This window comes from Pelmatolapia mariae, linkage group LG14 (genome assembly GCF_036321145.2).
Source record: "Pelmatolapia mariae isolate MD_Pm_ZW linkage group LG14, Pm_UMD_F_2, whole genome shotgun sequence".
Taxonomy (NCBI): domain Eukaryota; kingdom Metazoa; phylum Chordata; class Actinopteri; order Cichliformes; family Cichlidae; genus Pelmatolapia; species Pelmatolapia mariae.
The window spans coordinates 34307387-34522163 of NC_086239.1; the positions used below are offsets into that span (position 1 = coordinate 34307387).

The 214777-nt window shown below is 38.4% G+C and overlaps 12 protein-coding genes and 1 pseudogene across 15 annotated transcripts; 9 read left to right on the forward strand and 4 right to left on the reverse strand.

The window, feature by feature from the left end:
* Positions 1-7588: 7588 nt before the first annotated feature.
* ppp5c (protein phosphatase 5, catalytic subunit) lies at positions 7589-15017 on the forward strand. Its single transcript, XM_063493614.1, has 13 exons — positions 7589-7685; positions 9430-9671; positions 10283-10430; positions 10545-10666; positions 10776-10841; positions 11049-11147; positions 11294-11399; positions 12008-12150; positions 12468-12555; positions 12660-12700; positions 12818-12996; positions 13087-13168; positions 13888-15017. The coding sequence occupies exons 1-13, from the start codon at positions 7589-7591 to the stop codon at positions 13948-13950; spliced, it is 1476 nt and encodes a 491-aa protein (XP_063349684.1). The 3' UTR covers positions 13951-15017.
* A 1257-nt stretch (positions 15018-16274) lies between these two features.
* Positions 16275-20656, forward strand: LOC134641272 (THAP domain-containing protein 5-like). The gene is made up of 5 exons (XM_063493615.1): positions 16275-16449; positions 18434-18617; positions 19015-19832; positions 19937-20123; positions 20236-20656. Exons 1-5 carry the CDS (start codon positions 16376-16378, stop codon positions 20353-20355), a joined length of 1383 nt encoding a protein of 460 aa, XP_063349685.1. The 5' UTR covers positions 16275-16375; the 3' UTR covers positions 20356-20656.
* A 2147-nt stretch (positions 20657-22803) lies between these two features.
* Positions 22804-39309, reverse strand: gipr (gastric inhibitory polypeptide receptor). Its single transcript, XM_063492616.1, has 14 exons — positions 39292-39309; positions 30201-30297; positions 29885-29992; positions 28227-28345; positions 27798-27904; positions 27044-27197; positions 26570-26729; positions 26354-26414; positions 25968-26037; positions 25646-25734; positions 24614-24752; positions 24464-24505; positions 23865-23957; positions 22804-23070 (listed from the first exon to the last, which is right to left on the reverse strand). Exons 1-14 carry the CDS (start codon positions 39307-39309, stop codon positions 22804-22806), a joined length of 1524 nt encoding a protein of 507 aa, XP_063348686.1.
* Positions 39310-44064: 4755 nt separating this feature from the next.
* Positions 44065-51203, reverse strand: LOC134640856 (claudin-3-like). Its single transcript, XM_063492895.1, has 2 exons — positions 50728-51203; positions 44065-44722 (listed from the first exon to the last, which is right to left on the reverse strand). The coding sequence occupies exons 1-2, from the start codon at positions 51201-51203 to the stop codon at positions 44065-44067; spliced, it is 1134 nt and encodes a 377-aa protein (XP_063348965.1).
* LOC134641157 (claudin-4-like) lies at positions 46987-47637 on the reverse strand. The gene has a single exon (XM_063493411.1). The coding sequence runs from the start codon at positions 47635-47637 to the stop codon at positions 46987-46989; it is 651 nt and encodes a 216-aa protein (XP_063349481.1).
* A 6831-nt stretch (positions 51204-58034) lies between the features above and the next one.
* Positions 58035-61890, forward strand: LOC134641348 (claudin-4-like). 2 transcript variants are annotated; one of them, XM_063493732.1, is made up of 2 exons: positions 58035-58643; positions 61450-61890. In XM_063493732.1, exons 1-2 carry the CDS (start codon positions 58035-58037, stop codon positions 61888-61890), a joined length of 1050 nt encoding a protein of 349 aa, XP_063349802.1. The 2 variants fall into 2 exon arrangements, with proteins under 2 accessions (XP_063349802.1, XP_063349804.1); XM_063493734.1 differs by lacking the exon at positions 61450-61890 and having other exon boundaries at positions 58035-58667.
* Positions 61891-64357: 2467 nt separating this feature from the next.
* Positions 64358-66982, forward strand: LOC134641349 (claudin-4-like). The gene is made up of 2 exons (XM_063493735.1): positions 64358-64987; positions 66584-66982. Exons 1-2 carry the CDS (start codon positions 64358-64360, stop codon positions 66980-66982), a joined length of 1029 nt encoding a protein of 342 aa, XP_063349805.1.
* Positions 66983-70634: 3652 nt separating this feature from the next.
* Positions 70635-71267, forward strand: LOC134641350 (claudin-4-like; annotated as a pseudogene).
* Positions 71268-73482: 2215 nt separating this feature from the next.
* On the forward strand, positions 73483-74118 carry cldnj (claudin j). The gene has a single exon (XM_063493292.1). It carries the CDS (start codon positions 73483-73485, stop codon positions 74116-74118), a length of 636 nt encoding a protein of 211 aa, XP_063349362.1.
* A 2362-nt stretch (positions 74119-76480) lies between these two features.
* LOC134641601 (claudin-4-like) lies at positions 76481-78634 on the forward strand. Its single transcript, XM_063494082.1, has one exon. It carries the CDS (start codon positions 76621-76623, stop codon positions 77305-77307), a length of 687 nt encoding a protein of 228 aa, XP_063350152.1. The 5' UTR covers positions 76481-76620; the 3' UTR covers positions 77308-78634.
* A 114-nt stretch (positions 78635-78748) lies between these two features.
* Positions 78749-81769, reverse strand: sbds (SBDS ribosome maturation factor). The gene is made up of 5 exons (XM_063494081.1): positions 81549-81769; positions 81248-81377; positions 80957-81157; positions 79501-79665; positions 78749-79299 (listed from the first exon to the last, which is right to left on the reverse strand). Exons 1-5 carry the CDS (start codon positions 81674-81676, stop codon positions 79174-79176), a joined length of 750 nt encoding a protein of 249 aa, XP_063350151.1. The 5' UTR covers positions 81677-81769; the 3' UTR covers positions 78749-79173.
* Positions 81770-82874: 1105 nt separating this feature from the next.
* Positions 82875-138993, forward strand: tyw1 (tRNA-yW synthesizing protein 1 homolog (S. cerevisiae)). Its single transcript, XM_063493699.1, has 16 exons — positions 82875-83006; positions 83276-83391; positions 83527-83664; positions 84294-84395; positions 86819-87013; positions 87179-87457; positions 89630-89746; positions 97350-97482; positions 100538-100590; positions 100709-100827; positions 102203-102312; positions 107158-107335; positions 110899-111034; positions 119653-119763; positions 129827-129994; positions 137454-138993. Exons 1-16 carry the CDS (start codon positions 82943-82945, stop codon positions 137673-137675), a joined length of 2241 nt encoding a protein of 746 aa, XP_063349769.1. The 5' UTR covers positions 82875-82942; the 3' UTR covers positions 137676-138993.
* Positions 138994-142760: 3767 nt separating this feature from the next.
* caln1 (calneuron 1) lies at positions 142761-211427 on the forward strand. 3 transcript variants are annotated; one of them, XM_063494137.1, is made up of 6 exons: positions 142761-142871; positions 162873-162994; positions 171075-171218; positions 178175-178287; positions 201724-201880; positions 207919-211427. In XM_063494137.1, the coding sequence occupies exons 2-6, from the start codon at positions 162880-162882 to the stop codon at positions 208044-208046; spliced, it is 657 nt and encodes a 218-aa protein (XP_063350207.1). In that variant the 5' UTR covers positions 142761-142871; positions 162873-162879; the 3' UTR covers positions 208047-211427. The 3 variants fall into 3 exon arrangements, with proteins under 3 accessions (XP_063350207.1, XP_063350206.1, XP_063350204.1); XM_063494136.1 differs by lacking the exon at positions 142761-142871 and adding an exon at positions 154642-155124; XM_063494134.1 differs by lacking the exon at positions 142761-142871 and adding an exon at positions 156314-156712.
* The last annotated feature ends 3350 nt before the right edge of the window (positions 211428-214777 follow it).

Here is a 214777-nt window from a genome sequence, read left to right on the forward strand (position 1 = left end):
TCAAAACTAGAAATTCTTAATTAAAATTGCCATCAATATATAGACTAAATCAGAAAAAGGGTGCAACACATTGGAGGCTCTGTAGGTCTGAAGCTGTATTTAAGTTAGTGGTGTTGGGGATTTTTGGATGGAAATATGAATGCTGAAAAGTACAGTATGATTTTGATGCACTGTGCAGTATCACCTGGAAGGCTTTAGACAGAAAACAGAACAAAAGGCAGCCAACATCAAAATAAGAGCTTTTAATGTTCTTCAAGAAGCCTGGAAAACTATTCCTGAAGACTGCTTAAATATTATAAGAAAGCTTGTCTAGGAGAGTTCAGGCAGTGTTGAACAATGGAAGTAGTCAGTTGGTGATGTTGATGTTCCCTGTCCAGTCTGAGTAAAAAAACAAAGATGTTAAAAAGATGCTTTCATTTTTTAAAATAATTCATAACTAAAGGAGTTAATGAAGGGTTTTCCATAACATGATTTTGCTGCTTTTTTTAAGTAAAGCTTTTTCTTCTGTTTTTGTTCTTTTGGTTTGGTCCTTTCTTTTTAGCCTGTAACAACCAAGATTTCTCCTCTCAGCTTTGGCATACATCCTCACATATACACACGTGCTCAACACACAGCGAGGAGGAAAAAAGGCATTGTGTCAGAGAGGTATAACAGAACCCAGACTGCGAAAGAAGGCCCTAATTCAAGCCAGTCTATCCTAGCATCAGCACCACAGTCCCGCCCCTCTGGCACTGCTGAATCATCAAGGCTCACCCTTAATGCACCGGAATGGCTGAGAGTTTCACACACACCGTGCCTTCTTCCATAGTAGTATTTGTGACTAAATTAATTTGGAAGGCCGACTACTTGATGATAAAGACAAAGATCATAAAGTCTGACTCATTCTACTGAGGTCCAGTGAGAAATTGGAAGATGATATCTGTGGTTGATTTTTGGTTCACAGCACCTGATGAACACATGTGACTACACCGCTGAGTGTGGTCCTCATTTTCCTTTAGATATACCCGCTGGTCTGCACTGCAAATAGGTAGAAAGGGCCATCTGGTGCAAAAGGCACCTACATCTAATGCTGCCTCCTCTGACTGGCCACCCAAGAGTTCAGGATGTGAACTAATACTTTGCTGTAATGAATTGTACTCCCTAGAGATATAAAAAGAAAGTTAAGGGATGAGTCTGGAAGGCTCCCAAAGTGCTGTCAGTAGTCAATGCTAACTGACAGGAAAGTCCAACAGTAAGAGCAACAGGAAGAGGAAACTCTCCCCCACAACATCCTGGATGGCCTGCCCATGTGTGACTGGATATTTTCAGATACTGTTCAGGGTCTTTGTTTGTGCTTCATAGCTGGTATTGACATGGCAAAGTTATAATGTCTAATTAGTGATTTGCAATCATCTGTGTGTACACTATAATGCTGTGGCTGGCAAAGTAATGTTATTCTACTGACAGATATTTACAGCTTGTTTTGAATACTTCTAACTGTCTGCTCCACTGCTTGTTTGTTACAGCTATTCTTGTCTCTTGAGATAATTCCACCACATTAGAAGAAGTCTGGGGCAGATTTTTCAACAACCCGTCCCTCTTTCCACCTTATTTGCAGAGTTCTATTGAAGTCTTCCTTTCCTTTCAAGTCCCATAGTCATCTTATGGTCAGAATGTGTGTACCCAGACATCCTGAGTCACTTATGATGCCGGTTCCTTTCTGTGGGAAAGCGTGACCATGTGTGCTGTGCTCAGTCGCTCATTGCTCATAAACAGTAGGAGCACAGCCTGCAATGTAAAATAAACTAGCCGCCACAACATGCTGTCACTACCGTTAACTAGCGTGAAAACAACAACCACAGAGCCAGATCAAAGGGGTGCAGCCGGTCACACAACTCCTCGGCTTACGTGCCACTCTCGCTTTGATAGATTATCCTCTTGCTCTTTCTCGTTTTACGATAGAAGGTTACTGTCAGATTTAAGATGTAAGTCTGTCAAAGAGTTGGCGTCACATCCAGGTGAAATGGGCTAGCTGGTAATGAACTCTAAAAAGCTGAAACACTGTGTGTGTTAGATGAAAACTTGCCAAGTTCACCATGATGGTTGATATCACAAGGCAATGAAGAGCAGCGTCATGGGTGGTCACTGTCTTTAAATACTTTTTACTGAGGATGTTCCTTTCCTTGCCTTTCTTCATGCTCACATACAGACTATAACAAACTTTTCACCTCAAACATTCATAGCGTGTTGATTCAGCATGTCTATTTCACATCCTCCACTGTCTGCTATGCTCTATCTATCTGCATTCCTCCACATGAGCTTCTGTCTTTCTCTCTGAGGCGCAGAGTCATTGCCCTATTTGCTTGAATTTCTCATTTCCTGTTTGGGGTGTGTATCCGATCCCTTGTTCTCGTGCCCAGCACACATCAAACACTCAAAGCGAGAAAAAGAGACAGAAAGAAGGGCACAAAGAAAGTATATAAGTGAGGGAATCATGGCAAAATTAGATGTGAATGGGAGAGGTTGACTTTCAAAGGAATCGGGGTGAAGATGTCAGGACAATGGAAAGGAAAAATCTTGACCGATGAGATACACACAGAGAAAGCCAATGGAAAACCAAAAAGGAGTGGGAAACACAAAGCGGTTAATTATAATATCCACAGATATGCCTCAAAAAAGGTCAGGCTCATGTCAAAGGCTTTGTTCATTCTGTAAGATCATGTTTCATCTTTATCTAATTTTTAAGGAATCTGGGCTGATTTCACTTCCCTGTGCAATTTGTTTTTATTTACTCAAATTATCTGTTTAGTCAGTCATTTTCCAAATTTCCTTTAACAAGGCTGTGGTGCCAGTCAAACAGGAGGGGGTTGCTGAGTTATAGCCATTAAAAATACAGCTTCCCATAGTCTGCTTCACATTTCCATCATAAAGGACTGATTCCACTCAGGCTGTGTGTGGGCTTACACTCAGGTATGGAGTAGTGGTTTCAGTGGCTAAAGCAACTAACCATAGTGTATTTGTTTCATGAGACAAAACTGCTTGTTTTACTGGAAAATATGCTGTCATTCGTTCTAGCACCAAATGTGATATTAAACCTATAACCCAGCTTTTAAAAACTGAAGTGAGGAAATAAAGCGAATGGAATCCTGATGCCGAGTTAAAGAGTTTCCATTTATTCTGCTATTCATTTTCATTTTGGAAAAAAAAACATAGATTTTCTTTGTCTATGTATCAGAAAATGATAAAAAATGTCAACAAAAACAACTTAAAAAACAAATCAAAACTAAAAATAAACTCAGCTACAACCGTTGTCTGTTTATATATCTTCAAGGTAAGGAAAGAACAATAATTACCAGTAAATGTTTGCCCTTTTGAATGACTTCATACTTAAAATCTGTGTTTGAATAGAAGAGTTACAAATTAAGAAATAAAACAAGCAATAAAAAACTGTCATCAACATGAAATCAGATGCTCATTTAAGGATTTCTAGTCATCAAAATTCAAACTGTAGCCGAAAGGTAAGATTCGTATTTTATACTTAGAAGAGCACTGCAAGAAATGTAAACAGACGCTCAACAGAATATAAACACTAACGTTTTCTATACCCTCCTTCAGTCTCCACCCTAACCACTGTGGTTACAAGTCCAAGAAACACAGGAGAAAGACAGAAGAGGTTTTAATGTGGAAAGGTAAAGCAGCAGTGTTTTTTTAAGCAGGTATGCATCACGTTTCTTTTCCATTTACATAAAATTTCCAACACCTTTCCTGAGGCACAAGTGAACATGCAATTTGTCATTTGGGGATGTTGGTTAACACACTAGCTGATGGCTACACCAATCAACATGAGACTTTGTAATGCTGCTGTACAATGATGGCAATCCCTGCAATTTATGACTCACACACTGTCAGAAAAAAGTAGCAGGTTACAGTCAAAGCCAATGTCTAAACTAAGCATGACGGAAATGAGAACTAGGATGGTAGCTGAAGCTCATGGGTTTTTTTTTATCACAACTTATCTTCAATTTGGCTTTAAGTCCTGTGCCCTGCCTACTAGAAAAACATGTGGTTCAAATAAACGTGACCCCCCACAGACTCCCTGAAGTCAAGCGCTCATTAGTGAATTATTTTCACAGAGTAGAGCAGAAGAAACTGTTGTTGTTTCAACTTATACATAATACTCGCCAGGTCTGATAAGATGGTTAAAGGGATATAGTAAAAGAGTTGGGGGGTGGGGCACAATCACACAATCGCTACTACTATGTGCTACAAAACAATAAATACTAAGAAGGTCTGGAACAAGCCTATGTAACAATATACTCCAAGCACTCTGAGACCTCATCATTTATTGGCTTGTGGACCTGGAATGTCACTCACATTCCCACTGACCTTCATCAGTGTCTGTCTCTGGTTGCTCGTATATCTCTGTGCTCCTCCGTTTGTGTTTGTTTTAACTTTCTCAGGACCCCCCCCACCACCACCAAAACGCCCATGCATCGTGCACCCGAGAGGACAGCAATTTCCCTCTTCCCTCCTCCCACCAAGCCAGACTTTCTCTACCTCTCTCCCTCCCACACTGTCTCTCCCACTCACTGTCTGCGTTTACTCTCATGTGTGGCTGAGGCTATAACGTCAGCTCATGCTCAGTCAATCTTGACGTGGTTTTTTTTAAATATTTTTTTTTTCCATCCCTGAAGCGCTACTAGTAAAACCATCACAGAACTAGACACGCCATGGCTCAGAAAGGCAGGCGAGTCATTGGTAATCTTCTAAGAGAAAGTGAACTCACACTGAGGTTAGTAAGTGTACGCCAGAGGTCACGGACAGTGAGTCACCCAAGTACTTGGCCTCTTATTCTTCACGGTGGGATGTCGCTTGTGAGTCAGGGCAACAGACTGGACTGGGTTGTATACTCTGTGTCATATGCTTTTCTTCACCATGTCAAGTTCTGTTGAACTTCTAACCCTAACCAGTCAAAACCCAAATACATCAAACTGCAAAGCTATATCTGAATGGGCTGATGTTCTGGTACAGAAGACATATGTGACTATGTACATTGCTACTAGAAAAGGAAAGGTGTTTCTATTTAAATTTAGGTTTATGTGACATTTTACAAGCCAATTATATGAGACTGAGGTGCATCAGATGTCATGTGTGAGTGAAAAAATTGTGGAGCTATGCACCTGTGCCTTGTCCCCTCATTACTGTGACTTGTTGTGTGCATACAACAGTGACAGAGAGAAATGTAAACTCCACATAGCCTGGAGGCATATGTAACATAAACAAAGTAACTGTGACAGAGGCTGTACTTTTTTGTTACTGAGCCAACAGTTTATTAAATGGGGAATTTTCTGTAGCTCAATCAGGTGCAGACTTAAAGACAGGGTATTTAAAGTAGTTATTCCAGACAGACCACGGCAAATTGTCCCACATATGAATCATTAAGTCAGTCTTTCACTAATTGTTCTTTTGAAACAAATTACTCATCATCTTAAAATTTCAATGGTTAACCTCACGCGAGGCTTAAGGCTGCCTACAAAACAAACCGGTTTTATGTTATATCAGTGAATGTATTTACTGACCCCTGCTGGCTGATAACCTAAAATAACTCAAACGTGGATACAATTTGACATTGAAATTATATTTGCAAGTCAAATGAAGAGCTGAACAAATATCAGCAAACACACAAACAGTTTATGTGCAGTTTGTTACATAATGTGTCTCAGCTGAGTTAAATACAGCTGCAGAATTAACTTCAATATTTGAAACTCAGAAATTGAGAAATATGTAAGAAAGAGAGGAAGGGAGAGGGAGAAAAGGTTATTCTCAAAGGTAAGGAGTGTCCAGGAAGTAGATCTTTTAAAGGGGAAACTTAAAGCATAAAATCCTCATTTATTTTAGAGTTGTTGTTTGTTTTGTTTTGTTTTTTAAATCAGTTATTGGATATTGAATCTATACATTACTGCTGAAATTTTGCTTTTGCACAACATTTTGGAAAATAAATTGAAGCCAAATTTTGTTTGCCTAAAGTTCATGGTGAATTTTAGGTTACACTGAGGGTAGCAAACTTATTTAAATAGAAGGTGATTATACTGATTAGATTCACTCAGGGGAATTCTACCTTTCACATTGGCTTTAAAGTGTCTAAAGCATGAAAAGAATCTGTGACAGCTTATGTAACATCTGATTATCTCATTATTTTTTAAAGGGAATACTGGAGTAGCAGCACAAGACAGCTGATCATAGCCTGCACACATATAAAAATCTCCTTGAAGTGACAAAACAATTCACTATGTGACTTATTTCCAGGTGACTATTCTCTCACAGTTTCCCCAGCTACCAAATCCTACTTTAAATACTGTAGAAGGGGGAACAAACACTAGAGGGGCTTTTATTTTATTTTATTTTTTATCACCGATGTGAACCTCAATTACAAAACCATACTTTCACTATTTACTGATAGGACACCAAAGAAAGTTATTAGTGGACACTGAAACACACAAAAAACCCAACTAGTAAAATATTAATGTAACAATGAAATGCATTTACTTTCTTAGGCACACAAAGCACAAAAATTGCTTATTGCAAACTAGTCTAAAGCAGTGGTAGGAAACCGTGTGTGGATGGGATGTGCGTGTGTTTTCCACACTCACTGAAATCGCTGCTCAGGTAACTTTCTAATCTTATAACCCCACAAATTCCTCTTTTGATTTTTATTGGAATCTCAGCTGACTCTAAATTATATTAATCTCAGATAATTCAGAATAATTGGAATCTAATTTGGTTATTATCGGGATTTTTTACATTGTGGGTATTTTTGCCTTCATTTGCAAAGCACAAATATATATAGTACTTATATATTTATAATCCACTTATAACATGCATGTCTTCGGACCCTGGCAGAAAGACAGAGTACTAAGAGGAAATCACTACAGGTACTTCAGAGTGAGTCAAACATGCAAACTCCACACAAAGAGCCTCCTGCCGGGATTTGAACCAGAAGCCTTCTTAACTAAGGACAGCGCTAACCACTCCACCACTATGTTAACCTGTTTCAGATCTCCTGGCACCCTCTGAGCTCGGTTCCTTGGGTGCACCATATATGGTAACGACTATGCTGTTTTAGTATTTTACTGTTTAGAAATTCTTCCACGATCAGTCAAACCAGATGGTGTCTGTCTCTGCAGAAACCTGGGCAAATGTGATGGGAACACAGATATCGCTCATGACAGTGTCAGGGTCTACCACTTGTCACCACTATCCCATAGAAATACACATGTAACTCATAATAAATCCAGAATTATTTAATCCAGAAATAATTTAACCCACACTGGTGGATCTGAAATTGGATATAACATCAATGTACAATGTACAAACACCTTTTAGCACATCTACAACAGTATCAAATTTGAAAATAATTTAGGCCATTTTAGAAAAAGTGGTCAAATGTCAAACTAATGTCAAATGTTAAATTTGGCCCGAACAGTATGCAAGGGTTACATGTTGTAGTTTCGTAATGTCACACGTATGATCACCCCGTAAAATTACTTTCAATATGACAAATGGTAAAAACTACACCTAACTTTGCGACCTTTTACGGCAGTCCATTCCAATGGCGCACATATCGGAAAACGGCAGTGAGAAGAAGATGGCGGAGGGAGGTAATGATGCCGAGCTACTCAAGGAGAAGGCGAATAAGTACTTTAAAGGTAATTTGTAAAACCTGTCAAGTCAGTGTGTTTTTTCAATATTTTTTTATAATTTGACACTGTGACCACTGGTTAGCAGCGGCGTGATTGTGTTGCAGTACACCTCAAGCAAAGCCGGTCGCAAATACTAAGCTAAGCTAATGTTGCTCAGAGAGCATGCTAATTGTAAACCCCATTCATTGGGATCCGCGGCACTGATGGGTAACAGCAGCTAGCTAGTAGCCACTACACTCAGCAGCGACAGCACCCACGTTAACCCATGCCGTCACTCGTGTCGTGTATATTACACCACCAACTTCCCTATTTATCCAATGTCTCGGAGTTATAAGGTTTATGACCATGCGCTGTGTTTAACAGTCACTGATTTGTTTCCATTTAGCCACCGCAGCGGGTAAATATTGTAGTTTAAGGTGAGGTTCACATAGAACTCCTAGAATTTTCTGTTAGCCGGCGGCTGCTTGAACAGGAAGAGCAGCGAGGCAGAGCTCCCTAAACTCATGGCAGCAGTTACTGAATCTTCAATGTAACTCAACTCTTATTCGTTTATCTGAAATGCATTTAGATTTCAAGTCACTGAAGAGTCGCTTTTAATATCGTACGATTAGCATTGAAACGTGGTAGTCACGTTGCGCCCCCATTCAAAACACATAGATAATGAAAGTGTCTGTTACGCAACCGGCGCTAGGGTTTCTAGTTAATTCAGGTAGATTCCTTAGTAAATCAAAGCATATAAAATCCAGCTTGGACACAGTGGTGATTTGTGAAACATGCATATGAGGTTATCAGCCGTCATTCACATTTTGTATTAAATACATTGTCCAGGATGTATTTTTCACGCCCACGACAGGTCTGTCTGTCGCTGGTTAATTGGGAAACTTTAGCGGCATCTGCGGGGTTGATACTGATGAGTCAGAGCAGGTGCAAAGAAAAGACTGTTATGTGAGGGACAGGGTGGTATTTTTCTGCTTTATAATTCATATAACCATGTTAGACATCCACTCCCAGAGTTTGCAGTCCCATTACCTTTCCTAATATAAGACACATTTTTTCCTGGTGTCAGATTCTAGAATAGAATTGTCATTTTACATGTACAACGAAATTGTGGGTGCTCCACACCAACTGTGCTGGAATGAAATATAAATGGTAGATAGCAGGAATAAATAGGCAACAGAAGAAATATATACAATCAAGAGGGATATATATAAACAAGAGAAATATATGGCACACATTAGAAAACAAATATGGTCTAGAACTAGTACGTTTTGGCAGTGTTATTTTCTTTGTTGTATATATTGCAAAACTTGTAAAACCTGATTTAGTTTGTTGTCTGTTTGTAAAGGTGGGGATATGATTTCTTCATAAACAATGCTGAATTAAAAAAAAAAAACTTATTATGTTTGGTGACTGGTCTGCATATAGTTTATGCTCTTAAAAATAAACCCATAAAATATATATGTGTATATATTATGTTTATGTGTGTGTGTGTGTGTGTGTGTCTGTGTGTATAAATAGTTATCATGTTAAATAATGATTGACCAAAATAATCAACAATTTATTTTTGCTATAATTCAACAGTCCTGTGATTAAGTAAACCATGTATCATGGCAGTGATATACACTGCTAAACACACACCATTGTAGTTTTTACAATTTCTTTCACTAGTGGATAACTCATTACATTATGTTTGAGCATATGATCAAGGTCCGATTAAACTGCGACTTTGTTTTTTCTTTTCTTTATTCAGAAAAAGACTATGAAAATGCGATCAAGTACTACACAGAAGCCTTGGAACTCAATCCATCCAATGCCATATACTACAGCAACCGAAGCCTGGCATACCTACGCACAGAGTGCTATGGTTATGCCCTGGCGGATGCCACAAAGGCCCTGGAGGTAGACAAAAACTACATTAAGGGATATTACCGCCGTGCCACCTCCAACATGGCACTGGGCAAATTTAAAGCTGCACTAAAAGACTACGAAACGGTAAGAAACAGTAGCGTTTTTGATTATTAGGAGACGCATCATGTACACTTGCCATCCAGTCTAAACCTTGAATAGAACAAAGTACAGAGCTCTCCACTTCCATCTGTTGCTCTGTCACCACCAGTTAGGCTCTTTGTGTTGCCTTAACAGCACCAAGTGGGGATTATCCTGTAATCCTGTCATGATGCCAATTAGATCCAGTTTGAAGGCTCTCATACCACAGTTAATGGGGTTTGTGCCTTCCTCATAATAAGCAATATAATTTAAATATAACGATAGACCTTAAGGATCTCTAAAGTTCTGTCTTAGTCTCTAGTTTATTGCACAAACCAGACCACTAACCATGATATTTCAAAAAGCATATTCAACGCTTCTGTAAGCAAAGAAGGGTTGGGGCTAGTGTATAACTCTTAAGAGATATGGGACAGAACACCATGTGACTAAAACCATTGTTCATTTTACATATAATTGAGAGATTTAATCCTTTATGTTTCTGTTTCTATTTATATTCTCAGCTTCGCAGCTATACAAAGTCCTTGTCCCTATGTATGCTTTAATGCCAGTTAAAGATTGACCAGGGTGTTTATTTCATATCTCCGTCCTGATAATAGGTAGTGAGGGTTCGACCGAATGACAAAGATGCAAGGATGAAGTATCAAGAATGTAACAAGATTGTGAAACAGAAGGCTTTTGAGAGAGCCATTGCCAGCGACGAGACAAAGAAATCGGTTGTTGACTCTTTGGACATTGAAAACATGAGTATGTTTGCTTTCTTATTTGAGGAATATGCATTAGTATCATATATTAATATTTAAGTCTAAAGGTATTAAGGTGAAAGATGTGATGTGAACCATATTATTCTTGACTGTGCAGCGATTGAGGATGACTATACAGGCCCAAAACTTGAAGATGGGAAGGTCACATTGAAGTTCATGAAAGAGATGATGGATTGGTTCAAAGATCAGAAGAAACTGCACAGAAAGTGTGCTTATCAGGTAACCATGGTTATTTATATGACATACAGTACAGTGAGACAAGGAAATATGTGTATGCCTCTAATTAAGCTGGTATGTATGTATGTATTTCTTTTTTTTTTTTTACCAGATTTTGGTGCAAGTTAAAGATGTTCTGTCAAAACTGCCAAGTCTTGTTGAAATCACGTTAAAAGAGGTGAGGATTTTTCTTCATATACTCACGAATGAAGTGAAGTTATTTAGTTCACAAATAATGAGTGCAAAATTAGAGCGTGGTTGTATTCTCTGAGTGCTAACACTAACAAAACCCATAATGGGAGTACCGGTAGTAGATGATTGTACATGGCCATTTTTTAAAGTTCTCCATTCTTTGTTAAAGATGTTCTGTTTCTCTTTGTCACAGACAGAAAAAATAACTATTTGTGGGGACACCCATGGCCAATACTACGATCTCCTCAACATCTTCAAGTTGAACGGCTTACCTTCTGACACCAACCCTTATGTATCCTTTGTTTTTGCTGACACTCACACACATTGGTTTTAAATTTGTGTTCACTGGAGTACTTTTCTGTGTCTAAAATTGTGACAGTCAGATGCCACAAACTTGTCCAGAACTTGTGCGTCATAGTGCTTAACCACAGCATTCAGCTGTTCAATGGCGACTTTGTGGATCGTGGCTCTTTCTCTGTTGAGGTCATTCTTACCCTTTTTGGCTTCAAGCTGCTCTACCCCAACAACTTCCACTTGCTTAGAGGTGAGAGCGCTCAAGAGTGTTGTGCATGGATCTCAGGCTGCTATCACGTGCCATATTGTACATCATGATAACTACATATCTCTGTTGGCATTGGGTTTAAAGGCATCTACTGCAAAGTCCTGTAATTTATCAGTAATTTAACACCTTTCACGATTAACTGAACATATCGATAGAATATCAAACAACAACTGCTATGGCATTATGTTCAAATAGTCTATGTATTGTAAAAATATTGTTTTGAAGAATAATCAACTAAACAAGAAAGGTTCACGTTTTACTTTAATGGAATACAGACCACTAACCACACAAATTTGTACCATTAGATGGTGCAACATGTCAGTGCAGCATTTATTTAACCATACAAGAAACTGGGAGTAAATTCTAGTTCATAGCAGCAATGTGGTGAATGGCAGAGATTGTTAAATAGGGGGTGAAATGCTGTCGCCTGGTGGTGAAAGTTTAAATTCTGCAGAAGGTAATCGCAAACAACTCTTCTAAAGAGCGATACTCAGAAGTCATTTGCTGGATAATTGATCCTCCATAGTACTGACTGATTAAAATATTTAAGCGTCCTGTGTAATCCGCAGTAACCACTTTTAAATCTGCAGGTAACCATGAGACGGACAACATGAACCAGATGTATGGATTTGAAGGGGAGGTCAAAGCCAAGTACACAGCCCAGATGTTTCAGCTTTTCAGCGAGGTCTTCCAGTGGCTTCCTCTTGCACAGTGTATCAACAATAAAGTACTGGTAAGCTTTGAGAATGTGAACTAAAAGGGGTGACACTGGCAATTAATTTATTTGTGCTTAAGGTGTGAATATGTACGGATTTAATTCTTATGGTTGTCATTTAAGTGGAAGTTAATTCAAAATGATGAGATATAAAGTATATAGGAGTATGCTAATGTATGTAATTTTTCTCACCTCTGTTATGCTTCTGAAATAGTATGTGTTGTTAAGATAACTTACTGATGACTATGTTTTTTTTATTCATCACTTTTCTTGCACAATGTTTTCATGTGTTTTTATTACTGTACTCACAGTTCTAATTAAATTCTCCATGTCAGGTTATGCACGGTGGGCTGTTCAGTGAAGATGGTGTCACATTGGAAGACTTAAGGAAGATTGACAGGAATAGACAGCCTCCAGACTCAGGTGGGGCCAGACTCTTAAGTCATTATCAGTTTAAATTGCTATAAGAAATAACCTTTAAAAGGGATGACAAGTATAATTTAACACTTTTCCCTATGCGTTCACAGGTCCTATGTGTGACCTCCTCTGGTCAGATCCACAGCCACAGGTGAGTTCTCACCCACAGGTTTATACTGAAGCATAATTCAGTGCTTCCTACAGATCTGGATGCAATTTGTGCCAGTACCTGCTTTATAGTTTGTGTCTCTCTCTTCCTGTTACATAGAATGGCCGGTCGATCAGTAAGCGAGGGGTGAGTTGCCAGTTTGGGCCCGATGTGACGGAGCGCTTCCTGGAGCAGAACAAGCTGGATTTCATTGTGCGTAGTCATGAGGTCAAAGCTGAGGGGTACGAGGTCACTCACTCAGGGAAGTGCATCACCGTGTTCTCAGCACCCAACTACTGGTAAGTAATCAAGTTACCTAACTTAAGTGTTGAGTTGACTGTTAAAAAAGTGGCACATTTTAACTGTTGTATTCTCCTTTTTTTCCTCAGTGATCAGATGGGAAACAAAGGAGCATATATCCACCTCAGGGGATCAGACCTCAAACCAGAATTTCACCAGTTCACAGCTGTGGTTAGTGTCCTGTTATGTTGAGTTTAATAAAATCAATATAATAGTAATAATAATAATAATGATGATATAGAAATAAATAGTTATTTAATAAATAAAGCAGTGCAGGCAGTGTCTTCTAAAAGATTAAAAATTTACCTGTAATGCATAAAGTGCATGTTGAGGTTTAGTCAGTAAGGTACATCACTTTTAGGTCCTTAATTAAAAGAAGCGATATCTCAGATGGCAGCCTACATGAAACAGGGATTGAATTGCGCTAATGGAAAAGTGGTTGAAGTGGAACGAAAACTTAAAAGTACTTCATTCTCATTAACAAAGATTTTAAAGATAAGAAACCTAGAAACAACATTGATATTATATCACTTAAGTGGATATTTTAACGAAGATCATCACTTTACAAATTTTGAATATGTGGTTAGCTTAATGCACAGTGTTACAGTGACATCTGCTGGACTACTGATCTGAACTTCTCCCTCATGTTTAGGACATTTTTTTCCCTATTCCTAATTTATAAGTAATCTGACAATAATTTGTGAAAACGATGCATTAGAAATCATAACACCCTGAGATGAGCAGTGGAGTCATATATTATCCTAACCAAGTGGAATAAAGATGAAAACATTAAACTACTAACTATTAACTGCTAAAAGTTTAGCTAGTAGTGTCTTAAGAGTTTGAAAAATCTTTTTAAATTCGAATCTAATTTTCATCTCCTTTTACAGCCTCATCCGAATGTCAAGCCCATGGCATATGCCAACACGCTAATGCAGTTGGGGATGATGTAGAGACCCATCTAATCTGTCTGTGACACTGATGACCTCTCATCGGATCCGAACCATCCCAGCCACCTCGTTCCTTCCAGCGCTCGGACATGCTGTTGTTCATGCTTAGCCTAAGGGATCCCTCTCCCCAAAAAACTTCAGCTAGTTGTACGCATAAAGTGTGTGGTTTAGTTCGGATGGGAAGAGATCACTTAGACCAGCCCAGTCCAGACCTGGATATACTCCTTCACATTACCGGCTAAAACTGAAAAATTACAATTTCCGTTGTCCCTCTGCCTGCTTTTGTTCCATCAGTGGGTACAAAAACAACCACAACATTTTCTGACGAGTTTCCTTCAAGCTGCTTTGTTTCTAAATATGTGAGCTCATCAGACGGCATCATATAGCTGGTATTTACCAAAGATCTGTAATGAAAATGATTGTTCAGTTTTTGCAAGGTGCATCTTGTGACTCTGAAACCTAGCATTGTATACTGTTGGCCTGCATACACAGAGATTAGAGCTTTGGAAACTGGTTGAAAAGCAGCATGTCTATCAGTGTTTCTCAAACCACACTGCAGTATGTCAGTTTATTTCTCACAAATCCAAAATCTTACTACATGTATGATTCCAGTCTAAAAAACAGATATTGAGTCTCTGGGTACACACTGACAGGTGCTGTTTGCCATTAGTGGTGTATTTAGCTGGTTCAGTCACGTGCACTGCTTCCCAGTAAGGAAGATACTGCTGCTCTCCATGTGTTCATCTCCTCGGTCGTCATTGTGCCACTGACCCAGCGGTTCCCGCACAGTCCACTCTCTCCAAACTAGCTTGTAAAGCAAACACTGTTGGCACTCTAGTCTCCAATACATGTTCAATTACCAGTGACTTATTAACCCCGTATGTGAATTTCTTCAGTACACAAACATCAGAAATGCAATCCTGTCTTGAAACGCACAGCTGCATTGTCCAGTGGCCCTCAACTTTTTAGATAAAGAAATACACTGATGTGTATGTATATATACTGTATCATTTAAAGATTCTGTGTAATGTTTGGAGAAAAATATTGAATAAAAAAGCCAGTCCAGTGATTTTAGAAACATGCCTATATTTTTATTTATGTCAGCTATTAGTCTAAGCTTGCAGCTTTGCAGTTTCAACAAGCTTCAAAAATATTACCTTGTTTTGTTTAATTACAATGGTCAGATTTTTTTTCAATAAAATACTTAATATATGTTTTAGAAACAGCAAAGGCTACAAATAAGAATACTATGGAAAGTATAGATCACAAAGGGCAGGAAAAGCAAAGGAAGACAGCAGGTTTGTATAAGTCTTGACAGCTGTTTTTTTTCTTCAAAAATTATTCATTTTGTTTCTGATTTCACATCCATAGGAAATATGGAAGATGGTGAGGAGTATAAATTGGAGACTAAATGAAGTAAATAATAATCACAGATCCAAACTCAAGCCAATACTTGGGTAGCAAAGAGCAAGAGTGGAGGAGATGCTATTAGCTATAAATACATTAGCTAATATTTAAAATAAAATGTAAAAAATAGATGGGGACAAGCTAGCAGAAAGAGCAGTGTACAGTACTGTGCAAAAGTTTTGAACCCCTCTTAATTTCATCATATTTTGCTTCCAAGGAGCTAGAGCATAACTTATCCAGGCTTACTGAAGATCTGTCAAAAAGTCTTCGACATTAGCTGCTTTTTCACTCATTTTTAGTCACACAAGAACTGAACTAAATATCAGTGGTAACAGGTTTACTATTGTGATGAATCCAAGTTTTAAACTCTTCTGTACGGAGGATTTCAGGAAAAAGGTGCAACAGTGGGTGTCTACAGCCATCTGTAAAGCATGGCTCTGTCATGGTCTGCATTGTTTGGAAACAAAATGCTGGAAATATGAATACAGTCAGAGTTTGATGCACCATCTTCACTGAGAACGGAACAAACGGCAGACTAGCTCCGAAGCCTGTGGAGCTAGTCCTGAAGAAATGACAAGAAAGCAGCCTAACAGGCTGTGTTGAAGAATAACACAGCCTGAACCCATTTTTCGAGCAAAATATAAAGAAACGACTGGCTGCTCAGTCGTTTTTCACAGTACTGTATATTTATGTAATTCTATCACTTTTGGGTTAACTAACGAAAGGGTCCCATAAAACAATGAAACAGCTTATTTCCTGAAACAAAGTTTAAAATGTATACATCTAGAGAAAGTAAAACAGTTTGCCAACTCATCCGCGACTCCTCAAGCAAAGCTACCTGCTTCCTGTGGGCGTGGCGGTCGCGCTCGTTTGACGTCGCAGACTCCAACAGCTGATCCTCCTTCGTCACCTAAGGCGCCACGAGTTTACAACACAGCACGAGTTTCACAGACCTGTTTCACCTTGTTATGAACTCAGCGGGACACGAAGACAGCAGCAGAAGTTACCGTAGCGCTCCGAGATGCCAAAATATTGCTCGGTCCCAAACTGCAAGAATGACTCCGCGAGCGACAGCGACAGGAAAAGCTTCTACAGGTGAGCAGGTGTTTTAAAGCGGTGTTAGCAGGCCAGCTAAACGCGATTCTCAGATGATACAGGTAGAGGCGCAATCCAACTTCCAGCAACTTTTTCCTGTTCGACGGGTTAGTCTCACAATCTCGTTTTTACTGACGGAAAATAACCACCAAGGTTAGAAAATCTCCGCACAGGAGACGCTTTTTATACGTTTGATAAGTTTGTGTCTTCTACTTCTGACTTTAAAGGAGCCTTCATTTAATCAACACAACACTTGACTTGATTTAAGCCAGGCCGTCAACACAGTGAAGTCTCGATTCAAGCAAACTTTTAATCAAGACATTTTTCTTTATATCAACGCTCTCTGATTTGTAGCTCCAAGGTAGTTTGGTGAGTAAGTTATATTGACACTTAAACTTAGTTGTGCAGAAGAGCAGGCAGAAATAGTGATGTGTCATCCTTATCTTTAAGCTGATTCACTCGTAGAGCTGCAGAACCATTGTACGATACTGCAGCCAGTATCAACCATACTTTTAACTTATAAAGGCAGCTTATGTAGAGGACAGCAGTGGACCAATATGCTTAATCTGAATACTTTGGCAGCTAATTTTATTTATTTTTTTACACCTTATATTTTTAATTAATTAATTAAGTAGTTAAGTAAAAACACACATGTCTGTGAAGGTTCTCAGTCATCCAGGTCATCGCAGTCTAAAGGAGCTTGGAAAGAAAAGCGTCTGGACTTCTTTGAGTTGCTTCAGTTCAGAACTGAAGAAGCTTCTCGGATGAGAATTGAAACGTCTTCAAGCAACTCAAAGAAGTCCAGACTAAAAGAAAAGAAGTCCTTTAGACTAAAAACACACATCTCGCAATGCTTCACCTGTTTTGAAACATTTTATTTTATTTTATTCTGGAGACCTTGAATGTGCCTGCTTGGAAAGCACTTTGTGTTGATTTATACTGTGCTGTATATGTGAATAATAACTTGACAGTTGACACAAACGGTATTACTACGTTATTATCGTAGTTAGTTAGTTCATACTTCATTTGTTCAGTTCCAGTAAAGTATTTCATATATATCACTGTCTATAGGTAATCAGTCTTCTGGTAACATCTGTGACCAAGAAAACTTTGAAAAATATCTGACACAAAGATACTGAAACATCACTTTTACCACACCATGATGATGTTCGTCTGGATGTTTATTAATTCCTACACGGATATTTGCAGTGTATTTAGTTACAGCCATAAAATACCTCCACAGGATGCTCCTCTGCCTCAGTCACTACAGCCTACACGTGTCTACTCAGTCTGGGTCACGTGACTTTACAATAACAAACCATGGCAGCAGGACAGGCAGGAGGGGGGAGGGGCAACATGTGCTGGCATGTCTGTTTGATGAAATGGGAGGAACATACTGAACTTAATGGAGAGAAACAAATTAAAGTATCAATCTACCCACCGCTAGATTGTGTAAGTCGCTATAGCATGCAAGTAATTTACAATGAATTGAAAAGATGAAACATCCTACGAATAAAATAAACTTTTCAGCAATAATAAGAGTACTTCAAGAATATTGCCTAACACCTTGGCTGTTTTGGTTTTTGTTTTTTTTGTTGTTGTTTTTTTGGCTGTGTAATTTGAAATGGTGCTGGCAAATGTATCAGTTAATGTCTAAAAGAACATGCAACAACTTCACAGATTTCACAACTTTACAACAGGTTCACAGGTTCAGAGCAAAAGTAAATATGAACACAGTTACACTAGCTGCAAGATGCTGCAAGATGTAATTGGTCAGAGCAAGCCAAAATGTGATGAGTCCACAGAGTCAGTCAGTTACCTGATCAGATCATATCAGATGCACTGATTTGCACTGTCCAATCACTGACACACAATGTAAACTGAGTTTTAGGAAGCTATTTTCTAGTTGCACATTAATATGAACAATTTCACTTGGAGGAAGCGTGATCAGTGTTTTACGTCTGTAATTTTCATTGTTTTCTAGATTCCCTCTTCAGGACCCAGTCAGGCTGCAGCAGTGGCTGAGAAACATGGGACGTGAGAACTGGGCTCCCTCTCGGCACCAGTATATTTGCCACGAACATTTTGCACCTTCATGCTTCAAAGTGCGATGGGGGATCCGTTACCTTGAGAGAGACGCTGTGCCCACTGTGTTTCAGGAGGCTGAGGTAAAGCAAAAAGAAACTAAACTTGATTTTTAGTGTTGCAAAGTATCGCCAATTATTTTACTAAATGCTGAGGTCTTGTTTTAAAACACAGGAAGTTTCATTCTCCTACCTGGATTTTAGTTTAAGCATTTTACCTTAGTTCATAAGGCTAGAGAGCAACACTTGCAGTATTTTAAGTAGTGATAGTGTTATTGTAATTGTGGAGATTCTATGCTAGAGTCACACAGTATTTGTTTTTTCTTGAACAAAACTAACCAGAATCATACAGAATACTAATGCAAAAGTTTATGTTGCGTACCAGAATATACAATAACAAATACATCATTTTATAGCTTATATCTTAACATGGAGAGTTAAGATAAAACCCTGTTTTATGCTTTTTGATTTATCTTTTTAGAAACGGAAAGCCACAGATGATGGCGAGAAGAAACCAAAGCGTCTTCGAACTATCTGTAATCCAAGCGTATCGGTATCAGATGACAAGACCATGGTTTTTGACACAGCAGACATGCAAAACAAAGTGCACACTGTGCACCTGTATCAGATTGCTGTGGACCCATCGCAACAAGAAGAAACCAGCTTGGTGCAATTGAGTGATGTTGGAGAATCTGACTGCTCTTTTGAGCCAGAACTAGACTCACTGGCAACAGTAGACAGATTAGAAACGGGGGTAAACTTCCCTTTAACTGTTTTACACACAATAGATCATCTAAGTAACAGTGGGGAGAAGACAGAGGTTGTAGTTATGTCTGAATGTCCTGCTGGGGAAGGGCAAAATGAGCTTATGAATGAAATAACTGCGGCCATTTTAACTCAGGGACACAGGCTGGTAGTGAATGACTCCACCCTTGAGTGCACAGATGAGGCTGTGGCCTTAAGTGGAGTTGAAGATGTGACGCGTACCACAGAGTTGTTCTCAAATGGCGACGATGACAACCATGAAACTCAAGTCATTGCCTACTTCGAGACGGTACCGAATGTTTTGCCCAAAGACACCTTTACCCAGCTTACCTTTTCACCAGAAACGGTACTATCATCAGCTCTGAGCTCCACACCCATCACATCCACTCTGCCTATAGTGTCCAAACACGCAGCACCTCCCCCCACATCCCTGGTCCTCACTATGGAAAGACTGGATTCTGAAGGAGGAGAGGGAGATGAAGGCAAGTCGGAGGACGACGATACAGAGCAAGATTACCAGCTCGAGGAGCACTGGTGAGTTCTGATGCTTAATTTTTTTTCATTCAATGAAAGAGTCTTTCTTATATCCCTTTGCTGTATTATGGTTTTTAGACTCTCTGTTTTTATTACATCATCAGCTACCACAAGAACAGTTTGAGTAAGGAGCAGCTGGAGGGAATTGTGTGTGAGCTACAGAAAAAGGTGAAAGTGCTGCAGCAGCGGCACCGAAGACACCTGGAAAAACTTGTTGGACTGGAGAACACGGTCAGCCAGCTGAGACAAAGCAATCTGCTGAATGAAGAGCGACTGCAGTTACTGGAGAGGGTATTTATTGGAATGAAGTTCAGATTGGCAGCTGTAGCTGTCTTCCAATATATCACTTGAAGTCATTTAAGTTTTCATTTAACTGAAATCATTTTGTCTCTTTGTTTCTCAGGCGTACATGCAGACCAACGGAGCAGTGTCTGATGCTGGTGAGACGGTCACCATCATCTATGAGGAGGACGATGCTGCTTACTTGTATACACCACTGATAGATACAGAGGCAAAGCTGTGAGGCCTGACTGACTGCGGATATCCCATCTCTGCGTCTGTGCCAAAAAAATAAATAAATGAAAGAATAATGGGGCTTAAGCTGTTGAAAACAAAACGCTACAAACTTTTGTTCTTTTCAGTTTTGTCTCTAATCCAGAAAAAAATCTATTTGAAATGTGACTGTGGGTTAGTCCATCTGCTGTGAACTTTCAACAAATGCGGATAAATAGTGGGACAGTGTTGAATTTGTTTACCCTTTCAACCAATTTTGATTTGGTTTGTGGTAATGTACATATAATTAAAGTAACTTCAGTTTGGGTTCCCGTTTGTGTAGTTTTTATGAATCCACATATTTATTTAAAAAAAACAAAGATTATTCAACCACTGAAGTTCATCTTATGAGAAGGAGTTGGATATAATTATCACTGACGGCACTGAAAGGCAGGCTGAAACAAAACAAATGAGTCAGCACAGAACACACCCTGTTTTCTGAATTGCAGCTTTGGTTCTTGGAAGTTCACTCTCATTTTCCATTACACCGAGAACACCATGTAGTGATTTGATCTAAAAGGCATTTCTTATATATTTATGTGTAAATATGTGCCTGCTTGTCTCCTCCTACCTTTGTCCCAGAGATTAAAGTCGCTACACTTTATTGAAGGATGCCCCAAATCCCACTTCATTTCAAGTGTCTTTCTGTCTAAAAGAACTGGTAGAGAGCCCTGGGTATTTAACTAGTTTGTTTTCCCCTTGGTGGTGGTCCTGACTGTTGTTGACCCACTCTGAGCTCACGTGTGTTGTCACATGAGGCAAAGTGTGACACAAGGCGTGGGTCATTATGTCAGAGGAGCCATCGTGCGACTCCTTTGGGTGACATTTTCTCGTCATGTGAGTTTTTAAAGTCAAAGAAGTCAAAATTATAGTGGGGTTTTAATCCCCTTGGAAGGGTTCTGAAGACTGCATTGTAAGTGGCTGACAGCTGGTGTCGTTAACCACCACTTCTTTTTGAAATTGGTCGTCCTTTCACTCCTCTGTCAAAGCACGCGCTTCCTTGGTCCAATAAGCACATCACTCAAGACTCTACAACTAGTCTTTTTATTATTCATGTTATTTCAGTTACAATCACTGTATGTTTGTGACATTTGAATATAAACAGTATATCTAGTAACACTGCACCGTGTTAATATTATTAAAACTAAATCGATAAGAAAAGTCACGAACACTGTTACATCTTATATCATAAAACAGTTGGACTAAAACAAAATGTATATATTTAGGCCAAATGTCACATTTAACTGACCTTTCAAAATCTGGCTTTTAGACAACGACAATTTAAATGTACATTACCTCACCTACTCCCCTTTTTTTGAAGGGGAGCTAACATTTTTTCCCCACATTTGCTTTACTAGTATTTAAAAAGAGAACATAAGTAGTTTTTGTTTTGTTTTTTCCGCTATGGAAATTAACATAATGCTAATAGAGAATCTATGCTATAACTTTGTTCAATAAAACCTGTAGCAAATTATGTATATGATTGAGGCATTACTCAACAGTAGAACTGCCAGCAAAATAAGCAGTTCATTAAACCTTCTGCATGATTTCATAAGAGTGTGAAATTCTCCCTTACAGTGTGTTTTCAGTTTCTGTCACTAGATGGTGGCAGTGCCAGTAATATCTTACTGGATTGTTCATCTGGATTGTTACAATTTTAAGTTAGAGAGTTTTACACACATTTACAGTGACCGATTATTTTTTGAAAGAGGGATTTAACACAGTCAAAGTGGTTCAAATAAGACCAACACATTATATTACTTTTTAAAATAAATGACTGCAAACAAGTTTTACCTTCATTACCAGTGTAATATTGCTATGCAGTTATTCTTGTTCTGAGTATTCATTTTTTGCGTAATTGCTCTCATTTGTCAGTTTCATTATAAAAGTGGAAATGAATGTCTAAATATGTTCTGTGGGGAATGGAATGAGCTATTATAATAACTTGCAAAAGTACCTTGGATGGCTGCATGGAGAGTTAAGATCCAACTGTGGATATGCACAGTAAGATAGATAATATTGTTAATTGAAAAAAATAAATAAAAGAAAAGAAATAAAATAGTTATTTCCTCTGTGTGAATAAAATGAGAACTGCTTTTTTATGCTGCAGGATATGACCCTTTAATTGTCCACAAAGTGACAATGTCACTGTTTTATTTTATGTTTAATCAAGTGCTCAGAGAAGGGAGTCATGCTTGAGATTCACTCTGTTGCCTTGAGGAACTACAGAGCAGTCAAAAAAAATGCCTGATGCCTAAATACAGACCCACCTACAGAGGATAACATAATGTAACCCTCTGATTGTGAAAGCCATTTGTGCTGTGAAATCTTGACCTTAGTCAAAGAGTGTCTTAATTGGACATGCTAATTACTTATAGTTTGAAATTATTTAAGAAATATTAAGGTCATTTTGAATTTTTTAGCAATACATTTCATATAATTTCTCATCATCCTCTCCTCTATCCTTAGTATGAGCAGCGACATGCCAGGAAGTTTTCACCAATTTGTCTCCCATCTTGTCTTGGTGGTAGGCGTAGCAGTCAGGAATGGGAACCTGAGGGTGAGGAGCTGGTGAAAGAGAGGTGTGGAGCATAGGAGAGAGGTGGCTGACCTCTGGGCAGCCGTCAGGTAGCTTGTAAAGAGACAGATGGTGACACTGGGAAGATGGAGGCATGCTGACAGGAGTCTGCATAAAAATGTAAACACAACTATAATCACAAAAAGGAACAAACCATTTTAATTAATTTTATTTCACTGAGTCAGTGAACAAGTATCGTGCTGATTAATAGCTTACAAATGGGCACATAATCAAAATGTGTGGCCTTTGGAAAGGACTAGGCTAATAATTATATTACAGCAGGTATTATTTTCAAATATTAGCTGATAATCACATTTGAAGCAACATCAGTTTATTAAAATTTCTAGAAACTTGACAGCACAGAGTGAAGGTACAGGCAAGCCCCTAATCAAAGGATAACTAGCTACCTTCTCTTACAAAACAGAAATTCCTATGTAAATCATATGTTTGTTGCTCTGCCTGTTTTATTAGCCTTTATGCAAGTTTTCAGTTTCTCTTTAATGCACAAATTATATAAATAACACAGCAAAAACCATTGTAAAATAAGTATGTGTATTACATTTACAGCATGTTATTGGCACTGCTTGCCACTGGACCCAGGACAAAATTTATCCTTTATCTGAGGGCTGGCAAACTTTAAATTAAGGCAGTGGCAATATAGAAAGCTTTCAGTGACAGTAGGAGAGACCTTATTTCCCTAAGGGGACCCCTGACTCCACTCACTGCAGAGGCAAGTGACATGCATGATCCTATTTAAACAAACCTAATAGCAACAATGAAAGCCACAAAAAGCACAGCCAACTAAAGCAAGATGGTGATGAGAAGAGGGAAAGTAACGATTAAATATGATGCTGATTAGCTAAATGCTGGTTACTTCCTGTGTGCACTGTATTGACACCCACCTGCAGTGTGTTACTGCCACTACTTCTCAGTTCATCTAGGTAAGTCAACCACAGCTTCAGCCTCTGCCATGTACTCTTTATTTCTGCTTGCACCTGTAAGAAAGGGGTGGGTAATGGGGGAGGAAAAGAAGCTTGAAATAGGATAATAACAAGAACTGAATTTGGAAACTTGACTTAGAAACTGGGTTAACAACTAAGAAAAGGAAGAGGCTAAACATTGCAAAGAGTGTTTGGAAGTAAGGGAAATATCTCAAATGCAAAAGCTAAAATCTGCAAAAATGAGTAACACACCCTCTGCTGAACATGAAAAACATTTACAAGTGACGCATGTCTTAATTCTTAAACTGTAGAACATATGAACAACATCAAGACCAAGAGGGCCTGCACCTTTTTTAGTGTCACCTAGTCCCTTTTCACTCCAGATGGGCATTACATTGACTTACATGAATTTCTCGGCTGACCATTCAATTCAGCTAACTATAACCTGTACGCTGACCTTAAACAAGCCCCCTCTAACCTTAAACTGAGGCTTCATTCAAAAATGTAATGATTAATATTATGAGAAGTTTGTTTTGTCCACCACATCACATGCTACATACCTCCTTGTTGACAAAACAGTACAGGACGGCTACAAGTAAACCCTGTGAAGAGTTCGTATTAAAGGCCATTTAGTAGTGTTTTGCTACTTTTATCTACAAATTATTATGATGGTGAATATTATCAGGCTAGGTGCAGATTCTTGATTATACCTGAAAAGAGTTGAAGAAGAGCTGGAAGAAGAGGTTGATATTGCGAAAGACTCCATCTGTTTGCACATTCGTCAACACCGCAAACACAACTTCATGGATCCCCAGCAGAGGGATCAGGGTCAATGTGGATTTGGCCAGTCTGGAGAGAAACATGAGAATCAAATGTTCCCTGGTGTTTACTTGTTAAACTGTTATTAAACTCACTGAAGCAGGACAAATGACATGCTTACTTTTGTAGGCGAAGGTTATGTCAAGCGATATAACAGAGTTCCCTTACTTGTCTTCTCTTAATTACTGTCTGTATATGTGTGAGCTTTGATCTTTACACTTACACACAAGATTCTAACAATCAATTAGTTAATTCATGTTTTATTTTCACCTGATTTTTGTAGTTGCTAAGCAAAAACGAAAGGAAAAAAACTGAAATTAAACTAAATTAAACATAGGTGAGCAAATTAGGTCAAACATTAGATAATTATGTCAAGACAACAAGGAGATGAAAGCACATCCACTCATCTTAGTGCTGAAAAAAAAATTCTCACTATACATAATGCAGTTCTCAAATCAGTAACGCTTTTCCTCACCCACATTAGACATTCCAGTTGTTTTTACACACAATGCTATGGTTACTACACATACTTCACTACTAAAGATATTTGTTACTGTGTTGATGCACTTCTAACTTGAATCTAAAAAACTCATCAGCACACTCTCTCTCTGGAGCTCTCACTTCTCTGAATACTGTATTAGTATTTCCAGTCAAGTCACTTCAAGTTTTGTTCAAATATTTATACTGTCAGAAGTTTACACACTCTCACAGGTTTACTCGGACCACATAGAAATACATACTGTCAGTCTGTGTCACAGGTGCATGTGACAACACAGTAATTACACTCATTTCACTGACTATTCATGTTTTGACATATGTTAAAAAGGTTTTGATTGTAGGAGTCTTTCGTGTTATGAAAAATGCCAGAATGACTTTTTCTGCTGTGAGAATTGCGGCGATTGAGAAAAACTGTATCTACATACCTGAATTTATAGTCAGTATATCTCATCTGATGGGCTTTCAGTTTAGATATAAGGATCAGAATGATGCGAATAAAGATGAAGAAGTTAACCTGAAAAGATAAAATAAGAGAAACAGACTCATTAGTATATTAATTTTGTAATTATTATTTTAGTCATTTTAGTTTTAATTTGAAAGCTGGAGGTGATATGTAGGTGACTATGATGTGCAGACTGCCCCGCCCCCCTGTAGGTCACAGGGCTGTTTATGGTCACATAACTCACACATGATTGTTCATACTGACAAATTTACTTTATAACCTTTATATTTGTGTGTGTCTATTACCATTATGGCCAGGAGAATAGGGATACGGATTATACACCAGTAAGCCATGTTTTCATTTATCTCCCAACACCTGTAAAACACAGATGTTGCATGAAGATGACAAGCAGTTTTTATTTATTAGGTGCTCCATTCTGACTTCAAGTATTGTAATAACATATGCATTACATATATATTACCATTACATCAACGCTTTTTTTATCACGGTAAAACCATGGAGAATTACTACAGAACGAAAATGGTGTTAAATCTACTGCATACATATACTAAAGCTATGATGTAGAGTGTAGTTAAGAGATTAAAGAAGAGACGAGAAAAGAATACAAATAGGTACAAGGCAGCACAATGTCAGCAAAATAATTATTATAGAAGTCAAACTAAAAGTTCACCTTGTGTCTTCATACATGTAACGTACAAGAATCCAGGGAAAGACAAATAACACCGGGGTGCCTGAAACAACGACAGTTCAGGTAAGCAGAGAAAATTCAGGATTGTGAGATTGACCTAACCAATTTTGGCATAATATGAGCCAAACCTTTAACTACTTAATTTCCTTTGTGTTGTACTACTGTTGTGGCTACTTTTGTCTGGTGTCCTTTGCTTACCCCAGCCTATCAACAGATATCCACCAAAAAAGCGGTTTTCAGAGAAAGCCATCAGTGCCAGCAAGTTGTGCAGATACAGGCCTTCCACGAGAAGCCAGTAGTAGTTGGCTCCCACACAGTAATGCATCAGCACTTGAGCCACAAGGCAGCTGGACAATGCCTAATATTTAAGTGTAGAATTAAGAAGTATACGTCATTTCTAACAGTTATGAATCTTCAGAGTCCCTGGCTATACTCAAGTCTATATGAGGAAATTAAAAAAAACTGCCTGGGTAATGAACACTTTTATTTTATAATGTAACAATTTATAAAGTCAAATTAATAATTAATTATCACTTAGGATTACTATATGTTATCTCGCATGAATGATGAAGCGGTCCAAGGAAGGCGTGTTAAATATATTCAACTATGTCATCTGTGAGATGACACATATATTAATATCACTGAAATAATACCAGTTTTTATGCTTATAACCTGGTTACTGTTCACTTCAAAGATGTCCCTGTTGTCTGTGAACTCCAGGTAGGTTTTACCCAGTAGAGCATCTTTAGTCAGGATGGAGAGAGCTCGCAGAATGAACGACGCAAACAAGTTGCTGTGGATGTAGTTTCTGGTACAGTGGAGCTTACTGCAAGTATCACAAAGGTTAAATAATGTTAAAAAAAATAATAATAATCACAAAACAAAGTCAGCCTGCTAAACATGTGGCACATAGAGAGTGAGATTTATTTCACTTTTTGTTTCTAATTTTTTGTAACAACAGAGCTTATAGCTGCAGTGCTAAGGCTTGTGTAATTTCCCCATGTTTCATGGATTATTGTTGTTATGGTATTTGCACTTGCAAAAGCTTCACAGCTCTAGCTAAAGAAAAGTTGGTTTTGAGAACCCATATGGAAAAGATATATATAAATCTTATAAAGTTTGTCTCTGTCTTGTGTGAAACTTGTATGAAAAGCATACAAGAGTGAAAACAGATATAAGATCCCTTGAAAAATTATATAAATGAAACTTGTATGTTTTGGATACTTACTAAAACAACATATGAAAGTAATGAGAAAGTGGCCACTTTCATGAGTAAATCATATAACCCTAATATGATTCACTATATGAAGTAAGCCAAATCTTATGCAAGTCTTTCAAAAAAAATTTCTATTTCTTTTCCATATGAAAAGAAGGTCTGCTTAAATTCTACTTAGAGAAATATTAGCGTATGAGACAGATTACCTACCTGAAAAAGAGAAGAATAATCAGAGCCACACAGAGACTGACCAGACTGAGAGAGTAGCCCACTGTGTACATGACCCGAAAGCAGGCATAAATAATAATTTGCTTCTCCTACACAGAATAAAAAAAAGAGACAAGGGTGGGTTATTACTGTAAGGCCACTAAATATGAAGCTACGTAAGTTCCTTTTACTAAATCCTAATTGTTTTAAAAATTGTTATTCAGAATAATTATGCACTTTCAAATGGAAAAATAAAGCATTGATTCTACTGATTTTGCAGTTTCACACTTTTTTTTGCGCTAGCTATCATACCTGATGTACCCTTGGATTTGTCATAATTTTAAATCAATTCTACTTTGGTGAAAGTTTTCTGATCATTTTTTTTCTGATTAATTATTTTCTGACCAATTTTCCCATATGCTCCAGGCATACCTCCTCCTGTTGGCTGTCCTCAGGTTGGCACTGAGAATGATCCCTCCAGGTTTGACTGGAGTTTCTGGTGGCCCATTTGCCATCAGGGCCACACTCACGCAACACAAAACCACTACGCACTACAGGAAAACAGAAAAGGGGCTAAAACACATGCCTGTGATTAAAACAATGCCTTTATCTGTGTGTATATAGCCTGTTGCTATGTCCATGTGTTTTTGGATAGCGATATTTTTTTAAAATCATTTATTCTCTGTACATCACTACAGCAGATTTTAAAATCAAATATTTAACATGGGATTAAAATACAGTCACTTATTTGGACATTAAGTATCAGTTGTAGTCATTTAAGTCAGCGAAGTCTAGAACCCACGGACATGCCCAAATAGTGGATTTCGTTTCTTGAAATGCTCTGCCAGATTTTTACTGCAGCCATCTTCAGTTGCTGCCTGTTTTCAGGTCTTTTTGCATTCAGTTTTTTACTGAATAATGGAAAAGCTGCATTGCTCTGGTGGGTTTAGTTGAGGCGATTGACTTGAAGAACATCCCATTTCTTCGTTTTGAGAAGCTCTTGGGTTGCTTTTAAAGCATATTTTAGATGATTAACCATTTGCACTGTGAAGTATGGCCCCATCAGTTTTGCAGTACTCGTCTGAATAGCAATGACTGTGAGCAAAGAGAATAGCCCTGTACACTTCAGAATTATCCCTGCTTCTTCTAAGAGCAGTCACCTTATCAGTAACCACCAGTGACCCGGTTCCAGTGGCAGCCATACATGCCCATGCCAGAACGTTATGTCCTCCATATTTGACAGATAATGCAGTATGCTTTGAACTGTTTCTGTTTTCCCATCATTCTGGTACAAATTAATCTTGGTTTAATCTCTCCAAATATCAATGGTTTTCCAAAACTGTGCAGGCTCTTTCATGTGTATCAGTTTATATCAGAAGGTGTCTCTTAATTGTAGACTTTTACAATGGTACCTACCCTCACAAGAGTGTTCTTGACTTGGTTAGCTGTTGTGAAGGATTTTTTTTTAACAAAGGAGAAAAATCTGCATTCATCCAGCTTAGTTATGCTCTGTGGTCTTTCTGACCTTTTAATGTTGTTGAGTTCTATATTGCATTCCTTCTTTTGGCACACTTAAAGTTTTTGCTGTCTTTCTTATAGGTTTATTTTTTTATTTTTTTTATTTTTTATTTTGCCATAATGATGGCCACCATGTCTGTGTGGGTTCTCTATCTACTGTAGGTCGCCTACACCTTCATCTCTTTGGACCTCATATTGAGAATTGTAATGAACAGTTATCAAATACAAGTTCAACACTTGAAATCAACAGTCTTTTATCAGCTTAAATTATCACAACATAACAAGGGAACAGCTCTCATATGGCCGTGAAAGTGTTTGTCAGTCCAATTATTTTTTGAGCTTCTGAATGGCTGTAATTCCAAAACAGTTAATAAAGTTTTTTATTAAGCCATTTGAATTGAATCACTAAAGGCTGAAGGTTTGTAAGTCGCATAGTCACATCTGAGTTGTTTCATTTAAAACTCATTGTTGTGGTGTACAGAGAAAAAATTGCAGGAAAATGTGTAATTGTAAAAAAAAAAAAACTTTACCTAAGTGTATCTATATATGTGTGTTTGCAACCTGGTACCTACCTTGGTTGTACCAAGGTAGGTACCAGGGGCAGGGCACCTTGACTGTAGAGTTGGGTTGTCCATCTGACCAACAAGCATATTCGTCAAACATACGACTGCATACCAATTCTAGAGACAGAATAAGAATGAATGAATTGTGTGTTTTATAATCAGTCGGTGAGATGGATGAATGTTCTATAAAACTTTCACCATGTTTGCACATTTATTCTAAATTAAATGATTTAATCTTAACTTACTATGGACTATATTTAAGCGTTAAATCTAATTAATGTATGTTTTAGCATTAATATGATTATTGAGCATATGTGTGGATTACCGTTTGGTCCGGGTTCTGCGCTCATCCTGACCAGACACTCATTTCTGTAGCGGATCCATTCTGCCACCATATCTTCAACAGTCCTCGCTGATATACTCTACACACACACATACACACAAATGACCTGAAATGATCATTTATAGCCACTAAATACTAAACCCAACCTGTACCCTCACTCAGACCCAACCGCTTAAGCCTAATACCAATTTTAACCCTTAAACCAGGTCTAAACCCACAAACACCTCTTTGAATGTGGAATGTGAAAATGAGGACTAACAGAAATGTCCTTTTGGTTTCAAATTGGTACATTAAGATACAAAAGTGAACATATGACAATATTTTAGCCTTACATTAGTCAACACTTGCATTTAAATTACATGACGATAAAGGACGCAAGTTCTGTGGCTTACAAATGACTGTGCTTTAAAATCATCTATATACTTTTTTCCTTTGCATGCTTTTCTTTTATAGACTTTTAACATTATTATGGATACTCTTAGACCAATGCTTACTATCTGTTCACAATCTATATTCATTCTGGTAATCCCCACTAGGGCTTTTAGCAAAGAGTGCCTAATAAACTGGCATTTCACTGGATGTTGTACAGCTGCAGTTCTACAGCTACAGAACTTTTTTTTCAAGTATCAGGTATCGTTTGGTCATTGCTGGCACAATAAAATACTTTACCACAGTCCTGTCGAGTAGAAAGAGGATGACGAATATGTGAGAAGCCTTCATCATTCAGAGGTGCACCAGGCTGGCCATGCATAGGTCATCACAAAGCTACAGAAGGTCAGTCAGAGGTCATTAGTGAGTAAACAAAGATTAAATCAGGAAGTGGTGTAACATATTCTATTCTCTACCATATTGCCTGTAAATACAGAGAAAACAGTTTGACCCCATGAACGATTTTAAATGAATTTCTATTTGATCTGCATCCAAAAATCTAAAAAGTGGAAGCAGCATGCAAAGACTAACAAGAACTAAAAATGAAAGTGATTTCCATTTACTCCATGCTCTTACACCGTAACCAACTGTGGACAATTTTACAGCAAAATAGAAAAAACTGTGGTGGTCAACCCCACTGACAGACATATTAGTGGAGCTCTGCCTTGCTGTGGCACAAATGCATAGTTGTGTTTCCATTTATGTTTATAGTTTTTTACTATGTCAATAACTTGTCATCATGTAATTCCAGCTGTGGGAATTTGCTGTTCTTCTTCATTAGTGAGATGAGCCTCCATAAAGTGACTCTGTAAACACATTAAGATCCCCAAAGCATCAGAAATACCCACACAACTGCACATGAGCCCGCATAATGCTGCACCCAACAGGTTTTAGTTTATGTAACAGGACTAGCAGGCTTATGCTTGCTCTCTCTCTCTCTCACTGCACACATGATGAAACACATACAGTTGTGTTCAAAAGCTCGCATACACTCATCATGCACATCATGGTCATTTTAGGCTTTTAATAATTTCTTTGAACTGTTCTTTTTGGAACGATGGTACACCATACATCTCTAATGACTTAAAAAACAAGAATTGGTTGCTTAAGTTGATTTATTTATTTTAGATTTTCTCTAATTCACATAGACAAAAGTATCAATACACCCACTAATAATATTTGGTTAAACATCCCTTACAAAGTTGCATCCAAACCATATGGTTTTGGTTGCTTTCAAGACGCTTCTGATAATTCTGTCTAAATATTTGACCACTCTTCTTTGCAGAGTTCATTTAAATTGAATGATTTCCTAACCTCTAGCAGCCTTTAAGTACAGTCAACAAATTTAAAATATTGTTGAGGTTGGAGCTTTGGGAAGACCGGTGCAAAGATTTAATGTTAAACCGCTTTATCCATTCCAACACCAGTTTTGATGTGTGTTTGGGATCATTGTCCCATTGGAACATTCAGTTGTGTCAAAGTTTTGACCTTCTGGCTGCTGATTTGAGGTGAAGCTGAAGAATTTGGGGGTAGTTCTCCTTTTTTATTATTCAACCACTTTGTGGATTGTACCAACATCGTGCTTGATAGCTGACCTCACCCTATAAAAATACCTCTTGTCATTTTTAGGAAATAGCTCAATCTTTGTCTGTCATGCTGGTGTTTCAGGAGTTTTGAGTTGTTCCTGAACATCCTAACCAATTTGGACTCATCTGAGGGTGACAGTTTGGGGTTTTTCCAGACCTTTACAAGAAAGTGGTGACACATCCAATAAAACTGATGATCCTGGATTTTGCAGGAAACCAACTAATTTGAAGGAACTCTATGAATTCTTTCAAGAGGACCTGAGGAATATCCAGCCAAGGTCCCTATGCTGTTACTGTGAACTGAAACAATAGTCTTAATAATATTTTATGTCATTACTGTGGCAAAAGGATTTTAAACTATCACTATCTAAAAATACTATGAATTCTTAATTGGTGAACTTGTCTGCATTCATTTGTTATTCTATATGACTCTAAGGCTGAGAGATCTTTAGAGAATTTAACGAACTATTATTGTCTTTTTTGATATTACTCCAACTCACTCTCCATGGAGGTCAGAGGTCAGGAACTCAGTGTGCTTATCAGTTTCTACAACCATTAGCCTGATTAGAATCAACTTTAGAAGGAGAAATTTTGAGAAAAAAAAATCAACACAGGATCTGTGGACATAAGCCAACATATGGCTGTTGGTTATGGAAACACTCACACAACACTCTGAAATAATTTTGTCATTTGACATTGCCATGACGATTATAATTAAGGATTGATAATTATTAGGAGCTACCTATTAAACAAAGAAATATGACGCAGTCTCCCCCCCCCCCCCAAAAAAAAGAAAAAAGAATAAAACGCAAGGCACAAGTTGTCTTGTGTAAACGCAATTGAAAAGTCGAAACATACCTCACCTCTGGGAAAATCACGATTCTCCGTCAAAGAGACGAATGTTAAACAGGTCTAAATCAGTCAACGGGAAATGTTCCTTGAAGCAGAAATCATATTATGCCAGTGTTTATATCCAATCAGCGCACACACGACCTCCCTCTGATGACTGCCAGCAAATCCCACCTTTCTCTCTCTCTCTCTCTCTGTTTCTTAACCTTCGGTAATTTGTATCCTACCAGCCTCGGAGGAGAGATTGGGATCACTAGCAAACCCCCAGAATGAATGTTAGAAACTATGCATACATCCATTGCCTTAACTGCCTTTCCAAAAGACAAAGGGGGCTGGAGGCTATCACAAGTGTTAAGGGGTTGCTTGATTCTGGTTTTATTTAGTTTTTGTTAATTTCAAGTAAATATTACTTAAACTATATTAATTAATACTGTACTATATTAAATTGTGTACTTACCCTGGGAGGCATATATCAAGTGTTATATTAAGTATACCTACACCTGCCAAAACATGTGAAGAAAAATGTTTAAACCTAAAAGATAAAGAGAGATAAACTGTTTATTACTCTAATGCAGGGTAATGTGGCGTGATAGTCTAGCTGTCACTGTAAAAAAAAAAACAAAAAAACCCAAAACAAAACAAACAAAAAAAAACAGGAAAGAAACATTTGTGGTTTTAACTATGGAAGTTGTAAAAAGAAAGGTACTGTTTTTAGCTAGCTGGGGAAGGTTTTTTGCACACAATGCCTAGCTTAATTTACAATTTTCTTGCACAGGAGAATGACAGCAAGAAGGAAAGACACATGATTATGTAATATTAACTTTATGTATAAGAACATGTATTGAGATTATAGCAATTATTCCTTAACAGCAGCCACTAAGTAGTAGTACTATCAGCTCACAACACCCATTCATTTCATGTTTTTGTGAGAAAACTCTACAGCAAATGCTTCTGTCGTTGGAATGAAGCTTGAATAGAAGTTGAAACTTATCTGTTTAATTTCCTGGGTTATCAAAGGTTGTGCATTATAGGTCATAAATGCATGTACTGAAAATTAATCAAGCACTCCTACTTCCCACTTCTGTGGGAAGTAGGAGTGCTGCAGCACCCCCTGTCACAAAATTCAGTCATCTCAGCTCCTGAAAAATGCAAAAAAGTTGTTGAAACATTTTCAATTATCCAATAAGTTTATTGTATGTCTTGCCTGCTGTGTCTTAAGAGGCCACTCAGTTAGAAGACTGTGTATACCTGACATGTTTGTCTTAAGTTTGAACTGTTTATTCTTGTCTGCTGTGTTCAGCGGAGTCGGAGAGCGTCCACGGCTCTGCTGGGGCCTTTCTCAGATAGATAATTGAACTGCATTAAAAACTGCAGGCCACCTGGTTTTAACTGCACCACAGACAATCCAGTATAAGGTTTGAACATGGAAACATGGATGTTGTACAAAATACCTGTGGTGTTATAAAGATCAGCAAAATTAAATGACTGATTTTACAATAAATCACTTTGATGTTTACTATGTAAGAAACATTTAAACTGAGATAGCATTTTCTCGCAGAAACATCGTAACAACATGAAATAAATGGGTGCTGTGAGCTGATAGTGCTTTCAGGAAATGACTTCAAGTCTACAGTCGTGAAGGTGGATTATATGTGCAATGTCAACTATGTGCTGTATATTGTACATGAAGCAGTGTTCATTCACTACTGAAAATCTTATGCAAACAAAGCTTAAAGTCTCATAACTCACACAGGCGTTTCCCCATTGCTGGTGAAAACTGTATAATATATAGTTATATATTTAGCCTTTCTAATAGAAAACATTACTGTCAGGGCTCTGTGTGCGGGTAGGTGGAGATGTGGATCCAAATGCAGGACTCTGAGACGGAAATGTAACTGAAGACCACAGCTTTATTGCTGGCACCAAACAAAAACAGAAACCAAACCATGAAAACGCAACCTGGAACACACAGGCATAAATCTGAGGGTACGACGCAACGCTGAGCAAGGGCAAACACTGGGCTAATATACACAGGAAAGTAATCAGGGAATGGAAGACAGGAGGGAGACACAGCTGGGAGAGATCAGGGCTAACGAGACAGGGGGAGCGAAGCTGGACACACTGACATAAGATACAATCCTTCAAAATAAAACAGGAAACAATACACAAGGACGCAGACTAAGAAACATGGACTTTACACGGGCAGAACTAAACCTAACCAGAATAAGCTGGAACATAGAACATCATCATCATCGTCATCATCAAATAGATCAAGAAGATAACAAAAAATACAAAATCAAACCAAAACATGAAAACTCAAAATATTGGGTCAAAACTGACCCAGAACCGTGACAATTACACAACATTTTCTGTTCAACCGGCATTTTTCTTGGATGCGATCCAACTAGGTCCTTCTTTGAAAAGGTATGGTCTTACTGTGATTATTCTGGGGGACTTATAATTCTGGTATATTTTAATAGACTAAATAAAACATTTTAAAAGCGCTAACAGTGGTCTATATGCTGCCATTTTTAAGCTTTGTATATCTTTACATTAAACTATAAGAATTGTGTATCTTACTTTATTACGTTTATTATGTGCATGCCTAAATCTTTTGACTGACTTACACAGTCTATTCATAATTACTGCACAGAATAAAACCAGTGGTGAGAGTAGTGTACCAACTTTGAATTTTTTCTTAAATAAAGACAAATCTTGCTAATTTTATTTTCAACCACCAGAGAGCAGAATTCTATTTTTTTCCCTCTAGGTGTTTGTCCAGGACACACTTTTAAATGTGACAGATTTATTTTTGCAGTAATTTTACAGCGAGAAGGAAACAAAAATGTAACCCTTCCATACAGTTCAGGTCAAATTTATATAGAGTATAAATACTGTTTTGAGAAGAAACTGCATTTCCCCAGATGCCTAGAGAGAAAGGCACCTGCAGGTCTTTGAAGGACCATGGGGGGAATCTCAACAGCATAAAGGGCCCCTCACATACAAAACTACAACAGCAAATCCATTATGTCCGATGACTTGCCACTGCGTCAAGCAAAGTGCGGCTCACAACAAGTAGGCTGTGCTCTGGGGCACAATTTCTATGAAGCACATTTGCTCGAGCAATAGAAGCAAAAAGTGACAAGGAGTTTGCACATTTAGGACCATGAGGACACAGACCACAGCACATTCGCTTAACTTAGCTGTCAGTTCAGCCCTTATCACTTTCTTTGTGAAGAGGCCAAAAATTTACTCATGTGTGGTGCACATGCAGCTAAGAAATAGATGTCATAAATATGTTAGACGGTGTCTTGACTGAGAAAACCTTGACACAGAGAGTAGAGCTACACCTGTAAGCACAAACACGTGCAATGTAACTAAATCATCTAAAAACAAGCAAATTAAAAATATTTACTCTGAGGTAACTGGGATTAAATTACCTGAAAAATAACTGAGAGTAAAAAAAAGAGAGCAAAAGAGGTGTGGGGGATGGGGTCTTACTGCTATAATGGTACCTAAACTGCCATTCTGCAGGATGTGGGAAACATGTGCAAGTCCCACAAATGCAAGGATTCCCACTGATTTGACTGAAAGGACTACTTTAAAACAAGCACGTTTTAAGTGTTAATTGCAATTGTGTGAATTGTTATTGATAATTAGAGATATTATGATTTTTTATGATAAAGCAGTAAGGGCCTTGTTATCAGTTCTAATGGTTATATATGGTTATTATAACAAATCCCCTAAATTTCAGAATGTTCTTGTCATGTTTACTTAATATTAGATAGGTTATTTATACATTCTAAATAGAATAGAATAATCCTTTAATTGTCCCACAAGGGGAAAATTGGTTGTAACAGCAGCCAGAAAGACACATATACAAACAAACAGTACACAGGACACAGAACAGAAACATACACAATTTTTCTTACATATTTACATTAAGGACAATGGTTACTGTAAACAGAGTACTGTACAGTTATTAAGTTAAATATAAATAACGACAGATAAGAGGCAAACCAGGTTGTAGTGCGAATCGGTTGATTAACTTATTGCAGTTACAGTGCTGATGTAAACATCTATGATTGTTGGGAGCAGTTCTGATTGTACAGTCTGACAGCTGCAGGGAGGAAGGACCTGCGGAAACGCTCCTTCATGCATCTAGGATGCAGCAGTCTGTCACTGAAGAAGCTCTGCAGTTCAGCAACATTTACATGCATGGGGTGGGAGACTCTGTCAATCAGAGATGTTATTTTGGCTATAATAAGAGCTATAATTCAAAATTTGGTATAGACGGTTATTATCAAAACTAACCCGAACCATAAAGTGAAATATCAAAATATAAGGAATGAATCTGTTGAGTCAAAGTCCCCTTTAAACTGTAAAACCAGGATCCCCAAATCTAACTGAGAAGAACTTAAGTCGATCTCCTGACTCACACAAAGAGAGTGTCAGATTTGTAGCAGTCTGCCTACTGACATGATATCACTCTTAAGTGCTTTGCTACTTGGTCTATGAATCAAAAAGACTCCCCATTTTCTCAGCCAATCATCTCCATTCTTGTTGTGGTTGAGATTTTTTTTTTTTTTTTTAGCAACTACAACTGTTCTCTTCTGTCGTTATTCCACTACCACGCCGAACTGGCTTCAACCTGTTTTATTCTTCCAAAGAACTGAGGAGTGAGCAGTACTTATCTCTGCTCTGCCTGAGGTTATCCTGGAATGTAAAAGGGAGGAATTCTCTTATTTTTATCTGTCTGAGAAAATGATCATCTGCTCCATTTCAAATCAACTTCACCAATGAACTAATAGGCCAAGATTCCAGTGAATTGTACCCTGTACCTTTATGCACAACCATCCACCCTCAAATTCGCAGGAACTTTCTTGGTCAAGATAAACCTCAGTATTACTTATAATCCCTTCAGATATCCTGTGCAGCTATATGGACCTAAACCTCCTTTTTTCAGCTGTGCTCAACAAATAAAGCCAAGCAATCTGTTTTCATAAAGCACTTTAAAAACAGCTACCACTGACCAATGTGCTGAAAATAGAATAAGAAAAAATATTAATATAAATAGTATAAATAAAAATACAACAACCGTAAATCATATAGAACACCAACATCAGAAAAACAATAAAATGCATATAAAATTAACATTTCTATACTGACTTCAAAGCCAAACTGAAAAAGCGGGCCTTCAAACCAGATTTAAAAATCTTGCGTCTTCGGCACATCCAACAACAACTGGTCAGCTGATCTAAGAGACCGAGAAGGGGTTTCCAGGTTCAGTAGCTCAAATAGGTAGAGTGAGGCGAGACCATTTAAGGCTTTAAAAACAAATAAAAGGACTAAAATTAACTCTAAAATGAACAGGCAGGTAGTGAGGGTAAAACGGGAGTAATATGCTCTGTGCTCCAGTTAAAAGCTGTGCGGCAGCATTTTGCACCTGCTGAAGACCCGACAAGGATGACGGGCTAATACCAAGGTATAGCGAGTTACAGTAATCCAGCCGAGTTGTAATATAAGCATGGATTACTGTTCTGAAATCATCTTTTGAAAGATAGCTTTAATTTTGGCCAGTTGCCTCAGCTGATAAAAGCTGGATTTCACTACTACTCTCACTTGACTGTCAAGATCACTATCTATTTTAAAACCCACATTGGTGATAGTGGGATTTTCATGCTGTGCTAGCAGGTTCGTGTCCACAGGAAAGGCCTGGCCCAAAAGGCAAAACCTCTATTTTATTTTCATTCAAATTAAAAAAATTAAGAGCCAACCAAGCTTTCACTTCCTCAAGACAATCATTTAGTGTTTGCATTCTCATTTTGATGATATGTGGTGCTGGTGATGATTGTTGTTATAGGGTTTGGTTTAGTTTATTTTTCTTATAGACTCATCATGTCACTTTACAGTCAAGTGTATTTTATTGTTTTCTGCTCATTGATCAAACCCTGATCATTGCAATAGATCTTATTAAATGCAACACTCTTTGTAAATATTACTTATGTCATGTAACACTAATCATAGTGTTCACCATTTTAATTTCACACATCAAACAAGGACTGACAGAGACTTTCTAGTAGCAGGTTGCTGATACTCACCATGGACCAGCACAGCCAGAAAAATATTGACTTAACTAAAGCCTTAACAGTCTTTAATCTAGCAGAATATATAATACTATGGGTGAAATTGCTCTCCCTGTCACTCACCTTGGTGGCCTCCTCCATTTGTTGCAGAGTGGATCATGAGTTTTCTTATTTTGAATAAGGTACCCTCATTTCCAGCAGCTTTTATGAGTTTCATTCCACAAGACCTTTCATATATTATTATTATCATTATAGTGCAAATATGTATGTCCTGCTGTGGGATCTACATGCTGTAGGCCTTTGTTATATGACAGTGAAACAATCACACTAATGGCAGATTGTTATTATGAGGCATCAAAGTTAAATTATCCTGAGAAAAAAAAGGCTACAACATACATTAACCACATTGCACATCATAGACCAGGGGTTGGAACTTTTAGTACAGCTTGTTTTTTGGTTTGAGAATGATTCATGTGTGAGGTTTGTTTCTTTTGGAATATTGGTCTGTATTTAGTTTACTTTTAATCAACATATTGTTTTTATTCAGCTGTGTTTAAAAGTCTTCTGTAAAGCTACTGTGACATTCTGGAGGTATTAAGTTCCCCTTTGTCTGATTTTGGTTCCAGTCTCATTTCTGTGTTGTGCTTTGTCTTTCAGCGTCCCTTTGTGTCAACTTAAGCTTTTTTCCTCATTCAGTGGTGTGAATGAGGAAACAAGTTTTACCTTGGTAATTTTTATCCCTTTTGTCTTGTGTTGAGTCGACTCTGTCTTGTTATGTTAATTTTCTGCAGCTGTGTTCCCCACCTATTTCCACTTCCATCAATACCTCTAGTGTATATATTGTCTCTGTCTTCTTTTGTTAAATGTTGAGTTGCCCACATAGCTGTATGTACTCTAGCTCTGTGTTCTCTATGTTCCTAGTGGTTTCTGTCATTTTGGATTCCCTGGTTTGCTCCTTGTTACTTTTGGACGTTTTTTTTACTCCTTGAACGTACCAGCATTTAAGGCTTGGTTTATGGTTTTATTTTGATATCCTGGATTCTGCTATAGGTCCCGAAATAAACACTCTAAACTCCACACAGTGCAATCATAACACAGCAAGACAATTATGACACTATTCTTGAACTTGAGATAGATCTGATAGGATCAAAAAAGTGCCACATGAATGTGCAGACACAAAGTTATTCATACCCGATCCTGCATTCTGTTAGCTTTATTTCAACTTACACAAGGGTGGTTTAAATATCTTTGTTAAATTATATCAATAGGATTTCCCTCAACTTAAACAAAGTGTGATACTTTTTCAAACTTTGGGATTTATTTGGGGTCATTTTCCTGTTGGCAGTTCCGTCAAAACCCAAGAGTCAGCTGGCTCACTGATGGCATGATGTTATCTTCCAGGATTTTCCCTGTTATACAATGTGGGTTTCCAGTTCTGGAGAAAATTTGAATAAATTTACTTTTTAAAAAAATGTAATTTATGTATGCTGTATGCATTTTGTTCATTCCTAAGTTGTGAGTCTACACCAACCAAAATACTGTCTTTAGTTATTAACATTTGAAATGTTGAAGGCACTTGTTAAGTAACACAAAATTAACTGCTTTGCCAGGAAAACAAAAACTTTTCAAAAGTACTTAAGGTTTTGTGAGGGTACAAAACCCTGTTTAGTCTTTCCCTCCCAGGCTTCTAGACTTCTGATTGGCACACGTTTCGTTTTTAGCGTTATTTAGCGATATTTTTTCAAAACTGCACCTGTGGACGGGATATTTTTTTTTAAGAACGAAAACGGAAAAACTCAGTTTTCAAAAATACCCGTGTATGTGTGGACGTAGCCTTAGGCGCTCCTGAGAATACTGCAGCCAAGCTTTTTGTGCTGAGCATTGATCCATTAAACTGAAACTTCAGTGATTGCTAACACCAGGTCCTGTGTTTGTTTTTCCTTTTGCAGACACACACGTGATCTGCCTTTGATAATGTCCTCTTTCTGCTATGCCCAGTGGAGCCACAGTACATTTGATTTAAAACTTGTAAAGTTTACTTCCAGTACTGGAAACATTTAGTGGCTTTGCTCTCCTTTTTTCCATTCCTGCTCTTGTGTCTGCAAAGTAAAATTTTGGCAACTTTCTCATCCTGGCCATATTGTTAATATAATCACATGTAATAATAAATTTAGCTGATAAAAAAGTGTTAAATTTAGGTAGGAAATGTTTCTTGAAGATTAACAGAATTTCTTTTGTTGGTTCACTAACTCTGTTATCCTCATTGTTTTATCATTTATATGTGGAACTGTTGTGCTTTGGATTTGCATTTCATGCTGTTACTGGTAGGAATCTTGGTGAGTTTCTGTTCACAGTGAGTGGACACAGTGAGTCTGTGTAATTATCAGGGAAGGGGGCTGTTTTCCTTTGCTGACTTCAGGTGCCAGGCAAACTCACTGTCCTTCACATTCCCCAGTTTCGGTCATGTGACCAGAGTTTGGCTAGAGCCAGCCGAGCATGACCAGAAACACTCACAGACTGCCCTTTCTTCTTTTCCCCCACTCATCCAGGTTTAGGTATTTGATTAGATACAGTTTTATTATACCCTCAGGAACTCTGGGGTTGGTTGGTCCCCGTTTGCTTCTCAATTCTAACTCCCTGGGTTTTTCACTGTTTATTTATGGTATTATTTTGAATTAGTTTTTTGAGTTAATCACTAGTTTTATAAAGTTTCTGTTTTAATTCACCAGCTGGGAGTAGGGCTCTTAGTAGGACTCTATATTTTGCAGAGCAAATAAAGAATTGATTTTGTAATAAGTATTATGTTAAGCTGCTACTTGACTGCTTTTAAACTTCTTGTCAAAAATAATTCTCCTTCAAATGAAAATGATTAATTTCATTTCACTTCTTTCCATTCGCTACAAGTGTGGTACCTGATCTTAGAATGGTTTAAAGTGCACCTGTGTGTAAATCAGCAGCCAAACATGCCCAAGGCTCCTAGGCCAGTCACTGGAACAACACACGGGAAATGGTACTCAGTGGTAAACAACTTTAGATGATGATCCTCTGTCACATGTCTGAGAAAAGAGCTCATTTGTTTTATTTATTTGATATTTATTTCATTTAAAACTTTCAAGTTTAAAGAAAATTTCTTGTAAATGTCTGAGACTTTAATATTTTAGCCATTTGAGAGGGATGTGTTTGGATGCCCACATCTATTATAATGCAGTCATACAAAAAGTTAATCTCAATTAGTTTAAAAGAAATTTTAATTTAAATGAGCTCTAACCTGTGGTTACTGGGATCATGACCAGATGTCAAGCAGCTCCTTGTCCATTGTTGAATGTGATAGGACTAAGAGACAGCAGTCGGTAACATGATACAGCACCAAGAGACCTCTTCCATATTTACTGTGAGATATTCATAAATTTTTAACATTCCTGCCTACCTCAGATGTGTCTGCATGCGTTTTGAAACTACACTGAAAAGGATGTCTGTCATTGCATGGAAATTCTAGTTGGCAGGAGTTTTAACTTTAAGCTTTTGAGTTAAGATAACTGTGTGCTCCTTTGCTGCATGTTTTGATTAAATAAAGAGACAAAATGAACAACTAGGTAGTAGAAGATTGAGGAGAAGTTAAAGTTTTACTGGATTTTAGTGAACACTTTTAAATCTTGTTTTTACGTTCATAAATTTGAAAATTTTACTTTTTTTAGTGTTATACATACATTTTTATTTTGTTTTGTAGTATTTATTTTGATTTCAGTTGATTTTACTTCATGAAGGACGTTGTTTTATTTACTTATTCAAGCTATTAGCTGTAGTTAACTTGTCTTAGCTGCTGTACCAAAGATATTTCTTTACATTCTGTTAAGTGACCTATAGTAAAGGTGTGTGTTGTTAATGGGTACTACCTGCAAACAGGTGTAGCAACAAGAAATAAAAAAAAATGCAACTTGCCTGGAATGACTCCACTGTTTTGTGCTCACATTCTCACCTCTGCCAGTTAACTGATCCTGTGGCTAATTGTTTAGAGCGTATGTGGTAAAGCTGCCAGCTGGAGGTAATTTATATCTCAGGATTGAATATCAGGGTTACTCTCATGAAGACACCTGAACAGAACACACACCATCCCTTTTTGTTACTGGTTTACTGACTCATGCAAGAGTCAGTATGCTGTTAAAAGATTAACAAGAGCTTTTTTATGTTCTTCATGAAAACAATTTTTTTTTAAAAAGAAAGGAGTAATATCTTAAAAAGTCATATTTATTTAGAAAAAAAAAGCCATTGAAAAATACATATTCATCATGTAATACAGCATGATTAGCTCAGTTACAAGTTGCCTCAGAACCCATGTTCTTTTATTCTCAGTACACACAGTGGACACTGTGTGTCCTGCAACCTCCAGTCTCTCAGCAGACTTTCACCCTTTCCACAATGTAAAAGAAACTCCATTTAATGCATGTTAACATTTGTCTTGGCTGGTACAGGTCATTATTGATATTATTTCTACAGTATTTACCTATGTGTGCTATTCAACACACCAAATCTTTCAATTTTCTACAGAGGGATGCTTCAGTATGAATGTGGCAGTGGTGGCTTGTGGGGAAAAAGGCCTTTGTAAACATGAAAGAAGCTGGTACCATATAAAATGTAACAGTAACAATAAAATGAACAATATTAATCGGAAAAAGATGGAGTACTAAGATATGCACAGACATGTCTCTTTCATCCTTTTTCAGTCTCTTGAAAAGCAAAAAGTCCATCACAAAAACTCTTAATATTACAGGCAAAATCAAATGCATCCTTCATTGAACAGTTCTCATTTTTTATGAGCTCTTTGTCTGAAGACAATCTCACTTTGATGGGGTGAGCAAGTTCAAGATTGAGTACTGGTTCTTTTCTTTTCTTTTTGGTTCATACATAGTCTTTCCTTTCTAAACCTGGGCCACCGACAGACCGTGGGGCAGAATAAGCCATTCGTGAAGGGTTGTATCGTGTCTCACGAGGTGGACAGGAGAAACAGAGCAGTCCACCACCCAGAATCAGGAGTGCAGCGGCTCCCCAGCCAATATACATTGCAGCCCCCAGCTCCCTCCGCTGAGCATCAGTGAGTAACGGATTGTAGAAATCCCTGATTATGGTGTTCGCAGACCAGGAGACAGGAATGAGCTGCATGACACCTGATACAATGAAGAAGACTCCAGAGATGATCATCACTTTAGCCTTGGATGCCTCGTCTTCAATGCAGTTGGTGCACTTGGCCCCAGCAATAGCAATGAGCAAAGCCAGGATTGCTAACAGGATGGAGATGACCGTGAGAGCTCGGGCAGCTTGAAGATCTTGGGAGAGGGCGAGCATAGAGTCATACACCTTACACTGCATCTGTCCAGTGCTCTGGACCACGCAAGTCATCCACAGGCCCTCCCAGATGATCTGAGCTGTCACAATGTTGCTGCCAATGAAGGCTGTCACCCTCCACATCGGGAGGGCACAAGCCACAATGGCAATAAGCCATCCTAAAATGCAGAGGGAAATGCCGATCAACTCCAGCCCTATAGACATGCTGAGGGTCCTTTTTCCTTTTCCTGCTGAAGGTATGTCACACCTGAGGCAAGATCCCAGAAAAAAAATCTAATACAGGAGAAGAGCCAAGAAGAGACCCAGGTATGGTTAATTTCAGGCCTCGCATTGGTGTGTGATGATCTTTCACCTCGACTTCACTAGAGCTGATTTTATAAGGCTGGTCAGGTGCAGGGGAGGAGTCTATGATGAAGCTGACATCACTAAAAGGGGAGGACTTACCTGGACACTCAAGTCTTTCTGCTATCGTCTTACATGGCCAACTTCACAATGGGCCTGACCACAAAGAGGTCTTTTACAGCTAAAAGGGTATGCAGTTATGTGTTTTTAGAATCAAATAACCATCTCTGTGGAAATTTTAGATTTACTGTATAACAAGTGTTGTAAATTTAATGTACAAAAGTATGGGAAGAAAAAAAGATCTTTGTTGTCAAGCAAACTTATTAAAAAAAGAATGTAACTGGAATGTTACCTTCTCAGAAAAAGTTTCTATAATGAAATTTGGTGAAATCAGTGAAAACTTTCCTTTCACTTTGCAGCTGCTCATAATGCTGATAAACCTTTGGCCCAGCCTTCCCTCTGTGAGATCATGTTGCTTTTTTTGAAATGCCTGATAAATGAAGAATTCTGGTCTCACTACTTCCAAAACAACCTGTTACTCTTCTGATAATCACTGCAAAAGCCCTTGCTTGTCCTAAGTGAGGCAGTGAAGATTCTCTGCAGCTTTACAAGAGCACAGACTACCTCAGTTGAAGTTAAATCCTTACACATACAAAGAGTAGAGTTATGAGGCTGGCTTTCACCTGGCAGTCCTGTTAACCTTTATGAGTCTTAATGAATCCATCTGTCTGTAGAATGTCCTTGAATTTCTTTTCGTCCAAGACAGTCTCCCTAAGAATGCCCCCATCCCCCAGCGCTCTGTAACCCAGGAGTAAAATGGGTTCATTGTTTGGAGTGAGAGTTCAGATAGTTGACTGTGTGTGAGATGACAAGGTAGCGGTTCTTGTTATCACAGAGCCTGCAGACATATGGGAGACAGGGAGATGAATAAGTGCTGTGACAGAGACTCTGAGTTGTCTAATGAGTGGCTGAGTGTGCAAAATTAATGACATTGTTCTTCTTTACACCCCTACAATATCAAGCTTGAACATTTTACAGATTCTACTTTTGAATGTGTTGTTCTAAATTAGTACATTCTCATTTTAGTATGAACAGTAGAGTATAATTGACCAATCTACCATCAAACAGAGACTTGGTTAATTTTATATCATTACTATTAGTTTATATAACTGCTGTGTAATAGAGCAGTGCTTCTCAGCCAATGATGGAAGCAACTAGATTTTGAAAAAGCCAAAACATGCATTACTTTGTTGATGCTATAAAATATTATTAATGTGTGTATTCTGCATGGTTTTTCTCAAATGTTGATATACCAGATAGCTCACTCTCAAAAAAGTAAAAAGGAAGAAAAAGCTTCTTTTGGGTGTTCGCTTATTCACATTCACTTATTTTTTATTTATTTTATTTTACACTGCATACCCTATCTGACAGTAACATTCATCCAAAGATCATCGTACACCTCGGATTTCTTTAAAAAAAAAACCACTGACATCGATTATTTTGATTGACGTTTAATTTCATGTATTTGTTGCTTACACTCTTTTTTTCCTGCCCTTTATACTTTTTAATTTAAATTTTTTGCAATCACTTAAAACAGTCACAGTCACGCAATCATTATTTTTTACATTAACTAAAATGATCCTTTATAGACAGATAAATAGATTATCTTGAAGCCTTAGCAATCAGTCATTTTCAACAGTGAGGGCTCATTGTCAACAGTCAAAAAAGAGGTTTGTTTAAAAATGGTGTAAAAACATGTAAACCAAGAAAACATTCCAGAGAAACAGATTTTAAAAAGCATATAGATAGATACAGATAGAACACAATGACAACCAATTCTAATCAAAGCATTTATGTCTATTTAAAAATACATAATCAACACAATTAAAACTTCAGGCACATAAATGAATATACTCTCTAAATTTGGATTGCAAATAATGGAATTTTAAAGTTGTTAACCTCCAACAGCAACATGTCTGCACTCAAAATGTAGGACATGACAATATACCAAGACAGAATATGGAATTTCCTTCTGAAGATGAAAGCAGAGCGATACCAATTTCTAAGAAATGGCTCTTCTCCTCGAGCATTCTTTTCCATGATGGCAAAGATGTGATAAAAGAGCAGATGTTTTTTTCAGACGTAGTCTTTCCTGTCATAGTCACTGGGGATGACGGACTTAGGTTGAGCGTATACCGTTGATGGAGGCCCATACTTTTTCTGAGGCTTCTGGGGCCGGCTGCACAAGAGGATGGTCCCTCCTATAAGAAGAAAAGCAGCTGCTGCCCAGCCCAGGTACAAAGCTGCACCGAAGTCTTTCTTCTCCCTCGGTCCCGTTGAATTGTGGAAGTCCATCATGATATTATAGGCAAACCATGACACGGGTATCATCTGGCTCAGAGATGCCAGGATAAAGTTCACACCAGCAGCAATCATCACTTGAGCCTTGGTTGCCTTTTCATCCACACAGTTGGTACACTTTGCGCCCACAAATGCTGCAAAAAGTCCCACAATTCCCAAAAGAATAGAAAGGATAGTAAGGGCACGTGCGGCCTGAAGATCGGGACTTAGATCAAACATGGAGTAATGAATTTTACACGCCATGGAACCCGTGCTCTGGATTCGGCAATCCATCCAGATGCCCTCCCAGCTCGTCTCAGTAGTGATGATATTACTTTGAATAAAAGCTGTTACTTTCCACATGGGCAAAACGCAAGACGCAATGGCAAAGATCCATCCAAGGAAAGCCAGGGCCACTCCAAAAATCTCTAATCCCATTGAAGGCATGTCTGCACTGTGTGTAAATATGAAGTGTCCAATGTCAAATGTCAAGTGTCAGTTGCCCTCAGAGTAGTTTGAAGAGATCTGAGTGATTTATTGAGATTATTGCTGATACGGGAACAGATTGTTTTATATAGGTGGAGTCACATGGATATTGACCGGAGGAGTTCAAATTGTTAACTGCCCCACCTCATTTGTATTGCCAGAAACAGCCGACTCAGCTTAATGATTCAACTTTCACGGCCTCAGCAGCTCTCCCACCTGTTTGGGTTAGGGGAGAGTAAACAGTGTCTTTATCTCTCAAGTCTACAGTAGTTAAAGAATAACAGAAAAGGTAAAGATCGAAGGATGAATGCTTGAAAGTAGAGGACAACTTCAGCAATAGTATCATTGTAGTAGTGTGTGGCAAATGAGTCAGAAAGAAAAAAATGTTAAAAATGCTTATTAATAATGCAAGTTGCACAAATGGGTTGTGAATGGGATTAGTACTTTATTACACCTTATTTGGATAAACAGTAGTCACTGAACCCCGAACATGATGGAAGTGGTGAAAAGCATATGGGGGGGGGAAGTTCTCTGGAAAGCAGTGGGAGTTCTCTGATTATGTGAAGGTTGTATTTGTATATATGTGAAAGCCTCTGCATACTTCTGATAAATTTGATAAAAAAAAACAAAAAAAACAACATCATCCCAAGTTCTATGGAAAGCTTTCACAATTCCACCTAAAAATGTTTCACCTTTAAAAGTTTAGAGATATAAATGTTTTGGAAAAAGCACTTTCATCTGGCCATAAAAAAGACAAGGCCTAGGTTTCTTTCTCTGCTTTTTATAGAAATATCATTTAAAAATGTCTTTTTAAGACAGGTGATTGATAAGAATGCTGTTCGAGTTATTTTTCTCTTAGTGTAAAGCACACACTGAGTTACTCAAGCTGCCTCAATTTAGAAAGCTTAAATTATTAGATATTATGTCATCATATTAGGGTGTGTAATGTGCTGATATGCACTGCTAAAAACAGCAGTTCAGCTATTCAAATGACTAATCTGTCCTTCTGGGAAGTTCTTGACTAACACTACTTGTGGAACACATGCAACACAAAACCCCTCTAACATAATGCAGTTTGCACTGAATATATTACTTTTGTGAAACTCTTTTAGGAACATCTGTATTTCTCTCAGTACATGGAGGTGCTCGTAATAGAAGAAAACACCATATAATAGGCCAGTGTGTTGGAAAATGCATAAATAGTCTGTTTAGGTGTCCTGTGGGTGGGTGGAATGGATTATCAGTGTCCTTTTTCTGAAAATCATTGCATCATTTATTTCAACTTTTATTTCAGTGTGCTGTGGAGAAAAACTTACACTCTGGCCTCCAAGATTTAGCAGAGGTTCCTCATCACACTAACAGAAACTGCACGGCATCATTTTCACTTTGTAAACCATTTTACTAACATAAACATTATTGACATGGTCATAGGACCACAGCAGTCAAACGCATGTCTTTCAGACACTGAATTAATTATGCTTGAATGCTTGGGCTTAAATCAAACATTATTCAAGAAATTTATATTTTCTTGAAGTTGTTGAGCAAGCCTTGGCCCATCAGAATAAGAACAGTAAAAATATAAAAAGCCTTAACATTTTATCCTGAGTCACTCTCTGCTGGGAAATGATGCACTCATATTTTGTCCACACCTCATTTAACCAACAACAACATCATTTTTCTCGCTTGCATCTGCAGTTTCTTTGAAATGGGAGCTGGCTTGTACTAATATGTTTTCCATCACTTCTGACTAGCACCCGATTGCACTGTTGTGCTGAATGACACATTTTGGAAGCAGCTCTGTGGCCACTGAAAAGGAATTTCTAGTATATTTAGAAGCTCGTAAATATGCTTTACTGTATACTAATAAATATATGTAACTTCGTAACTAATGCCTAAGTTAAGAACACATGAAATGTTTTCTAATTTGTGTTTCTTGTGGATTTTGAGCTCTTGTTGTTTGTCGAATGGATTAAATCACATGGGTTGGTTGACCTTAAATGAAGCAAGTCGACTATTTTTCTGTCTATATTGTTAAAGTGTACTATTTAAGCATAATTTCTTTCATAGTAAATCTTTTTTTATATAGTGTTTGCTTTTATTAAAAAAAAAAGAATTGACATACCCCTTTAAACATTCAAGCCATATTTTGAGTCTGTGAACCTAATGCTAAACAGAAGTGCACAGCAATTAGTTGCAAACTAGCTGATCAATAGAGTCTTTGTGGCTCAGTTGTGACTCGGCACAGGTTACAACCCCTGCAGATGGAGACTGTTATCTCCGACTCAATTTCACTTTGCAAATGGAGGGCAGGCTACAAAAGAAAGAGAGCACAAGGTGCTCTTCTGAAACAAGCCATCTATTGTTAGTTTCTTCCATCTACATTGAAATAAAATATCTAAAGCTGGAATGCCCCTGAACTGCACTTCTTGGTCAAACACGGCTGAACTCTATAGCTGGTATGTGTCCCTGCCTCTGCACACCAACAAACCTTTTGGAATAAAAAGCACAGCACAACGTGCATATCCACTATAAAGAAAAGTTGATAACAAACCAATTACTGAAAAAACTTTTTACTTTTCAACTGAAGTTGTGAAACTTCCTCTTGTCAGAATTTACTAGCAAGTACATTGTGTGAAGATTTCTAAAGGTTAGAAACATCTTGATTTCAGCTTTTTGAGGAAAAAAAATGTGTTCATACTTGCAAAAGAAACAAAATTATGCACATCATTTAAAAAAAATGTTCATGACTAAAGCATGAAACACAGATCAGTCATTTCAGCATTTGAAGCTAGCACCAAACATGCATCTACTAACCACAAATTTATAAATGCAGTTCATCATTTCCTCATGTCACACAGTCATACATAGTCTCTTCTGGTGTATCCATTGACTGATATGGTTTTTACAGCTGAGTAGTCAATGCGGGAAGGTGCAGAACCACCACCACTTGGTGCCGTGGTTGATCTGCGAGGGCAGGAGCAGCAGAGCAGGGCTCCCCCTAGAATCAGCAGGCAGGAAGCAGCCCAACCAAAGTACAGAGCATTGCCAAACTCCCTCTTCCCTGTCTCCTCCAGCATGGGGTCATGGAAGCCCAGGACAATGGCGTGAGCTGTCCAGGACACAGCCACAAGAAGCAGCAGTCCAGCCACCACAAATGTCACCCCAGCAGCCACCATGAGGCGAGGTTTACTGCTCACATCCCGGCTACAGTTGGTGCACTTGGCACCAGCCACTGACAAAATGATGCCCACAATGCAAAGAACCAGAGAGATGATGACCAAGGCACGAGCTGCTTGCAGGTCAACTGGAAGCCCCAGCATGGAGTCATGCACCTTGCAGTGCATCTGTCCTGTGCTCTGTACAGAACAGTTCATCCACAAGCCTTCCCAGATAACCTGAGAGATGACAATGTTCTGGCCGATGTAGGCAGCCACTCTCCACATAGGCAGGCCACAGGTCACCATTACTCCCAGCCAGCCAGCCACAGCCAGAATGATCCCGAGGATCTCCAAACCGGTAGAATACATAGCTGGAGCAGGGGATGAGGAAGAAGCTGAACAAAATTCTGTTTCAGTGCGCTGTGAGATGGGAGGGCTTCTGTGTCGGTGAGCTCAACCCTCTTGAGATGAAGGTGACATTGGATCTCTGTGGCTCAAAGGCCTGTGCAAGGCTTTTAGCGAGAGAGGAAGAGAGAGGGAGAAAGAGATTCTACCTTCTTTATTCAGCTTAGATGACTGAAGGTGGAGTCAGCTTAAGGTGGCATCATTTTTACCTCCAAACTAAACTTGGGTTTCTGGATACATCAAAGTTTTCTTTAAAATCTGATACAAAAGGAATTCTTGTAATATGAGACAACCACAAAAATACATATTATTGTTAATAGAATAGTCCAATCCTGAAATGTCCAAGAACCCAGGGAGTGTTAGTTTATAGTAAAATGCTGTAGATTTTTTTTCTGAAAAACAGTTTTATCTATTTTTACACCAATTAAACATTTACATTTATTTACTGAGAAGCATAAACTGAATCGAGTAAAGATACATTTAAGTGTTTTGGAGTTTGTTTGTTTTTTTTAAACTGGATACACAGTATTTTAGTCCATGTGTGCATATTTCTGTGACATGTGACAGAATGATGAAAAACGCTGAATCATTCACTGAATGAGACCCACGAAGAAAAAAAGAGGAACAATGCCAGCCTTGTTTTTTGGTGGCCAGTCACACAATCCCTTATAGCACAGAAAATACCTACTGGCCAAAAAAAAAAAAAAGAAGAAGAAAGAAACAGGCATCTTATGAGTCCTCTTTATGTCATTTGAGACTTGTACCTATCTAGAGATTCTTGGATGACTTTATCTAGTTATATTACTTAATTTTAAGCCAGTTTCCTTAATGATGGCTAGGTGATACTGAAATAAAGTGTGATGGGCAAATTAAACTCTTGATAATCTAAATGACCAGAAAATAAAAAAATACAAATCAAGGTGTAGTAATGCCCAGATATTTTCCCATTCAAAAATTATTCACTCACAGATGTTATGTCTTTTTTTCTTTGGTACCATCTGTCCTGCAAATACTTTGGTCAAACGACTAGAAAATGCCTAACAGTTAGGAATATCTTCTAAAAAGTCTTCACATCTTCTTGAGAATAGGGGCTTGGCTAATAAGTGAACTCTGTGTCATTAAAGGCTATCCACTAATATACAGAGGTCACATCGGGTCAGTGATTGGCTACAACAGCATTAAAAGGATTTGTTTATCAGCACTAATTAGATTGACCAGTGCTCAGAACAAAGAGTCCAAGGAACTCACTGAAGATTTAAGAAGGAGAAACATAGGTTTACACAAGCTGGAAGGGTCTCTTGGAGCTATTTCTAAATAACTGCAGATCTGAAAATCTTTGGTTCAAATAATTTTACATGAATACAAGTTATTCAGATGTGTCACTACTTTGCCAAGGTCTGGAAAAAGTCTCAAACTGTTACCCTCAGATGAAAGAAATTTGTTAGGTTGCTCAGGAACAAGAAAGTAACTGCCAAGACTCAGGCCTGCCATGAACAGTAAACTACTGGAATGCCAGATCTCAACCTTATTGAAAATTTGTGTACTTTGCTTAAAAGTCAGGTCTATGCCAGGAAACGGACCCATTTAAATTCAAATATCCAGAAAGAATTATCCCTGAAGCTTGTTGATGGTTACCAAAAGCATGTGGTTGAGGTGCAATTTAACTAAATTTAACTAAAATTAATAGGGGTGTATAAGTCAGTAAAGATTTATGCTATGCAATCATTCCACCCTGAAAAAGAACAAGTCAAAGAAATCCTTAAGAGGCCAAAATCTCCTTGAAATTCTTGTGCATCATTGGTGTCTGAAAACGTCTGGCCACAACTGTAAGCTGGGAGTAGTAATAGTTCTCCATTCTGCAACCACACAGTCTTTCATCATCATGACACATGCCTGCCAGAAGTGTGTTGTTAGTCAACAGAAATATACTGAATAGTACTCCCTTTGTTGCCAAATAAGTATTAATAATGTGACTTAAAAATAAATAAATAAATACAAAAGCTTTATCAGTTAGAAACAAAAGTAGCACAGTGGTGGTGCAGTGATTTACCTAAACATGCAAACATACATGGAAATACAGTACACAAAGAAATAACTCAAGAATTTGTACATACAGTACTTTGCCCCATTTATTATTTCATCAATTTTGATAGCAATTTTGACAAAGCCACCTCTGTGTTCTAAAGATGGCTGTAGGGACTCACTGTTGTACCTCTCTGCTTACCTCTTCTGTACAGATTGACAATTTGTACAACTTTTCCCCCCTACCTTGTACAAATTTTTACAAATTTTTTGTCCTTCCTTGAGAATGGCTTCTTCACAGACACCTTTTCCCTCAGATCATTTCTAATGGTACTTCAATGAACAGAATCAACTGAAGGGCCTATTTCTTGACTATAAAATACTGTTCATCTGCTGTAGTTTCTTTTTAGGCTTTTCGCTTCTACTTTTGTTCTACACTTTTCCAGTTTCTTCAGAACTTTGAAGAAATATCCTGCGCACCATGCCAAGGTATGCACAACTATTTTAATTAATGTAACTATTTGGCTAATAGCTATTTGGTAAACACCTTGTTGGTGTGAAAATACTATTTTATGGCTGTCAAACTGTGTTATATTTTGCATCATATATTATATTTCGGAGATTCAATTAAGGAAATGTGAACAAGTTGCGTGTTGTTACAACAGGTTGATAGTATGTTAGTAACAAAATACCTAAGTTATCTGTTATGTGTAGACACAACACTGGTTCCTCCCTGAGTTCTCTTTTTATGTTTGTATAAAAATAAAACTCACTCAGGTGTCTTCTGTACAAGCCTTTTATGCTCGACTGATTCATATCTGTTTAGTAGCTTAAGAAACAAACAAGCAATGACTGGATTGAAAATTAGTGAAAAAACAGCCAGTTTCCGTATAAACACTGTGAAAGAGCTCAGAAAGCCTGGAGCACTACTCAGTATCACTTTAAAATTTACAGGTAAGTCTGGTTCCATGGAGGAAACATGAAAAGAAATGGGGAGTGGCTGGAGACTTTTGCACAGTACCATGCATGGATAATATCTTTTGGGAACTTTAAGATGTTCTTTCCTGCGTGCCTCAGCTGTGTCGACCATTTCTTGGTATCACACATGTAGCAACTCGCATTTTGTAGAACACCTTGCTTAACATTTACCTGTTATGGGAACCAGTCTGACCTGTTCAATGAAGGTGCTCCTGGTTGTTGTCACTGCACACTAAAGTGTACTAATCCTAAATATAAATGTATACCAATTATTGTTAACATTAAGCTGAAGAATTTCTTTTGTTGTTTGATTTGATTGCTTTTTAATTGTTAATTAAAAACATGCGTCTGTTGTTGAAAAATACTGTAGTGAACTAATCCAGTTTAAGCTGATATAGCTTAGTGCAATCAGCATTGTTACGAGTGATTGAAAGCACCATGAATCATGTAAGGAAATAGTAAAATAAAAGGAAATAAAAGCTGTTCCTGTATAGACCTGTAACGGTCTACACAGACTTAACGAGTCTTTCCCCAGGGCAAAATACAACCTGACAACAACTCTTATAGAATTCAAAACAACACCTGCCCTTTTTTTTTGGGGGGGGGGGGGGTAAGCTCTCATTTCAACCATATGAAGGTCATAAGTTGTAAATTAGCAAGCCAAAAGTAGGTCCGTCTAAAACAGGCCAACTGTCGTTTTAAGTTTTCTTGAAACCTGTTCAGTCACAAAGACATCCATATTTGGTGCGTTGTTGTGTTGTGTCGTGCAGACTAGTCTCTGAAGTTGCGAAACATTAAAGGGCACATCGATGTACTCATTGAGATTAGTTCTTAATATGTCATCCTCTTGGCATTACAGTGCACAAACATGCCCACAAATGCAGTTCGCTCTAAATTGAAACTGGGCACAAACTGTTTGTATGGTACTTTTATTTATTGCGTTACATCTACTCAAGCAGTTTAAATTTAAGGTTTAGTAGCGCTGGGTGGTTAGCACTTGCGTTCATCCTCAGGCCCTGGATGTTTTTGTTTATTTGGCAACAAAAACAGAGCAAGCTACAGTATCATTTTCTGTTTTTCTAACACAAGTTGCAAGTGGCCTGTACTTTTTGAACACCTGTTAATTAATTCTGTGTGTAATGTGGTGATTTGTATTTGATTGCATTGCTCAATGAATCATTGTATAAAAACTAAATAACCTGTTGTCATCTCTTTGAACAGAGACATTAATAGAATGTATTAAGGGGCTATTAGGAGTGCTACTGTCAACAGACCTGACTTCAATAAGCTCCAAAAAACAGATTAAACAAGAAAAAGACCACTGTGAACAACAACACACAAACACACACAGACATACAGAATACAATCTTCCAAGAGTGTGATTTTAAACCACTGCCCCCTGAGAGTAAATATTAACAGGTGTGTTTTAAACAGGATGTTATAATTTCGGGGTCTAAAGAAGCTCCTATTTGGCAGACCTGTTGGTGTCATGTGATAATAAGACACGGCAAAAATGAGTGAGTCACTGAGCAACACACCATGTTGTGCCTAAATCATCCACTGAAACTGTGACTCTACCTGAGCAACTGGCGCGCAGCCCCCAGTGATGATACAGATACAAACAAACCACCGTTTTATCTGATGAAAATCCTAAACAGTATAACAATTTCCCTTACATCAGAAAATCTAACTTTTTCCATAGGAACCAGTAACAAAACATTGATCTCATATACAAGAAGATACCTTGAGCATATGACAATTTATAACTTACTGCTATTACTTATTACTATTACTATTATAATAGTAATCTATCTTTAAACAAATACACACAAAATTGATTAAGCTATAAACCATGAAAAATCCTAAAAACCCTCAATACCCACGAAACAGGTGCAAATACTATTAAATAGGTCAGGTAGGTTTTACATACAAAGCTTATGGGCCTTACAGCATATAAAATGACACACAACCCCTCATCTGCTTTTTTATTTTGTTCATTTCTTTGCATCGTAACCCTTCAAGTTTGACTAAAGGGTAGGGCAACTGAATAACAACCAAAGGCAGCCGTTACTGTGAAGTCTGAGCTTGTTCCAGACAACTCCCTTTGTCATTTTCCCACAGCTCAAGCATTCAAGTCTCTTACCTGTTGTATCAAAATTTGTACTGTTGGCTTTTGCAGGGATGCCTCAGTGCGAATACTTACGCATTGTTATGCTTTTTAAGCACAGTTTAATTACTTGATCGCATGTCTTGGCAGTTTTTTTAAGTAACATTTTTTAGCAGTTACATTTAAATTTTGTTCACCATCTGAATCTTAAAATGATGTTACATGCATGTGAATATTTTCTTATTACCCACAAGTTTGACACGAGGAGTCATGAGGTAAATGATTGCAGCCTAAGGCCTATCAGGAGTAATCTGGCGCTGAAGAATCTCTCCTCAGAGTCTTAATTGTGAAAATTCCTCCCAGCCTCCTTGTGTCTGGAACCTAATCTCCATAGCCAGGCTCAAGTACCTTTAATGATCCTACCTTGGAAAAAATAGAGGTATTATGGTCCTTACCGTAGTTCTGGCTCTAAAACACTGCCTCTATTCATTTCGGGGACAATCTGATTCTCCCTCTACCTCCCTTAGCCCCCACTCACTATTCCCTCTTTTAGTAATAGTCTGTCACCTGAAATCACTGTTCCTGGTGTTTGCTATTTCTCTAACATCTCAACCCTGATGTCTTCAGAATACTGTGGAAAACTATCTGTAAGTCAAGTGGGATCTGGACTGCAAAATATACATTTTCTCTGCGGACATCCTGTAAGAGCTGCAAGTATTTAAGGACTGACATCACTGCAAGGTCAGCTTTAAACTTTTTTGAACTACTCTTTTCATCCTAACTAATATAAATTATTTTCTTGAGGCTGTAAAGGAGGTTGACAACAAATCTATCATTCTTTTTCATTCATTCAGCATGAAATAGCATTCTCTTTACATTTGGTGCTGACAAGCAGGGCATGTGTGCTTTCAGTGAGAATGATAAGAATGGTGTGAGTGCACCTGCACAGTGCAAAGCTTATGAGAGTCTTTTCTAAAAAGCTGTTTTGGAAGACATTTGGGTTCAGCTAATGTACATTTAAACAACCATTCAATTCAGATTAAGTATTATTAATATTAGTTTATATTATTTGGACAGTGAGGATTTTTTTTTTCTCTAGACTGAGGCATTATTGCATTTCAGAAATAGCTTGTTTTCAGTGGATCTGTTATTCTGACTTGTGATGGAGACCTTATCATCACTACCAAAAAAAGGTTAACTATACTACAAAAAAGTATAACAATTCAATCTGTATATTTAGGAACCAGTTGGAGAAGCTGTTTCTTTCATAGTTCCTCAAAACCTGACATTTTAAATTTGCATGATTGTTACTTCACAACAGTAAAGTAGTTTCAGTCATTGTTACTACAACACATCAGAAAACAGAAACAAATAGGACAAAAAATTGATCTTCTATGGGCAATGCTTCTGCCACACCCGTGAGTCATAAGGTAGCTCTTCCACCTGCAACGATTACCCAACTGAGACCAAAACTGACATGATGACACACGTTTGGGGTTGAGATTAGGGATAAGAACCGTAAGGACGTCACAGCTCTGTGTAACTTTGCATGTGTCAAGCCCCTCCTCAGTTAAGTATAAAAAAGGCCCGTTCCAGACTTATTCAAACATTTACACTTGGGGATCTCTCAAGCAAGACTAACTTTCCGGACATTTTTTGAAACACTGCAAGAAATTTTCTGAGGAAATATGGTTTCAGCTGGCTTTCAGATGCTGGGCACTGCCCTGTGCATTATTGGATGGATTGGGGTCATTGTTATCTGTGCTTTACCTCAGTGGAGAGTTTCAGCCTTCATTGGCCAGAACATTGTCACAGCTCAAACTATATGGGAAGGCATCTGGATGAGCTGTATAGTCCAGAGCACAGGCCAGATGCAGTGCAAGGTTTATGATTCAATGCTGGCCCTTTCTTCAGACCTCCAGGCTGCTCGAGCCCTTACTATCATTGCCATCTTGCTTGGTATCATTGGCATCCTACTGGCTATGGCTGGAGGGAAGTGCACCAACTGTGTGGAGGATGAGAGCTCAAAATCCAAAATTGGCATTGCAGCTGGGGTGGTCTTCATCATTGCAGGTGTTTTGTGCCTTGTCCCAGTGTGCTGGACAGCAAACACCGTCATACAGGAATTCTACAATCCAATGTACAATGCTTCTCAGAAGAGGGAACTGGGAGCTTCTCTGTTCATTGGCTGGGGAGCAGGAGGCCTCCTCATCATCGGTGGTGCATTCCTCTGTGCCAACTGTCCTCCCAAGGATAACTACTCTGCCAAGTACTCAGCTCCCCGTTCATCTGCTCCAGCTGCAAACAAGGGCTATGTTTGAGGAGAAACAAGGAAAAGAGAAAGCTGAGAAAGCCAAGAGACTAAAAAAAAGACATGAATCAAATGCTTTGTGGTCTAATTGATTGATTCATGTTGACACTTTAAATATTTCAATATTTCTATCGTGCTTGTTTGAAAATTGCTAAGAAAAAAAGCCCACCACACCCAAAACTGGGCGTGGTGCACAATGTTCCATACGGTGGAGTCACAAAATGCTGTAAAGTTCATCATGCTACTTGGATTTGTTGTATTTTTCATTCATTCATTTTCCTTTGATATTATCCATTTGTATCTTTTTGCATAACATTTCATGTGTGTTCAGTGTGTTTTTTATTCATGGATGTTTTTAAACTGTAAATAAAGATGCGTTTTAACCTTCTCAACCAACATATTTTGTGAGTTTATCCTTTTTTTTATTTATTAAAACTGTATAATGTTAAGATTAAATGAAGTCTTATGAAAGAGGATATGAGGTAACACCTCTGTCTTACAACACACCACCCATAACCATATTTGAGTTTATAGAAACTAAATCAATGTTTCTTTTTTGTTGGCCAAAAAAGAGTCCAAGCAGACAAAACTTATACAAATCAGAAAACAATATAATTATTAAATATATTGTAATATAATTAAATATAATTAAATATAATATATTTAAGTACATATTTCTTAAAAAATATGATTAGTAGATATATAAGATACATATTTATCAAATTACTACTAGGAAACATGACTAATTTTTATGTAAAAATTCTTTAGTATTCTAATTCTTTAGTAGATGCATGAGCAGCTTAAAGATTTCCATAACGTACTTTAAAAAGAACAGTGCATTGCCGTGAAAAAGTATTTGCCCCTTTTTGATTCATTAGTTTTTGCATATTTGTCACACTTTCAGATCATCATGTTTCAGATCATCAAATAAATTTTACTAATAGTCAAAAAACTCAAAAGTAGTTTTCAAAATTGGTTTCACTTATTAAGGGAAAAAAGCAAACGGCGGTTTGTTTAGCCGTCGATAAGAGGACTTACTGGTGAGTTTCTTATCATTGGCCTTCTGCATAACCCAGTTTTGCTTGTGCTTCAGGGCACAAACTGTTTGCCCAATTTAAGTGTGAAAAATGTGCAAAACATAAGAAATCAGAAAGGGGGCAAATATTTTTCACAGCACTGTATTCTAGGAAAATAAGCCGCTCCTTTTCCCTCCAAAACTGCTTCCTCTGAGTGACTCTTTAGTGAAGCGCTCCCTATCTGAGTAATTACTTGGCCAACACTGCCTCTTGCTGCAAAGACGATATCACATCTTGCAGTTTTTTGTCTGACTGCTGAGTGAGACAAAAAAACTGATTCAACAGTCAAACGGTAGCATTTTAACCTTAAGAAATCTGTTAAACCTGAACATTCAATACATCAGTACAGTATAAATGAACAAGGTTAGTCACTTGTCTGATTAAAGATTTAAACATTTAGCAGAATGTCTGTGTAGGTTCTCAGTCATCCAGATCATGATATTCCAAGGAGCTTGAAAAAGAAGTGACTGGACTTCTTTAAGTTTTTGACAAGAGACCATCAAATAAAACAGGAAATTGCTAACACACTCAAAAATATGAACTTGTCACAGAGACAGAAGATAAATACAAGACAGCAGGAACAGAATGGGAACACAAAAGAGGATTAAAACCCTATAGCCAAATTCAAGCAGAAAAAACACGAATTTCAATATCACAAGGAAAGTAAAGCTAACATGGAGCTCGAACATAAATTCAATCTCAAAACCAAAAGAAAGTCATAAACCCCCAAAACACAGAATAAACCTTAAGAACTTTGGAACAGGAACACAGAACTAAAGGCATGAATTAGCACCAAAAGGAACTTGTATCAGTTGTAAGCAAATCAAGGCCAAATCAAGTAAATCAAAATAAACACTAAGAAATAACAGAAATCTAAATATCAACAATACTGACTAAAACTAAAGAAAACTTAAATATTCCCAAAACTCAAAACTCAGGATCCCAGACAGAAAGACTCTGACATTTATAGCATATTTAAATCAACTGACCAAAGTGTTTAGAGGCCATACAACATATACATACAATTAAAAGTACCTGAATAAAGATATTAGAAACATAATTAAACAATAATAGAAATAAATAAGACTCTGCTTGCACAATAATAAACCAAGAATATTCTTTTAAAAGTCAGAGAAAATAAATAGGTTTTATACAGCTTAGCGTGTCTTAGCATATTTGATTCTGCATTTTCAGCATATTTTTTACACCAAATGTCCTTCCTATTGCAACCCAAAAAATCTGTAAATAAAAGAAACCACAGAAGTAAAAATTATTGTTGTTTGCTTTTTCATTTTTTTATCCAACCTTGAAACTCTGGATTTCTGGCAGGTCAGCAATAATGAAGGTCACTAGGTCTGTTTGTGTGTAAACTCATCTGGCCAATGGCAGTTGACGACTGTGGTTTCGCATTCCCTTATGTCTGTGTCTCTTCTATTTTACACAACAAACTTTAAGCACAAGCTTACAGCATTTCCTCTGCACTCTTTTTGACCTTAATGTATGAGAAATTAAGACAACAAGATGGTTTCTCAAGGGATTCAGATCACTGGTATAACAATGGCTATAGTTGGCTGGCTCTTGGAGATCACAGCATGCGGCTTACCCATGTGGAAGGTCAGTGCTTTTATTGGTGCCAACATTGTCACAGCTCAAACCTTCTGGAAGGGCTTGTGGATGGACTGTGTGGTGCAAAGTACAGGCCAGATGCAGTGCAAGGTGTATGACTCGATGCTGGCTTTGGAATCTGACCTACAGGCTGCTCGTGCCATGATTATCATCGCAATCCTTGTTGGAGTCTTTGGACTGATCTTGTCAGTTGCTGGTGGAAAATGTACTAACTGCATCGAAGAGGAGCGATCCAAAGCAAAAGTTTGCATCTGTTCTGGAGTTCTGTTCATCATCTCGGGATTTCTCTGTCTCATTCCAGTCTGTTGGTCTGCCAACACCGTCATCACCAATTTCTATAACCCAATGATGATGAATTTCCAGAGATATGAGCTGGGATCTGCACTGTATATTGGCTGGGCCGCTACTGGGTTGCTCTTAATGGGAGGGGGGCTCCTGTGCTGGAACTGCCCACCTAAATCTGAGCGCCGCCACTATGTGCCTAAATATGCACCTACAAAGTCAGTCTCCACATCAAGAGAATATGTTTAAGGTGGTATTCCATTTCCACATGGACTCTCAAGGTCACAGAAATGGCAAAGGTAGCAAACTGGAGATTGCTTTAAAACTAAGATATAAATTATCCACATATTCGAGATAATGTAAATATGGCTTAAAACTACTGCTTGTTGAACGATGAGGTTTGGTCGTGCTTTGTGTTGTCAGGGTGATCTTTTCCACATCGGACATTTTGTTTGGCCAAACATGTGAAGCTTATATCATAAACAATGGCTGCAGTCCATTTGGAGGTACCAGCAGGGCTTTGAGACTGAGTCATTTGATTCATTGTCACATCTGGATAAAATGAAATGTTATTATTGTTACCGCTGTACTATTCCTTGTGTGATTTCTCAAAAGGATTGGTGTAAAATACTTTCCTTAAACACCAAAGTATTCTGTGAAAGGGGCTTTTGTAATGTCTAATTTATAATGGAATGTAAATGTGTTCAGAATTTCTGTTATTTGTAGCATGATTATGATCAGTGTAAATTTTAAGTCAGTTTTCTGTCAATGACAAATTGTATTGATTAATATTTATATCTTCTCTCACATATTATCTAAACAACCAACAGCACATATATAACTGCTACTCAAGAAATGTGTCTTTAAAATTGTTTTCTTTTGCAAAACACTCTTTCTTGCCTTTGATGTATTTTCCTGAAAATCTCAGATGGAGAGATGATCAACCTTTGAATTCTGTCCATTTTTCTGTTGGTGATCACTTGTAACATTTCAGCACTGCAAATAAACTGAACTTTGTTCTTGCTTTTTATTTTGGTCAAATTTTAGTGTATAAAATATATCATGGAGACAGGTGAATGTTGAGGAGTAGTAAAATGAAGGTCAAGCAAAAGGTGAGGCAAGTACACAATCCTCTTACTGTAATTAAGGAGCAGATTAAGTACATCATTACTCTGATAATCTATTTTGCATGTCAGTTTGTCTCAAAATATGCCATAGATAAATACTGAAATATAGTATAATAAAACTATCAATGTGAGCAATAGCTGTAATATGACATAGTGAGGATTTTTTTATAACTTAAATGCACCCACTGTTGTGTTAACAAGCTTTAGTTTCAAATTTTTATAAAAACTAAAATCATGTATCACTCTGTAAGAAAAAGGTGTGTTCTACTAACATGCGAAAGTGTGAAAATGGTTGGCAGAGCAGTATCGGGTAACTGGTATAACATGTGAGCACTTTGTTTTTACCCAACAGACATCTTGGTCATGGGATGTTATGGGTTTTCTTCAAAGTATCACCATCAGCTGTATTTTATCCCATTTCTTTTATGTGATTATTATCAAAACTAAAACAAATAATCCAGTTTCTGTATGTACCTTCGATCGCCTGTCAGATTGGCATAAAGTATATGAGAGAAATAACTATAGGCAGGCTACAGAGAAAACACGGCCATTGTGAGTCTAAATGTGTTTGGTTTGTACCTCATCACTTTAGTTATTTCTTTGTTTTTTCAAAAGCTTTTATTTTAGTTTTAATTTTAAAAAATGACAGCTAACAATTTAATTACTGAACCACAGAGAGAAGCAGCATGTCAGCTTTGTTATTCCCTAAATAAATGAAATGAAGAAATACTGGCGAGTGTGTTAAACAAAATAAATAGATGAAAATAAATAAAATTAAACCATATGTTTCATTTTAGCTTATGGCCATACCACCTTGAGCACACAAATCCGTCTGAATTTAGAACTAAACATTTAAAACAAATTTCCCAATAAAAACTGACAATCTATTTAGCTTCAAGTTACTCAGTTTTAGTGAGTGTGTGTGAAGGATGAGAGGGGTTATCCCAGTTTCAGGTACTTTAAACTTGAGAAGTGATTGTTTCATCCAAAACACTCATTATCACTGTGAGAAAAAGATCCACATATGACACTGTGTTTTGTTTTGTTTTAAAAGCAAGCACTATAAACATTTCGTTTAATTTTAGATTTTATATTTAACCGATTGCCTGATTATCTAATCAGCTTTAGGCTAATTATCCGTGTGTGTGTGTGTGTGTGTGTGTGTGTGTGTGTGTGTGTGTGTGTGTGTGTGTGTGTGTGTGTGTGTGTGTGTGTGTGTGAGAGAGAGAGAGAGCATGAAATCACCAGTAAAGGGGTGGTAGGGGGCATCACAATTTAAGCTGGTTTCAGGCACATTAAAGTTGATAAGCGATTGTTACCAACCAACAGGCCAATAATGACTATGAAAAGAGATCTGCATATGAAACTGTGCTATTTAAAAACAAAAGGCAGGCACTGTTTAAAAAAATCTGTGCCACCCCTTTAGCTTTAGAAGCAGAGGAATCTTGTTTGGCCAGAGGAACTCATCTGGCAACAGGACTGCCCTCCTCCTTCACATTCTCTCACAAAAAACAGAGCTGTGTCACTCTGCAGTTGAACCTGTCCACCGAAAGACTTTTCTCTCCTGGCGTAGACGAAGCTGCTAGACAATGGGGAGGATTGGCAAGGAATCGGCAGGTCAGGTCATAAGCTTCATAGGCCTCATTGGGGTGGCAGTGGCCTGTGGGATTCCCATGTGGCGAGTGACCTCTTACATCGGAGCCAACATTGTTACAGGCCAAATTGTATGGGATGGTCTGTGGATGAACTGTGTGATGCAAAGTACTGGACAGATGCAGTGCAAGCTGAATGACTCTATCATGACCCTGACGACTGATCTGCAGGCTGGCCGAGCGCTGGTCATCATCTCACTTCTCTTTGGATTTATCGGCTTTATCATCTCGTTTGTTGGAGCCAAGTGTACCAGCTGCCTGGAAAAAGACGCATCAATGGCAAATGTGGTGATCATAAGTGGCTGTCTCATCATTATCTCTGCTATCCTGATCTTAATCCCCGTCTGCTGGTCTGCAGCTTTCACCATCTCAGACTTTCAGAACCCCTTGACTGTAGCAACACAGAAAAGGGAGCTTGGATCTGCTATCTACATTGGCTGGGGCTCAACTGTACTTCTTCTGATCGGTGGGATCATCTTAACCACCTCCTGTCCTCCCCAAAAACAAATGTATGGATACCCTAGCAACCAACAACCAGTGTATGCTTATTCAAGACCAAACTCAGCCGCATATGGCCGTGTGTATGCTCCACCATCCAACCAACCATACACAGTCGCAGGTGGTTATGCTCCCAGCAAGCCATATGCTGCACCAGCCTCATATCCTGCTTCACAATATCTATAAAAATGAAGGAAGAGATCAAGGACAGAGACTGAAAACCTTGCCCTGGCAGCTGCTGGACTTTCAAATGACCACTGGGAAATACAATCACACGAAAATATCAGATGTACAGACGGCATTATTCTGATACACTGATGTAAAACAACTAGACTTCATTGCTGCAAACTTCGATTATTTTTTCATAGAATGTTCTACACATACTTTTACCTTTAAGATTGTGACGCTATGATGTAAAAGGAATCTGTGTGTGTGCTGAAAATTGCATTGCTTTTCACAAGGAAGTCACTGTCTGATATATTTATTTCCCTGTTATGAACTACAGATTTAGCAGTGTGCTTCTTTTCTGTAACTGCCACTTTATCTTGTAAATTTTCAGATGAATTTCAATAAAAACATTTGTCTTACCTGTAACCTGCCTGTTTACGGAGTCATTGTTTATTAAAATATCATGAACGATTATCTACAAAAATATATCCCAAAACTTTACAAGTTCAGATCCCTAGATCTAGAAAAGCAAACACCAAAGTAAATTTTCTGCTAAAATCTTTAATAAATTGATAGGTAACAAATGATATTAGTGTCTGATTCCACAACATAAAAGAAAAAGAAAAATCACAAGGAGTGCGGTTTAATCTTTGATAATAATATAAAATATTGATAGTGACATCAACAGAGTGGAAAATAAATTGGGAAAAAATCAACTTGATTGGTACAATAGTTCTGATAAATTAAAAAAATGAAAATAAAAATATACAAAACAATAAATTGACTCAAGGCTATGATCAATTTCTATTATGTCTAAGGACACCTAAAGTAGGAAGGCATCTTGTTAGAGAATGCCTTGACATCCATTGAAACTAACACCCGTGTTTGTTTGTAAAACCCGAAACCAGTGACTAAACCGGATGTCCCAGTAACCTGCCCAACCAATGGTTGACCAGTGCAGAGGATTGTTTGAATGAGGAATTCTAGTCCTTTTTACAGCCCTCATCTACATACTGACGTGCATCTGATCGAAACCAAGTCTAGTGTGCGTACAGATAATGTGAAGAATCTGGCTGGGCTGGTAAATCAGTCCTGGTAGTGGTTTCAGGTCAGAGGGAAGGATCATTTGACTCCACCTTCAAGAGAGTAGAAGCACCTTTATATGTGCCATGGTCTTAGTTGGAGTTCACAACCTAAGTGGACGTGCTCGTGAAACTTTTAAATCCTTTGCTTCATTCATCTCCAAGGGACTCAAGCCTCATCATGGTGTCAATGGGACGACAGATGCTGGGCTTTGCCCTAGCAATCATTGGCTTCGTGGGGACCATCATCACTTGTGCCTTGCCTATGTGGAGGGTCAGCGCCTTCATTGGAGCCAACATTGTGACGGCGCAGATTATCTGGGAAGGTTTATGGATGAGCTGTGTCATGCAGAGCACTGGCCAGATGCAGTGCAAAATCTATGATTCTCTGCTGGCTCTTTCTCCGGATCTCCAGGCTGCCAGAGCTCTTGTGGTCATTGCTATCATTGTTTCTTTTATGGGGGTTATCGTCGGCATTATTGGAGGAAAGTGCACCAACTTTGTGGAGGAACCAAGATCCAAAGCCAAAGTGGCCATTGCTGCTGGAGCTATCTTCATCTGTGCTGGTGTGCTTGTTCTCATCCCTGTATGCTGGTCTGCCAATACCATCATCCAAGATTTCTACAACCCTACCCTGATAAGTGCCCAGAGGAGAGAGATTGGGGCTGCACTCTACGTTGGCTGGGGCACAGCTGCACTTCTAATCCTGGGTGGTGCCCTCCTCTGCAGCTCCTGCCCACCCAGAGAGAGCCCAGAGTATCCAGTGAAGTATGGCGGTCCCAGGTCCACAGCCACCAGCCGAGCCTATGTCTGAAATTCTACTGAGAAGGACTATAAATGATTTTAATTTTCTTCAGTAACACTCCTTCATTCTGATTGTCTAATTATACCACAATTTGTATGTCACTTTCTGTGTTAAGGTAACAAACAATTCTGACTTTCTGTGAAATTCAGAATTCTTTGGTAGACACATGAGGGTTGTGTTTCTTAGACATCAAAAGTCCAAAGATGTGTGAATCACAGAGCTTCCAGCAGGCCCCAAATCTGGACTGAATGAAACTATTTTATACTGAGCTTGTATCAAACCTAACTATCCTCTGAAGTCTTGTGGGAAATCAAACCTGTGCTTGAAGGATGCTATGAAAGTAAATGTGTATAATACTACAATGATATTATGAATTTATTGTAAACAATATTTAGAAATATCTCTGTTCAACTGCAATATGAAAGTACTGCTTTTGTTTACTGAACTGATTTGTAATAAAACATTTTACCTAATTATATAACTTCGTTGGTGTCTTTTTAGATCACTCAGAAATTTGTTTACTGGTTTAATTGAGGTGTTTCTCTTTTTTTCATCTTTTTTTCCCCACTTTATCTTGACAATAATGTATTTTTCGTTACACAGAGCATAAGCAGTTAAAACATTTAGCCTTTGTTGCCGCCTTCATGGCAACAAAAGCTAAATGCTCTTTCATGGCACCTTTTAACAAGTTTAGCCAGTTTCACACCATGACTGCCAGCAATACCCTTTTCATAAAACTGGTTTTATGAAACCATAACACCCATAAGACACTACAAGTTAAAAATAATGTCAATTAAAAGGCATTTAGTTCTCTTTTGAATGTAAACTATAGGGATATTATTGCATTATGGCCAATATAGTTAAAAAATGAAGTAGAGCGGTGGCCCACAGATATGTTTTTGGAGTCCTATGTTTTACTAAGCTCGTTAAGTGGTGAAAATTGATTCATGGATTCAATGGATTCTTTTTGTAAGGAATGAGGTGGGAAGTAACAAAGTACAAATACTTGTACTTAAGTAGAAATTTCAAGAATCTGTTATTTGATTATTTCTGACAGCATTCTACTTGTACTCGCTTTTACTCCTGCTCAACGTATAATTCTTGTATCATTTATGGCACTAGTCTCTGGAATGGTTAAAGTGGAACGGTGTGTGCTAAAAAGCAATAATCCACCAAAAATTAATTTCCGGCCTTTATATCGTTGCCCATATGGTAAATAGGTGACAGTCTCATGGTCACAGTACTTCAGTCTCTAGCTAAAAGACACATAAAGGGAGTAACATGTTGTGCAACTTTTAAATGCAACTTTTTTAAGTATTTAGTGAATATCAGCTAACACAAACTGTTTGCCACACAGTGTGTCTGCTAGATAAAGGTACAACAGTTTCATTTCCCAGGGAGAGAAAAGAATGAGAGATAACCAGAGATTAAGAAATATGTAAGAAAGGCACGACAGGACAAAAAGAAGAGAGGTTATGTTTAAATGTAAAGACTGTTAGGTGTCTTTACATGAAGCATGTAATGTGCTCATTAAAAATCAGGTGTTACATCTTTTTATGGTGTTTCGATAAATTAGAGTTTTTTCATGTAGCGAAATTTCCTGCAAAACAAACTGAGGTATGCTAGCCTCAGGTCATTGTAAGTTTAATGGGCTTGTGATGCTTAGATTACTTCACACCAACTGTATACTGCCTTGTATAAGTACGGTATCAACAGTATGCTGTCAGTGTAGGGGATGGAAATCACCCAGGGTAGCTTGTTGAATTCACTTCATCCGCAAAGAGCAGTAAACCTCAGTGCAGCAAAAGCAGCAGCACAGGTCAGCTGATCAAGCCTGTACATCAGGGGTCCCCAATCCCAGTCCACGAGGGCCGGTGTCCCTGCAGGGTTTAGATGTGTCCTTGATCCATCACAGCTGATTTAAATGGATAAATGACCTCCTCAACGTGTCTTGAAGTTCTCCAGAAGCCTGGTAATGAACTAACTGTGTGATTCAGGTGTGTTGACCCAGGGTGCGATATAAAACCTGCAGGGACACCGGCCCTCATGGACTGGAATTGGGGACCCCTGCTGTACATAAAGAAAGTATACTAGAACGCACAACAGTAGTGACTGTGTTGTGAATCTTTTACCTACGCTGAATAACTACAACAATTTTAAGGTTCCCCACCTGCTGAATTCCATTTTTAACCCTGGTGTTCAGGGTGTGTATTCTACAGTCACACAACCTGTTATGTCTGTCCATTGTTATCTAGTATCACATTCCAGAGTTTCTCTTTGTGGTAAGACAGTGAATCTGCTGAAACCAGCTGGGTTGATTACTCTGAGCTCTGTCACATGTCACTGACATCACAGCCTTCTTCTCTGAACGAACGAAAAATAACAACTAGGTTTTGGTTACTCAATTAACAGAAACTCTAACGTGTTGTTTCTACTTCCATTATACATTAAAACACTTATAGTAGTCTTGAAATAAATAGTTGACATTTGAACAAATGTAAATATAAGGAAATATTTATGAAAACAAAATCAATTTGGCATTATGCTGAATAGATTTCTCACTACTAGTATTCAGATTGAGGGATTAAGATATATTTCACTGATCCTCTCAGGGAATTTTATTCTATGTATTCAACCCATCCTAAATATTTAGAAGAGCAAACAGCCAGTATATTGAGTCCAGATGTAAACAATTGCCTTGATCAAGGGCACAGTGACAGGAGAATTAAATTAACACATGGGACATTTTGACAAAAAGACAAAAAATAAGAAAAACAAAATCTTATCAACATTTCAAAATGTCAAACAAACTGAAATACTGATGCAGTGTCTCATTTCCTAGAGAAACGTGTGTGAGAACAGACAAGCTTTGGCACCGTTCATCTAAGGTTTTGGATCATTAGGACACATTTTAAATAACAAAATAGAGTTCTGTCTAATTAACATCCAATATTGATTAATTTAAAAGTAATTTATCCAAACCTTCATCAGTGACATTGTGAATCAAGCTAGATACAGGATCACTTCACAACAAAGCTGAAGTTTTCTTAGACCCCAGACATAATGGAGAAGACAAATATATATATTTATAAAACCAATAAAGACAATTTTTCATATGGGGGTTACAAATAATATATACTGAAAATGAAAACACGCTTGACAACATGAGAGCAAAGCAGGCAGAAACAATGAGCCCCTCCCTGTTTCCGGAAGCTTTTACTCAGTACTTGGATGTTTGTGTTTGGTTCCTTTTACGGTAGTTCTCACTATGACCACATTTCGCCATGACAGCACATACACTTCGACACACACTGACTCACAAAGCGAAATCAATACAACCTGCTCTATTGCGGCTGAAAATCTGTTTACAGAGTTTACAGATTTGGAGTTTACATATCGCACCTTTATCCTTTGTTTTTGTTGAAAAAATGTATTTTGTTTTGGTTTTTGATGTTCAGAACATGAGGAAAGCATTCAGTTACCAAAGTCCTTGTCCTTCTGAAAAATGATAGAAGCCTGAATGTTTAATATTCCTAAACACAAAGAATCCAGCATAGCCAGTCTTCTCTGTCAGGGCTTCTGAGTCCACAATAGCTTCGCTTTTATACCTCCTTTTATTAGATTTCATACACACTTTAGTGACATTCAGAGTGAGAAGACAATGGCTTCTATGGGGTTGGAGATGGCAGGCTGTGCCCTTGATCTTTTTTGGTTGGATTGGTTTATTTGGTGCTCTTTGTCTGCACCAGTCCCATGTGGAGGGTCACAGCGTTCATGGACAGCAACATTGTAACTTTGCAGGTCATGTGGGAGGGCATCTGGATGAGCTGCATGCATACATGTATGTCTACGACTCCTTGCTGGCTTTAAGCCCAGACCTCCAAAGTTCCCGTGCTCTGGTGGTAGTTTCCATCATCATAGGTATTGCAGGGCTCCTCGCAGCTTCTGCTGGAGGGAAATGTACTAACTTCATTCCAGAGGAGAGAGCCAAAGTGAGGGCCTCAGTGACAGGTGGTGTGCTGCTGATCATCATTGGTCTACTCTGCATTATTGATATTTCCTGGACTGCCAGCATCACCATAAGGGACTTTTACAAACCCATGGTAGTAGATGCCTAGAAAAGAGAGCTTGGTGCTTCCCTTTACATTGGCTGGGAGACTACTGATCTCAGGAGGGGGGCTCTGTTGTGTCAACTGCCCTCCTAAGAAAGATAATGCTCCATCTGTGAAGTACGTCTTAAACAAGTCTGTAGGAAACAACACAGAGATCTCTGACACCAAAGACATACATTTGAATATTCTGATGGGAATATCGAATAAACAAACGGCTGTTGTGAAACATAAAGAAAAAGCACATGCACACAGACAACATGCAATAAAGGAAATCTGTTCATTGCATTTGTTCTCAAGAGGGAATCAGTTTTAGCTTCCTAGAGGCTTCCTATCTGATATTACTTTACTTCCTGTATTAAACATGTTTACGTGGACAGTTTATAGTATCAAAATTGTATAATGTATTTTATTATATTTATATATATATATATATCAATCACCTGATTCTAATATTATATATATATATATATATATATATATATATAGTTATTATTTTTATTATTAAAAATAATAATAATAATAATAATAATAATAATAATTCTGCTTCTGTGTTTGTTTCCTCTGATGATATTTGTTTACATACTTTTGAAAAAGGGGCCTGGGAGTGATGTGAAAAAAACACGGAGAGAACCTGTTTGTCCGGTACTTACCAGTAATGACTACTCAAGTAACAAAAAATGGTGACTCAGGGACCAACAACGCTGTTGGCTGATGAGTTTAGTAACCCATGACTTACACTCAGTGGTTTCATTCATCACTCTGTGTCATGCTGCGTTTGCTCAGCACTGCAAAAATTCAAAGGTGTTATCTAAAAGGGTGTAAACCTGTTTCCGTGTGTTGAAACTGGTGCCACTGTGTGTATTTCTCTTCTCAGAATAAAAAATAACTTTGAATTGATTTTCCTTTAAAATGCTTATGCTGTTTGTTCTCAGCCCCACCTGTCTAAAAGGAGTGTTTTCTCATGTTATCAGGCTGCTGATCTGACAGTGGGCGGGGTCGAATCACTAGATGTTCAGGAAGTGTGTGAATAGCAAATGATGGTCAAAACAACACACCCTCTCACTGCTGTTGCTATCTTTCTCTGTTGTTTATGGTCACAGCCCACCCCCCGAATGGCACTTTCCGGTTATATGGATACAGCGGAGGAATAAAGATAGCTATTAGTATCAATAGATTTTATTATCAGTTTACTAACAGACTCAATGCAGTGTGGGGCGCTAACAGCTCATTGTTTAACATTAAAGAAAATACAGTTGTAAATGTGTGCACCACAGATTAAAAAAAAAAAAGATCAAAAAGGTGATATCAGTTTCTCCAACATCCCATAAAGATTCCGATCGAATTAAATTTTATACTAACTCAATTTTACTTATATAGCGCAAACTCGCAACAGCAGTTGCTTGAAGTTTCTGTATATTGTAAGGCAAAAACACTGTAACCCCCTAGATGAAGGAGAAACTCCCTTGAAACAGGAAGGGAGAACAGCAGAACCAGGCTCAGGGTGGGGCATCAATCAGGTGTGACTGGTTTGGGGCAAGGGGAAAGAAAGAGAGCAGACGTAGCGCATTTTGTTTTTTAAATAAGGTTATTACTAATTCAGCAGTGACAACTCGAACTCTGAACCTGTTCATTGTGAAACAGCTATTTATAAGATGATAGATTATAGCCTACTTTGTCCAAGAAACAGTCTGTCGACTGTAATCATCTTAACAGATGTAAAAGAAGCGTAAAAACTTCGTTCATCTTTAGTGAAATACTGCCATCTAGTGGACTGTGAACCAGAAGGCCAGAAAACCCCAAAATGATTTTCGGATAAAAGACACAGGAAACCTTGCAAGCTTGTTTTTGCCAGTAGAAAATGAATAACTTAACAATTACGTATTTTTTGTTATACAAAAGAGCTTTTTTTGCCTTAATTTAAAAAATTCTCTCAAAATTCCGAGTCAGCTATCTCAGAATCTTGACTTACTAACTCAAATGTTTGAGAAAATAACTTGAAATTTAAACAAAAAATTAAGCAGAAACTTTGAGACAATAAACTAACATTTACGCTAAAGAAGAAGTGGGCTTGTCTTTCTTTTTCTGACTTTTTTTTCAGCTTACAATTTCAGTTTTAAATAAAACTTTTTTGTTGTTAAATTTTATGATGGTAATTTGCACTGCAATATCTGACTTACATGTGTATGTAAGCATCTATCAGCAACTATACTTTTGTGTACTATACTTCATATTTCTTCAGTTTCCAAATAGTTATAATTTAAATTTAAAAGCTGTATCTATATGATGATCCTTATCTACACGAGTACATGTTGCATGACAGAATGTTGCAAACATCTATTCCAAATAAAAATGAAGCTTCTCATTCTTGTCAACCTTCTGTGTTTCCTGCAGTTCTCCATGGGTCTGCAGGAGCTTGGCATCAGCCTGTCAATGACCGGTGTCGCTGGGACCATTCTGATCTGTGCTCTGCCCATGTGGAAGGTGACAGCATTCATTGGCACTCATCTGGTGGTTATGCAGGTGTTCTGGGAGGGTTTGTGGATGACCTGTGTCAGTGAATACACAGGTCAGATGCAGTGTAAGCTCTACGATGCTCTTCTGGACCTGTCTCCAGACCTCCAAGCAGCCCGTGGCCTTATTTGCATCAGCCTGGTTTTGGGATGTCTGGCGTTCCTTATCTTTCTTCTGGGGGCGCGCTGCACCAACTGCCTGGGCCACCCACAAATCAAAGCTAGGGTGGTGCTGAGCTCTGGAGCAGTCTTCTGCCTGGCAGCTCTCACTTCTATAGTTCCTGTTTCTTGGACAGCCAACTCCATCATCAGGGATTTCCACAACCCTCGAGTCCCTGAGGTGCTGAAGAGAGAGCTCGGAGCAGCCATATACATAGGTTTTGTGACATCTGGGTTGTTGTTCTGTGGGGGAGCCATTTTGTGCACAAGCTCTCCACCGCATAGAGACAGGTTCCCCTCTAGTGGGTACACACTGGCCAAGACACCCACACGTAGCAGTTACGCCATCAAGAACTATGTGTGAAGATAAGATTGAAGACTGAACACACATGTCAGGGTGCGTCTCAGTGAATAAAATAAACCAACATGTTACCACTTTAGAATAAATACCTTGAACTTGCAGTCTTGAACTCTTTGGATAAAACCTATTAGCCATTTAATAATTCAAAGATGGAAGCAATTTTTAAGATGACCATATATTCTGGCAGTAAAGTAAAATAATTAGATAATTTATATCTTAGTATCAAATCATACATGTTTGATCATATGGAAATCAACTTTAAAAGTATGAAAAATTTACTCAGTAGTTTGTTTGAACCACATAAATCTTTTATTTTTTTCTAAATATTTTGACGTGGCGCACCAGTAGAGGTAATACATTTGCTTCACTCCTCACTCCTTACCCAACTCTCACCTCTACCTCAAAGAAGGTGTCTGTTGAATCTGGCTTAGGTGTCAGAGTTGGCCAATGACTGCTCAGAAGGTCAGTGGGTCAGTCCCAGGCTTGTCCAGTCTGCATGCATTGTACTGTGTGGCTACAAAATAGTGAACATTCCTATTTCTTATGTGTCTGTTTTGTGTAGCAGTCTGATGTCTATAAGTTGTAAATTTAACTTTGTTAGAGACACACAAAAAAACAATCAAGAGAAAAACTCTTGAAAGTTGCCATTCAGTGAGAAAAAACACATATTTTTGTAGTTGTATCCAGTTCTGGAGTACTGCTGATTGTGAGAGTGCTATCAGTCCCCACATTCAGTTAGTGATTGTGACCATAATTGCGCAGAATGAACACATATTTCACACCCATCAAACCACTCAGAAACCTCTCTTGAGCTATGGATGGGAGCATCATTGTCATCCTATAAAAGACCTATCCCATCAGAACAGAAATGTTTATCCAGCACTCACCTGACAGTGTTAATTATGCCTTGCTAGTAACAGCCCCCCCTCCCACCTTGGCCTTCAGAATTGCCTTAATTATTCATGGCATAGATTCAACAAGGTGCTGGAAAAATCGCTCTTAGATTTTGAATGTGTTGATAAAACATCATTACACAGTTGCTGCAGATTTGTCAGCTGCACATCATCGATAGCAGCCTCCTGTTCCACTGTTTCCCAAAGGTGCTCTATTGGATTGAGATCTGGTGACTGTGGAGTACAGTGAACTTATTGTACCCAAAATAATCAAAAAATGAACTTGTTTCTTGAAGCTTTATGACAGGGGACATTATTCTGCTGAAAGCAGCTATCAGAAGATGGGTATATTGTGGTCATACAGGGACAGAGATTGACAGCAATAGTACTGAGACAGGCTGAGGCATTTAATCAATGATCAGCTGTTATGAAGGGGCCCAGCGTGTGCCAAGAAAATATCCTCCACACCACTACACTACCACTCGAATACTGAAGCATATTCAGTATTCAGGCAGAATGGATCCATGTTTTCATGTTTACGCTACTCTCTGACCCTGTCAAAGTCGGTCTAAATTACACTCCTCAGAAAAGTTTAACTCTGGTGAGCTTTTGCAACTTGTAACCTCGTTTTCCTGTTCTTAGCTGATAGGAATAACACTCTCCAGGACAGGTCCTCTGCTGTTGTAGCCCATCTGCTTCAAGGTTTGACATATTTTACAGTTTCCCAGATGCTCTTCTGCATTCCTTGGCTGTAACGAGTTGTTATTTGAGTTACTGCTGCCTCCCTATCAGCTCGAAGGAGTCTTTGCCTCTGACCTCTGACATCACAAGGCAGAGCAACACACTACTGCTCACTGGATATCTTCTCTTTTACAGATCATTCTCTGTAAACCCTGAAGATGACTGTGTGTGAAAATCCCAGTAGATTAGAAGTTTCTGAAATATTTACACCAGCCTGTCCGTCACCAACAACCATGACATGTTCAAAGTAATTGTAAAAGTAATTGTGTTTTCAGCGTAATGTGCATGCGTTCGTGTAGTTTAGTCTGAAGTTTTTGTGAACTTAAACAGAGAATGTTTTCCACGCTGAAAGCTTTTGTGATTGTGACTTGTTTCTTAGTATTCAGAATAAAGACTGCAGAGTAACCGTGCGTTATTTGAATCAATATTTTGCTGTCACTGTTCTTATTGCCACAGAGATTTAGTAACCTGTTGGGAGAAATCTCAGAATATGCAAGAATTTGTGGCTCTTTAGATCAAATTACTTCCCAGAAACACAGGCCAGTGGCTAAAACATGAGCACACAGTAGAAGCTTTGTTTTCCCCTCTGCTGAGCAACTGTGAGAAAGCGATTGTTTTGAAACCATGGCAGGGCAAACAGGGATTTCCCTCCTCCACCCAGCTGTAGACACGCGGTGCCTTCTTTTCAAGAATACCAAAGAACTTGTTTCCCCTCTCTGAACACGGTATGCAAAACAAGCAGGCGCACAAGCAAATGATCTCTGCCTCACACATGCACATGCACGTTAAAATAACACCCCACCCCCCTGTGCCCTGCAGCCAGCTGTTTCTGGTTACACAGGCAGGTCTGCAGTGAAGAGGAGGACCCGGCATGAAGCAGAAGCTGGAGCAGAAGCTGGAGCTCGCTGCCCTCGGCCTCGGCGCCATCGGGTGGCTATGTGCCATTCTCACACGCTGCCTAGCCTTGTGGAAAGTAAGCGGCACCGTGGAAAACACCACAGCTACTCTCCCTGCCTACTGGGACGGGGTGTGGTTGGAATGGGATCATTGGGATTTGGCCCACGATGGCAGCCTGCATTGCTCCTTTTACCGGTCTCTCATGTCTCTTTCTGGAAGTTTTCGGACGTGGAGAGCCCTGATTTTGGCAGCCATTGGTGCTGGGGCTTTTGCTTCAGTGATCGCAACAGTGGGGATGGTGTGGTTCCCTCAGCGAGGCCAGATCAAAGTGTTTTCTGGTAGTCTCTTTGTTTTGTCAGGGATCATACTGTTGGTTCCCATAGCTTGGACGTGCCACCACACCAGTCAGCCACTGGAGGGCGCTGTAAGTCTACAAAGGGACTGGGGACCTGCTCTCTACCTTGGATGGATCTCTTTTGGCTTGATGCTTGCCGGTGGGGTGTTTCTTACCACCAGATGCCCAACTGCTCAGAGGCAGGAGGAGCAGACTTCAGACAGCAGGTACCCAAATCTAGAGGAGGAGGCCAGTCACCCACTGAGCAGGATCAACAGGACTACGTTCACACACAGCCAGTACGAACGCAGAGCAGAGCCTGTCTGAGAGGACTGTGATGCAATATTTAACTGAGCGTGAGGGATTAAACTGGAAAATCAGCAAATAGCTGAAGACAACTTGTGGCTGCAGGTTAGGTAATGATGCACTGGTTTAAAAGTAATGAACACAGCACTGGAAAGTCATTTATCATGGGGCTAGTTTTACTGATAGGGATGTGGGCAGGACTTTAACTTTGCATGTTGCTTTGCAGTGTTTTCACCTCCAGTGAAGATAGCAAACTGTTCATAATGCAGTACTGTTATACAGTTTCAATTACTTTCAAGTGATACTTTTGTGTGTCTGTTGCATTACTTGATGAAATTACCAATTCTGACAGATAATAATGATCCCAAAACTTATTGTACAAATACATTTTACTGAGTAAATAAAGCAATAAAACTTTACATGGACTGAACTGTTGGACACAGAAAAACACTGAACAAAAGCACTGCAAATTATTTAGAAAAATGTTTTAATAAAGTTGTTTGACTTTTTTTCTTTTAACTAGTTATGCCACTGAGCAGTTGAAGAGGTGTGAGGGGCAATTTAAAAATCATATAACCATCAGTTTTTCAGTCTTTTGAAAATATTTGATGGAAATAAAGCCAGAGTCTCTGAATAGATGAATATTTGTGGCCCAGTGGCGAATAAGACCATAAACGTACTCATCCTACTCATGCAATAAGCAGTGAGAAACAAGCATCAATTACAGTCTTCTAGAAGAACGCCAGCATCTGGATATCATTGCACGGTTTAAAGTTTACCAGCACCACATCAGGTGCTACAACCTCACCCAGCATCACCCAGCAGGAGTGCATACGAGAGCTCAAACGTGTGACGCTGCTGGACAGGAAAAAGTCTGCGTTATATCGGATTAAGCTGATGTGCCAAAAGCACAGATTATAATCCAACAAGCAGAAGTGAACCGTTTCCTGTGTGTGCTGCACGTGAGAAAGGAAAACTGTGGAAAATATCCTCATTCTGAATTTGACAGTCTCTGATATTCATGTGTGAACGAGGATCTGATTTCTCAGCTGCATTTCTTTTGTTTGATTTCTGATTAAAAAACAACAACAGTTGCATCACTCTTTGGGCTGCATCTCACTTTTAATTTATAGTTTCTTCTACTAATGATATTTACAAATGCTGTATTGTCACTTTTCTGAACACCTTTAAGATAAACAGGATATTCCATGGAATTCTGTACATCATTTTTTTTCTTAAAGAATAAAACGGAAGTGAATTTACCATTACCCTGTGCTGGTTTACTATCCATCCTCTTAATTGCTTTACCAATTCTGGGTCTTGGGGGCCTGGAGCCCCTCCCAGCTGTCATTAGGTAAAAGGCAACAGGAACCCCGTTGCTGTGAGTAGACAGTGCGAACCACTGCACCACTGCGCTGCCTCTGCAAAGCAGCGTATATGAAAAAAATCCCCCAAGAGATAATATTTTGTATAGTGTTTATTACAGACCAAACTTATTATAATAAAATAGAATTTACCAGGTTAAAGAAATTATCCACAGATAATAGGATGGGATACTGAGCGCGACTACATGGCACACGACTTTGTGTAGACGTTCTGCTAAATTAGTAATCGACTTAAAAAAAGTGAATAAATAAAAGAGAAAACATCAGAAATAATCACCGACTTTAAAGTTCAGGCATAAATTCTCAAACCTGCTTTCAAAATATATTCCACTCAGCAAATCATAACTTCTTTCAGTCAAATTAATCCTTACAGGATGAAAGTGGCTGAAATTGTGATAAATCAGACCATAAACATAGATTTTTTTTCATGAGTTTGCAGTCTGTGTGCCCTAATGAAGCGTGTTAGTGTGGATAAGGTGCAGAGTTCTGACGGGCAGGGTTACTATAGCTTCTCATCTCCCTCCTCCACATCCTTGAGACTGAGAACCTCCAGAGAGCCTCGGCCTTTAGTCTCACAGCGGATCAGCTCATCGATCTCCCTGAAGCAGCCGGGATCCACCAGACAAACCTGACAGACGCACACCCAAGAAAAATAATGAGTAAATAAAGGGATAATAATATTGACTTTACATTATAATATGGTAAGAGACAAAATTTCAGTTTAAAAAACACAAAGCTGATCTGCAGAGCTTCATGTAATTGTTCATATTATTGAATGAAAGTAGAGATTATTCAGTCACAACCACAAATATCATTAAACGCCGCTCACCATTTCCAGCTCCTCATCAAAATCCTCACTCTCCACGACCTGCAGGAGTGGTTTCAGCTTCTCCTTCAGCCTCTTGGCCTCTTTGGCCGGCAGCACCAACCGCAGCCTCATGTGGGCTCTCTGGATCTCCATGCTCTCCTTCAGCTGCCGAATCACTTCCAGGGCCTGAAAACAACAGCACACATCTGTTTATCAAGGATGTAAAAAAGTATCATCATTCACTGCAGACAAGGCCTGAAATACACAGATTATAACTGCTACAACTTCCACACCAACAAACTGAAGTCAGAGGGGCAGGGTATGTGTGATCACCGAGCTTCAAACATTTAGTTGTTCTTTGTTTACTTGTCACCGGCAAAAGACTTTGAATTCACTCTCATCTATTTATTTGTTTTAGACACAAAACTCAAACTACTGAAAAAATATGAAGGTTCCTGGTTTGAACTTTCTAGTGGGGTCTGCTTGTTCTTCCTGTATCTGTGTGGGTTTTCTCCAAGTGCTCCAGATTCATCTCGTAGTCTTTGGACTATCAGAGGAACTGGTGATTTAAAATTGGCAGTAGGTGGATATGAGAGCCTGAGGTTGTCTCTCTGTGTTAGCCAGGATGACCTCATGCCCTAGTGCTATGGGGTAGACGCCAGCCACCTCTCTCAAGACCCTTATATATAACCAGTTTTTAAAAAAATTGATGGATGAATTAGAATTTTTTAAATATATTTAACATTATTTTTAATGGCTTTACAGGAAAATACACCCATTCGTGCACTATTTTGCATCTGAAGTTGCTGTTGGCTCCATGCTAAGCCTCCAGTTCCTTCTGGGAGATCCTGAGGTGCTCTCAGGCCAGATAAGAAACTTAAGCTCTGCAGCAGGTTCTGCATCCACCACAGGGTCTCCAATCAGCTGGACATACCCAGAAAACCTCCAAATAGAGGTGCCCAGCAGGCCTGAGATGACCAAACCATCTAAACTGGCTCTTTTGACATGAATGAGCAGCACCTCTACTCTGAGATCTCCAGATATCTGCTTAAAGGGCTTTGAGTGCTCAGGTAAAGTAGAAAGATGCTAAATAAGAACCAGTCCATTTACCATCTACGCCCTGACTCCAACTCTGACTCTAAGAATTACTAATACATAAAAAAATTTATTGTATATGTATTGGAAAACATTTATTAATTAAGGATCAGCTGAGTATAGTCAGTATTATTCTGCCTACCAGTATGATTATTATTATTATTATTTTTTCATGTATATGGTTTCCAAATATCTGCGATGTCCTTGATTACTAATCAGTATCTGGCAGTAATACCTGCCATGTATTAAAAAAAAAAAAAAAAACAAAGTCAGCTGGGACAGACTCCAGCCTCTCCTCAAGCCTGAGATGGATATAAAGAACATGGATGGAAAACTGCTGTGTTTCAACACAAGAAAGGGAAACACATGGTATCCTCCTCACCTGCTGCTTTGTGCTCTTGTTGGGCTTGACAGAGTAGTGGATGTCCTTCATGGCCCGCTCAATCAGACTGACTGTGTATGGCCTCTTGGTTTCAGGGTTGACGCACTTCTCTGCCACAATAGTAGCTATATCCCGGAACATGGTCTCCAACTGAGTCTGCCTCTCTTTGTCTGACACCTGGAGCTCTCCTTTGGCCAAGATCTTCAGGAGAAAAAACAAAACAAACAAGCCCACATGCAGTAAATGACATAGCTTATGCTTACAATGTTTACGTATGGGGATGTTTTATACCTGTTTACAGATTTCTGTAAGGTCGTCAGTCCCAAAAGCTTTGGTCAAGTCATCCTTCTTCGCCACCTGGCCTTTGGAAACGTTGACGAAAACAGAGTGCGTCTGCAAAACCTCGTCCAGGTCCTTCTCTCTGCAATGAAAACATGACGTTTTTGGCTGACTTAGCCTGTAACGACCATCCAGAGGATTTAAAGTGACAGAGAAATGAATTTAATACTGATGATAATCAAAGTTTCCTCTAGCAACAACGAAGTAAAACAGCAGTCAGGCACAGGAGGCGTTAAAATCTCCTGGTACTCACGCTCCTGATCTCCAGCTCATAACTTTGTTCTTGTAACAGGCGATTTCAAATCGCTTCCCGCCTTTCTTCATCCTCACCACCGCTACGTTGGTCAGCCGAATTTGATTCGTTGGCGTAAATATCGACATATTTGCGATTACCACAAACAGTCGCGAAGCAAGCGCCGCTGATAAGAAACGTACGCTGTCACAACACCACCCGTATTCTCCGAGTGTATCCTAAATGGCTGTTCGGTATGAAACTGTGACTTCGAACATCAGTTCCGAGTCAGTTTTGTTTCCTTGGTTGTTATTCGTTTAATAAGTTAAATAAATACATATATGCATAAATAAATATATATTTATGAAATTTAACTTTTCAAACTGTTATTATTTTCGAAATAAAACGCCACATAAATCGGGCACTGTTAGATTAATGGTTGCAGAGTTATGAGATAACATCATATTTAATTGTCTGACAGCACAATCGATTATTATTTATTGTTACTGACAGCGTTAAGTATTAAAAACGTTTTGAACTACGTGTAAGTCTTATTTTGAAACGAATAATCGGACGTGCTTAATGCCACTGTCATACCTGCATTAATGCTAGTTTGACGAATTTCTATGTGCAGTTCGCCGCTGTGACCACTGGAGGGCAGAAAATATACAATGTGTCCGTTTCAATTTAAAGCCACCTGCAGTTCTTTACTCTTACATTATCATATTTTTTTCTGCACGTTAGTGATTTAGCCTAATAATAGTTGTCATATTATCATGGAAGTTAACACAACTACCAGAAAACAGCTTACAGCTTTTCTCAAGCTTCAGTTTTGTAATTAATTTGAACGTTAGCATATTTTAATGGGTCTATTGCAGTTCCTCTATATGACCACAAGAGGGCCACCTACAAAAACGACTAGGGGTATTTGTAACCGAGCTAGCTTACCAGAGTGCTCAAGTGCAGTTATTAGTTCAATTTCAATTGACATTGCATTCATTTTATTTTTAATGTCCGGATCCCCTCATCTGGCGTCAGTTTACAAAATGTTAAAAGGAATTAAAATAAAAATGACAAATTAAAAATCCTTCTGGAAACAACACAACCGAAATCAAAATAGACATAGTGTAATAGAACCACTTCCGCTATAGACTTTCAAAATAAAGCATACCGAGACCTACAAGTATAGGCATGAATGAGTAAAATATTAAAAATTAAATCCAAGAAGATGAATTTTATCGCTTAATTTAACTTCAGCTGCTTTTTAAAAAGTCTGAATGTCCATAAGCAAACAAACTCAAACCGTTGGACGATCCGAACTCAACTTCCCAGCATTCATATCGGCAAACAATATGGTTGCGCAGAGCTTCGGGTGCTGAGGACTGTGTGCTTTAAAGTAGTTACTATTTGCAGCAATGCCAACTTTTATCGTATTTATATTGCTTTTGGCCTCCAGCGTGTCTGCCTCGGATTCAAAAGGTGAGTTTGTTTTAAATATTTAAAGCAAATGAAAACTCTCTTCAAGCTGTGTTTTGGCTAAAGGAGGGTAGCATTACTAGCTAGCATGCGTTGCTCGCCAGTCCCCCGACTTTTATTTTTCGCAGGTAGCTTCAGGTTGGGATTTAATTCTGTTTTGTCGTTGCATGTGGTCAGCTGTGGTTTGGCAGAAACATATATGATGTGGCTGTTTTCTTCATCAAAGCAGTTCAGGATCTGAGGACTCAGTTTGATGTGTTTTCTCCCTCCAGTCTCTCGGGATGCCCGCAGTCCCACTGAGAGCTATTTCATGTGGTTATGGCACAGCAGATTGTACCTGTACTCAGCTGCTGCGCTTGTTTTTGGGCTCTGGTTCTTACTGAAGAAGGTGAGGCACTTACTCATACCTTACTCTAATTTGTGTATGTGTTTTAGTCTCTAAACGGTCTCTGCAGTGCTTCGTAAGGTCTCGCTGTCTTGACCTGAAGCCCCTCCATTTATCTCTGCACTGATCTGCTTTCAGAAAAGCGTTTCTAAAGATGCCAGCAAAGAGAAGAACGACAAAGCCGACAAAGCTGCGAAGAAGAACGACAGAGAGACCAAGGAGGTTCATGTGTCAGGAGTCAAAATCTTCTATGGCTCACAAACCGGGACTGCAAAGGTACAAAAGTTGTTTCTGGCAAATTTAAAGTGACCAGATGAGAGCAGAGAAAATATGAGACACAGAGAAAGCCACTGATCAGAAACCTCCTGTTGGTTTTCCAGCCTGTCTCTTTTGTCACAGCGTGCCACTGTGTTGTATTCTAGCTCTGTAGACAGACATAAGCAAAGCATGCAAACCCCTTTACCCTTTCAAAAATAAAAAAAAAATAAAAAAAATAGTAGTTATAATTACTCTACAGATCATTGACAACCTGAATCACTACACTGATTAACAGTTTCTGTATCGAGGCTCATGTGTAACTTTCTGCAATAACAATTCATTACCCTTGTGCATATTTTTGCTCTAGCGTGGTAAAGTTACTGCGTTTTAATGCATCAGTAGCACTCCTCATCTCACAAAGCACAGTGGTAGTAAAGCTTTCTGTTGCATACAGCAATGCTAAGCTAAATTTCATCAATCAGTTCCTGAGTCAAAAACTCTGAGCACTAATTTTACACACATGTAATCCAGCACATTAAACACAACTCAAATTTAAATCGATAATATTTTGAAAAGTACTCAGCACGTGGTAATTTAGTCTTTTCTGACATCTTAAAAGCACCATCTGAGACTCTCCATATGTTCAGGGCTTTGCGAACGAGCTGTCAGAGGAGGTGAACGCTTTGGGTTTACCAGCCGAGGTGATTGACATGAAGGACTACGATCCAGATGATCAGCTTGCTGATGAGGTAAGCCAACCAAAAGCAGAAGATGCTTTTCAGTTTCATATTAGACTGCTTTATACTGTAAGGTAGAGACCCTGTACTGTTTCACCCTGGGAGCAAACACTTTGTGGACTCTTTCACAGTCTCAGGGAGATGCTAGGTGTCTGCCAAGTCCTGTTGGGGAGTAAGGGGAAAGTATAGACAGAGAAGGTTAGCATAGAGATGGCAAACAACACACAAGTGACATAGTTGGCTGGTTGATGGACCAGTGAAGCCAGACAGGGACCGTGCATCTTGGGAACCATAGACACCGCTGGAGGGAGAAGGTGTTGACATGCAAGTGCATATGGAGGGAAAGTGACCAGAGGCTAGTTGCACAACAAAACACAAGAGGTCCAGAGCCACTAGCAGCATAACTGAGGGTGGTTCAAGGGCATATGGGCCAACCCAAATATTTAATTCTACTATTTAGTAATACTTGTCTAAGAGTTTATCTGAAAGGAAAGTTTAAGACTAATCTGTAAAGTAAGATGGTGTCTACACCCCAAACCCAAACTGGGAGCTGGTTCCACAGATCTTCTAAGGAGACCTGGCAAACTTCTCTTTATCACCCCTACCTGTGGCATCATAGAGAATAAATGAAAGATTAATGCAGCTCTAAGTTGTGCACTCTGTAAGCAATTAAATGCTGTTTACAGGATGCTCAGAAGCAGCTCTGGGGTGCTAATTAAATCTCTAAAATGTAACTGTGAGCTCATAAGACCTTCCTGTGTGTACTTCCAGGGAAGACCTGATTAGAACAGAATTAATCAAAGGAAAATAAAATCGTAACTCTTAGTTTCAAAGCTTGACAGCAAACACTGGCGTGATAAGCCTCAAGTTCTATTACTGCCAGCTCAGCTTATGCTTCATTTCTGCTTGAGCCTTCAAACGGCCGGTGCAGAGAGCAAACATGTTACACTAATCCTGCTCATCTGCAGCTAGATGGATTGTTTTCATCAGTGTTCCCTTTTTATTTTTGTGAGCACAGTCCCTCTGTGCTGCATTTCGAGATGAATAGGAGATTGGTTGGCTGGTTGACAGCAGAAAAAGGAAAAGAACTATTTATTCAAAGGGACAGTGATACAGTTTTCAGTGACAGAAAAGCTCTACATGAAATGTGTCTGCAGACATCTCTCCTTCAGTGCAACTGATTTACTGGTCAGGCATCAGAGGAAGGAACCTTTTTGTTTGGCACATTTGACCCTGTTTGATACAAGAAAAGAGACTAAATGTTAAGTTTCTTTGCTGAAGGAAATTTGCATTGAGTTTTGGACTTGGAGAAGACGCTGCTGAACTGTAAGACTGCAGTGTCACTGTGTTTGGTGTCTGTGTCAGATGTTAATTTCATCCACTGTTTAGCGAGCTTCAAAATCACCGCGCAACTCACAAAAAAAGCAAAAACTCAACATTTACTGAGAATTTTTTTCTTCTTATCAGAAGACGAAATAGAACAGAGTCATCAGACAAGGTGCTAATGTGAGTTTTGTACCCACTGAGGGTTCCTGTTAACCTTGATACACCTCTGATGATCGTCTCCTCCACCTGAGCAGTCGGGAAAAATATTATAATGCCGAAACTGCATATGAAGCACTTTACTTCAGTTTAAATATGCTACCACATCACCAGGTAACACAATTATGGTTGTGCTGGAACCGGTCCCTTCTGTCATAGGGCGAGAAGCGGGGTACATCCTGGAGAGATGGGAGGATGCCGGAGTGCCTGGAGTACCATGAACCTTTTTGGATACTCCAGCTTCCATCTACCTGTCCAGGGTGTACTCTGCCTCTTGTTTATAGATTCCTCCCCAACTGTGACCCTGAGTTACGTAAACGGAAGAAAATAGATGACTGCATTATTTGTGGATGTGAGCTACTGTTGGCTCAGTAACAAAAACCATCCACCATCCATTTTCCACTGCTTCTCCAGCAGCAGTCTAACCAGAGTTGCTCAGACTTCCTTCTCTCTGGCACTTCCCTTCCACCAGATGCAGATACATTCCCAAGCCAGCCGGGAAACATAACATCTTCACGGTGTTCTACCCTGGGGTTTGCTTCCATTTGGACATGCTGAAAACACCTCACCTAGGAATGCCTATACCACTTCAACTGGCTTCTTTATTGCATCTGCTGCTGCTTAGTTTGTAGCCACAGGCGAGAGTAGGATGTTAGTAATTGCTTAATTAATTAGGACTACCTGGTACATAATTATGTGTCAGCAGTACATCCAGTTAGTGTCCAGTGTTAGTGTATCAACCTCTCACTGCATTTTGTCCCTAGTTAGCTTACTGAGTCCCAGAGACAAGTGTTTCCATATTTGGACAAAAAAAAGTCTTGAATGAAGAAACACTGAGCTTTTTTCCTCCTGTTTAACTCTTTCCTATATGCTGTGTTTACCTCTCCCGTTAGTGCATCAGTAAGTCGGTGTGCGTGTTTCTTGTGGCAACTTACACTGATGGACAGCCCACAGAAAATGCTGAGTGGTTCTGCAAGTGGCTCGAAGAGGCATCCACTGACTTCAGATATGGGAAGACCTACTTGAAAGGACTCAGATATGCAGTGTTTGGCCTTGGAAACTCTGTCTATGTTGGCCATTACAACACGGTATGAAAGGTTTTCACAAAATGAGAAGAATGACACTGGTTGATAATAGTCAGCTATTCAGAGGATGTCTAAAGCTTCAAGGCTGTAGCTCAGCAGTTTATTAAGCCTGAATCACTTCAGTGCTTTCAGTAATTACTAAGAATTCAACCTGCTTTTTTCATACAGGTGTGTAAAAATGTGGACAAGTGGCTGTGGATGCTGAGTGGCAGACGAATCATGACCAGGGGAGAAGGCGACTGTAATGTGGTGAAGAGTCTTAATGGCAGCATCCAGGCAGACTTCCTGACCTGGAAGGTCAAGTTCCTGAACCGCTTAAAGACTCTGGCAAAGGACGAGAAAAAGAGCTGCAGTGGGAAGTGTAAGACTGAGGGCTCCTGTAAGAACAAGAGGAAGGAGCGACAGGAAGAAGAGAAGAAGGCCTCTCCACAGAATAACAGCTCTGAGGTAAGGCAGGAAAGTTGTTTTTTAATGGTGGGTTTTTATTAAAGTCTTGATCAAAATATTCAACTATTCACATTTTTGGGATCCAGATATTTGCTTTTAAATATGTTTAAGCCTGTACCGTCTCAGCTTGGCAGCCTGACACGCCTCTCACTTCCAGCTGTCATTATCACGCATCAGTTCACTTCATTATTGCCAACTTGGAAACTTTGTATCAAGGTTTAGCAACTTTTCTAGGAGCCGTGTTTAATTGCAATTGGACGCCTCTTCCTGTACTTTTGAAGGGAACCAGCACCCAGACAGAGAAAAGGAGACATCCTCTTGCTTCTGTCATTCTCTCCGAGCGATTGTTTTAAGATAGTATATCTTAATATTATTATCTATAACAGTAGTTCAAACGCCTCTTTTGCCCCTGCTGATGGCGAAAGCTGTGAATACTCGATGTTAATTATCACCAAATCTGTTCTTTTGTGGGTGAAGGCTGGCCTTGTGCTTAAAATGACTAGCTGATAAGCCATTTAGTTTCTGAACATTCATTCAGCTGTTCTTAAATTTTTCGGCAAACATCTACCTACTGTGTGACAGACAGAAAAAATATTAATTGGTCCACACCAGTTGTCCAAGATTTGGTAGCGTGTCTCTATTTTTATGTAATAGTGAAAGCAAGCTTCTGAGTGAAAAAACGCTGATTTCTCTGGCTTCTGACTGAGATTATATACTATAGTCAGAATATAAAATATAGACATGGGTTCTGCTTTTAAAAATGTCCAAGTGGTTTCTAAAGGCCAGCAAGAGGTGATTCACATCTTATTGAATACTTCATGAAATCATTATGTTTACATTTAGAGTAAGAAATGGGGATAAATTCAGGGTAAGCTTTCGGGTGGGCCTAGCATGTGATTTATAAGCCACTGCTGTACATGCGGCACAACTGTCCTCGATGTCTCAGTGATATTGATCTCTCTCTCTCTCCAAAAGGCTATGATGGACACCCAAAATGCTTTAAAAAAAGAGTTTGAAAAGAGTTCACAAATTAATGGGTGACATCAGGGTGCCTCTGTCATCTTTTATAGACAGCCTGCGAATAGAAGTAAAAACACCCACGTAAAAATGTTAACTATCATCAGAACAGCCTTGTGGATACGATACCACACGTCGTAATATTATTTCCTCATTATTTGACTCCAGGCTTGTCCCACCGACTCTAAATATAAATGAAGCAGGTAAAGAGAACTGGAGAAAGAAAGATAGAGAAAGCATCCAGCTTACATCTAGTTGGAGAATTGTCCTTTGGGTTAGGATAATGTAATATGACATTACACGGGCACTTTAGAACTCCAAGCAGGAGTCTGAAACAGACTGGCCAGGCTAATGGCTTCATGTTGCACTCCTTCAACAATGTGATTAAAATCAGATCAGATGCCTGAATTTCTCAGGAGTATTGTTCTTGGCTTATTAGGTCCTTATTTAGTAGCAGCGATGTGCACTTTCAGGTGCAGCGTGGCGTTATTTAATGTTCTGCATGAAAATTGTTGTATTTCACTTAACACCAGTCCATCATGTGAAAATATGAAAATAGCACTTTTTTTTCCTCCACCGCTCTCTGAAATTACACATTTCACAAGTACAAAAAGACATTTTATGTACACACACGCGCACACAGCCTTCATATGCATCACAGCACACACAGATGATCAGTTGTCATGGTAGCGGGGACCTCAGAGCCAACTCTAGCTGAGACTTCCTCCCCTCTGTCTGCAACACTCAGCAGAGGTGACATTCAGCCGGAACCGAGAGGAGCTGAGAACTGTGGCGAGGGGACCATCGTGGTGATTTATGTACCCGCTGTACCACTCATGCATTTTATTCTCCTGCTGCACATGTCGGCCATGTGTCGTGATAAATCTGCTGAAATGCCATAAACGCGTACATTGTTTTCTTATTTAATCAGGCAGCCCAGGAGGACATAACGATGTTCAATAAATGTGTTCCACATCAGCACACTCACTCAATCACAACTTCTTTTTTTTTAATTTGTTATGGATTGGACCATATGTGAGCCTTTCTTTACTACATGCCATTCATCTTTATCACCGTGTCCCCGACTTTCCATTTTTGACCTTGTTTTTTAACCACTTTTTGTGCTTCGTTATTTCTTCTTTCATTTTTTCCCAGGACGATCTAGTGGAATCCAGCAGTGATGAAGATGAGTCCGGTCTGCCAGATGAGAAAAAAACGGTGCTCGACGTGGAGGATCTGGGAAATATTATGAACAGCGTTAAGAAAGCAAAGGTCAGGCTTCCTCCGCCAACATGTTAGCATCACTTTTTGCAATACATATGCTCGTGTTATTTCACACATTGACAGCAGAAACCCAAGTATTTGTACTTGTAAATATGAGTTGTGTATACAGTACTTAGCAATTCCCCTCATACACCTGCACTTTTGTGATTCTTGAGTCATTTTAAACTGTCACTCCAATGTCATCATCCAGCAGCTCTATTTTCAGCATTTCCGTTTCAAGGTCTGCAAGCAGGCATCACTGTGGCATTAAGCTCCCACCACCTTCATCCAGTGTAAGTGCATTCAGTAAAGAGATAAGAGTGGTATCATTAAAGGAGAAATGGCAGATGGTTTGATAGACACCAGACCCCGACAGACGAGGAGTAGAGGCTTGCGTAATAGTTAGGACGCCCACTCCACAGACTTGCGAGAGATGAGTGACTCAAGAAAAAAATGAAAAAGAGACATTATCACTCTGCTGTTATAGGCTGTCCTATAAAGATCTTATGACAGCTTATATAAGGTGGACAGACGAGTACCCTGTAATGTACCTCTTTGAATATAGCAGATTAGTGTAAGCTGCTCATTAGTTTCATTCAAAAAATGGAATAAATTGGAAATTCAAGAAAAGAGAAATTACTTCATTCAGTTGCAGATTTTCATTTTAGTTGATTTTAATCATGAACAATGCCAAATGATATAAATCTCTTATTTATTTTATGTACATCGTGACATTTTTGTTAGTATGCTTTACCTCAAAACCTCTGTACTCAGTGCAGGAAGCACTGATGCACTGCAGAAATGAGCCTTTTTGGACTTCAGTCTGCTTGTCGGCAGATAAAGATGAAATTCATAATGCACAACAACAACGCAAGATACATTAGTATCAGTCACAGGGGGGACTGGGACAGAATTGAGGTAAACGATGGCCAAATCAGCAATCCGTCACAGGGCTAACACAGAAACACAGACAGCCATAGACTGTCACTTGCAGACAATATACATTCATCGCGTTAACAGCAGAGCTGTGTGTTTAAGGTGTCGTAAAGATCTGTAGCAGTCCTGATGTGCAAATCGGTCCTCCATCCTGGATTCTTGCTCTAATACGTGGTGCTAACCACAGCACTACTGTGCCATGCATTTACTGTTACTTTATAGTATTTGACATTTTGAAGTGATCACACTCTACTTTAAGCTTCTTTCACCAGAAATGTTACATCATAAAAAGACATTCACAGAATTATTTACTAATGTTGTCACAGTCAAAACACAAACTTCTGTCTCGGTCGACTTTACATCCAGAAACTTTTAGTGTGGAGGCAGCTCCCGTCCTAAAGACGCACACAAGTATTTTATTCTGTTGTGTTTTGATAGATGTGAAATTATTATTTTCGCTGTATGTGCTCCTTTAGGTTACTGAATATTATACTTCATTTGACTGCAGTTCATAGGAGACTTAATGCACTGAATGCAAAATGCTTCATGCTGTCCATGCTCTCCCAGGCTCATCTCTTCCTGTGTGACAGTAATATTACAGTGTAGACGCTCTTGGAGGTTAGGACAGGCTACGTTGTAAGGACAGCACAAATGTGTTTATACAGCACAGCTGGGAAGTTAAAGAGACATTAGTTTATGACTTGAGGAGCCTGGGTTGATCAGTACTCTTCAGTTATGCCTTCCACAGTAAAAAGAGTCAGACTTCTTTTTTTTTTCTTTTTTAATTCATGAGGTGTTTTCATGTAGTTTTTATGATCAAGCCTTGTGTTCCTGCTGTTGTCCTTTTCCCCAAAGATATACCCATAGACTTTATGCTTATGATACCCAAGGCAGTCATCTTTATTCCTAACCTGTCATGTAAGATTTAATTGTAACTGCTCTGGGATGACTTGTGCCATCACACGTGGATGCCAGAGATGACTTGGATTCCTGTAGTAACAAATTTATGTTGCTTTTGCATAATTTGTTCACACAGAGCGAGCAGTGTAAGATGTAATTAGTTTGAGCATTAATATTGTCAAGAGACAGCAGGTATTTAGCCAAGCTGAATATTGCGTGAGTAATCAAACTGTGACTAGAAAATGCTGTATCTTTGGGGCTTGTTACGCTCTTCAGGCTTAATTCTGGCTGTTTATGGTGATTTTTAGTAAAACATTACATTTTCTTTAAATTTGACATCTGTAATACTGTAAGAGGACCAAATTTACAAATACCATTACAATGATGAAAGGGAGGATTTTTTTTTTCAATTTATTTTTTTACAGGTTTTATATCCCACGCTGATTTCACAAGTTTCCTTGTGGCATTTAATGCTCTCTACCCCATTACACTGAAATAAACATCAGTCTCTTGTTCATTTTTAGTTTACAATTATGGTGTAGTGTCAGTAGCTGAATAATTCACTCACAAATCACCTCGTGCTTGGATAAGTAGGTTACCTCGCCCAACCTGTCTTTTTCTTTTTTTGCCATTAGTCAGATAAGTTTATGTAGGTGCCCCTGTGCAAGATACTAAACCACACATTACCCCTTAGATGCATCGACCGACCTATGAATGTGTACATGGTAGGTAAAAGGTGTTTAAAGACATTAAATATTTCTTGAAACTAATAAAACACTGTGTAAATTGGTAAGTTTGGCTTGTAGTGTGAAATGAGCTTTGAGTGCTCAGTAAGCGTAAATATAAGTTTGCATTTATTGACTGATAAAAACTGAAACTGGAAGGATTTTTCTGTACTGGTGTCCATGTGGCTTGTATCCCAGATGGAATCAGGATGACTTGATCACTGCTAAACATTTCATGAATACATGTTTTTTTTTTTTCCTTCAGTGATGGACAGGCTGTCATTGGCTGTGGCCTTAATCTATATCAGTCTTTGGCTGTAGTTCCATTTTTATTCTAGCAAGTGCCTGCAAAATTCATTTTGCATTGTTGTCCTAAATTGATTTTGTACAATTGTTTATAGTATTGGCATCTAAACTTTGTCATAAGAGTCTTTCATTTCTGCCAGAGTGGTCGATTTTACGTTGTGGGACTGTTGCCAGTTAGGAGTTAGTGTAAAACGCATCATTAACCTGAGCTGGCACGCAGCATTTTTGGCTCCGTTTTTATGTTTTCAGCTCACTAGCCAAAGGAAAAAAGCACACATAAGATGCCAGTATAACTACTACTAAGGTATATTCTATATTTTCAGAAACATTGATTGGCATAAATTAACATGTTCAGATTCTGGACTGGACTAGCTTTTTTAAACCTCCTGTGTGCTAAATGCACCCTAGTTAAAAGTCCTCAGGCAGATTACATACTGAAAACATCAATTTTGAGCTCTTAGGGGTGCAGGGGAGTTTTGATACATCGGCAGGCCTTTTTTATTTTTATTTTTATTATTATTATTATTTATTTCGTTTTTTATTTTTTGCAAATCATCACATTTTTTTTGTTAAGTTTTAACGTCTCCTAACTTTTTTAGAAACAGAAATGTAGAAAAAAAGAAATATTAGAAATTTAGAATTTATGCTGTTCCATCAACATATCTGTTACAGTATGACTACACTTGTTATAAGCACAAAATAATGGCAAATACTGTTATTTTATTGTTTTACAGTATAGAGAGTAGTGCACTTATAAACTAATTTTCTTGGTGTGCAATCCTCTTTTGGAGCCGGAGCAAGCATTGGTAACAAATAGCTTTTCTTGTTCACATATATTAAAATATTTGGATAATAAGGTCAAGCTTTAAAATACTGAATTTGTTTTGCCAGCTTTGAGTTTTTGTCTTTCTTATTTTCTACTTGTTCATGGTTTGGGGTTTTTTTTTGCCTCTTGTACTTTTATGTTTTTCTCTTATTCACATGTGCTGCTTAATCAGTGTATTATTGTTGCATCATTCATCTGCAGCAGCACCATGTTGTGTCATGGTTCCCGTGCACAACAGAATGCTGTGAGATGTCCCATTTCTGTTAGCCCAGATTGGCCCAAGCATGACTGGGTGTCAAGGCTGAAAGCCAATCAGTGGGATCCAGAGACTAGGGCCAGATAAATTTTCAAGGCTGCATGAAAACACCGTAGGGACAGATTGTTTCACCGTTGTGTATGCTGTCAGAACTGTACGAGTCACAGATGCATTAAGTGAAGCTGGACATTTGGGCCGGCTGAGTGGCAAACTAGTCTTATCCAGTCTTGAGTGTTAAATTGTAGGCTGTACACATTTTCACTCCCAGTTTAGATTTTTGGTGAACTTTAAGAATGACTTGAGGCCCATTCACACGATGATTGAACCACTGGATGGCTGTTGCTCGCCCAGATTTACAGTGTATGGTGGTTTTTGTACTCCTGTCTTTATTACTGGAATAGGTCATAGCTTAAAGTCACCTATAATAGAATAGATCATCGCTTTAAGTCACTCAGAGTGAAACATGCAACCCACACATTTTGCAGTGATATAAATGACGTGTAAAAATATCATCAAGCACCATCTTTTTTCCATCTAAGAAAGAAATGTGACAGTATTCTGACAAAGCAGCGTGGCTTCCTTGTTCACAGCATCTACTGTCAAAACCGAGCTCTAGGGGACCACTGCTGCTGTCAGGTGTGAGAAACCTCCTCTGTATTTGGGGCTATGATTGTTAAGGAAATGCACAGAGCAAATAGTGCTACTAGATAGCTACAAGGGCTTGCATTCTTCCAGTTTTAAGTTGAAAGAGTGCCATTTTATACAGACGATTGTGAACACCTGAAGCATAGGTTCACAAATAAAATATATTTAGAGAGAAGTTTGCTCTCTGTTTTTTAACAAAGGTTTTAGGAGACTAAAACGGATTAGCAGCTGCTCAATTCTGGCAAAAATTATATTCAGAATTAATATTGAGGCAATTATCATTTAACCGATTGCTCACAGACTCTGGAAAAGTTGACTTTGTCTTGTTTCTTTTTCAGTTGATCAGATAGTTATTAAAATATTTTCTAGGCTTGCAACAAGAAACTTAGTGAAGAGTTTCACAAAGAACAGACCTCATAATTTCTTATCCACACCCAAAGACATTAATTGCAACTACATTAAAACAAAGAACAGAAACAAAATTCTCACAGACTCTAAGTTTAACAGTTAATCTGTGTTACTGTAACATACTGGGGTAGCTACTTGGCTGGGAAGCACCAAGGCATGGACGTGCATGCTGGGAGCTACCGAGGCCTTGAAGAGGGTTGGACAGTAATATGTTACAATTTCTAAATCTATTGCTCAAATATGCTCAAAACATATATGATTCCACAATTCAGCTGCAGTTTCACAAGCTTTTAATACTGAAATATAATTACTTCCAATGAACAGACACGAATAAGGGAAATGGGTGCACCAACAACACCAAACAAAAGAGAAAGAAGATCATGAATCAGACACAATAGACTGTCAGATTCAGGCTTCTCCCCAAACTAGACTGTTAGTAAACTAGACTAAAAAAAACAAACTTGAAATCTGGAATGCCGGTATTCCCAACTCAGCCTATAATAAATGTGAGGAATAGTGCAAGTGCTGATGGAGGTGAAGGAGAGTGAGAAGGAATCAGCCTGCCTACCACTCTCAGGCCTCATAAGAGTGCAGGTGAGCCTTCTGCTGCCAGTCAACACTGGAGATAAATTGGATAGCAGGTTACTCAGGATGACTGAGAAAGAAAAGCTGGTGCACTGAAGCACACGTAACAATCCACATTGGAAATAGCAGTTGACCAATAATTTCTAGCCCTGATGCAAATGATGTTTTACTATGAGTTCATGAGGTGAAAACTTGCCTGCAGTAATTAGCTATATCCTGTGGAAGCCCACTCTATCTGCTCTGCACCAAGCAGCAGACAGACATATTTAGAGACAAGCTGGTGTAAATGAGTAAAACATTTAAAGAGCATGATCTTTCCTTCTACACTTGCAAGAAGCAAATATATGGGTTAAAACGGGAGTGAGTACTGGACTTATTTAAATTTCCACTGGGTATAGCGCAATATTTTAATTTATTTGGAGCCATTTAACCAAGAAATCTGCTACTGCAGGATCAAAGTTTTTGCAAATTTGCAAGTAAGAGAGGGTACAAATGTTCTCAAGACTACTGACTCCAGAGATAAGAGAGGAAAGATTAAAATGGACTCTATAGGAATCTCATTGATTTGCAGTAATGGTTTGTGCAATGTTAACTCTCCTCGAAACAAGTATTTTTCACACAGTTCTACGGGGGTTAGTACCATACGGTGAGCTACAAAGGAATCGGTGAACTATCTACGTTCTTGAAGAATACAAGTGTGTTGAACATTTATCAGCATTTGCTGACACTGTATTAGCACCTAAAGGGCCCTGGTGTGCTGACAAGGTGACATATAGATCCCTATAGACAAACTGAAGAAGTGGCAAAGGTGCAGTAATTGGGTGAAGCTGTCATTTACCATGGTTAATGTTAAAGGCTGGTCATCCATCACGTCTTTCTGAAAAGTAATACCTGTTTCTCTGTCCCCAGGCAAAGTTTTCTTGCAGGATTTAATCAATCTTCTGTTGTATTTGTGCGCAGAATATATCTAAGATATTTAGCATTATACACAAAATCTCTGCATTGCAGTGTTATAATCCTGGCATGAAATAAGATGTTGGTCTTTAAAACAAATGTGATGCAGCAAAAAGAAAAAAAAATAGCTGTTGTGATACAGAGAGCTGCATAAAAGTTAGTCATCACTCCTCTTATCTTTGATCTCAGAAAATACTTTCCAGATGGGTTAGGATCCTGGACATGTTTTTAAAACTGAACTTTCTTAAACAACCACTTACAACTTACAACAGTTGATGTCTGCAGCAGTGTCCATCTTTTATATACAGCCTGTGGTAATTACATGTACACCAAAATTACATTTGGTCTCCTATTTACTGGTAAAGTCTCAAAACTCTCTTAACTCTTTAGGCTTTAACTGATTCAATCAGCTGATGGTCATTTGAGAGCTTATAAATTCTCTCGAAATCTGATTTATATTTTCTATATTCAGTATACTCAAGTCTTATGCAAACTGAACTGCAAAAAGCCTGCAAAGATAACCAAATTAAATTGTAATGCTAATGCCACCTTAATGCCACTTTACTCATATATTCATATATATATATATATATATATATATATATAACACACACATAGACATGATCATCTTTACAACAAAATACTCAATTTATGTTGCTGTTACTTTTTATGTTGCTTTGTTCTTTACACACAAAACAACATAACAGAAAAACATTTTCAGATACTTACAAGACATCATTTAATTACGTCTTTTTCTCTGAATATTTTGGTGATGGCTCATCTACAGCATTGCATTCAGTCTTCACAATTTTATATTGATAAACATTATCATCCATAATCTCTAGATCCCATTTTTTGCATATTGGGGAACCTGTGCCCATCTTTACTTCTGAGAAACCCCGTCTCGCTAAGATGCTCTTTTTGTACTCGGTGATGTTACGGACTTGTTGCCGGTTAACCTGATTAGTTGCAAAATGTCCCTCCAGCTGTTTCCTTTTGTTACCTAGTATAGATATAAATGTTTATATGGCTGTAGACCATAATAGACTGAAAGTTTTGTTTCTGCTTCAGAGCAAAGAGGAGAGTCAAAGAGACGGCCAGATGGTGAGGCTATCCAAATTAAACGGAGTGCAGAAGATTGAAGACGAAGGGGAAAGAAGGGAGATGATCACCCCTGCCCTCAGAGAAGCACTGACAAAGCAAGGTGAGGAAAGAGGATTCAGGAAAAAATTTGAGGATTAGCAAAAGAGAACTCACAAAAGCAAATTAGAAACCAAAATGCTAAGTTACCAGCACTGATAGCTTACTGACTCAGTCAGTGGTGGAGTTTTATGTTTCTTCAAGGTGTATTTGTAAAATTATATATCGCTTTCTAAAGGAACATCTGGTGGGTGTCACTTGTGACTGCGAATAATATATGCATGTTATCTAGCTGCATTGCTTTGCATTGTAAACCAAAAAATCTCATTACAGACAGAGTGCACCAGCTGCTCTCAGCATATGTTTAACCTTCATCTTTCCACAGAGGGCAGCAAAGTTTTTTTCACTTTAAACATGAATTGTTAGTTATGCCATTTTTAAAATGTATGTGGTACTAAAAGGTATTTGCATAACAAATTAATGTAACTCATATGCCTAAAGATGTATTTTTGCAATTCATTAAGTATTTAATGGCTTTCAGTGCTTATTGCTCTGGCGTACTATGCAGAAAGAAGAAATTAGTTGAAACCATTGGAGTATATTTGGGTTAATCAGTTGCTGAAATTTCATTGCGTTTTAACCTTGCTGATGAGCTGTTATTTAAAGGTTCAACATGGAAACTGTAAAGCTGGAAAAATGGAACTTAATGGTGGTTGCAGTGCATTTCGGTTCTTGCTTGTTTAAGATAATCTTTAGTCCTGAACTTACTATCTTAAAATGTTAATCTAATGTTAACTTAAAATGTTAAAATGTCTAAATAATAATATGAATGTATAACTAGTGTCCTTTTTAACTGAGGCTATTTGAAAATTGGACTGTTGTATTAAGGTTTAATATTATCTAGTAGAAATAACATCAAAATATTCTGTTTGAAAGGTCTGTGAATCCATCACTATTTATATTGTTGCTATTTTTTTCCACCGTGCACCATGTGCTGATTTTTTTTTTTTACTCATTAGGTCTGGATTTTACTATTCTACTCTTCTACTATCCCACTATTAAAACACAGGCCAGCAGTCATTTTCAGCCAATACCCCCCACAGTTAGCTTACACAACACTCTATAAATAGGACACCGTACGCAGGACTTCACTTCATTTGACCAAATGTTGACCTATTTCATGGTGTTTATGTTGGCAACCGTTAGTCCTGGAGGGCAGTTTGTTTTATTTAGAAGGAAGGATGAAAGTTTTGGCATTGTCTTCATGGTTTTCAGCCTTGGAAGGGTGTGTTTCCTGTATAGTCTTTTCCTGGCATGGATTGGATGCCAGTGTCACATACTGCTCTTGTGCATTGTCCAAAAAAGTTTTAGCACAGTGCTGCACAGTGTGCAAAATAGTTTTCCATCAGCGAGGTTCAAGAGAAACCTATTTCAAGAAAATAGTGAAAGGGAAAGTCATAACTCAAAGGTACAGGTTAATTAGTAAATTATTATTAAAGTGGTTTACCAATGTCACTTTCAGTCAGTTTCGGTTTGGAGTTTGGCTTCTTCTGTGTGCTACGCACCAGGTAAAGCTTGTCTGTTTGGTTCAGACAAGGAAAGCACAAAGTCAAGAGTGTGAAACCTGTTGCGGGGGTGATATCTGTGGTATCTTTGTGCTTAAATTGTCACTCTAATATGTAAATTGGCAGTCGTCTTTTTCATTACTTGGTGGAAGACCAGTTAAGCCGTCGTCTCCCTGCTCCTTTCATTCCCCTCAGCTCTTAAGCAGCTCAAGAGTGAAAGACAGAGTATCACATGAGTGTAAACTGTTTTTATAATTTTCATATTCTCCGATGCTGTTTCTCCGACATGGTGCAGTTATCAGAGTGTATTAAAAAGACGGACATCAACTGTTGGTTTGTGAAGTCTAATGTGAATTGAGCATATTCATCGTCGTCATCTTGTGTTTTAAACCTGACATGATGGCGAGGGGAGGCTCTCACTGGAAGAACTGAGAGACACTGCACGCATGGCATCACTTCATTTTTCATATTCAGAAGACATGTCCATCTTTTATATACAGTGCATGGAGATAACACAAAGCTAATCATTGTTCTTGTTAAAGTCACTAATAGCAGGTCCAGTTCACTACTGTGTTGTCCAGAGTCTTGTAGACCTGCACTCAGTTTTTTTGTTATTTATGAAAAGATGATTCTTGTTCAGTGGTAAGCTGTTACATTTAAGTGTAAAAATCAAAAAAGTGTATTTCATTCATTCAGCCTTTCCTGCAAATATACCCACAAACAGCCTCGATGAAGAACATTTTGTATTTGACTAATCTTGCATCAAACCTGAGATCTGTGGGAGCAGTTCGAGCACAAACACACCCCGGTACAAATGTCCTGCTGTGTTTTTGTGTTTTAGATATTTCATGAAGGTTTTAATAGCAGCTACAACACACACAAGCTTCCAAAATAGGAGGGTTTGTTTTTTAAACTTGCTGCCTACATTCTTTGTGTGGCTTTGTACTGCTGTACTTACTAGAAAGTTATTTTAAATGATTTTGAAAAGGAAAGGCAGCCTTTCTTCTTTAATCTATCATGTTATGTTTTTTTGTTTGTTTGTTTGTGTTTTTTCCTGGGATTCCATGAACGCATCAAGTCATGAGGATAAAAGGATTCCATCTGACAGATATTATAGAGCGGGACGGGGTTTTTTTTTGTTTTCTATTTTTTTAATGAGGGAGAATGAGGAGAAATCCACATCCGGCTGTTCATAGTGGTTTGAGGCCATGGTGTTAAAAGGGATAGAGAGACCCACCTCAAGGGCATTTGAAACACTTTCCTCACAGACCTTTTTGTGCAAAAAGGGAATCTGAAACGTTCTCTCCTTTCTCCCAGTGACATGGCCTCAAGCAGCCAGTAGACACTTTGCTGGAGATGTTCAGCTGTTAGCATGGGGCCATTAAAAAATCAGACTTTGTGAATGTTGAAAGGCTTTACTGAAGTAAAGCTATAAAAAGTATATTGTCCATGTTTCTGTCAGCTTAATTTGACTTGTGCAGTTCTGCATTGTGAAGTGTTTCACTTATTTGATGCTGTATTTATAACACGTTGTGTTTTTACCTTTTTGTGAAGGATATAAACTGATTGGGAGTCACTCAGGAGTGAAGCTTTGTCGATGGACTAAGGTAACGAAATCATACCTTTTAAATAAACCGTTAAACCACTTCCTTTAAATTTTCTCAAATTTCTATTACAGCTTTGACAAACTGAATGCATGAATTGTAATTCATTTATTTATTTTAGTCTATGTTGAGAGGAAGGGGAGGTTGTTACAAGCACACTTTCTACGGTATTGAGTCCCACCGGTGCATGGAGACTACCCCCAGCCTCGCATGTGCTAACAAGTGTGTCTTCTGCTGGAGGTATGTGCTTCTCAACTTCTTCTCTTTTAGTTTGCCATCATTAAGGAGAATCTTAAGTGATCCAAATAAAAGTTAATTAATCTTTCAGCCTATCAATATTAATACCCTACTAGAGTACATGTCTTATTTATACTGTGATTTAATTAAGATGCTAGTCCTTCTGGGTACAGGCTTTATGCTTCCCATCACTTTAACTGTCCATTGCTACACAACTGTATATAAGGTATAACATGTGTTTTCCTGTTTTTAGGAGTGTTTTTATTTTGCTATATATTAACTAGTTTTAGCCTGTTTGATTACTAACTTGTAGTTTGTGTTTTTTTTTTAAAAAACAAACCCATTTAGGGTTTAGTCCAGTCACTGTTGATGATCTGGCTGTTCCATAGAGGTTCATGTTTTATGTGCAGATGGATAATGGATCTGCATAACTGCAAGGCCTAAATGTGGACACTGATTCATCATGGCATTAGTGAGAGATTGGGCCTTTTACTAACTTCAAGTTCCATTTGAAAAGGCGACTGCGTTGAGCACTGAAAGGTCGCTGTCAGAATGTGCTGTGGTGAACTGCTGCCCTGTCAACACAGATCTGCCCGTCTCCCTTACTACAGCTATGTGGGATGACAGGAAATAAGCAATTTCGGGGCACAGCTGCTTTGTTCCTGCTGCCCCCACCATCCACCTCTTTGTGGCAACAGGTGGAGCAAGATTTTCATGGACGCCGTCAGTATATGTCACGTTAGAGTGTGCATACTTATCTGACAGAAATTTGTGATGCCCCAGGATTTGGTGTTACATCACACTTGGATAGTTGGAACGTGTTATTAACACCCAAAGGAAGAGCACTTTTTTTACAGTAGCATGCATTCTTTCACTTAATATGTTTTTATAGGGTGATAATACACACGCCCACATAATTCACTTTCAATCTGTGAGTAAATAACTTGAGTCTTAGTATTTGGCACCTCGTTAAATGCTCCTTTTATTCTAGTGAAATATGTCTTTAACTTTTTAAGTGATGTTTGTGTTGAACAAACGGTCTAATAGTCTTGGACTTTCTAAATCGGAATTACATGGAGTAATACCACCAATGGGGTGTAATGTCCTTTGTTTGTACTGAAGCTGGTTTGGAGCCCATATTTACAGTTTATTGTTTAGGTCATTTATTCCATTTGTAGCCACAAGCAGTGTTCATTTTCCCTTTTATGCTCCAGAAGCATGTCTCCAAAGAAGGTAATACCATCTCTAAGGCTACAGTGGTTGCTCTTTGATTAATGCTTAGTTTGCTGTATTGCTACATTTGGTTGGTGCTTGCTGAAGCAGTTACATCTTGACTGCTGTTAGTTCCTATTTATTCATGTTTGTGCTCCACTAACAGACATCATACCAACCCTGTCGGCACTGAATGGCGCTGGAAAATGGATCCTGCAGAGAAAATCTTGGAGGATGCCCTGGAAAAGCACCAGAACATGATTCGACAATTCAGAGGTTAGGCTTTGAGCAGGTGTCACATGCAAACATGAACAACAACATGCATGTTTTTTCTAAATGTCTGTCTGGCTATTTGTCTGTTTACTTATGCTTATGCTTGAAAGTGTTCATCATAGTTTGTCTTTCTCTTTGTTAAAATGAACAGTCACATAAAAAGTGTGCAAGAATAAGCCCTGTTTTGCACACTTTTCCTCCTTAAGGTCTTCAGCTTAGAACTTAATGAAGTAAAGTTCACATGCAAGTGCTGATGATCTGTGTGGCTGATGAGCTGTTTCGTCACATTGTTGCTTTCCTCGCTCATAAATCACTTTTCATTCGCAGATCCACAGACACACAGTGCATGCAATCTTTGATTTCCACCTCCTCAAAGTCCTGTTTGTAACAACTCCACTCTTTATTTTCTTAAAACTTATCAACATTTGAGGTATCTAAGTTAGTAATTGGAAATCAAAGATTTAAACCTATTTGTACTCCCATTTTCTGGACTATGCTTCTACTGCTTGTACTAATATTGCTGGCATTTGGGACTTTTTCTCTGGCTGCTACCAACTTTGGCTGAGAACGGCTGGCTGGCCACTCAAAGCTCAATCCAAACAGAATTTACTGATCCTGTGTGTATGCCCCAAGCAGATTTTCTTTGAGGTTTTCAGAAATGTTGTCAAAACATAGTGGTGACAAATTTATCAGACGTTAAGTAAGGCAAACTAATTCTAATCAGAAATATTTTGTTCCTCGTGTGGATTTAAAGGTAATCAGCAAAATTAGGTTAGAGTTCAGACTAAGTTACTCCTTAATTAGTTGTAGGAATAAAACAATGCTTATACTGCAATGTTCTTACACATAAATGTAAGAATATTTTATATTGTCTGTGTTAAACAGTTATTTATTATTCAAAATATAGTGGAAAGGCCTAGCAAAAATATAATGTCTTAAGGTTTTCATGTATGTGTGGGCCATTTGATTTACAGTGATATAAAATAACAAGTTGAGAAGCTAAATGTATGAATGTTTTTATATTTTTCTAGATAAAAGAATTGTGAATAATTAATAGTCAAAGAATGTGTTTGCATTTGTTTTGTTGTTTTGTGACAAGCTCAAAGAAATGCGGATAAATTCATTACCATATTGTTAAAGACAAAAGTGTTTTCAAATGTTTTTCAGACTCTTGCTCTCGAGTGTCAGCTGTGGTACAGAAATACAATCTTACATTATTCCATTCCAAACTGCATTCTGCTCAACACTGGATGTTACTCTGTCCGTACAGCCTGTTGTGACTCTTGTTAGCATAAACACACTTGCAGAGACCATTCCTATCAAGAGCAAACCAGCATCTTTCCAGTTAAACTCTTCATCTTATTTTCTATTATTCTCATGTACAAGTCAGTACTGACACCATACACTTACCTGTATTATGTAATATGATATTATATGGCTAATAAATAAAATATTCACATGAAAATTGCTAGGCCAGCCCTCAGTCCAGCCAACTATTCTTGAGGCCTGGCCTGATCCTGCAACTTTATGGTCAGAGAGCTGCCTCTCTAACCTCAAAGCTGCTGCTGATCCCATTATAAAACACTGCAGACATTGTGCTCATGAAATGATATAAATACCAAATGCAAAAAACTTCTGAGACGTATCTTCTTCAAAGGGCTATTTCATAGTTAATATGATTCTCAGAGCTGAGTTTAAGGATATATATAACGCACATCATCATAGAAAATCTAATAATTTTTTCTTGATGTGGTTGCAAAAGAACAATAGCATACAAATGGTTGTCCTGAATGCCGCCTTCATATTTCTCTTACAGTTAACCCCCCCCCCCCCCCCCCCCCCCCACACACACACACACACACACACACACACATATCTCACAAAAGACATTACAGTAAAATGATAGAAAAAGTATATTTTCAACTTTGCAATTCTAATTAGAGGCATACTAAAGCAAGGCACAAGCTTATATTGTCATCATCATCCATAATCTCCTTTCCAGTTGCACTGTAAAACCACATTATGCAGCCTTCAACTTCTTTTACAATTGACAGTGATATATTTTACTCTCTCTAGCACAATGAAGTCCCCAGACAGTGGCTCACAAAACCTTCAGTGTGATTAAGCAGCTTGGTGTCTGCTCTGACTCCATGATGGGCTGCTGAAAGGTCTCATCAAATAGCAGTTTAATGTCAGGCACAATTTATAATGAAAGCTATTACTCGTAGTTTAAAAGCGTAAACGTTAGCTTATTACCCTGGGATCTGCTTGTTAAGTTTGTATTCTTTGTAATGTTGTCTTGATGACTGCATCTAGGAATAAATCTGTGTTCTTCACGCATTAGGATTGCCACGATACTAGAATTTCAAGCTTGATATCAATACCCAGGAAAATACTCAATACCATTTGAAAAAAACAAAACAAAAAACCTATAAGGTGTGTAAATGGGATATTTTAACATTACCTTACATAGTGCCAAAAAAATCCCCAAAAAGACACCAACATTTTAGCTTGTCTGAGTTACTGCTGTTGCTCGTTGCATTGCACCAAACCTTTATTGCTGATCAAATAGAAAGATAGGCTGCAACAATTTCTGTCTAGTTCCTGGTAGGCTTCTCAGCTTCAACCTCTACATGACACGACAACCTCTATTTGTTCTATGCTGTTAAATTAACACTGTTAATTATAACGTTATGGATGAGCATAGCTGCTAGTTGTTACCTTAATGATGACTTAACAGAAAGCTTATGTGGCTGTTTGACAAAGGCTGTTCTGAAAGTACCTTTGATTTGTCAAAGGTTTTATACCAGATGCACTTCCTGATGCATAGTTGCATAGTCTACTAGCTTATGACCCCCCTGAGGCTAGGTTAGTGGCTATTGGGTAATTGATGATAATTAAGCGTCTAACATTTACGTATGCTCCAGGCAAGTTAACATTTGTGACAACTGTTTAATTCTTCAGTGTTTCTAAAATAGGAGCTTTGATGACCTCTCAAAATTCATGTCAACTGCTTCAGCCAGTAGTGAGGGGAGTAGTTATGTGACTGTCTATCTGCAAGTGCTGTGTGAAGCTGTGTGTCAGCTGCAAGAGTCAAAGAGGGCACTGTCGTATAGATACTGTTGCAAACGAGTATCTAATCTCAATCATTTTCATTACCATGCATTATGAACCCCAAACTATTAGTGATACCTACCCTGTATTCAGTATTTATCTAACTGTCCCACTTAATTCTGCACTCTAGGCAGTTTGTTACAATTCACACAATTATTTATGTCACTGTGCAACAGAAGCTTGGTGAAGTTTACTTTGGCAGGCAAGTCAGCACATTAATTAAATATCTTGTAATGTCATTCCCTGCTACTACAGCATGGCACTTTCAGTACATGAAATGTCTTTCTTCAGTCATGCATACTGAACTAACCTGTACCCTTTTCATAAAGTTGCAGATGGACTGATTTGAGTGGACAGTATCATAACAAAGTCTTCAGTATACTCAACTCTTATGCAAATTGAACTCAGAAAAGAAGCCTGCAAAAATAACCAAATTAAATTGTAATGCTAATGCCACTTTAGCTATATATATATATATATATATATATATATATATATATATATATATATATATATATATATATATATATATATATATATATATATATATATATATATATATATATATATACTTTTTATAATCTGAGTGATCCACATAATTAGAGAATTATGTGAGAATTTAATGGAATTTCACATATGATACTGTGCAGTGTCATAACATTGACTCCAGACATACAGCCAGATAAAAACTATTCTCGGCAACAAGAATAACCAGAGGTCCTAGAACAGATGGTGTCCCCCCTAGACCTGATGTCAGCATCATCAAGTCAATCTGGGGTTACATGAAGAGACAGAAGCAACTAAGAGTTCCTAAATCTGCTGAGGAATCTTCTGTCTTTCAAAGATCTTGAAAAAATGTTTTTGCCTAGACACACATATTAGCGTTTAAAAGCAACAAATACTGATTATTTTTTGCTCTCTGCATTACTAGCTACCAAGTTATTAAAAAAAATGTTCATGATTCATATGTCAAAATTTTCTGTAAGACTTCCTGAATTTAGTTTAAAAATGTCTTCTGTTCTGGCTTGAGAAATATCACATTAAACCCTCTGAATATTCTCTGATACCATTTTCATGTTTGTTTATTCCCTTTATTACAAATTCCTGCAGTGTCATACTGCTTTTAATACTTTATACCATTTCCAGGCTGGAATCCCAAAAGCAAACTTAGCCTGATTAAATCATTCATATACCTACATACTTCACATTATCTCTCCTGCTCTTTTCAGTGTTTTTGATTTCATTCGTCAACATTCTTATTTCAATTTTAGATGAATAGGTAGATGGATAGATGGATTTTAGCATGGTTTGTGTCCTTAGAGATCTCAACACAGCTGAAAACAAATGGGAGGTTTATAAAATGCTCTCCACCATGCTCTCAAAACACCAAATGAGCAACTGTCTATTGGGTGAATGTTTAAAACCATTACTGTGGTTATTTTTTGCAATTTATTCTATGGATCTTCTTTTATGCAGCACTTTGAAGGAAATGGATTAACTGTTTAAGAGCCTAGGATCAAGAGTTGAAATGAAGATGTGTCAAGCCCTAGATCTCTCTTGTTCATCTTCTGCTGTTTCTTTCATCTTCACATCTCTTTCTTGTGACTCTTTGGTTATGGGTAATCACTAAAACAGCCTTCAGTTCAAAACCTCACCTCAGTCTATTGCTTCACACAGTTGTTTTTTGTGTCTGACAACTATGATCTACTCAGACATTGACGTCTCTCCTGCTAGGTGTCCCTGGAGTAAAGCCTGACAGGTATGAGGAGGGCCTAGCAGTCAAGCACTGTGCCCTGTCCTTGGTTGGTGAACCAATCATGTATCCTGAAATCAACAACTTCATTCGCCTCCTCCACCACCATCAGATCTCCAGTTTCTTGGTAACCAATGCACAGTTCCCCCAGGAAATCAGGTACAAGCAAAATGAAAAAATATCTTCTTTGTGTGTTACATGATCTTTTTGTTCTTACTATTAAAGTAATCTTAAAATAAGTTTGATCTGTTTTCATACTTTAATAACCTACCTAACCCTAACAAGAAGACCAAAGAGTCAGTCGGGGGGGGGGGGCGGTGTGTGTGTAAGATAATCCATTTTTCAGTGCTTTGAGCAGCACATAATTTCAGTTAACCTTCATTAAATTGATGGATTTTTAAAAACCTTAAATGTTTGCATGTACTGGGATAATTTGAACGCTTTTCTATAATTATATTAAAAAAAACCCATTTAAACCATAATGGCTGATTGTTAGTACCTTTGCCTGAGTGTGTAAACATATATTATTCTCTGACTTTCCTTATGAAGGTGAGGTCTCTGTAGTGAATCCGTAAGACATACTGTAGATTCCAAACCCATTTTTTTCCCTACTAAAAAATTCCTAACCACGATAAGAATCGAGGTCTCGATTGTTTTTATTCATGTTTCTTTCACTACAGCTTCACCACAAACACAGTTGTTAGATACTAAGTGTAGTAAGTGAAATGTGCCTTAGATTCAGGAAGGACTGTAAGCATCAACATGAGAAGTTTTTGTGAGTCACACTCAGTAACCTCACAATGTCATTATTCACAGCACTGCAGGTTCTACTCAGCACTCTGTCAACACAGCACTATAACTGTGTAGTTTTCTGACATCCCTTCAGTGTGTTTTTTCTCTTTTCCTCTCCTTGCAAAAGTATTCGGCCCCCTTGAACTTCCCCACATTTTGTCACATTACAGCCACAAACATGAATCAATTTTATTGGAATTCCACGTGAAAGACCAATACAAAGTGGTGTACACGTGAGAAGTGGAACGAAAATCATACATGATTCCAAACATTTTTTACAAATAAATAACTGAAAAGTGGGGTGTGCGTAATTATTCAGCCCCCTTTGGTCTGAGTGCAGTCAGTTGCCCACAGACATTGCCTGATGAGTGCTAATGACTAAATAGAGTGCACCTGTGTGTAATCTAATGTCAGTACAAATACAGCTGCTCTGTGATGCCCTCAGAGGTTGTCTAAGAGAATATTGGGAGCAACAACACCATGAAGTCCAAAGAACACACCAGACAGGTCAGGGATAAAGTTATTGAGAAATTTAAAGCAGGCTTAGGCTACAAAAAGATTTCCCAAGCCTTGAACATCCCACGGAGCACTGTTCAAGCGATCATTCAGAAATGGAAGGAGTATGGCACAACTGTAAACCTACCAAGACAAGGCCGTCCACCTAAACTCACAGGCCGAACAAGGAGAGCGCTGATCAGCGCTGCACATCACTCTGAACACACCATCCCCACTGTCAAATATGGTGGTGGCAGCATCATGCTCTTGGGGTGCTTCTCTTCAGCAGGGACAGGGAAGCTGGTCAGAGTTGATGGGAAGATGGATGGAGCCAAATACAGGGCAATCTTTGAAGAAAACCTCTTGGAGTCTGCAAAAGACTTGAGACTGGGGCGGAGGTTCACCTTCCAGCAGGACAACGACCCTAAACATGAAGCCAGGACAACAGTGGAATGTTTAAAACAAAACATATCCATGTGTTAGAATGGCCCAGTCAAAGTCCAGATCTAAATCCAATCGAGAATCTGTGGCAAGATCTGAAAACTGCTGTTCACAAACGCTGTCCATCTAATCTGACTGAGCTGGAGCTGTTTTGCAAAGAAGAATGGGCAAGAATTTCAGTCTGTAGATGTGCAAAGCTGGTAGAGACATACCCTAAAAGACTGGCAGCTGTAACTGCAGCAAAAGGTGGTTCTACAAAGTATTGACTCAGGGGGCTGAATAATTACGCACACCCCACTTTGCAGTTATTTATTTGTAAAAAAATGTTTGGAATCATGTATGATTTTCGTTCCACTTCTCACGTGTACACCACTTTGTATTGGTCTTTCACGTGGAATTCCAATAAAATTGATTCATGTTTGTGGCTGTAATGTGACAAAATGTGGAAAAGTTCAAGGGGGCCGAATACTTTTGCAAGCCACTGTATACAATATGTAATGTGAAGTGTAAGACGAAGTACCAAAAGTTTTGTCATGGCAACATTGTCATGCTACAAAAAAGCATGCTGAATTGCACATCTGTTGTATTATTAACAATGTTACCTAACACAAGTTACTTTGTTTGCAGACATGTTTTATTCAAGAATAAGTTTTCCAATTGAGTGTTGGTAAATGGCCTGTTTGTATAGCGCTTTACTTAGTCCCTAAGGACCCCAAAGCACTTTACACTACATTCAGTCATCTACCCATTCACACACACATTCACACACTGGTGATGGCAAGCTACATTGCAGCCACAGCTGCCCTGGGGCGCACTGACAGAGGCGAGGCTGCCGGACACTGGCGCCACCGGGCCCTCTGACCACCACCAGTAGGCAACGGGTGAAGTGTCTTGCCCAAGGACACAACAACCGAGACTGTCGGAGCCGGGGCTCGAGCCAGCAACCTTCCGATTACAAGACGAACTGCCAACTCTTGAGCCACGATCGCCCATTCTACGAGTGTTGAATAAATCTGCTAAATTCTTGATTAGATCAGCAGACAGAAATTTTTATTGTATTTTTATGTCATTCTTCATTCCAAAGAGGAAAGTTACCACTTCTGCACAAACTAAATTTATCATTGCCTTTTAATCTTTCAGTGGTTTTGTAGCCACACAGACTCTTAGTGAAGATGCTGCTGCTTGTTTAAAAAAGAAAAAAATATTGTATGTGTTCCCATTTAGTACACAGAATACTGCTGCCACTTTCTATCAGTCTAGACTGTAAAGGATGAATGCTGCGTGAGCCATTTGAAATGAACACGATATTGACCTCTCTATCAAGAACCACTTACCGGTTTTCAAGACACACACTGACATATCCAATATAGTGGCTAACTGGCCTGTCACAGACTTATCACATAGTCATCGAGCAAGTTAAAGGCAAGGACACCAGGCATCAGCCATTTATCCTGTCTGCCAGAGCTACCTTATAGGAGATGAGCTGTTGCACTTTGGGTTGGAGAATCTATCCCACTGCTCTTTTAACAAGGGGAAATGTGTTTTTGTTTTTTGCTTTATTTTTTTGTTCTTTCACCAGTATTATAAACTTTCTTCATGTGGTACTTTCTGCTCTATTACTCTTTTCTGATTACTTATATGACCAAAGTTCAGTTTCACCCAAATTCAAATTTCAACCAAGTTTTTTTTTTCTTACTTGATCTTTATAATAGGTACTCTTTATTTTTACAGTTTCTTTCTCAGTCTCCTTGTTTATTGATTATCTATAGAAAAAGAAAGAAAACCTTTCCTTTAACAACAATGAGTATTTGACTTGATGTTCTTGTGTCACTGAATCAAGTTGGCAATTAATCAAGTTGTCTGAATAGGATATAAGTGCCTGCATCAGAGAACAGTGTTTTCTTAGGAGAATGTAATTTTTGTTTTAATTGCGTCTTAAAGTTTGCAGCAGCTACATAATTCTTGTCTTTTGTTCTCAACCAAATTCTTTTTAGGAGTTTGGTGCCAGTTACTCAGTTGTATGTCAGTGTGGATGCCAGCACCCAAGACAGTCTGAAGAAGATTGACCGGCCACTTTTCAAGGATTTCTGGCCGCGCTTCCTGGATAGCCTCAAGGCCCTGGGAGAAAAGGTAAGCTTTCATCCAGGATCTTAGACAAGTGATCGGTTGGGCTGTGGGGTTCAGTTTGATAAAGAATCTGACTCCTCAGTAAAATTCAACTGGATAAAAACTAGGATTATTAAATTATCTGCAGGCTTTTACGATAGCATGGTATTGAGCCCTAAAAAGAATGTGCTTGCTTTCCATTGGGACACTAAATTAAAAATAAATAAAATGTTTTTCATATATTGCTATACATGACCTAAAAATGTTGGTCCCCAGCCAAACCTGGCTTACATTAGCAGTGGCAATGTGGTGTTTTAATACCACATTTTAATTTTAAAAAATGAAAATGAAGGCATTCTTAAACCTGCAACGCAGATGTGATAATTATCAGTTTTATACTGTGTCAGTCACAATTACAGTTTTAATGAGTGGATGTTATGCTGCTGTTAAAGCCTATAGAATTTCACTAACCTGAATGTCACTGTAAATATGATTAATTTAGTGCCTATAAAACAGTTGCTGATATGTTTTTTCCCAGGTCATAACAGCTTACAGCAGCAGTCTTTGACTAATACCACTTAACTGTAATATCCTAGTATAAGTGTGGAACTAATTCACAAACATTCACTAGCACATTAGTATACAGACGTAAAGCCTGCGACAACATTGTCTCAGCTTGTGAGATAAACTCGTAGAAGCAGTTAAAGATTGTTGGCTTGATCGACCTTTGTAGAAACCTCAGAAGGAGGGGTCTTCTCTGTTTACCCATTTCCATATATTGACTCTGAGATCCCAACAAATGACAGGGAGCAGCTATTCAAGTGTGAAATGTCACCTTGCTATTCTGCCTGTTCTTTTTGCAACTTTAAGAGAAACAGAGACCTTTGTTTTCATTCTTATTGTGGTGACAGTGGCCTTATCGACTTGTCTTTGTGATCTGTGCTCATAGATTCATTTCAACAGGTTTAAAGTGCTTTCAATAGGCTTGTAGAACTTTTTGTCATTCCAAGAAGAGGGAAAATCCATTATCACAACCTCCATCTTGCTACCTGGCTGCTTGTGTAAATTGTTTCTGTGTTACACCCCCCCCAAACACCCCCAAAAATAAATAAATAAATGGGTTTATTTATTTATTTTTGTCTGTGTTGTTTGTCTGTCTGTGATCTGTGTTGATTTCGACTGTGTAATTATTGTTGGGGATTTTAACATCCATGTGGACAACCCTCAGGACAAAGGGACTAAAGACCTGAGTAACACTCTGGGCAACTTTGGGCTGACTCAGCATGTAACAGAGGCCACACATAATAGAGCACACACTCTTGACCTACTGATCTCCAAGGGCCTGAGCATTTCAAAGGTTACTGTGTCTGATGTGGGCCTGTCTGATCATTACTGTGTTTTCTTTGAAAGTAAAATCTCAGCCCACACAAATATATCAACAGCAGTGATCACAAAACGGTGTATAACTGAACACAGTAGTGAGATCTTTAACCAGGTCTTCCCATTAACACCTGACCTGTCCAGAGGTTCAGTCAATGAGCTCGTCACTAGCTTCAATGCTAAAATGTTAAATGTAGTGGACACTATTGCTCCCATTAAGGTGAAGGTTATCTCTGGAAGGAAAAAGTCTCCCTGGAGAAACTCCACACTGGTGAAAAATGAAAAAAGAGAGTGTAGGAAAGCTGAGCGCAGATGGAGAAAAACAAACCTCCAGGTTCATTATGACATCTATAAAGAGAAACTTCACAATTATAATTTACAACTGAGGAGTGCAAGGAGGTCCTACTTCTCTGACATCATCACTAAAAACAGTCATAACGCTCGGGTCTTATTTTCTACAGTTGACAGGCTAACAAACCCTCCTGTGTCAGTGGCAGCTGAACTTCATTCGACCATGGCCTGCAATGACTTTGCCAAATTCTTCACAGAAAAAATCCAAAAGATTAGACAAGCAATTGGTACATCAACAGCAGATCCAGGATATGTTCTGTGTCCACCAAAAAACTGTAAACACCATCAAACAGTTTCACCCTATTAACAACAAAGACCTGGAGGACATCTTAGGTCAACTGAACTCCTCCTCTTGCTGTTTAGATGTCCTGCCAACAAGTTTTTTCAAAAAGGTCTCAAAGACTTTGGAGTCAGACCTGTTACAGATCATCAACTTTTCTTTAATGTCAGGTGTGTTTCCAGAATCACTAAAAACTGCTGTAATAAAACCTATACTGAAAAAGGACAATCTTGACAAGACACAAATGAATAACTACAGGCCGATCTCAAATCTCCCATTTTTAAGTAAGATCATTGAAAAAGCAGTTTCTCAACAGCTCAATTACTTCTTAACACAGAATAACTGCTATGATGCCTTCCAGTTAGGTTTTAGACAGAACCACAGCACTGAAACCGCTCTGACCAAAGTGTTTAATGACATATGTCTGAATACAGACAGTGGAAAAATGTCAGTCTTAGTTTTACTGGATCTCAGTGCAGCATTTGATACAGTTGACCACAACATATTACTCAAACGACTGGAGAGCTGGGCAGGTCTTTCAGGAACTGTACTAAACTGGTTCAAAACATACTTAGAAAACAGGAAATACTTTGTATCAATAGGTAACTTCACATCTGAGCAGACAAGTATCACATGTGGAGTTCCCCAAGGTTCCATCTTGGGACCCCTTCTGTTTAACATTTACATGCTCCCACTGGCACAGATTATAAAGAACAACAAAATAAACTATCATAGCTACGCAGATGACACACAAATATATATCACAATGTCACCAGGAGACCGAGGCCCTGTACAGGCTCTTGGTAAATGCATTGAGGAAATTAATGACTGGTTGTGCCACAATTTTCTCCAGCTAAACAAAAACAAAACTGAAGTAATAGTCTTTGGAGCCAAAGAAAAACGATTACAGGTCACCAGAGAACTTCAATCTATACACCTAAAAACCACAAACCAGGCGAGAAATTTGGGTGTAGTGATGGATGCAGACCTAAACTTAGAAAAACACATTAAGACAATAACAAAATCAGCTTACTATCACCTCAAGAATATTTCAAGGATAAAAGATCTGATGTCTCAACAGGACCTGGAAAAACTAGTCCATGCATTCATCTTTAGCAGGCTTGATTACTGTAACAGCATCTTTACAGGTCTACCTAAAAAATCAGTCAGACAACTACAGCTCATTCAGAACTCTGCTGCTAGAGTCCTCACTAAGACCAAAAAAGTGGACCACATCAGTCCAGCTCTGAGGTCTTTACACTGGCTGCCTGTCCGTCAGAGGATAGACTTTAAAGTTCTGATGCTGGTTTATAAAGCTCTGAATGGTTTAGGACCAAAATACATCAGTGACCTCCTGACCCAGTATGAACCTTCCAGATCCCTCAAGTCATCTGGATCCGGTTTTTTATCAGTTCCCAGAGTCAGAACCAGACACGGAGAAGCTGCATTCAGCTTTTATGCTCCTTATATCTGGAACAAACTCCCAGAAAGCCTCAGATCAGCTGAAACACTCAGTTTATTTAAAGCCAGGTTGAAGACTCACCTATTCTCAGCTGCTTTTGAATAAAGCACCAAATCCACACTTTTAAGCTTAAATTTCAAAACTTACATTTTAACTACTGATTTTATCTACTGTCCTGATTTTATCTACTGTTCTGATTTTATCTACTGTTTTGATTTTTGATTTTATATACTGTTTTGTTTGTTTGTTTGTTTGTTTGTTTGTTTGTTTGTTTGTTTGTTTGTTTGTTTGTGTTTGTTTGTTTGCTTGTTTGCTTGTCTTAATCAATTTCAAATCATGCTTTTTATTTGTTTTTGTTTTTAATGTCTCTGTAAAGCACTTTGAATCACCTTGTTGTTGAATTGTGCTATATAAATAAACTTGCCTTGCCTTGCCTTGCCTATTAACCACCAAATGACCTTGAGAAAGATAAAGTCTGCAGTGTCTCTATTGCAAATAAAACCTGTTCAATAAGTATGCAGATACTTTTTTTTCACATTTTATGTTGCAGCATTTTGGTAATGTCAACCCTCCTTCAGCTAACACTGAATTATTTGTTTGTTTTTTTTAAAACTTGTATATTAACTTATAATTAAATTACTGTACAGAAGACATGAGCAATCACTCCCTCTCCCCCCAAAAGGAAGGGAGTATATAATCGGTTCAATTTGTTTGTCTGTTTGTTAGCAGTTTTCATGATATCATTTCCAAATTTTGTGTGATGGTAGATCCCAATAGTAGCTCGAGCTGATTTAATTTTGGTGAAAATGGCATCGTGGTCAAGGTCAAGGTCACACCAAATGTGAAAATCAGTAAAAACTTTATATTACCCACAGTTTTTATGGATAGTCTTAAAACTACACTAGGTCTTGGGGGGACATGAGTACTTAGGCTGGTTAAGCATTTGACCTTGACCCCCCCATTGTTAGTATCCAAGGTCAAACTTGACCTTCAAATTCAAGAAACCACATCGAGTAATATATCATATGAAAGGGCATGGAGTGAGCTTTGCAACACACTTCTTATTTTTTCAATGAGATGCCCTACCACATCTCATTGATACCATAACATGCTTATATTTGCCAGTATTTGCCCATCATAGCCCCTTATATATTGTATACAGGTTTCTGTCTGCCCACTCTACCATGAAAGTCAGATCAATGTACTGTACAGGTGTGGTTATGATTGTTCTCCTGGAGCTTTTTCATTTCCAAATTGGATCTCTGAAACTTAGTGGTCATCAGCTTGCTGGTTACCTCTCTTACCATGATTTATTCTCTGCCACTATTTTTTTTTTTATTCCCAACACAGAGCTGTCTTTTAGCATTGCAGGCAGTTTCTGTGAAACTTTTTTGTTTTTTGCTTTGATATAAAATATTATATACAGTAGTGTGCCGCTATCGATCATCTCTAAGATCAACAAAGGAAATAAAAAGCATCTAAACTAAAATATAGTTGTCAAGCAAGCAGTCGTAACACAAATTTTGAAATTCAGTTTCAGGTTAGAAATACATTCAGGTTATAAATACATTTACAAAAAAAAATTCAAAACGTATTTATTATGGAGCAGCAACATAACATACAAATTTGAAAAATACTTTCTCAGCTGTATCTGTGATTAGCCTGTGTCCTCATGTTTAATCCTTTAATATTGGGACTTATTCATTAATGCTGCCCAGCTTGAGGTGTTGTTCAGTGCTTGGCTTGAAGCAAACTACAAGTGATCATCACACTCTATTTGGATCTATATCACCAGTTTAACCTGACCACAGCAGGAAAATATGAATGTGCTCAAATGTGCTGTAACTGCACATATGAGATGTACACACACGTGCACACACAATTTTACCCTGTGGCATATTTACTGATTTCTGCCTGCAATCTCATTATTTTAAATATTGCTCCATTGTCTGATAGTCGGATGAGGCATCAATCAATACAATTATTTCTGAAGTTGTCAGAAATATCTGATATCAGTTTTTCTTGGCTAAGCATTTTCATTTGCATATTGCATATTAGTGATACTAGCGATGACACCTAATGCGCACAATCTGTTTTGCATAAATGTCAGCAAAAGTCAGATCTGCAGACCTTGCAATTATGTATGCCGTGCCATTCTGGGGGGCATGAGAATGTTGCATATTGTTTGTTTTTAAGAAGCAATAGTTTGAATTGTAGTGTATATGTCCCTAGGGTTGGCTGTAGCTCAGGAGGCAGAGCAGGTCATCTGCTAATTGGAAGGTTGATGGTTCAGGACAAAGTACATGAACACAGATGTTTATTTAGCATTAGAGGTCATGTGATTCAGTTCAATATGGATGTTGTACCTGTACTTCTGTGTTTGCATATGCACATCTGACTGTAATACTACAGCATGTCTGTGTGCAGTGTCCAGAAATAACCTTTCTGTTGCCAATCCCCCTCCCATCCCATTCACCTCCCTGTTCGTAAGTCTTCATTTCATGGTGGGCTCTCTCTCCATCCTCTTGAGCGCTTATCCTTTATGCTCTCTGTTTGACAGCTCTCCTCCTCTCCCCCACTTGGCCTCCCTGCCAGTGCACTTGGGATTGATAGAGTTGTGCCTTCGTGTTGGATTTGGAATAGAGACAGCTTGAAATACCTCACCTCCCTGCTTCCACTGGCCAATTATCCCCTTCCCTATTGGGCTGAAAGGACCTAGTGTTAGAGATAACCTTCGAGTGCAAGAGGAAGATGGAGAGGAAATGAGGGAAAGAGTGCGCTTTCTTTTCTCGATGTTATTTGCTTGAGTCTTTGTACCAACCATTTGTAAGAACAGATGATTTGACAATCTCTTGGCTTTCCTTGCTTGTCTTCCTCTCTGTCATATTGACAACAATTCAGTTTCTACTGTATCTACACCACTGAACTGTGATTCTATATTTCCTGTTTTACTTACCTGGGAAAAATGACCGACTCATGAGATACAGATATTATCCTTTATTTCAGTTCAAAGCTGTTAATAATTTTAACATTTAAGCCCGCCCAGTATTGTGTAGGTACCCTTTAGACTGCTGAGATAGGTCTAATCCACAGAGGCATGGACTTTATAAGGTGTCCTGTGGTTTCTTTACAGCAGATGTTTTTCCTAAAGTGCTGTAAGCTGTGAAATGGGTCCTCCATACATGTCGGTGGACTTGTGACCCGCTGTTTTGAAATTGCACTGAGCAGTCATAACAACTCTGTCCAGGGCCATAATAGTGCGGCCAGATCCTTACCCTTGTCTATATTTCCTGCTTTCAACACATCAGCTTAAGAGTTGACTGATCACTGATGCCTTATATGAATCTCTTGTCAAATTGTCATAAACCTGAGTGTGGCAGGCAGGTTGGGACCCAAATGCAGGACTCTCAGGCTTGACTGAACTGAACTGCTTTATTTCTGGAAAATACTAATAACTAAATCCTACTAAGTAACTGGCAGTCACTCATGGAAACAAACACTGGACACTCTGAACAAGTGGGACACGCAGCAAGAGGGAGATCGCAACAAGGAAAACAAAGAGACACAGATGATATATACACATGAGGGAATCAGGGCGGAGAGGAAACACCTGGGGAACACGGCTGGACAATAATCAAACTAACGAGATAGGGGAACAGCACTGAGACGCGACTGACTAAACAGAGTGAGAGCAAGGGACAGAGAGAGAGAGAGAATGACACCGAACTTGACATTAATAGATCGACATGATGGGCTACACACCAGGGACACATTGGAGGACACAGCAAGGAGAGACTAAGACAAACTGGACACGAAAGGGAACGAAATTTTAAAAAAAGAACTAAGAACTAGAAACATTACATAACTCGGAGGCTCTCCAAACTGAACATTAGCATCTCATTAACCTGCAAGACGTGAACAAAAGACTAAGCAAACTCATAAACCTGTATCAAAGACCCAGAACCATGACACAAATGACAATATAAACAAATGCTGCTCAACCTGCAGATGCATTTTCCTTACAAATTTGATACCATTTTAGGGGAAATAAACAAGCTTTTCAGGCATATATTACCAAGAAGTATTGTTACAACAATCAATTGTCAGCCAAACACAAATTTCTGTACTTTTCATTCTAATATTTTTAAATGATTTAACTTACATTGTTCACGTTAATATTTTCATAACAAACAGCACAGTTTAGCGCTACACTCTCCACATTCTTGCTTATTGAATGTATAAAGCCTAGGGTTCTCAATTCTAGAGCTACGTGGTCTTTTGTGGCAGCTAGAACTGTGTCATTGTCTTCCTTCATCCTTGAAAGGGAAAAAAAAGTCCTAGAATTTTAAGATGGTTACCCAAAACAACATTTCATTTGTGTAGTGTGCCTCACGGTTGTTTTCTTTTTATACTTCTATCTCCTCTGCTCACATAGCTTATGCTTACTGAAGCCGAACAACTGAAGGTGCTGGCAGCTTTTTATTCATCCCATGCAGTCCACAATTTCCTCCACTATTCACTGACTTTCAGTGCTGCTGGAGTCCCAATGTTTTGTGGAGATTTTTGTGTGTTGTATCTGTAGTGCAAAGTATTGAATTTGAAAAAGTGTTACACAGTAAATAATATAACGTGCAGCTCTTTTGTAACAGAGGGTTAGCAGCTATTTGCTAACTGATTTAGGAGGAAATATGGCAGCTGACATCTGTGAGCAGCTGTGTTGCCTCCAGTGAACAGATGCTGGTGATGACATACTGTCACTGGAAGTGATTTGAAAAAAAAAACAAAGTGGTTAAGTTCAACAGTTTGAAATGACTCATCAGCTTTGTATACCAATGTGTGCCAGAGGAAAATAACGCATGCTTGTCCTTTGTAATTTGAATGAATATTCTGTATAATACACAAGTCACAAAGGTAGCTGTGGCTTAGAAACAGAATTAAAAATGAAGTTTTTCCTTCAGTGTTCTGTAATCTATATGTAAGTGTCTTGCAAATATATTGTCACTTCAGAATCTTTTGAGTAGCACTAAGAACTTAAGTTTATAAGTTCTTACTGATGAAATGTAAACTAAAAGATTGATACATATGGCATCTCTTTATTGGATATCATAGCTATTCCCACACCTTATGACTCCTTACATCACTCCCAAAAATCTGTTTATTCATCCACAGAAACAGAGGACGGTGTACAGACTGACGCTGGTCAAATCCTGGAATGTGGAGGAGATGCAGTCTTACTCAGAGCTCATAGCATTGGGCCAGCCAGACTTCATTGAGGTCAAGGTAGGATTTAACAACATTACGTTATTATCTCAGCATGTATATTCTATCATTGTGGTGTAGCATGATTGCCTAATTGCCTGAAGTGTGTAAAACATTTGTGCCGTTCCTGTTACTACATATATTGGATAAATTCACTGAACTGGTGGGCTGTGTACCACATTCACTGACCTTATCCTCGGTCATTTGGCGGATATGGTATTAATAGTGTGGGAGGGGACACCTGGTGGCAATCTGAGCTACAGCTGTCATAGTGAAAAATGTGCAAGAGTCTGAGCTCATTATGAAGTGCACCACATCAAGTAGTGTTGGTGATAGAGCCCCATCTTGGATGTCTTTTTCCCGTTCATGTCAGAAAGACACTAACAGGTAGTCGGAAGGGTCTTTTCTGTCAGTAAAGACTCCAAAGAGTTTCTAGATTGCTCTTTTCACCTGTAGTGGTGAAAAGGTTTGGAGAATGCTTAACATTAAACAAGCCCCCTGCCTGCCAGGAAGGCTTTTGAGGAAGTATGTTGAAAAAAAGTCGTTGTCTCAATTGTTAATCTACAACTATGAATTTAGATTTTTTTAATGATAATCAGAGTTTTTGACAGCTCTATGCTCCTATTGTAACTGTTCCACTGAATCTATCTATAATAATATCCATTTTTGGTTTGACTGGGGTAGGCGTCAGCAACCTTCAACATCAAACAAGCCATTTTAGCTCCTCTTACCAAACAATGGGAGAAAAAAGAGCAGGATTACGGTTAATCCAAATTATAACCTGTGGTTGGAGGTTGCTAACCTGCGGACTGGAGTGTCCAGACATTTTAGTTAGGGGATGTCCCACTGGAAAGTTCTTAATTGTCAGTGTTATATCATTAAATTGTAATTATTGTGTTCTAGTCCCACAGATTGCGTCTTAGGATCTGTCAACACACGCTTGTAGTGCAGGTTTATTTAATTCCTAATTCTTTTTCTTCCATATTCCCCAAAAAACACAAATCTTATTAAAGCACTATATGCCTTATGATTATTCTGTCATGCAAAGACACCATAAATGTAAATATTCACTTCTTTATTCACATCTTCTGTCACTTCTACTGTGATTTCATTATTTCTTTTAGGGGCTGTCAATTATAAAAGTACATACATATAGACATAGACAAATGAGGCAGGCTTAGTGACAAAACACAGGATTTTGTGACTTGTGCAATTTTAGTTGATTTTCACTAAATTAATTAACTAAATTAAATCTTTCTATATAAAAAATAATGTAGAGAGAAAAGAGAAATATAAGAGAAATATAACACTATAAACAGTTCTTTTCTTTTAATTAAAAAAACATTTCTGTCTGGCATTTGCTGCATCTTGTAGTTTATATTCCTTATAATAGTAAGCCAGCAGAAACACTGTGTCAAACAGAGATTTTTTAAAAAGTAAACCAAAGTTGAGTATTACTTGTGTTGCATTCTACTCTAACTTGAGTGTGGAGCTGTAATCTGATTGGTCTGAAGTGTTCTGCTCTACTTCTTTACTTATCCATTTACACATAAATGACACATCATCATGACACATCTTACATGTGCACCATTACTTGTCCCTTATCTTCAGTGTCCTGATATAAAGGCAGAAGAAGAGGTGCAAGGTTTCCAAAGTCAAAATTAATATTCACCGTGAGCCTCTGTCTGCACGGAGCCTCACATGGCAATGCTTCCACACATCCTCTCATTCATAATCCAGAGTACAGTTTAGGAGTCCAACTATGACACAGTGTCCGCTGGGATCTCACTGCTCACAGTTATTGTAGCTATTACTTTCTTTAACCTTCATTCACGCAGGCTAGGTTTACTGAAGTGAATGGTTTTTTTTTTTAGTACTAGGCTGCCCACAATTACACTGAATCACACCTGGGAGCTGGGTTGTACAAGCACAATGTTATCTATCAGCCAGCCAGGAGCATTTGGGGGTTAAAAGTCTTAATCAAGAGCATCGTTAAAGGAGGTTAAAGATGAGGGTTTGTCTTCTGTGTGTTTTCAGAAAATGAAATCCCTAGGTTTTGTTTGTTAGTTCATTCCCTTTGCATTATACACATTTAATGGCAATTTTAATCTAAGTTACAAAGCGGAAATGTATTTATTTTAAATCACTTCTTCTGCCCACCTGCATTAACTCCATGCTCACTGTTGCTCACACTTTGCAAACTCACTTGGGTTCAGAACAGTTTTTGTGATTGTTAGTCACACACCAACTAACAATACATTTCAATGTGGGGCATGTTAGATATAGCTTAGATAAATAACATTTACAATCTTTGCATTAAGTAGTTCTTCTATCAGAAAGATTTGCCCTGTTCACTGTATGGCCCTGCTCTAGACTATAGTTTGCTGTAATTCTGCTCCTGCTTACTGAGGTGTTCTGTAGCCCACCATAGCATATTTGAGCAGACTGGTGACACTTAAAAAGACCGTAGAAATGTGCCTGTTTTGCTATCTCGGTTCACAGTCTTGACTTCTGCAAACTCCACAGAGAGAAAGTGAGATGACGCTTTGCAGAACTCAGCAGCAATCATCTCCTCTCACCATTCATGTTCTGCTCTTCTGATGTTGCATCATGTTGCTGAATGTGCAACGACACACAGACACACACAACAGAATTTGTTATAAGCAATCTATGCAGCACCACAAGTAAGATTGTTGTTGACCTGAGTAGTCTTTTCATTTTGCTGTTCACACCAGACATTGTAGCACTGTCTGGATGTCATGTCATTAGTTCAAACATGTTAGTATATAAAAGGCACAAGTGTATTCTACATTTTCATTTTAAATGTCTTTAGCCTTGATCTTTTATGTAACTTTAAAGCACATATTGTTTCAAATTTTTTTAAGTATTGTTCAACATAGCAAAATCAGTCACTGTAGTTCTACTGTTTCTTTTATCATTTCCAAATACGACATGTATCCTTTCATGGTAAATCAACTTTTTTCTGTATTTAGATGACAGGTTGGGAAGACACAGAACTTGCTAGGATAAGCTATCTTTCACCTAAACTGAACCTTTTAGAGCTTGCTTTTTGTGTCTTTAGCTAGATTCTATTGCAGTAAGTTGCCATATGGAAATGGTCAACAGGTTAAAAAATCATTTCTAAACATGTCTTGCTCTGAGCTTATAATCTGACTCTTTTAGAAACTGGCTGCATGACAAGGATTGGTTAAGAGCATTAATGTCAGGCTTGTCAAGCGTTTCCAAGGGAGCTTGGAAAAATTAATTACCATAACATTGGAAGACTTCAGTCCTGTAAAGAATACTTGATGTCTCAAGTATGACATGCAACTTTGGTACTTAGACTTTTTTAAATGGAGTCTTTTACAGAGCTGCTGGGGATTAGCAGGGTATGTACTGAGTTACCTGTCTAGATACTCACACGTTAAGCCATAGAAGTATTCCAATTTATACTTTATAGTGAGTTGTAGTTGTTTGTTACCAATTCATCCTTTTACCTGATCTTTATTTCTACTATGTAAAGTTGTGTAGTGACATACCTTTATAGCTTGCTTGTAGGTGCTGTAGAAGAAAAAGGACTTAATTTGCCATGTGTGCAAAAATTCAACCGCCCGTGTGGTAATTAATGGATCCCCATCTGTATCTCCCCCAGTTCTTTCATGTACATCGTACTAAGTTTGCTTTGCTTGCTGTGTTTTATTGCTCTCAAGTAATCGGTGCTGTGCTTCAAGCAAGTCTTTGCTACATGATCGAGTTTATGATGTGCTCCTTTTTCAATCCAAGTTGTCTACTGAGACAATTTATTATTGACGTTCTCTCACAGGACTCTGTATTGACCCAACACTACATGCCATTTTATTATATTGAACAGGCAGAACACTAACAAGACAGTGGGGAGCATTGTAGTGGAGAGGAAACCACCAAATATGGGACACAGACCTTTTAAAGACCTTGAAATATTTTTGACTCGTCTTTTCTTATATGCCTTTCTTTAATGAAGGCAAACTACAAACCCACATTAACAGTTTTGCCTGTGCTCTGGAGTGTGTAAAAACGTCAGCCAATAAAAGACTACACCCTCTGGTACAGGAGACTAACAGCGATGTCGCATCCAAAGACCTTGAAAATTCCATAAAATTCAGTACTGTAGTGATGAGTTACACTCGGTTGCGCTTATCTCAACTTGAAAGCTAGCATTTGAAGTGACTAGCAGTTGGAGTGATACCACTGATATACTGTATGTGGTAAATGCATTAGGGCTTTAATTAAAATGTGATGCATGACAAGCAAACCGCTTTGTCTTGACAGACTTGAGACCATCACATACACACCTGTGCTGTAAATAATACAACTTGCTGTTTCCTTGTCATCAGCGTATCTGCACAGTGATTACTGTAAAGTACAAAGGTACATAAAGACAAAACTAATTTGAAAACATAGATGACTTTGTGTAAAATATCCTTAATAATTTGTCAGAGACAATTCTCTGTTATTGATCACATTTAAGCAATATTTTTAATAATATATTGGAAAGTCATAACCTCTACAACACTAATTTTGGCTTACTTCCTCACAAATACAGCCACATTTTATGTGGTAGCGGGGACAGCGGTACTTTATTGCTTTATTCAATGCCCACATTTGCCCTAGCATTTGTCCAATATTCAGTTGCACATATGTAATTATATATCTATCAGTCTTTATACAATTTTGGTCTCTCAAAGTCTGACCTTCAGATCACTGAAAATCACAGTGAAATCTCTGCCTCATCTTGACAGTTAATAATTTAAGCTGTCTCTCTTGCACAGGTCACTCTCAGGGTGAACTCTCCTTCATGTTATAAAGGCTTTTGTGTCTTTTCTTCCTTAATTATCTTTCTCTGTCACCCTCTTATCTCTCTGTCCTCCTCTTCCCCTGTTTCCACAATGAAGAGTATATTGTCCCTTACTGAACAGATAAACTTCTCTGGCTACTGGCAGCTCTGGGCAAGCTATCAACTTCAGCATCATGGGTCCAGTAATTAGTACATCCCAGGATGGATTAATGACAGTATGATAGAGCGAATTCCTTTGTCATCATATCGCTAGCTCTCAAATTGGCTTTCACTGCTGACCAATGGGGTTGCTTGAGCCTGTGAATGGCTTTAGTAGTTATAATAATCTTAACTTGTCCTTTTTTTTAAGATTTACAGTACTTTCCAACAGTCTTAAACCACCCCTTGTTTCTTTATATTTTGGTAGGAAAATTGGGAAAGAGTTGCAGTGATTTACTGAAACACATGCAGACATGGAAATATTATGTCTGCATGTACTATACCAAATACTATTAAAATAATAGTATTTGGTATGACCACCTTTATTCTTCAAGACTGAACTCTCTTTTTCTTTTGTCCTTTATTTGTCCAGTTTCCTCATTTTATCTTTAAGGACACACTGCACAGCATGCCAAGATATATTCCAAGTTTTTGCCTAATAGGTTTTTGGAAATCACCTTGTTTCAACAAAAAATACAATTTTATTATCAAACTAAATTATCTTAGGTGTTTTTTGTATTTTAAATTGGTTCTTTCCCGAGTTGTTAACCCTTGAGTTAGGTGCCATTCTTTCCTCATGAATAAATTCATAGGTCAGTGATAAATGGCTTAACAAACATGCTTCAGTCTAAAAGTCCTAAAGTCCAAAGGTCTGCGGATAGGATAAGGACAAAATGCTAGGTTTAAGAGTTTTTTGAGAGATTACGGGTAGCAGACTAGGAACATGTAGAAGTGGGAAAATTTATGACATTGTTACCATAGTTATGATCAGAAACATCTGGACACCTGAAGAAAATCAACTTAATTACCTTCCCAGTGGTATATTACAACATTTTTTTTTTCAACAGTTGTTAAAAATGAGCCTTCAGAACAGCTTCAGTGTTCATTGTGTCTGTATGTGTGTGTGTGTGTGTGTGTGTATAGCATCCATTAATTAAGATGAATTGTGGCTCTTTAAGAATGATGAATTGCATGCATATGTGCATGTCCACCATCACCAGCAACGAGACCTTTATTACTGACCCACTAATAACTAGTTCGTCATCTTATGTGGCACAACACATTCTGCCTGTACAGTTTACCATCCTCTGTCCAGTTGCCCAGTGCCTCATTTATCATCTTAGTAGCATCAATACCATTTACCTGCCAAAGTCTCTCACTTGGTCTGAAAGGAAATGGATTACTGAGAGCAAAAGAGACACAGAAAGAGAAGAGCCAGGCCAGCATGTAAGCGTGTTGAGATAAATTTGGTGAAAAGCGCACAGGGATATGTTGCACAGTGTGAGTGAGGCCTCAATGACCAACATTTATGATTTCCATTAAAGGTAAGAGACATAGATTATTTGAACAGGTGAGGGACTCTTATTATTTTGCTCCATCTCTCCCACATAGTACAATATCTTCTACCATATATCTCAAAGATCTTTCTCCATCTCTTCCTGCTGCACACTCCTCCTGCCCAGGCCCCTTCCTGATGATTTATACAGAGTCCTGAATGGTTGATCTTTATTCAGCAGGCCTCCGGGCAAGGCTGATAACTCCAAGGTCTCCCATCAATTTTATACGGCGCTCCCACTGTGTTTGCCCTCAGCCACCCAATTTCTGTCTTTTCAAACCCAACCCAAAGAAATTTTACACTCTGTGTTAACTTTTTTTTTGGTGCAGTGAATTTGCAATCAGTCTTAGAAGACATATGAGGTTGGATTAGTGTAGAAATGGCTGCAGCTCACAACTGGATTCACAGATCCCCTACAGCTCCTCAGTAGATTGACTAGAATAAATGTGAATGGCAGTCTTGAAATGGGTGGACCGGTGCGAGAAAGAGATCAGTTGTAAAACTGCTGTTTGGGTAGCCTGTCTCTGAGGAGTGGAGTAAAGTCTCCAACAGAGAAATGAAACTGTTTGTTTCATTTGACAACCAATTCTTTCTTAGGTGAAAATTCTTTTTATTGGATTAAGAAATTTTACCTCAGCCGTCAGATTTGTGTTTTGTTTTTGTTTTTTTAAATCTGGCTCTGTGAAATGGTGAAGCATCAACTATTTTTACTTCCCTGGACATGTCATGTCTTCAAACTTCCAGAGTTTGAAGCCAAATAGATTATTTCTAACAGACAAATTAGTACTTGGGGCTTTTTCTTTGGGTCTTACTTAACAAAGAATCTAAAAGATAACAAAAGCAGACTCAGAAAAGAAGAGTCACAGTACAGTATTTAAATAGTGGATGGCACCAAGAGTGAAAGAGATGATTTACACAACTTTAGTTACAGTGCTTAGTGGTGCAGTGGTTAATGTATTCACCTAAAAGCAAAAGATCCTCAGTTTGAGAATGAGAGGAGACATAGATCCCTGGGAGTGTTGTTTCAGTAAAGGCATATGACATAAAAAATCAACAATGCAGATTCATCTACTGTGATGATCTGAGCAGCCAAATTGAGTTTTTGGTGAGTCCTATGATGGTTTGCAGATGGTGGCACTAACAAAAAGTAGGGGCACCAAACTGGAGGTGGCAGAGCTGAAGATGTTAAGATTTCCATTGGGAGTGACCATTATGGACAGGATTAGGATTGAGCATTGTAATGTGCAGAGGAGAGAGAGTGGATGTAGTGGGCAAAGGATGTTAAATATGAAGCTGCCAGTCATGAAGAAAAGAGGAAAACCACAGAGAAAATTTTTGAATGTAGTGAAAGAGGACAAGCAGAGGATTGGTGTGATAGAGGAGGATGCTGGGAGAGGCTGAGATGGAGGCAGATGAGGAGACCGCTAAAGGAACAACAACTGAAAAATGAAAACTGTGAAATAAATATTGTCAACAATATATCATACTGAAGGAACTGTGTAAAACAGGGTCTTTCAGCTCATTTTCTTCAAGCTTATAAGAACTTATGAAATACTGCTCAGGTGTGCTTTATGCTGTGAAGATGACCTACAGCAGTATATTTAACAAAACCATTCAAAGGTTTGTGGCTAATGAAATTTTTATCTTTAGGCATTAACTTTATTGGTTTCACAGCCTTTCACTAAACTTTGTGAGAAACATTACAATTGTTGTGAATCACACCTTTTATTTAAAGTTTATGCAGTTAGTCGTTACAGGAACATGATGCAGTGGTTCATGTGTAAAGCTTTAATTAAAATAAGTAATGGCTGGCTGGGTCTGTGTAAAGATTTCTTCACAAAACAGTTACATCGTGTGCTGTGGATTCTTGCTTTTAACTGCTCTGTAAAATCGTTTTCTTAAATGGTTTTAGGTAACATTTTGCATCTCTGTTTGTGAAGGTCCCCAACTCTTTCCAGTTTTTGCCATATCAATAATCATGTCTAAATACATCCCTTTTTCCAGTTGTACAGGACTGTTTTTTTTTCTGAAAATCTCATATCTATTCTCATATCTGAATAGGTACTACTGAAAACATTCCTTAAATCCTGATGCATACACTGATTTCGTCTTCCTCTGTACTGCTTTGAGAGGTGTAGTGAACTATTAAGAGGCTGGCTCAGTGATTATTCACTAAGAAATAAGACTTCAAGCTCCTACAAAACAGTTGTCTGTGACCTCTACAATGTAAAGCCTCTTCCAGTAAGAGCAAATGACAGTCTGACATGGGGTTTTAGTCTGCAGCAGATTCTTTCAGATAATGGCAAAAGTTCGTGAAAGGTGTATTCACCTTATTGCTTTCTCCTCTGCAAAAGTTTCTCTTTATCTAGCGCTAAATCACAACAGTTCAAGTTCAAGACCCTACAATAATACAGAGAAAACACTAACAATCAGATGAACATTACGAGCAAGCAATTTGGCAACAACAGAAGAGAAAACTCCCTTTTAACAGAAAGAAACCTCTAGTAGAACCAGGCTCAGGGAGGGGTGGGCATCTGCCTTGACTGGTTGGAGATGAGGGGAGGATGACAAACTGTGGAACAGAGCCAGTGATTAATAACAACTAAGGATTAAATGCAGAGTGGGGTAAGAGCCACTATTGATCAGAAGAGTCGTTGCTGTATATCAAGTCTTATCAATTTCACAAAATGAGCATTAGTTGGAGTGAGAAACATCAGGGTCAAATGAATCATAAAAGTCACTACATAAAAGGTGAATGGTCAGTTGCCAGTCATTGCCCTCATGGAGCCAACAAAAGGAACTCATTGCAGCTTAATTAGATTGTAATTGACTTGATCAATCAATTACAATCTGGATATTTTTATGCTTTGCATTGAACATCTTTGTGGTTCCTTTGGATCTATATTGGTTTAAAAATTAACCAGTTTCTTTTTTTATGTTTTTATGGACTTCTGTCTAGTCTGCTCAGGATAGTCTACTTTTGATTGCTGTACTCTAAAGAATTTCAAGCAATAATACTTTGTTTTCAGAGGAAAGTATTTGATCTAATCTTACAGTATCTCACACATGTTATTGGTCTGGCAAATATTTGAAAGTCATACCTGTCCATAGTATCCAAAGTACAAGCTCACCAGAAAAGACTGCATTTTCCAGTCGATATTTCGCTCAGTTTCATTTTTCAGTGTTGATCTTTTGATGAAGGCATGAATACAGAAGCATTTATGCTTTTAATAGCTGATGTTCAATCAACAAGCCACTTTTGCTAAAATATGTTTCTTGGAAAATCTATTTATGTGTTTAAAAAAAGAGAAAGAAAACAAATGGAGTACTAAGCAACTGCTCTACAAGTGGATGTGTTGTAATGCTCTACAATGGCTGTTTTGCAATTTTAAAGACACCGATTCAGATATGATCTAAAAATCGAACTAGTTCTTCCTTTGCTCAACATCTGAAAAAGCTTTTATGAATGTTGGCCTTCTAGTTCGTGCAATCTTGCTGACAGACACTGCGGCACTAAAAAAATTACTCTGTCACTCAAACTAAGGCCTTTGTATGGAGACAAAAAGCTGTTTTGCTGAAGTTTGTGTAGGAAATTATTTGTCCTTTACTTGCATCGTTTCTCTTCTGTATTTTGTGGGGTAAAAATATGTTTGTTAAAATCTGTAAATCTTTCTTTTCTGTACTCTGTTTCTGATTGTCTGCTCATGTGTCTCCAGGGGGTGACATACTGCGGGGATAGCTCTGCGAGCAGCCTGACCATGGCAAATGTTCCCTGGCACCAGGAAGTGGTCACCTTCGTTCAGCAGCTGGCTGACATGTTGCCTGAATATGAGATTGCCTGCGAACATGAGCACTCAAACTGTCTGCTCATTGCACACACCAAGGTAATAACTCCTACTAAGCCTCCAAAGGTTTGTACAAAACTACATAATGTAGCACATCTGAAGTTTTTGACAATTAAAGAATATTTGATACACAGTAATTATTTATTTGGAGTTTCTTCTCATCATTGATAATTACTTGGATCTCACAGGGATCCAAGTAATTCCACACATTTGATGTAGCTAGTGTCAGTTCAAGGTTTTAAACTTATAGTAAGGTCTGTCACTTAATGTGAGGAAGATAATAGTCTAATTCTCGTGCTTTGCTCAAGATTATATGACTTTTTTGACAGATAATCTAAAAAAGGTACATTTTTAAACATTATTCCACAAGAAATTGATTTTCAGGAAGTTAGTAACATCTATGCATCTGATGGAAAATTCAGATTCCTTGTAAAAACTATGAACTTGAAATTAATAAAAAAAAAATTAATATTATCATTAGATGATGCATAATTCTCTGTAGTTTTCCAGACACACACCTTTTATCTGTTTTCTCTTCTAAGGTTGTTTTCCAGGCAGCCCAGTGCAGGTTCCTAGTTTTCAAATTGGCATTTTGATTTTTATCTTGTTTCATAATTTATATAGTTTAGTCTGCTGTCTTTTGAAAATGTCCAAGCATCAGCAGGAATTTACTTCTACAGAGGCAAACCCTCAAAAACGTTCCAGTCAGTGTTGGGTTCTGCCAAGGCGACTGTCCATCAGCAGTTAATGAATGATGATTAATTGCCATCTTGGCTCTCTCTGACAGGAGAAATTCAAGGCAGCCAGCAAGCAAGGCACCCACACCTGCCTATCACAAAAACACATACACACATAGTAGGAACTCTGTTTGATGTACAGTCACAATTTATGGAAGTGCCAGTGCTCCTTATCCTCTTTTTTTCATTTTAGGTTTTTTATTTTTTTCAGGTGGGGGGCAATGGTCCAAGTGTTTCTCTCTGTGGTGTGTTTGTTGATTTCTTGTTTTCATTTAAATGCAATTGCTTGAAGCTGTATATATAAACTGCATATACTGTAAACATCATATCTCTTGAGCCTTGGAAGATTTGAGATATGATTCTAAATAAGCTTTAGTTTTAGAAGTGCTGGCAGCATTGCAGAAAGGATGGAGTGGATAGAAACGTTAGCCTGGCTAATGGTGACCATTCTTTTCCAGACTTGAATATCAGTAGCACTACTGATATATATAAACACACTTTTAATACGTGCACAGCACTAAGCAAATAGATAAGAGCCTTCCACTGAATAATTACTGCAGTGATTAATGTGTTTTGGCTGGCAACGGGTCATTTAACCTTAACTGATGCAGTGAATAGCTTCTCATTTCTTAAAATACCATGATGGTGGTTGTGGAAAACATGTTATTCCATTTCTAAATGCTAAAATTGTTTATTTATGTGCTGAAAGTACTAAAACTAAGTTAAGAACTGTCAAACACATTATTCAATCTTGAAAGTTAATGGTGAATGATCATTTTCGTTGTAGAAATGTGGTCGAAAAGCATCCTGAATGATCATGATTGGACATCACTTAAACATTTGGAAAAATCAGATTGTAAAAAATCAACAGTAGAACTCGGAACTCAGTTCTACAGCGCGTTGTGAGGGGATTTCAAGGGATTGGGACTAAACACTTTAGCCTTAAGAAAACCACTTATCAATTACGCTAGTCATAAAAAAGGTTCAGTTGTTAAATAGCATAAAGTCTGGACTTCAGAGCAATGGAAAATGGTCATCTGGTCTGATAGGTCCAGATTTATTCTGTTCCAGAGTGATGATCAGGGTAAGGAAAGAGCTGGATGAAGTGATGGAGCCGTCATGCCTAGTGCCTACAGTACTAACCTGTGGGAGCATCACAATGCCAGGAGTCATAAGGCTCAAACTGTGAAACGGTGATCCAGGGAGTAAGAGACATCATTTTCACACAGATTAGCCAGCACAGAGTCCAGACTTTAATCCCAGTGAGAATCTCTGGGATTGTGCCGTGGTCCAGCTCTCCCACCAAAAAATTAATAAAACTCTGGATGGGAATAAATATTGTAACACTACATAGGCTTATTGAAGCCATGCCACATATTGTAACCAATCATTAACTTGTCAGAGATAGCAATGAGGTGCAATGTTTATTTAACATTAGCGACAAATTATTAGGTCTGGGAAAATCTAGTGGACCTTGTAGTTCATAGTATTATCATTAAGTTTCTAATGTTGTAGAAAGCAAAACATTAATTACACTGCCATACTTGTATATTCACTTGCAGGAGACGGTTTACATGTTTTATGTTTGCTCTTCAGAATCTGTTTCCATGTTATTTTTAACGGGAATAATAATATGATGCCATATCAGGCAGAAATAGTTTTGGGTGTTTTTTGCTGATTAGAATATTTTGGATGGATCTTAAAATGCGTACTCATGACACTGAATGTTAATAATATGAATATGTTAAGATTGTCGTTCTGTTCTCAAATTCCGTGTGAGATTTATTGATAATTAGACAAGTGTTTTGACTTTATGGAGATAAACTGGAATGTAAGACGGTACAAGTGCACAATAACTATTCGCTGTTTGTATCTTTTTATCTTTTTCTTCTATTTTTCTTCGGACACACACTTGCACGAGTATGTTGTTTCCTGTAACACACAGTCCATCTGTGTGTTTGTCTGTATCCACCTGAACTCACACATACTGAAAGAATGTGAATATGTTTTTGTGTCTGTAATTAAGACCATACTGCAATTTATAAAACTGCCAGGGAGAAATTGGATTATTATAGGTTGTTATTTTCAATGAAACTAATGAGCAACGTTAATAAGAAACTGAATTATATCTTAGGTGGGATTAGCAAGAAAGGTAAAAAAACTCAAATATGGAAGCACTTAATTTTACACTGATTGTGCATAAATACTATTCAAGGTTCAAATTTGAGCGACAAGTTAAAATACTCAGGTGTCAAGGATCATTAATTGAAAGGTCACCGCAGTAAGAGGAGTAATCCCTCAAATCCCTTAACCAAAAAGAGTCAGCTAAAGCCTTTTATTTATTCACCCTATGAAATCTAAAACTAATAATAATTCAACTTCATAGGAGATGACGATCACCATCATCTCTAAATATACCAAAGCACCAGTTTAAAGCCAGTGCCTGCTTTAGATATATCTCTACAGTGCTCTCCAAAAGTGCCCTGATTTCAGAGTGAAATCTTTCCTTTTGCTACTTTAAGCATTGTAATTTCTCATGAAAACATAATGCAGGTTTTTTGTTATGCTATTTAACAGTTAACTGTAAGTTGAAATGTGATTCAGCTGTTAACACATGCTCAGAGCAGTGTTAATTTTGACTGCAAATTTTGATTTAGTTTTAACTATAGTCTTTTGAATAAAACATCATTTAGTTTTAGTCGTAACTTAGACATTGAGATTTTTTTTGTTTTAGTCGACGAAATATAAGACTGTAGTAGAATAAATATAAAGTTGATTTAGTTGACTAAAATGTAAAGTCTGAAAGTTTGTCATGCTTTTACTGGCATCAAGTGTGAAATGTGTATGTCTAATCTTCTCTTCCACCCAAACGTTGACATTTTGCTGCATTTTTATAAAAAACCAGGGAGCATGTGAGCTAGTGGTACCATTTTCAAAAAAAAAAAAAAAATATCGGCAGTAAGTGAAATGTGTGCATCTGATCTTTTTAGACAAGTTAATTAGTTCTGATTGGATCTGGTCGCTCCAGAATATTTTCATCTCATTTTTATATTTTGACAAAATTGTCAATGCATTTCATGACAGTTTTTGGCCTTGTGTATTAGTTTTTATTTAGTTATGGCCAGGAAATAAAGGTCCCTGACAAAGACTGTGACACAAATTATTGGTCAGTGAAATTTACACCGTTTCAGTTGGTACTTTATAGATGAGTTCATCAATATTTATAGTTTTAGGCAGAGGAAAAGAAATCGCTATTGGTGCTCCAATGCCAAAGTGTGACTGGAGCAACTACATAGACCAAAGTAAAGAAGGAAATGAGAAATAAAAGGAAAATCAAAATTGAATGAAAACTTGAACCTCTGATTGAATGCCTCCCAGTTATTTCTGTGTAAATATTTACCAATGTGTGCGTGCCGGCACACTGCTGTCTTTGGGCATTCATCAATAATCCAGCGAGTTTGGGAATTGAAGGCATTTTTAGGTTCCTCTTGTGAATGAGACTGTTTTGCTTACGGGTCTTCAGGGTTTTGAATATCTTTGTGCGGCAGGAAGAGAAATCAGAATATGAATTCCTTCAGGTTTTATGTCAACTTACATAACAGCAGAATTTAATATGCATCACAGGGAAGCACATCAGTCTCATTTTGTGGGTGTGTGTATATGAGTGTGTCTATTTCTCTATAGCAACTAGCAATAGATCCTCCTTGCACTGACACATCATCATCATTAGTTTTCAACTGCTGGGATCCTCCCATAGCTGGGCATTTCTTTCTCTTTGAATCTCTGCCTCTCTCATCCATCGTTTTACTTTTCCTGCCACCCTTTTCTCTCTTTTATCTCTTCTCTCCTTCCCTTCCCCCGACTTTTCTCTGTTATTTTCAGTCTTCTTTCATCCTTCTCGGTTTTATTTTTCTAAGAGCACGGTGCAACGAAAAAACAGTTGAGACCCAACCTTGTTTTTATGAAAGGCGAGCTGACTTGCACATCAGTGCTTTCAGTAGACTTGTTTAGTTTTTGTTTCAAAGCCTAAATGAAGTCAAACCTTACATCAAATGTTTGAACGTTTATTATAAATGTAGGAACAAAAACATCCTTGTCCCTTCTGGGCTACTGTATGTGTTACATGTGCCTGCATAGAGATGTATTTTTCAAAGATCTTGAGTCAGTAAGTAAAACAGTGTTTTAGCAGGCAATTTAAATTCTTAGCTTAAAAACAGGAAGACCACTTACTTTTACAAAATATTAATGTTAATCATGTCTCTGCTAGCTCTATAGGCAAACCATATATGGAAATTATGTCTAATTTTGTTGTTTTATTATGACACTTTTGGTTCACGTTATACACACACTGTTATTATTATTATTATTATTATTATCATTACTGTTATTAGTGTTGTTGTACTACTTTTAATACAAATTATGCCATGTACATTGCAGAGTATGTCTCCTCAATATTTCTATCTTTGGTTTTGCAAGTTTTCCACCAGTTTAATGACAGTGCTGTAGTCTTTTGACATTTCTGTGATCCATCTCACAGAGTGAGATATTTTAACTGTCTGCCCTGAAGCTATCATTTGATTGCTTTTATGAAAGGTTTTTTGCACCGGGCTGTGTAAAGCACTCAGCGTGGTAGTGCATTGGTAACCTGTAGGTGCTATGAAGAGCTATGCTTGTTTCTGGTGTTTTTGCTCTTTTAGCCCCACAACAAAGTCGAATCTTAAATCTTAATAGACAAAGCACTTCTTTGTAGTTAGGTGTTAAAATTGTTCACTCCAATTAGTATCGTTGCATCTCATGTATAAATTTTTTATCATTGTGGGGGGGGGGGGGGGGGGGTGTTAAAGCTTCTTCCTTTCTGTTCAAGCTAACTTTTTAACATATTAGCGTTTGACATCTACATAGCTTCTATCAGGCTACACACAGGACTGCACACAAGTGCCTCTCCTGGTTGAATACCTCCCTCTGCAAAGCCAAAGAGCTACGTAAATCCAGCATAACTTGGAAGAGTTGTTTTTTCCCTCTACTCAGAGCACTGTGCTTATTTCGAGTTTACTGTACCTCCAGGTGATTATAATCTATAGACAGAGAAAAGCTGGAGCGGTCTTCCATCCATCCAGTTACTGAGAATTTGTGTGTGAAGGTAATCTACAGCTCAGTGACATGTTCTGACATGAAAGTAGCTCATTTAGTTAGTTAAAACCACTGGGTGCCTTGTTCTCCTCTAAGACGGCACAGCTTTGCTCTCACAGAGACAGTAATTGTTTACCAACATGCCAGCTAAACAAATATAGTCCTTCCTCATTACAACAAACATCGACTCCCAACAGGTGATGCTTCCATTATTTTGACTCTTCTTGGGCTTCATTAGAGGTGGCAAAGAGATTTTCTCTAATGGCCGAGGAAGGCACTGGGTCATCAACAGGCTAACGTTCAAAAGCCATTCTCCCTCAGTGAGGCATCATTAGTCTTTAAAGGGGCAAATCAGCACTCATGAGTAAAAAAGAAATTCATCATTTTAAGTTGCTATCTTTTTTTCTTTTTAGAAGAAAGTCAGTGATGTGATGTTACTCTCTTTTCCACTTGTTTGTGAATAAAGTGGTAGGAGCAGTTTGGTGCGTGAACATTTTAAAGTGGTGAGCCCAAGTGCACTCATGGGGGTCAGGCTAAAGCAGCAGTGAACCTGAAGCAAATTTTAAATGCTAAAAGCACAATATTTGTCCCCAGTGACAACATGGTGACATTTTGCATCCAGTTACAGCTTATAGAAAACTTCCAAGTCTTCAGGGACCACTTTGAAATTCAAGCTTTGCTGTACAGTTTGCTATAAATAGCATCAAACTTCAGAGAAGTTTGGTTTATATAACACACGCTTGCTTCTTTGCCTGCCCCCCGTTTCTTTTCAGTCTTTCCCACCTTTGCTGATAACAAGGAAAACATCGTATTGTATCAACTAGAGAGCACTGGTGCATGCTGGGAAAGTAGAGGTCACGCTCTTCACCCACTGTGCTCGTCAGGGAAAACAGGCAGGCTTAGCGAATGATGATGGAGGCTCTTCCCTCACTGTCAAACACACAAGCTGTTCTCTCTTTCCCTGGTAGTTTGTGTGCCCCACTCAATAAACACACACACACACACATTCTTTTTAGCTCCACGCTCCCCTGCCCATTTATCTCTGCTCTTTTTTTTCTCTTTAGTGAGATGGATGGCAAATTGGGTGACGAAGAAAGAAGCAGTGATTGATAAAACAAGTGATGGGATTGGAAGGGAAGTGGTGGAGTTGATGAATCCCACACCATTTAAAGAAAGGCTCAACTTCTAGCCAGTGGTGAATGTGGAGGAAGAAGCTCTTTAATTAGTGTTCATCTTTCACACCTGTGAATTCTTTATTGTTGAATTTACAGCACACAACACTTTTGTGTTTGTGTGGTAATTTGCTGAGAGCCTTTGCTTTCTGCTTTGCTTCAGTTCCAGTGAAATATCCTGTAGAAATGAAATATGTGCATCTCTTGTTTTACTTTCATGAAATGACAGATGCATGAAATTTGATAGGTGATATTATTTTCTGATATGGAAACGGCTGACATCGGTGGACATGGTGTCAGGTGGCCGTCTCCTTAAATTAGTGTTGAATTGCAAAAAGCCTTAGCAAAAGATTTGCAAAAGCACAGAGTTTCCGCATACAGATCCCTAAACTCTACTTGGATTACTGCTTGTTGCTCATCTGCAACCTTGTTTCTCTCTTTTTGTTTCTGTGGTTTTAGTTCAAGGTGGATGGCGAGTGGTGGACGTGGATCGACTACGAACGCTTTCAGGAACTGGTCCAAGCTTATGATGAGAGTGGAGGACAGCAGACTTTCTCTGCCTTGGACTACGTAGCCAAGACTCCCAGCTGGGCTCTGTTTGGAGCCCAAGAACAAGGTTTCGACCCTGCTGAGACACGTTTCCAACGACGCAACAAAAGCAAAGACATCTCAGGATGCTGATAGATGAGCGAGCGAGAGAAAACAGACAAAGGTAGAGTTACTATAGTGAGCGCCAATACTTAAATAAAAAACTGAAAATTTAGGGTTTGTTGTTTTTATTGCTATCCTCTTGGAGCTTCAGAGTTATTTGTGTGTCTGTATGTCCACAGCTGCCTTCCTTGTCATGTGGACTCCCTGGTTTAATTTCTCTTATATTTGATTTCTTTTGACATAACCTCTAAAATCAGCCAAGGACCAGAAGAAATTTACTCACTCCTATTTTCTAGGAATTTGCTGCAACATCAGTTTATTGCTTCTTTTTCTTCATAGATGTGCCTAGGTCTTTAAAATACCCCACTTTTTAAATTATTATTATAAATATGAATGGCATTGATCCTTGTAATAAGGCAGTGGCAATATTTTACTTTGTTGAAGCCGTTGACGGGTTTTTCGCACAATCTCATCTTCATTTCTAAAGCTTTTAAATCCAGGTTTTAGTGATGCAACTGCACAGCACAGGACAAGATTAGCACATAAGGAGTAGTGCCTATATTTCTCCTTATGTTGTCCTTGGGAGCGCTGCATCTTTCCTGGGCACCTTTGCTCTTCCTCCTACTCATTAGGACTGTGGTTGTTTTTATTTAGAAGGAAAAGAGTTGAGCAGTGAGAGAAGAGCATCAAGGCTGCACCTCCATGGGAGAGTCTTTTTACAGCACATGCTTCTTGATGCTCTTTTTTTTCCCAGTTTTCTTCCAATGCATTACATTCTCTCTTTTCTGGCAGTGTCACCTTTGACTGGTTTCAGCACTTCGTATCTGGATGATAGAAAATATGTAGCTTTTCAAACATATGATGTGAACTGCTTTATTAAAAGCAAAATCGTGTGTTTGAAGTATTTCAGTACCGCAGTCATAAAAAAACTGTCAACATTTTGTGTTTGATCATTTGAGCTCAACTAAGAAAGGTTTAAAATGTTTAATATGATAAAACAGTCATGGTTCTCTTACTGTTTTACATCAAAAACTCAGAATCTTAGTCTATAACAGGTCATAGTTTAATTTATACAACACTGGGTACAAAGATGAACCAGATTAAGGTTCAAGTTTAGATTGGATTGGTACTGTAATGTTGCTTTTTGCTGGTTAAATTCATATGTACCATCAAATGTTTGTCATGTCAGAACAATGCAGAACCTCTACTAGTTTGTTATTCAGTCCATATGTAAAAAATCCAATATAATTTTTTTTTTATTTTTTTTTTTACATGAATGAAAATCTACAGAATCACATGAATTTGGTTTGTTTTCTCAGGTCTCTGACATGGCGGTGTGTTAATGTATCACTGTAATAAATGTCTTTGCAATAATATTCTTTCTCATTCGTGAATTTCGTATAGTTCAAAGAGATCTTAAAGCAAATAACAATAACTTACTGTGCTTCTCGCAGATTTTTGTTGTCTTTTTACTTGCAGCAGTACTGAGAAGTTGACATTTTAACAAAGGAATGATTGTGGCAAAAGCTTTCTAGGCTGCACTTAGAGGCCACAAGGAGAGCACTAACTGAACAAAAGTGAGTCAGACATACAGTAGCCCCTTTTTTAAATTTCCACGTGTAACTTCGGCACTTCAGAAATAAAAATATTAAAGCTGATGATAGTGGTGAGTTAGGCATTTTTACAAACACATTATCCTGTACAGAAAACTTGCATTATATGTAATCTACAGTATTGTGCAAAGGTTTCAGCCATCCTTCATTTCTTCATATTCTTATATAAAGAGATAAAGAGATATGTATAATATGTATTTTGGGGGGCTTTTATTTTTATTTATTTATTTATTTATTGTTAGGTGTAGACACATAACCATGTGTCCCTTGAGTTCATTGGCTTTTTTATGCCTGAATGATTCATAGATAAGTGTTAAGTGGCTTAACAAACAAGCAAAAAAAAAAAAAGACATTCCTTTAAAAATGGTTTGCTTCAAGGACTGGATTGAAAATGAGACAAAAAGCAGCCAGTGTCCAAAATCTGGGGACTGGGGAACTATTGCTTCAGATAACTTTAAAATAAATTAGAAGCAAGGGACATAAAACTCACAGTGGCATTCAGCTGTTCAGAAATTGTGTTCTTTTCAAAATCCTGTGTGTCTCATTTTTAGTCCACAAGGTGTGGAGTAATTTATGTAAACTGTGAGTCTTCATGCAGTTGGAAAAGTAGTATTGTTAGGTTTTTAAGATTACGTATGGCCAGGTCGGGCACAAAGTCACTATTTAGCTATTTCTAAGAAAGCAGGGCTTCATACTTCCTGCTGATGCAAGAAATGTTGAGATTCTTGAGTGTGGAGATTGTGGGGTAAACTGAAAGGTTAAATAAGTAGAGCTGCATGGCTTCATCTTTATTTCAGTCTGCAATTACCACAGACAAAAGAAAAGAAAGCTGTCTGGTTGTCTACTTCTATATAAGAGTAGGTGGATGGCTCTACCGCAGATAATAGCATTTTTTTTTCTTTCATTTTGCAATCAACAAGAAGCAATTCCTTTTTTTCTTTTTTTTTAAAATAGTGGGGCACATATCAAAAATAGCTGTCAAACATTAATAAGCACCAGTAATTTGTAATCGATATATACTGTCCTTCACAAAGTTGAGGTAAAAATGCCATACGCGACTTTTAATCCAAATGTATGTAAAGCATGAGAGCACATTGCAAATTTACACAGTTATTTCTGGCTTTATTGGTTTAACTGTACCCGTCTCTGGTAATAGCTCCTTTTCCACAGGGAACTCATGATAAGAGAGCAGTATATACACATTTTTTGTTGTTAAGTTATTTGCCTCCTTGAAGACAGAGCTCCCATTGCAAGAACGTGATACTGTTGCATCATTGGGTTGATGAAGTGTTATGTGCAGTAGGTAAGTCTGACTGTATTGAGGCAAAGGTTCATTTGAAGGTGATTATTAAAACATCTAATTTCAATTGGTTTTGATTGCTACTCATCACTGATTCACTCACAACCTTGTGAATAGTGAATAGCTCAGCAGGTAGAGGTCATCTATTAATTAGAAGGTTGGTGGTTCGATCCCTTGCTGCATATTTGGTCTGCATGCCAAATATCCATGGGCAAGATCCTAAAAATTCCCATTTCACTTAATGGCTGGACTGGTGTATTTTAGTTTTTATTCATTATATAATCTTAAATCTGCAAATTTATCCGCCAAACATGGCTGTTATTTTTATTGTGTTATTGTGCAACACATTTAATCAGCACTGCCTTCTTTTAGGAGTTTGTGTGATTAAGCAGGGCAAACTTCTAATGTCAAAAGGAACATAATGAAAGCATGTTGTTACGTCCACAGTGGAATAATGGATTCAAAATAATCATTTCCCCATGACTGACACGTTCCCCCTTGTGTGCTTGCAATGTTTATTGCCATTAGGACTGGAAACTGGTGCACTCTCAAAGTCGCTTTGGATTCAGGGGTGCTTTTTACCAAATAGCTTTAATGTCAGTGTAACTTTGAAATGTCTCCAAAAGAGTTTTATCCAGTAATACTGTGAAGCACTTTGTTGTTGCAGTTGCAGGTGACAGTTCTGGGTTCAAGACTGTTTCCAGAGAAGGCCATTCCAATATACACAAGAATAAATCTAACTGAATAAAAATATTTCTTTGCATGGAGAAATTGTTATTATTATTACTATTTCCGTTATTGCTGTTATTATGTGAAAGCATTTTTAAATGAGAGAGAAGTACTTAATGAGCGACGCAAACTGAAAAAGCGTGTTTAACCCAAAAACAAAGTTGGTTAAATTATACAAAAAAATCAAAACCTTGAGCCCATAAAAGAGGTCAAAGTAACAGAACTCTACTCAAAGTTGACAACAAACAATACTAGCAACTCAAACAAACTGACCTACCTAAACAAAGGGGAAACTTAAATAGTGGCTGATCAGCACACAAAAACACAAAAAAGGAGTAGAACACAAACAACCTAACTGAAACTAACATAACAATTTCCAATTCCCCTCCTGATCCAGAGTTATGGTATGTGCCAATTTGCTGGTCTCCATATAGGCTTGCTCCTCCCCTTTTCCACCTCTTGGCTCATAATCAAGGGACTGGAGCAACTGCAACTGAGGTCACTCAGAAAACAAAGATTAAATCATACATAACAGTCTAAACTAAAATGTGCGCACTTATTTTAGAATACAGTATTATGTGAATATGTAAATTAATTCTAAACCAAAACCAGTTATTTATTATCCTGTAAATTAAATCCTATATTTAAAGAAAGAAAAATGTGAGTGTAGTGTTATATGTAAGCCTCTAATATTTGGTGGATATTACCACTGTGTGGCTGTAACTGCAGCCATCACAACTTATTTCATCCAAAATGCTTTGTTAGGTGCAGATGTAAAGTGCCATTTTAAAGCAGGGGCTACCAAGGGATATTATTTTTGGCAAGTAGGAAATTTAATCTCTTCACTTTTAATTATTTTCCAACTAGGTGTGGATTCCACTGTCTCTTTGGAGGCCAGAAGAGTACGAGCAAGGATGGGGATTTGTCAGTGAATCGTTTCCTTTACAGCCGTGGTTAAAAATTGTTTTAGGTGTTCATTTTTTCTCCTGTTTATGTCCCAGAGGGACATCCATTTAAAGCTGCTGCCAGTGTGTACAAGCTCACAGGTAGCCTCTGATTGTGAGGCTGTAAACACTTTGTCTTCAAGTCCATGGATCATTCTGCCTTCAGCATCCACTCAGCACTGTAACCTGGGGGTAAACTGTGTATTTATAAAGGTGGCATTTTTAAGTGTGTGTCTAAGCATCCTTTATACTAATGTGCCCAAACCTCATGGGAATGTCAAAGTGATAATGATTTTTGCAGATGACTGGTAAATGTGTTGGAGGACATGATTGCGTGTTTTTCAGAAGAGAAAAAAGTCTGTTTGCCTCACTGGCGAGTGTTCACAGCCTGTTTCAAACCATTACTCAGTGCCTCTTCGTCGTCTTCAGCGTCTGTGGGCAGCGTGTAGACTTATAGGTATATGCATATAATGTTATAATATAACTGTGCATCTGTGTGTTTCCTGTTTGGGCCAGATATCCAAAGAATCTGGGCTATAAGAAACTTCCTGTTCCTGAGTTAATCCAGTCTGTGTCCATGTGCAACAGACCATCAGTCCTAGTTGGTTTACCTGTCTCAAAAACCTGCTCCTGGATTGTGGTAAGTCAAATCTTTGACTTCCTATCAGCAGGTGACCCTTTGCACTTTTAAATTACCTGCTGACAGTAATTTTAGGTATGTCTCCTCATGTATTATGACAATATTATATAACAAAACATGCATTTTAACAATTATTGAGAATGCTGTAGTTCAGCTGACATGATTTTTTGTCCATTTTATTAAACTAATCTTTTTAGTAATGTGAATGTCAGCATTAGTGTTAACAGAGTCATGTGAGTGAACTGAGGCTTATTTTAAATATTATTTTGTGGGGGGGGGGTTCTAGTGGGGCTGTGACAAGAAATGAAAAAAAGAATAAATATACATTGTGTACTCTACTGAATGCTTTCTTCGGTGCTTTGAATAATGACATGCTCATTGTTCATCTTTGGTCTAAAATGTCTGAAAAGGCTGACCTATAAACCTGCTTACACCCAGCTGTTTATATCTATACTACCTGTATATTCAGAAGCTTCTGTGACTGCTTTGCTTGTCTGTCTGTACATAAATGAATTCAGACGTGCAGGGATGAATGTGTCGGCACTCTGTCAAATCAACAGATTTCAAGGGAGCAAGAGCCAAATGTTAAGATGCCCGCTGCCAAAGAGGAAACTGCTGAAAAAAATAAAAGCCTCACACAACTGAAACAGGGACACATATCTGGTATTATAATGCTTTATTACAAGCTAATGCATTTTCCTTCAGTTCTTATGTTACATGTTCAGATTGGTGTGGTTCATCTGTGGCAGGAGAGCACAGTTCACACCCCGAGAATGTGTGATGGGAATCGTTCTGCTCCAGCTTCTTTCTCGTGCGCTCAAATTCATTTGTCACATCACTTGAAGCAGCAGTGAAGCTCAACTGTTAGTACAAGCCCACAAATGTTCTATCAACACATACACCTGACCTGTTGGTTGACTAAATTAACTTTGCTCACTCATTTATCAGCTGCGCACGTGCGCAATTGCGCACTGCTGGCACGGTCTCTGCGCACAGAAAATCTGCTTTGCGCACAAAAAAAATCTAACCTGAATTTAAATTAAAATTAAAACTTTAACAATTCTGTTTTGCAGTGTTAGTCAGTGAGTGACTGGCTGCTCCCATATGGGATTAGAACGATGCCACCTTATTCCATAGTCCAGCCAATAATGCCTATATACGCAGCCAATCAACGTCGTTGACAGGCTATGACAGCGTCCTTATGCGCCGACACCGGTGTTTTAGCTAGCAAAGCCGCGTGGCTGATGTGGAGTGAAGCCACGTCAATTACAACGTGTACAACCATTGGAGATGTGAGCAGGACAGACGAACAATTGACGGAAAAAGTGTGGACTTTATACCAGTTTTTAAATTGTTTTACGTGGCCTAGCAACAGATAGGCCACGTAAAACCAGAGTTGTGATAAAAAAAAATATGCAATGTTTGGTTTTCTTCCTGAATACTGTCGTTGTTTATATTTACTGCAGGAAGAAACCGTAAAAACGGCGTTTTATAAGAAAAAAGGCTCGAAAGCACTCTCCGCCTGTGAGCAAAAACAAACCCCACCCCCGTCTCCCTTTCCTATTCGTCCAAAAATGTACCATGTCGACCAATCAAAAAATGATATGGCAACGTGGCATCTAGTTGTTTTAGGAGTGACGGCGGTGTTTTGAGATGTGAGAGATTTGCGACGTTTAGCGCAAATCTTGTGTAGTTAGTGTGTAGTGTAGTCAATAGTTATGTTGTGTGTGTCAGAACAATGAGGCGACTGCTGAATGTTACAGGTGTTACAGGAGTGATACATCTCCTGTTGTCAGGCCTGCAGGTATCAGGCTGTTGTTCTCCTTTATCTCATAGTGGACAGAAATTATTTTTTGGAGTGGCACAAATGATTTGTGTGGCATCAGATTTGATGCAGAACAGCTGATTGTTCTGTAAATAGTTTGAAATGTTTATTTAAAAATGCCTTTGCTGCATTTAAAAAAAATAGCTGCAAAAAACTTTGTTGTTTGCCAAACTGAGTTACTTTGTTGAAGAAGTAACTATATAATTAATTGCCCAGCACTGGTCATTATTTACTGTATTTTGCAGACAGAGAGTTACAGGACTCTCTTCCAGACCACAGACTCATACTCATAATACAAGTCAGAGCTTTATAAAAAGAAAAAAGAAAGAAAGTTGTGTTTTTGAAATTGGAGTTCAAGTTATTTTTACTTCCAATAGTGTTAACATACTACACAAGTCAATGACTTGATTTTTTTTTTAATTTTCATTGTAAGTGGGCTAAAGCAGTTAATTAAAAGTAGTCTAACATAAATGTAAATGCTGTAGTTTGATTATTTTAATAAACCATGTAACTTGGATGGATTAGATGCTGGCGTGACCACAGTGCACACGTCTGATGTCGCTCACAGTGGTCCAAGGGATCGCTCAGGGAGTTTGTGTGTTCGCTCAGACACATGAAAAATTAGAGGGAACATTGGTCGTCATAGTGCATTACTCAAAGATGCAACTGCTTAAAAACTGACATTTGCCCCCAGAAGTATTGGGATGCTGTATTGTTTGGTTGTAGCGTGTCATGTCTGTATGAGACAGGTGGGGAGAACGACCTTGATTTAGCTCATATGCTAATCCCCTCTTAAAACAAAGTGACTCAATTAACCAAATGACCGTCTAATGAAGGCATCGCCTCGCATATTGATGCTTTATTTTCAAAGGAGGATTTGCATTCTAATGGTGTAATGAATTCTCGCCTGACTGCTGAGTGGTGGTAAATCACACAGCAATGCGATGAATCATAGAAAATCTGTCTCAATAATGAGTGCTGAAATGCGTGCAGGGCGCAGAGTGATTAGGAGAGATAGGTGCTAATTGCCTGCTGTGTGTCCTGGGTCATTGTTTCTTTCCTCGGGCTCAGCTGTCATATGGTCTGTTTCACAACTCGGTGAATAAAAGGGGAAACGTCCATGCAAACATTTTACACCATCAAAAGCAATTAGCAAAATCAAGCTGAAGGTTAAACTTCTTTACTGACTTTTTTGCTTTCTTTAGCACCATTAATGTTGACCTGCAAAATACCTAATTTCACAAAATTAAGTATGAAGAAAGTACAAAATGACCAGGCCTATGTCTCCCTTTTCTGGCTTCACTTACTGTAATGTAAGAGTCACATGAGTCACCTTCATTCATACACTGTACCAGCCCAAGAGACACCTATCAGCTCTCACCCCGTGGCAGCTGGGATAGGCTCCAGTCTCCCTGTGACCCTGAATTAGATAAGCGGAAGAGGATGGATGGATGATAACAAAATAATAAAATACTAGAATTTAATTCAACAAAATTTAATACTACTACCCAAATCAGCACACCTGTCAGTTAAGACAGCAATCCCCTTACTCCAGTATGTAAACATATGCAGACGTTATGAACTTCTCTGCTGTAAAGTTTGTCATTTTCATGTGAGAGTCTATGAGGATTGTTTATTTTTTGGAGCCAGCCTCAAGTCCCATGAAAGGAACTGTGTCATTTAAGCCTTGGCTTCAGTTTTCAGCTCCAGAGGTTACCACTTGTTACCTCATTAACATAACTCTGAATTTCCCAATCTACCCGTGAGTATGATCAGTCACAAACATGGGCCGGCCCAATCCACAGAGTGACATAAAAACAAGAAGGAAACTATAATATTAGAAAAATATGAAGCTGATAATACAGTCTGAAAGCAACACAGCTCCTAGAGCTAAAGCGGAGGAGAGCAGAGCAGAGAGAGGGACTGTGCACATGTAAAAGCTCTGTACTGTATGAAAAGTATAAAAAAGCACCATATTAATGTGTGCACTTCAAGACTTTTGAGTGGCCACAAATTATAGAAAAGCTCTACATTAAAATAAAATCTAAAATTAAATCCAAAAAAGGTAATCTAAGGAAAAAGAGATAGTGTCATTTAGCGAACTTCTAATCTTCACTGCCCATCACTGAGGCGCCATAATAATGCCTATAATTACTTCTGTATTTCATTGAATTAATGAATTGGTTCAATGAAGAAATTCCTATGTTGCGTAAGACTTATTCTTAGATATTCTTTCAGCTTCAACTTTATCAGTATTAAACTGTCTGAGAGCAAAAATAAGCACATGTAAAAACTTAACACAGACTGACTTCCAGTGCAAGGCTTTGGAGTTATAGCACATCCCTTCAAAACTTATGGTAAACTACTTGTAGCCAATAAAGACAATTTTATATAAAATTTATATTTATGATTTTTGCCAGTCAAAGACTTTAAATCACTGTTACTTTTACCAAGGTCCATGACCTCTCTTATAGTGGTATTATTTTTCAGAGAGCTGATTGGTTATTAGGTTTTTGTTTTATATGTATAGATCCTTTATCTTAAACTAATCTGCTCCAGAGTAGATTAGGTCTGAAGAATAAGTTTCCAAGATCCTATCAAAAGCAAATCCAATTTGTAAAGAGTTGAACTTCCTTCTCTAAGCATCAAAACCTTCTTCATTATATAAAGTGACTTAAATGGTTATGTATTAAGTTAGGATGCTGTTGTAGTTGAAGGCACTGTAAGAAAGTTTCTACGAACTGGTACACATCATAAAAATATACTAAATTACAATCACAACCAGAAAGCCAGAGATAGTTCATTCAATGTTCTATGTCCAGGAAGCATATGTAGCAAAATTTCATGTAAGAATAATTGACTTGGCTCTATCCTGTTTTCATCCACTTACAGTTGGTGGCTGTGTCTGTGTGTACACTAAATCTTGCATTAAGACTTTAAGGATGCTCATTAGAATAAACAAGGTGGCAACAAAGAGTCAGTTTACATGTACTGGGAGCACACACAATGCTCTCAGTACATCTCCTTTTAAACATATTATCATTTAAATTGAGAGAAAGAGAGACACAGTAACAGTCTGGATTATAAAAATGTTGTCATATGCTATTTATATGTTTCTGTCCCATGGAGACTGTGTGTGCAAGCGTGAGCGAGACTATTGGTGGGTTTAGAGTACATTATTCTGTAACCTTTATGTCCTGTGGTCCGCTATCTGCTGCTCAGTTTGACTGATGAGTGGATGAGAGGCAGGTTAGCAGACAACAAGCCTCGGTTGCACAAGGTGACTGAAATAAAGACCTGTGATACTTGCTCCATCCATAAGGGAGCATCCATCCATCTTCTTCTGCTTAACCAGTTCAGGGTCAGGAGGGGGAGTTGACACCCTCTCCCAGCTGTCATAAGACAAAAGCTAAGCGATAAGCAACCTGTTACGTTCCCCTGAGGGGTCTAGGCGGTGAGGGGGAAGTAACAAAAAGTATCCGGGTTAGAAAAAGGAGACAAGAAGGCAAAGAGGGTTAAATTAAATAGCTTTATTAAAGTTGGTATTAAAACTAACTAAAAGAGACGGACAAGCCGCTATCACCATTTAAAGGAACAAACAAAACTCAGGCGTTGGTCAATAAAATAAAAGTCAAAAAGAAAGAGAACAGCTCACTAGCTGCAACCCACAAAGCGCAGCTCACTAGCTGCAACCCACAAAGCGCAGCTCACTAGCTGCAACCCACAAAGCGCAGCTCACTAGCTGCAACCCACAAAGCGCAGCTCACTAGCTGCAACCCACAAAGCGCAGCTCACTAGCTGCAACCACACTCATGGCACACTGGCCCAGAGCTCACCTTTCCCTGTGCTTAAATACTCTTAATTACTGACAAGCGTCAGCTGTGTCAAAGAAAAGAGGTGGCACCTCAGGCAGAAGAGGTGGTGGGACACGCCCACACAGGCACCTTCAGGAGGAGGCCCTGCTAGGGCCGTAACACAACCACTCACACCTATGGCCAGTTCAGAATCACAAGTTAGCCTAAGCCCATGCATGCCTTGGACAGAGGCCCTCCAGCTGGCGGGTAGATTCAAACCCAGGACCTTTTTAATGGGAGGCCACTGCACCATTGTGCTTGCCCTTAAAGAGAGAGACTTTTTAAACTGACCTTTAAGATGATGGTTTTTAACTAACAACGTGTTAACGGTGTGTCTCCTTTGCCCCAAAATTGAACACGGTCTCCTTTGTCCTTTAAATGCAGGTGAGTCTTGTTCTGTGAAGGTGGTTCTTCCATGATGTGCCATGTGAGAAGACAGATGGTTTGAAAGAGGAGCAAAGGAGGCCATGCATGTCTGCTGTGAATAATCATTGAATAGAGGTGTAGGCTTAAATCTCCAGCTATCAGCCAACTACAATGCAGTCTTAAAATCCCATCCCACGTGCTTCAAACCCAACTCACACCTTGATGACTCAGGTGACCTCAGTAGGTCACATGATAGGATGGGGCAAGGTCTCACTGCGGTTTCACCCCACCCCCCAAAGTGTTGGTACTGTAATAACTTTCTGGAAGTACTTGCACAAAGTTCCACTCTGAAAATAATTCTATTTTAATGAAGCATAAAATAATTTTTAAAACATGCAAATGCAACTTTTACCAACAAAAATGCAACAAAATGTCCCTGCAAAATTTAGACAGAGAGACACCTCAGATTTCTAGGACAGAAATCTTTCTAAAATATTCTTATACTATAACCACCAACTGAAGATTACCGTATGAAATGCTCTCCTTTTTAAATCACCTCTCTTTAGATCAGTTCTCCTTCATTCATGATTCACATCCAACAGGGATATTTTGGCACATTTACAGACAGGCTGCTGTGATGTGTAACTCCAGCCTGTTCACTGCAGTTTTTGGTGATTAAGTAGCTGAGGTTGAGTAAGCGAATCGGTTTAATGTGAAAAATATTAATGTAATGTAAACAATTGTACAGCTATTTTAAAATATGTCTGTTAAAGCAGGACATTTGCCTTAAATCAGACACCGTCTCTCACCGGGGTTAGTATTCTTTTGTTCTTAAATCAGTTTTTACATCATTTAGTTTCCAGAATAAGTTTTCTGGTTTTAGTTTAATTCTTATTGTTTAAAAATCAGAGTTAAAAACTGAGTTAGTATAGGTATTACAGTAAAAACACAGAACCTTTTGAAAGCAGCTGACTCAGTGTTGCAGAAATCCAATGTCTCAATAAAAATGTCCATTAATGCCTCATCAGTCAACCAGTGATAACAATTTTTTACCAAACGAACAAATACTAAAACTAAGAATATTTCCTCTGTTTTGTTTTGGTTAGTTTTCCAAGTTAAAAGTAATTTTAGTTGATTTTTCATTGTTTTCTTAGAAGCTTTCTTTCTTTTTTTTTTTTTTTTAAATCTTAGTTAACTACAATATTTGTTCACATATATTTTAACTAGAATAACCTTGTCTCTCACTTGATCCATGACAACAGCACAGCTTTGAAATTTTTATTTCGTCTGCTCTCCAGATACCTGACCACCCAGCGTGATGCTTTTTTTTCAGAAGCCATGGATCTGACCTCCGTGCAGAAGAAGAGACTTGCTCAATTATATTTGGCCACAGCTCCTTCTGTCAATAACAGGCTAAACCATGGTAACCGTGAACTGACTGCACTATGTTCCTCAGACATGACTTGAACTTGAACTGAAACGTTTTTTCCCCAGAAAAATAAATAAATAAAATATCTACACTCTTGCTGCATTATAAAAATCACCAGGGTGTATTTTTGCATTTATTTAATCAGATTTATTTGTACTACTTCCTCACAGCAACAATTGGAAAGCAGGCAATTTGAAAAGCTGCTAGTTAACAGGTCCTGTCTTTGAACTGTGGGAGGAAACTGACACTAAAGGCTCTAAACTGCCAGAGGTGTGAATCTCAGTGTGAATGTGTTGGACTGCTTGTGTGTGATGGAGCAGCAACTTATTCTAGGTGTTCTCTGCCTTTTGCCAATACATTCAGAGAAAGTCTTTTTGCCACCGTGTCATAACATTATTGTCACAGAAATACTGTTGATCAAACTCTATTTTTCCCTAGTGCTGACGTCCAAAATCATAATCATAAGGATTGTTATTAGCGTTGGTTATTTCAGTTTGGTTTTAAACCAGAGCTCATACCATTGCTTTAAAGACATGGATGGTAAGCTCCCATTTCACCGAATCATAATGCAATGAATGAGATATTCAGAATCATGCCTCTGACAATAGCCATTTAGTATTCACGTAGTTCTAAAAAGACAGTCCTCCTCTTTGTCCCCTACAGAGATAAGCAGCAGGGAGAAGCTTTGTGGTCTTCAGCTGCTGTCAAGCCTTATCATTGAGGACTTTAATTTTGTTTCAGCAAATCCAGAGCAGATGAATTGACGCATTAGATTCCATTTTGAAAAGTTACATGAAGCCACAGCAAAACCAGAGACATTGTGACTCATTCCATCAAGAACATACACACACACACACGCACACACAGGCTCAGAAATGCTGTCACACTGACACATGCACATACACACACCTCATGGTGATGAGCTTTCTTTGGCTGAACTGGCGCAGGAACTGAGCACAGATTGGTTACGTGATGCATGGTAGCTGTATGTGCATGTTCGGATGTGTGTGCAGAAAAGCTAATATCAAAATAGATTTCAACGCTGCCTGTTTGAGGTGCATAATAAGCCCAGAGCAGATAAAAACTGCTAAGACTGCAATTTATTCAAACGTACTTCCTCTAAATTGCTTGGTTAATGACCTACCAAGCTTCCTTGTTTACCTATTATAGGGGTTTCTTTATAGCACAGCCTCAATGAAAAGCTCCTTTTCAAGTAGTTATTAGACAAACAAAGATAATCTTGATTTGGATTAGTTGTTTGTCTTCTCTTGTTGTTTTTACATTCACAGAACCAGCATAACTCCCATCCTATAAGCTCCTTTTAATCAATGGAATATATTTTTGTCACAACATCCACGTAAATCCAAACAGTAACCCTCTAATGCTGGTGTCACAGTGTATTTAAGCAGCTACAGAGTTACAGGCTGTTCCTACCAAAGAGTATTTATGTATGCACTTCCAACATCATGAGGGTCAATCTGCATGTAAATAATAGGCCTGACCGGAACCCACAATCAGCTGGATCAGGGTGATTTTTCTACTCTGATTGCAATGTACAGGACACTGTAAAAAAAATGAACTGTTTCATAAAAACATTTCTGCCTGTTGGTGATGTCTAGAGTCCAGAGCAGCAACACAGTAGCTATGTGTTGAGGAAACATTACTGAACATAATAAGACATTAATTTTATAAATCCTGGTCCTCATTGCAGTCATGACGGGTATACTGTGTTACTGACAAGCTGTGACCCTAAAAACAAGCACTGTCCCTCGCATTGCTCCTCCCTCATCACATCTGGATTCAAAACACCAATATGGCAACAGTGAAACCACTCAACGTAAGACATGAAAACAGGATTCACTAATCTATTATATGCACAAGTAGTTTCTTGATAGTCTGTAACAGATCATGGACTGTGTATAAAACCTTTGTTTTTGCCTTGACCTTCATGAACAAGAGTCACATGTACACTTGCTTCTAATAACCCCATGCAGTGCGTGGTAGCTTTGCAATGCACGGGGTTTTGTGCTCCCTTGATAAAAGGAATTTCATGTTTATTGGAGAAAACTGTTATTAGTCAATATGCAGTACATCCAGCGTTTCTCAGACTACACTGTAACCAAATTGTCTGCCTGCTGACTCACTCCAAGTCAGACTGGGTGACTCCTTCCAAATGCCTTAAAATGTGAAAAATAATTGTTGCAACCCTGACAGTATAAACGTGGGTGGCACTTTTGGCAGGACCTTTTTTGTCCTTTGGCATTCCTAGTGGGCACATTACCCTGAATCTAGAATACCACTATTAAACATACAATACCCTGTTAGACATAGGCATTCATTTGATTAAACTGACAGGAATAGGAATAAAGAAAGTGAGTGGGTGTGTGGAAAGAGCTCTGCCGTCAGCCTCGTAGCCTTCAGCAGAAAACAGCCGCTGACTTCTAATCATTATTGAACAGAAAATCACGTATTATTTTTATTACTGGTCAGCTTCCTTAAATGACTTTAGCAACTCATTTGGAGATAAATTCCCCATTGTTATAGTCTTTGTGTATATAAACACTGCCTCAGAACTGAAAAAAAAATGTCAAGGTAAAATTACATTTGGTTAAAATCTTATATTTGTATGCATATAGGCTGCAAATAATCATCAACAAAGCATTTCACGTACTGTATTGCAACAAAGCTGGGGCCTCTGGTTGCTGAAATGCTGGCTAATTGCAACCAAAGTCCTCATATTTAAACACAGACACTGAAATGTATTTTCACCTGCAAATCACCAACTAAATACTAAGCCTCTCTGTATTTTGATTCCTTTGAAGAAGAGTTTATTTTCTGGGAACAGCTTTTATTAACTATTAAAATGTGAACTGGCAACACTGAAAAGCAAAAGATATATCACTCTCATGGTAACTTTGAACAAAAAGCAACCAAACTGAAGGACACACCCAACCAATATTAAACAAAGGGCCATGTGGGCCTGCTGAGACATGAGAACATGAGAAACACCTATCTAATTAGGTCTGCAGTTTATTCAGCTCAAACTGGTATAGTAAAGGAGGTTGAGGTAAACAACTTCTTCTCTCATATTAGGTACCAGATACTCTCAGACTTTCTGGGAGATGTCCGTGGTTTGCTTACAGCTGTTCTCTCACAGTATTTCTCCTCATTAAGGTAAACTAATTCCCTGTTTCTGTTTGAATGCCTGCATGTCCACCAATAAGACAAAATATCCTTAAGGTAATATATCATATACATGATCAGTGCACCAAATATGGACATTTAACAACGTGCAGTGAAAAAGAAGAAATTTGGGAATGTGGTGATGGTAGGGATAAACAGAGGGGTGGAAAAAATCTGGAAAGCTATTAGTTAATGAGACACATCATAAAAAAAAGACTAATAATGACACAATGTGAAATAAATACATCTATTTCTTTTCTTATGGGCTTTTTAGGGGTCTTTCTTTCTTCACATCATATTATACTGTATAGCAGATCACTGGCAGTGCACTGACAATCAGAATTGCTTTTGCTTTTTGTTTGGGCAACATATCAGGATAGTAACGTTATTTTTAGCAGCAGCTTTCAGCTATAGATTTCTTCTTCCTCTTCTTCTTCTTCTTCTCCTATACAGGATAACTTCATTCTGTAAATGCATGTCTTTGCTCAGTTTTGAACTTCATTCATTATAAATTTCACTTTTTCTTAAGGAGACATGTTGTTCAAAAGAACACACTGCACCTGCAGAATGTCAGTGCAAGCCTTTTTGATATATTCAGTCATTCATCAGAGAGTTTGTTGCCGTTTTTAGTCATCAGTCTTGTTTTGGTTCTGGTAAACATAAGCCATTGTTCAGCAGTCTGAAGTGGAGAGAGAATGTGTGATTAAGGCTTTGTTTGGTGAAGCAGGGCAGAAATGATGACTGAGCGTTGGTGAAAAACCTGTAAAAACTAAGCTCTCCGAGGAGCAAATACATGAATATTAGAGCAACGAAGAGAAATTGTTGTATTGTATTGGAAACAAAATGTATTAGGAAATATGTTTTCTGTTGTTGGCAGTAAATTAATTTGAAATAATCCTAAGACACAAACTTATTTTGGCTGGTTTGGCACGATGTCACGTCTGAAATTCGGAGAAGAGGCGGGGTAACCAGAAGAAATGTGTCCGGTTAGGTATTTTCAAAACGGTGCAGGTGTTTCCTCCGCTTGAAAATGAGACGATAGACCACGATATAAGCAAACAAGTAAAAACAGCCAATCCGCTGCTTTCCTGCTCGGTTGCGTATTGGTTTGGATTGAAGCGTCTCTGTTGGGCACTGGGTTGCTCTCATCAATCGTACTGACGCTCAGCACTTGTGTGTGTGGATCTTCACTCCTTGGATTGTGACTTTGAAACAACAGACCCAGGGCAGTGATTTTTTCTGATTAGATTCCGCAGTCTCTGTGAATATTAGAGGCTACAGCTAGAAGATAAAATATTTTTAAATGCTGATGAGAGTTTGGCAAAAAAGTGCAACTCGAATAAATGTGTCCAACTGCTGCTGGACTTCAGAAGCTATTTAAACACACGCTGCCCTGCCGGTGTAGCATGGCCACGCTGCACTGTCAAAACAAAGGAATAACTAACTAATAAGAAAGCAATCAACAGGATCATCGTCGTCAGGATCGATCGACACGGCTGATTGAGGAGTCCACCCCAAGTCTCTAAACTGGAGCCTACTGCGAGCATCGATTAACGGATTTGACAGATCACCTTCAGACATCTAACAGCCTCAGAGGTAAGCAGTGGAATTCAGGCTATAAAATATCTTCACTGGGAAATAAATTGGCTGCAGCGTATCATTGGAGTATGGGTTTTTTTTTTTCTTTGTCCGCATTTAATCACACAAGTGCTGCGCTCAGCCCCACACCTGTTGTTGTTTGGCCCGGTCAGAACCAGCGGATGTCCACTCGTAAGAATCTGCGGGTGATTTTCGCTGCAGTTTTATGTGCCTATGCAGACACTGTGGAGACTGGGTGAAAAACAGGCTTGAACACAAGTCCGCATGATACTTCATTTTCCCTTCTATGCACTGACATTTGCGCAAGATCTCAGTCTAATAAAGTCTAGCACATTGTTCCTTTAAAAAAACATGATTGTGGGCCAGCTTAAGCAAAATCGGGTTGAGATATATTTTCGACTGAAGTAGGTGTTTCTGAGACGCATGTGAGCTTTGATTCAAACAGCATAAGATCTGAGCTGAAGGTGTTTAAATGAGAGGGGGGAATGCTGTTAGTGATGATGGTAGCTGTTGGAAAATGTCATTTCTATCACACTGATGACAAGAAAGTGCGGAAAGTGTCTGTCTTGTATGTATCTTGGGTCGATGTGAGGAAGGACTTCTCACTGTGGACCCCCTGCCGGGACGCCGCCCCCTTCCACCATCCCCATCCTCCTGTTGCGAGGAGTCCAGCGCGCACTCTTGCTCCACACGGTGGCGCACGCTCTTATAAGACTCTCCCAACATGTTCCGCTCTCTGTGGTTTCTCCCAGCAGGTCCCCGTGTAGACCTGCAGAGCGCACTGTAAGCAAAATCCACTGGGTTATTGGGACCGTCTGTACAAAAACACCCTTTCAGCCTCCTTCACGTTACCTGTCACTCTTCTTTCTATTTCCCTGTTTTTCGTCTTTTTTCGGCTCTAATTAATCTCTAATAATTCACGTGTCTTTATTTTCTTTTTCTTCCCCTGTATCTCTCCCTTTCTTTTCGCCTCGCCCTTTCTCCCTTTCTGTAGCTTCTCCGTGTGTACTTTGCCAGTACAGCCGCAGGCAGGCAAGCAGAGCTGAGTCTGTCATTGGGACTCACTAATGAGCCCTCACTCCATTTCCCCATGTGGAGGAATGTTTGCGCTGTAGAGTGTGCGAGCGAGTAAGGGGGATAGAGGGAGACAGACAGGGGAGGGAAGGACGGCGGGAGTGAGTAAGAAGCCAAGGAGTGGAGTGTGAGAGGAGCTACCGTACCTGCTGCTCTCACTGCTCAAATATTAACAACGGATTTCAGGGAACTGATGCTGCTGCTCTGGGACAAACCCAAACTGTGGAGGCAGCCGGGTTCAGTGGTTTGTGGACAGGCACTGTGCCGCTGCTGCTGCTGCTGGAGGCACTGCATATAAAAGACTGATGGAGGAGGAGGTCACAGAGCCGGATCCTCAGATGGTGGAGCCCTCCAGCATGCCATCGCCAGGGACACATGCGGAGGTAAATGGAGACTTGCCGGGCAACCCATACCTGAGGGATGATGGGACAGTGGACGTGGTGGAGAGTCCGGCAAGGGAGCCTGTTGTGCTGCAGTATCCTACAGAGTACAATCTCAGCCACCAGTGTGGGTAAGAATCATCATATGGGAGAAACAGAGAAAGGGTCTGTTGCTGCAGGGAGCAACTGATAATATGTGCAGAGAGGTGGCACTTCTGTGGAACACTCCCGTCTTTTCTTTTCTCAGTTTGGAGATTGAATTCAGCTTTGCAGTGATGGTTTGATGAATTGGCTTTGCACTCACTTGGCCGATGTTTAAACCCCTTGTGTGCCTTTGCTGCCCAGTCCATGGCACTGGAAGTCATAGAGTCATAATTTAATTTCACAAAAAGTCCATATTTCATTGACTTATGGAAATGTTTTTCACGTTATGATTTCAACAGAAATTTGTTTTATTGCCTGTTGTGACTTGTCACCTTACACACCATTCGAATAGATAAAGTTGAATGATCAAAAGCAACAGGCAATTAAATAAGTGTCACCATGACTTTTGAGAAGGGATTACTTTGTTTTCAGGTCTGTTTTAGCAGCTGTGTTGTGCATTCGCTGTATTGCATCGTCTTATGGTCACTGTGTTTACACAAATCCATGTGAAGAAACTGAGTCATCAGATGGCACCAAAGAGCCTCACACCACAGAAACACCATTGTAACCGAAATGACCAACTTCTGGTTTGGTCTGGAAATTATTATTTTTTCATTGTTTTTATTTTAACATCCGTCATTTCTCTAATTGGCAATTTTTATGACCAGTTGACAGACTATGCTCTCGTTTTAATCTCTGTGATGAAAAATGATCTAACTACACACAAAGTTTCTGCTGCATTTATTTCTGTGGTTGGACCTTTTCAAGAAATCTGCCAGTGTAGCCACACTTCAGTCTGTGACATCACATCAGGTGGTTTTGTTTTGCTGTTACATCTTTGATGGAGAATGTATTTTTACACAAAGCTGTCACTGTATTATGTCCTTTACGAAGCTGATCTTATGGCTGGAGCGGCTGCTGTTGGTACACATTGTTCTCCCCGTGTCCCGCTCTGTATTGGCCCATTGCTGTTGGCTGTTGTGCTGCAGGGTCTGATGTAAGAAATTGCCATCTGGCCTCCTTGTCATGCAGGAAGCTCTGAGTAAGGCTGTGCTCTTTCATCAGGTTTTGCTTTTTTCAAAAGTGAAACCTCAGAAATGAGGACGGGCTGCTTTTGCACTTTTGATGCGGTCATGGGTCAATTAGTGATTTCTTATAGGAGAAGAGAGGTGAGGGATTCAAGGGACTGACTGAGTTGTTTGTATAGTTATGAGGAAAAGCATCAGTATATTGGTGAAACTCCGTTTGATCATTTATATCACATCATATATTTTTTGTTCAGAGAGAGAGTGACTGTTTCTGGACATTTACATACAGTTACAGCATAAATACACCTTAAATGGAAGTCCATTGTGCTTAAATTGTAGTGCTAAAATGGTATGAAAATTATTGAATTGAAAGAACATATTTTTATTACAGCTCAATTCCATTATATTCAAACAAACATTAAAAAAGAGCATTTGGAGAGTATCTGCCTGTAAAAATGAAATATTTTGTGGTTTATAATTTTTAACATTTGGGATTGTTTTTGGCTTTTGATGTGCATTTTCAACATTTTTTTGTGACTGTAATCTTTGGCATCCAGTTGATGGACAGTTTGCAGTGGAATGAGTTCATCATGTCTTCCCGCCAGTTATTTGAGGACATAAGACATTTTAATGGCAGCTGTATAATTGTAGCTTACTGCTTCTTCCTTTAGGGTCAAACAGTTTTGATTAGTCATGTCACCTTTGTATTATCCTTGAAGTGTCAGCACAAGTAATGTTTTCCCCGTAAGGCATGCGACTTTAGTGAGATTTTATTTATGTCTCAGGTGTAATGGGATTCATTTTTGCAGTGACCCAGTCTTTACAGGACTACAAAGTCTTAAGAGTATTAAATTGGTGCATTAATAGTTTGTTCTCTCTTCAGCTAATGTGTGATACTAATATTTAAAGTGATTAAAATGCTTTGAAAACAAAGCTGTAAATGCTCCAAATGGCATTTAATTTTCTTAGATTTGCCACCTTCAAATAAAAAGTGGCTTTTAAAATGTCTTTCTTATATTACTGATTGTCATCCGTATTTACACAGCCATCTACCATGAGTCATCTGTGGGAACTTTAATCATGAAAAAAGGAAACATGAGCTTCACTTTGCTCATACTCAACTTCAGACTTTTTTTTTTTTTAAACCATGACTGTTAAAAACATTCATGGACTTTTATCCATCCGAGGAAGATCTGTTTTTAAAATCATGTTCGCGGTTAAGTTTTAATGTCAAGGTTTGTGGTTAGACATTGCAGAACAGTTCTGTGTTCTTTTTTGAGCTTTTAATCTTATTACTTTTATCTTTGGGAAGAAAGTTGAGGATCTAAAAAATTAGAGACTTCAGACTTTTATCTGTGACCAACTCCTTCTCACCTGTCAAATTTAGCTGTCACCTCTAGTACAGAACCTCTTAAAAAATCAAGACTCTTGAACAGTGATCATATGGTAGAAGCAGATTTAAGCTTAAATTTGGAGCACAGGTAATGGCAAAGTGACAGCTCGGCCCATGATTAAATGCCACAGGTCTAATCACAGCTAGCGCGACCATCAGCAATAGTGTTCAGTCAATTCATACACTGTCCTTGAGCCAGATTCTGACTCCTAGCTCACTCCCTCACAGACTGAAAGTCACTTTGTGTAACAGCATCAGCTAATGGCCTCAACCTATTGTAAAATTTGAGTTACTATCCTATAAAACTATAGGGCGGGTTTCATCTGCTTTTAGTGCCATGCTCTTTTGTGAATTTACATAAAACGTACTTTTGGGCAAAATATCTTCTAATCCATTCTAGTAAAAATGAAACAATTAGTGGATTAATTGCTTTATGGATAGTCTCTTAAATGTGTGAGGATATGGTGCTTTTCTTAATTATTTGTCATTGTGAGCTGGATTTTAGGCTTTTTGTCAGTCAGAACGAGCGCAGTGATGAGCGGATCATGTTGTAATATTTCTAAAACGATCGGTGATTTAAATAAGTAAACGAGTGAAACCAGTTGTTTGTAACTGTTTGTAACTGTTTGTAATCGTCCATCTTCAAATACATATACAGAATCTGTCATTCTGTGCCATTTCAGTAAAATCCTCAGGAACATCTGCTGATTTCTGTGGTTCACTTTTATCAGGCACTCGATCTGAGTATTAAATTCCATGATCTTGCCTCCTTTTCCCGTTCATCTGATATATATATCACAGCATGCAGAGAGTAAGGATTAGATGAAGGGAAAAATGGATGTGGTCTTGGTTGATGCGCTCACTTCTGATTTAAGTGATTACTGTATGCTTTGTTCCTGAAGGGCAAATTAGCTTCTTCAGCTGAGGCCTTGATCAATTTAATCAGATCTAATGATGCTGAAAACTGTGAAGCGCTCTGTTCTACACTGTCTTTCTAAGGGGTTGAAGGTCAGTGTTTCATCGTCTCAGCACATTATCTCACACTTTATCTTTTGCGTTATTAAACACCATATCCTTGAGATATTTTAGTAAAATGTTATCTAAATCTTATCTTTTCTTAATGTCCCATAGCCTTGATGTGTAATTAGATAAGTCTATATTTATTTTTATATTTCATAGTCTTTTTTTTTTCCTTTACATTTTGAAATTGAAACGTAAATGGACATATTTGGCATGAATAAATATTTTGTGCCATTAACTGTAAGATGTCAGTCAGTCAGCTATTTCAATTTTAACATTTACATTAATTTCCACTGTCACTAAAAATACTGTATTACACCATAAATATGTGCAGTGGTAGGAAGACTGCAAGCAGCCAGTATTTACACAAGACTGTATATTCTTCTACAAACCTATCAGGAAGTGTTTTACAGTGTGCATTTTATTTAACAAATCTTAGTCAAATCAAATGATAGCATGAATAGCACATGAGGAAGAGATCGAAGGAATTGTGATGGAGTGGTGTGGGCATAACTGAATCAGCAGAGTGATAGCGGGAAGTGTCAGATTGAAATGTGTGAAGATCTGAAATGGCTAATACCACTGACTTCAGTGCTCTGCTTGAACTAACATCATGCTTCATTTATGTATTCTAAAATGATTCTTTACTCTATAAATGTGTGGAAATAATGGAAAATGTCTGCCACAGCACCATATCAGGTTAAACCTAGTATAACTTAAAGGTCATCCTTGATTCAGTGGAATTTAAGGAAAAAATGTCACCATGTGATTCATTTTCAACCAAACAACTACTAAAATGGGTTTTTGGTGAGATCAGGTACACAGATGACTGATTTTAAAAAACAACAACTCAATAATTCAATTACTGCTGGTGTTTAAAATTCCAGCAATCCAACAGAATAATAATTCTAGCTTGCACATAAAATCTTTCTATCTGTTAAGATGCTCAACAACCATCCCAGGAATGTAAAAACTAAGAATTGGATTTCTGCTGCGGAGTGTCATTATGTCATTCATTCTTAGTCTTGATTAGTGTGAGCTTTCTGCTGAATACAGAATCTAATGAAAGTGAGAAAACTCACAATGGAAGCCACAATTTTCCTCCACCCTGAGAGTACACACAGTGCTGTTTGATCCTAGAAAACCAAAAGTTTGCACCACAAACGGCCTTTTAATTAATTTGTGTCTCCATTGTCTGCTTTCAAAATATTCTCAATACGATTCTTGTTATCATAATAAGCCATGTGTTGATTTCTGATATGAATTGAAATTCCGTCCTTGCATGGTCAACCATTCTGATCAATAGTTCCCCAGGCAACACAAATGCAGAAAAGTGCCTGTGTAAATCAGCTGACAACATGTGGGTTGGCTCGTAGCGATAAAGTTGAAAGAGCGGACAAGAGGGATGATTGTAATATTCAAAATGACAGCTGAGAAATGGCTGAATAATTGATGAATTAGGAAATGAAAAATCCTGACATTACGCGCAAGAAAAAGCTGCTCCTAATAGGCGGAGCTGCAGACGTCTTGATGTGCATGCTTATTAAACTGACAAACATGCAAGATGCAGAGACCGGTTGTGAACTGCGAGGCGACAGATGGCTGGTCGTTGTTGCAGGATGTAGGAAAATAAACCTTTCAAGATAAAAGAAACAAACAGAGAGGGAAATATTAATGTATAACTATAAACTCCTCTAAAACCTTCAATGAAGGCTAAGAAAAGATCACCCCTGGCTTATGGTTGTTGTTATTTTGGTTTTGCAAGAAGAATGAGCAGCATGCCTTTGTCATAAAAACCTCTAAATATAAACTTACAGATTTTTAGGGCATAAAATTACTGTAACCCTAAGAGTGTAAAATCTTTTCCCTTTTCACATTTAGATGTATTCTAAATATTTTTGTCTAAGCTCCCATAACTGTGAGATGTATGAAACTCTGCTCTGCTGTCAACTTAACCCGTAAAGGAGATAAAACAATGAAAAATGTGATTCTTTAGTTTAGCTTTGGTGCAGATCATTCAGTTCATTCTAAAAATCCTCCGTTATGTCAAAGAAGCATCTCCTCAAAGGAATCATCTAGATGAAATCCTGTCGGAGAGAAGGAAGTATCGCTAAGATCTCAGTGCTTTTACTTTCCTCCTGTGCCCTTGAGCTTTAATTTATTGAATAATTAATTACTTCAGACTCATTTGCACCTACATTGCACACAGGCATGCTCATATGCACCTAACGTAGACATGAATTCAGCACATTCACCTCAAGCTACACACTGTGTTACTTTCCATTTAGTGAATGAGTTCTGTTTCATTTATGAAGCTTGTTTATGCCGTGCCTATTGGATTTGTTTTAGCAGTGCCAGAGTCACAAATGAGCGAAACTGTAGCTTTAAAATCTGATTATTTCTTATTTTCTTCTTGACTTAATTGTAAGTTTTGTTTGAAAGGGAACCTGTGCAGCTCGCAAATCAATTCTCACAGTTTTTTCTTTTTCTGTGGCTAATTTGAAACCCTAATAAGTTAATTCTACAGTGATGTTGCGGGGACCATGAAATGTCACACACAGAAGCTGCTGTTTTTAGAAATGTGTAAGCTGGGCTTTTAATGGTTTGTTTGTTTTTGGAATTAATCCTCCAAGAGAGAAGACTCCTGTACAGCTCCTCTTTTCTACCCTCACTGCTGTCTAAATGATTTCTTCTATTGTCTCTCAGGGAGAAGATGCCGTTCCACCATGTAACGGCAGGCCTGCTCTACAAGGGGAACTACCTGAGCCGCTCGCTGTCCGACAGTGACAGCGATGTGTTGGCCAGCATCTCTGTTGAGGAGCTTGACGGTAAGACTCTTCTGTAAACTGGCTACTGTCCTCCCTTCCTTATCCTTAATGATTTATTCAAAGTGAATAGGCTGCTTACAATCTCCCTACCTCCATAGTAATTGGCAACATCTTGCAGCCAATATATTAATATTCATTACTGCTATATGTTGTTACTCAAACCTGAGAAGAAAATCATCCATAAAGGATCTTCTATTAAAAAATAAATGAAAAAATTATGTGTTTTGTGTCTTCAGCAAAAGCAAAGCCAGGTTTAGGCTTTTATTCCAACTGTTAACTTATTTATGCAACAAACACAAGTCCAGGCCTTGAGTTAAAAAAAACAAAACACACTTTTTAGACTTAAATAGTGTGACCTGGAAATGTTGCTGCATACAAATGATTATAAAGCCACTGTGGCTTCATGTTTAGTTACACTTCATGCCAGCTTAAGAAGGGTGTAGGAACAGTGTTAAAGGAAAAAGTTACAAAAAGTTAGAGAACAATTAGCCTGTAATTGAAATCCAACAAAGGTATTGAACATTTAAATGACATTTGACTGCGTGTAAAGGGAAAAAATGATGTGTAAAATAAAAAAAAACAAGTATTTTGGACGATAAGCCTGTGCACACTGTAGACTCTAAACCTATGTGGATCCCCTTTTTCCCCAAGAGTTTGTTCTGTTCATTTTATTACCAGAAATGCTTTGAGAGCCAATGCGGCGCTACAACACAAGCAGCATCTGCCTCACCGAGTCAACCAGCCACAGAAATGCAGTATTCTCTACATAGCTTATCTTACCAGGAGCATTTGTGGTCTGCTGGCCTCTCTCTGTCTCAGACGCTGTGTTTATGAACCCTTTGTTTTGCAGTATGTCTGAGAGTAATCACCCGGGCCCGTACAACACAAACCTGATCAATAATGGTCTGCTGGAGTCAGCAATAGCAACCTCACAGGTAGCAAACAAGCTAGACTTCCCAAGACCTTGAAAATATTAATCTTTTGATGCAACATTAAGCTGCTGCCTGGAAAATTGGCATTGCAAGGCATGGTAATGGCTAGATACTCTGTCAGGGTGGAGTTTTAATATGCACGAAGGGATTTGCTGTGTGTGAATTCCTCATTCCTGTTTCAATGGGTTCACGCTGTTTAGTGAATAGGAAATGATCTGTGGTTATAGGGTCCTGATGAGGTCCATTTTAAAAACGCTATGACTGAGTCACTGTAGCCTGCCAGCACTGTAATTACTGCATAAGTATTTACCCTGAATTATATGCTGGATGGTATTACAGTGGGTTTGCAGACAGGTCACTAGTTTGGATAGTGAAAGTCAGTAGAACCAGGTGTGACTCATTCAGGCCCTCATAACTGATATTGTTAACAAAATGTGTCTCATTCGTGCAGGTTACTTTTCCCAGTGATGTCTGTGATTACTACCAATGTCCTATCATCATTTAGAAATTAAAGAAGAAACAAGAAGCTTTTCTGGGGAATTACATGTCAGAATAAAAGGGGAGCAACTGTGTGCTTGGCTGTCTGCAGGTGCAGTGTGAAGTTTTGTGCCAACTAGAGGAGGTGAAGAGGGGACTGTTGGTGATGATCCTAATTTTTAGTATTGATTAGTTTGTTTAAACCATTTTTTAAAACAACTATGGTATGGTAAGGTAGAGTTCCAGAAGTTATACATCTTACAATATTCCAGAATATTAGCCTGCTTTCATGTGTATTTGGGATCTTTGTCCTGTTGGAACATCCAGTTGTGTCCAAGTTTTAGCCTTCCAGATGTTGATTTGAGGTGAAGTTGAGGAATTTGGAGGTAGTTCTCCTTCCTCAGTATTCCATCCACCTGTACCAGTACCACTTGCAACAAAACAGCCCCAGTGCATGCTGTTACCACCACCAAGCTCGACAGTTGATACAGAGTTTGAAAGCCTCACATTTTTTCATGTAAGCACATCTTTTTTCATTGAGGCCAATCTTTATCTTGTCTGACCATAAAACTTTTCTCCAGAAGCCATTTGGCTTGTCCAAGTAGGCAGCTACAAATTTCAGTCAAGTTTGAAAGTGTTGATTTTGGAGCGGGAGCTTCTTTTTTAAGTCGCACCCTCTTAGTGCATGGTGATATAAAACTCAATTTATTGTGGACAGTGCTGCTAGTGATCCAGCAGTTTCCTGGTCCCTGAACATCTCAGGCACTTTCCTCTCATCTGAGGGTGACAGTTTCAGTGTTCATCCAGACTTTGGTAAAATGGTGTCCAAATAACTTTGAACTTTGAATCTACAGTTGTTTAAAATGGACTCCAAGAGACTTTTCTATCTTGTGTTAATCTACAGTTTTCAATCATTAGAAGATCTTTAGATCATCACTGGCTTCACTGACTCTGACTTTCCCATTGTTATGAGTATTGTTTAATCCAGTGAGTGCTGTCTAACAAATCCTTCTTATCCTGACAAAGACAAACTGCCAGCTTTATTCAATAGTGATCACTAATAGGTTAATAGGCCTTGGCCTTGTAAAGTTAAACAACATTATAGAATCTTCAGCACTACTTATTAAAAAAAATTATTTGAGCCTGTATGTCCATCCAAAATAAATTCAAATGTGTGCACCCAATTTTTTTTGGTTTTTAGAGTCATTAAAGATGTTTGTGGGGCAATCATTCCACCCTGGAAAAATAACAAACTTGTAAACTTTTAACCCCTGTAGCCCTTCAGTTTCAGTCCCCTGATACAGATTACTCAGCCTCTGCATTCTGCACATGTAACACTTCTGCTTCACAATATTTACTGTTTGTCCAGGGGTATTAAAAACCTTGCAGCTGCAGGCTGAGCTGTCATGACTGGTAGTGTGGAATCATTCAGCTGTTGAGTTTGTTTAGTTTGTTAATGTTTTATCTCTCAGGAGGAGCTGCTGTTGCCAGCAGGGATTACTGTAGATAACAGCAGGCTCTTAAGTGTCTCTTACAGTAGGTACACTACTGTAAGATTTAAAATATGTCAGTCATTAAGAGACTGCTGGCAGTTGTTCACCAGAAGCTGCACTGGAAGAAGGGCAACTTTAATATGTGAGGTTCACTTACAAAGGATGATCCTGACCAGTGTTTTCACTCCATGTTACAGCATCAAAGAGGGTTCACGTTTCAGTGTATTTACTTAAAACTAGAATGGGAAAATCTCTTGTAAGATGTAGGATTTATAACTAAATCTCCTAAACACACTCGATAAGCTGTTCTCTGATCATCTGAATGTGAAATATTGTTCATGCCATTCCACACAAGCCTTTTTGCAGCGTTGCTCTTGCTCTGTGACCTGAGTGTAATCTTAAGAAGCTCTAAAAGCCATTTGTACCCTCTTTGCACCTCATTGGTTTCTTTAAAAGTGGACAGTTTTTGTCTTATTCATTACATAAATTGAATTATAGTGTAAGGAAGGCCCAGAAAAGAGCTTTTTGCAGAATAATAAGCCTTTCCTAACCAAGTACAAGCACAAACAACAAAACTTCAAGAGTTTTCCTGCCCTGTGTGCTCTCTGGTCCATCCGGAATCTATCAGGGAAAACCATGTTAATCTGTGGCGTTAGATCCTGAAAGAACAAACTGAGCATTTATTACAAAGATGTTATTATTACATGACTCACAGTAATATTGGGGCTGTGAAGTTTCACAAAATTGATCATAATCTCATAATATTTGAAAACTGCTACTTACAGAAGATCAAATGATTAACTGTATGTTTTGACCTTATGTGATCTCTTAGTCACGCTGTTGCTGAGTGAGGTTAGTGCTCCAGGGTGAGAGTTGCATGAGGTCATTGACCTTTGGTTGCATGTGTGAATTTACAGAAACTCCTAGAGATCTTCATTTTTCAAGTTTTATGCAAATCAGATGACTTCATCTGTTACCACAGGGCAGCTTGAGAGAATTTAAACTAGTTCAAAAGTTTGAATTTTAAGACATATAATGAATTTTTAAATCGTTTTATGACTGAAAACTAAATTTATTGAACTATTTTCACCACACAGCTGACATTTCATTCAGTGTAATTATGAAGGTGCACTGGGACAGTTCTAGTGTAATAGCCCGGATGACAGACACCATAATGTCCAATAGCATCGAGACACTCCACCACAAATTCAGATGAATATGCATCCACAGAGGCAGACCTGGGTGAGTTCAGTTTTTTCTAAAGGTTTTGTGAGGGTGGTGCAATAAATTCTTCCTGGCTCTTCTTTCACAAAGCATGCTGAGTTAGAGCAGATGGCAGGAAGTCTACGGGTAATTTAGAGTTCCTTCAGCCAACCTGAAGAGAGACTCAAAGAGACACACAACAAACATTTCCAACTCCAGTGGGATAAAAGAAGCTGTTCCCACTTCTGTTTTGTACGAGTACCAGGACAGTTACTAATAGGGAAGAAACTGGTTGTGCAATTAGCGCGGAGAGTACCTGATGTATAGTTCTTGCATCCTGCAACAAACACAAAGAATCACACATACAGTCACACAGTTTTCAATAAACAACTCATCTGAGGAGGAGCTTGGGGAACTGTCCATGGTGCTGCCTGTGTTTTCCTTTACCTCAGTCACACTGGATACCACAGTACAGAATCCAATACTTAGTCATTAACATAGCACCAAACTCAAATAATAATAAGAATTATTATTATTATTATTATTATTATTATTTATATTATTATTGCTATTTAAAAACAGTTAAGATTACAATTTAAAGTCAGGAAACCTCTGAAAAATGTCTTCAGACATTTATCTAACAATGTAATGTTCATTCATTGTGTCTACATCAATCAGTTATTTTATGCTCTCTGAAAATTGAAGTCAAACTGCACTTGAGATATTATAAATATAGCACTGAATTTTTTTAATAATGCACTTTAAATAATCCCACAATCCAAATCAGGCCTTTTGAGATTTCAGAAACAAAAAACATAATGAAAAAAATGAAGGTACAAATTAATAAAATCTGTTTTCTATGTAACACAAATATACAACAATTTGTTAACATTAAAAATACTTTTAAGCCAAAACATTAAAACAAGTACCATTTTAAAAATACCCATGTAATACTGTGTTGGGGATATGAATATAAGACCTCTCTCTAACACAGGGAGACAGGCATCTGCTCACACACACACACACACACACACACACACCTACACTTACAACTAATTAGAATCATAAATCAATCATTTATGCATGAGGTACACTGCAGGCAAACTGATATGTATGCCTTTGATGTGATGGGTTGTTAGCATTTGTGTGTCTGTGTCCTGGGACAGATTATTTCCAGAAAAGTGGCTTGTGTTCTTGCAAATGATGATGATGTTTTACGTGCTCAGGACCAGCTGGTTGGGGAAGCAGTAGCGTGCCATTTTGACAAAGGTCAACAGGGACCAAGTCCTCTTATTTATCTACAGTTGGCACTTAGCACAGTCAAAACACTCTTCTTTACTTAATGGCACAATTCATTATTTACACACCATTTATCCTTTATTATTCCCAATCATTTGCGAGAAGATCAGTCCAGAATAACAGCTGTGTAACTGATAATTAGATGATTGATGGACTTGCTTTTTAATGACTGTTTTTTGGTTCTGGGTGCTAATTTCAGGCAGAAAATGCTTTCAGTGTGTTGCTTTGCAAAACAGTTAATTGCAACACATTTATTTAAGACTTTTTTTTATTTCTCATTTGTCATTAAAATATTTGCTATCATCCATCCATTTTTTTATTACTTTTATGCACTTGTGAGAATATTACAAAAAACAAACACAAACACTAGCTACCATCAAATATAGATTTTGTATGCAGGGATTTGATTCTGAGTCTTGGATGTGATGTAAACTGATTGTGACTGTTTTTTTTTTATTGTTGTTGTTGTTGTTGCTTCCATAGTGATTTGGTAAATGTCCTCTGCTTTTACATTTCCTGGGAAAGATTGGGTTAAACCATCTACTGTGCTCTCCCGTCTCGAATTATTCAGTGCTCAACAGTGTGCTCATGCATATCATGCAGTCATAGTGTTCTTCAGAGAAGTGACATTCCACTTCTATTTAAAAAACACCAGATGCCTGTCCGTCTCTCTCCCTTTTCTTACCATGCATCCTCTCTTATCTGTAGGCACACTTATGAAATATGCATTTATTAAAGCACAGTGAAGCCTGCTGACTCCTTTTACTGATGGCTTGATCACACATCAAGCAACTACTGAACCAGCTGCTGATTCAACTGTGTAAAAATAAGGCATTTTTGTCTCTGGTCTGTGAACTGGTGAGCTCAGCTTCAGCTTCAGTCGCTCGGATGACTGAAGAAGTCATTTGGATGAGTGACGAAACGTTTCTCCCACTGAAAACGCTACTTCCAGATAAACGGTATTGAATATGCATGTTCATTATCAATTTAAAGCTTTCTCAAATCATTCTATAAAGCAGAAACAGTTTTTATATGATGAACTTATTCTCTTATCAAATGATGTGACCAGTGTGGGAAGCCCACACCTGGGAAGTCACCGGGTAACATTTTGGGGTTTCTGGTGTATCTGGGTCAAGATTTTCTGTTCCGTCTGACGGTCACTGTGTAAGAATGCAGATCCACTCATCCCTTGTCTTCACTACATTGTCTTCACTGCTTTACTACACATACATTCACACCTATGGCTGTGGGAATGAACTTTTTTTTTGTTCTGTGATGATGCATGGTCCATTAACACTGCAAAATTTTAACCTTGTGAGTTTAAAAACACTGTGCAATGATAAACAGTGGCAACAAAAGTAGTCCTTCTCTGACTGTATGTTTGCAGTCTTATTCAACAGAAGGCAAACTGCACTGTAAAATGATCATTTAGCTGAATCAACATTGCTTTCAATCGCAAAAGAAGCTGAACATTACACATGAGCTTCACCAAATTGGTATTTTCAGTGCAGCTATAAAAGTGTTTTATTATTCCCCTGTAGTTTCTTCCCTGCAGTTACATGTATTCTCATAAGCACTGGTGACTCGAACAGCCAGAACATGCTAAACCACGCTACAGCAAAAAACAAGGCTTCAGTGTTTATCAGGCAACAACAAAGAAGGATGTTTAGCAGGATGGGAAGATGAAAATGTGTTTTTCTCTTATCTGTTGAATAGCATAGGTAGGGGTGTTATTCTACACAGTAAATGGTTCTATTGACTGAAGGAAAAATCCAATATCCTAAAGGTCACAAATTTAACGCTTGTAAGGGACGAAAAGCAGTGATGCAAGTCTCACTCTAACTACCTCTTATATCATAGCTTTGAATGATTGAAGCAGACCTAATCTGCTCATTTTAGATTCTATATTTTTATTCTTGGACTCGACATAATATACAGTTAAAAATAATAATAATTTGCCTCGTAATCGGCCTCAGTGCAGTTCTTAAGTTCATTCATTGACTGAAATGAACCACTTGAATGCCTTTTTCCTCCCACTTTGAGCCAAGTTTCTCCTGATTGGCTGCCCCTCATAGACAGAAGGTTTAAATAGAAGGTGGCTTGAGCTTTTTTGTTCACAACCAGAACTACATGTCTGAGTTGACCATATTAGGGATATTAGAGCTTTCTGAAGTGTGAACCTTTGGCTCAAATTGATTTCTTTTTTATATGCATTCCTCAAAAAGCAACAATCAAAGATAATATCATATACCAGCAGGTTACAGTGGAGAAGGTGAAATCATGAAAACAAACTGAGGTGACAGTGGCTGTGACAGCAGGTGGCGAAAATGAATCAATGGTCGGAATTGATCTTGTTAACTTGAGGCAGTGGTGCGAGACCAATTGCATCACACACAGCCCAAAGCTAGGTCAGATAGGAAGTAAGGGAGAGGGAAGAAGACAGAGGAAGGTCTGTGGATGACGATGATGATGAATGAGGTGAAAGTTTGACTTCATTGAATGTATTGTGAAATAAAAGTCTCAAGAAGCATATCATTGCCAAAGACAGGAATCCCAAAAATGCGAAAGACCAAGCAAAATATCTATGCTGAATAAGTGTTTGATTCCCCAAACTGGGAGCAGGAGGGGTAAGCCCTGTTTATAGATGCTGAGTCGATATCCTGTTTGTCTTGGCAGAGATCAGAGAGGCGTTTAAGGTGCTGGATCGTGACGGAAACGGGTTCATTTCCAAACAGGAGCTGGGCATGGCCATGCGGTCTCTGGGTTACATGCCCAGTGAGGTGGAGCTGGCCATTATCATGCAGAGACTAGACATGGATGGTGAGTCACATGTACACACACACATGTAAAAATGCTCTGTGCAGTGCAGAATGGGATCCTCCCTCATGTGTTGCATAATAAAAAATGTACACACCGTCAGTTTTTATTGTCTTATCAACAGGTAACTTCACAAATATCTACGGTAAACTGCAATATTTCTCTGTTCACTCTTTAGGCTTCAGATGCACTGATTACATCTCCCACCGTCTCATGCATAAAACATTTATTCATGCCTGCATGACTGTACTATTCTTGTTTTCAGCTACTTGCTTTATCCTCTTGACACATTGAATTACCAAAGTGAAACTGATGCCCAAGGAGAGCAAAGTAAATGAAGAAATTTGGAGATTAATCAAAAGTATGCATGCATGAGATGGGGATAGTTTTTGTAGGTTAGGTGGGTTTTCACAATGGTTGCCCAGCAAGTACAGTTTGTATAATGTCATTGTAGTTCCTTCATAACTTGACAGTCTGGTGTGTGAAAATACATTTAAAAAATGCATTATAACAGCAACATGTATAAGATTCTTGCAACATAAAGAAATCAGCTGAGTTTTATTTCTGCAGCACTGTCCTCACCTGAGACATTTTAACTTTTTATCCTCAGAGAGAATACTCTCAGCACCAAGAAAATACAAACATGAGCTTTCTCTTCTTTTGCACAGAGCATTTGTGCCAAGACAGTCGCCTGCGTTAACTGTGACTGACATTTAATAAAGGGTAGACTCTTAAAATTATATAAGACGGGGATGGGAAAATGCAATATGCAAATGTCAGATTGCTGAAAAAATATTCACATTTTTCATGTTTCTATCAGAGGCTTTGATAAGTGCTTTTCAGTCTCAGAAAAAGTGGATTACTATAAATGTTCAAGGCTGAATATTAAAGTTTAAGAAGTTAGACTGCCTTTATTCTTCTGACTCATCCACCTCAGAATCCCAGGAGACCCTAACTGCTGCTGTGCCTCAAGGCCGGATCTTGTTGCATTGTCTGCTGCAACCAGAAGTTGAAGTTACTTTTGGCACCGGCAAAGGTCACAGCAGCTCTTGTCACCAATGTCCAGAGCTGTTTATTTATTTATTCCCTTTCTTATCATTTATCTTAGTGTATTGAATCTGAGTTTGCTGTGGTTTCAAAAACCTCTTTTAATCAACTAGGTCAATTTGTTTGTATCGATAAATGTCTTTTCTTCTTATAGGGATCTTATGGGGATTTTCTTTATTTGGGCAGTATTGAATGCTGGAGCTGGCTGAATGCAGAGTCAGGATACAGTCTTTATTAACTTTGAAAATGAATATAGAATAAGGTAACTCGGATCAAAAAAGAGATGGCGCTAATGCAGGAGACCAGTAAGAGGTAGGTTGTGTTTCTAAATAGGCTTAAAACATGGAACTGTAGAGTACTGGGAGCTTAACTGGAAATGTTATGGGTATTGTCATCTGCCAACACACACATCAAATCCTGCATGAGCTAAATGACCTCAAAGAAACACACAGTGCACAAACGCATATAAGAAAAAATTTCAGCACATGTTGTTTGAAAGAAATTCTTTTGCAATTCAGCAATTCTCTTCTTGTGTGTATGTCCAGCAATGTATTGATGAAGAGCATCAAGGGGGATGCTGAATGAGGGAGAGTAAGGGTATTAGCAGATGAGTGGGAATGGATGATGGTGATTGTATCCTGTCCAGGTGGGCAGCTGTGAGGCTTGGAAGCTCTTTCACAGCCATTGATTCTTTGCCCAGCTGCCAACTCCAGCTGATCTCCAGAAGATACTGATAGGTTATGTGTTCTGCTTCTCTCTTCTGCCAAGCCAATCCATGTGATAGTTGCTGTGCTCTGTTTGCCCTTCGTGCAGAGGTGTGACTCCTCTTCTTTGTTCCTAATCACAGCATTGCACCAGTCTTTGTCGTTCACTCAGATTACACTTGTTCTTTGTTGTACTGATAATTTTCTTGATGTCTTCAATCTGTAAATTCTGAATACCAACATTTGCTTTTATTCCCTCCTGTCATTTGCCTGATTTGTTATCTTTACAGTGAGCAGGATTCTGCATATTTCTTTAATAATTCATTGTTCTGTTTCCAGCTGAAATGAAATGCTTGGTTGTGACATAACACAGGAAGAAACTGTTCAAAAGCAGGTGGCTTGGGCTATGACAGACACAGAAAGTGACTCAGTGACTTTGTGCATAATGTTCAGCTGTCAGAAACTGTGGATACATCAAAATGGGAGCTGAGATGCAACTGTGGTGTGTTAGGGAAAAGTGAATTATCCTGTACTGTGGTTTGTTTGTTTGTTTTTCCTTGAGGCTTTGTGCATGTTTGGTACCTTTAGCATCGAGGAATAATTTAAACAGTAGTAATTATCAAATTGGACAATCAACATGGCTTATTGTCATTCAGTTTGCACACGAGTTTTTATCTGGTTTATCTTCTGTAATGGAATTAAAAACTTTGGGTGCTACTAAAACAACTGAACTAATGCATGTGTTAATGCACGTTGTGGAAGTATTCATGCACACAGGCTTGGAATTACATAAACAGATACAACAATGTAGCAAGAAGCAAACTGAACACATTGTTTCCCAGAGGAGCTGCCTTCCTGACAGCACCACTGGGGAGAAACACCTTCTTAGAAGTGGAGGGAATTAAATGTGCAACACTGGGGAAAACTATTTAATGCTCGCTGTAGTAACATACACGTAATTCAGCTGATTTTGTGTGTATTGCTAAATCCTGAGATTGTTCATAGCTCCCCTTTCTCACACTGGAGATAATTTTTAAATATTTTTTGCTGTTTTCAATTTCTGCGGGTTCATGCTTTCTTTTTTTTCAGACGTTAAAGCTCTATATTATTTATAGTTTTCTTTAAGCATGTTATTTTTGGCTTTTTCATGTTTATGAGGTTTTTGTTATCTGTACCTTTTTAGTTCTTGTTGATACGTTTTGTGTTGCCATTGTGTTTCTTCAGTTTTGTCTCCATTTTTGTCTTTTTGTGTGAAGTTAGTCTTGTTTTTCTGTTCTATTGTGTGTTGTTAGATTTTACTTCCTTTGTCTTGTTTTCTATATTCGTTTTAGCTCTGCTCCCACCTTTTACCTCTCCCCTTGTTATCTGACATATGCACACCAATCAGGCATAACACTGTGACCATCTCCCTAATATTGTGTTGGTCCCCCTTTTGCTGCCAAAATAGCCTGACCCATTAAGGCATGGACTACACTAGACCCCTGAAGATGTGTTGTGTATCTGGCACCAAGATGCTGGCGATAGATCCTTTGAGTCCTGTAAGTTATGTGGCGGGGCTTGATCAAACTTGTTTGTCCAGTACATCCCACAGATGCATGATTGGATTGAGACTGGGAAAATTTTGAGGCCAAGTCAACACCTGAAACTCATTTTTGTGCTCCTCAAACCATTTCTGAAGCACTTTTCCTTTGTGGCAGGGCACATCATCCTGCTGAAAGAGGCCATAGCCTTTAGGGAATACCGTTCCCATGAATGGATGTGCATCGCCTGCAACAATGACTAAGTAGGTGGTGGGTGTCAAAGTAACATTCATATTCAACATAAATGGCAGAAGCCAAAGTTTCCCAGCAGAACATTCCCCAAAGCAGCACACTGCCTCCGTTGGCTTGCCTTCCTCTTATAGTGCATCCTAGTAGCAGGTATTCCCCAGGTAAGTCCCCGACCAGCCACATGATGTGAAAGAAAACATGATTCTTCAGACAAGGCCATCTTTTTCAGTTGCTCCATGGTCCAGTTCTGATCCTCACATGCCCATTGTTGGTGCTTTTGGCAGCTGACAGGGGTCAGCATAAGGATCCTGCTGCCTGCAGCTATGCAGTCTCATCCAAACAGTGATACATTGTGTATTCTGACACCTTCCTATCAGAACCAGCATTAACTTTTTCAACAATCTGAGCAACGGTAACTCGTCCGTTAGATCGGACCACACAGGCCAGCCTTTGCTCCCCACATGCATCAGAGAGCCTTGGTTGCCCATGACCCTGTCTCTGGTTCCCCACTGTTCCTTCATTGGGCCACTTTTGATATATGCTGACCACTGCAAACTGGGAACACTCCACAAAAACTGCAGTTTTGGAGATGCTCTGATCCATCTGTCTAACATTCACAATTTGAACCGTGTTTAGACTCACTCAGATTGCTTGCCTTTTTTTCCCCTGCTTCTAAGACATGAACTCTGAGGGCAAAACATTCACATGCTTCCTAATATAACCCACCTGTTAACAAGAGTCATGATAAAGACACATTTTTTGTTATTGTTTTAGTGGTCACAATGTTATGCCTGATCTGTGTATATACTATCTCCTATTGTCCTTTGTCATGTCGTCCCTCTTTGCGGTTTGTTTCCTTGCCCTGTGTGTTATGATTTTTGTACATTTTGGATTCCCTGCTCTGTGAATATTTTGGATTACCTGTGAGTGATCAGCATTAAAACTGGATTTTGAGTTTATTTTCTGTCTGCCAAGTTCTGCATTTGGGTTCACGATCTGCCTTCCATGCAGCAAATCCTTAAGAGTCACTTTAACTCACTTTTTAGTTGATGGGTTTCTGAGGAGCTGTCAAAAGAGAGCGGAAAGTTTTAAAAATGTTATATTTTTGGCATAAAAGACAAATTGAGCAAACACAGAGAAGCAAAGATTTCAGTGACAAATTAATTTAAACCACATTTCTCAAAGACATCAGTCAAAAAAGAAAAATTACCACCTATGTTCAGTAATTTTTTTCACATGGCTCCAAATGCCTTCAACAGCTAATTAACAGCTGACACAACCATTTGATGCAAGTTATTCCCCAGCTCACATTCTCCTTCTTCCTTTTTTATCACATTCTTTTATTATTTACAGCATTAAATAGAAAATAACCTTCTAAAAAAAGAAAATAAAGAAAAACTTTTCTTTTAATTCTTTAAGCCCATCAGTTCGTTCCAGTAAATGCAGACCGTCACTCCTGGGAAAGCAGGTGGCTGAGTGGAGTGCTATTTTAGTCATTACTTCAGAGCTACTTTAGAATTATTCATTCTGAAGCGGTTTCCTTCATGCCCCCATGCTTTGTGAGGAGCTTCTTCATATTCCCTAGAGCAGAAAATATCCTAGGATTGTCGCAAACAGGTATTTAACTCGATGATCATTCGTTCATTCATTTATTTTTTTCTGCCCACTTGATTTCCACTCTGGACCTCCAGGGGGGCTGCAGCCTCTGCAGTGCAGAGTGCACCTTGTGTGGGAGGTGCATGTTACAATATGGCATATGGAGTATTATGATTCATCTTTGGTATTGGTGGTGGTGTCTTTTTAAAAAAAAAAAAAACAAAGTCACATTTCCACGATCCTGAGATGCTTTAGTCTTACCTAGTATAAAAACAATAGTGGCACTTTAAACAACTTCACATAACATGTGTGTATACTAGTCTGTTCTAAATGTATGCATGATTGTTCTTCATCCTGTCTTACCTTGAACCCTTTCACCCAGTCCACCTTAACTTCTACTGTCATCCATCCATCTTCCAAGCTTGACATCCTCGAATCCTGATGTTGCTTCATCTGGCCTGTAGTCCTGCATTTGCCCTGCTGAATATGTATGGGCAGAAGTCAATGACATGTTACTGTGCCAAGCATCCTCCAGAGTGGGTGCCACTATTGAAGCAGCAGCGGAGGTAGTGGTAGGTGCAGATAGAGGCGTCCCGCATCGGTAACCTTTCACTGACAAGGCCCGATACTCATCTGCACATAAAGCAGGAGCAGGTGGGAAGAAGAGAGAAGAGCAATTAGTTTACAACAGTGACAGAGAAACACAGGACAAAAAAAGAAAAGAAAGACAAACTAGGTTTTGGAAGACCAAAGATGACAAAGAATTCAACGTGTTTTGTTGTTCAAAATCAACTTTGTCTTTATTTAGGTTTGATGTCATGCCTTTGAATTCAGTCCTATTGAACAGAGTGTGTCTGTGAGCAGATTTATTTGAAATCCGGAGACTGCAATTCTCTATGGGCTTGGATGATTTTGTTTCCAACTCATCTCATTTTTCACAATTCCCATAACCTATAATGTGCAGCAACTATTGTCAGTGTAGGTTTGGGTCATTTAAACACTGAAACTATAAAACCGGGCAAACTCTACAGAGGGAAGATAATGAAACCCTGCTGGGATTGTAAAAACTTTCCACCCAAAAAGAAAAAGGGCAATACATTTAAGGGCATTCAGCTGGATCAATATAAAACCCTGATCTGTTTGTTCGAATTGTTCCCGTCTTCAAAGTTTGATGCTTTGTTCTGGCAGTAGCTATAACAACTATCAGCAGGCATCTGAGATCAGTGCTGCTGAAATTGATGTTCACTGCAGGACTCCATGTTTTGAGTGATAAAGTAGCTGCAAACTTTGATCTGCTCCACAGTCTGCATTATAGATCTAGTCAGAACTCAGTTTTTTTTTATGTCTCATCTCAATAGTAAATGTCATATTGAACTGTGTTATTTGAAGCATGCTGGCTCAAATAATATAGGGCGAAGACAGCACAGCATCCAGAATTCTCTTTATGGTGGAACAACACTTTCTCCCACACATTGTAGAAACCTTTTTAATCCCCAGAGGCCTCAAGTATGTCTTTACATTTACTGGCCACATTCTTAATAATGCATAAATTAACTTTGTATTTAAACTGTAAAAACTCCACCCCCCACATATTATTTCTGCCTCAAGTGGCCATTAGAGGAACTGCACTTAATTTTTCAGCTCCACAGTATCCTGCTTACTAATAATAACTTTCTTTTGTGCATCTGCAGCTCACAGAGGAAAAATAAATCACATTATAGGATAGAAAACAACTAAGGACAATGCATTTGATTACTGGGAAAAAATTTAGATGTTTATTAGATGACAAATGCCATGAGTGTGTCATCATTTATCAACAATCTGTCCTCTGTTTCACCATCAGGGGATGGGCAGGTTGATTTTGAGGAGTTCATGACAATTCTTGGTCCCAAGCTCCTCTCATCTGAAACAAGAGAAGGCTTTCTGGGCAGCACAATCGATACCATCTTCTGGCAGGTAAATCTCGATTCTCTTTTACCTTTATTCTCTGTCACACATCTGTTTTGTTACCACTTCTGAGTCATGAAATGAACTGGATATGATGTGATGATGAGACAGATGCTATATGTCTGAGCTGAAATATAAATGCAGCATCATTCTTCTACGTCTTTGTTTTAACTGAAAACCAAGGAGCCAGATTTTTAAATCTCTTTACAAAAGAAAGCTGCATGTTGGTCCAGGAATGCTGTCCTCAGTCTACTGTTCTTTAAAAAGTGTGGTCGAGTTTGTCTGGTTTCCTCTAGATCTCTCATTGTGAAATATTTAGCAGTCACATCAGTGGAGGTACATTACATGATTGGTTACTGCATCATTACGGTACAAATGATGACCAACTGAAAAGGTACATTTTAATTTTAGTATTAAAGAATTAAAAAATAACAAAACACCAATGCCAAATTAACCTAATTACACTAATTAAGTTAATTGCACTATGAAAGCAAAATAGAGCTCATATATATTCTACATCTTTAATGAAGCTGTGCAGAGTTTTAATTAGTTTTGCTCTTACGCAATCAACTCTGTGAATATATTTTAGATTTTATGTTCCTGAAAAAGAATATTTGTGTTAAAGTGACGACATCCTGGAGCAGCTAAAGTGTGACGTGTCTTCTGTGTACTAATGGATTCTGCAGTGAAATACAGTCTTCTGAATTTAACTCCATTTCCAGATTGTTTCAATCCTTTTTTGAAGGGCAGTGCAAAATACAATTTTTATATATACTGATCTCCGATGAGTTATATTGTGACCGACTCGCAGCATAAAGGGGTTTCAGAATCTGAGAACAGTAGTAAAAAATGTCTGAGTAAAATAGTTTTGCTTTGAGTGAGCTAGAGTGTTTAACACACACAGACAGACAATAGAATGGAGGACAGAGCCTGAATGGGCATGTAGACAAATCTAGCATGTGTGAGAGAAAGAGCAGAGCATTTGGCACTGATAGTAACACTTGGCAAGTCTGCCCCCCTGATGTAATCATCAGCTTGGCCCAGGCTTTTTCTCAGGGGAACGAGCTTGTGGTTTACACCGTGAGGACACAAGTCTTTAGAGGTATGAGTGCAGGACGGCAAATGTACTGCCAGCCACATTTGGCCGATGCAGTGACCTTGGCTTGTAAAGAAGAGCGGTTGGCTTGAAACAGTTTGTTTCAGGGGGTTTTCTTCTTCTTTTCAACCCCTCAAGTAAAACTGGTTGTGGTTTACGGTTTGTTACTCCTGCACTAATAAACCCACATTTCAAGTCAAGATGAATGCCCAGACGCAGAAATCAAACACCTCATCAAATGCGTGGAGCACATTCAGAGGGAAAATGCACTGCAGACCATCTTTTATCATAATTATTTCTTCACTCACCTCACAGATGATTACTTGCTTGAGACATTACAATTTTGTGCCTAGTTTATTTTATTGTTAATAGTGTATAACTGAGCCTTATTCAAAGAATTTGTTTCAGTGTTCCTCTTTGAATGCGTAAGTGGTTTTTTTCCTAATTATTACAATATTGGAGTAGATGTTGAATTTTTTTTTACCTTGCATCCTAGTACCAGGGTGTTAAAAGTGATTTTTATGAAATATCTCAATAAATGTTGCATCCACTCTGCAGATAGTAACATGCAGTGTTTTGCAGTGTGGACAATTGAAAAATGGAAATGATCTTAGCAATGCAAGTATACATGGAGAAAAATAACACTATCGGCTCAAAAGCCTTCCCATCAGTTCAGCAGACGCTGAATAAACCATCAGCTGAGACAACTCATGCTGCTGGCTCATTATGTCCCACTCATTAAGATTCAGAATCAGCACTTCCAATCAACAGCTCTTACATGCTTAGAAAAATGCAATTCTTTTGTAGTCATAAACAACAGGATAAAAAAATATATCACATTCAGTAAAAAAAAAAAACAAAAAAGAGAGAGAGAGAGACAGGGAGACAGTAGAAATGTTTTTTTTCCTTCTTGCTGATAATGATGCTTAATGCATTACGGTTTTACTCGCTGAAGATGCACAATTCAGTGCCATTAACAGGAAAGAAACATAATAACTATGTAAAATGCGAAAGATGTAGTAGAGATGAACCAAGAGCACATTATAAGTGTTTGTTGGTTTTTACTGCAGTAAAAATAGGCTGGCGAATAAAATAACATCTGTCATTTCAGCCCAACCATATTTCCACAGAAGTTGTTGGAGACAAAACAAATGCTAAGGAGAGTTGGTGTCAGATATAAACTGAAATCTTTAGTTCCAAATTAATGCTAGCTGTGATTTTCATGGGGTGTAATGTGCAAATTGTCAGAGAATGCAAAGTTTTTAGCCATAATAAGCTTTTTAGTCGAATTCCATCCATTTTTTTTACCTAACTAGAATTGCAGGATGTTGGAGTCAGTCCTAGCTGGGTGACGAGCAGGGTACAGCCTGAACATGTGTAATACAAAGACACTGACAGCTGTTCACACCAGCAGCTAATTTAGAATCAACCTAATATGTTTTCAGACACGTGAGAACATGCAAACTCTACACAGTGGACCAAGAGGTACAAACCCATGGTATAAAATGACATTGCTAACCATTTCATTATGGTGCCAAGGTAAAGACCTTAAAATATTATACAGCACAACCCAGACATTCCTTTTGAAGAAGCACTTGACAACAGAGCAAAAAAAACCAAAAATGTTTTAGAGAGACGTAAACTCTGGCAGAACCAGACTGAGGGAAGATGGTTAAGGTCTACAAAAACTGGAATGAGAGGGAAGTCAAGCGAGAAGAGCAAAAACTAAAAAAAGAAGTAATAATAAAACAAATAAATGATATAGTAAGTCAGTCAGCTGATTTGTAATTTTTCTTTTCCCCATAATGGTAACTTAGAGAAACTGGCACAAGTATAGTTCAGGAAACAACAAAGTAAATATAAAACTCCACTACATTAGGAAACGGTATACTGTATGTGCAAAGTTGGGCTTCAATAATGACATGCATAATTCTCATCATGACGTAAAACATTCGAAATTTTCAGTAGCTTTTAAAACCGTTGAATATATAACAGTTAAGAATAATTTAGATGATATAGACTCACAGCTGCAGATTTGTCAGTTTTATATCCATGAGGCAGATACCCCAAAGCTTTGTTGAATGAAGATCTGTAGAGGTCATCTAAGTACATGGAGCTCATGCAGAAGAAACCAGTAGGAGGTGATTCGAGCTTTGTGACATAGCCTGCTAGCTTGCTAGAAGCAGTCGTCAGATTGGTACAAAGGGATTGTTAAGTTATACCATTTAAACGATACTCACATGGTACCAAGGGGCCTAAAGTGCCAAGAAAATACCCCCCACACCAGTAGACCATTATCAACAGGATGAACTGCTAATAACAGACAGGATGGAGCCATGCATTCATGTTGTTCTTACTAAATTCTGAGGCTATCCTCTTAATGTTGCAGAATAGCTCGAGACCCATCAGACCAGAGAACGTTCAAGCCCATCTGCGTGAGGGTTTGACATGTTGTGTGTTCAGAGACATACCGTGGTTGTAATAAATGGTTATTTGAGTTGCTGTTGCCTTCATATCAGCTCAAAGCATTTTCACCCAGAGAACTGCCACTGTCTGGATAATTCCTTTACCTCAGGCCATTCACTATAAACTCTGCACATGGTTGTGCAGGAAAATGCCAACGGATCAGTTTCTGAAATAATCAGACCAGCCTGTCTGTCAACAACAAGGATGTTATGCTTAAAAGTCACTTAAATCACTTTTCTTACCATTCTGATGTTCCATTTTACATACTTGCACTGACCATGTCTACATGCCTAAATGAACTGAGTTGCTATCCTGTGATTGGCTGATTAGACATTTGCAGAGAGTTAAGAGCCATTGAAGAGAGGTACATAACAAAGGAGCTGGTGAGTGTAAGTCCAGGTGTAAAGAAATCTTTGAAATCTTTAGAATATAGTATGTAGTCCCATTAGCTGATCTGATGAGTCAAGAAATTTGTTCTGCCTTTACAACCTAGTAAAGCATTCTCTGGCTATATAGTATATGCTTACTATACGTTTCCCAGAACCTTTCCCAGACATGCTTTATATAACTTTTTATAATTATGCTTATAATTATTAGAATTAACATCCTTCAAATCTTGAACTTTACATTGATTTAGCACATCTTAATAATTTGCTTTAATGGAAGCAATATATTCAATAATCGTGACAAGGAAACAACGTGCACAATACTGATAATATTTTTGCTGTAGGAGTTTTGTGCAACACTTTAAAAAAATCAGTTATCAAAGCATTTTACGGAGTACACTTTCCTTCTTTGCCAGCATTTATTTTCTGTGCTCGTCCATCAGAGCAGAGCGGGATTCATTCAGCAGGAGTGTGACACAAGCACACCCTGCACTCAAATGAACCTTATATTTTATTGTGGTTCAGTCCTTTTGAACCCTGAGAGTAGCTCTGTTCTTGACTTGGAAGAGAGATTTTTTCATTCCAGCGATATCATGCAAAGTGTCACATCCTCACCAGCTGGGGTGATGGGATAATGATTCACTCGCTGTCACACACTCACTTTCCTACTCACCCGTATCTGCTCCTGAACAGTTTGTTAATGTATCTAATTATCCCATTGGATAATTATGAGCTTGTATTTTAACAACTGCAAACATTAAAGTTGTTTTTTTAAATCAGCAGCAGCAGCCTGATTAACAAGACGAACAAATAGTAAACAAAACAATGAACATTCGTAAAATCGTTTTTCAATGCCTGCTTGATTGAGATCGACGTTATTTAAAATTTTCATTTTTCATGTGCAAGCACTTAATTCCTTCAACTGAAAATTACTGAAGATGTATGGAATACTTGTTATATAAGATCAAAGCTCCCCTGCACTTTTAATTGCAGGTCAATGTACCTTGCATTGTGCTAATTAATCCCTCAGTAGGATGGTGACTCATCATTGAGATGGTAATTTATGCCAAGAACCCAAAGTACAGTACCATGGCTTTGAGAAAGAATAGTAGAAATGGAGATCATATAAGTGCTGTCATAAGCTGTGAAGACAAGGGGTCAGAGGTCAGACCTGGTCAAATGCAGTGTGTTTCCTCTTTGTGTGCTTGCGATTTATCACAATTTAATTAGTGCACTTCAAGGTAATAGTGTGTACCTTTTCGAGGATCATAAAGGTACAATAAAACTTACTTATTTGCACCATTTCTCAAAGGTTTTAAGGTAAAATATAAATAGAGAGTTTGTGGTCAGAAAATAGCAAAATAAAATGGCTACAATATTAACTACACCCATATGTTTTGAAATTTATATTTTGTTAAACAAAAAGCATTTAATAAATTTCATTCAATAGACCATAGATTCTCTATCAGTCTTGTATGTCAGTGGCAAGGAGTTGCAGTGGATAGCACTGTTGCCTAACAGCAAGAAGGTCTTTTTACTTTCGGGGTTTTCTTCAGGTGTTCTGGTTTCCTTTCAATTCAGTTCATAATTGTAACTTGGGTGTACATGTTGATATGAATTGGATAAAGCTTTATGAGTAAGAAATCTTGGAATGTACAAAATACATGAATTGGTGTTTTTGTGTGCATTTTATTTAAAGGTACTGTTGCATTAGCGTATACAAGTTTGGTTTCTGTAAGTTGCAAACCACAAGGGTAAAAAAAAAAAGGCAGACCTGTGAAGGGTTCATCTGTTGGCCTCTAGAGCATACTCCCAAATGGCGAGTAAAGTGTTATTTTCTTAGCCCATGTGCAACAAAATAACACCCTGCACTGGTACTAAATCCAAGGAAGCTTATGATAATGTTTGCAGTTTTTCAAGCCATGTAAGCAGTTCTTGTTCGGGAAAACTTGGCAGACACTTTCATGGTTCCCAGACCTGACAGCATTAAAAAATAAATAAATAAATAACAGTTTAGTTTGTCTAATGCTTTGGTACTGCTGAATAAGCTGTATGTGAACAGCAACAACAAACATTATATTCAGGTTTCTTTTTTAAGACAAACATTTTACACTTGGTCAACAATCACACCAACCATAATAGACAGTCCCATCAGCATGACGTTTTGTTTTCCAAAAAGTGGCTTTTAAAGGTGCTCCTCCTGGAAACCTGTCCTCTGAATGTAATTTTATTTAGTGTGTGTGTGTGTGTGTGTGTGTGTGTGTGTGTGTGTGTGTGTGTGTGTGTGTGTGTGTGTGTGTGTGTGTGTGTGTGTGTGTGTGTGTGTGTGTGTGTGTGTGTGTGTGTATTTAAACAGCTTTGAGGACCAAAAACTGGCCTTCCACTGTACTTGTGGGGACCAACTATCACTTGTGGGGACAAAGTTGTTTTAGTTTTCCTTATTTTTGCACATTTCTGGCGCATAAAGTGAAATAAACTGAACATGACGAAGATGATCAGGGATTTTAAGTTGTTTTTTCTTCACTGTGAGACTCTAGAATGTATTTTTACATCTTTATCTAAGACGTAAGTACAGTGCTAGCTCACTTGTCCCCCAGTCAATCAGCTTTCAGTATCATATTGTGTATATAGTTTTTTGGGGGGGTTGCTTTTTTTTTTTTTTTTTTGCATATAATTGGGAAAAAATCAAAGGACTACTGTCAAAAAATAAAAACTATACCAATAGCCTTTCTCAGAAGTAAAACTGGCAGCCAGGAGAAATGAGTGACCAGGTTTCCTGTGACTCATTGACAGGACACCAGGGGTTTTCTTATTTTAGAGCTATTTACCCTATAATTATCACATGTGCTGCACACCCACTTTAAATAAGAAAAAAAAATACACCAACAAAGTTTGGCTGTTATTGTTCAGCTTTCATGTAATTTGTTTCTTTCTTTCATTTATGATGATTTCTTTATTTTTTCTTAAAGGTAATAAGATAATGTTTTTTTCCTTATCACTTTGATTTATTATGGGCTGTTTCCTTTAAGCCTAGAGACAAAGTCATTTAGTCCAGTCAAGAAACAGAAGTATCTCCAGTGTTGTTCTTGTTATTTGGTTGATGCTAACTGACCGTGTGTTAAAGTCATATTTGTATACAATGTAACTCCACAGAACCTACTTGTAGTGCCTAATGCGAATACAAGTGTTAGTGTAATCACAGTGTTATTTCTATAGAATAGATCTTTATAAGTTTTATTTGTCTATCTTTTTTCTACTATTAAAGACAAAGAGACAATACACATAAAAACTAGTTTTATTATGTGGTAATGCTAAATATAGCAGACCCTGATTTGGGTCTTTTTTTGTTTATTTTAAACCAATATGTGTCAGAGTGCCTCTGGGTGCTTTAACCCTGTGATAAAATATTACATCCTGCAAAAATGTCAGCTAATCTTCCCTGAAAGTTATTTTTGATGCAGAGACTTTAGTGTTGGTTTCTCTGAGGTGTAGCATGGTTTGGAGAGCAAATGTCAGGAGGAAGCAGTGCACAGCAGAGAGGTGTGAGGAGCAGTCAGTCTAACGAACAGGTATTCATCTCCAGGTCATGAGGACTCCTCAAAATGAACTGAAGCGTGAGAGGACTTTGCTTTTTTTTTAGGCCGCATGTTGATCAGAAAAAAACCTGCAGCCTGGACTGTAAAGTGTTGTTTACATGTTAGCACTGTTGGGCAAAAAATTTGTACCTGGTGATTTTTTTAGACCTTAAAAAATTCTTTTACCACAAGTTAACAACTGTAAGTTGCTATGCACTGCTGTTCCTTCTTTCTAGATAATAAGTGAGTTTGAAAGAGCAGTTTGAAAAGAATGCTGGGTTCTGAAATATAATCTGTTTCTCAATAGTGCGAAAGCTGTTCTTCTTTCTCAGCAGTATATTGTTTGTTATTAAAATGCAAAATGTTACAGTTGGCACGTTCCATAACACATTATCAAAAGTGCTTTTTAACCTCCTAAGGCCCGAACTCTTCCACGACATGCATTTCTAATTTCTCTTTGATATTTGGGCATATTGGGGCCCGATGAATGTAAAAACAAAGAATTTCCAGATTTTTTTTTTTTTACCTTATTTTTGTTTTTAAGACAAATATGAGACACAAATGAGGATATTCATTTAAAATTTTGATAGAACAGTAGCAGTATAATGTCCTCGTAAGTGGATATCAGCCCATGTAGAGCAAAATTGAGTATTTTGGTCAAAATAACCAAAAATGTGATGTCCACATATGTGGACGGCAGGCCCTAGGAGGTTAATGTAAGTCTACCAGTCATGTTAAAGTCATGGTGAAGAATCCAGCTCCGGACATTTAGACATGTGGCCTGTCTGGCTTGTAAATGTAGATTTTCGCCTTAAATCAGATCCATTAATCATCTCTTTTTTTCTCCCCTTGCCGCCAGGGCACAATTTAGGATTTATAATGACTTTAGAAAAATCATCTGTGATGAATAATATGCATGTCACAATGATTTTTCTTGAGACATTTTAGATTAGGTTAATATTTGTCTTGGCCGCTGCAGAGTTACCCTGGAAGTGAAAGTCTGCCATGAGCGCTGTAATCGTTTCTGTGCTATGGTTGTCTCTGTGGTGTATGTAAAGATCATATGCAATATCATATAATAGGCTTATTCCGAATGTGATGTCCAGGTCAATTTCATTTATCAATTGGGACGGTCAAATTCTTATTACGAACTTATATTGAATCAAATATTCCTATCATATATTAAAATATATTTTTAACAGTATTAGTGGTTTTATGTTTTTTATTCAGTTCCCCTTTGTTTTGTTTTTCCATCTAGCTTCCATCAAGAAAATGGTTGCAGTTTTCAGCAAAGTGGCATCGTAATTTAATCAAAATCTTGTTTTTGAGACAGGCTAAATCATGGAGCTGGCTCTGCTGGTGCTTTGCTCTCTGATAATGCTCTGCATCTGCTAAATTGGTCAGTTATGGACAAATGGGCTTGTTGAATGTTTCAACAAGCTCATTTGCTGCTGATTAGTTAGTAAAAATAATACCCAAAAACATCTGAGCCTTTGAAAGATTTCTGCAGGTACCCACCAAAAGGGAATGGTTTGTAGGAATGTTTTTGAGGCTTTTCTCCTGCCTCAGTTTGTTGTATAAGTGTTCTGTCAGATAGTGCTAACAACACAACAACCACTCACAGCAAAGCATCCGTCCACATGACATTTCTTTTCTCTGTTATTTATCTGGTCATACACTGCTTACACATGTCTGTTGTTTTGTTGTTGAAGTTGAATGTTTAACATAAACTTCTGCTGTACTTGTCTTTAGCTTGACTTCCTGTGCCCATGCAGGTAGAGCCTTCAATAATATCCATGCCTTAGTAATAAAGCAGGCTTGAACTGATTCAGGATCAGCATTTGAATTTGCCAAATAGATACATTTGATAAATGTCCTCAATCATTTTCTTTTTTCTTTCTCATTCATTGCGATGATTAGTTATAATTCCAAGTTTCTCAGATTGCCTTGCTAAATTACTGAAATTTAAATCAAGATGTCTGCTGATGAAGAACTGCTGACTGTCAGATGTCCTGCTCCAGGCAGGTAGTATGAGAAGAGCCAGCACTTCTCTAACAAGCAGCTGCTGGGCGTTTGATAGATTCAAGGCCAACGTGCAGGATGTAAACACACTCTAAGGGCGTTCACTTACCGGCTGGGAAGGCTGAGACGAGAGAAAAATCACTTTCCCTCGCCAGGCATGGCCTTGAATAGCAATGAAGGTGGCACAGCGTTACAGACAGCTAATCAACACCCACACATGTGCACACGCATGCACATGTTCTCCGTTTCGTTCCATATGCCTAATCATCCTCCTTCCAGCAGTCTGATCTACTTTAAGTGTTGTCCCTCTAATGTGATCCTCCTCACATTGAAGCACAGAGGTTGGGAGGTGAATTATGGAGGATTATCAAAGTGAAAATGACTCAATTTGTCTCTGTCGCACCAAGCCTCAAAGTGCTATCATGCATCAAGAAGGGCATTATTTTTGATCCCTGGCCAGAATCATTTCCTTTGAGGCCGTCAGAGCCTCTGTGAGACAGGAATGTATTTTCACGATGACCTCCACCTGAGTTTTCAATGCTGACTTTGAATGAGAGCAAGCAGTAATCTCTGGTGCTGAAAAATGAAGCCAGTGTTGTAGTACCAAAAACTGTAGTTCTTCATTTTGGCTCTAAGAATGAGTCAAACCCTTCAATGTTACAAAGAACAATTTCAATCATAAAAATGGCATCTTTAGAGCCTAAATGGTTTTATCTCCATGTGAAATTTCCCTCTTTGTGACCATTTTTATTCTGTTGAGCCTTAAAGCTTTGGGCGTGGCCATTGTGATCGACAGGTATGCCATTACAGGTTGCTGTAGCCGATCGCAGTGCCTCCACTTCCTGAATAATAGTAACAAATAATAATAATAATAATAATAATAATAATAATAATAATAATAATAATAATAATAATAATAATAATAATAATAATAATAATAATAATAACAACAATAACAACTTTATTCAAATAGGACCAAAACATAGAATTAGTGCTTCACAGTTTGAATAATTCAATTTCAATTCAATTCAATTTAATTTATACAGCGCCAAATCACAACAACAGTCATCTCAAGGTGCTTTATATTGTAAGGTAGACCCTACAATAATAGATACAGAGAAAACCCAATAATCATATGACCCCCTATGAGCACTTTGGCGACAGTGGGAAAGAAAAACGCCCTTTTAACAGGAAGAAACCTCCAGCAGAACCAGGCTCAGGGAGGGGCGGGGCCATCTGCCATGACTGGTTGGGGAGAGAGACAGAAGATGGGAGAAAAGACATGCTGTGGAAGCGAGCCAGAGATTAATGACAAGTATAAAAGTATACAAGTAATAAAAGCTACACATTAAAGATAAGTGTATGCATCAAACATACACACACACAGTCAACCACATGGCCTCACATTTATTCCAAAATACACATACACACAACTGAACTGAACCTTTCAACTGTCTTTGGGCTGTTGGTGCCTTTTAGAGTGTTTTTTAATTACCTGATAATTTGCTGACTTCTTTTTTGGGCTGTAAGCTACACATCAGTGTTCCAATTTTGTTATGTGTTATTTTAGTCTGCTACTTGGCACTTATTAGCAGTGCTAATACCTGCACTTATTAGCAGGTATTAGTGTCTGTGTGATCCAGTTACATGGTCTTTGGATGCTGCTTATTAAACAAGTGTTAATAAGTTAGCACTCCATCTTCATTTCTAAATATTGTGACATCAGTCTCCTAAGGACAACAGAATGCATCATGTCAGAGGGGCTACTTCCGTCTGTAGTTGGCACATTGGTTTTATTGGTTGTTGGCTGTTTTCATTTTCCTTTTTACGTAATCTTTGGGAACGCTGACACTTTTCTTGAGACACCTCACCTCATGTTGCTATTGATTATAAAGTGACAGGTTGCAGTAGGAGGATTATGACCTCATTTGTTGGTTAACAGAAATATATAACATAGAATACACTGTATACAGTGGTCAGTACGACATGTAATCGTAGTAAAACTTTTAAGCCTTAAACTTACTGTATCTACATCCATGCTGTTTGTGATGAACATTATATTGCTACTGTACTGTTGAGTCAGGCTGATAACTTTTCTTCTCTTAGCTCTGAAACAAGAAAGCTGCTGTTTGAAGTTTTGCTGCTCGTGGAAAAGCAGCAGCAAGCACCCTCAGGCCTCCTGCTTCAACTCTTAATTTGATTCCTGCCTCTGCCTGCTCCCTTCATCATTTGGAGCCTCGTGTTTTTTTTTGTGTACACTATGACATTTTTGTTCCTTTTTCTTCATCCTAACTCACCCTCCTTATGTTCCATGTAGCTTTAATTACGTGTGAGTCAGCTTGGCTCCTTCAGTGATTCACTTCATTACAGCTCTTTCTCATCCACGATGCAGCTCTGAGAAGTGTCAGCACCACATCACTGTAATTTCTGCACAATTGCTTGACTTAAAATGTGCACAAAGTTGCATGTACACACACACACACACACACACACACACACCGTGGAGGAGCATTTGTGTTATTGAGTGTCCAGAATTTTAATGATGTGTCTGCCAATCAGAATAAATTTCTTTGACTACATTACACTGACACTGATTTACTTGAGGCGATCTTATTCATTTTTATCTACCAAGTAATCACAGCGTAAAGCACTATTTAGATATATATGGAGAAAATCATTTGTCAGCTAAATGTAATCAAAAAGACATAGGTCTGTTTCCCACTATTCATCATTTCACAGCGCTGTTCAGTGTGCTGTACTTTTATCCTCCGAGCTGCACTTCAAAGTCCCATCAGGCCTGCAGACAGAAAGGATGAAGAGTGAATATGGATGTATAGGACTTCAAAAGATTTGCACCCCATTCATAAAACCTTCTTTATTTATTTATTTACACAAAATAGTCAGAGTTCAGGCGTTTTTACTAGCCAAATTCACAATACTGCATGAATTAACATTTCCCCTTGACTTTTAAGTACAGGCTTGGTGATGCTTCCTTGACATACTGAAAAAGAACACCTTATGTGACATTTCTTTGAAGATGATTTTAATTTCTGCAACACAAATAAGCAGGTGGGTAGACAGATCTCTCAGCTTTCCCTTGCATCTACAATCACGCTGAATGTTTTCTTTGGGGAATTATTAGATTGGTGCTTCTCCAACTTTTTCCATGTTACAGACTAAAAAAACAAAACTATTTTTTGTGACAATCTGCAAAATTTTTGTTTTGCAGTACCTTATAAACTGAACTCAAATTGAAGGTTTCGATGGAAGTTAGAGTTGCCTATGTTGCACTAGCCGATATAAGAAAAGTTCTCTCAGTTTGGATCAAGCTTTAATTTTTCTGCCACTTTAAGATGAGAAATACAATATATAACCAGTTGTCCTTTAGCATGGGTCCTGCTACCCCGTGGGTTTAATTAAACCATCTTTTAAACTGTACTTTCAGCTATTGAACTGCAATTCAATGCCAACACCTCTAAGTAAAATTGTGCTTACGATTTATTTGGTTGTTTACATTTCTTCCTCATCTTTGTGTGTCTCTCGCTGTACTTAGCTCATTCTCATATCTTTTATCTCTCCTGCTGTCTCCTCTGTTGTTCATTCTTCTGCAGTAAAAGGTAATGAATTACATGAGGCACACCACATAGATCCACTGAAAACCAATAATGAGGGCAGTGACCCTCAGGCTGCTCCTGTAGTCTGCTCCAGTACAGGGGTTAATGGGAGTAATCTCACCTTGATTAATCATACTAACAGTAATTGGCTATTGATAGCTTTCTAAGTGGCCTTAGGCATTTTCCCTTCTTCCCTTATTTTCCTCAAACTGTCTGTGAAATAAACTGTCTAAAGTCTGCTGTCCTGATCCAAGTATCATGCCAGGATTCGCAGACTTTAAGTGCCTAATATGAACCTTTATCTGCAACTGTTCAACCAGATATTACTGTTTGTGTCTGAAAAAGCCGTAAAAATTCTTAGGATGACTTTTTTTTGTTGTTGTTGTTTTTTAATCTACCATGTGTTGGTCGTGGGGCTATAATGAAATGTGCACTGGAGCGTAGAGGTTACAGACCTCAAGACAGAAGTAATTCTTTCTTTTTGGGGGCCCATAAGAGTCTCACTGCAAGTCATTTTCATCAGTTTCATCATGTGGCCAATGTTTATGTAACTTCAAAACACTACGTGACTGGTTCCAGAAATGAGCTACAATTCATTTTCCCGCCTGTTGTTACCCTCGTGGCACGTGTTATGTTTTCTTTTGCTCAATTAATCTTCTGCCCTTTGATGGCTTGGTGACGCAGCGGTAATGGAGACATAAATTTCTCCTGAAGGCTTTGGGCCTTTTAACGGAAACAGATAGGCTGCAGAGATCGATAAAGACGCTGAACATTCATTTTAACAGGGAAGAGAATGTGTGCATGTTAGACCTGGGTGTTGAGCAGAGGAGGGCATAAATAATTGACTAAACTGAATTGCCTTACAGGTTGCATACTTAGTGTTAGTGAAGATTTCTATTCTCTTTACTTTACAGCCGACTTCCAAACTGCACCATCCCACACTGCAACAAGTGTACCTGTGTGTAGTCACAATGACGATTGTTGCAGGGTCTCTTAATAAGGAGCAGGGTAGAAATACAGCAACCAGCTTTTGGATGCCGTCACTTTTCTCCAGTGGAACTCACAAATAGCATCTGCAGTAATTTATATACTGCTGTCAGACTGATGTTTTAAGATCAGGGCTGAACTTGCTTGAAAACACAGCTAGTTATTTACAGTGTCAGTCAGACAATAAATCCAACATTTACGAAATGCTTCCACTTCTAATCCTCCTTTTCTTCTTTTTGGTTTCCTCATCATTAGCATTTATATTAACAAATACAAAAAACAATTGAAGCGCTAATCAAAAACGCCTATAAAGTCATATGATTTAGTCTTCCCTGAAATAATTACAAAGAAATCACACCTGTAAGTTTGTGGAGTTTCATCCGTATTTAACATAAAACAGATGTGCACCATCACAAGTTTTGGTTGTTAAGGACGTAACTGTGCAGACTTGGTAGTGGAGGAGTCTGTTTCCATTTAATACTAGTTGGATCAGCACTTAATTCACAACCAGTGTGAAAGTGTGTAGGGCCTGGACTGGAACTCAGTCTTTTTTTGCTTTTTCTTCTTCCCCCTCTATCTCACTTCCCTTACCTTTTGATTTTGTTGTCACTCTACGGCTCTTGTTTGTTTGTTCGTTCTTTATCGCTCCTGGTCATCCCGATTACACCTAATCGCTCCTTATTTAACAAGAGAACTGCCTTTTTGCTCACACTCTGACCTTTATTAGTTTCGGTCTTCAGTTCTGCTTTTGTTTTCTTTCAGGAGTCAGGTTTTTTTTCCATTTGTGTTCTGTAACTGTAATTTACTTTAGAAAAAACATTTTATTTTAAAGGTCTGTAATTTCAATGCTTTCTTTATTCCCTTTATTCTAATTAGATGCATGTTTTGATGGTAAGCCTTTTTTTTCTGAACATCCTAATTAGGACAAGTATTTAAATTTTCAGACTCAGAAAATGTGTATTTTGAAGCAGACATGATATTGTGAAACAACCGAGACAGATTTGGATATATGAGTAATGGAGGAGTGTTTTTTGTTTTGTTTTGATTTTGCAGACAGTGCAGCACAGCCCTACAGTGTGTAGGGAACAGCTGGGAACACCATACGTGCACAGCTGTTTGCGTATAAATCTCCTTCAGTATTGCAAGTGTGTATGATCTTGCACTATAGAGGCAGGTGTCTTAATCAACTGTAAGTCTTTGTTATTTACAACCATTTCGTCGGACTTGGAAATTTTCACATCTATGACATATTTGAAGCCTTGTTTGTCAAGCTTCTGTAAAATTCTCCCCCAAAGTCCAGAACTCTCCTTCTTCCAGCTTGGCAACAGCATCCACAGATTACATTATCAGTTTCTGTTACTGTCATGTTGCCCTGCAAAAAACCAAAACAACAAAAACCCTGGTGCAGTCAGATCCCTGGAAAATCACCACCTCACACTTTCCTATAATCAGCCTCTGACAATACACTGAAATGAAAAAATGAAATATCTCTTATTTCTATAGATCGTGTTTACATTAAAACAAGCATAGAGCATGTTCTTCTGCATTCAAATCAAACAGGGTTCAAGGATGTGCCTCCTCAGCTGCAGCATGTTTTTAAATGGATTAATATTTCTACCATTTGGAAAAAATAGGACTTGCAAGTTCATTGCATTAGATTTACATTAGCAAATGCATATAATTGGATTCTTCAGTGTGTGGGAAACATTATCTGTAGCTCTATAATTTGGCTGTACTGCAAAGGGCTGAACTCAGCAGATGGATGGATGCTGGCTCTTGGCACCTTCTCACCGCCTGTGTGTGTGAGCAGCTGAGTACGCCTCATTTACGGGTGTAAAGACGAACATGGCTTTCTCTCCCCATCCTTATCCACAATCCCAAATCCACTTTGCGGTCTTAAGAACAAATATTCAAGTCAAGAAATTCATGGTTTAAATTCAAGGATAGTGCTTCTGTATGTGTTAGCAGATATGATCTCACTGCATCTCCTTACACTGATTTTGATTAATTTTATGGTAGTTACAGTTTTAATGAACTTTAAGACTCTTTTAGTAAAAGTGTTTCTAAACCTTGCACCAAAGGCTCTCACAGTCACTCAGATATGTTAGAGTACAGTTATAATATACCCACTGTTCCCATGAAATAATTGAAGAGAATATTAAAAACAGAAAATCCACATTTTGAAATATAACCCGACCACTTCTTAATAAGTAACTGTATTATTTGAGTCTTTATGACACCTCATGCATTTATTAAAATGGTATAAAGTTATGCCAATGCAGTAATATTATTAGTGATGTGATTATAAGGGCCTGTGTCCATTTTCTCTACTCAAACATTTGTCAGCTGAAAACTTTTGGAACAGAGTGCTCTTCTCAATTTCTCCCACAAACAAATCAAATTCAGAAAGGAGTGGGACTTATGTTATCAACACTGTAAAGAATTTATCAGCATTGTACACTGGACCCTAAAGTTCTGTGAGTCCAGCTATAATAAACAAACCCAGTCTGCCTTGCAAATAGTTTGCATCTGTTCTTGTTGAACTGCTATCTTTAAACTTTAGCATTGGAGAAGAGGAAAACCGGACAACCACAACAGGTGGTTTTTCACACACAGTGTATGTGGTGCAGCATGGAAGCGCGATGGTTAGCACTGTTGCCTCACATCAAGAAGGTTGGATTGGGTTCAAATCAACCATCTGCTTCTGTGTGGAGTTTGCATGTGTCTACGTGGGTTCTCTCCAGATACTCCAGCTTCCTCCCACAGTCCAAAGACATGCAGATAGTGAGGTTTGGTTAATGTCAGTGTGAATGTTTGTCTCTCTGTTAACCCTGCGACAGGCTTGTAGGTTTAGGAGTCACAGTTATGGTATATCCCTTAAATGTTCAAAATGGGAGGGACTTCCAGCTAATGGCAGTTTGGTGTGAGTAGCGTTTTTGGTGAGCTCTTGCAGGGTCGGCCTTTATTAAATTATTATTGGGCACTTTTTCTCTGACTCGACCCCAAGCGATATCTATCTCATTTTAAAATAGTAAATTTTTTGATTTTGCTCACTAAAATGCCACCAAAGCCGACTAAAGGAGGAAGCTCGATCTGGCCTCACCTGCGGCCTGCTTCTCCTGACTTTACTCGTCCTGAATCGGGGACTGCGGCCCAGGCCGCCACCAATAGCGATGTCAGCGCTCTCAAAGCGGTGCTGCTTTCGGCTCTCCGCGAGGACTTTGCTGCTAGACTTGAAACGGAGTTTCAAGCTATCCTTGGTGAAAGTCTTTCCTCCATTAAGTCCGAGCTGCTCTCCTTCAAAAAGGAATTAAATGTTCAAAATGTAATTGTAATGCCTGTGTAACATATTGGTTTAATAACCCCTGGATTTATCCGTCAGTCATACATGGCTTTAAAAAATATGCCAGTTGTCCATGTTGGACCCAGACCAATCAGCATAAGGTTTATTATATATATTTCATCTATTCATTTACTTTTACCAAAGCTTCTTGTGCTGTACAACACATATCTACCTTAGCCCATTAGAGCCCAGACCCATTTTTATTGTCAGGAAAACTTTGGAAGAGTCAAAGTTGGAACTTTAACAGGAACTTTCCTCAATGTGTAAAGAGGCGGTGACACATGTGTGACCCTGGGTTCTTATGTGTTAGAGTCTAAAAGTTCCCAAAAACGGGGTCCTGCAAACTTTAGTAGTCCCTAAGTTCCTTCAGTTTGGACACACAAAAGAGGAACATGTCTTTCAAGAGTTGGAACAACTATGAAAACATTGCCAAAAGCACCTTCCAGAAATGGTTCATGCTTCAGTGGTTTGGTAAAAACCGTGCAGTAACATTCCTGCTATTTGTTACCAGACATTGTTTTTCTCTTTAAATATCAACAATGAAAATGTCAGTTCAATCACAGGATTTTAATGATCGCGTGAATCTGTTTTATCCCCATCACTCTGTCACAGATTCAATTCATTTCAATACAAGGCTCCTTCTGAGCTTTGACCACAGCAGACCTTAACAGTATGTGACATTTCCAACTTCTCCAAAGTCTCCATTAAAGTTCTCTGTGCCTGAGGCATGTGATTGCACTTCAGACTGAACTTCTTAGGAGAATGTGTAACAAAGAAGACTGAAGGTTTCCAGCGTGGGCTCCAGTATGAAGCTGTAGGTCACAAACCACTGGGTGTCCTACTAAAGGTCTCTTCTGTGGGAGTCACTTTAGGTTCAGGTGTGTAATTCTTTTCTACTCCCCTTTCTTTCACCATATTCTCCATAAAGGTCAGTCCATGCTTGAATGTGAATGTAGGTTGAGAAAGTCTGTGGGATATGGGAAATGAAAATAAAATGGCTTTTTCTTATCTTCTACTGTAGTGCTCTGTGAATAAAGCTATCCTCTGGCTCATCCCTCTTTTTCTTGGCAAATGAAGTTCTGGCAGTCTCTTGATGGGTGCCAGCGATGCCGTCTTTATTGGGAAGTGAGGCCTTATAAAGGTTGGGTAAACACAATTAGGCTGCCGACCTTTTCCTTTGGGGGGGAAGTAACACAAAAGTTGGCAGTAACTTTAAGTGGCAGATGCTGCAGGGGCACTCCAGGTAGATCTGTCTGTTTAGTACAGATCCTCTCTCTGTTTTCCAGAGGGAGATGCAAGGAGAAATAAACACAGCTCTGCAGTCTGTGAGACATCACATCCATTTCTGAAACAGGAGGCAAAACATCTTTTTATGCTGCTGTACATGGTGGCTGATGTGAGACTGTTGTTGTATGAGCTTTCCAGTTAGGACCACAGCAGCAGCAGTGTCCCCATTCCTGAAGAGAGCAGGCGCATGAAAATGATCAAGTCTAACACATACAAAGGAGAATGATGGGTTGTGAAGAGGCTTGCAGATGCATGGCTCTGTTTGAGATTTGCTAGTTGGTTGCTTGGAAGAGTACTAGCTGACCGGCTGGGATTATGGGCTGAGCTTGACTTTGTTTCCTGCCTAATCTAATGCCATACTCTATTTAGTCTCACAAAAGGTTTGTGTTTGTTTATGTTTGTCAATACTGAACTGTGGGGCTCTTTATTATCTGAAAAGTATGTTCAATACTAATGTAGAATACTTTGAGTTTGGTGGTCAACAAGGAGTCAGTGTTTGAGTTTCAGTGGTCATCATAGTTTTTTCTGCTTACTGTGTTATTCTTTTAAATGATTGATACATTTTATTATTTTATTTTTTTATCAGTTTTTTTTTTTACACAGTATAGAGTAGAAAGGAAGATGGGTTGCATGCGAGGGGGAATGGCACATAGAAAAGCGCCTGGAGCAACCTCGAACCTGCGATGCAGCACTAAGGACTAAAGCCTGCACAGCATGGGTCACCTGTTCAACCAGGTGATGCATCGTGTTGCTCCTTTTGTCTTTGCACAAAAATGCAGTAAAATGAAGAAATTCAAATAACTGAAGAATATTGAAGTATCAGTTGTTGTATTGGTATAAACCTATGGTTGTACCAGTGGTTTCAGGGGAAATATTTAGTAACTGTACCTTCTTTTTATGGGTTTGTTTATGTTTTCTGTCACTGTTATATTTACATTTCCACTGGATTAACTGTACCTGCTTTTAAATTACATTTCACAATGTATGTGATTTATTAGTCTATTGTTGCATAACTTTATTTTACTTTTGTCTTGCCAACATTTACATTTACGTTCACCTTTGATTAATGAGCCGGCAAACAAAAGACGAAACATTGACCCAAAATTTTAATTACCTCTGATAATGAATCTTCATGAAGGCTGATTAACATTTGAGGTGTGATTGGTGCGAGTGTTCATTAGCTCACTCTGAGAAGGCTGAGCGATAACAAATCGCATCGATGGTAAGTGTCCAAGTGTGATTTATGCAGTGATTTATGCAATTATCTACTCAGTGGGCTTGCCAGAAAGTCCAGTGAATGTTATCCTTCACTCTCTGGACGAGTGTCATTCATCATATTATCACCGAGTGCACCAAACACAATCTGGATTTGGTATTTGTAAACTGAGATCAAATGTGTTGAGAAGTTGGATAAATTTCGTAGATCATATAAACTCTATATGAATATATATATATATTTATTTATATTTGGTCTGTGAAGAAGCTCTCTGGAGTTGCTTGACTGAACCAGAATGGAAACCTTTCTGTTTATACTAATAATTATATTAATAATAAAAACTGTATTTGTAACGCAGAGAGAGATGTGGTGTTTCTCACCTCGTTCACAAAGTTTCAAAAACAACATGTGCAGTGAGAGCCTTTTACGCGCATCAAAAATGTGAATAAGCATTTACATTTCTTTTTTATGTAAATGCTTATTGATATTGTATTTTCCATCATCATATTTCCTGTTTTTTTTAAAAGAATGGGATCATTGCATATTTTTGATATCACCAGGTATTTGAACCTTATTGTTTCCTCACGCACATACTTCACTCTCTTCACTAGCAGGTCTGCATTAAAGAAGACAGATCGGGGACTGCTGTAGCCCGAGGTCATTCACTCTCTTCCCACTTTCCTGTCTATCCCTCTGCACTGTTCGGTCTCATAAATTCAAAAAAACCAGGAGACCAGGATTAACATTCATTCAGCTCATGAGACTTGATGAGACATGATTCCTTATCTAAAAACTGTACTCTCAGCTTGTACATTATATGTTTATTACAAATTGATGTGTCATATTTGGTCATTTTACTGTACTAGTGTCACAGTTTGAATTTGTGCACTCCATACTAACACATATGAGGCCACAGAGCAGGAAAAATGAAATTATTTTGTAATAGAATGACTTGGGCCGACATTATTTTTAGTATTTTCGAGGAGGGGTTGTATTTTCTTATTAATTATTTATATTAATTAATTAAGTTTTTTTTAAATATTTGGTTGGTTTAATATAACAGAGTTTTCTGCTTAAATTTTTTAGGTTTATAAAGATAACAGTGGAACTTTGTAATTATTTCACTGTTATCATTGTCGTTATTGCTACTATTTTAATGAAGACAGAGCTGGTGTCCCATTAACTTTGACTTCCTAGATCTCCTTGCGCTTCTGCCTGTCGTAGCTTTTTATGCTCCACTGATTTGGCTCAGCTGTTGTTACACAGCTTATCAACTTCAGGGTCATACTGGGGCAGTTCCCATCCATGCATGTCCTGGGTACCGCGGTGAGTGTGTAATACAGATAACAGAGAAAAGGCCTAACCACCTGATGAGTTCAAGGCCATGGTATTTCACAACAGTGGCAAAGGTGATAACCATTGAGTACAGTAGTCTAACCTGTTTGAAATGAATGCATGGACCATTTTCCCAGTTTGAGATGAGAATTTTCAAACTTTCAATATATTTTGAAGTGATAGAAAGCAGTTCTGAGGACTTTATTAAAATAGAAAAATTGAGGTCACGGTCTAGAATAATGCCAAGGTTTCTGACTTGGTCGCTGTGTTTCAGAGATGGGGGGGGGGGATAAACGCATCTTCAGTCTCTGACTTTTTGGAACAACAAATATTTCTGGTTTCTGCAGAGCTACAGAGAGAGACCATCAAAACAGAGTACTCCTCCAGAGTAGAGAGCTCACACTCCTACATGAAACGGTACACTGAGAAAAAAATCTATGCATATAATGTGCATATATAGATTGATACAGATGAATATCCTCTGCATAAGAATGGTAAGATATATTATGATTTTTTAGTACAAAGTGCGAGTGTGTAAAGTTTAAAGAGTAGCAGACCAAGAATTGACCCTTGCGGAACCCCTCATTGAATTTTTATTTTTGCAGATCTAAAGCTAATAATTGAATTGAAACATAAAATGTTCTGGTCCTTAGATGTGATGAAAAGCAGTTATGAAGGCTTTGGATTAAAATATCATAATCAAGAGTGTCAAAGGCAGTGGTGAGATCAAGCATAACTAAGACTGAACGACTGTAAATCAGTGCACTTAAATAATCTTTCTCACTGCAGAATGATGGACTTCAGTTTACGTGTAAGGTAATTACTGATATCATTCCTCGTTAGCATTGTGTTGGCACACACCTGAATCTACCAAACCTGCAAACTGCTAAATGTCTGCTTTTATAGAGGTGATCACACTTGCTGATGATCAGTTAATTAAAGTGAATTTGATTAGCAGCATCTGGCAGCTACTCATGTCTTAATTCCCATGGAGGCAGTAAGGATATACTTAATATTTAATGACATGGTGTAATATGTTATCTGTTGTTCATCTGATGTTGCACTTGCCAAAATTTAAGACCAGAATAATTTTGTAATATCCTGATACATAAAACCTGGGAATTGAAAGCAGATGTATTTTGCTTTTACCATGACTTTCTTAATCCATTAATTCTGTTCTTTAGCTGTATAAACTAAAAGTGTTACCAAATTTTTATTCCTACGGTGTGCACAACGGACACAACATCAATATAGGAACAATATACGTTGCGTTTGTTGAAAGTAAATATCACTGAGTTTATACAAGCGAACGAATTCAGAGGAACTCGCTGTCCTCGCAACTCACTGCTCTTTGTGATTTCATTATGAGTCAGGTTTGTATCATAGTCTACCCCGGCTCTGAAGCTTTTCTTTTTTTCTGAACATTTTAAAAAGGTAACACATCACAAGCTTCAAAGTCAACAAAGACACGCTACTCACATTTAGTTGGGTTTTTTTGGCTCACATCAAGTTTTATTTCTATTCGTCTTAATTGTGTCATTTGCAGAATAAAGAGTAAATTAAATTATCCTACTGCTCCTAAGTAAAGCACTGCTTTCCAGCAAAGCATCACTCGCCAGCAAGATCTTCTTGATCTGACCTTCAGACACCTCTGGTTTAAAAGTGGGTGTGTCTGTAAACACTCAAACAGAACAATAAATCAGTCACTCTTTGAACATAACTCTACCACATTCAATTTAATCAATGCATCAGCGTTACGCAATGCTCTGATTAAAGTAAATGTATAAGAGCGACATCTGTAAGATGTACAGGGACGTACTGGAACATGGAGAGTGATTTATTCATTTGAACTTTTTTTCCTTTCTTACAGGGAACATCACTTATTGTAAGTCGCCTAAGGCAAAAATGTACTCAGATTATTTTTTTTTTACTCCACAGCTAAGGGCGGTTGAGACTGTATTTGTAATGTTTTATTGAGGTTTGCAGTCTAGTGGAACTACTAGTGGAAGGGTTGTGTCACGCACTACCCTGCCAGGCACGTACAGCAAGCTTATTTATGTGAAGGGAAAATGGTCTCTTTCTTTTTAAAAATCTCCTCCTCATCTCTTTCTCCCTCAGTTCGACATGCAGAGAATCACCCTGGAGGAGCTGAAACACATCCTGTTCTACGCCTTCCGTGACCACCTCACCATGAAGGACATTGAGAACATCATCATCAATGAGGAAGAAAGCCTAAAGGAAAACTCTGGCAACTGTCAGACAGAGTTTGAGGGAGGTGAGCTGAATTCCCTGAGCTGGCTTTGCACATAGGCGCGAAGATATATATGCCGGTGTGTGTGTGTGTGTGTGTGTGTGTGTGTGTGTGTGTGTGTTGGGCTAGTCGTGTGTAGGTAGAGACAGAGAAAGTAATCCATTCTGTCAGGAAGAATTTGAGCTGTCTCATCAAGATCTAAAGCCAACACAGTCACAGCACACCTGCTGATTTATTAATTTGGGGGCTTTCGTGGGAACTGGTGTCAGCTGGTCACCTGTTTAGAAGCGGCACAGATGAAATATACATGAATTCACTCTGCAGAACTAGCCATCCAAGATTCATGGATATCAGAGCAGCAGAGCGTATTATAAGACTTTCACTCTTACCATAAAAACAGAAAATGCAATTGTTTCTTTCAAAACCATTTAAAATGTTTTTTAAATGCCAGGTTTGGAGTCAGATTTGATGAATCATCCCTTTCAGTCATCTCTGCTTTGGGTGCTGAGAGAAATACATTTTAAACAGACCACAAAGTGACTCAATTTGCATAAAACATTTGCAGTTTGAAATGAAATGAAACTTGGCAGTGTTTTGTCACAGCACTCGGCATTCAGGCCAGGCAGTTCTGAGCATGTATGTGGGGGGGATCGTGTTAATAATCATCTGTTTGGCTGTAACTGAACAGATGCTCTGCAAGCGAGAGATATGTTCAAGCAAACTTTGTTACTAGAATGTATTTATCTTCTGCTCCCCACTTAAAAAAGCTTCAGCGTCTTCAAAACTGCACATAAAAAGTGATATTTTGGAATTTTTTTCCCAGTTTCTCACCTAAAATCATGTGACTATTGAGCTTAGTTACATGTTAGCATGTGCAAATTAATTGATTCCATGAATGTTTTTAAAGCAGATTAAAAATGGCATCTATTGCGTTTCAACACCAGTAACATGACTTTTAGAAGCACAGAAATCTGAGTCATAACACCAGCAGCTCCTACATGTCCTAAAGCAGCGTCCCAGCCTGCTTCGTTATGCAGTGAGTCTGTGCTTATCAGAAGTCTCTTTGGTTAATAATGTGTGAAGGAAATTCCAATGTGTTGAGATTTGTCTTTCTAGCCATGGCCGTTTATATTTCTTCTGTGGACCAAAATGACTCTCAGAATCAAAAGAGACTTTAATGTCTCTCACAAACACACATGCCTGTGAATAAAAAAGGGATTTACTAGGCCAACACTGGTGTCACTGAGAATGGACAAAGATTGCACAAGCACTTTATCAAGCTCTTAAAACCGGTGTAGAGTGATGACAACATGATGACCCTACTAGGTTTATGATTAAGGCTGCCCACTGCAGAATCTATTGAGCCCAAGGTCTTCAAGTACCACCTGCCACGCAGGGACACCAAAAAAGTGCTCAGTCATGGAGAAATCAATACATCAAGTCATGGTGTGATTCATACTGAATACGATTCATCATGCTACACTTGTGCTTATTACTTCAGCTTTCTGATATATGAGGTAGCACAAGAGGCACTTGATTTCCCTCTGGCTTTACCTCGTTGTGGATCAATATGGTGGGAGGCTGAAAAACAACTGGAAAAAAATGTAACCACTGATCCATAGAAGTTCACCAGACGCTGATTCATTGCTGAACAAATTGCACCAATAGCATAAAGCGCGGAGAAACATGCTGGAGCTGCAGCAGCCATCCACAGAGTGCCACTTGCAAGTGTGGAAATCAACTGTGATCCATGAATGTCACAGCTGCCTCACAGGTGTGGAGATTTAAGGGCATATAGATTGAATCTCTATATTGCATACGCTGGTTAGTTTGTGCACTTGCATTATGTGTAAGGTGTGATTGCTGACTTTTTCAAAATATCAGTGTTGTTGCTGCTGCTATCAGCATAAAAGAAAAATCCCACTGGAACACATTTAACAGGTTCAACTAAAAAGCGACTAAATTACGCAGCAATTCCCAGTTTAGCCCTCAAAACTCTCTTTTAACTCGCTTTCCTTTTTAATGCATTTATCACCATTTTGCACCACAGATTCTGCTAAAGCATTTTGTGTGCTTTATTAAACCTCAGCTCTTAAACTGCAGCCCCCAGCCTGACCTGCTCATATTTATTTTGTGACAAATATGTTTATAATATTTATCGTGACAAATCATACTTTTGCACCACTGTTCTTTTGTAGCCATGAGATTGGGAATCTATTACCTTTTCAATTTTTCTTAAACCTTCTTAATTAAAAATGCAAGCAGTCAAGCACACATTTACTTTTCTGCAGGAGTCAATGTATTTTCACTCTTCTCAGTACTGAACAAGAAGAAATGTTGCTAGTAGCTGAACAAATACAAACAAATACAGAATCACTGCATCATAGCCTGCAAATGCTCTTTGATTGTCTTTTAATAGCAGTTTGGAAATCAGCATCACAACAGTAACAAGTGGAAGTGTCATAAATTAAACCAACACAGTATGGTTGTCAGTTAAAGTTACCCCGCTGGATAAGGACAGAAGGATGAATGCATTAGTCAGCAGCCACTAAGCCAGTGAGCACTTTATTACCTTGAGACCACAGTGGCCCGGAGAAAGTCCTCTGTGGATATTTGGCAGTTGTATCATTAGGCTGGGCGGCAGCAGAGGTGTTTTATGAGGCCGACATTGGATTCAGTCGACTGGACTGAGAACGATTGTCTAGACCACAACTCTCCTCCCATCTTCAGTCCAGCAGCTGAACACATGTTCTCTCTATTTGCACCCTGCTAGCTCATCCTCAGAGATGTATGTGAAAGATTGGGCAGATTTTTTTAAGCAAGACTTTAAAAATATACCTCTCTTATTAAACTGCTTCATAAGGTTTCTTTTTTCCCTCGAACAAAACGGATTTAACAAAAATTGTGACATGTGTAAAGTCCCTGAACTCTATTAACTCCATAAGATTTAATTGACTTGTTTGGAGCTGGTCGGGGATAAACTGCCTTCAGACTTTGTGGTAACATTCAACAATCACAGGCTCCTCTGATCATCTGGCAGAAGAACTTAAAAGAAAGCAAATTTATGACTACAAAGCCGGGGAAGGCTATGAAAAAGATTTAAAAGCACTTCCAGCTTGCAATTTCCACTGTCCAAAATGTCTTTAAGAAATAGTAGCTTAGAGAGATTGTGGAAGTCGTGAAAAAATGGGGAACAGGAAGATTTAGCTGTCTGAAGACTCATGGTGCACTTCTCCACTGAAACTGCAAAACAATTAAAGATCATTTCACCTGCCAGCAGCGCTGTTTTGTAACAGATGAAGACTTTCATGTTGTGTCAGCTGTAGATTAAGATTTAGGGAAACAGGTTTATGGAGGGTAATACTGAGCAGAGAGTGATTTCTCTACCAGCTCCTTAATTTCCATCTATGTGACACAAATGTCTAACAGATGACACTGTGAATGTGAGTAACTGTCGGTGTCAGCATGCTGTTCCTCAGAAGAAGCAGCCAAAAGATTTGTTCTTAGAAAACTACCCTAAATTGTTTGTGTACAAGGAGCAAACCACATTTAAACTCTTCACTCACCCAGTGTTGAGTTACGTAACCCTGGCATTTCGGTTTGTTCTAAGATGTGGATAAAATGACAAGTTTTATATAAATTTGAAAGCCTGGAAAATAATTATTCAGCTCAAAATTGCCAAGTAATGAAACCACCTCTGCCAAAAATGACGCAGCCTTTTCTGTCCCACATTCCACATTTTCTTTGGAGCAGCACTCAAGAAGCATTTCTGATGACTTCTTTGTGTGAAAGTTAAGAATAGTGCCGTGTGTCTGCAGGTCTTTGGCTCAGCCCCCCTAATTATTGTGGCCCGGTAAAATCATTTCACTCACTGCAGGGAGGACGAGCTGCTAAATAACTGGTCAGGGAAAGAAGTTGATCGAGCCAGAAATAGAGAACCTGGCCTGCTGTTGTGTGAATGTGTGTCAGTTTGAAATCCCATTTCATGACCTTCAGTTCAGCATCCTGTCCTTTAGTCTAAAGTCAGGGTTTATGGAGACGAGATTTTAAAATCCTGAGTTTGAGGTTTTTCGATGAAATACAGAAATCTCCCCCAAACACATTATACCCCTCACTGCTCATTATTATACAATAATACTCTTCCTTCCTGTTTATTTGAATGAGTAGGCAAAATATTAAAACCCCCTCTCAGTGTGATGCGGTTAAAAAACAGCACAAACTGCAGCTTTCAAATGGCTCAAGAGTCGAATCGCTACCTTTCAGACAGTTTCAATTAAAATGAAAGAAAGAAAAGAAAAGAAAATTATTACCTTTGAGAAGGTAATTAGGATTTTTTTTTGCATGTATTAGACTATATTAGCCATGAATCTGGTGTTCCTGAAACAAAGCACAAGACTAAAGGTGACTGGCGGGTTTTTCAGTCTGAGCCCCTGAGCTCTGAAACTCCCCTCTGATAAGCTGCACAATAGGTGAAATCATTAAAAATACTTTTTTTTAAAAAAATATCTGTTTTTCTCCTCCAGTTCATGTTCTGTACTTTTCTTTGGGTTTTACTGACCCGTTTCTGCTGGTTTTATCTGAATATCTCATGTAAACAATTTAAAGGTGCTTCTGGAAAGAGTTGATATATAACGAGGTACAGCGAGCCTGTTTGATAGAGTTAAAAGGAAATCTTAGAATACATGCTATTTATTTAAATATTCAAATCTTTAGCTTAAAGATTACCCTATCACTTTAAAGCCGCTAGACTAATTGGGCTCTGTTTTGTGAAATTTGGCTTTTGCTGTGATGTCTGGACCGCTGAGTTGTGGCTTAGTGGGCCTCTCTGTTGCTTCTTTCAGCTGGGATCCACAGCAATAATTCTGTTTGTCATGGCCTATGGGAGATCACCTCAGGGTTATTTCTTTTGTTCTCAGCTATAGTAAAACATTTCTCAATAAATTATATTTATGTGCTGAACACAATTCGAAGTAGGTTTGTTAATAAGTTATAAGTTAACGGAGGAAGCTGGGAAGGAAATGTGGAAGGTGGGGAGACAGGAAGGAAATTAAAGCTAGAGATGGGAATGAAGGGAAGGGAGAGGGCACAAAAACAAGGAAGCTCACAAAGTAATGGACGAAGACATAAGAAATTAAAGAAGAAAGGCTTCAAGAAAGAAGAGAAGGAAACAAAGAAGAGAAGAAGATAGGAAGGAAGGAAGGAAGGAAGGGAGGAAGGAAGGAAGGGAGGGATGGAGAGAGAGATGAAGAAGCTACTATTGGCTGCTCTCTTATTCAGGAGTCACCACATATTTGATTTGGCAGATTTTTCAAAATTAAATACTGATGCAACTCACAAAGGATTTGTGTGTCCTTCTGGGGTTGAGCCGGGAAATCTTTTGTTTGTTAGCCGATGAAGATGGTACGGATATGAGGAAAAGATAAATGGATGAAGATGGTTAGGAAACAAGGAAGTGAGAAAGGGAGGGACACGTAGCAAACCAGGAGTGGAAGGAATGAGGTAGGAAATGAGGAAGAAAGGAACGGAGGCAAGGCGACCAGTGAGGAAGATGAGGAGGAAAAAAGAAGGAAAAGCCAATATCCTGAATACTTCTTTTGCATGGGTGTGCTCATATTCAGGTCTTTTTCCTCCAAGCCCCAGAATTCAACATCTGCCCTCTAATAATCCGGACTCTTTCCATGTGGGACCATCCTTTGCTCTTGGTCCAAGCTGAATTCTTATCCTCGACACCAAACCACAAAAAAGACAACAGAGCAAGACTTACATTTTTAAGCATCTTAGGGCACTTTGTAATACTATTCAGCTTTGAATGGCATTAATCTTTCCTGGGAGAGAAGTGTTGACCAATGAGCTGAAAAAGTAACACTTCACAGCAAAATAAACCATTGAAAGTCTGATTTGTGTCAGTGAGCCCTCTGTTTTTCTTCATTATCGTTGTCTGGGTATAATAAATGATTTATCCAGAGTCTTATTTGAAGCAAAAGTGGTACCATCATTTAAATCTGCTTATTTTTTATTTATGTCCTTCATTTGTGTTTGTCCGCTTCTCACATCTCTTTCAGTTCACCCCTCAAAGAAGAATCGTCAGACGTGCGTGAGGAAGAGCCTCATCTGCGCCTTTGCCATGGCATTCATCATCAGCGTCATGCTCATCGCAGCCAATCAGATGCTGAGGAATGGCATGGAGTAGCTGTGCCCACTGTGAGCTGGAAACAAGCCAGCCTGCATGTGCATGCCAGTGGGTGAGGTCGTGTCCCTGTTGATTGGAAAAGAACTGCAAGGAGTAACGCTCGAAATAATCAACGAAATCTGTTTTTAAAATTGTTTTTAGTATTTTTGAACGAGGGCCACGTCTCCACCCGACGTCCAATAAAACCATGAAGCCAGCATGAGGAGTCGCGCAGGACTCCTCCCCCTTTACTCTGACAGGGACACTCAAGGGCTGACATTACACATAACATACTGTTGTCTCTGTTTCCCTGGTGTAATAAAAAATAAATAAAAAATCCGACAACGATTCAGGAGTTAAGAGCTGTTCGCTTTCCCAGCAGCCGAAAGTGATGCACTTCTGCTGATCTGTCACCCACCAGAAGACTCACGAGCTATCAGGGCTGCAGTCTGGCTCCCAGGAGAGAAAGGAAGGAAGGAAATATTTGCCCTCTTATTAGAGCTCCTGAGAAAAGATGAGGGCAAAACTTGCCACCACTGAAGCAGGAGGATCTGTACAGGCCACAGCTTCTCTCACGTTATAATACTCCAGCCCTCCATCTAACTACTCTGTCTGGGGGCTAGTATAAGGTGCTGGCATCAGTTCATCAGCCCTAGAAGCCAATCAGTCAAGCATCTGAAATGTTATATGGTAACTCCAGGCTTGTCTTTTGAATGAACACAGAAGATTGGGAAATATGTTATTTTTTCCTCTTCCTGCACACTGTTGGGTGAACAGTGTGCAGAGTGTGAAGAAAAAGTCCTATTTACAGAAAAAAAATCCACCCTCCAATGCTCTAGATACTGTGTGTGTATGTGTGTGTGTGTTTGTGTGTGTGTGTGTGTGTGTGTGTGTGTGTGTGTGTGTGTGTGTGTGTGTGTGTGTGTGTGTGTGGTATACAGGTGTGAATCCATTGCATTCAACTGTGTCATAATGTGTAGGTGGAAATAGCGAGGATAATGGTAGAATCAGAGTGGCGAGATGTTTTTCCAGCTGAGAAAACTTGAATCTTGCCTTTTAATCTAAATGTAAAATGTTTTGTGGCATTGAAGCATTCAGGCTTCATGTCAGAGTTCCAGCAGGATGTCTTTTGCTACTCTTTGATGACAAGGGACTGCTACCTAACCCTAACATATCACTGTTTTAAATACTTATTTAACAAAAATTGTTCTGATCTAGAAATACATCTGTGGCATCATCGTCATAACTCGTATAGGAAGAATACAACCAACCAAAGACAAGTCACCACCAAGAGAGTAATAAAGTGTTTCAGGGTGGATTTTTTTCATTTGAATTTTGGGTGGGGTTTTTTTTTTCCTTGTCCTTTAAATCACCCCACATCAATTTAAAGATTTCTTAATGCTGTGAAAAGTTGCTGGGCAGTTCTAAAACCCAAATTTAAAAGTTTAGTATCATCATAAATGTGATTATATATTATTAAAATCAAAGGGTTTTTCAAAATTAACAAGGTACACTTAGATTTTTCAGCTGTATTAACTTAAATCTGGGTGGCTCCACAGTGTAGCGGTTTATGCATTTTTTGCCTACTAACCAAAAACTTTCAGGTTTGATCCCAGGAGGAGGTTTGAGTCCCTTTGGGGCTGCGTCAGGAGGAGCATCCATTATGGAAAAACTGACAAATCGAACATGTGGAGCTACCTGCTGCTACCTTGTGATTAAGGGAGCAGCTGAAAGTAGCTTGCATTATTTTAATCTTAATCCAGTCATGCACGACTGGATTATCTGCAGAACCAAAATTGTACAGAGTCCGCTGATTTCTGTAGATTTATTAACTATTTTAAAAAATCCTTATTGATTTTAATTACTTTTCACAGCAAGAGTAACTAAAAGAGTCCACTCGTACACTTGTTTTAGACAACTAGATCTTTATTTCTGTTCTTTAAAGATGCATAATGCTCTCTGTATCTATTTGATCCTGGGAAATTTCCCTGGACATGACAGTTTTAGATCACACCTTTTTGACCTCTTGAGGAAAACAATATCAATTAATTGATACTAATAACAGTTTTAAGTTGCAGCCCTTTGGCTGCAGAATAGACAGAATAAGAAAAACGTAATCATGCACACATTAAATACAGCTTCAAGGCTAGAACCCAGCTCGTGTGGAAGAAAAACATGTCACTGACTCACTGACTTTAGTACTCACCCAAATGAAGAATATATTTTATGACTACAGAGATAGAAGTCAAATCGTGCCACTCCTAAATAATTCCGAGGCAAAACAAACTCTCTAACTAATGGGATGTACAAACATTCTCACAGCACTGAATAATTTGACGGTTCCTCTCCCACCGAGGACAGCTCTGAACTCCTGCACTGACTTTCATCTCACCATATAACCCCCCCATCAGGGGTCAGAAACACCCCTATTATCAAGTGCATGCGATCAAGTCAGTGTCTTCTGTAAATACTGTAACCCATGTCTGAAATGTCTCCAGTGTCTGTTGAAGTGTACAATATCTGTGTGTGTGCATGACCGTCGGTGCTCTCTGCTCACTCGGGTTCAGAGGTGCAGGGAGGAGGCTCAGCAGGCGTAGAGGCGGCTGCTTCATCACAAACATGCCAGGTGCAGGCGGTAAAGGCCCTTTCTGTTTCCTCTCAACCCTCCTGCCAAAGCCATAGAACTCTGCAGAGGTGAACCAGACAACACAATATAGACATTTTTCCCTGTTCCTACATGGAAACACAAGATCAAACGGGCATTTTTTTGGCATAAATATGTATATCATATCGGACTCAGTTTGTTCCTGTTATTGTTTTTGCACTGTACCTGTCATCCATTCCAGTGAAACGATGTAGGTTGTAGGTTTGTGCAATAGTGCCATCTAGAGGTGAGGTAACATCACACTGGCCGTGCTCTTGTCTCGTCACGGTGTTTGCGTGTTTCTCCCTCTCTGCACACTCATGGGAATGTGCTGTCAGGCCGGAGTCAGCGTTATATTCACAATATGTGGAAAATATATTGATATTGAATGTTCAAATATGAGGATTTTTATGTATAATGTATAGGTTGACTTTGCTCTACCTACACTTCTGGCAGAGCAGAACTTGCAATGCGAACACATATTTAGACGGTGTATTTATAGGAACAGATTTCTTGCCTATGGCAGACAAAGTGATTTTACACCTGTAAAAGGTTTCATTCACAGATGATTTATTAATATCACACCCTGGAGACTTCATAAAGAGCACTACTGCAAAAGCAGCCTAAACAATGTGTCTGTGGGGGTTCTCAGTCATCCAGGTCATCGTAGTCTAAGGAACTTGGAAAGAGAAGCGTCTGGACTTTTTTAAGTTGCTTGAAGACGTTTCACCTCTCATCCGAGATGCTTCTTCAGTTCTAGGGTCAAATAGTGGAGAGTCCCAGATTTAAACTCCGTGTGAGTTTCCCCCCAAAGAGAGACAAAAGGACCCCCTGGTGATCCTCTACCTAATCACATGAGCCAAGGTGTGAAAACGGGTGTGGTTCCCAATCAGCCAGGGTTTCGGGTGAGCTCATTGTGAATCCTGGCCCCACCCTATGACCTCAGGAAATCACATGATAGGTTGGGGCCAGGATTCACAATGAGCTCACCCGAAAACCCTGGCTGATTGGGAACCACACCCGTTTTCACACCTTGGCTCATGTGATTAGGTAGAGGATCATCAGGGGGTCCTTTTGTCCCTCTTTGGGGGGAAACTCCCACTGGGTTTAAATCTGGGACTCTCCACCATTTGACCCTAGAACTGAAGAAGCATCTCGGATGAGAGGTGAAACATCTTCAAGCAACTTAAAGAAGTCCAGACGCTTTTCTTTCCAAGCTCCTTAGACCAGCCTAAACAACCTTGTACAGTAGGTCACACTGGTTTAGTTTTTCATCAAAATGCTTTTTTTCTTTTATTATTATTTTTGAAAATGTTACAGTACTGGTGGACATTTCCTACCAAATAAGAACTAGACACTACTGTTATGTAGTGGTTAATTGGAAAACTGTTTTATCATGAATTTCTTATTTAAAAAGACCTTAAATTTTATTTGATATGTTTTTTTGGATGGATACTGTTATTGCAGTGATGCTGTAATTAAACTGTCTTCACCCCAGTAGAATGATTGCATGAATCCATCACTGAAGTGGAGGGTTTGTTTTGGAGGGGAAACGCACAGTGTCTCTTCAGTAGCATGGTGGTTGGATCCCACATTTGTTTCTTATGTAACATTGTGAATAGCTACTAAGACAGCATATCTATTGGACAAGCACATATTATACATACTTTGCACGTGCAGTATTTAAACACGTAGACTAGAGAATGACTTTCAGTTGTACTATTTATTAGAGGAATACTAATTATCACTGTAAATATGAAAATCTGTACAAAACATCAAAGCATTAAGAATACTTGCAATAAAAAAGACATTTTCTAAATGGTGCTGTTTGTCTTATTATGCAGTAGACTTAAGATCACAGTAGTTATTAATTCACGATCAGGACACAGTGTTTAAGGGATTGTACATTTCAGAATATATTTTACTTTGAAGCTATCTGATCCTATGCCATGACATTTAAAACATTAACATAATGCTCACTTAAATTTAAAAAAAATCTCTCACTTTGTGATTTAAAAAAAAGCAAATAGAATGCATTTATCAAACACCTTTAGTTAATTTTTGTTATGGAGTACTGACAGAAATCTTTAGCCATTCCTCGTTGCCTCAGGGGCAATGATTTATTGTGCAAATATAATTGGAAATATGGTACATTCTGCATATTTCTTTGGTTCCCTGTCTTCACCTCAGTCTTTTATAAATGCTAATGTAACAAAAAACAACAGAAAACTCATCTCTTTAGGCATCATGGATCAATCAGGGTGTTAGTCGAAACTAACATGAAAGAGAAGAAGTGTGAGCAAAGATTAAGTATTAGAGGGTGTGTGTGGTTGAAAGGCAAGGCCTGAAGAGGAAATGAGGGTTAGGTGAGAGGCTGAGGATGGAAGGAATGGTGGAAATATTGGGGTAAAACATGGATTCACTTATTATTAATTATTAAACACTTATTATTAATGGAGCAGTAACACTGAGAAAAAAAATCATCGAACCTTTACTCCTACTGACAAAATTAATCAAAAGCATTGTTTAATTATGAACATTAAAAGTACTATTGAATGGGGAAAATCCCATCTATCTGGATTTCTTTGCTTGTTGATTTCCAAACTAATATAAGTATTTTTCTGTATCTTTGCACTGACTTGCTTCTCATGCCAACAACTGACTTAATTACATTTTCCCCTTTAACTGAATTTATACTGTCAATGCTTTTTTGCATGTGTCCTTTGCTGCCAGAAATCAGATCATCTTTTTTCATATAAATCTATGTACAAAAAAATAAATGTAACCATCCTCCTTTTAAAGTTGGATTCAATCTTTGACTTTGCCTTTATTCTTCATTGCTGTATTACCTTTTCTCCTTCTGACCTTACTCTTTATGGCCACTTTTAGCATAAATATATTATCTGGTTTAGCAAACCTTATAAAGGGAAAGTTGATCTGAGGCAAGGAGACAAAGCAAAAGTCATCATGAACGTGTCAGTTGAGGCTGTTTATCAGTGGGATACTGCAGGTCACCCTGCTTAAAAGCAGTCCAAATTCCTCTTTACGTGAAGCCTTTGCTTTTATTATATACTTCATATAACATATCATATTTATTTCTAACCACCATGACACCACAAGAGGGAAGCATTAGGCACTGAGATGGTGAAACTGAAACTGATAAAAATGCACTTCATACATATAATGCAGCAAGCTAATCGATCTGTTGAAATTCACAAACACTTCTGCAGAGTAAATACATTCATTTCATTTTGTAGAATAAAAATATAATTTCCTGCCTTGTTTAGCATCACTGTAATAGAAGGACACCGGCGCTAACAGGAACCTGAAATCTACTCGGCAACAGCAATGAAGCAATGATGGAGGTAGAAACATAAAACCAACCATAGAACCTTATTTTGGTGCAAAGTCAGCAAATTTTATAATTTTTTAATTTTATATTTTATATTCCCCTTGCCATAAGAGCTGGGTAACACCCAAATTTCTCATCCGTGCAGTAATAAAGGTTTATTCTATTCTATTCTATTCTATTCTATTCTATTCTAAAACTTTAAAACTGTTTTTATTCTAGTATATGACTTTTATGATCACTGAAATTAAAGTTAATATAGACAAAGCTTAAAAATAATTGGACAAATAAGTGCCTGGAGATGTTGCCAAAATGGCTCCAGAGTGTGAGAACATGTTTAGTACAAAAGAAAGAAGAAACAGATTTTGGTTCTCACTGTGAAGTGTGGATATAGTATAAAAATAATGATATCAAAAGTTTTTACTCAACAATGAACACACAAGGTGAAGTAAACGTAAATCACGGTCTGATTAAACCCTTTAATAAAGCACATTCAGTACACCCTCTGTTCATTTTCTTTTCTTTTCATGTTCTGAAGGTATTACTCTGGCTCTGTTTGGGGTCATTGTCATGCTACACAATGAACTTAAGCAATCTGATTATTTTGCATGATAAAAGATCTAATTGTAGTTCTAGTCTCTAGTTTTGACACGCTCTCTGCAAACCCCCCTCCCCCAAAACAACAAAAACTAAAACAGCGGGATGCTTCACCATGCTTCGCTGCCAACATCTGTGCCTAAAAAGTTGTGCACAGTATTG

Excerpts from the sequence above, each read along its gene's own strand:
- ppp5c (XM_063493614.1), top strand. The coding sequence starts at position 7,589 with ATGGCGCACATATCGGAAAACGGCAGTGAGAAGAAGATGGCGGAGGGA. Across the intron at positions 11,400-12,007 it reads CAACTTCCACTTGCTTAGAG|GTAACCATGAGACGGACAAC; the intron begins GTGAGAGCGCTC and ends TTAAATCTGCAG. Across the intron at positions 12,997-13,086 it reads TTCTCAGCACCCAACTACTG|TGATCAGATGGGAAACAAAG; the intron begins GTAAGTAATCAA and ends TTTTTTCCTCAG.
- LOC134641349 (XM_063493735.1), top strand. The coding sequence starts at position 64,358 with ATGGGGAGGATTGGCAAGGAATCGGCAGGTCAGGTCATAAGCTTCATA. Across the intron at positions 64,988-66,583 it reads ATTCAAGACCAAACTCAGCC|GCTGCCAGAGCTCTTGTGGT; the intron begins GCATATGGCCGT and ends CCGGATCTCCAG.
- LOC134641601 (XM_063494082.1), top strand. The coding sequence starts at position 76,621 with ATGAAGCAGAAGCTGGAGCAGAAGCTGGAGCTCGCTGCCCTCGGCCTC.
- tyw1 (XM_063493699.1), top strand. The coding sequence starts at position 82,943 with ATGCCAACTTTTATCGTATTTATATTGCTTTTGGCCTCCAGCGTGTCT. Across the intron at positions 83,665-84,293 it reads CACAAACCGGGACTGCAAAG|GGCTTTGCGAACGAGCTGTC; the intron begins GTACAAAAGTTG and ends CCATATGTTCAG. Across the intron at positions 100,828-102,202 it reads AAGTGTGTCTTCTGCTGGAG|ACATCATACCAACCCTGTCG; the intron begins GTATGTGCTTCT and ends CTCCACTAACAG.
- sbds (XM_063494081.1), bottom strand. The coding sequence starts at position 81,676 with ATGTCGATATTTACGCCAACGAATCAAATTCGGCTGACCAACGTAGCG. Across the intron at positions 81,158-81,247 it reads TTACAGAAATCTGTAAACAG|ATCTTGGCCAAAGGAGAGCT; the intron begins GTATAAAACATC and ends TTTCTCCTGAAG. Across the intron at positions 79,300-79,500 it reads TTGATGAGGAGCTGGAAATG|GTTTGTCTGGTGGATCCCGG; the intron begins GTGAGCGGCGTT and ends TGCGTCTGTCAG.
- LOC134641348 (XM_063493732.1), top strand. The coding sequence starts at position 58,035 with ATGGTTTCAGCTGGCTTTCAGATGCTGGGCACTGCCCTGTGCATTATT. Across the intron at positions 58,644-61,449 it reads CTCCCCGTTCATCTGCTCCA|GTGTATGACTCGATGCTGGC; the intron begins GCTGCAAACAAG and ends ATGCAGTGCAAG.
- LOC134641157 (XM_063493411.1), bottom strand. The coding sequence starts at position 47,637 with ATGCCTTCAATGGGATTAGAGATTTTTGGAGTGGCCCTGGCTTTCCTT.
- LOC134640856 (XM_063492895.1), bottom strand. The coding sequence starts at position 51,203 with ATGTATTCTACCGGTTTGGAGATCCTCGGGATCATTCTGGCTGTGGCT. Across the intron at positions 44,723-50,727 it reads GAGGAGACAGGGAAGAGGGA|GACCCTCAGCATGTCTATAG; the intron begins GTTTGGCAATGC and ends AAAAGGAAAAAG.
- gipr (XM_063492616.1), bottom strand. Across the intron at positions 26,730-27,043 it reads TTGAAGTGAACAGTAACCAG|GCATTGTCCAGCTGCCTTGT; the intron begins GTTATAAGCATA and ends CTTAAATATTAG. Across the intron at positions 24,753-25,645 it reads TATACTGACTATAAATTCAG|ACTGGCCAAATCCACATTGA; the intron begins GTATGTAGATAC and ends GTTTCTCTCCAG.
- LOC134641272 (XM_063493615.1), top strand. The coding sequence starts at position 16,376 with ATGCCAAAATATTGCTCGGTCCCAAACTGCAAGAATGACTCCGCGAGC. Across the intron at positions 19,833-19,936 it reads TACCAGCTCGAGGAGCACTG|CTACCACAAGAACAGTTTGA; the intron begins GTGAGTTCTGAT and ends TTACATCATCAG. Across the intron at positions 20,124-20,235 it reads GACTGCAGTTACTGGAGAGG|GCGTACATGCAGACCAACGG; the intron begins GTATTTATTGGA and ends TTTGTTTCTCAG.
- cldnj (XM_063493292.1), top strand. The coding sequence starts at position 73,483 with ATGGGTCTGCAGGAGCTTGGCATCAGCCTGTCAATGACCGGTGTCGCT.
- caln1 (XM_063494134.1), top strand. The coding sequence starts at position 156,507 with ATGGAGGAGGAGGTCACAGAGCCGGATCCTCAGATGGTGGAGCCCTCC. Across the intron at positions 171,219-178,174 it reads GCAGAGACTAGACATGGATG|GGGATGGGCAGGTTGATTTT; the intron begins GTGAGTCACATG and ends TTTCACCATCAG. Across the intron at positions 178,288-201,723 it reads TCGATACCATCTTCTGGCAG|TTCGACATGCAGAGAATCAC; the intron begins GTAAATCTCGAT and ends TTTCTCCCTCAG.